Source organism: Ctenopharyngodon idella, chromosome 22 (assembly GCF_019924925.1).
Source record: "Ctenopharyngodon idella isolate HZGC_01 chromosome 22, HZGC01, whole genome shotgun sequence".
Lineage (NCBI taxonomy): Eukaryota > Metazoa > Chordata > Actinopteri > Cypriniformes > Xenocyprididae > Ctenopharyngodon > Ctenopharyngodon idella.
This window is the reverse complement of record NC_067241.1, coordinates 14620526-14852500: the sequence shown is the minus strand read 5'-3', so window position 1 is coordinate 14852500 and position 231975 is coordinate 14620526. Positions and strand designations below refer to the sequence as shown.

General features: G+C 36.6%; 9 protein-coding genes and 2 long non-coding RNA genes across 25 annotated transcripts; 6 read left to right on the top strand and 5 right to left on the bottom strand.

The window, feature by feature from the left end:
• Window positions 1-9360: 9360 nt before the first annotated feature.
• Window positions 9361-39991, bottom strand: LOC127505511 (protein shisa-like-2A). Of its 2 annotated transcripts, XM_051881110.1 has the most exons (4): window positions 39077-39991; window positions 33856-33992; window positions 20265-20472; window positions 9361-9971 (listed from the first exon to the last, which is right to left on the bottom strand). In XM_051881110.1, the coding sequence occupies exons 1-3, from the start codon at window positions 39256-39258 to the stop codon at window positions 20288-20290; spliced, it is 504 nt and encodes a 167-aa protein (XP_051737070.1). In that variant the 5' UTR covers window positions 39259-39991; the 3' UTR covers window positions 9361-9971; window positions 20265-20287. The 2 variants fall into 2 exon arrangements, with proteins under 2 accessions (XP_051737070.1, XP_051737069.1); XM_051881109.1 differs by lacking the exon at window positions 9361-9971 and having other exon boundaries at window positions 17936-20472; window positions 39077-39652.
• A 311-nt stretch (window positions 39992-40302) lies between these two features.
• LOC127505090 (uncharacterized) lies at window positions 40303-42751 on the top strand. The gene is made up of 3 exons (XR_007927557.1): window positions 40303-42248; window positions 42331-42469; window positions 42605-42751. It is a non-coding gene; the product is annotated as an uncharacterized LOC127505090 (long non-coding RNA).
• A 3305-nt stretch (window positions 42752-46056) lies between these two features.
• slc1a7b (solute carrier family 1 member 7b) lies at window positions 46057-97357 on the top strand. 2 transcript variants are annotated; one of them, XM_051881061.1, is made up of 12 exons: window positions 46057-50539; window positions 50666-50902; window positions 63908-63987; window positions 78100-78315; window positions 81869-81911; window positions 84284-84518; window positions 84608-84707; window positions 85302-85535; window positions 87596-87790; window positions 90924-91058; window positions 91488-91587; window positions 94515-97357. In XM_051881061.1, exons 2-12 carry the CDS (start codon window positions 50762-50764, stop codon window positions 94776-94778), a joined length of 1743 nt encoding a protein of 580 aa, XP_051737021.1. In that variant the 5' UTR covers window positions 46057-50539; window positions 50666-50761; the 3' UTR covers window positions 94779-97357. The 2 variants fall into 2 exon arrangements, with proteins under 2 accessions (XP_051737021.1, XP_051737022.1); XM_051881062.1 differs by lacking the exon at window positions 46057-50539 and having other exon boundaries at window positions 50571-50902.
• A 6181-nt stretch (window positions 97358-103538) lies between these two features.
• Window positions 103539-125895, bottom strand: podn (podocan). The gene is made up of 10 exons (XM_051881019.1): window positions 125733-125895; window positions 120034-120404; window positions 118177-118270; window positions 116911-116975; window positions 111355-111464; window positions 111118-111274; window positions 108771-108886; window positions 107979-108636; window positions 106942-107090; window positions 103539-104142 (listed from the first exon to the last, which is right to left on the bottom strand). Exons 2-10 carry the CDS (start codon window positions 120292-120294, stop codon window positions 103974-103976), a joined length of 1779 nt encoding a protein of 592 aa, XP_051736979.1. The 5' UTR covers window positions 120295-120404; window positions 125733-125895; the 3' UTR covers window positions 103539-103973.
• An 11112-nt stretch (window positions 125896-137007) lies between these two features.
• On the bottom strand, window positions 137008-149841 carry scp2b (sterol carrier protein 2b). Its single transcript, XM_051879672.1, has 5 exons — window positions 149690-149841; window positions 148093-148192; window positions 144467-144596; window positions 141851-141930; window positions 137008-138327 (listed from the first exon to the last, which is right to left on the bottom strand). Exons 1-5 carry the CDS (start codon window positions 149710-149712, stop codon window positions 138232-138234), a joined length of 429 nt encoding a protein of 142 aa, XP_051735632.1. The 5' UTR covers window positions 149713-149841; the 3' UTR covers window positions 137008-138231.
• Window positions 149842-151394: 1553 nt separating this feature from the next.
• Window positions 151395-152865, top strand: LOC127504732 (dolichyl-diphosphooligosaccharide--protein glycosyltransferase subunit DAD1). Its single transcript, XM_051879673.1, has 3 exons — window positions 151395-151703; window positions 152110-152264; window positions 152528-152865. Exons 1-2 carry the CDS (start codon window positions 151493-151495, stop codon window positions 152238-152240), a joined length of 342 nt encoding a protein of 113 aa, XP_051735633.1. The 5' UTR covers window positions 151395-151492; the 3' UTR covers window positions 152241-152264; window positions 152528-152865.
• Window positions 152866-153733: 868 nt separating this feature from the next.
• gmeb2 (glucocorticoid modulatory element binding protein 2) lies at window positions 153734-163631 on the top strand. Of its 2 annotated transcripts, none has more exons than XM_051879667.1 (10): window positions 153734-153901; window positions 154308-154476; window positions 154549-154634; window positions 155928-156052; window positions 158600-158703; window positions 159007-159164; window positions 160220-160288; window positions 160380-160517; window positions 161249-161371; window positions 162568-163631. In XM_051879667.1, exons 2-10 carry the CDS (start codon window positions 154343-154345, stop codon window positions 163161-163163), a joined length of 1533 nt encoding a protein of 510 aa, XP_051735627.1. In that variant the 5' UTR covers window positions 153734-153901; window positions 154308-154342; the 3' UTR covers window positions 163164-163631. The 2 variants fall into 2 exon arrangements, with proteins under 2 accessions (XP_051735627.1, XP_051735626.1); XM_051879666.1 differs by having other exon boundaries at window positions 159007-159197.
• Window positions 163632-163983: 352 nt separating this feature from the next.
• On the bottom strand, window positions 163984-166384 carry pdyn (prodynorphin). 2 transcript variants are annotated; one of them, XM_051879669.1, is made up of 3 exons: window positions 166244-166384; window positions 165873-166010; window positions 163984-164921 (listed from the first exon to the last, which is right to left on the bottom strand). In XM_051879669.1, the coding sequence occupies exons 2-3, from the start codon at window positions 165993-165995 to the stop codon at window positions 164289-164291; spliced, it is 756 nt and encodes a 251-aa protein (XP_051735629.1). In that variant the 5' UTR covers window positions 165996-166010; window positions 166244-166384; the 3' UTR covers window positions 163984-164288. The 2 variants fall into 2 exon arrangements, with proteins under 2 accessions (XP_051735629.1, XP_051735628.1); XM_051879668.1 differs by having other exon boundaries at window positions 166231-166380.
• On the top strand, window positions 165901-174073 carry LOC127504733 (uncharacterized). Its single transcript, XR_007927435.1, has 3 exons — window positions 165901-166132; window positions 169909-169998; window positions 173282-174073. It is a non-coding gene; the product is annotated as an uncharacterized LOC127504733 (long non-coding RNA).
• Window positions 174074-183618: 9545 nt separating this feature from the next.
• On the top strand, window positions 183619-203798 carry stk35 (serine/threonine kinase 35). 11 transcript variants are annotated; one of them, XR_007927536.1, is made up of 4 exons: window positions 183619-185674; window positions 190279-191038; window positions 201411-201567; window positions 201664-203798. XR_007927536.1 is itself a non-coding variant. In XM_051880195.1 (3 exons), exons 1-2 carry the CDS (start codon window positions 185158-185160, stop codon window positions 190995-190997), a joined length of 1236 nt encoding a protein of 411 aa, XP_051736155.1. In that variant the 5' UTR covers window positions 183619-185157; the 3' UTR covers window positions 190998-191038; window positions 201411-203798. The 11 variants fall into 11 exon arrangements, 1 of the variants encoding a protein (XP_051736155.1); XR_007927535.1 differs by having other exon boundaries at window positions 201411-203454; window positions 203765-203798; XR_007927534.1 differs by having other exon boundaries at window positions 201411-203454; window positions 203724-203798.
• Window positions 203799-221874: 18076 nt separating this feature from the next.
• Window positions 221875-231759, bottom strand: LOC127505359 (peptidase inhibitor 16). Its single transcript, XM_051880839.1, has 7 exons — window positions 231583-231759; window positions 231128-231439; window positions 225062-225210; window positions 224849-224924; window positions 224650-224759; window positions 223188-223279; window positions 221875-223072 (listed from the first exon to the last, which is right to left on the bottom strand). The coding sequence occupies exons 2-7, from the start codon at window positions 231281-231283 to the stop codon at window positions 222840-222842; spliced, it is 816 nt and encodes a 271-aa protein (XP_051736799.1). The 5' UTR covers window positions 231284-231439; window positions 231583-231759; the 3' UTR covers window positions 221875-222839.
• Window positions 231760-231975: the final 216 nt, after the last annotated feature.

Sequence of the window (231975 nt, the reverse complement as noted above, 5' to 3'; positions counted from 1 at the left end):
GAAAATGTCAGTGGTGGTGATTGCCATGTAAAAATGACTTAAAATTAATGTTTAGATATTAAAAATCAATAGTAAAATGTAGAATATTTTAATATTTGTCTGAAGAAAATGTGAGTGCTGGTGCTTGCCCATGTAAAATTAAAATTAATTATTAAAAATAATATTTAAATATTAAAATATGATACAAATTAATATATTTTAACATTTTTCTGAAGAAAATGTGAGTGGTTCTGCTTCCCAATGTAAAATTAATTATAAAAAAAATAATATTTAAATATTAAAAATTAATGATACAAATTAATATATTTTAACATTTTTCTGAAGAAAATGTGAGTAGCGGTGCTTGTCTGTAAAATGAACCACCATGATGTCTCGACCTTGACTTGGCCTGTGCTTTCCAAGCACCTCTTGTTAACATATATTAATAACATATATTTTGATCAGCTCAGTAAAGGAAAAAGGGACTTATAAGTAAACATTTCAATTTCATGAGAACATTCTTTTGCATATTTTGTCAAAAAGGCTGCAAACTTAAGCACATTTTTTTTTTTATCTTAGCCAGAAGGTACATTCAAAAGCAAAATATGACAAGACATGTCCTTCAATCATTTTTTTGCAGAGGTTTCGAGGACAGAAAATCTTTACAATTGCCATTTACACATTCATGCCGTCTTCTAAAGTAAGTGCTCAGTGTGACAAAGGAACTAAATTATGGAGTCGGAACATTGTGGTTCTCACATTTTGCTCTTCACTTATGCTTTGTAAGCGGTCTGTTCTTTAAAATCTGCCTCTCAATAGGTAACTGAGCTGTGAACATATGTATGAAAATCTCGAGGCATTTCACGTGTTTAAAAACATTATAAAAATTGCAAATTAATATTAAAAGTTTGATGGAATGTAACAGAAGGAAACTCAAGGTCATAGTGTATGATGTGTCTTGAATTTGAATGGCTAAACACTTATTATATTGGCTATTAAAGACTCGACACATTCGATCAAAGTCAGTTAACAAGAGCCATATGTTTTAAAAATGCAGGTCGCTCAACCACAGTAAGATGTCAGCTACTACTAGTGTTTATTTCATGGCTCTTTGGAGTAATTGATTTGTCTCTTCGATTTCTTCGATGCCTGTCCATTTAGAAAAGTAATTGCATACATAAGCTGCATTATTTGAGGTATCATTCATGCATTACATTAGTTTGTTTAACTCCCAAAGAGCAATAGTAATAGACTTGACTTGGCAAACTGCTAATGATTTTTGCTTAGAGCAAAATGAAACCTTTTGAGAAATCAAGGTTTATTTTTTTTTGTGTATTTATGAGGGAGGAATTCAATATGGGAATCAAACTAATGCAATAATATTTATCTCTAAAACTCGTCTTTAATCACCAAAATGACATATTTAAATGTTTTTTTCCAGTGAAAAAAAAAACTCATCTTAAAATAGCTTGAATGTAACTCGACACCCTTGCTTCATTTAATATACGTGGATTTATGAATATGCTAATTAGCCCCGCCTCCACTTACTCACACAAGCTCAGAGATCCACTCGGTCAACTTACTGAGGTAAACGCTGCACAAAGGCATCGCTCTTTACAATGTCAGACACATAACGGTAATTAATATAATTAGCGTTTTGCTTGACTACATTATCAAACAGCTAATAATGTGTTGCTAATGTTACACAAACCATGTTCCCTTTGTTCCCACAAATCTGCCAGCTGTTCTGTTCCATAGAAGAAAACATACATGTTTCAAATAAGGCCAAGTACATGTTTTCTTCAGATTTTGTTATTTCAAAAGATCAAGGAAAAGTGATTTCTCATTACACGACGCCTGTAATACAGACAGTTACATAAAGCAGTTTCTCCTCAGATGCCGCAACCTCAAAATCGGTGCATGTTGGAATTAATGGAAGTGACATTTGGATTGTTTTATTTCAGAGTCATTTGAACTTTTTCCTGCCGCCCACACCAAAGTTCATCTCTAATGATTTTATTAATTTATTCAGGCCATGATGAAAAATTCTGCCCCTTTAAGACTTTAATCTACTTACACTGAATGATTTTCTTCCTTCCAGAGCTTCAAAAAAGATGTACATGACCTCTTGAGTAGGTCATGTGAAATTAATTTGAAAATGTATTATATATGACCTAAAACAGTTTCTCAAGGTCAAACTATCAACCTGTCTAAATCATCAGGTCATGGTCTCAACCTCTTTCTGTCCTTAATGCTGAAATGTACTAATTTTACAGAAAGGAATTTTGTGTGAATATATGTTAGTATTGTTGGGTGTGAATCCATATTTAGTGGTGCATGCTGATTTAAAATATAAGAGACCACTTTTGTTAATAAACAATAAAGACCAAAATGGACAAACCCAGCGATTGGGTTGTTTTAACCCAGTGGTCGGGTTAAATGTTTGCCCAACGTGCTGAGCTTTTTTATTTAACTGAACTATTGTTTAAAAATGACTATATGGCTGGCTTAAAATGAACCCAAAATAGGTTGGAACTTAAAAATCAGACACATAATTACTATAGGCAACAATAAATATAGCTGCGAACAGCAATTATCGGGGTTCAATCCATTTAAGGCCTTTAAGCACATGCGTAAAAATGTATTATGTTTTATTTGGCAAGCATGTAACCACTTAGATAATAGATGTAAAAGGCCATTTATAGCCAATACAGGCAATTTACCATAGGAAATATATGGCTTATAAAGCTTTGAGTTATGGAGTTATGGAGGTTGAGCCAAAAATCTTTCGCCAAAGTTGGTTTTTGAAATAATCTCTAATATTTAACAAACGATTCGGTGGACAGCAGCGGTCCTAGAGGCAAAGTTGCTCAAAATGAGGAGTTCTATCATGTGGTATGAATGTCGTGAGCGTGCGTGAAAAATCGTGTGATACACGATCCTTTACGCATGTGAAAACACGAATTTCTCACAGGCCTCTAGGGCCAAACAGGCCCAGCTGGTTTCGTTCCGTTACCCTTGGCTGCTCAAAATTCAGTGGCCGATGGTGGCCATGTTTTTTGAGATGCGTCAGTGTCCTCATAGACAATCATGGCACCTCAGACGAAGACACTGCATGCCAATTTTCAAGTCAATCGGACTAACGGTGAAGTAGTTATAGCTGTTTTCATGGGTTTTTTTGCTGTTATAGCGCCACCAAGTGGCCAGTCGCCACATCCTTTTTCACACAACCACAGGATGAGTTCTTACATAGGTGTGCTGAGTTTGATGAAAATATCTCATTCTGTTCATGAGTTATAGCCATTTTAGTAAAAGTGGCTCCACCCACTTCGAACGTTTTGGTGGCCCTTAGGGACCGTGAATCAGAATTTCAACTTTTTTTTGATAACTATTGACAATCAGACTCTGGAGAATCTTGCTGCACTGGTTTGGTTCCAATCAGGTAAAAAACCTAGGACTAGTTCGGAATAAAAAATCCAAAATACTCGAAAATTTATGAGCGATGACTAGCAAATCCATGCATCTTGCCCGTCCTGAGCCAAGGATTTCAACGATAAAGACACTTGAGCCTATGACTAATGGTTTAGGACTTATGAGCCATTTCGTACTTTTGACCACTGTAGCGCCCCCGTCAGGTCGAGCATTGGTGACGTTGTAGACGATTTAACCCAAACGCTGGGTTAAAACAACCCAATCGCTGGGTTTGTACATTTTCAATGTTTTTAACCCAGCATTTTTTAAAGTGTACATGTTATGTCTAATAGAACAACACCAAAATAATGAAATACAAGCAATATGATGAACTGACAAGCTTCTAACTGTAAGTATTAAAAATTAGGGTGAATTCAGGGTGATTGGGACACTTTTTGCCATTGAGATGACTTGGAAAAAGTGTCCCAAACTACCTGAAATCACCCCTATATATAAGCACCCACAACACCCTAGCAAATGCAATGTAATTTATGCAAGAAATGGCCTAAAAAGGGTCCCACATTTTCATTCATGAAGCACATTCCACACTAAACAAACGATAACAGGGAGAAAGACCTCTGGAAACTCAATGTTTTTTGAATGAAATGCAGCAGCCAGAAGGTTTATGAACAGCGGAGCAGAAGACAATGTGGATGGAATATCTGATAAGACATCACTTTGATTAACAAAGCCTTTTAAAGGTTAAACAACACTTTAGAATGAAGCAGGGATTTTAATTTCCCTGATCAGCAAACATGACGTGACTGCTGTCTTGTTATGCATACTCACAATTCAAGACCTTTCTAATTTACCAACTTTACTATCAGAATATCAAGTAGCTCAGACTTTCATTACCACAGTTGGGTGTTTCTTCAGTTATTGGCACACCTGTGGTGGACGTTTAGAAATAAACTCTCTCAAAACACACTTTTACACTATCATTAGTTTTTTTTTTTTTTCTACTAGCAATTTTTGGAAACATTTTTGGAATAAAATTGCTAACACTTTTGTCTTGCTAAAGCTAGTTTCATAGCCAGCACTTGATGCATCATAAATATACTTAAAAGTATCATGAAACCCCCATGTTTTGGCACTGTTCATACACATCTTTGAAAAAGACTCAAGAAAGTGGGAAACTGTGGTAAGTGGGAGTGAAGAAGATGGGGAGAGGGGAGACAGCAATCAATAAAACACAGAACTACAACACATATGAATATTAAAATCTGAGCAGAGAAAAACAAACAAACAACAGATTTATTATGGAACATTATTAATTACATAACATTATTTTGGAAGCTAAAGGGCCTGTATGTAGAATTCAGAAACCCTTGTTATTAGTGACACCGGTGGCCGTTAAGTGAACTGCAGCCAGCAACTTACTGCTCCCGCTGTGCACACTTAATGTAAAAGAGATCGAATGTGAATCAAGGCCGCAATATACTCACTTTTTATAAATATATTTTTTTATATATCTTCAATCCTCCCTCAAAGCTCCGACAGTTCTCAGAGAAGCTGTCAATCACAACTGTCAATCATAACGACACGCCCCCATTTCTATAGCATCAAATTGCTAGCTAAAATCAAACTTATCACAAAAACGAACAATTGAACATATATCAGCGTGATAACAACTACCTTAAATGACCAAAACCATCTTTCGGAAAATTTTATTGGAAGTGTAATTATTTTTTTATTTTGACTCAAGTGCCATTCGTTTTACATGGAGAGGGCGGGGTTTATGACCTGTACTGCATCCAGCCACCAGGGGGCGATCAAAGATCCCGCAGCTTCACTTTTCAGGAAAGCAACATGGTAAACCATGCTAGCAACATGTTAGAAACATGTTAAATTATGCTAGCAACATGCTATCAACATGTTAAATCATGCAGGCAACATGCTAATCATGCTAGCAACATGTTAAAACATGCTAACAATGTGTTAAATCATGCTAGCAAACTTTACTCATCTAGCTTTACTTCAAAGTCTTTGCTTAAAAGTTATTTTTCTTACAAAAACCCAACGCTTCGCTCTGTATGCTTTCTAACCGATCCAGAGATTTTCGTTAAACAGACGATCAAAACAATGAAAAGTCCCATAGACTTTCATTGAGGGGGTCAACACTTACCATATCATAAGACTGTAGCAACATGTAAAAACATGCTAGCAACATGTTAAATCATGCTAGCAACATGTTATCAACATATTAAATTAGCTGAAAACATGCTAATCATGCTAGCAACTTGTTAAAACACGCTAACAATGTATTAAATAATGCTAGCAAACTTTACTCATCTAGTCTTACTTTAAAGTCTTGTTGAGGTATAGGCACAAATGAGTTTCTAAAATGATTCAGTTTGTTAAACTGGACTATATCACTATACACTATAAAGCAACTAAATTCTTCATGGAGAATATGAGACTGATTATAAATATTTTTTTGGGCTTGCTTTAGTGCTGTCTGCTCATCTCATTTGATGTCATCTTGTATCTCATCTCTTCTCCTGAGCAATAGTGAGCTAACGAACATCAGATTGTGTTGTGCCTGAGGTGATCCCAAGGCGTCTGTCTCAACTTCCTCCAAAGAAGAAGATGAAAAAGACAGAATAGAAAGAAAGACACATAGTGTGAGAGAAAATGAGCATTTCTTGACATATGCTGCTGTTCTGCTCGTCCTGACGACTGACTCTTTGGTCTTCTTTATTCTTTATGTTTCAGATTGCTCTAACTTTGACATTTCTATTAAACACACAAAACGCTTAAAACCTTTCATAGTAGAACGTCTGAACAATTCAAGCAGCTGCCTGAACTGATGACGTACAAATAAAAACCACTAAAGTTACTAAAATGCAGCAATTAACCATAAAATGACCAATTATGTCAAGCACATCTGGCTTCTTTTGCTTAGTCAGATATCATACACAGTAATTGTGAAACTCTTCTGATGTCAGTGCGGGTCTCGCAGCGGCTGAGGAAGGTTTGAAAGTTTTGCTGTCTTATCAAGGTAAACAGTCCAACTCCACATCCAGTAACTGGATTAAGACTCCTCACTGTCAGAGGATTGTGAAACCGCTTTCATTTCCACACCTTCAAAGCAAACGCTTCACAACCTTGAAAAACAGATCAAGCAACTCTGAGTAGGCTCTTCTATAAATTATTTATAAAAAAGTACTTATTTACCTACTCAACTTCTATTCACATTTCAACAGTTTATTGTACTGAATTGCCATCATTGACCACCAATTTTCATTGTCATTATGCCTGTTTTACACAGCATTTATGTATGTTTTCCTTTGATTGACATTCAAAAGTGTCCACGTATTCTGACAAAAAAAGCAACATATGCAAACAACATATAATGCAAATCACAAACAAATTCTTATTAGGGGCCAAGCACCGAAGGCCTGAGCGCCACCTACTGGTCCGGAGATATGAAAATGGCTATTTTTGCTTATAACTTATGAACGGTTTGTCCAAAAATCAAGTGGTCTCGTTAGATTTGAGTCGAATGATATACAATTTTCCCATATCAGCCATTTTGGGCGTCTGCCATTTTGAATTTTGGCATAAAATGCTGTATTTTATGAACACATTAGCGTATCGTTACAAAACTCGTTATGGGTCTTTGGCACCATGCCGTAACAGTACTCAAAAAGTTTCAGGGCAGCGCCACCTTGTGGTCAAACGTTACAAAAACGCTAATAACTTTTGACTATATTAACCTGTTGTAATGAAACTGATCTCAATAGATTCCGTGAACCAATTTTGCCATAGTCGGCCGAACTTCCTGTCCGCCATTTTGTTTTTCTTTAAAAACCTAGTTTTTTTAACTCCTCCTAGACCGTTGCTCTGATTTTCACCAAAATCAAATCATATCATCAGACTGTGCCGACAAAAAGTAATGGATTTCATGTCGATAGACAAAAGCGTTTTCATATATACGGCAGCAACAAATTTGAGGCATGATGCCAAAATGGCTGCATATCTGCAATGATATGACTTATTGACACCAACCTTTGCATGTGTCATTGTCACCTCACTCTGACCACACACACCTATTGGTTAAAAGTGAAAAAAACATTAAAGGATTAGTCCACTTTCAAATGAAAATTTCCTGATAATTTACTCACCCCCATGTCATCCAAGATGTCCATGTCCTTCTTTCTTCAGTCGAAAAGAAATTAAGGTTTTTGATGAAAACATTCCAGGATTATTCTCCTTATAGTGGACTTCAGTTGGCCCCAAACGGTTGAAGGTCAAAATTACAATTTGTACAGATCTACTTTTAATGATTTGAGGTTTTCATGATTTGAAGAACCCAAAGGATATGAGGAAATATAACTAAACTTTATCCGTAAATATATATTTTTGGCCATTTTTGTATATTTTAAAATATAATTTACATATTTGCCATTCCTTAACCTTAATTTATGTGTCAGAGACTGTATGCTAGTATGAATATGTCTCAAATCTGTGTATTTTTAGCACAAGAAACTGTGATACACCTCATACCTTCTTGCTTAATTGAAATATTCTGTTATTCTGAATATGCTATTGCTGTGGTTATTTATGGATATGATACTAAACAGATGGTTTCTTCCAGTAATGAATATTGGATCCTGCTCATGTTCACCTCGTGTTGATTGCCCTGTAGTGTTTATTATACACTAGCTATATTGACATGCATCCTAATCCACAATCTGATGAATAGCACAATCAGACTGAAAACCATCCTATGAAATCCTTAAATAATCACCATGTAACCCTATATTCTACAGTAAAGTGTCATTGAAATGTCTTTCTTCCTGTGAGCACGTATCTGAAGTTCACAGCAGAAGGAAAACGATGGTTTCAAAGGTGCTTTTCCTAGTTCGGTTGTAATAAAATGCCAGAAGTAATTACAGTCTGTACATTTGACGAATGATTTTGTGTACTGCCAAGAGACTGTCAAAGAGAGAAATTATTAATCACTGCGAAAATCAATATGAACTATGTAGTAAATTAAATATCAGGGGTGACTCACCTGTCAGGTGGTTTTTATTAGAGTGCTTGAAATAGGCCTGCTTCAGCTGGCTTTGATGGAAAACAGCGACATGACGATCAGTCATTAGGAAGGACTGTATATAAAAGGCCTGTTCACACACAGAACGCGTTTTGCAGTTAAAAACACTAGACGCAGTTCAGTGGGGGGAAAGTAAGGTCTAAAGACGCGTTTTTAAAAGATGAAAACTTCTTTTAACTTGAGCGCGCCATTTTTAGAATGACTTGCCATGCGCGAGATGCTGCAAAAGACGCGAGACGCCTGTTTACATAGAAAAACAAGGGAAGTAGCGGAGTGAAAAAACGCGAATCCTACTGTGTGAAGACCGCATTGAAAATCCTGGATTTTCTTATTTAAGTTTGTATAGAAAAACAAAGTATTTTGCTTCCATTGAAGCACAAGATGCTCACTAGAACATTCTCACTTTTAATTTTGTCAAGGGATTTACAACATTTACATCTGCTGTATTACTTTTAGCCTATTTGCTCAGGAGTTATACAAATATTCTGAGTGTATTTGGCCTGTAAACCACCCTAGACTGAGAACGTGTTCATCTTCTCCTGCATTTCATTCCTATAATTAATTTCTCCTGGGACAAAGAATCTAAATCTACTCTATCTCAGTCCCATCACAGTTTCCACGGTCACCATTTTGCAATAAATTGGCTTTTAGCTTTGACTTTTTTCAGTCTTGAAAATTCCCAGAGCTTAAAAGCTTTTTCTCACCACAAATAAGGATTTATCAATGCAGTTTTTGTTATTTGTCAAAAGGCAGAGCACTCTTTTATTCAAAAATGACAATTCAGTCACACAGAATTGAAATCTTTTAACCCAATTCAGATCTGGATGAGTTGCAGCAAGTTTAACTTCAACATAAAATGAGATTTGAAAGTCGTGACTATTTTCACTTATAAATTGCTTCTGTCTCCAGCTTCTCACAATACTTGAAATAGAGTGCACGAGTCATATGAACAATACTGTTATGAGACTTTAATGATGCTTATCTGTCCTTTTTGGAGCATATAGCAAAACCTGACCACTGTCGACTTTTTGCCGTTTGTGAAAATATTTAGGGCCCAAGCCCTGAAAGGCCCTATTGTTTTCCTTAGGATTATGCTTCTTATTCTTTTTCGTTAAGGTTTTGGGGGCTTTGGGGCCCTTAACATGCTTAAAAAATTTGCACACAGGTCAGAATCCATGGCCATTAGGGCCAGGCCAAAGCTGGTACATCGCAGTGGCAGGAGGGTGGGCAGGGCTCGTTTCCATTCCCTCATACTCCACGAGGACTCCCACGGCGATGGATAGTGCAGTCGCCTGGTCAGATGGGGTCTCTTTAGGCTCTGATGCGATGTCAGGCTCGTTTGCTCCTTCTGGTGTGGGCTCTAACTTTGAAGCTGAGGCTGTAGCTCCTCGCAGTGGGTGGGCACTGGCTTGTACTCCATGTGTGGCATGGGTGGTGGTTGGCTGGTTTCTGGTGCCATCATCTGGGGAACCATATTTTACTTTTACGTATATTTATTTAGCATATGCATTTATCCAAAGTGAAATACAATAATCAATTAATCTTAAAAAGGCAATAAACACAAGAAATGCTAATAATAAAAGTTTCAGACATATGTGCTTTACTTATGAAAAGAAAGTTTAAATCTTCTTATAGCAGCAGCAGACAGTTCTAACGTAAGACAAACAAGCAACCGGAGTGGCATAAGATGAGTCTTTGCAGCAAATTTTCACTGATAAAGTCGAGTCAACCATTTATTTAAAGTCTTTCTAAACTCAAAAACCTTCCACCACATTCTCAATTTTTCAGAGCCGGTCAGAATTCACTGAACCTTGACAGAATAAATCCAGACGATCACGGCTGGACTGTTTGGATATAATATCCTGTCTGTCATCAGACCTCCTCTCAAACAAATGTTCATCTGCCCGCTTCACACAGCTTCTCTGAATGACGTGCTTGACATATTAAATATAATGCTTGGTCATGCAGGTGTATGAGAAGAGAAAACTGAGTAGGACTCATTGGGTGTAAATACAAGATGACTAGAACTATTAGAAATTCATTATTAGATTTGATATGATATGCGTTTATAAGATGTGCACGACTACCGAAGACACATTTCAAATTCAGTAATTTATATCTAAATATATTCGTGACACGTCTTACATGTGTTGTGAAATTTTCTTTGAGTTGTACAGTTCAGGCTATTTAATAGAAAACCCCCCTCTTTAGAAATAAAAGACTGAACAAGCCCCATCTCCAGTCCACCAAAACCATTTACTAAAACAAAAGGGCAAATCAAAGGGGAAATCATTGCAGTTGTGACGTTCAACCCCAAAGCATACCTCACTTTTTACGCGTACGCGAGGGTAAGCGTACAGTGGTGAATTTCGTCATCAGAAGAGTACTTGTACGCACAGGTCACACATGCGCATTTAATTTTTTGTGGTTGCAGTAATTAGTTTATCCACAAGGTGGCAACCTTGCCCTGGGGGTTTCAATTCACAAGGTAGTCGAAGAAAACCTGCATAAACCGAACAGAACGGAACGCATGCAAGCTACAGCAGCGATGGAGGCCTATATATACTACAGATTGTGTGAAGAGGTTAGAAAGTACCCTCATTTGTACAACTCTAACATGAAAAATTACAAAGATATTTACATTGGTTGTACAGTTTTAAGATATTGCGCAAAACTGCGCATGCGTTGAACGCTGTACGAGTCAAGTATACTTTGCAAGGCTGTGTGTTCGACTGTGGGCATACGCTAGCATATACATTGCATTCGGACCGAATTTCTAAAGTGGACTATTGAAATCAAAACCCAAATAATTACAAAGCAGCAAGTAACACATTTAATTAAATGTGAAATTTTGAAGTAAAAGACTGAAATAGTATTTTCTTTACTCCAGTAATCTTTTTTTTTTTTTTTAATTTACAACTTCTAAAAGTCACTTTTTACAGTGCATTTTAGTGCAAATTTTAAAACCGGTAATCTGCAACATGCTGTTACTTGTTTCACATGAAAAGGTTAGCCAATCAAAACAGAGATTACATGACATCTTAAAGACACACTATAAAAAAAAACAGCCTGATGATTAGCTGTAAAGGTCAGAAAGAGGTGTAAAACTGCAGTGTGAAAATAAATTACCACTGTATCTGAGGCAAGAAACCTTCACTAACATAAGTGGACTTCAGGGGAACAAATAAAATGCTTCAAGAGTGCAATATGAGGCTTTTGAGTGCGCTTTGAGCACATAATATGTGAAGAAAGCACTAAAAGAACAACTAAAACATGGTACACTGGCTTGAAATTACCGTGAAATTTAAACGAGATGGGGACAAAAATACCTTTAATGATTTTTGCAATGATTTCTCAGGATGCATTAACTGGTGTTGCTGATCAGTCTTTGATTAGATGATGAAATAAATCACAAAAGAAAAATTTATGCGATTTTTCCAAAGGTGCAGTTAGTTCAGAAATGAAAAACGGTCTTGAATTTGTACAACATCCTGATACCATAAAAGTAGAGTCACTGATGAATGGTGTATTTTGTATGGCACATTTCTTCATTAGCCGGCAAATCATTTTTAATTTTGGTGCTGATGAGGCGCATACAGTACAGCAAAAACACATGAAACCTTACAGAAGCTCAAAACAAAGATAAAGCCACTCAGGACAAACATCATTGAGGAACTGTCTTGAACTTACCAGCAATGATTCAAGCAGCACTTTGGAAACACAAAAATCTTTAACGGTACATCAATAGGCAATTTTCATCACAGCATGTTGAAATCAAATCAATATGGGTCAAGGAAGCAACCCTGAAGTGTTGAACTACTGTAAATAACTGGCTTACAAAGTACAATTCAGTGCAGTTTTGCCCCTCAACGTAACACAATAGACAACACATTCACCCATGAAAACAAATGGAAAAGAACATTTCCTTGCCATAGAAAATATATATGAACAATGATTTTTTTAGACATCTAAAAAGGTACAAAACTTTGCACTCAGGTCAAAAACAAGGCACACAAATCTTAAAAATGAAGTGAAATGGCTGTTCTTTTTGGCAAAACCTTTAGAAAATGTAGTTCCCTTTCGTGGGAACTATCGACGCTACGTCGAATGACGTGATGGGAACCCTCTGCGTGATTGCGTCGTGAAGCACTTCTGTATCCAACCAATGATGAGACGAGACGTCAGAGGCGGGTGACGTCACGGACCAGGAAACTATAAAGCATACCCAGAACAAAGAACGCTAGCTTCTGTTGTCTTCAGCAAGCGCTCTCTGTATCTTGTGTGTCTTATTTAGTGTTGTCTGTCCCGTTTTCTGCTCACAGTGATCTCTTCGTCTGAGGACAAGAGTTTCAAAAGCACTCACAAGACACGATATATATATATATATATATAATGGCGGAAAAAATGAATAAGCAGCAGTTCATCAAGTGTGTGCCTCCCTGCACGCGATTCATCTCGGGTGGGGACACACACGAGATGTGTGTTGTTTGCCTGGGAGTCGAGCATGCACAGGCAGCTCTCGAGGGGGCTGTCTGTGTACACTGCGAGCGGCTCACTCTCAGAGTATTAAGATCACGCCGCGCGCTCTTTGAGGAGGGTGCCGCGGCGAGTGTTCCCTGCGGATCTGGTCCCGCTGCTGCTGAGGCACAGCGGAGGCTGCATTCGTGGGGATCACAAATGGATCTGGTAGAGGGGGGAGAGACGGGCTCTGCCTTATCTCTCCCCTTACCTGCCAGACCCAGTGTCTCTCCTTTGGCGGTGGAAGCACGCGCTGCGGTTTCTTCCCCCCGGAGGGAGACACCGACGCTTAACATATCTTCCTCTGAGGAGGTTGACGTGGTGAGCGTCGAGGCTGGAGATGAGGACCCGCCATCCTCGTCTCCAGCTTATGAGGAGCTGCTGGAGGTAGTAACCAGGGCAGTCGATAAGCTAAAAATAGACTGGCCCGCGGAGAGAAGCGAAACGAAACCAAAAAGCAAGCTTGATGAGCACTTTCTCCCCGCACGGTCACTACCCCAGCGTCGGGGTCTGCCGTTCTTTCCCGACCTCCACACCGAGGTGTCGAGGTCGTGGAATAGACCTGTGCAATATCGTGTGTTCAGCCCCCAAACATCCACATATAGTAACATCGTGGGGCTGAAACACCACGGCTATGGGGCGATGCCTCGGGTCGAAGAGACGCTTGCGAGCTATCTCTCGCCCGAGTCTGCATCGTCCCTTAAGACCCCGACATTGCCCACTAAGCCATTAAAGACAACATCGGGCTTGGTGGGCAAGGCTTATTCGGCAGCAGGTCAGGCTGCAGCTTGCCTTCATACAATGTCCATTCTGCAAGCTTACCAGGCTGATCTGCTGGGGGAAATAGATGAAAGCGGGGAAGCGACATTTGAGACCATACAGGAGCTCAGGAGGGCGACAGATCTAGCTCTCCGGGCCACCAAGGAGACGGCCAAATCAATTGGCCGCTCTATGGCAGCCTTGGTGGCCACAGAGAGGCACTTATGGCTCAATTTGTCAGATATAAAGGAGAAAGATAAGAACATCCTCATGGATGCGCCGCTGTCTCCTGTGGGCCTATTCGGCGACGCAGTGTCATCTGTCGTCGATAGGTTCCAGGAGACACGTAAACAATCAGCGGCCTTCCAGAGATTCCTTCCCCGCCGTATTCATCCCCCTGGGGCTGCTGAGCGGGAGCAGCCTCAGCCGATAGCCGGCTCCTCGGCGCACAGAGCGCAACAGAAGGCCAGTGTGGCCACCCGTGCTCCCCCGCAGAGAGCTTGGGGACCGGGGCGGCCAGCACAGGCGAAGTCTTCCGGGGGTAGGGCGGATCTGAGGACCGTCATTATTTCCCGGAAGGCTTCAAAAAAGAAGTCCTGACGCCAGCTGTCCGGGACTTACGAGGGCAGCCCCTCCCGGAGAGGTTCGGGTATTAAAAAATCTGGTACCTGTTCCCCTTCGGCGCCCTCAGGGGGCCGTTCTGCCAACCCTGCCACCCAGTGTGCGTCAGGGCGCAGCGGCCTCCACCGATCCTCCGAGGAGGGTCGGTCATCACTTGATTCGTTTGTCTGCCGGTGCGCCGTGTCAGACCAACGAGCCAAGTGCTCAAAAAACATCAGAGGCCAGTCTCGAGAGACTGGTTCCCTTAGTAGAATTTATGGAAGAATGGAAACGTCTCCCGAACATTTCGAAATGGGTGCTGCTCATTGTAGAACAGGGTTACAAAATACAGTTTGGCTCTCGGCCGCCCGGGTTCAACGGGGTTCTTCCAACAGTGGTGACCCCAGAGCAGTCTCTGATTATGGAACAAGAGGTTATGACACTCTTGCAAAAAGGAGCTATAGAAAGGGTTCCTCCTCCCAGCAAGCTGTCAGGGTTTTACAGCCGCTACTTCATTGTTCCAAAGAAGGATGGAGGATTACGTCCGATCATAGATTTACGTGTGCTAAATCGATCTGTACAAAAGTTAAAGTTCAAAATGCTTACACTCAAACAGATTATCCCACAGATCAGGTCCGAGGACTGGTTTGTGGCGATAGACCTGAAAGACGCATACTTTCATGTATCCATCCATCCTCATCACAGGAAGTTCCTCAGGTTTGCTTTCGGGGGCGAAGCTTACCAATACAAGGTTCTTCCCTTCGGCCTATCTTTATCACCCTGCACGTTCACGAAGTGCGTGGATGCAGCTCTGGCTCCGTTGAGACTCCAGGGCATCCGCGTGCTGAACTATATCGACGATTGGTTGATATTAGCTCAAACAGAACGATTGGCAGTTCAACATCGAGATGTTGTTCTGTCGCACATGAAGAAGCTTGGGCTGAGGCTCAACGCCAAGAAAAGTGTGCTGGTCCCGAATCAAATTACCAACTACTTAGGGGTAGTGTGGGACTCTACCACGATGCAGGCATATCTATCCCCTGCTCGTGTGAGTTCCATTCTCGGGGCCGTGAAAGGGGTGAAGTTAGGCCAGTCACTCACTGTAAAACAGTTTCAGAGACTGTTGGGTCTTATGGCAGCTGCGTCCAACGTGGTAACTTTTGGCCTTCTGCACATGAGGCCCTTACAGTGGTGGCTCAGGACCAGGGGGTTTTCTCCGAGGGGAAATCCTTTTCGCATGATCAAAGTCACGCGGCGATGCCTTCGTGCTCTGGTCATGTGGAAAAAGCCTTGGTTCCTGTCCCAGGGACCCGTGTTGGGGACTTCTCGTCGTCGTGTAATGCTTACGACGGATGCTTCCCTCACGGGCTGGGGGGCGATCATGAGTGGTCGCTCGGCTCAGGGTTTATGGGAGGACCATCAGCTCTCCTGGCACATAAATCGGCTGGAGATGATGGCGGTATTTCTTGCATTGAAACACTTCCTCCCAGACCTGAGGGACCATCACGTGTTGGTCCGCACGGACAACACGACGGTGGTCTCATATATCAACCATCAGGGGGGTCTGCGGTCTCGCCGACTTTGCAACTTGGCCCGTCGGATCCTCCTGTGGGCCCAGGGAAAGCTCCTCTCATTGAAAGCAGCATATATTCCAGGGCATCAAAATGTGGGAGCGGACGCCCTGTCGAGGCAGGCGCCGACGCCCGGGGAATGGAGACTCCACACCGAGGTGGTGGAGCTCATCTGGAAAAGATTCGGTCAAGCGGAAGTAGACCTATTTGCTTCGGGAGAGTCAACCCAGTGCCCACTGTGGTACTCCCTAACGTACCCAGCACCTCTGGGGCTGGACGCTATGCTACAGACGTGGCCGAGGCTACGTCTGTATGCATTTCCCCCGGTCGCTCTGCTCCCGGGAGTTCTGGAAAAAGTACGCCAGGAAGGGGTCAGCCTAATACTGGTGGCTCCGTACTGGCCGACCAGGATATGGTTTACGGACCTAATGTCCCTGTTAGACGGCTCTCCATTGGAGCTTCCTCTCAGGCAGGATCTCCTGTCTCAGGCGGGCGGCACAATACTCCATCCCCGCCCAGAACTATGGAAACTGTGGGCCTGGCCTCTGAGGGGGCAAGGCTCATAGAGGCTGGTCTCCCAACCGAGGTTGTGGAGACCATCCTTCACTCCAGAGCTCCCTCCACAAGGAAGCTATATGCATATAAATGGAAGTTGTTTTCTACTTGGTGTAGCCAACGAAATACGGACCCTGTCCAGTCATCTGTTAGCCTTGTGCTTCAGTTCCTTCAAGAAAAATTCTCGGAAGGATTATCTACTTCAACATTGAAGGTTTACGTAGCAGCTATCTCGGCTTATCATGCTCCGGTAGGGGGTTGCTCGGTGGGTCGAGACCCTCTTGTCATACGCTTCCTCCGTGGCACGCTGAGGCTGAGGCCTGCAGTGCGCACAAGAACTCCAGCCTGGGACTTGGCTATAGTGCTAGAGGGGCTAGCTGAGGCTCCCTTCGAACCACTAGAAAAGGTGTCAGGGAAATTCCTCACTCTAAAAACGATATTTCTTCTGGCAATCTCGTCTCTTAAAAGAATAGGAGATTTACAAGCACTGTCAGTTGCTCCTTCGTGTCTGGAATTTGCGCCTGGTATGGTTAAGGCTTTCCTACACACTAGACCTGGCTACGTGCCAAAGGTCCCCACCAACGTCCCAGGTCCTATTGTGCTCCAGGCTTTTTGTCCTCCTCCTTTTGTAGATCCGGATCAGGAGAAACGCAATCTGCTTTGCCCCGTCAGGGCCTTAGATACATATGTCCACAGAGCTGCCCTGTGGCGAAAAACAGACCAGCTGTTCGTATGTTATGGATCCCCTAAGAAAGGGGGCCCAGCATCTAAGCAGAGGATGAGTAAGTGGGTGGTCGAGGCCATCTCACTTGCCTATGAAACGGCCGGACAGCCATGTCCTCTAGATGTCCGTGCTCACTCCACCAGGGGTATGGCGGCCTCCAAGGCATTAATGTCAGGAGTATCATTGAATGATATATGTGATGCAGCTGGTTGGTCGTCCCAGCACACATTCATCAGGTTTTACAACCTAGACATGAGCGCTACTCCGGGTTCCTCGGTTCTGTCCACAAGATCGCAGACAGGCACTCGGTGATACGGCGTAGTTGGGACAGCGTTCCCATCACGTCATTCGACGTAGCGTCGATAGTTCCCACGAAAGGGAACGTCTCGGGTTACTGGTGTAACCCTTGTTCCCTGAGTAAGGGAACGAGACGCTACGTCACGTTGCCGTACCCCCAGCGTACCTGGGAGCGTCTTGCTTCAGCCATAATTCAGAAGCTAGCGTTCTTTGTTCTGGGTATGCTTTATAGTTTCCTGGTCCGTGACGTCACCCGCCTCTGACGTCTCGTCTCATCATTGGTTGGATACAGAAGTGCTTCACGACGCAATCACGCAGAGGGTTCCCATCACGTCATTCGACGTAGCGTCTCGTTCCCTTACTCAGGGAACAAGGGTTACACCAGTAACCCGAGACGTTTTCCACCTTATTTTAAATGTTTGCAATTTTTGCAACCCTGTTATGAAAATAGTTTAAAACCCTGATGTGTCAGTTTGTTTTTAAAATAAATAAAAAAATGTTGGTAAAACTTTAGTTTAGGGTTTAATTCTCACTATTAACTAGTTGCTTATCATGCATATTACTAGGATACTGGCTGTTTATTAGTACTTATAAAGCACATATTAATGCCTTATTCTGCATGATCATATTCTACATCCCTTAATCCTACCCAATACGTAAACCTAACAACCTTACTTAACTATTAATAAGCAGTAATTAGGAGTTGAAGGCAAATGTTGTAGTTAATAGATGAGAATTGGACCCTAAACTAAAGTGTGACCAAAATTTTATAGAGAGAGAGAGAGAGAGAGAATAAACAAAATAAATTAATAATGAAAACATAAAAAAATAAATTACAATAATAAACTAACTAAATAAATATAGTATAAAACGTATAAAATAAAGGAATAAAAATAAAAATGTAAACATCACTTAGTAGGGACTAGCTTTTGGACCACTTAATTCTGTTTTGATTTGATAAATTGATAAATAAAAAAAATCTTAGGAAAAAAAAAAGTGTTGTTTAATCTTTTTTTTTTTTTATATAACTTTGGTAACATGATTGAATATTTCAGCTCAACACTACAATTTGTTTTAAAATTGGGAAAATGGAATTAATTGATTTACTTATCTTTTAGTCATGCTGTAAAAAAAATTGTCTCAATGATGTCACTTCCTGGATGCCACAATTTTAAAGGGGACCTATTATGCGCCTTTTCACAAGATGTAAAATAAGTCTCTGGTGTCCCCAGAATGTGTCTGTGAAGTTTCAGCTCAAAATACCCCACAGATCATTTATTATAGCTTGTCAAATTTGCCCCTAATTGGGTGTGAGCAAAAACACACCGTTTTTGTGTGTGTCCCTTTAAATGCAAATGAGCTGCTGCTCCTGGCCCCCTTTCCAGAAGAGGGTGGAGCTTTAACAGCTCACGCTTCGGTTGCTCAACAACAACAAAGCTGGAGAATCTCACGCAGCCAAAATGAGGATTGTCAGTAACGGTGTTCAGCCTTACATTGTTCAAACCGGAGTCGACACTGATGGAGAGACTCAGGAAGAAGTTACAACTTTTAAAATGCATCTGGACGTTTCTGAATGGTTAGTGGATAAATTTATGTAGTTGCTATGGAGTTGATTCAACTCATCGACTAGCATGTGCCGTCATGTTAATCTTTAGCCATACACACCAGGCTAACGTTTATGATTGCTATCAAATGCTGTGAATGGTCTAATATTTTTTCCAAAATATCGCTCGGACAGAAATGGTCTTTTTTTTTTTTGCACTCGAGCTTGCCAGGGAGAACTTGTAGGCTATCCAAGCTAGAATCAGCATCAACAGGGATGTACATACATAATGTGTGACACCGTTAAATGCATGGCTACCAGTAATTAAAATGAATTAATAATTAAGATTGTGCATTTCAAAATGAGTTCAACAGATTACCTGTGTATGAAAACGAGGCCCCTGTTGCATAGACTTAATTGTTTTATACAGCTGAAAAGGTGAAGACAATAAAGTTGTGACAGGCCAAAACCACCATTTTAGGGAGTGTTTAATACTAGCTAATTTCAGTCCATGTTAACTTTAGGTTAGATAACACTGTATATGATATTTAATGAGATTAAGTACAATTTGTACTTACTGGTTTTGAAACAAGTAATGGGACTTACTGAACAAGTAAGAAAAAAGTGCCTTTGAACAAGTAAGAAAAAAAAAAAAGAAGCAAATTCATAGTGTGTTCCAGGCAAAAGAAAGCAGAAGAGCAAATTACTGACCCTTGCAGGATATGAACCCTAGATTGTTCAAACTGCACTCAAAGCTGTTTTAAAGACACCATTAGGACGGAGGCCAAGAGGGAACGTTCTGTTCCTGTTGTAATTCTCAGGATTCGGGAACTCTTTGAGTTCAATTCCGTCTTTGGTTTAGCTGCGGAGACTCCAAAACAACTGCTTCACAAACAAAGCCAAAAGCATTATTATTTCTTTGAAGCTGTAGTTACTGATCTACAGACTGATGTCTTGATGAAAGTAAATGGTTTAATTAGTTTCGTCTCAAAAAAAGATGCAGATGAAAAACATACGGTTTGAGGATAATTGAAATGATTTTTTTCCTAAGAAGTTTAAAGCAATTTGTCATTGATTTCATTGAGTTTGTGCTATAGCATCCAAAACTTCAAACCAAAACTGTTCAAAAATCAGTCACATGATGATTGGGTAAACCCATTGAAAAGACTCCTGGGTAATGTTGCTCACATCATATTTGCAGCTGCAGGGCTTTAAGAAGGTCCCTCTACATTGATGGTGGTGACGGTAGCCATGAAGCAGCGCTGGAACAGCCGGTCCGGATCAGGTGGCTGATTGTCACAGTCTAGTTTGCCTCTTAGGAAATGCTTGCGGAAACCTTGCGGTCCCGATGGCGCGCTGGCTTGGCTCGGACCCTCCTGTGGACTGGGCCCAGATCCTGAGAAACACAAAACGGACAACATTAAACATTTTTCTGAAGAAAACGTGAGTGGTGCTTGCCTGTGCAAAACCTGCAGGTAAGTACGAGCAAAATCAATAGTGATGCTCGTTTACAAGGACACACTCAAAATACTGAAGGACATAAAAAATTGTCTGCAAAGAGTGCTACTAATATTCACTGGTGCTCTCAGGATAAGGGATATTCAATTTAGTTGCTTTAGCATTATTTATATATTATTATAGAATAAATGTTATATATACATACACACACATATATACATATATATACAGTCAAACCAAAATTTATTCAGACACCTTGAACATTTCACTTATTAATACAGTTTATTCACTATAGTTTAAAAAAATGATAATAAAATAAGACAAGATTTTATAGTTAAACTGTGTCAGAAAAAAATAATCTTAATTATGTCAGATAACACTTAAGCAAAAAATAGTCAGGTCAAAGTGTCTGAAGAATTTTTGGTTCCAAATTTTTATCAATTTTACTGGTAGTCCACTGTATGAAGAATTTTTGGGTATAATATGTCACAGTTTACTTTATTTTGCTATCCTCACTTACATAAATGAACTATAGTGTCCTGAACCCACTAGTAAAAGTTTTAGTAATGTTGTTGGTAACACTTTAATATAGGGAACACATATAAACTATTAACTACAACTTTTCCCACAATAAACTCTTAATTTACTGCTTATTAATAGTTAGTAAGGTAGTTGTTAAGTTTAGGTATTGGGTAGGATTAAGAATGTAGAATAAGGTCATGCAGAATAAGGCATGAATATGTGCTTAATAAGTACTAATAAATAGCCAGTATTCTATTAATATGCATGCTAATAAGCAACTAGTTAAAAGACCCTAAAATAAAGTGTTACCATGTTGTTATATGCTTTCGTCATTTTTAGTAGATTTATTAGTTTTATTATTTTTCCATTTCAATTATTTTTCCATTTCCATAGCATTATTTTTATTTTTATTTCAGTTTTAGTCATTTTAGTACACTGAAAAAAATGGTGTAGAAAAAAAAAATCACTAAAATTAATACAAAGAAATGGCAAGTAACACATTGAATTAAACATGAAATCTTGAAGTATGTTTCATTTACAACTTCATTCAAAAATAATTTTTTACAGTGTTCTTCAGCTTAACCTTGTTTTATTTTAGTAAGTTGCCAAGGCAGTTTTTTAAAGGGGGCCTATTATACCCCTTTCACAAGATGTAATAAAAGTCTCTGGTGTCCCCAGAATGTGACTTTTAGAATGAAACTGGACGTTTCTGAATGGTTAGTGGATAAATTTATGTAGTTGCTGTGGAGTTGATTCAACTCATCGACTAGCATGTGCCATCATGTTAATCTTTTGTGCAAATCCAGCGTTGAGTTGACCTTCGCTTGTGAAGCAGTCCGGCGTAAAAATGACGGCATGACAACAACACTCTACTACAACAACTCTTCCTCTTCTCTAAAGCAGCTCAACATGGCCTCACCCCCTTTGTTGCGTGTTCTTGGGGGTAGAGTTTATGTAAATTTTAGGGTTATTGATGTCACCAACCCAGGAAGAAGCTCGTTGTAGCCCTTTAAAAAGCGATTTCTGTAAAAGAAAATCTCTCTCTTTGCATTGAACTTTGAACGTCGTAATGGGAGAATATCACACTGAGTGTTTTGAGGTGTAGCTACACCAGGGTGGGGCCGAGAGCCGTGGGAATGGAGCAAGGTCGGTGGTGCAGGTGATGAACGTCATTCCCACGGCTCTCGGCCCTACCCTGCACCATGATATTTCCACAGTTTGAGCACCTTGGACTAATATTTCTGTATAAAATATAAATATTTATCTGAGCATTATGATGCATTTGCAAGAGCTTTGAGGATGGTTGTGCACAGCTCTCATGGGGCACTAATGTTGTTGTACAAGGTGAAATTGCCTTTCAATATTTATATGCTGAAATATTGTCATGCATGCTAACAGGATCTCATTTGTAACAATATCCAATGTAATACAGCCAATGTTTGCATGGACCATATAATGCCTAAACAAGAATGTGCATAAATAAAATGAGTCTTTTATGCTATTACATGAATTATTAAAAATAAAATCTCGAACACACAGAGAGACAATGATTATGCATAGTTGCATACTTAATATTCCAGGCTACAACACATTAAAAGCATAAATGCATTAACACCAGATCTGAGGTCAAAGCAAACAGGTTTCCAGAAACAGCAACAACTTTTGAGCTGGTTATTGCTTCGATAGAGCGGTGAAAGCATCAAACAAGTCAGTCAGCGCTGTGCTCTCGTGCTGTAGTATGCTGCGCAGTTTAATCAGGCAACGGCGTTTCATCCCTTGACTTTTGGTGTTTGTTTCCCATGTGCTCCAGTAAATAACAGCGTTTAATATGTTGGGGCGGGATGGGGTTTTGGTGATTGGTCCACTGGGAAAAGTTTAGGTGCTCCCAATTGGCCAGTTAATCTAGGCCTACTTTTCCTTCCCTCCACAGCCAATCACAGGCCCCCTCCTTGCTCGGGCCCTGGGTGTATGAATTTGTAAAGTCATGTGATTTCAGTAAACAAGGCTTCGTTACGTCATAAGGGTTTCGAAATTTCAATGCTTCACCACTGGGGGGCGTGACTTTGGCAGTTTGATACACGCTCTGAACCACTGATTCAAAACAAAAGATTTGTAAAGCTTCAAAGCTTCATGAAGCAGTGTTTTGAAATCGGCAATCACTAGATATTGTTGAATAAAGTCATTATTTTGTTTTTTTGGTGCACAAAAAGTATTCTCGTCACTTCATAACATTAAGGTTGAACTGTTTTAAATATGTCTTTAGTATCTTTCTGGGCATTTGAAAGTGTTAATTATCTTGCTGTCAATAGAGGCCTCACTGAGCCATCAGATTTTATCAAAAATATCTTAATTTGTGTTCTGATGATGAACGAAGGTCTTACAGGTATGAAACGACATGAGGGTGAGTAATTAATGACAGAATTTTCATTTTTGGGTGAACTAACCCTTTAATCCAGCCCTGTGTATCTTTTAACATACCTTTTGATGTTCATGGATGTTTTTTCATCCTATAACTTGTAACTTGAAATAGAGCCTGGTTTAGTGTCACTGATTTTTTTAAAAAGGTAATGCGTTATTGTATATTATTACTTTGTATATTGTATATTATTACTGTATATTACTTTGACAGCCCTAAATTCAACACGAGAGGGGGTGTACTGATTTATGCTGTGCACTTATATATATATATATATATATATATATATATACACACACACACACACACACACACACATACACACACACATACGGTTTCACACAGTAGTTTTTTTTTTTTTTTTTAAATATTCAATTACGTAATTGTGGTACAATAGAACTGTGTGCTTGTATTGTCTTCGTCTGAAGAATCCCTTCCGCTCGTATTATTCTCATTTGTAAGACACTTTGCATAAAAGCACCTTCTAAATGGAAGAAAGGTAAATGCTATGCTGTTTTTGCAGTCAGGTTAACCTTGTAAAGCCTGATGTATGAAATAACAGTCAGAAAAATCTATATTTTTTTGAAAGTTTATTGAAGTTATATAGTAGTTATTGATAGACAAAATATTAAAAAAACAACAAAAAAAGCACCCATATTTGTTTTTGTTGTGCATCATATTTGATAAATCAAAGCTTTTATGGCTCATATAGTACCGATACAGTGAAAATATGAAGCTTATACTCAAGGAGGAAGAAACACACTTTTATTCAGAGGCCCAAAGTGAGAAAAATATGCAATTTGGTGCAGATGCTGATATTAATAAGATCTTTATAACAGTATGTCACATGTATGTTGGTTTAATTGGGTTTTGTTAGTTAGTTCCCGTTTCCTTTGTTCTCATTTTCCCACCACTCGTTAGTTTCCATGGTTTATAATTATTTCAAAGCTGTTCCCTGTTCTGCTGATTTACTGTGTTAGAGTCTCCCTCTGTGTTCATTAAAAGTCAGTTTAATCTTCCTGCTCGATATTCTGGATTGCTACAACTTTACATGTTACAGCAGACTACTTGCATTAAATGCATATTAATATCAGTTGTCACTCTATATCTCCCAATAATACGACTTAGTAAGATAATATTCAAATGCTCATGATGAAAGCTCTGCAGTTTTTATTGTGGGGCAAAATATATATAATGCAATGCAACAATGATGACTGACAACAAAACACTCCTCAAAACCCTGATGGATCATATTTGATACTCACATTCTAACATGATTTTTCTAAAATATGATGAATGGATAGTCAAGTAAACCTAAGTTGCTTCAGTTAGTAAGTATTCATCTTGAAATATTAATAACAATAAAAAAAGTTGTTATGTTTACTTTCTAAAAATCAGATTTCACAGCAAAAAGACGCATGAACCATGACGTTTTTACAATTATACTAAAAGGCCTTTTACTTACTAAAAAAAGTAAACTCTCAATCAGACGACAGAAGGCATGTAGTAGATTGTGTGGAACAGGTTTTTCAGCAAATGTTTGATCTTGTTGATCATTAAACTAGTGTATCAAATATTATACATTAGGCTTTATAGAGTTAATCTCACTTTCTGTCAGATATTCTGATCTTCCGCTCTGTACTAGTGTTACATAAAGACTAGAGCGCAATTGATCTCTGCAGTACAGACATCACAAATGAGTGGGAGGAACCTTTAACCTTTATTTATATTACTTTAACAGGGAATCTTGCAGAAGACATACTTTTTTTGCTTTATGAAAAGGTGCCTATGAAAGGTTCTTTGCTTTAAGAAAGAACATAACATGCACAAAAAGGACAAAATGATGAGAGAATAATAATAAAGAGTCATTTTATTAACTTTTTAAACTTTAATATAGTTCCTTAAAACAGATTAAAAGAGATACCTTGCCAAAAAAAAAAAAAAAAAAAAAGCAGTATAAAACATTAAAACAATAAACACAAAAAATTACAAATTTGACTAACTTTACATTAACCCCTTGATGGAAATCATGTTTTTTTAACTGAACAGATTTAAATTATATCATATACTATACGAGCCATTAAAGCTTTGATGCATCAAATATGATACTCAACAAAAAACATCAGATAGCTATTTATTCATAAAAAGCACTAATGCAAATCAGCCTTGCATACAAAACGGAGACAATGAGGCGCATGCAAGATGCCATGTTAACAATCACAAGTGCATCTGCTTGTTCAGACCACGAACACAAGCTTTATTTCTCCCAAAATGCAATTACGTCGTTATACAATCACTGAAGATATTTCAGCAACACTGGACTGAAGATAAATATCACTATAACTATTTTAAAGAGGTCATATTATGCCTTTTTTTTAAAGTCTTGATTTTGCCCCTTACCATATTATAAGGAATATTGTGACGTGTTCGTTCCCGGAAGAAAACTCAAGACTAAAATGCATTTCAGGAAGTTCAGAAACAGTGATACTGATATAGAGAATAACTCCTGTTGGAGGGACTTTGCAGAGCTTTTTCATGCTCAAACAGCAACATTACACACTAAAGAAAGGTGAACATGTAAAAAAGCACAATAGGACCCCTTTAAATACTGAAGAATCAAAGCCCATGATCTATCAGAAACATAAGTTGTGATTTTGACTGTTTGTTATAGAGAAAGAAGAAAAGAGAGATGTTGGAACAGAAGAGCTGTGTAGGTTGCTGATAAAATGAATGTAATTCTTCAAAACAAACTTGAAATAAAAGTGGCATGTATAGATGATGCATTTTTGAAGAGGTGACGAGGTCATTCTCAAAAAGGAAACATGAAAAACTCATCCATTAACCCTGAAACCTTATTTCATGCAATTAAATGCAAGAATTGTTTTATCCGCTTAAATCAGAAACTCAAGTTTGTGTGGCAGACAAAGAAAGGTCAAAGGATAGCAGAGAGTTTTAAAAACAACCCCTGCAATACCTTTCATACATCGATTTCTAGATCTATTAAATCCATTTCATGCTGAAAACAAAAAGTCATGGATGGGGTCTCTGTAAAATAATATCAATTTATGTTTTGGGTCGTCTTGCAGAATTTGAGCAAAACCACAATGAAAACATGAGACGCTAAAGGCCACGGGAAGACGTGACACTGCAATTATTTGTTTGTGTCAAAGACTGAATGATGTGAGAATGACTGGGATAAATGGAGGCGGTGGATAAATCAGACCATCCTCGACCTTCATCTGAGGGATTGTTTTGCAGTGGTTCAGGATTTTGTATGTTCAGGATTTCTAACGTTCTATGTAGTTTCCTATTGGTCTAAGTCAAAACATTCCACCCAAAAATCTATAGATGTGGCTCAATCCCTTCTTCAATGCAAATCTGTGGGACCTGACAAACAAATCTATACAATTTGAGATATCATGCATTTAGCAGAAACGGTGCAGGATGGGTTACATGCCAAAGTTTAATCGTAACTTTCCTTAGCAATCAATGTAAACACTCTAGTTTAGACAGAAAAACAAGTCAAATGTATTGATCTCATTGTGATTTGGCACAAGGGAAAAGTCCTTTTGTTTCACCACATCTCTCTGATTATCACAATATAACAATACAGAAAAAAGGCATATGGAACTCTAGGGTTCTTGACTGAATTTTAAAGAACATTTTATGCCAAAAAGGTTCTATACGCAAAAATGAAGGTTCCAAAAGCGATGTCATGGCCACTGTCCTGGGCTACATTAGCAAACTTCTCTAAGCACTTCCTATGCACTTGAAGTGCATTCAACTTTGTCAAGTGAGTGAGGAATGTTTATTTAGACAGACCCTCGACCCCTCGATTTTGACCAAGGGAGCGAGTCTACTCAATATGTACACTTCAGGCATATCCATAGACCACAATACACCATGTCACAGCAGATCATGCTTAAAGGGTTAATTCACCCAAAAATGAAAATTATCCCATGATTTACTCACCCTCAAGCCATCCCAGATGTATATGACTATCTTCTTTCAGACAAACACAATATGAGTTATATGTAAGCAATAAGGTACGAGAGGCTGTGCTGTATTGTGAATAAGTCACGGTTGTTAAGCACGACGCAAAGCGAAGTAACCCCTTCAGCTGGGACTTATTCACGATACAGCACTAACCTCAAGTACCTTATTGCTTTTATAAAACGGTTACCACACAATACAAATATTGAAGCCAAAAAATATGTATCAATGCAGCTTTCATAAAGAAAAAGCCTTCCTTCCGCCAGAAAAAATAGTCCCTGACCGTGAACAGCAACAGAAGTTACATTATTACGCCATTAGATGGCGGCAAAGACTGTCTTTATGATTGAGCCACTCAGTAGTGAAGACTTTTATATTGAAAAGACTGAATTGTTGTTAACAAGACACAACTGACAAATGCTTTGACTAGCGTTGTCAGTCACGGAAAGCCCTTGAATTGTTAAAAGGACAAGATATTGCAGAGGACATTTAAACATATTTAAACATATCATCAATTTACGCAAAAAGAGTAACCTCTGAAGCGACATAGGATGTAGGAGTATCGTAAGCTTAGACGCCTCTCGCATTTCAAACAAATATGACTGGGCAACAAACTCAAGCTCCTCTTCTCTTATATCGAAATCCTCCGACATTTCTCTTTATAAATTCTCATTTTAGACTTCTAATTCATGACCAGTATTTTGTTTTGCTCTATTCTCTGTGCTTACTTGTTCGTCATTACGTCATGCGTCGGGTCTGAGTTCACTCTTCTGCCGCAAATCGATGCGTACGGCCGTCTGCCGGAAGCTAGTTATTATAGTTAAAGTTTTAAATATGGATATTTATCTTACAAAAACCCATCGCTTCACTTCAGAAGGCCTTTATTAAACCCCTGGAGCTGTACTTTTATGATGGATGGATGCACTTTTTTGGGCTTCAAAATCTCACGCCCCCTTCACTACCATTATTAAGCTGGGAAGAGCAAGAATATTATTTAATATAACTCCAATTGTGTTCGTCTAAAAGAAGATATATACACTTAGGATGGCTTGAGGGTGAGTAAATCATGGGATAATTTTCATTTTGGGGTGAACAAACCCTTTAAAAACAGCAGTGTTGAATAGGGGTTCAATAATTATGACTAGCTATATTAAAAAAAATCTACTCAATTAACTCAAAAGCATTACATCATATATTAACACTTTTAATTCCCCACTAAACTGTTATAAATGCAATTTTTTAAAACTGTATCTTTAGAAAAGCTTACATTTGTAAATTATTACAGTCTCTAGGGGGTTTGTTTTTGCATTTTGATTATGATCATTTTGATTGCAACTGTAGTTGTGTATAACAGCCTAAAATAGGCTTCATTTTCTTTGTGCAAAATACAATTACTGATTTGGTTAAATATGAACAGGAAATTTCATTTTCTGGTGAATCTGTTTAGCACTTACATGAAGCATTTTATGTGTGGTTACTAATCACTAGTAGATGATAAATTACAGCCCACATTAACATGCTTCACAATGCTGTCGTGGTTTAGTATCTGTGTTGTAGTATATGTAGTAGTTATGAGTAGCCACTTAATCTTAGTAAGTAGAGAAACATGTGTTCTCATGCATGTGTTAATGAGTTAACAGGAGTAATTATAACCCTTCAGGGCTTTAAAGAACATTACCGCTTAACACAAGGAGCTGAATGTTATCTGATTGTCTCATTAAACCTCTCTTCTCTGAATCATTTAAGCCACTCAGATCTTGACCTTTCTGCCAATTAAGCATTCTAGTGGATATTGTTTATAGACCTGCATTAAGTGCATGGATTCTGAGCACAAGATGGGTCACATTCAACCTCTAAATCAAAAGATAGAAACATACGTTAAGAAAATGAAGCCTATTTTTAGGACCAATAAGATTCTTTGCATTGTGACATTATAGTCATGACAATTGAGCATAACCAGAGATCCCTGAAAGCACTCAAATTATCATCTATTTAATGGTCTGTTAAGAAATATACAATGTAGTTTATATTCTTAATGAAAATTATGATGAAGTGTTACCGGAAAATGACACTTCACAGCTGCAGGTCCTTGAGTCTTATTGGATTTAATGACAAACAAACTGAATGGAGTTTCATTAAATCAAACTGAATGCAAATTGGGGTCAATGTTCTTAATTGTCGTGAATATAAATGTCACAATGCAAAAAAATTTTCATTTTTATGCAAAAATAATACTTTTTCTTTAGATTTTGGGGTAAAGTATGACATGGACAAATATAGCACCATCAAAATATGAGGAAAATACTAGGTTCCTTCAATCAAATGAATTATTCAGGAATCACAAAGGTAAATCAGAACTTAAATACTAAGGAGTAGACCTGGGCGGTATGACGATATATATTGTTACCACAGTATACAATGTCTATCGTTAGAGATTTTGCTATATCGTGTATATCGCGGTATGTAAATATATAGCACTATTGGCACTTTTGATGAACAGGGGCGTAATTTTAGAAGGGGACACAAATAATACAGCCAAGATTTATGTCCATTTTTCTGTTCTCTGTCATTTTATCTGGCCGACAGCACAAAGCGATAGTTGTTTAAATATGAAGTTGGTTCATTCACCGCACGGTCATATTATGATTAAATTATCTTGCGTCCTCCACATAGTATTTTAGGTTTCGTCTAGGACAGAGGATGTCTCTTTCTATATTCAACTGCAGCAAGCCCACTGATCTGCCACTTAACATTATATTGAGCAAAACCATGCGTGCCACACGTGTCCTGAAAAGTGAAGCCAAAGCGTCTCGATCGCCCCCAGGTGGCTGGATGCAGTATAGGTCATAAGCCCCGCCCTCTACATCGAATGGAATGGAACGTGAGACAAACTAGAGAGTCAAATTACACTTTTTCCAAAGATGGTTTCTGTCATTTTAGGCATTTTTTTATCACGCTGATGTTAGTTAAAGTAAATAAGTTTGTTTTATTTATTTGATGCTATAAAAACACGTCATGATTGACGTCATGATTGACAGCTGAGATTGACAGCTTCACTGAGCGAAGTAGTCACTGAGGCATCAACTGACTTTATTCTGGATCATTTCACACCGACATAATGAGTTGTTCTGCAGTAAACTGTATTAACCGATTCTGTGGGAGTGTGGGCGGGAACTTGATATCGCGGCTCCACTTCGCGCTCACTACTGCGCAGACGCGAGCCTCAAGATGTCAGCGCCATATTGGCACACTGGCGGCTTCACTTACTACACAAAGAGAGTGAAGGTGCGTCTTTTTTTTTACAGTCTATGACCAAAACCCAACACAACGGAAGATCTACTGTACAATTTTAGCCTAATATCAGTTCACACATAGGCTTATCACAGTGTTATTTTGGTGGTTTGTCCCCCTCCAGCTGTTCTTTTCAAGCACTTCAACCTTAAACTTTCTTGAGAAAGCTTCTTGATTATGCAAATACTAACTTAATGTGATCGCATGAGTATCACATGGTTCTGCAGCTCTTTGGAGTTATTTACTGTACTTTTAGCAAGTCATCTATTCACCTGACAGAGTATTCACCGGCTCATTGACAGAGAGATGAATTGGTGTGCTGAAAGGTCTATAAAACCATCCTTACTAAATGCCTATTTGCTATCTATCTGGTTATTATTTCTGTTTCTTTGATAGCACAGATCTAACATTGGACCAAGATGCAGCACATCCTACAATAGCTCTCAAACGCTGAATGATATAGCTTTGCTTTGAAGGAATTTGTCTCTTTCCTGAGCCGACTGGTGTCTGATATATGAAACCCTTTCTCACACAAAACAAGCTATCGAACTGTCATTGGGAAAGTGTTGCCATTAGTTTCAATATGCTGTTATGCTGCTAAAGCCTAGTAAATACATAAAAAAAATAACCACATTTGAAGCCACGTTTGAAAATGTTGGCCTTTGCAATAAATAATCATAACGATCCATCCTAATTTTGCAAAAACAAACCACTATTGATGATGACAGATGCATAATCATTACCCCTTGCCTCTGTAGAAATTCTGTTCAATGATTAACTCGATTTCTTTTGAAACGCATCCAAGACGGAAGCATGCAAGTGCGGTTCAGTGCGTGTTATATTTTGGAAATGCAACCAAACAATAAGAGTAAGAAAGTGACCTTTCTTTCCATTTTTGCCAACTCCTCTTTAGTTGTTACCTAGCTACTGCTAGTACCTATGGTGTTACTAACATTGATGACACAAATGTACAGTAGTTCAGTAAAATGTGATGTGAAAATAGCCAAGGGTGGGCTGTTTAGACCATGCAATCAAAGCATGTGAAAGAGCCTAAATAAAAAACAACAGACCATTAGGGAGTAGACGTCAAGGTTACGTTACTGTAGTTGCTCGTGCACTATGGTGGCAAAAAAAAGGTTACAAATGGGGGAAAAATTGGCCAGATCCATTGAATAAAGAGCAAAATATTGTTGTGTTGTGCCTTTCATGTCCTTGTTTTTAATAGAATAACGTTATCGAAGATGCACTTTTAAGCTAAACATAGATGCATGGTTGCAATTAAAGTCCCCCTGTGATGAAAATCAAGTTTTTAATGTTGATTATATGTCTATGTGGTGTTTTTAATATGCTATGCTTTAAGGCAAACCATGAGCAAATTCAGTATTTTCTTCTTAAAACTGCAGTGTACCAAAGAAAGTCTCAAAAAAGCCCCTCTCACAAACATGTATCCAATCGTGTCGATGTGCAAGGCTACGTTCACACTGTCAGTCCAAATCAGATTATCTGTGTATCCAATTGGAAGCTGATCTAAAATTATCAACTGTCCACATTGTGTATCGCAACTGTTCAGATCCGATTTGTGTGATGCAACGGCGTTGCGTTAGTGGGTATACGCCAAAAACAACAACAACCGCAACATAGAGAGGTTTGCAATACAGATGTTGTCTTATTTACAACATGACATTGTGTAGCCGCAAAACATGCTGGGCTACTGCGTCTTCTGAGGCAACGGCAGAAACTTAGGAGGCTGGTATGAGCGGCTTTATTCCATACTGTTTCAAAACACGTCTCCGTTATATTTTCATTTTCTGTTCGTCCGGCACTTTGCAGCAACACAACTTTGTTTCTGCAGCAACTTTCAGCATGTTTCCTATAACAACATCTGATGTTTACATATTAAGTGGCGTGAGAAAGTCACAAAAACCACACGAAATCCGATCAGGGGGTCAGACTGAAATGGATTTCCAGAAATGCGGGATTTTAAACCACATTTGAATGTACCTCAAAACGAATTTCATGTGATTTTTTGCCGTTCACACTTGCTAAATATATATGCGCGTAAATGAAACAGCATTATAGTTTTTAGCTGATAGTTTTTTGGCAAACACATCCTTTAACTTTTATCAATATTTTGGCATATTAATTTTAGTACAAATTACACTGACTTAAAATATAATTTTAGTGGACGAAAATGTGCAAAATGTAGTGTGTAAAACAGTCACAAAATAAGAAAAAACAAAATTCCATGCATCATTTTGTGTTTTAATAACAATCATTTGATTATTTCTTCAAAGCATACTTTGACAAAATTTGAAAAATGAACATTATCAGTAATTTCTTTGAGATTAACACTGCTGCTAAATGTAGACAGGTTTCCACCTGGTATTAAGATGCGTTCTGGTTGATCGGATTACAAGTGGACGACGCTAAATACAGGTGTAAACGTGGTCTAAAACTTTTTGAGCTTGTCCACTTTCGACCACTTTCAGAGGTAGTCGATCGACCGGATTCGACCGGATTGCTTTCATAGTGGAAACATTAATGTGGTCAAATGCATTCGAACAGTTACAAAAGACCACCTACTTTCCACTTACTGACCTAATGCCTAAACATTTTGGGAAGAGCTCTAGCCTGACGGAATTTAAACTTTGTTGACTGAAGACCCAAGTTTGGTTTGAAGATGAAAAACGTTCCAAGCACAATGTTCTCTCACCATTCCTGATTTCTAACACACACAGCGGTCGGCCGGTCTTGCGGCTGTCAGAGCAGAAACGAAAGCTGACGCTCTCCATATGTTTTTCCGTAGTCTCCGGTCGTATTCATATGTAAATTGCGTGAGCTTATTTTGTCCATTAGATCGAAAGATCTGAAAAACCCATAGATTTACCCACCCATAGACCCTCCCCTCGAAGAAATCAGGAAAGAAGTGGTTGAAAGCGGACAAAAGAGACAGATGAAAACACCAGGTGTAAATGTCTCCCTCATCGACCAAAACGCATCTTAATACCAGGTGTAAACAGGGCCTTGGATCTCAAAGACTTTCCTCTCAAGATGTTTTCATATGTAGAAACTGTTTTTTTGTTGAAGCTGTTTTCATACCTGGTGCTCGTAGAGGCAGTCCGTTGTCCAACCCTCGGGGTTTAGTGGCGATGAACAGGTAGCAGAGCACACAGAGAGTGATGATGAAAGCTAGCAGCACCACAGCAGCTATAGACAAACCAACCAGAGCTCCCAAACTGAAGGACAGAGACAGGCAGAGAAAGAGAGAGATTAAATATTTTACATGTAGACCAGGGTTGCCAGGTTTTCACAACAAAACCCACCCAACTGCTACTCAAAACTTGCATTTCAGGGGGGGTCCCCTGGTAAGATAAGCATTCCAGGGACTAAATATCACGTTACTGCGGTCACTTCAACCCGCGGACATGACAAACAACAAGCGGAAACACTGTTAAAGTAGCCAATTACGCAAGAAAACCGCAGACTTGGCAACACTGATGTAGACCACGATGATATCAAATGCCCAATGGCACGTGGATGCACTGTGCCACGTTTGACGTCAATAATATAAGAAATGTAGTTTTCTTAATTATGTAGTAGGCCAATAATGCTGGACAGCAGAGATATCTAGTAAAAACACAAATGTTTTTCCACCAAAAAATAAATAAATCACTTGCATATTTCTGAATACATAAAAATCCATTCTGCTGTTAGAATAAAAGACTCTCACTTTCAAATATTTCATTATTTGGTTAGATGTTTTTCCACTTTCAAACAACTCCTTTCAAATCTCCTTCTCCTCCCCCACAAGATCATAGGATGAAAGCACTAATGACTTTGTTTTAGATTATTAAAGCGTGCTGTCGCACTTCTGCATGCCTGAGAATGAGAACAAATTATAACCAGCTTTGAAAAAAGCAAATGAGTTCTTACATAAATCAGTTAATGTTAATGGATGGTTTCGCATTAATTGTTTAGTTGCAGAGGCACAAAAAGCAGCAGAACATCACCTATGGAGAAACTGCACTTAAAGAGCAACAGTCAAACTAGCAGTGCCACATTCATTAGGTATTTTCTAAACCATGGAAAACTTGTCGTTGCTGGGTGGTTGCTAGGTGACCCAATCATTAGAGCCCACACCATTGAAGGCAGCTGCATATACACTCATAATAAAAATAATGGTTCTTTATTGGCATCTATGATTCCATGAAGAATCCATGCATTGCACAGAATTTTCTTCACACTAAGTAAAAAAAAAAAAGGTTCTTTTAGAACTGTTCGCTGAAAGGTTCTTTTTGGAACAGATCTTAACATTCTCATCACACTCTTGTAAGCTCCAAGGGGTCAGCATGAACAACCTGAGTGTGAATCACCATTACTATAGATTGTCCACAGACTTCTCTGAAAGGTCATGCTGTAAATGGTTATGTCATGGCGGCATGTGATCGAAATAGTCATCACTGAGTTTTCTATGTGAGAGTGATGCAGGACTGCTTGACCTGATCACATGAAGATTATAAGCAGCCACAGAAGCACATTACAGCAGGCACTAGGGAAGCTTTTAATTGACCATTCGTAACAGAAAAGATTCATCTCTGCATTCATTATGATAGCAAAGCAGAATGTTTGGAATTGTATCACCTATACATCCTTCAAGAGCATGTCCAGGTCATGTTTCACCAAAAATTAAAAGAAAAAAAGAAATTAGGCCTATGCTTTGCATAAAGAAAATGCATGAGGATGGGAATATTTTGCATTCAAGTCAAGAAAATTTAGTTAAGAAAGTTTAGAAAATAATTTCACAATGCAAAAAATATATAAATGGATATAAATTGACTTGGCAAAACTTAATTTATTGCTTTGATTTTGGGTTGAAATAGACACGTTCTTGCCAGGTTTTGTGATATTCACACAAAATATATAAGTTCTGGTTTGCAGCAACCGTACTGGGGTGCGTTTCCCAAAAGCATCATTAGCCAACTAACATCGCAAGTTCCGTTATAGTTCAATGATTTGGTGTTTCCCGAAACTATAGTTCAAACTAACATCCGCAAACTTGTGTGGTTGGAATGACAGCTGTGGTTAGAAGCACAGTTTCTTGTTTTTATGACATGTGGACTTAATAAATCGTTATTTTGAGCAAAATAAGCAAGCTGACATTAAATACAATGTCTTTTATTTTGAATATATACAAATGTCATTTACATATTTTAGTTTGTCAAGAGATTTTAAGCACCGTTTTTGAAGAGTGTGCATGTGCGTACGTGCTCGAGCCTATGATTGAATCTGGAATCTCGAAATCAGCCCCTATACCCTTAAATAGGGCACTATTTGAGAGGACAGCCATTTGTAGTGTCCAAAACCATAGTGGATGTTATCAAGTGCACTCATCCAATCCCATAATGCACCACAACAACAAGTGTACAACTGATGTTCACTCAATGGCTAGAGAATACCCTTACTGCACTGTGACGGTTGTGCCGAATGAATTCCCCTGAATCCATTTTTCAAACTGCTGGTCCAATGTGGGTACAGCGTAATATCATACAGGTATAAATTCCTTTTTAATTGATTATTAAAGTTTTTAATTAAGGTTTATACATGGTTTCCATGACAGAGTTCAAGATAAATCTGTTTATTACTACTGGAGCTGCCAGTTTGCCAAGTTTTAAATAATTATTAAACAGCAAGCACAAACTATGCAAAAGCAGCAGCACTCAGTGTCCGAATTCACTCACTCGTTTTCATTCACTACCTCAAGGGGATTATATTTAGTGCAGTAATGAGGGTAAAGGGGGCGATTTCGAGCACAGCTCAAGGATGTGTTTCTCAAATGCGTAGCCTTTTAAGTAGACTGTAGAAACCATTTGGTACCAATGGTCTCTCTACATAGGTTTACGATGCTTTTGGGAAATGCAGCCCAGGATGATATTAACTATTAAACCATGTGATCCTTTAAGATGAGAGTTCTTTATACTGTCGCTGATGTTTCTTCTAGACAGCAATGAAGTTAAATGCAGTGCAAATGGATACACTCTAAAAATGCTGGGTTGTTTTTGGGTCAAATATGGACAAACCCATTCATTGGGTTAAAATTTTAATTAAAAAAATTTGTCCATTTTTGACCCAAATTTGGGTTGAAACAACCCAGCATTTTTTAGAGTGCACATCTGCTTCTCAGATCTCTTCCCGCAAAATCACTAATCCCATCTCCTCTTGATCTTCAGAAGAGATCTCAATCTCAAAAACCATTCTCAAATCTGCAAAGTCCACAATCAGACATCTCAACACCAGGACCAAACGATCTGCTTTTCAAATTCATTTACTCTTACTGTTGTCAAGTATCGCCCCATTTGTCTCTACTTTTATTTCTTTCATGGTACTTTGAGAGACACATCAGAGAGATTAAATTTACACTTGAAACATAAGGTGATTACTCCAATAAGTCTTGAGAGCTATGAAAAAGTGACCTCTGAACAAAAACAAACTTTTCTCCGTGAGCATCCTGTAAAACTACAATAGTTCTCATTAACACTTGATGGAAGGTGTTCTGCCACTTATAAACCCCGGTGTTGTGATTTGCATGAAATCCCAAGTAAGTGTTTAACTAAACTTCGGTCATGAATATGGATGATTAATGCAAATGGTTGCCCTTATCATCATACTTAATCAGAAGATTCAAGAAACATACATAAATTTCCACCATTCTTGACGTAAATTGCAGCTATTAAGTTATTGCAACAATTTACATAAGAATGGATCTATGAACAATGTACACAAGTTATGCAGTTCTTCAATCTTCTTTATTCTAATTACATATGATGGCATCGATAAGTGCAACAATTTGCATTAATTAATTAGTCATTTAATTACAGCTTATTCGGTTAATCAAAGCTCAGGTATTAATACCATAAAATAGATGTTCCCTTACAGTGTCTATGTTCTCACTTCAAGTCTTGTAAGGTCAATATTAAATTACTGTGCAGAAAGTGTTCATCAAATCAAGACTTAATTAAGACTTGAGAGTGTGATCAGACCACTTGACTGAAGCTATTTGCTGATTAATGACACAAATTATCAATGATGAACCTTGATGAATCTGATCAGTCAACACTTAAACCTTTCAATATACTTTTTCAAGTTTGATATACATCTAAACATGCTTAGTTTGTCTTGAGAAGATCTGTTGTTGTTGTTTTTTCTCTCAAAAAGATACATTCAATGAAAACGAGTCTTATGTTAAGTTCCTCAGCTTCCCATTTAAACTACATCTGTTTTGCTGCTCAGTGTTCATTTGTACATTTTGAACAGTTTGCATTTAAAGGATGTTGTCTTTTGAAAATTTTGTTCGTTTTGTCTGCATCATATCTCTTGAAAACACTATTTTATTTCTTCAACAATACCAGAGAATAATAATAGTTTGTAAACTATATACAAACTAGCTTGTACTTGATACTGTTTGAAAGGGTATACATTCACACAAAAAAGAAGAATATACTGCCTTTCAACATCTTTATGATTATCTTTTGAGTAACACAATCGATGTTTCACAGAATATCTATATCTCAACAAATATACTGCAAGAAATCACTTTAATCATGTAATATATTCTGTGGCTTCTGAAGCCATGATAGTTATGTACGATGAACAGAACAAAACTATTTATTCAGTCATTATTCTTTGAAAAACATATAATCTGAAATAGCTGTTTCCTACTTGGGAAACAGGCATGGCATGTTGTGGATTTTGAAACATATGAATGCGATTTGCAAGTTATTGGAGCTATCATATGGCTTTGAAAGACTTAAAGTGCATTAATTGTATTTTTTGCTGTACATTAATTTGTCTTTTGGTGCTTAACAGTATAAATCACCATCTACGTTTGTAGAATGGAAAAACATCCCATATGTTCAACAAAACAATTAAAATAGTTAAGGTTCTGAAGGTCATGAGTAAATGTTAATTTTGGAGATGGACAATGAACAAATTTTGAGTGAAACATCCCTTTAAGTTGTTGTTGTTTTGGTAAAGACACAATCAGATGGTGTTGTTTTGGACAATTCTTATAAAAATGTACGATAATAACCATAATTTGGCACAACATCACAGTTACTCTATCAAACTTTCTCAATACTCCATCAAACTTTGTCATTTCTGTCATGTTTAACGTTACGTTTTTATGATGGTGCTGACTACAAAGTTGTCTTTGTCATAACAACTAACTAGCATTGTATTTTGGCAAAACAAGTTAGCCTCCCATATAGCTACATAATTTAAAATTAGGGATTCACAACAAATATTAGACAAAATATCGTCTTACCTGAGCCACCACATGTATCCATATTCATAGGGAAAAAAGCTGTTGGGATCGTCGCAGCAGTATTTGACGTCATTGAACCCGCAGCAGAATATCGCGCGCGCGTCGCTGTCCGGCTTGGGGCACGTGAAGCTGCTGACAAACACGTTCTCCGCGTTGTAATATCCCGCGCAATCCGCGCTCATGCTGCCCGCGACTCGAACCCTCAACCCGCCACTTGTTAAAGTCTGAAGAGCCTTATCACATCCTCTGGATTTTCATTAGCCGGCTGAGACTTACTCCAGTCAGAGTATAAACAGTGATGTGACGACTGTCAAAGACGCGCGAGCATCTGAACGTGAGACGCTGAGAGCTTTCTTTATGCTCTCTCTCTCTCTCTCTCTCTCTCTCTCTCTCTTCTGTCCACTCTCACTTTCTGTCTTTCTTATCCTCTTATCCATTTTATCTTAAGTTTTGTTGTAATAACTACACACTAGATAGATAGATAGTAGGGGTGTAACAATATATTGTGTCACAATATATTGCAATACAAAAATGCAACAATATTGTATTGTGGATAGTGACAATATGTGTTGTGCATAGTTCACCCAAAATGAAAATTACTGAGAAAAAATTCAAGTTTACAGAGTTTTAGTGTCAGTAATACATTAAACTACTATATATAATGTTAAATATAATGTATAATAATGCAATGGGAGAATATTTGTGGGTCCTGATATGCCAAATGTCTTATGTTACCCAACGTAATACCAAATATATAAGCATTTTAATCATCAGTACATTTTTTGTTAGACATATTTAACATATGTCTTGGAGTATAGCAATAGTATTGTATCGTGAGTTCAGTATCGTGATATGTATCGAATCGTGACATGAGGGTATCATTACACCCCTAATAGATATAGTAAAAATAGATATATACATTCTAAAAAACATTTTTCGGGGTTATTTTTCCAGTGTTTGGGTAGATTTTGTGTTACCCAGATCCTGGGTCAGACGTAACAACCCAGTGTTTGGGTAGTTTTTGTGATACCCAGATCCTGGGTCAGACGTAACAACCCAGTGTTTGGGTAGTTTTTGTGTTACCCAGCTTCTGGGTCAGATGTAACAACCCCAGTGTTTGGGTAGTTTTTGTGTTACCCAGCTTCTGGGTCAGATGTAACAACCCAGTGTCTGGGTAGTTTTTGTGTTATCCAGATCCTGGGTCAGACGTAACAACCCAGTGTTTGGGTAGTTTTTGTGTTACCCAGATCCTGGGTCAGACGTAACAACCCAGTGTCTGGGTAGTTTTTGTGTTATCCAGATCCTGGGTCAGACGTAACAACCCAGTGTTTGGGTAGTTTTTGTGTTACCCAGATCCTGGGTCAGATGTAACAACCCAGTGTTTGGGTAGTTTTTGTGTTACCCAGATCCTGGGTCAGACGTAACAACCCAGTGTTTGGGTAGTTTTTGTGTTACCCAGCTCCTGGGTCAGACGTAACAACCCAGTGTTTGGGTAGTTTTTGTGGTACCCAGATCCTGGGTCAGACGTAACAACCCAGTGTTTGGGTAGTTTTTGTGTTATCCAGATCCTGGGTCAGACGTAACAACCCAGTGTTTGGGTAGTTTTTGTGTTACCCAGATCCTGGGTCAGACGTAACAACCCAGTGTTTGGGTAGTTTTTGTGTTACCCAGCTCCTGGGTCAGACGTAACAACCCAGTGTTTGGGTAGTTTTTGTGTTACCCAGCTCCTGGGTCAGACGTAACAACCCAGTGTTTGGTAGTTTTTGTGTTACCCAGATCCTGGGTCAGACGTAATAACCCAGGGGTTGAGTTATTTATTGCAGGTTTTTTGCGCCCTCTTTAGGAGAGAGCAGGGCAGCTCCGTCAAATTGGTGCATGTCTTCGGTAAAATACAGGTTTGTGTATGTTTTATTTTATCTAAAAATTTGTTATTGTTCTGTATATTGTTTAATTTTATTCAAAGCAACATACAGGGGTGTGATGTGAGTCACCTAAGCGAGTGACTCTTTTCACGTGATGGAAACCCCTGATGCCTTGCATACAATTTTATGATTTTTTTCTAAAAGATACAGAATACATAGGATGTTAAAATATGTTCTCAGAATTGTACACTGATTATTTATGGACTGGTTATGGAGTCAGTCACAGCATTTTTCAGCTACAAGTGAAACGCAGGGCTGAAGTTAGCAGTTCCCCCGCCGAACACGAGCCATCTCTGGCACGAGATCCAGTGTCATTACGATGGAAACAGGACAACAAAGACTGGTCAATTACACTTGAATTTCTTCTAAATGGTTAATTTTTACTTCTAATATTTGTTAAATGAGCTTAAATGTAGGCAATATGTATTAAAAACTATATAAAATATGCTATACTATAAAATATGATAAAAAATAAAGGAATTGTCATCCAAAACAGTGTGGAGTATTTTTAAAAAAAAAAAAGTTTAGAGGATTTTAAGGTTAATTCATAAACATTAAAAGCTAGTATTATAGTAAAAAATTAATCAACCCATTATACTGGGTTAAACGACCCAATTTGCTGGGTAAAATTAACCCAACACGTGTTCTGTCCAATATTTACCCAGCCCTTGGGTTGAACCCAGTGTTTTTTAGAGTGTAGTATAGTAGATATAGAGATATAATATAATATTATAGTATAGTTCTGATCTAAATATTTTCCAACAAAGATCAGCACAAGAAAGAACGTCCTTGAAGTTTCCGTACACAACACACTTCAACTGCTTTTTCTCTCATAATAATGCACAGTTAATTCCCTCTTATGATTTGCAATCACTGTCTGCTGCATGCTTGCAGAAACACATTTAATTGTATCTTGATAAAGAGAAGAAAATTTGCAAATTGTTTGGATGTTTGGTGGAGCTCTACCGTTCATGCGAGAAGTTTTCATAGAAGAAACACGTGTGAGTTTTCATATTTTCTACCTGTCAGTGCTGCAGTTTCAGTGCATTTTTCAATAATTAAGTTTGCTTTGGAAAAAAAAAAATTATTTACTTGCTCAATAAATGAATTTTGTTACATATTTTGTTATTTTTACCCATAGTGCACCTTTGAATACTCACAACCTCACCTTATACCAGCTCAAGTACCACCTGGTTAAGTTGGATTTTGGGTGGTTTGTGAATGAAGACGAAATTATTTCTGCTGAAATGGTGGAGTATGATTTTTTCTTTCTCTTCATATTTTCTTGTGTTTGTATATACCAATGATCAGTGCTGCTTTTTTCCACAACAGAAATAGGTGTCTGCGCTGCCTATGATTAAGACCGTCTTTAAAGCATCCAGATTCCTGAAGCTGATGCAGCGTTGCCACAGTAACACACATGCCTCAGAGGTCTGCTTCCACACTTCCATCCAGAGAAAAATAAGCCCAGGTTTAAATCAGCAATAACACCCATTATCAGCTACACAAGCAGACATCTGTCTGACATAACATAGTGATTTGTGTCATTAATGCATGCTGGCTGACTAGAACTTACCCATGGACCTGCCTGAACTCTATTGGTTAGGTTCTACTCCATCTAATGAGTCAGCTGTGCTGTTGGTCTCATTTGATCTGAAGAACGTGGAGTAAGAAGAAACATATGTGGATCAGTGAGGGCACACCAATTCTAGGAGAGGTTGACAGCGGATGAAGCTAAACAAAATGCGAGAGACAAGAGGTAAAGAATGTTCAGAGAGGGAAAGAGAACAACAGGGAAGAGCCGTTGAGTGAGGTCATTGAAGTTGATGTTGAAGATTTGACCTTGTGGTCAACCTCTGTTATTACTTATTCATGGCAGTACAAGCTCTTGCCTTTCCTCATAAAAATAGAAAGTGCCTTTTTGAGTGCCTTTTTACCTCATCTGAAGAACTGTTGGATAGACTCAGCAGGTGAAAGGGAAAAACATTTCAGCTTTCTGCCTCGTTCATTGTGGTTTAAATGGCTTAAATTATGCCTTTGCAGGTCATTCTTAAAGGGGACTTATTATGCAAAATTCACTTTTGCATGGTATTTGGACATAAATGTGTGTTGGCAGTGTGTGTACACAACCACCCTATAATGCTAAAAATCCAACCATTCCTTTTTTTTTAATCCCCATAAATCATAAGCAGTGTCTCTGAACAAGCCGTTTCCACATCCCTGGCAGTGTGACGTCACATTAGCCACAGGCCCTGCCCATGAATGTTGACAGACACTGCCGTTTTAACATAGAACTGCCCTTTCACAGCGAGTTGTATAGTCCGACATTGCTGCACTGATGAAAATGTCTCCCAAGTGTTTTAGGTGTTCTGTAGCTGGATGGATTAATCCAAATAGCTCTCTCCATTTACTCCCTAAATCTCTAAATCCCTCAACTCTACCGAAATTCGTCTGCGCGAATCATTTCACACCGGACTGCTTTGTGAACGAATGTCAATACAAAGGGACAATACAAAACATACAGTCTCCAGAGTGATACTGGATATGGCAGTAATGAAGGTGAGAGCACTTTATTACAGTTCATCGGAGTTGATTTACGGATATAAAGTTTACCAGTTTATTAAGCACCACCCGAAAAGGCATAAGGTCTTTATATGTTTGTTTACTGTTAGTTGTAATGAGTGTTTCTGTGTACTTTGCTATGTATGTTGATGATAATGCAAGAGAGAGAGAGAGAGTTTATGGATAATATTTTAATGCACACTCGCACTGTGTTTTAAGCTCTTACAGTGATTTTCTAGAGTGAAAACGGTTGCTTCATATTTTGTGTTAAGTACAATAAACATTATAAAACTCATCAGTAAACATGCTTGTACTAATATAGTGGATAAAAATAAGAAGACAATATAAGTTATAACTGTAATTAAACTAAACTATACCTGTTCTATCTCCATGCAGCATATATTCGCAGTTTCTGACATTATAGTGCGTCCTGACTGACTCCTGACAGGGGAGAATGAGCTCTCGAAGCTCCGCCCTCTTAGGCTGAGCGCAGCAGATCATTTGCATTTAAAGGGCACACACTGAAATGGCGTGTTTTTGCTCAACCCCAAAAAGTGGCAATTTTAACATGCTATAAAAAATTATCTGTGGGGTATTTTGAGCTAAAACTTAACATACACATTCTGAGGACATCAGAGACTTATTTTACATCTTGTAAAAGGGGGCATAATAGGTACCCTTAAAGGCATATTCTTGGCAGCCATGCTGAACTTCCAAGTGTCCATTATTTTTGAGCCCTGTGCTCTTCAACCCTCCAAAGATCCTATTTTAGAACTTTTTAAAATGGGGAACACGTCCGTTAATGCAATGACTGTAGTCATTTTTATTTGTGTGGTGTCTTTTAGGTAAGAGAATTTCACCCCAATCCTAAACCTAATAATAATATCTGATCAGTTGATAGGAATGTTGTTCCAGGATCAATGGGAAAGTTGAACCACTTGGAAAAATCAAGGTACACCCTTAAAAATAAAGTTTCCAAAAGGGGGGTTTTACAGCGACGCCATAAAAGAACCATTTTGGGAACCTTTCAGTGACCATTCTTTTCAGTGACTGATCACACTTTAGTTTGGGGAACACATATTCACATTATTAACTATGACTTTTGCCTCAATAAACTCCTAATTTACTGCTTATTAATAGTAAGGTAAGGTAGTTGTTTTAGTGGTTAAGTTGAGGTATTGGGTAGGATTAAGGGATGTAGAATATGGTCATGCAGAATAAGGCATTAATATGTACTTTATAAGTACTAATAACCAGCCAATATCCTAGTAATATGCAATAATAAGCAACTAGTTAATAATTAGAATTAGTCCCCAAACTAAGTGTTACCTAGAGAACCATCATCTGTTCAAGGTAATTTTGTGTAATTTCACATGAACATCAGCCATTACATTCCCCTCTATTTTCTAGCAAGGACAGAAAAATAGTTGAAGAAACAACTTCAGAATCAGAATTAAATAAATTGTTCATTAGAATCTAACACATTGAGCTTTTGAGAAAATAATATCCTGCCAGTCTTCCATTTGCAGTGGGCTAAAATTAGATTAAAAGACTCTGAGTTGCATAGAACCTGAAAAAAAATTAATACTCAGACTGGAATGTTAAAAACGTTTTGAAAAACCATTAAAGCAATAGTTCACCCAAAAATGAAAATGAGCCCACAATTTACTCAACCTCAAGCCATCCGTGGTATATATGACGTTTTTCTTTCAGCCGAACACAATTAGAGTTATATTAAATAATATCCTGGCTCTTTCCAGCTTTGTAATGGGATTGAATAGTGCCTAGGTTTTGAAGCTCAAAAAAGCACATCCATCCATCATAAAAGTAATCCATATGACTCCAGGGGGTTTATAAATGCCATCTGAAGCAAAGCTATGGGTTTTTGTGAGAAAAATATCCATATATAAAACTTTATAAACTATAATCGCTGGCTTCCGGCAACAGCCGTACGTGAGTCGAGTTCCGGCGGAAGGGTGACCTCTGACCCGATGTGTGACGTAGGCGTAGCATAAGCTTAGATGAGAACTGACAAACGCGGAAGCACAGAGGATAGAGCAAAACAAAATGCTGGTCACAAATTAGGAGTTTAAAATGAGAAGTTTTAAAGAAAAAACTCAGAGGATTTTGATATAAGAGAAGATGAGCTTCCCTTCCGCCAGACCTGGATTCTCTCTTGAACGCGCATACGGCCATTACCGGAAGCCAGTGATTATACGGTAAATATGGATATTTTTTGTTCAAAAACCCATCGCTTCGCTTCAGAAGGTCTTTATTAACCCCCTGGAGCCGTATGGATTACTTTTGTGATGGATGGATGCACTTTTTTAAGCTTTAAAAATTTGGACACTATTCAGTGCCATTACAAAGCTGGGAAGAGCCAGGATAAAACACAGATTGTGTGAAAGAAGAAAGTCTTATACTGTACACCTAGGACGGCTTGAGGGTGAATAAATTGTGGGATGATTTTCATTTTTGGGTGAACTATTCCTTTAAGTAGTCTTAAACTTCTAAAACTGAACAAGCTGGTTTTAGATGACTTAAAAAAGAGTCTCTCTCAAGCAAACAAGGAAATGTAGTAATTAATGCATCACATCAGCATTTCTGATGTATTGAGCTGTAGTACTCAACAAGGTTGGACAAATTTGTGAATGAATTGAATTGGCCACGCCCACAGGATGTTGAGTTGTAATGACAGGAAGGGGGATTTACTGACTTGCAATTCAAAGAAATTTACCAGCCAAAAGTTATGATCATAGTGTTAAAGTAGAGAAAATGGGGGTAATTTTAAGAATTGGTTTCCTACTCGCCACTCTGGCCAGACTAAGCCTCTTTTCTAGCTGGAGTATTAGCTTTGATGATCAACAATCGTGTCCAATCCCCATGTTGCAACCTTCGCACATACTCAGTTTATTTTGAGTCATTGTCCATCATTCAAAATTTTCAGCTAGAATGACAGATAATAGTTCTGCTGCCATGGCTACTATTTCCCAAAAGCCGGACACAGGCTTCAAAAAGCATCAGCACAATTTTAAAATGATGGACCAAAACGTTGGTTGCTAGGATTTTCCAGGCATTTACTTACCAAATAAAGTCTGGAAACTGCCCAACTGCAAGTCAGTTCTGGCCTCTAGATATGGCTTGAGACCATCTTTCAATTTAAGTCTATGGTCACCTATACTCAATAAGTGGAGATGTCATTCATGTCTGGTGCAGGACAAGTTAAACACCAAAGTTTAATATACGGGTTAGGGTTTTTGAAAAAGATAGTGAGAGAAATGCCATGTGCTGATGACAGAGACATTAACATTATTAATGAATGAGTGAATGTGCATGGCAGCGGCTGGGCATTTGACTAATCTCTGCTAATCCTGACCTGATGAAACCAGATTGAGCAGAAATATTGGCAAAAGAGTGGGATTACTGAGCATGGAGTCTGGGCAAACATCTGACGTGAGGGATGACGAGACAAACCAAGCACACAATTGTACAAATGTGCACACATGCAACCTTGCACACACACATTTACATTGATATTGTTTGCATGTTTTGCAAAATAACGGCCACTACAAGCACCCTACAACACAGACTCGAGGCTTTTAAAGAGGTCATGTCCGGAATGGTGTCATGGGATGGTACACGTAGAGGTAAAGAGAGGCCTATCTCAGAGTGTGTGCATGTGGGACGGCCAGACTGAGTCGGATTACTCTACTGGTAAACATCCGCTGGCGGCTGTCCTGACTGAAACACGACATATGACGCACAAGTCTCATATCAGAGTTGTCTCCATGTCCTGAAAAACTCTCCCTCTGTGCCTTTCATCATACAAGAATATCAGCCTCTTCCACATATGTAGAGTTTGTCGGTACTGAATACATAATGCTGGGAAAGTTTCTGGCAAACTTTTGAGACTTCAAAACACAAAAATTTGTAGAATTCATAATAGTTTTCAATATATGGAGTGGAATATATGGAGCTGTTTTATCAACAATATTTTGCCATTTAAGATTTTGTGTCGGGTTATAATCATTTTGAATTTCTTTCTTTTTTCTTTTTTTTTTGTGTGAAAATAATTTGTCATCCTTTTGTCTTGTTTTTCTAGTTTCAGTTTTTATTAGAATTCTTTAGAGCTGAAATTAATGAAATATGTCTGTTATTTGTTAACACAGTCAATGCATTAACCTAATTTGACATTTCTGCCCTTTTCTGTTATTGTTATGGATCAGGACAGTAGGAACTTGGCAAAAGCTCAAGGACATCCACATAAAAATGAGGACATACATAGACTTGTGTTTTTGTATTAAGCTAATAATACTGACAATAACCCAAAAAGCTTTTTGCATTTTCAGAATTTTTGGATCATGTCTGTTTTCATTGATTGGAAAGAGCAATATGAACATCCTGCCAAACATCCTCTTTTGTGTTCGACTGATGAAAGAAAGTCATACAGGTTTGAAATGAGGGTGAGTAAACTCAATTTAATGAAGTTCCGGTAACACTTTAGTATAGGGAACACATATAAACTATTAACTACGACTTTTCCCTCAATAAACTCCTTATTTATTGCTTATTAATAGTAAGTTTAGGTATTTTGTAGGATTAAGAATGTAGAATAAGGTCATGCAGAATAAGGCATTAATATGTGTTTAACAAGAACTAATAAACAGCCAATATTCTAGTAATATGCATGCTAATAAGAAACTAGTTAAAATACCCTAAAATAAAGTGTTACCGAAGTTCCAGTTAATAAAGAAAAATAATTCATATAATTCATGCTTTTTTTAAGCATTGAGCCATATAAAGTAACAATTATATAAGAAAACAATTTCTTAATATGAAAATGCTATAGTTAATGCATCCAGTTCCTTTTTTAAGGCAAAGAGAAAAAAATAAGTGTGTAAGTCAAATTATGGCTGACACTTGAAGTGGAATGTACATGCACTATGATGAATCATTACCATTTTTGAAGATGCTCTGGCTGGTTAACCACATCGGTTTAAGTGCAGTTTATTTTGGTTCCTAATGGACCTTTAGCTGTCACTTTAGTACCATCATCACGAGTATTGAGAGGCTAGGTCATATACGAGTACTGACTCGCTGGGGTTCAGTGGGTTTTAATGAAGCATCTGACAGGCACGTTATCCAGCAGTGCTCCACTAAAAGCTCTTTATTTGTTCGTTCTGTGTAGCGACTGACCCAGTGCTTCTGCATCTTCCGAGAGTCATTGATGAATAAGACAGCTGGAGAGCGATGCTTAGCCTTCCGTGCTCCGGATTAATTGTGAATGAGGAGTAGAGATGTGTGTGGTGTGCCGGGATTATGTCATCTAACGCTCCTGTGATTCTCTGATCTCCTGTGCAAAAATCACTGACTGCGCAGATTGTCTACACCACTTTTCATACTATATATTATTTCATTTTGTCATTTTTCTTGTTTTTTATTGACATACTGGTAAAAAGCTTTGGGTCCGAAAGATTTTAAAGGTAGTCTCTTGTGCACACTGAGGCTGAATTTATTTGATAAAAAATACAGTAAAAGAAGTAATAGTATGAACATTTTTCTATTTTTAATTTATTTTAAAATGTAATTTATTCCTGTGATCAAAGCTGAATTTTCAGCATCATTACTCCAGCCTTCAGTGTCACATGATCCTTCAGAAATCATTCTAATATGTTGATTTGCTGCTCAAGAAACTAAGATGCATTTTTTTCAGGATTCTTTGATGAATAGAATAAAAAGAAGAGCATTTATTTGAAATAGAAATCTTTTGTAACATTATAAATGTCTTTACTGTTACTTTTGATCACTTTAATGCATCCTTGCTTGATTAAAATATTAATAAATTTCTTCAGTTGCTCAACAACAACAAAGCTGGAGAATCTCACGCAGCCAAAATGAGGATTGTCAGTAACGGTGTTCAGCCTTACATTGTTCAAACCGGAGTCGACACTGATGGAGAGACTCAGGAAGAAGTTACGACTTTTAGAAGGAAACTGGACGTTTCTGAATGGTTAGTGGATAAATTTATGTAGTTGCTGTGGAGTTGATTCAACTCATCGACTAGCATGTGTCGTCATGTTAATCTTTTGTGCAAATCCAGCGTTGAATTGACCCTTGTTTGTGAAGCAGTCCGGCGTAAAATGACGGCATGGTAACACTCTACTACAACAACTCTTCCTCTTCTCTAAAGCAGCCCAACATGGCCTCACCCCCTTTGTTGCGTGTTCTCGGAGGCAGGGTTTGTGTAAATTTTAGGGTTAGTGATGCCACTAACCTGGGAAGAAGCTCGTTGTAGTCCCTACCATGCATTTATAAGAGATTTCTGTACAAGAAAATATCTCCCTTTGCGTTGAACTTGGAGTGTTGTAACTTTTCAGATGTTGTTTATGCTCAAACAGCAACATTACACACTAACTAAAGTTAAAAAAGTGAAATCATAATCAACCACCCCTTTAATTCCTTTTTACAAAATCTTACTGACCCCAAACTTTTGAAAAGTTGTGTACATAATGTTCTGTGTTTTTTTTTACATGCATCACGTCTAACAATGACCTTTATCAAGATTATATTTCATACTATATTTCTTTTAGAACTACAAATCCCATGTTTTTGTTCCAAGTCCTTCTGAATCGGTTCAAAATATGTGCCAAAATGGTTGCACTTTAACCTCAAACTCCCATTCTCCCCAAACAATACACAAAAATATGCATCTGTAAACGCCCATAAACAAGACAAAACAAATTTGTCTTCAATTCAGTGTCGTTTATGAATAGATCCAGCCAGTTTAATCTTCATTTGATGCTCTGTGTTTGTAATCCAGGCCACATACCCCTTTACACAGCGTGCTTTCGCTAATAGGATTGATGCTGCCCGCACTGTGCACAACACCAACTGTCGCTCTGCTTCCTATTGGCTGAGCTGGAAGGTGGGCGGAGCTGATCCATCCCGAATGGGCTTGGAAACAGTGGATGCTTGAAAAGTGTGGTGATCTTCTTAGTCTATTGCTGCATAGTGAAGAACGAGAGACGAGAAAGAAAGAGTATGAGTGTTTTACCCAGGGTCTGAGCAAAACTATAATTACCTTCTCTTTCACGCTCTGTCCAAGGTCCATCTGCGTGGGTCGTTCTCCCATCTGGATCTGGGTGGTGGATATATGGAGATCTGCTAGTGTGGCTGGTGTTTTGTGGACGTGGGACACACGATGGCCGTGGCGCTGGATGCAGTGTGGGTGCGAGTGAAAGGGGTTTGTAAGCAGAACGGCCTGCTGATCCTCTCAGTGTTGGCCGTGGTTATCGGATGTCTGCTCGGCTTCTTCCTGCGCTCCAAGAACCTCTCGGAGCAGGTTAGTCCTTCTGTCAACCCCCTGTATGTACAAGCCACCAAAGCACTGTAAAATTCTCCCTCAAAACCCTTTCCAACCCCTCCTACAATGGTCACAAACTTGGTCTCATTTGGTCTGAATGACCTGTGGGTTTCATTTTTTAGACGACTTTCCAGGAGAAGGGTAATATCAGGGATTTTTTATGGTTAATGGTTGATCAATATGGGTTTTTCAATTAAACTATTGCTTTTGGTCCACCCCAGTCTTTAATAATTTGGTTAAATGTTTTGGTATCAACCCCTGTTTTGGTTTTGAGGTTTTTTCCCCCCAATATCCTTTTTATACATCACATTTATACATCGCTTAATTTTTATAACTTTTTCAGAAAACAAGACTTCATATCTGTAGTCATTTTGCTGCCCAAATAAATGTGTCTTGATTTAAGAATGTTTAGATATTTGTACTGAAAAACAAGACAAAAATTCTGCTGAAAAACATACACGTATTTTTTGCAATGTATTATTTTCTAATTCTTCACTAGATTAAAACTACAGTGACTGAATGAATGACAAACAAAAGGTCACGTTGGCCGCTTCGACTAAAACCTCCGTTATGATTCTCAAATACGCCTAAAAATAAAACCTCCACAGGCCATTTGCTGTGACGGCCGGGGATTACTGTCCAATCATATAAATGCTCTTAGTAATTGTACATTAAGCAAGTGCTGCTTAGCCTCGCGGCGTTTAAAGCAGGTCGGCGATGCTATCGGCCGTTTCAGCTAAATTAGAATGGGCTCTTTAAAAAAAAAATTGGCTTATTTTGCAAGAGAAACCTAGCTTGACCCTATAAAAGAAAGAAAGGAAATGTTATGTGCATTTATGCATTTGGCAAATGCGTTTATCCAGGGTGACTTATGTTTTGTCAGTACATGCATTCACTGGGAATTGAACCCATGACCTTGGTGGTAAGCTTGATAATTTGAGCTACAGGAACATGGCAATCTAATTCATGTACTCTACTGGTCAAAAGTTTGGAATAATTCAATTTTTGAAAGAGTTTTTGGAAAAAAAAGATGTTTTAAAACAGTAAAATTGTGAAATATTATTATCATTTAAAATTTTCTATGTGAATATATAGTAAACTGTAATTTATGATCAAAGCTGAATTTCCAGCATCATTACTCCAGTCTTCAGTGTCACATGATCCTTCAGAAATCATCAGAAATATGCTGATTTGCTGCTTAAGAACATTTATGATTATTATCAATGTTGAAAACATTGTTGCTGCCTTATATTTTTGTTGAAACTGTGAAACATTACCAAGAAAAAAAGATTGAAAAAAATGAATTTTTATTCAGCAAGTGCGCATTAAATTGATCATAAGTGACAGTAAAGACATTTATAGTGTTACGAAAGATTTCTATTTCAAATAAATGCTGTTAAACTTTCTATTCATCGAAGAATCCTGATTTGTTTCCACCAAAATATTAAGCAGAAAAAACTGTTTTCAACATTGATAATAATCAGAATCTTTAATGTTAATTGAGCATCAAAAATAATTACTTATAATTGAGCACCAAATCAGAATATTTGCCATCACAGGAATAAATTACATTTTAAAATACATTAAAAAAAAACAAAAAAAACAGTTATTTTAAATTATAATTTAACAATATTACTGTTTTTACTGTATATAAATGCAGCCTTGGTGAGCAGAAGTGACTTCTTACAAAGACATAAAACAAACCTTAATTATTCCAAACTTTTGACATGTAAAAATGAGTTATTGTCCTTACAATCTGTAACCCACGAAAATCACATTGCACCAAAATATCAAAATATCTTCCAATTGGCTATTGTTTCCAGTCAAGCAGCATTTTCGCTTTCAAAATTGAGAGAGTACTTGATGGAAAAAACACAGCTTCATACAGCGCTCTTTTATCTCTCTGTCTCTCACACAGTCTTTATCTCAGTAGCAAGTGTTTGATTCACAAGCAGTACTTTGAGGAGACCATTAAGGATGGGAAGTGCGAAGAATAGCTTCTACAAGTATCTTTCATGCATGTATAGAGTATAGCACACCATTACCAACATATAACGGGATATTTATATATAGTAGCAGTAACGCAGTCACTCCTACTAGCCACTTTGGCGGGTTGAATTTTATATATAATAAATACATTTTTCATTTGTGGTCTTTTAAAAAGGTCTCTGAAATAATAAACGAAGTGTAATGTAGTGTCAAAAATATCGATTTTTCGATACTGAAAGATCTGAACCTCTCCAATACTCATTTTCCTAGATAGATACACGATACCAGCTGCTCTTTCTCTCTCTCTCATCTCTCCGACAGTGAGTTGACACACAAACCGTCCTCCTCTCACTCACTCGAATCATTTGCTCTGGATGAATATTGTTGGTGTTACAGGGCTTGAATTTCGGCGTGGGATTGTGCGTATTGCGCATAATTTTACTCATACCTGCAGATTTTGTGCTCCCACCCAAAGTGCGCCACATAAAGCTGCCTTCTTTTTCGCTGCTTATTGCGCGTAAACAGTCAAATACACACCAAACAATGCCAAAATGTTAGTCAGGTAATGTTTTAAGTGAATGTGTATAATGGTATAATGCCAGGTCTTAAAGGGTTAGTTCACCCAAAAATGAAAATAATGTCATTAATTACTCACCCTCATGTCGTTCCACACCCATAAGACCTTCGTTCATCTTCTGAACACAAATTAAGATATTTTTGATGAAATCCGAGAGCTTTCTGATCCACCATAGGCAGCAAAGTCATTGCAAATTTCAAGGCCCAGAAAGGTACTAAAGACATCATTAAAATAGTCCATGTAACTGCAGTGGTTCAACCTTAATGTTATAAAGCAATGAGAATACTTTTTGTGCACAAAAACAAAACAAAAAATAATGACTTTATTCACACAGGATTCTCATCGCTTCATAACATTAAGGTTGAACCACTGTAGTCACATGGACTATTTTAACAAAGGATTTACTACTTTTCTGGGTCTTGAATGTGGTAATTAAGTTGCTTTCTATGGGGGATAAAAAACCTCTCAGATTTCATCAAAAATATCTTAATTTGTGTTCCGAAGATGAACGAAGGTCTTACAAGTGTGGAACGACATGAGGGTGAGTAATTAATGACAGAAATTTCATTTTTGGGTGAACTAACCCTTTAAAGTGACAGCAGCCTAATATACCTGCTAATATTCAAAATTATGAGATAATATTAAAAATATCTATATGGCAGTTTTTCCCCATGGTATCAATGTCAAAATTGTGGCCAGTGAAAATGCTGAGTGGCTAGTAACTTTGGAAAACCACTAGCCACAGTGGCTGGTGAGCAAAAAAGTACAACTATTGTATATCTCTCTATTGATTTCTTTTTATACAAAAGCAAACCCAACCCCTAGACACAACCCTCACAGAAAGCATTTTTACATTTTCAAAAAACATCACTCAGTGTGATTTATAAGCTGTTTTTCTCAAGGCGACCAAAAAATTGTGTCCCAAAATTACATTTTGTCCCCATAACATAGGGTTTACCTGAACCACACATACACACACAGGCATTTAGCTAGCCATTTTACTACAGAAAATTTGATTGTGTTTAAAGTAAGCTACAACTGCAGATCATGAAATGAAAATTTATAGGTCAAATTAATAAACATCACTAAAAAGCATTATTTTTCATTTTACTTTTGAGGATGTATGATTTTGTTTTTAAAACTATCAAGTCAGCATGAAACAGAAGTTGCCACAGTCTTTTCTTCTCAATTGTGACGTATATCTGAGTGAAACTGCTTTTCAAACAAGAACAAATGTAGGGCAGGGCTTGTGGAATTGATTGGATGGTTGTGGTTTGCTATTGGTGGATCTCATGTGAGTGACAGGTTGCCCCGCCCTCACGCCAGTAAACATGTCATCAGAGAAGAGATATCGCTGCAAGAGAGAGGTGAAGTTATTTTGATTCAAGATTACGAGGCACATAAATACACTCACATACTTGAAAATACATTGAAATTTACAATATGGAATGTGTGCTTGTAATTTATCTGTTTATGTCTTTTTAAAATGGAGCAAATCTTCTAAAGCGATCAACTTTTTTCTGCCGTATAATAAAACTGACTATTTCAGTGTTTGACATCATATTTTTTTCTTATATCCATTGGACGTGTTTTTCACCCAATGCAATTTTTCATACACAAGCAACTTTGACATGCTTCTTGATCAATGTAAAATTCAATTCAATTCAATTCACATTTATTTGTATAGCGCTTTTCACGATACATATCGTTTCAAAGCAGCTTTACAGAGAATGCATGTCAACATTACAATTTAGAGAATGCAGTTAGCTAATAATGTAATAATTTAGACAATTAATTTACAATCACTGTTAGCAGTTTAATTGAAAGTAGAAGCAATGAGCTCCTGGAAATAATTAATTACATATTAACAATAATTAGGATATATAGAAATTATAGGATATATAGAAAACCCTACTGTCAAAGTGCTTCTGCTAGAAAGATTTCAGAAAACTTTCTCACAATACAGACTCTCTTTTGTTATTTGCATTGTGGAGAGCAAAAGCAAAGCGCCTTGATGTCTACATCTGTTAGAGGTGCTTTGTGTTTGTATGTAAAGCTCAGTGATAGCAATGCAATGCCTCCACGAAATCTCAGCGCTGGCAGGGGAAAGATGCTGTGGGCTGTGAAGAGGTGGCCGCGAGTCATGCATCGCATTAGTTTGAAGTACTCCTGTGTTTATCGTGTTTTTGGAAAAGCAAATGGGAGACAAAACACTCCCATTTGGACACAAAAGTGTTTACGGACACTTTGAAGAAGAGTCTTTTTTGTTAGCTTGGATGTTTTAGAAGCACAGAATCTGATTTATCCCTATTGTGCATGCAGTGAGTGTAATCTGCACAGCAGCGTTTCTTCATTCTCTTTCAGATGTGAGACTATTCTCGGATTTGCCGTGCCGTGTGTGACTAGCAGTATTGAATGAGATACAGGAAGACACAGCATGCACTTGTTGAATAGTTGCATTGAGAAAGCCTGAGTGTTTTGAGAGTAATAGTCACAGATGATCACAGAAAATGTGTGCATATATTAGGGGTGTAATGGTACTACGGTGTACATTTTAGGACATCCTCACACCTCAGTCATACAACGAAAAGGCGTCATGCCTCAGACTAAAAGGCTTCAGTCACTGGACAAAATGCCATCGTGCCTCAGACTGAAAGGCTTCAGGTCTCAGGAAAAACAACATCAGGTGTCAGGTCTCGTACAATTAGCCATCGAACGAAACATGCCCGACGGCATCTCTTGTGTTATAAAAGTACAAAATAAATAGAATAATGAAAAATAAAACATGTGCAGAGATTAGTTTTCTTTGTGTGAGAGAGTTCATTAAAGGGTTAGTTCACCCAAAAATGAAAATTATCCCATGATTTACTCATCCTCAAGCCATCTTAGGTGTATATGACTATTTTCTTTCAGACGAATATATATGATAAGATATATTTAAAAATATTCCTAGCTTTGAAATGGTAATGAAAGGGGGGTGGGGGAAGGGGATTTTGAAACCCAAAAAAGCACATCCATCCACCATAAAAATAATCCATACGACTCCAGGGGGTAAACAAAGGCCTTCTGAAGTGAAGCGATGGGTTTTTGTAAGAAAATCGATTCGCAGCGGAAGAGTAACCCTTGACCCGACGCTAGTCATATACACCTAGAATGGCATGAGGGTCAGTAAATCATGGGATAGTTTTCATTTTTGTTTGATTTGACTGATTTGGGAGGTTCTTTTGCTTTCTATGCTCCTTACTGGGGCCGGACTCGTATGTCAATGTCAAACCAGCTGGACGTGAGTAGAAATGCAATCGCTCACTGAAGCTCAGCAGGATTCTGTTGTGTTTTTTAAAGCATAAATGAATCCTGCAACGCTTGGTATGACGCTCCAGTTTTTGAAGTCGGTATCGGGAGTTCGGGAGTATCTCACACATTCAGCAGGAGGTTTTGAAGGTTATAAATCTCTAACAGTATGGTCCCAAAAGAGATCTTTTGTGCCCTTTATTGAGACATTTCAAAGAGTGACCTGAATGGGAGCTCACGTGCATCATGGATGTGCCAGGTCTAAATGTCTGGGAGAACTGAGAGCAAGGGTGGAAGGTAAGATTTCAGTCAGCAAATTACATTTTGGTGCGTTCCTCACACAAAGCTATTGTTTGGCCTTAGAAAACAAGGAAGATATCACACAAGTCTTATGAACTCATTTATAGTGGTTTTTGAAGCTGGACAAACATTAATGATGTCTCTTATCACTATATTATAACGAAAGAAAGAAAGAAAGAAAGTCATAGGGGTCTGCTAACAACATGAGGGCGAGTAAATAATGACAGAAGTTTAATTTTGGGTGATTTATTGCTTTTCCTCATGGCATCACCATAGATTAAGTATGGACGTCATCACATCTCCACACAGCTGATATACAAAAGACTGCAGGAAATGTGAATACTCATTTATCTGTCATCTACTTATTAAACAAACCTGAGGGGTTTTCATTTTCTTGAGCAGAGTTTATTGGCCACATAAAGTAAAGTCAAATTTATTTATATAGCGCTTTTCACTATACAGATTGTTTCAACGCAGCTTTAAAAAAAAATCATGATGTTGTTTATGATATCTTAATATCTTCACGCATTTTAGTTGCATTTAGCAGATTAGTGCTGGAAAATGATGTAAATTACATTTTGGGAAGATATAACCAATCACACAGCCGAGATTTGCTATAGATTTGCTATTATGTGAGTATACCGTATGTATGTACGCAGGTAAAGTACACTCTAAAAACTGCTGGGTTAAAAACAACCCAAGGTGGGTTGAAAATGGACAAACCCAGCAACTGGGTTATTTTAAACCAGCGAATAGATTGTTTTAACCCAGTGATTGGGGTTGTTTTTTAACCCAGCGATTGGGTTGTTTTTACCCAGCGGTTGTTTTTTTTTTTTTTTAACCCAGCGAATGGATTGTTTTAACCTAGTGGTTGGGTTGTTTCAACCCAGTAATTGTTTTTTTTTTTTTTTTAAACCCAGCAACTGGGTTGTTTTAATCCAGTGAATGGGTTGTTTTAACTCAGCGGTTGGGTTAAATGTTTGCCCAACCTGCTGGGTAGTTTTATTTAACCCAAGTATTGTTAAAAAATGACTGTAGTGCTTGCTTAAAATTCACCCAAAATATGTTGGAAATTGACATTTATTAATGTTTAATAAATTAACATTCATTAAAAAGTTTAATAAATAATAATTAAACAATAAACATTTATTAAATTGCTTATTAATAAATGTTCACCTTTTGATTATTGTTGCCACTACTAATTATGTGTCTGATTTTTAATTTCCAACCTATTTTGGGTTCATTTTAAGCCAGCCATATAGTAATTTTTAAACAATAGTTTGGTAAAATAAAACAGCCCAGCATGTTGTGCAAACATTTAACCCAACCGCAGGGTTAAAACAACCCAATCACTGGGTTTTTCAACCCAACTTGGGTTGTTTTTAACCCAGCAGTGTAAGTTGTTCTATATATATACACATTAGCATGGAAAGCATGCTGCTCATTTACATGTAGTGACCATGTCTGTCAAGCTCCAAAAATATTAATGATCTTTTTTTTTCCCCAAAGTCATACCATAATTTTGTGTGAAGAACAGACTGATATTTAAGTCTTCAATTCTGTCTGTTCTTCATGCAGTGTTATTGTGTGTGATCGAGATGAGTGTGTGAGAATTAGTCCACTTCAGGGTTGTTTATGTGAGGAAACATACAGCTTCAGGAACAATATTACCTGATTAACAGCTGATCTTCAGCTCCATTCATCTCATGAGAAATTAGTGGGCTTGTTCCACTAGATGGCAGGATTCAAGCAGGTGCCCTGAGGTCTTGAGGAAGATCTTGATGGGAAAACTTTGTGAGAGTTGTACTTCTGAAATTACAGTGTTCAGCAAGATGTTAGTGATATGCTGAGTATTTAAAGTACTTTTTTATAGACTAACACTTTTTGGAAGTCAATTCACCCAATAGATGGATCGGGCTGCACAATAATGATAATCACGATTCTTTTGCTCAAAAATTATAATCACGATTATTAATCAAAATTAATATCCAGATGTTCCAGAGAAAGAAAAGTTGTTGACATTGGCATAAGTTGACATTGTGAAGGCGATCTCAAAGGTTAGTATGGTTTGATTAGGTTAGGTTACACTTTATTGTCCCAGTTAGGGAAATTAGTCTTGGTCTGTACATAAATGCATTTAATAATAAAATATATGCGATATATATATATACATTCAAAATATACAAAGAGCCTCAAAGGGTCTTATTCTCAAATCTAGTGAAATTAATTTTGAACCGCAGCAATTCTGTATTAGTCTGAATGAGGCTCTGCAGTCAGGTTTCAGGTGTTCACTGTTCAACCTTTTTTGCTTTTAAACATCAGCTAATATGTTCGGTTCAGCAAGGACACTAAAGCACTCACACTTAAATTGCTTTTTAGAGAATTGCTTTTAAAGAAACACTGTGTTCAAAAACTTGCATGGAGAGGCTTTTAGAGCACAGCAGACTGCTACAGTAGAAGGACTTTTTCTTGTTTTGCTTGTAAACATCCCATACTAGATGGAGAAACCAAAAGATAAGATAACTCATAATATCAAATAAATCAATGCATCTTTTTATTTACGCATCGTCATTCTGGAGAGCATTTGATTGAACATCTGCATGTACTCCATGTAGTGCAACCTAATGTCATCAATATTTTTATTACATTTGAATTACTCCTAAAAGTTAATTTTGTCAGTTTTCATTTTAAAAATGAATGTTAACATGGGTAACCCTTTACAATAAGGGCCCATTAGTTAACTTTAGCTAATGCATTAACTAACATAAGTAACAATGAGCAATCCATTTGTTACAGTATTTATTATGAACCTTTTTTAAAATGTTATATATAAATAGTATTTTTAGTTAGTATTTATTAATGTTACTGTTGTTAATTATTAAAAATACAACTGTTCGATGTCAGTTCTTGCTCCGGTCCATTAAAGGGGACATATCATGAAAATGTGACTTTTTCTGTGTTTAAGTGCTATAATCGGGTCTATAACCCGGTGCATCTAACAACCCAGAAAACCTGAAAAAGGACAACCCAGTAACTTTGTTTTGGTAAGCCTTTCTCTGCATGCATGTGAAAAAACAGATTTCGCTCCCTTTGTGACGTAGGAAGGGGATCTTATTATAATATTACCGCCCCTTATTCTGCACATTTTCACCCACGGTGCCGCCATTTTGTTTTCGCAAGCGACAGCGGTGTACCCATTCTAATGACGTGGCAAAAGTTTGAGCAAAGCATGCTCACAAACCCCAAAATTTACATAAACCCCGCCCCCGAGAACATGCAACAAAGGGGGTGAGGCCATGTTGGGCTTCTTTAGAGAAGAGGAAGAGTTGTTGTAGTAGAGTGTTGTTGTCATGCCGTCATTTTACGCCGGACACAAACGAGGGTCAATTTAACGCTGGATTTGCACAAAAGATTAACATGACGGCACATGCTAGTCGATGAGTTGAATCAACTCCACAGCAACTACATAAATTTATCCACTAACCATTCAGAAACGTCCAGTTTCATTCTAAAAGTTGTAACTTCTTCCTGAGTCTCTCCATCAGTGTCGACTCCGGTTTGAACAATGTAAGGCTGAACACCGTTACTGACAATCCTCATTTTGGCTGCGTGAGATTCTCCAGCTTTGTTGTTGTTGAGCAACCGAAGCGTGAGCTGTTAAAGCTCCGCCCTCTTCTGGAAAGGGGGCCGGGAGCAGCAGCTCGTTTGCATTTAAAGCGACACCAGTGTCTTATATTACATCTTGTGAAAAGGGGCATAATAGGTCCCCTTTAAATAGTATTAACAGATGCAAACTTTGATTTTAATAATGTATTGGTAAATTTAGAAATTAAAAGGTGCAGTAAGTGATTTCTGAGAAACGCTGCTATTTAAAATCACCAAAACAACTGAAGACCACACCCCTTTTCTTAATAGCTCCACCCCCAATTCACAAACATGCTAAGCAACACGGGCCCCTTCCTCCTCTTGAGTGTTTACACCCCTTACTGCTGATTGGCTACAAGTGTGATCGACTTTCAACAGCGTTTCTCATAATTTGATTACTGCACCTATAACTAAGATTAATTAATGCTTTAGAAGGGCTTTTCACTGTTAGTTAACTAAAGTTAACAAATGGAACCTTATTGTAAAGAGCTACCGGTAACTGTAACTTCTTTCCCATCTTGACTTGTTAGGGAAATATCCCATTCTGTATTTTCAATATGATTTCATGTTCTTGATTTCTTGTTAGTCTCTCTCATAACAAAAGGCAGTACCATTTAAACACAATTTTAAAGTCTCCCAGGACACATTTGTACTGTTGTATATCGCCCAGTCATTGTTTAACCACTAAAAACAAGCGTGATGTACAATGTTGTTACGCTTTAGAAGAACAAGCGTGCCATCTGGCCTCTGCTCTCACACACAGATGAGCCACTTGTGCACAAATCAATGGTTAATTTTTAAACAAGTGGTTTGTAATTCTTCTCAGTGTAGGAACAAAGGCATATCATTACAATTCCACCTCAAAAACTGAGCATTCAGAAACAAAGCACAAGATGTTCTGAAAGAAATAATGGATTGCCAATCATTGTTCCATTGTAAATTATGGATCTGTACATCTTGCAACATGAGGAAAAATACATTGCTCATCCTAGTCCTTTCAGACATTTCCTAATCAAGACTTGCAATGAAGTATCTCCCACTATAATTAAAGTGATCTAATCCAAGAGAACATCTTTTTTTAATACTGCAACAGGCAGATATAAGTTTTTGATGGGATGATAAGCTATTTTCTTTCTGAGCAGTTGTTCCTCTTCAGAAATGATTGGCCTCTGTAAAGAGCCATTACATTAAAAGAGTAATTAGTAATTGAAATGCAGCAGAGCAAGGTCATTTTCTGTATTCTGAGATTAACCCAATTCTCTCTATATTACAGTGGTCGAAAAATGTAAAATATTTAAACTTTTTCCTGTTTTTTCAGGATTCGTTAATATACCTCATATCCACCGTTCAAAAGTTTGGGGTCAGTAGGATTTATATTTCAAATAAATGGTGTTTTTTTTTAACTTTCTACAAAGAATCCTGAAGAAAATCTATCATGGTTTCCACAAAAATATTAGGCAGCAAAACTGTTTTTAACATTGATAATAATGTTTATTGAGTATCAAATCAGCATATTAGAATGATTTCTGAAGGATCATGTGACACTGAAGACTGCAGTAATGATGCTGAAAATTCAGCTTTGATCACAGGAATAAATTACATTTTAACATATATTCACATAGAAAACAGTTGTTTTAAATTCTAATAATATTTTACAGTATACTGTTTTACTGTATTTTTGATCAAATAAATGCAGCCTTGCTAAGCAGAAGAGACTTCTTTCAAAAACATAAAATCTTATCCAGCCCAAACTTTTGAACGGTATGTATATTACATTCATATTTGTGTATGTGAGCAGTCGATGGAGTGCGGCTCTGCAGTTTTAAGATGGATTAATTTCTCTGCTCTGGCAGTCCTCTGCTCTCATAGTATGCCACAAAACAGGCAGAGCTTAAAGCAAAGAGGCTTTCTCAGAGTCCTGACCACAGGCCAAATATCCAACCAAAGAGAGAGAGAGATTTGGGCATTATCGCTGGGCAGTTTTGGATTGTGGTCACTGCTGAGTGCCGATGAAGAGAAGTGTTTAGGCAACTCAATAAGATCTGCTGATGCTAGCTGTTTTCTGCCTGGAATTAAAGGGTTAGTTCACCCAAAAATGAAAATTTTGTCATTAATTGCTCACCCTCATGTCGTTACAAACCTTTAGGACTTTCGTTCATCTTTGGAACACAAATGAAGTTCTTTTTGATGAAATCTCAGTGATTTCTGTCCCTCCATTGACAGCTACAAAACTACCACTTTGACACTTCAAAAAGTTCATGAAGAGATTGTAAAACTAATGTATATGAACAGCAGGTTTAGCAGTTTAGTCCAAATTTTCTGAAGAGACATGATCACAGATGTAATTTAGGCTTTTATTCACATATAAACATTGACCAGCGAACATAAACAGAAGCTTAACTGAACCTGAATGACGCACAAGAACAACCCTCTTCAGGAAGCTCACACTCGCAGCGTAACACAAGAATGAACCTAACTGGTTCTTGTTGAAGCTCAAACGTGCTGCGTAACATAAGAATGAACCTCAATGGTTCTGGAGGAAGCTCAAACGTGCTGCGTAACACGAGAATGAACCTCATTGGTTCTTGCTGAAGCTCAAACGTGCTGCGTAACACGAGAATGAACCTCATTGGTTCTTGCGGAAGCTCAAACGTGCTGCATAACACAAGAATGAACCTCACTGGTTCTTGAGGAAGTTCAAACGTGCTGCGTAACACACCAGAATAGATGTCAATGGACATAAATCGCTCAGATTTCATCAAAAATATCTTAATTTGTGTTCTGAAGATGAATGAAAATCTTACAGGTTTGGAACAACATGAGGGTGAGTAAATTTTAGGTGAACTATCCCTTTAAGAAACAAAGGCATAATTTCTTAATTGTGGGTCTAAACCTCATTGTCTTTGGAGGATTTTGGGGAATATTAAGGGTCAAAACTTCATTCCAACAGTATGAAAGCAAATCCTGTTTATATTGAAACAAGCCCTGACCACTGAACAGCACTTGCAGGCAGCTTTAAAGCTGAAGCCTGAGGGCTATTGCAAAACCATTCTTCCCAAAACATTGGGAAAGAGAAATCTCACCATGGCATATAAAAAATTCTCTCACATGATGATTCTAAGCATTTTCTCTCATAAACGCCTCATTGAACTCTTTGTGACTGGTCTTTTTTTCTCCCCCAGGAAGTGAAATACTTCCAATTCCCTGGAGAGCTGCTGATGAGGATGTTGAAGATGTTGATTTTGCCTCTAGTCGTGTCCAGGTAAGACTCGATAATAATCACTATAGATAACAAGCTGATTTTATGTCTGTAGATTTTTCACTGAAAGAAGTCTCTTCTGCTCACCAAGGCTGCATTTATTTGATCAAAAATTACTATAAAAACACTAATATTTTTACAATTTAGAACATCTGTTTTCTTTCTTAAAATATTTTAAAATATAATTTATTCCTGTGATCAAAGCTGAACCTGTTTTCTTCATTATTATTGGTCCACCTGTACTAAATTAAGAGCCTTTAGATTTATCCATATTCCATAAGCATCGTGATCATAAACACCCTGCAAATTGTTTTGCAATTATAAATAAGCAATCTGATCTGACATAACAAGCACAAAATAAGCAACCAGAATCCAAAATATCACCCCTGGTTTTCATACATGGTTTTAATCAATGCTAATGCAATATGGTTGCCCAAGTTACAAATTATCTTTGAAGAAAATATGTAAAAGGAAATGTTGAGAATGTCATATGATTTGGTATTTTTGATAATGGTGTTCTAAGTTTATGTAGCAAATCCATTAACTTGAAACGTCCAATTTCAAGACATAAACAACAGTCCACTTGGTGCAGAGAGGAGTGTGAATTGAACAGCAGTGGGTTGAAAGTGTCTGGCATCAATGGAAACAGAAGCTGATTTCTGAGAAAAACCCATTCAGTTCCTGGAAGCGCAGAACCCTTGATATGTCTGCATATACGCGAGGAGAGCTCTCACATCCTGCTTTTCATATGACCTTTGACTTTAGTGTGGATAGCTGAATTAACCGTATAAACTCTTTGAACCGGCCACAGAAGTCAGTGCGGCCAAAGCAGATGGTGCAAAATTAAAAGATCTCAAATCTGAACCTTAAATAAGCAGATATACATTTATAATGTGACATGAGATTGCTTACAAAGATAATACTATCTATTCTTCTTTATTTGTTTATTTATTCTCTACATTGCTGCTACTGTCTTGGCAGAGCAATAGTTTGAATTGAATTGTTTGAGACAACGTCATTGCATTGCATTTTGTACAGTAAATCTATTGTTTTATTTATTTATTACAAAATATCAGGTATTATGCCTGTATTTTTTTCATGGTATGACCTTTTAATGCAACCTGTTCTCACTCCTAATGTTCTAATAAGAGTCACCAGGACTTGACATTTACACCCAGTAATCCACCAAATGCGGGTGTATTTACTAGCCACTTTGGCTGGTTGAATTATATATATAATATATATAAATTTTTCAATTGTAGTGTTTTAAAAATGCATATGAAATAATAAACTAAGTGCAATGTAATGTTGTCAAAAATATTGATTTTTCGATACTGAAATATCTGAAATGCTGCCAATACTCATTTTCCTCAGAACAGACACACAATACCAGCTGCTCTTTCTCTCTCTCTCTCATCTCTCCGACAGCGAGTTAAAACACAAACCCACCTCCCCTCACTCACTCATTTCATTTGCTCCAGATGAATATTATTGCTGTTACAGGGCTTGAATTTTGGCATGGGATTACACGTACTGCACATAATTTGACTCATTTCCACAGATTTTTTGCTTACACCCAAAGTGCGCGCACATAAAGCTGCCTCTCAGTACTAAATTGAGTTATTTTTCGCCTCTCATTGTGTTTAAACAGTCAAATACACACAAAAATGTCAAAATGGCGAGTATTCACTTAAACACAGTCAGTTATGTTTTAAGTGGACATAAACAGTTGAGAAAGAAAACACATGTGTAACAGTATAATGGATCTGTGCGTCAGGTCTTAAAGGTGGGGTAACTAGTTTTTCAAAAACACTGTTGGACATTGTTGATTTTTGAAATCAACCCAAACAAACCCACCCCTTTCTTCATTGCTCCGCCTCCAAAACTCACCCTCCAATCCTAACCACCCGGCCTTAGGAAAACAGGTAAGCGAGTAATTACAAGAGATATATGGCAAAGTCATTTTGACGTGGTGGTTTTTGGTGGATTTTGAGATTGGCATGTAGAAGTCTTCAGGTCAGGACTATAATAAAACATGTGAAGTTTGGGGCAGATCGGACATTGTATACCCAAGTTACAACAACTTCCTGTTTCATGGCGAAACATCGAAATTTGTCAGGCCGCCACAGACACGCCCTTCAGTGAAAACTCTAGCTCTTCGCAATTTAACGCCGCAAAGGCCTTTAGATTAGACTGACCAAATATGATGATGATCTGATAAAAGCTCTAGGAGGAGTTTGTTAAAGTACGACGTCTGGAAATGGCAAAAACTGCAAAAATTTTGCAGAGAAAATTCAAAATATTTGATTTCCTGTTGGTTTTTCAGATTTTGCACCCAGAGACTTTTTTGTAGGTATTATGCTGTTACATGTGTCTACCGAATTTCATTCCTGTACGTGAAACGTAGCGCGAAGGGCCCTTAATAGAAATTTTGTAGGTGGCGCTATCGAGCCATTTTTCCACACCTAATTCTGAAACCCATATCAGACGTAAATTTTCACCACTTCTGATGTGTGTGCAAAGTTTCATGAGTTTTCGAGCATGTTTAGGCCCTCAAAAATGTGACTCATTTCAGAGAAGAAGAATGATTGACTGAGCAATTTCAATAGGGTGCTCGGGCCCTAACAAGAGTTCGTTGTTAGTCAACAACAGCACGGCAACTCCAGACAATCAAAACCCAGTGTTACTCACGTGTGAAGCGGTATCAAAGCAGCCTCCACGTCTGTTTTCAGGCCTTCCCGCTTAGCTCTCTCCAGCGCTGGAAAGCTTTTGTAATATAAACGCGGGTCCTAAAGCGCTTGTCCAGTCATAAACCTTCATTCCAGTGATATTATTTTGAGCTCTTTTGTATTGCGTTTCATCTCTCTTTCTGCAGTTTTTTTTTTCAAATCCTCCCTCTTGCTCGTTCTGTCTCCTCGGCCGTTATACACCCCCCATAATGCTGATTGGTTACACGTTTGTTGTTGGTGTCGGCCCGACTAACTTCCAAACAGTGTTTTTGAAATATGACTTACCCCACCTTTAAAGTGACAGCTGCCTAATATACCTGCTGCCAAATTATGAGATAATATTAAAAATATCTATATGGCAGTTTTTCCCCATGGTATCGATGTCAAAATTGTGGCCAGTGAAAATGCTGAGCGGCTAGTAACTTTGGAAAACCACTAGCCACAGTGGCTGGTGAGCAAAAAAAAGCCCTGGGAGTCACTATTAAGATGCTAAAGATACCCCAAGATGTCACTATATTCACAAACTGTATAAATCACATAATTTGTCCAGATTTACCAAATTGAATCAGATTTCTAAAGTTAGTAGTGTGAGTGCAACCAAACGTTGAGAACATTTTGACCCTGTACCATCAAACACTCACTATCAGAGCTTTCACTAATACAGTATGTGCCCTGAGACTGAACCAGTGTTATTTTAGTATCATTAAGGCCGTGTGTCCACCAAAGCATTATTAACCAGCTTTTTCTTTCAGTTAAGACACTTGCTAAAGCACTTGCTTCTTGCTATGATTCAGAATATCTGTGGAAGTGTTACCAGTATCTGATTTCACAGATAGTTTATTTCTGAAAAATGTCAACACAGTGTGAAGTACTTGCTCTGGCACTTGTTTTAAATGATTTTGTTCTGTTGATGTCATCTGTTGCCGTTGTACAAGCAGGATGTGGCGATTGGTTGGTGTGTGGTATTTGTCCCGCCCCTCCTTCACTGTGATTGGACGGCTGGGTAAAAACTGACAGTGATGAATGCTGTGTTTTCCCAAAGTTGAAGATTGTTCAACTCTCTGCTTCCGGGAAAAAAATGGCAAGCGCTCGGCGTGAAATAGACGCTTAGCGTCTCGTCACTCTACTGTTGTTTTTAAATGCGCGCCGGCGCCACTCCCATTGAAAAAATACTCCGCAATCTGACCTCAGCGACGAGGCAAGATCCTGACAATTAGCTGTAATCTGTAATGAATGCTGAATGCACTGAGGATTTTAATTGCATGGAGATTAATTAGTGGGAAATAGGGAAAGCTTTCATTGATGACTTCTGAAGATGCATTACAAGTCTTCAGATGACAGTTTATTTCTATGTGTGCAATTCATGACTCTTTGTTGGGGTTTAAATAACAATTAATATTCAGTAATATTATTGATTTAACTGCATTGAAACTATCAAATGAGAACAAACTTTAAACTGAAAAGAGAAGCAGTGTATCCTAAGAAAACTGGAAAGAACAAAAAGGCACAGGGAGAAATATTAGAAATGAATCTTTTTCTTTTTTTATAATGTAATGCACTTTTCAAGGTCATTGGTGAACCAGAAATAATGGCAACCATGATTTTGAATCATCTTGACTGATTATTTGGTCATAATGTCATTTTTACACCAAATTAGATTTTAAACAACCATGATTAACAAGATAACTTGATAACTTGACAAGATGTTTCTCACTGAATTGATGTGTGACGTGATGAGGTCATGTGACACACACACACACACACACACACACACACACACACAGATGAGGTCATTTGAAATGTGTGCTTTGCGCACACAAAAAGAAAAAATAGAATGCAGTATTCTAGAATTTCATCCTAAACTTACAGCTAAATCTATTATGCAAGAATTTTTAAAGCAACGACATGTTTGTTGTGTTTTTATTGTGCTGTGTAACATTAACATACACAAGTATCAGATTACATGAACTTTATCTGGAATATTGCCTTTTTGTTGGTGTGCCATTCATAAGAGACACATTTAATAAAGATTGTGTTTAAACTGAAATGAAGTAGTGACTTAAATGTCATTTTTGCACTATGCATGATTTTCCAGCTGGTCAAATCAACAAAATTTCGGATACCTCCCCAGCTCAAATTTTTGATTTTGTTCAGATTTTTTTCTTGAAGAAAAACAAATTTAAATAGTAATAAAAGCCAAAATATTAAATGTCATGGATGTATATTTACTGAGTAATCCACCATTTTGTAGAGGGGGTCAAAATGACAATTTTCACCTCAGATTTGGAGCCAAATTAGAAGGGGGTAAAAATCATTTTAGAAAGATGTCAGCATCATTATTTTATTTTTACACAGAGATTGGTAGGTCTGTTAGAAAAATCTGTTGACTTTATCAATCTTTGTTGCATTACACGCCAATAGTGACATTTTGAAAATGGGAAAAAAGCCATTTTCAAGTGTTTTTCTCAAAGTCTGCATACCTGCAACTCAAGAAGTATTAAAGATAACTTAATTTCTTCTTAGATTTTGGTTCATAACAAACTTTTCTTTTGATACCTTCATTTTGAAGGCCCTATGTGGTTTAATTCCAGAGATATTGGGATCTCAATATGGCCACAAGAACAAATTGTACACATTTTAACTTTGGATACAGCTGATAATTTATTCTTTTAAAGAGGAATGTCTGAAGTTAAAACTAGAAATTTATCTTGTTTCCCTCTATGAAAACAATTGCATAGAACATTCCTGTCTGAGTGACATAAATATTCCTTTCCCCAAGTTCGTGTGCCTGTAACTCAAGAAGTATTAAAGGTATTCCAATATGATTTTACATTCTGGTTCTTAGCAAACTTTTCTTTAGATATGTTAATTTTTAAGGGCCCATATGGTTCAATTCAATAGATATGTGGATCTCAATGCGGTTCCATGTCCAAATTGTTGAATATTACCCATTTGGCTTTCTTCTTTATGAATGCCTTTCACCAGAAATCAATTTTTTTTAGCCGGGGACCTCTGGTTGAGTTGACACGGAATGGCCCAGTTCTTTTATTATTTCTTTCTGAGCCTGGTGTTGATGAATATCTCCCAGGACATTGTGAGAGCCAGTAACTGATGTCAGTAAATCTGATTTCAAGCTGTTGGCAGTTGAGCACGTCTAATCAAAACATGCAGATATGACGCATTTCCATAATCTAGTGGCTTAGGTCCTGTTTAACAGGCACTCTTTCAGTCAGTGCAGTCAAATCACTAATATTTCTTACAATATTTCTAATTTCTTTGTTCCTTGATAGCCTATATTATTTACACCAATCATGTCAACCATTCAATGCACAAAGCCATATGACAGAAGCTGGTGTGAGAAACCTTATAAATGTCCTGAGGTCATCAGCTGCAGTGAGTTGAGTCCTTCTACACGCTTTCACTGAACGATTGAAGATTATGATGCTGTACATGAACACACAAGAGGGACTTACTGTCCTGTTCAGAACATTTTTACCCCTTTAACAATAACAGGAGATGTACTGGAGTCATTGACAACAATTTTAGAGTCATTACTAGATTTATCCATTGCAGGGAGCCTCGGTGCAGCTGCTGTCTTGAGTGGCGCATGAGAGCGGTTTTGTTCGGCATTGGTTTGATTGACAGTTTTATGAAACACCCCATTTGCACTGGTCATACTACAGTTGTGAAAAATAACACAAACTGCAGGTAAAAAGCTGTTCAGGTGGTGTCATTTCACACAAGAACGAACTTTATATCTCGCAATTGCGGCTTTATATCTCGCAATTCTGACTTTATAACTTGCAATTCTGACTTTATAACATGCAATTGCAACTTTATAACACAATTGTGACTTTATATCATGCAATTTTGACTTTATAACACGCAAATGCAACTTTATATCTCGTAATTGCGACTATATCTTGTACTTCTGACTTTATAACACGCAATTCTGACTTTATATCTCGCAATTCTGACTTAAATCAAAATTTTATCCCCCATCCTAGTCTAAAAGGCATGTTTGAGCTGTTTTAACTCAAAAGCAACTTGTACTGACATATCTTAAATATGTCAGTGCCATTGTTTTGTCTCAAGATGCACACCAGTAATGTTTTTTTCTAGTGAACGTTTATAAAAGCTACTTAAATATCCTGATTGAAATAAGGCCTAATCCTCACTTAGGCTAAGCCCTGTCTATGAAACCGGACCTAAATCTCTCAATTGTGACTTTATAACATGCAATTGGAACTTTATAGCTTGCAATATGACTTTAAAACGACTTCATATCTCGCAATTCTGAGGAAAAAAAGAATTGCTTGATGTAAACTTAAAATTGCGAGTTATAGTCAGAATTGTGAGAATTTTTTATTTTTCATTCAGTGGCGGAAACAAACTTCCATAGTTTCCTCTGTGCAGCACAAAAAGAAAAATTCTGAAGACTATGTTGGTCAATTTTTTTTAATGCATTTTTTCTCACATGGAATTACAGGTAATGGTCCTTCAAAAAGGACCCGGAAGCACCATAAAAGCATCATAATTGTGATTCATGCAACTGAACTTAAATCATATGATGGCTTTGTGTGAGGAACAGACTGAAATGGAAGTCATTATTCAATTAAAATAGTTGGTTGTTGAGTCAGTGAGCAGAAACTGATTAAACTGCATCAAAGGATTCATTAAAAAGATCTGACTCAAAAGAATGACTCATTCATGAATCAGTATTGCTAATTCTCCCTGGCAATCTAATAACACAGCCAAGGAGAGCTAGGGCGAATTTTGGTGAGTTTAATCCTTAGGATTTGAAACCATGGCTGTGCTTATATATAGGACTTGGCAATATATATTGAATATTTATTATAATAATGAAACATACATACATACATACATACATATATATATATATATATATATATATATATATATATATATATATATATATACACACACACAGTATATATGCATTTAACATTTTTAATCAGCTCAGTTGTGATTATTGAAATCTCATCCTTTCTGAGCCAATTCAGAAAATGAAATGCACACATACTTAAACACAGTTTTGATTTGCATTTAAAGATAGACAGACACACACACACACAGACAGAGGGGAGTGTGTCGCTTGAAGGAAAGAGGTAAATGAGATGGAGAGCGGCTCTCTCAATAATTTCATGTGTTTTTCTAGCAGAGTTGTGGAGGTGCGTTTATCAGGTCATTTCACAGTGATTTCCTCAAGAGATCCTTCAGGAAAAATACAATCAAATTTAGAAACATCTTATCACCAGTCACTCTCCTGTCAACACACACACACACTTGATTCTACAATAACGGTTGCAAACCAGCTGAGAAAATGTCTTTGAATTCAGTCTGATTTGGCAGCATTTTAACAGCTTGCCTATTATGATGATATGTAGTTTAAAATCATTATAGACAGTCCTGTGGTGTTACTGTGATATATCAGCATGCACATTTTTTCCCCTAAAAATAAGCAACACATAGCTGTTTTAGCTTGCTAAGAATGCCTTAATTTTACAAGGATGTTATTGAAAACACATGAATGACACCATCAAATGTGCACATTTTAGACAGATTTAAAGGAAAAGTTCACTACTCAGTTTGAACCAGTATAAAAACTTATTGAATTCGTTTATAAAGCATTTTTTTTTTCTTTGTGGCAGACTCCAAATACAGGATGTCATGATCAAAAAACATTTGAAGGTTATAGAGCATCATTTAATTTAATGTGATTAAACCGTTTCCACACAAAAACAGTTTGAGTTCAATGTTCTTGTGAATGTTATCACCTTAATAGCTTTCTTGAGTTTAATAACTCTTTCTACTTTTTAATTGAGATATATATATACACACCAGTCACACACTTCATTTTGAGCCTGTATGCAGATATTTGTCGCAGCTAAAGCTCGGGTCACGTCACTCCGCTGATCTGGCTGTCAGGCGGCTCAGAGCTTCAGAGGGGATTTGTTGTTTTGAAGTAGACCCACTGAGGCGTACGTTCTGCCGCTGACTGCGATATGATGGTGATGAAGGTGCGTTGGCCAGGTTTTCTTCCTTCTCACAGGAAAAGAGGCCATTTGCATTGCTCTCTATGGAGATGCGTGGGATGTGACGTGCAGGAGACAGGAAGGGACTTTTCCCCCAATAAGTGCAGGTGAATGGAGCTAAATGGCTTATATAATTTCCTTTATCTTCTCTTAGATACTTTCACCAGAAACATGCAATGATATAAAAAATGATGTAACTTACATCATGCAAAGGTACAAGCTGTTTGCAAACACAAAGTATGCAACTAGACCTGTGCAAGAAAGTACAGCATTTGAACTCTACAGGATTTTATTGGCTTATAACTGTATTTTTTGTAGGCCTTGAAAGCGTTGTGTTGCTACGCATCAAAACCAAGGCTTGAAACACTACTTTATACAAGTGCAACGTTGTTAGCTATGCAAGCTTTAATTCTGTCATTGTTTTGTTCAGAAATGTATACGGCAATATGACATTCTCCACATTGCTGCAAGGGTTGCCTCCTCCTACTGTCATTGTTTGAAGAAACTTAATGTCTGAATGTCATTGCATTGATTTTGTTGTTTTATTTAAATGCCAATGTTCTCATCAATTTATCACCTCAATACTTCTTTCTACTTATTTTTAATTGAGATATAAAGTGGAATTTATACAACACTATAACAGTGCACAAATGTTTGAACTGCAATTCAGGCATTGTTTAGTTCAGAAATGTAAACGGCAACATGTGTGACATTCTTCACATTACTGCTACTGTCATGGCAGAGCAATTGTTTGAATTGAATTGTTTGAGACTTAATGTCATTGCATTGCATTTTATACAGTCCATCTCTTGTTTTATTTATTTAAAGGCCAACAGATAAAGTGTTTTGCTTGTGCAATGTTCCATTAAAATAAATGTCACTCATTTTGACATTATCATCATCTAATGCAATGACATTCAGCCATTTTGAATTGTGACTTAAGTGCCCAAATTATTATTTTTTTTTTGCACCAGAGTATTTTGTGTATACATTCATGGAGATTATGATGCTCTTTCCAATGTTAAGAATAAACTGAACATATGCGTCATATTTCTGTTATGAGTTTCTGATGATGATTGTTTCCTCTCCACTGACAAAGGTCAGCGAGGGTGAAAACACACACTGGAAACAGGAGGGGATAAAGAGAGAGAGAAATAGATTTGACATTTCCTTAATAAATCCATCAGCACGCAAGCCCAGATTGAAACGTCACTGCAACTGGATACGGATTACCCACAATGCTCACCACGGTCACAATCTTGAACAAGAGGATGTGATGCATACAAACATGCCTATTTACACTGATCTGACATCAGCTGTGCCATGTTAGTGTCTGAAATCACTCCCTATAACTTTAAATAGGGCAGTATTTGAGGGGACAGTCATTTGTAGTGGTGTCCGAAACCATAGTGGACGTTATCCAGTGCACTCATTCAATCCCATAATGCACCGCAATAACAAGTGTACAACCTAAACACTAAATGGTTAGAGAATACCCATAATGCACTGTGACTGTCGCGCCGAATGAATTCCAAATGATATTCCTAATTCTAGAGATAAGGACTCCAGTGATATGACTCAACAAATTCTCAGACTGTGCTCAGCATCAGATCTCAAAGGTGCAGATCTCAACATGAACATAGATCTCAACATATGAAATTCAAATGAGATTAAATGATATGAGCTGCTATCCACATTCATTTACAGTATACCTTTTCATACTATTACTGTATGACGACTATAGAGTGCAGCAGTCGGGTTCCGGAAGTAAAAACTCTCTATAGGGAAATTGATTTTTTAACAATAACTTAAAAACCTTTAAAGACAGCCCTGCTGTGAGCTATGAGGTTGTTAGTCGATGGTATTTGCATCCGTCAGCATGCGAAATTTCAACTTCGTTTTAAAATAACTGCTTAACAGCAGAATTCATGGTGAAAAAACTACATTACCCATGATGCTGTACAGAAAATTCCACCAATCAGAGAGTTGCCACAATCAAAACACTCCAAAAGATCTCCTTAGCTCCGCCCACTGCCATGAAGCCCTGCGAATGATGTAATTGAGGGGCTGTTTACACAACACCGTTTTCAACTAAAAATGGAAAACTTTTCATGCGTTTTGGCTGTTCATTTACACGACAAAGGTGTTTTGGCGGCCTGAAAACGCAAACTTTTGAAAACTGGTTTCAAAGTGCAAGTATTTGAAAACAATACCTTTGTCATCTCCGTGTAAACTGCAAAAACACGAATCTGTGAAAACGGTGACGGCATGCACATGCGTATTACGTTTTTAGTCTATCCACCTTATTTTTCAACGTGTTTTCTGTGAATGTGCGAGACTTCCAATTTATTAGGCTCTACAGGGAAATAACAAGAAGAATATCAAAGTGCAGTAAACTGTAAAAATATGGTGGATAGGCATTTGCATTTGGCGCGAGTGCTCTGTAAAAGAACACGTATGCGCAGGCACGTAGTCTTTCAGGCAACTGTCTGGCATGCGTAATACAGTGTTTTTAGTCATTTTTGCGGATCCATGTGAACTGACACGTGTGATAACGTTGTCATCTGTACAAAGAAAAAACTTTTCCGTTTTTAGTACATCATTGTCGTGTAAACGTACCCTTAGTCATCCTCTCAAAATATTTGTATATATGTGCATATTTTATTGCAATAAACTTAAAAAAATATATAAATAAATAAGTCACCGGCCACTGGCAGGTGGGGAAAAAAGTTAGCAGTAGGTTTATTAGGCTGCTGTCACTTTAAGACTTGCACTGTTTACGTTAACTTAAGACATAATCGACAATATTTACTACGATAATCGCTGAGATGGGCATTTTTTTACATAATTTTGTTCGAATTTGTTGGTTCAATCACAAGAAGACATGAAAGAGAGCTCAATGCAGTATTCGTGTGTTGTCTGAGATGTGGCTTTCTGGGCACACGCTTCGGATGTTTGTGCACAGAAACGAATTCCCTTTCACGTCTTCTTGTGCTTGAATATTTAAATTGGCAAGGCTTAAACTTTCGTGATGATGCAGTACTTCATCTGTCCCGAGCGTCATTCATGTTTATTCATGTTCATGTTCTCACAACATTGCATTGTTGAATTCATATAAATGTTACCAGTAAACTGGTGATTGGCAGCGTTTCATATACTCACCAACGCCGATTTTTACTCACATTTGGCGCTTGGTGAGTGTTAATTTTAGGCCCTGTATATATATCTAAACACTAAAGCCATTAAGTACACAGTCTTACAGTTCAACACTCTTGAAACAGTCTAGTCCGATTTTCAAATACTTTATTGCTTCAAATCAAGGTTTGTAATGTGATTCACCTCATAGCTGGTTGGCTTCGTTCAGGGCTAATAATGCTTTAGCTAAAACTTTTTTTGAAATCCCTATGGGAGAAATTAATGGGAAAAAAAACAACTTCCGGACCCAGTGCCATTAAAAAAGTGGGCAGGCACTAATGCACTCTATTGAATGACTATTTTTAGTAATTGTAAGGAGTGCAGAACAAACTTCATACTTAAATGAAACACAACTGAGAACTAAATGAAGTTTTCTGAGCTATGAAAGAGAAAAAAAAAATCCTCTGGCCAGTGACCATGCAAAACTCAAGATGTTTTGAGTGCTTTTGTTTGCTAGAGTCAAAAGAGTCCACCCTTAAGTCTCTGAAACAATAAAATATAGGTATTGAAGAAGGAACCTGAATATCAATTTCATTTTCTTGTTCATCCACATCTGTGACTATATGTATCATAGCATTACTATACTCAAAATCATCTCTGATTTGAAAAAAAATCTGAATCCATCCAATGCAGGAAGAGGAAATCATGTGAATGTGAAAAAGCAATATTTTTGCGAGATGTCCTGCGGTCATTAATATGTAATCTCTGGCTGATGGAGCCAGCTGTTCATCTGCACAACAGAGGCTGTTTAGAGGGCACCTTCTCTCGCGCGCTAATCTCGCAGCTTTTGTGTGGATGACTGCTCGTGTTGTAGTGAGATTTAGCTGTATTCCCACCAGAGAGATGAGCGCGTGTGGACATGACAATGTTGGGCTTTTTATAGGCACCTAAAGGCCTTAAGAGGTCAAATTGTGGGTCAAAATTTGGTCTGCTAAGATACTTGTAGGATTTGACATACTGTAAGACGCTATTGCTCATTAGTGTTTTGAAAACATTATTCATATAAAACATAAATTACAGACAAAGCATTATGAAATTATTTACTTACAGTTTGTGATGCAGCTGCTGTCCAATCCAATACAGTCGGCTGCTTCATCTTTCAACAAAAGTTTGTTTGTGAACTCTCCATTACACTGTGTCTAGATTACAAAATAATCTGCAGTCAAATGCTCCGAACAAACATATAATCATCTGATGCGATTAAAAATAAAACATCCACTTGTTCCGGCTGCTGAGATCCTTCATGAAGTCTGTACAGAGACGCAAACGAGCTGTTTAAACTGGACGCAAAACGAACGCTCTTTCAATCTTCCATTTATCGTGTTGTCACAGACTCAAGCGTGTGGAGTGTCAGAAACTGAAAGGGCATCATTACTGTATCCAGTGTAGTCAGCGTCAGTGATTATAATGAGGTCTATTTCAGGGTTGCCAGGTTTTCACAACAAAACCTGCCCAATAGCTACTCAAAACTAGCCTAATCGCGTTTCAGGGGGGTCCCCCGGAAAAAAATTGCGCTCCTAAAAATCCATGTTTTTGGCGGGGTTCCCCTACTAAAATTTGCATTCCAGGGGCTAAATATCATGTTAACCCGCGGACATGAAAAACAACCCACGGCAGTAGCCCAATTATGCAGGAAAACCGCGGACTTGGCAACACTGGTCTATTTGCTTTTGATGCGACACTTGCTTCTGGTGTAGACAGGTGTCAACCGTTAAGTGACTGAACGCCAGTGGGCGGGGCCTATGGTTTGATGATGTATTTGTCAATGTTTTGCTCTAAAGGCGGTCATATGTATTTGTCCGTGTAACATCACAGATCCCACAATATCCAAACAAGATGTTTTTGGAGCTTGGTAAAAAAAAATGCTTTGTTTATAAACGTAAACTGTAAAGTTCATCAATTATGAAACAAGCTCATGTCAGCTATAAGCAGCTCTGCAGAAGACAATAGTGTCATTATTTACTTTGAGTCAGTTCAATGTTGATTCAGTTCAGTTCAATAACAGTGCCGATGTTGCAAAATTCGACAATTATGAAAAAAAAAAAAATCGCATCTATAAAGCAGCTCTACAGAAGATAACGGAGTTATTATCCAGCTCAAGTCTGTTAAATATACCTCTGTCTGCTCTCTGTCAGTTTGATGTCCGGTCTGGCAGCGCTGGATGCAAAGTGTTCCAGTCGGCTGGGCCTCATCACGGTCTCTTACTACCTGTGGACCACCTTCCTGGCTGTGGTGGTGGGAATAGTCATGGTGTTGATCATCCATCCAGGTGGAATGGCACAGAAGGAAGACTCAGAGGACAGCGGGAAACCCATCATGAGCTCCGCTGATGCTCTCCTGGATCTCATACGGTGAGACAGACCTCATGTTTCTCCCTCATATCATTCCAAACCTGTGTCACATTCTTTTTCTATGGAAGACAAAAGAAAAGGAAGTGAGTCAAACAACTCTGATCCAGAATCATGGCTCATGATATTAACCCAGCTAACAGGCAATGTTCTCAGAACGTTCTGGCTAGGTTCACCCAAAAATGAAAATTCTATCATTAATCACTCGTTGATGTCGTTCCAAACCTGTAAGACTTTCGTTCATCTTCGTAACACACAAATGAAGATGTTTTTTTTTTTTAAATAAAATCTGAGCAATTTTTGTCCCTCCATTGACAGCAACGCAACCACCACTTTGACGCTTCAAAAAGTTCATAAAGAGATCGTAAAACTAATCCATTTGAATTGAGCGGTTTAGTCCAAATTTTCTGAAAATACTCACTCATTTTATATGATGAACAGATTGAATTTAGGCTTTTATTCACATTTAAACATTCATCAACTCACACAGTTGTGGGAAACGGAAGCTCAAGCATGTTCACTTGACACGCGAGAACCAGGTTCATTCTCATGTTACGCAGCACGTTTGAGCTTCAGCAAGAGCCAATGAGGTTCATTCTCGTGTTACGCAGCACGTTTGAGCTTCAGCAAGAGCCAGTGAGGTTCATTCATGTGTTACGCAGCACGTTTGAGCTTCCACAAGAACCAATGAGGTTCATTCTCGTGTGTTACGCAGCACGTTTGAGCTTCAGCAAGAGCCAGTGAGGTTCATTCATGTGTTACGCAGCACGTTTGAGCTTCAGCAAGAGCCAATGAGGTTCATTCTCGTGTTACACAGCACGTTTGAGCTTCCAGAAGAGGTTTGTTCTCACGAGTCAAGTAGGTTCGTTTGAGCTTCTGTTTATGTTCACTGATCAATGTTTATATTGCACTACATGTAATTGCTGATTCTCTGATCGTAGTGTTCTAGGAGGGATTAAAAGGTTTACCAAATACGATAGGGCCTGGTTGTTTAAAGATTTGTACACAAACAATAAAATGTTTTATTTAATTCTAAAATAGACCGGGAGCCAATTTAAAGAAACTAACACAGCGGTAATTGATTCATGTTTCTTTACCTTTTTTAATAACCTTGCCGCGGCATTTTGAACTGATTGTAGTCGAGACAAAGATGTGGCAGTGATGCCAGAATACAAAGAATTACAGAAATCCAGCCGTGATAGAATAAAGGTATGGATTACTCTTTCAAAGTCTGAGTTTGTTAAGAACAGTTTAGTTTTGGCTAACAAATACAAATTATAAAAACAAGCCCAGAACACTGAGTTAATTTGCTTATCAATTAAGAAGCCTAAGTCTCTCACTGTTCATCATATAAAGTGATCGAGTCTCTTCAGAAAATTTGGACTAAACCGCTCAATTCATACGGATTAGTTTTACGATCTCTTTATGAACTTTTTGAAGTGTCAAGTAGCTGTCTATGGAGGGTCAGAAATCACTCAGATTTCATCAGAAAGATTTTCATTTGTGTTCCGAAGATGAACGAAAGTTTTACGGGTTTGAAACGACATGAGGGTGAGTAATTAATGACAGAATTTTCATTTTTGGGTGAACTAACCCTTTAACATTGTAATAACAACAACTGAAACGTTTTTAATACATTTAAAAACTGGATGTTTTGAATGTTCAGGGAACATTCACAAAAAACGTTTTCATAACTTAATGGGAATGTAAGTTCTTATTTTGTTAGCTGGGAAAGTGTCTTTTTCGTTATCAACAATATCTGGCAATAAAAATAGAAGTTGATTTATGAATTACTAGCAACTATCAGGCAGGTATAGGCAGTAATATTTTACAATGAACATCATGGATACAATCTCCACACAACCTAATTGTGTTTCGATTGAAGGTATAGTAGTCATAATCTCACATGACCTGTATGAGAGCACTCGAGCATCTACAATGATTCATGAGCACGATTGGGAAAATATTGTAGATTTGTGTAGATTGATGTAATTGCATTTGATAATAAAATGAACTACAAACATGTTCCACAAAAGATAATCAAACACAAAGTCACACAATATTGACTGTCTTCAACACTAGATCTACTGTTTTAGGATTTCAAACCATGTAAATGTGTTTTTGCTTGAAAAGTGTGCTTGCGGCTATGTTTATTTACTAAAAATGACACTTGGTTTCAATATAAGCTATGCACAGGAAGTGAATTATTAACCTTTCTGGAAGCAAATGCAGCCATTATTTCTGCCTCCAGGAAGCAAAGTAACTAAAATAAATTACACTCCATCAGCTGAAGGTAATTTTATTACAAACATAATGTATACAGTTGTTTGTGTGGACAAAGCCATTTAAAAGACACTCAATACATTCAGAACCTACATGTGATCTGTTGGCAAGATTATTTGGTTTAATCATTTATTTCATTAAAATGAAAGATAAAAATGCTTTGCAATGTCTTAACTCAATCCAGTGCACATAAGAATAAAACATAATGAATAATATTAACTAAATATTTTTCTATCTTTGAAAATGTTAACGTCCCTCAACAGCAGAAAATTAAAATTTTCAGTGACTATAAAGTTGGCCTTCATTCATTGTGCTTTTTGTTTTCCAGCCTCATTACAACACAAAGGTCTCTCTATCTCTCTCTCTCTCACACACACACACACACACACACACACACACACACACAAAATATAGCATGTCACACTGCTTGAAATTTCATGTAATCCTTGTTTATACTACTTTGTGGGGTCCTTTAGTTGGTCAGTAAGATATATATAAGAATGTTTGACAAAACCTTAAAAGTCACTATAGTATGGCCCTTTCCTACACTATACCTATACCTACCTGTCACAGGAACCTAACATCATTTTAACATTCTTATATATATATATATACACACAGTATATATATATATATAACTTGCTGAAAACATGCTAGCAACATGTTAATCATGTTAGCATCTTGCTAAAAACACGATAGCAACATGCTAATCGTGTTAGCATTTTGCTAAAAACATGCTAGCAACATGCTAATCATGTTAACATCTTGCTAAAATATGCTAATTATGTTAGCATCTTGCTATAAACATGATAGCAACATGGTAATCATGTTAGCATCATGATATATAGTATATATATATATATATATATATATATATATAGTATATAGTATCAAGAATGTTTTATATATATATATATATATATATATAAGAATGTTAAAATGACGTTAGGTTCCTGTGACGGGTAGGTTTTGGTATAGTGTAGGGAAGGACGATAGTAAATTGAGTCAACATTTAGTCTCATATAAAAGATTTTGTCCTTGTGGGGTCCAATTAAAGGACACCACAAAGTCAAACATTCTGTATCTTTCGTACAAAGTAATAAATACAAGTTCACACACACACACACACACACACACACACTGAGGAGCTGCAAGGACAATTTTTATGAAGGACACTAGCAGTTGTGTACATGTTATGCTTTCTAGAAAAGTCTTAATAAAAGCACTCAATAGTTCAGTGAAACTATGTGATATATTTTATGTCCCCAAACAGAAACATGTTTCCAGCCAACCTTGTTCAAGCCACATTTCAACAGGTAAGGACAAAAATGAGTCATTGTTTTCCTCAAAAAAGTGTCCAGAAAGAACTTTATTTTACTATCACTGAGATACTATTTTACTAGTTTTTTTTATTTTTAGTAAGTTTGTTTTTAGTGTTTTGTTGTTGTTGTTGTTGTCATTTTTATTAGTTTTTCTTTTTAAATGTCTTTATATTTTTTATTAATTTTTATTTTAGTTTTAGTTGTTTTAGTACATCAAGTTAAACTAAATTAAAATGAGAAATGTTGCCTTGGCAAATAGCTGAAATAGAATAAGTTATAGTTTTATTTAACTATAATAGTCCTGCCAGGAATGACTTAAAGGATTAGTTCACTTTCAAATGAAAATTAGCCCAAGCTTTATTCACCCTCAAGCCATCCTAGGTGCATATGACTTTCTTCTTTCTGATGAACACAATCTGAGAAATATTAATAAATATCCTGATGCATCTGAACTTTATAATGGCAGTGAGCGGGATCAACGAGTATGAGCTGAAGAAAGTGTCTCCATCCACATCCATCCATCATAAACGTACTCCACACGGCTCCGTGGGGTTAATAAAGGCCTTCTGAAGTGAAGCGATGCGTTTGTGTAAAAAAATATCTATATTTAACAAGTTATGAAGTAAAATATATAGCTTCTGCCAGACCGCCTTCCATATTCAAGTTATGAAGAAAGTGTAAAACTCTCGCAGTTCGAAAAGCTTATGCTACGTCCTACGCCTTCCCTATTCAACTTATGGAAAAAGCTTAACTGACGCAACACCACTTTACACTTTCTTCATAAGGTGAATAGGAAGGCGGTCTGGCGGAAGCTAGATATTTTACTTCATAACTTGTTAAATATGGATATTTTTTTACACGCATCGCTTCACTTCAGAAGGCCTTTATTAACCCTCCATAGCCGTGTGGAGTACGTTTATGATGGATGGATGTGGATGGAGACACTTTCTTCAGCTCATACTCATTAGTATCGTTCACTGCCATTATAAAGTTCAGATGCGTCAGGATATTTATTAATATTTCTCAGATTGTGTTCATCAGAAAGAAGAAAGTCATGTACACCTAGGATGAGGGTGAGTAAAGCTTGAGCTAATTTTCATTTGAAAGTGAACTAATCCTTTAATTTCCATGGAATTACACAAAATTAATCACTTGTCAACCAATTAGAATCAAGAATTCAACTGTCATGGTATATAATGCTGTAGACCTGTGATTTAAGATACGGCAACTAATCTGTTTATGAATTATGTTCATTATTTGAGTTCAATTTTTTTTTTTTTTTCACATTTGGCCTTTATTATTTTAGTGACATGTTTAAAAGCACTCACTGATATGAGAACATATTCATCTAAAATGTAATTGCATCTAAAATGCCTTTCAACTTTATTAGCCACTATATCACTAATATTTAAATGAAAACTTTCATGCAAATTCCTCTAAAACAATGAATTATGCACTGCAAAAATGATTTTCTTCCTCAGTATTTCTGTCTTGTTTTCCAGTACAAATATTTAAACATTCTTAAATTAAAGATACAATTACTTGAGAACCAAAAATTCCTTAAAATATAAAATTTCTGAGAAATTGATCAAAATTAAGTGATTTATGCTTAAAACAAGAAAAAAATGCCAATGGAGTAAAAAAAAAAAATAAATTAAAAAAATAAACTTAAAACAAGATTATTTTTCTTACCTAGTTGGCAGACATTTTTTCTTGTCTTCGGTGTAAAGTCACTTCATTTTGATACATTTTTCAGAAAACAAGACTTGTTATCTTGTGTCATTTTGCTTCTCAAGTAAATATATCTTCATCGAAGAATGTTTATATATTTGTACTGGAAAACAAGACAAAAATACTGAGGAAGAATGTTTTGCAGGTTAGTTGCTTTGCAATTAGGATTACTGACTAAGGGGCTGTTTACACGACAGCGTTTTCAAGTAAAAACGTAAAACTTTTTATGCATTTTGGTCAATCATTTACATGAAAATGGCGTTTTAGAGACCTGAAAACACAAACATTTGAAAACGGGTTTCAAAGTGCAATTTTTTGAAAACGATACCGCTATCGTCTCCGTGTAAACTACAAAAACGTGAATTTGTGAAAACAGTGAAGTTGTGAACTATTATGTTTTCAGTCTATAGGCGCTTAGTGTTTCTTTACAAAGTGACATCGCCATCTACTGGCCTGGCAGCAGAATACAGCGATTTGCTTGAACGGGGATCACTTTCACAACATTGTTGTCTGTACACAAAAAACATTTTAGTACATTGATGTCATGTAAATGTTCCATAAATACATTTGAGGAGCTTCTGCTCTGATCACATAGTGCTTGACAAACTTAAGTCAAATAATTTTTCTCTCTTTAGTATCGTACCAACAGTGTGCCCATAATGAAGACGCCCAAGACGACAGTGGCCACCAGTCTGACCGAGAGCACCACTCGCCGCACGCTCATCTACGGGATTCAGGATGACAACGGGACGGACATCCAGAACTTTCAGCTGGATCTGACCCCGCCTCCTGACGTGGTGATGCGAACGCTTCCTGGCACCAGTGAGGGCATGAACGTCTTGGGGATTGTCATTTTCTCTGCCACCATGGGTGAGAAAACTGCCACAGAGACAATAAATGACATTTGAGAATAAATGTGTTAATATTTTCATATCATATCTCTGCTCATTTTTGCGCAGGCATAATGTTGGGCAGAATGGGTCCTAACGGCAGTGCTCTGGTTAACTTTTGCCAAAGTCTAAATGAAGCGGTGCTGAAAATCGTTGCTATTGTCATCTGGTAAGATTGTTATTTTATTAAATTTTTATTTTGCTTTGATTTTAATGTTTAAAGTGATAAAACATTACCAACTTAACCTGGTAAAGTCTGACATATGAAATGATAGTCAGAAAATTGAACATTTAGACAAATTATTTATTAAAAAGGAAAAATAAGTGTGTATATGTGTTTTTATGGCTCATATAGTATGATATAGTGAGAATATGGAGCTCATACTCAAAGAGTTTTAATCAGAGGCCCAAACTGAGCAAAAATATACAATTTTATGAAAAAAGCTCTGTAGTTTTAAAACATATAATGCAATACAATACAATGATGAACAAATAAACGTTCCTCAAAAGCCTGATGGATCATATTTGATACATTTTAACAAGATTTTTCTAAAAAATTATGCATGGATAATCAAGTAAACCCAAGTTGCTTCAGTCCAGTAAGTGTTCATCTTGAAATATTACTAACAATATAAAAGTTACTTGTGTATCAAAACTTGTGTATCAAATATGACACAATAGGCAGTTTATAGGGTTAAGCAATAAAGTCTAAGAGGATAAATTTTGAATATAGTTACAGCTCATTTATGCCGTTTCTGTGCAGGTACTTCCCGTTTGGCATCGTGTTTCTGGTGGCCGGTAAGATTCTGGAGATGAGTGACCCGTCGGCGATGGGGAAGAAGCTTGGCTTTTACGCCATCACTGTGGTGATGGGCCTTATTCTGCACGGCCTCTTCATCCTGCCCAGCATGTACTTCTTTATCACCAAGAAGAGCCCCATCGTCTACATCCGAGGAATCCTGCAGGCGCTGCTCATCTCACTGGCCACGTCCTCCAGGTACAACACACACAAACACCGAAAACAAATATAAATGTCACATTCATTCCTGTTATTCTTTTGCTAAATCTCTTTAACTAACAAAAGCCAGTTCCTTAATGACATCGTCCTCCAAAAAGTGACATTGTTTTTGGTGGTAAAACAACACAAATGTCAGTATTAGCAACAAATTTAATGAGTTCTGTGGGGTTTTGTGTTATTTTGATGGATAATACCAAAATTTCAGGAGATATATATGCAGTACTGTTAAAAAGTTTGGGGTCAGTAATTTTTACTTTTTTATGTTTTTGAAAGAAGTCTCTTCTGCTCACCAAGGCTGCATTTATTTGATCAAAAATACTGTAAAAACAATAATACTGTGAAATATTATTATCATTTAAAATAACTGTTTTCTATGTGAATATATGTTAAAATATAATTTATTTCTGTGATGAAAAGCTGAATTTTCAGCATCACTACTCCAGTCTTCAGTGTCACACGATCCTTCAGAAATCGTTCTAATATGCTGATTTGCTGCGCAAGAAACATTTGTTATCATTTTCAAAGTTGAAAACATTAAAACAAAGGTATATATATACTTACTGAGCCTAAACTTTTGAACAGTAATGTGTTTTACCATAGTTTAACCCTATGGTGCTGCTCGTGTAGTGGTCAAAAATGACAGAAATTTTTTATTTTATTTTAATGAAATAAATGTACTATATTTTAGTTTGATAATATTTTTTATTTAACATTTTGTATTTTTAGGGGATTTTATGGTGCTAAATTATATTTATGGAATAGTTATGATCCATTTATTACCTGTTAATGACTTTTTGAGCATAGACCTGAAAATGAAATTTCCAACTTAAACGGTCATAAATCTTGAATGTGTTGGAGCTCAGACTTATTTTAAAAGAAGACACTTGGCAGATTATTGCTGAAGTGAAAAAAAGTTAAAAAGTGAAACTAAAAAAAAAGTTATTGAAGTTTAAGTTTATTATCATGAAAATGCATAAAAATACTATTTTTAAATTTTATATGAAATATATATTTTCCAAAACACACTATACTCTAAAACTGTGACAAAATCAAAACCATAAATCTAAACAAGTTTTGCTCCAAATTTGAGCTTGATATCTCAAAAAATGAGCTTTCAGTAAGATTTTGTTTGGGCGCAGTACCAAACGTTTCCACTAGATGAAATTCGCTTCCCATTCGCTTCCAATGTGGTAATTTTTGACCACGAGGAGTACAAGTGTGTGTGTGTGTGTGTGTGTGTGTGTGTGTGTGTGTGTGTGTTCACATAGCAAGTGCCAAAACCTTTACCAAGATTCATACCATTCCAATGAAGTAAAAAATCTAAAACACAAAAACAACATGTTTACTGCCAGACCACGGTCTGTGTCCCAGGAAAGTTTGTGCCTTGAGAGGTTTTGTGTGCATTTGGAGTGCTTACAGATTTCAGCACACGCCTGAAGCTCTCATTTCAAACTACACACCCCGTCGGGAAAAGGTTGTGACCCTGCATGCATCCATGATAGAGAGAGGGAAAACATCATAAATATTGGACAAGCACTCATCCACATGAGAAATTTCATCAATACATTTACCCTTTTGTCAACTCACTCTGCCAGTGGCTGTGGTTCACATGTGTCCACTTAAAAGAAAAATGCGTGCGCAAACAAAATTGTTTTAATGGCAGTTATTTTCTTCTCTCTGTTGTGGAATATTATACACTTAAAAATATAGCTCCACCACACAACACTCATCTGTAATTTATTCATAACAATGATGCTTTACTTCAGTCTTTCTTGCAGTAATTGAATCATGTGAATGTTTGCACATAAATATTTTGTTGTGTGAGGTCGGGTGGTTATACAATATGAATAGAAACTGTTGCAACAGATATTATAAATATATAGAAGCATTTTCTACACTGATTATGGTGATAAATATGCTGATTTTCTCAGAATGGATTTAAATATGGCAAATTGTGTTTATGATGGTAGCTGTATATATGAATAACAAATGACGTGAGTTTGATATATGAATGACGTGAGATCCTTTTTCATTTGCAGTTCTGCCACTCTGCCTATCACCTTCAAGTGCCTGCTGGAGAACAATCACATAGACCGGCGGATCATTCGCTTCGTGCTGCCCGTGGGAGCCACCATCAACATGGACGGTACTGCGCTGTATGAGGCGGTGGCAGCCATTTTTATCGCCCAGGTCAACAACTACGAGCTAGACTTTGGCCAAATCATCACTATCAGGTATGTTTGAAAATTTAAGTCAAGTTCCTAAAAACATTTGTTCTTTATGATTTTTTTTTCCCCATAAAAGGTTTTATTGAAAAACAAAGTTCTGTCATGAAACTCTAGGTGGCGCAGGCTAATAGGTCCTTAACTCAATCTGCTTGCAATCACATCATTCTCTATAGAGCAGAGCTGATTGGTTCCTGCTGTATCAGTAGCCAATGAGCTTGCTGCCTCAACCTTCAAATACTTGGTCAGCATTTGCTGTAGCAGTTGCACCGCGCTGTCAGAAACCCTCCACCTTCCCCAGCTCCACCTGTATAGACCTGCTACGAGTAATTCATTTATGCTATATTGTACAGCAGCATCATGACCTACTTGCTCACAGCAATGTGTTGTGTATGTATTGGCAGTAGCAAGTCCCGTGCTTGCTCTGCAGCAATAACCAACAGCAGCAGCAATAACCAACAGCAGCAGCAATAACCAAAAGCAGAAGCAGCAGCAGCAATAATAGCAGCAGCAGCAATAACCAAAAGCAGCAGCAGCAGCAGCAGCAGCAGCAACCAAAAGCAGAAGCAGCAGCAGCAATAATAGCTGCAGCAGCAGTAACCAAAAGCAGCAGCAGCAATTATTCTTCAGAATCAGCAGCAATAACCAAAAGCCGAAGCAGCAACAATAGCAGCAGCAGCAGCAATAACCAGCAGCAGCAATTCTTCTTCAGAAGCAGCAGCAATAACCAACCGCAGCAGTAATAACAGCAGCAGCATAGCAGATCTATTCCGCCAAGGCCAAACATATCAACAATGTCATATCCATTACCATGCCAAACACTCAGAGAGTTGTCATGACAGAACTAAGTGCAAACATAATGAGATACTACTATATATAGACTGCATAAAGCAGAATTATTGCAGTTAGCTAAAACTAAAATCATGAAAAAATTGTTACTTGAAATAAATTAAAACCTTAGAGATAGAGAAAATAAAAATGAATAAAAACTTTGAAAAGACATATTTAAAAAAAAAAAAAAAAAAAAAAAAAAAAAAAAACTTTAATAAAAACTATAAGTATCTCAACAATACTAAAACAACGCTGGTATGAGAAGTTTACCACTATTTGACCCATCCATCCATCGATCTGTTCACCAATCTAGCTAACTAGCTAGCTTTGGATTTACAGTATTTTGCACATGCAGATCTTCATGATCCAGAGAATGAATGAAGCTGAAGAGATTCTTTAATCCAGCTGCATGATGCACAAAAGAGCATTATGTAATAGCAGTCCATTATTTATGCAATTGTAAAATGCAAAGTTTTTACTGTTTCAAAGCTCTTTCCACATGTTGAAGTGGCCCTTCAATTTATACAAGTTAAAGAAGCAAACATTTTCATTGATAACAAAAGACTTTGCCTTGTTTCACAGTTGCATGCAGTATGTATTGATTTTGGTACCCATATTAACAGGTTGTTTAAACAAAATTCTAATGCATAGCAGAGTTTCAGCAGTGCAAATATAATATTAGTGACAGCATTAAATGTTTCTGAAACATTGTGAAATTTTCACTTGCCATTCAAATATTTTACAAATAATTTACTCTGTTAGTTTCACATTTCCTCCATCCATGTGTGCGCGTGCACATGCTCATGTGGGGTGTATTTTAGCATGCACAAGACAGCTGCTGCTGCGCAGATGTGGCGATGCGTGCTTGACAGAACCATCATTCGTTAGATCTTTTGGCATGCAGCATTATCTCAGAGCTCTGGTGCCCCCCACAGAGTCATAAATATTCCCATAGTCATCCGGTCTGGACTAAAAGGAACACCAAGCACATAATTCAAAGTGCATACTTCAGAGTTTACTATGTGCATTACATCATAGAGTGACATGGAGACCTCACAATCTTGTGAATGGAAGGTCAGGTGAAGAAATGGAGAGTAAAGAAGATATAGGGATAGAGAGTTAGAGAGCGTTTTGGGCAGCGCTGTTACAGGGATAAACGCCACTGTCACATGGCTGTCTTACAGCAGGATTATTGCGCAGTTTTCAATTGTCCCCCCCCCCCCCCCCCCACCCCCACCCTTCTTAAAATCCATCAACTGTCTCTCTCTCTTTCTCATCCCCAGCTTTCATATGCTCTGTGTTGGGTTGAACAAGCCCGTTTCACACCACATGCATAAGAAGGGCAATAGCACAATGCATTTATTGCGACGCCCATATTAACAGGTTACAGAATTCACTCTGCATACTTATGCAGTGCAATAGCAGCAAGCATTATTGCGGTGCTTATATTAACAGGTTGCTGTATTCATGCTGTTATCAATACAATAGAAGCATATACTTGGTGCACATACAGATTAAACAAGTGACAGCGCTCTTTCTACACACATAAGAAAGGCAATAGCAGCACCTATATTTACAGGTTACTGTATTCATTTTACAAGTCTATGCAGTGCAAAAATCGCACGTGTTGAAATGCCTATATGTGTATATTTACTCTGTACACATAAGCAGCGCAATAGTGACAAACATTTATTGCGGTGCCCATATTAACATGCTATCTCTCTGCACGCAATAGCACAGATGGTTACAGAATTTACTCTGTACACATATACAGTGCAATAGCAGAATGCATTTATTGCAGTGATTATATAAACAAGTTACTATATAAGCTTGTTTCTGCCACTGAATAAAAAAGAAAAAAAATGTAATTGCGACTTCTCACAATTCTGACTTTTTTCTCAGAATTGCAAGATATAAATAGCGAGGAATTCAGAATTGCGAGAAAAAAAAATCAGAATTGCGAGGAAAAAAAGTCAGAATTGCCAGATGTAAACTCAATTGCAAGAAACAATTGCGAGCAATTCTTACTTTATAACACGCAATTTCGAGTTTATATCGCAATTCTGAATTTATAACTCGTAATTGCGAGTTTTATCTCGCAATTCTGACTTTATAACTCATAACTGTGAGTTTTATCTCGCAATTCTGACTTTATATCATGCAATTGCGAGTTTATATCTCGCAATTCTGACTTTAATAAATATTATGACTCACAATTATCTTTTAAATTGTTTTATTTTGTGGCGGACACAAACTTCCATTCAATTGTCTCTAGTTTGTTGTGTAACGATTTGTTTACCATGTTTTCCAGTATTACAGCGACAGCAGCGAGCATCGGTGCAGCCGGGATCCCACAGGCCGGTCTGGTCACCATGGTAATAGTACTGACATCCGTAGGACTGCCCACTGATGACATCACTCTCATTATCGCTGTTGATTGGGCCTTGTAAGTATCGACATGCTGTACATTATATGCATTTATTGCAGTGCTTATATAAACAGGTTACTATGGAAGCTTGTTTCCACCACTGAATAAAAAATAATGTTTTATGTTTTATTTATGTTTATGTTTATAATGATAAACATCCATTTCTTTCTCAACTGTTTACATTCACTTACGACATAACCGACTGTGTTTATGAGAAGGCTCACTGAGACGGGTATTTTGAAAATTTTATGTGTTGGCTATGTATCCGACCGTTCAGGCACAAGAATATGCGAAAGAGGAATCAGTTCGGTCTTTGCGCTTTTGACAATGAAATTAATCTGTGAATCACACCAAACCTGGTCCGTATGGATCATGGATCAACAATCCGTTACACCCCTACCTTTACATGAATTTTAAAATAATGTCTGTTTGCCCTCACCTCTTCAGAGACAGATTTCGCACCATGGTCAATGTGATGGGTGACGCTCTGGCCACAGGAATCATGGCCCATATCTGCAGAAAGGATTTCATCAAAGAGGGAGATGGGGTGAGTTACCTAAAAACATCATATCATATCTGTATACACACACACACACAGGTTTGTTTTGCTATCTTAGTGAGGATTCTCCATAGGCGTAATGGTTTTTATACTGTACAAACTGTACATTCTATCCCCCTACACTACCCCTACACCTAAACTTACTCATCACAGAAAACATTCTGCATTTTTACATTTTTAATAAAACATTATTTCATGTTTACGTCGTAATACCAAGTGTAATACCCATGTCATTATACAAATTTATGTCCTCATAAATCACAAAAACACACACAAGCACACACACACACACACACACACACACACACACACGCACACACACAAAATATAGCATGTCACACTGCTTGAAATTTCATGTAACCAGCCCAAATACATCTGGAAATTTAATGCATGTTCAATGACAATTTAATGTATTGGATTTAAATGGAACAAAACAACTTAAGGGAACCTTTTACACACACTCATACCTGCATATATTTCCACAAACACAAAGACCAAGTTCAATCCTCCCAAGGTTTTTCTCTGCCATTGTCTCCTCTCTGTGGGGTTTGTGAACTGCTATTCTTTGTAAAGCTCCTTTGGAAATAATATGAATTGTAAAAAGCACTACACACAAATTTCACTGAACTGCAGTAATTTTCTCAAAATTACAAGTTGCATGAAGACAGTCCTCTCTGAATGATATTTTAACATGTGTTTATTTCTATGTCTTTGTCAGTGTTTCATAAGGACAGATATAAGTGTAATCTTAATTACATCTGTTATGTAATCTGTTATGCCCTCAACATGATAACGATAATGAGGGAGATGTGAATGGAAAATTAGTATATTAAGTAATTGATGAATATGGTTCTCAATTACAGAAAAAAAAAATTGGTTTCAGAGTTTTTTCCTTGACAAATACGACAGATCACCTGATTCAGAACTCACAAAGACACCTCAAGGATACTGTATTGAAAATCACAACAAACTTAGTGGTGCGAGGAGAGTTCGTGACTATTGCATGCAGATACCTCTAAACAGGATAGTCATGACGAGGTCAGGTGGAAAAACATGTCCGTTGGCACCACAACGGACCCTTTTCACAGACTGTGATGCGTTTCCACAGCTAACGTTAACATCATAAATACAGCAGAAATTTTATTTTAGAAATTAAAGAAAATGGGAATGCAAAACATCCATTTTTGTGGTTTTTGCAAATGGTTAAGAAAAAATACAATTTGTCTTTATTTTTTGCTAAAGCCTGATTGAAGGCATATGTGCACGTTGCACATGTTGAGGGCCATTTCTAATTATTCTTCAGGACATGTGAGTGCTTCTGGGTCTGTGATGATCTTATTTTTCCACTCTTAGTAATTAAGATGTCATTTAGCAGACGCTTTTATCCAAGAGCTACTTGTAGTTTAAGGAGTATTTGACTGGACAAATTAGTTCAAGAGCAAAATGATGATAGCTTATTTAACCCCTATACACCACACCACCAAAAGATGATCAAGTGCCCTCACTACACGATGTTTGCTTGGATTCCACAACAAAAACCCATATTGTAGTAAAATCGGCACTTATCTATATCTGATGTGTAACACACTGCCGAATCATAGCCATGCTGATATTCAGTAAACAGTGCATTTGTTCATCAAAATTTTGCTTAAAAACTTGTGTAATCAAATGTTTACTTTTTAGTGCATATTTGCTTTTTCTTATAAAAGCAAATATGCACTAAAAAGTCAAAATCTTCCTGAAAATTGACACTTCATAAATAGTTAATTTTGGACACTGATTTGAGACCAGCTGCTCATTTCTGGAAAACTCCAACAATTCCCATTTCAAAAAACAGTAATATTTGCCAATTTCCAGGAAGTGACGATTTTGATCTCTTGAACACGAGATGGAGATGTTTTATATGATATTACAATTTTGCGCAAAGATCGCAACTTTGGATAGAAACATAGCTATTGTTAGTTCATGTTAGTTAATGCATTAACTAATGTTAACAAACAGTGTTGGGGAAAGTTACTTTTAAAAGTAATGTGTTACAATATTGCGTTAATTAGTTACTGCGTAAAGTAACTAATTGCGTTAGGTAGTTACTTTTTATGGAAAGTAATGAGTTGCATTACTATTGTAATGTGTAAGTGATATGTTACAATATTGCGTTACTCCCTAAAAAAGTAACTAATTGCATTAGATAGTTACTTTTTATGGAAAGTAATGCGTTCCATTACTTTTGTAATGTGTAAGTAATGTTACAATATTGCGTTACTCCCTAAAAAAGTAACTAATTATGTTAGTTACTTTTTATGGAAAGTAATGCGTTCCATTACTTTTGTAATGTGTAAGTAATGTTACAATATTGCGTTACTCCCTAAAAAAGTAACTAATTATGTTAGTTACTTTTTATGGAAAGTAATGCATTACTTTACTTTTGTAATGTGTAAGTAATGTGTTATTGCCTTACTCCCTAAAAAGTGACTAATTACATTAGATAGTTACTTAGATAACTTAGTCACTTATAGAAAGTAATCACTGCATTACTTTTATAATGTGTAAGTAATGTGTTACAATATTGCATTACTCTATAAAAACCTAATTACGTTAGTTACTTTTTATGGAAAGTAATGCATTACGTTACTTTTGTAATGTGTAAGTAATGTGTTATTGCGTTACTCCCTATAAAAGTAACTAATTACGTTAAATAGTTACTTTTTATGGAAAGTAATGCATTGTGCTACTTTTGTAATGTGTAAGTAATGTGTTACAATATTGCATAACTGATAACGTAACTCGCATTACTTATAATGCGTTACCCCCAACACTGTTAACAAATGAGACCTTATTGTAAAGTGTAACAGAGATTTTAGTCAAACAGAGCAATAAAAGAAATGCTTCATTTGCCTTTCCCCATTTCTCCATAGGTCCCTCTCATCTGCGAAACAAAGCCTGTGACTAACCAGGGTTTGCCAAACTGTCAGCAGAACAATGGTAGTTTCCAGCCTCCGCCAACAGAGGGCAAACCCGAGCACATCCCTCCAGATGTGGCCCGCCTCATGCAGCTGGAGGAAGGGGTCCGTCCGCCGCCTCCAGATCGGAAAAAGCCGCCCATACCACCACGGCACCTGAAACACAGAGACAAGGACCATTGTGCCATCGACATGAACGGTCTCGAGACTAACGTATAGCGACCACCAGAAGCTTTCAGGACGCAGACTGAAATCGACTGGACAAAAAGAGTCCACATACATGGGAACGGACAAACGGACATGTTTTATTTCCTTTCCGTTTTTCTCTGAAACGTTCATGAGGCAACACATGGTATGATCCTGCACATATGGGCCACAGTAATGCCGCTGTTGGCAGCACATCCCAGTCGACCCATTCAGTGCACTAGATAATGTCAGGATGGAAAGAGAAACCAGGTCAAGGTCCACAACACCAAGCCAGCCTGTTTCTTTGGGTTCATGGCCTTGAGAGTGAAACTTTTCCTGTAGCGTATCAGAAAAATGATTGAAGACTGTCAAAAAGCATGAGTGAATTGTAAATACAACATAGCTATGTACTCTATGCGGTGTGTTTTTTATTTCTCAAGTTTATATATAATTTTATATCTTATAATTGATTCTTGTCTCTTTAAGCAGGCCTTGTAAAAATATTGTAAAGATCGCAGGTGTGCGTGAAAATCGACATTCACTGTGATATTGAATGTTTCATGTTATCGGACACTGTACAAAAATTATTTTCTTCCTCAATACTTTTGTCTTGTTTTCCAGTAAAAATATCTAAATATTCTTAAAATAAGATACATTTACTTGAGAAGCAAAATGACATAAGATGAGACTTGTTTTCTGAAAAACTGATCAAAATTAAGTGACTTTACAAGAAAAAAAATCTCTGCTAGTGGGGTCAGAAAAATAAACTTTTAAAAGTCACTTAATTTTGATTTTGAAAGCAAGACTTGTAAGATGTAATTTTGCTTCCCAAGTAAATGTATGTGTTCGGGTCATTTTGAACCGGAGAGAATTTTCTTTTTTACAAAAATCCTAGTTAACTGAGGGTATAACTAATTTGGCAACATTTTTTGAGAATTTTTTCAAATGTTTGTGGGGTTTTTTTATGATTGTGGTGTTCCTGGTCAAAAATGACAGGCCTACAAAAAATTTGTTATAAATCTCTCTTACTCTATATCGGGGTGGCGAACTCTGGTTCTGGAGAGCCTCAGTCCTGCAAAGTTTAGCTCCAACCCTGATAAAAACTCACCTGCCTATAGCTTACAGCAACCCTTCAGACCTTGATGAGCTTGTTCAGGTGTGTTTGATTAGGGTTGGAGCTGAACTCTGCTGGACTGGACTTGGATTCAATATTTTTGTCAACTTGTTTTCTTTCAGCTACTGATCATAAGCCTCCTTTATCTGAGCTTATGAACCTCAATTTTTGAAAAAAAAGAAAAGAAAGGCATTATTTGTGGGTATTTTTGGCAATATTGAATCAAATTTAAAAAATATTCTGTACAATTTATCACACTAGTGTGCTTTAATGTTTAATTAAACAAAATAAGTATTTTTGAAACTGACTGATTGTAGGCCTCATTGATCTGAGCGCACATGTTCATGTAAGTTTCAAAAATAAAGACAAAACCTGTCGTAACTGAAAGAAAAAATATTCAATATTGACAAATTAATCCACAAATAATGACTTTTTTCATTCCAAAACTGAGGTGCATAAGCTCAGATCAATGAGACCTATGATCAATCAATTCCAAAAAGAAATGTAAAATCTGTCCTAATTGAAAGAAAACAAGTTGACAAAAAGATCGAATCCAGTATTTGGTGATAATATAGCACAATTTACAAGCAATTTTTAAAAGACTGGTCATTTATGACCGGGAACACAAAAGGTGGTCCAGGGTTTTCGACACAGCACAAGGGTTAAATATTTGTACCAGAAAACAAGACAAAACACAGAGGAAGAAAATCATTTTTGCAGTGGATATTCTCCTCTCCCGTTCTTGTGCGAAACACATCTGGGTCAGTCCTACTGTAAAGCGTTCAGCCAATTACTGCTATGACTAACTCAAAAAGCACTGAGTAAACCACTTAAGGTAAGCAGTGCCAGTCTGGGAAAAAAAATAAAAGTGTGATCCCAGACATATATGGGCCATGAAACTGTATGATTATTCAAAAACAAATATTGGTCTATAATACAGCATGCACATCTCAGAAAGTGTGCTAAATTAGGCCAGAAACATACTTTACGCAAGTACAAATGCTACATGATCTCATCAGACGTATATTATCTTGCTGAACTTACATCTGTGTACATTAACCTTTATAAGCTTTTTGGTCATTTTTGAACAATTTCATATCGTTGTTTTTATAGAAATGGTTAACTCAATCTGAGTGCTTCAAAAAACTTTGTGACCTTTTTTAGATATGCAATCTGAACAAACAAACAAACAAACAAAAACTGGGCGTAACATGATTTTGACCTGACATTATGTCATTCTTCTAACCCAAATACATTAAGAGTCTTACAAAATTCTTTGTTTCAACTTACACAAGCAATGCTGGGAATGTGATGCAGTTGAATCGCATTATGAATGTGTTCTGGCACAATTCAGAATGCATGGTGTGAGAAATCATGCTTGCATTGCTAAAAGGGGTTTTTGTTCATGTGCGCTAATTACAAACCTACTCAAGGGGGCGACTGAGTTACCTTCATACTGTATGTCTGTGCCAATAAACAGGATGTTTATAGCCAGCTACCTGAAAAATAACTCATTGACAGCTTATCAAAACCCATTACCTGAGCAAGACTCTTTCTGCAGTTTACGTTATTCTTCCAGACTCTTAAAAATAAAGGTTGTTTATTGGCATCTGCAGTTCTGTGAAGAACCTTAAACATTCAAATCAAAGTTCCAAATGTCTTGCCAAACTGCTGCAATGTCATTGAAGACCCATTCTGAGTTCCCCAAAGAACCTTTCAGTGAACAGCTCTAAAAAGAACCATTTTTTTTCTTTTAGTATGAAGAACATCTTAAGAAGCTTTTTCACTATAAAGAACTTTTTGTGCAATGAAAAGGTTCTATTGATGTTAAAAGTTCTTCGTGGAACCACTGATGACAATGAAGAACCTTTATTTTTAAAAGCATGGAAAAACATTGCACAAAAGATTCTTTATAGTGAAACAAGGTTCTTTAGATTATTAAATTTTCCTTAAACTACCTTAAAAATAAAGGTTCCATAAAAGGGGGTTCGCAGTGATGCCACAGAAGAAACATTTTTGGTTCTACAAAGAACCTAAAGAACCTTTCGTGCAATGGAAAGGTTCCATGGATGTTAAAGGTTCTTTATGGAACAATCAATGCCAATAAAGAACCTTTTTTTAAGAGTGTGGAATCTTTGCATTGCACAAGATTCTTTATAGTGAAAAAAATGTTATTTAGATTATTAAAATGTTATTTACATTACACTCTTTAAAATAAAGGTTCTTTTCACAGTGATGCCATAGAAGAACCACTTTCAGTTCCCTAAAGAACCTTTCAATTTTAATCTTAAGAACCTTTTCCACTATAAAGAAACTTGAATAGAAATGTTTCATGTATGTTAAAGGTTCTTCATGGAACCATTGATGCCAATAAAGAACTTTTATTTTTAAGAGTGTGGAATCTTTGCATTGCACAAGATTCGTCATAGTGAAAAATGTTATTTAGATTATTAAAATATTATTTACACTACACTCATTAAAATAAAGGTTCCAAGAAAGGGTTTTCACAGCTATGCCATAGAACAGTGTTTCTCAACCACATTCCTGGAGGCCCACCAACACTGCACATTTTGCATGTCTCCTTAATTAAACACACCTGATTAGGGTTATCAGCTCATTAGTAGTGACTCAAAGATCTAAAATGGGTGTGTCAGACAAAGGAGACATGCAAAATGTGCAGTGTTGGTGGGCCTCCAGGAATGTGGTTGAGAACCACTGCCATAGAAGAACCATTTTTGGCTCCTCAAAGAACCTTTCAGTGAACAGTTCTTAAAATAACCATTTTATTCCTACCGTAAAGAACATTTTAATCATCAAGTACTTTTTCCACTATAAAGAACCTTGAATGGAAAGGTTCCATGGATGTTAAAGGTTCTTCATGGAACCATCAATGCCAATAAAGAACCTTTATTTTTAAAAACATGGAATTTTTGCATTGCACAAAATATTCTTTATAGTGAAAAAACGTTGATAAAATGTTCTTTACATTACACTTTTAAAAATAAAGACTCCAAAAGGGTGTTTTCGCCATATAGAAGAACCATTTACGGTTTCCCAACGCAAAGAACCTTTGTTAGAACAGAAAGGTTCCATGGATTTTAAAGGTTCTTCATGAACCACTGATGGCAATTAAGAACCTTTACATTTTTAAGAAAATGGTTCTTTTAAGCACTTTTAAGAAAGGTTGCAAAAATGGTTCTTCTAGTGCATCGTTGTACCCCTTTTGGAACCAATATTTTTAAGAGTTTTGAAGCAGCACTGAGAATATGACAGTAGTTGACCTGAAAGTGTAGAGACTGTAGAAGAAATCCCAGCTATATCACCTCTTGCGCCAATAGAGTATGCAACCTACTGTATGCTTGCATTTGTGCTCACGTACTTGCGTAGAGTATATTTCAGGTCTCACTCTGCAGTCAAACGTGTATGTCGCTGTCTCTAATCTCTGCTGAAGTGCGTCCCACTCTCATTTGTGCTGATTACGAAGGCCCATCACAGTAAAGCCGTGGCACGCGGGGCGGTTCATGGCCGGCTGCTGTCGTCTCTCAGAGCTGATTAAAGCGCTCAGCTGTACTCACAGCTTTTCTCATTGACATATATAGAGTGTTCCATGTGCTCTTTGTGATTAACTGAATTAGGTTGAAATCCCTCTCTCAGAGTTTGACATTGATGCACAGAATCTGTTCTCCGCGGGTAAATGCGGACAGGATTTCCATGCATGGAGAACTGCCTCAGGTTCTGCTCCACCTAAGAAGAGAGAAGACGTATATTTATTTGAGAGCAGCTTCATTGGCAACACCACACAATTTTCTGTCTTGTTTTCTTGTGATCTCAACTTTTTCATAAGGCAATAAATATAAACTGCACATCACTCACCTTTTTCTCAGATGCATTTAATCATTCCTCAAGTTGGCAGGCAATGAAATTGATCGCAGTGTTGGACACTGAGTGCAGCAGCAGATTTATTGAGCTTAGAAACGGCATTATTTACCTCTAGACCAAAGAAAAGCAGAAGGAGATGACATTTAAACAGCTTTTGCTTACAAGGTCAAGTACAATAGTAAAAAGTAAAGCAAGACAGTAAAAATAATAATGCGTGACCTTTTAGGTATTCTGTACAAAACAGGAAAGATCTCAGTCCATGACATATGCACCTATAACTGATTTTCTCACAGGAATGACCACTTTCTGCTAATTATGAAGATTCACTTGGCATTAATATTTCAACCAGCAATGAAACTGTATCCTGCTGTACTTTCCTCTTATTTGCTTTATATGTTTTTGTCAAAGGAATAGCCGTTTTCCTTTTTTCATTTTTGTGGCATGCATTCATGTCGGCACATTTGAAGCCTGCATTATGTTGAGATGCAGTTTCTACAAAAGAAAGGAAATGCATTTTTAATTTATTTGCATTATATTTGGACCCTGGGTGAGACGCATTGAGGAACATTTGTGAACCAATAAATATCCCCACTTCCTCAGATTATATCTGTACTATTGATAATTAATGATATTTTGTTAATACTGTGGGGATAAATGCATCAATAAAGCAGTTTATATACACTCATTTGTTCGTGATGATTAGACAATAACGCAAGGGACTGCAAATTCCTTTCAAATAATTCGTCCTTGTTTAATAAACACTGATAAATGTGCTGTAATACCCAAACCTCACTTAACAAAATCTGTCGAGTTAGTACAGTGATTAAGCAGTGTTTGCACAATTGGCACTGGAAAGCACAAAACTCGTACATAACTATCTATTCTAAACGAGCAAGAATTAGCTAATCAAATATTGTGACCTGCTGAGGGAAAAAAATAGCAGTGTTGCTATTCTAAATACGATTATTAATATGCAACCAAACACAATCGTGGACAGCTGCAAAAATAAATATCAAGGGTTAAACACTTACCTTTTGTTTTGGTGTGAAAGGTTGTGTGTCCAATCAAAACCCGAGGGCATTTTTACAAATGTGTCTCTCACTTGCTAGCGAAATTAGTCAGATGCTAATGTGTATGCTATTGACCTCAAAAAACACGAGGTAAAAGAAAATACGACTACATTAGGATAAATATTTTGTGTGGTGAAATAGCTGAGAAGATGAAATTTGGAAACCAATTAATACATTTTTAACATGTGATTTTAACCATGTTGTGTTCCGGACCTTGAGGGGATTTGCTCGTTAATGTTATCGCATAATAAAATATAATGACTTTACTCACACAGGGTATAACAACTTCCCAAAAACATTTTAATATTTTTCCCCCTCACCCTGTTCCCTTTTAAAAAGTGCTTGTAAATCTCTCATGCTATATTTAGTCAATATAATTTAAATAGGCTAATAATTAAATATGCGCTATATAATCAGTCAATGCTTTTGGAAATAATCACATTCTGTCAGCTTCTGTTGAGGTGATTAAGCTTGAATGAACTGTTTTTCCACACAAAAACTGGTACATAAGCTCAGATCAGATCAATATCACTTCCAAAAAGAAATACAAAACCTGTGTTAATTGAAAGAAAACAAGTTGACAAAAAGATTGAATCCAATATTTGGTGATAATACAGCATAATAATGAGAGATTTACTAGCAATTTTTAAAAGGCTATTTTATTTTGCGAACACCAAATGAGGTCAAGGGTTTTTCAGCACTTTTTTGCTCAGGTTTGCTTTTTAATGCCTGCTATTGTTTTCACTCAGCTATTATTTCTGAAGTGATTTTATTACAGTTAAAACTGCAACATTTATGCTGTTGAAGAAAATGTTCTAAATATTAAATGAAACGAACTGCGAGGATGACAGACTCACAATCTTGAGCTTTTAGTTGAAGGAAAATTAGAGCAAATTATAACTGTGGGTGAGATTTCAGTCTTCACTGGATGCGTTTGTCTACATATTTGCATTGTCATGTGCAGTTACCCGTCGCTACATGTTCATTAGTTTAGACAGTGAACATAATTAAAATCTTTCTGGGAACTGGATGCTAGTTTAAACACACAGAAGAACTTTCTGTTCATTAAACTCTGAAAGCGATTTTCCCAGAACATCGCCACATTCTGTATGATAGAAGAAAAGCACAGCCCAAATATGTCTGCACAAGAAGTAGGTAGTTTTTAAAACTTTCTGTACATGATGATGAGAAAAATGAATCGACTGGCTCAAAAGGCCAAGTTAAAGAGATGGTTCACCTAAAACTGAAAATTCTACTCTCATATCCTTCCAAACTTGTTTTCCTGTTGAGCACAAAAGGAAATTTCATGCAGGTCTTGAGTGACCAAGTCTGTCAAGAAGAATTGTGCAAAATTCGGAAATTAACAATTAATTCTCTTTTAATTAATGAGTTTTTAGTTTGAATGGAATAGGTGTAACCTGTCATAGCACTGAATTGAAATGACAGGAATTGACCGTTCGCAAAGACCCGCCCCCTTTAGTTACTGTTGCTACGTCCGACAAGCCATGCCGATCTCTCGCCACACATCACGTTCTCACGCAGTGAAAAATACATCGCAGAGCAAAGAGGATACTGACAACGCGTCGACAGACAAGACAGAGCAGGTTACCTTTTATATGAAACAAAGTCTTCAATCTTAAGATCATGAATGAACATCATAAGGAATATTGTTTCAATCGCGGAAAGACGTCAGTACACACAATTTTTCAAGTTCAAGTCCACCTACGTTAATCTGCTAACTCCCCAGACTGCTTTGTCGGACAAAATGGCGGATTCGGCGTTATGATTGGTTAGATCGCCTGTCAATCAAACTCCTGGCGAAGGTATGTAGCCCTGCCCCTTTTCAGCGCTGCGCTCGTTGTCTTTTGTCTTCCAGTTCGTATTTCCACAGCGATCTTACGTATTTATGAATGAAATGCTCGTTTTAAAATCTTCCCGTTCTACTGACATTTGTTAAGACATCTGCTTTAAACGTTACAATGCTCACGATAACTTTCATTAACTCTACAACAAGTAAGTCCACTTCACCAGCTAAGTATTCTTTGACAGTTATGCCGTAGAAATACACAGAGCTACCGCGAAAACGCAAGTTCAAAGACAATATTATAAAGATGGCGGCGCGCTTGTTTCTCTAGTGCATAAGGTCTACAAGTTTAACAGGAAATTGGAATTTTGGGTGCATTCTGGGAAATGAAGTGTTCTTTCTTCAACCATGGTCAGTAAATCTGTCTGTAAGACCTATAAAACTTTAAAGGTGCTGTATGTCATTTTTTTAACTGTACTTTAGTATAAAAACTCTAATATGTTTGCAGATATATTCAGGAAACATGTTAAGTTCATACACTTGTTTTTCCACTACAGCCAGTTATTCTACTTTGAAATGTGCATCCAGCGACTGTTTTTGTTTTGATCTGTAGAAACATGTCAGCGCATAATGAAGACTTGACATGTAAGGGAACCCGTGGTGTATGTAGATAGAAATGGCTCATTCTAGGATAATAAAAACATAACGGTTCATTATGTAAGGGTTTTATACACCACTGAAAACATAGTTATGTATATTATACTGCATTTCTGTCAATAGATCCTCCCAAATTTTACACATTGCAGAGTGTTTCTACTTAAATTGAGTCTGTTCCTCACCCAAAGCTTTCACATGACTTTAGAAGAGCTGGTATACATCATACTTGTTCAGTCTTCCTTTACAGAAAAAAATACTCAGATGAGCCATTTCTCTGGAGAAAGAAATTATAATTTCATAGCACAAAATGGTTTCATACACAGACACAGTGAGCAATGAGTCATGATGAATGAGCAAACACCACAAAAACAAAAAATAAAAGACAACCAATAAAACTTTCCGGTATCCTGCACCAGATATTTACATACTGTATATGACACTTGTTTTCTTACTACTGCATCCGATTACAATATAAAGCCACATTTTTGATGAAAACAAAAAAGAAAAATTAGTATTTTTCTTTTTCATGTCTGAAATATCTTCCCATGCACTCGGATGTAATCAGTCAATGCTTTTGGAAATAATCACATTCTGTCAGCAGCCAAAATGCATTTATGATTTCAAACTGGTTGTCATTTTTATTTTATTTTTGAGTGAGGGAAAGTTCAGGGCATGAATTTTACTGTTTTCCATTCCTTCCTGTCTCATGAGCGTTTCTCCTCGACTTCATCATACGGTAAGTCCTCCTCCTCTTCTTCTCCTCCTCGGCCTCGATTGGGAGAGATGTTACCGTGGCCAATGTCCAACACCTGAAGCTTGGACAGGTGAGAAAAAGACTCTTCGGATACCGAATGAACTGAGAGACGATTAAATCTGTGGGAGAAAGAGGATGAGAAGCAGAGAAATAGTTAATGTACTGCAAAAAAAGATACATTTACTTGAGAAGTAAAATGACTTCAGATGTTATGTCTTGTTTTTTAATGAAATAATGAAAACCTGTTCTAGTATTCTTTTTACAAAGTCTTGATGTTGTTTTTGGGCTCTACTAGAACAGGTTTTCATGCTTGAATGTTTATTATTTTCCTCATATTCTCCATTGTTGCAGCTCCTCTCTTCCCAGTCTGTCAGTAATGCTCTGTTTAGTTCCTGTCTCTATGAAGCCCCTCCTTCTGAAAGCACAGTGTACTTTGATTGGTCGGCTGGACCAGTGTGTTGTGATTGGTCAAGCATGTTTGGGAAATGTCCCACCCCTTACCATAACTGCCAGTTTCAACACCCTACTAACTAACTCAACCAGGCCCCGCCCCTTTATTCTGGATGGGTATTGTTTAAATGAGGAATATTGTGATGTGTTCGTCCCCGGAAGAACTAAGTACTAAGGAAGAACATAATTTTTTTTGTAGTGTGCAAAGGAAGAATCACATAAAAGTACATTTTCGAACATGCCGTCTCATTCCAGTTTAGATGGCGAGCAAATTCTCAGAAAAGATGAGTGGTTCAATCCGTCAGATGTTCTCAAATCAAAACAGGAATTCAGCTCTCCAGCCCATTTTGTTATTAATAGACTAGCTAAATTGCTTAAAAGTTACCCTGACATTGGTTGTAATGGCTCAGGCATGTAACTTCCATCAAGTCCATGACGTCATCTACCCATGCACTTGAGTGTTTTATTGATGCACATGAATCCATCATTCTCATTTTCTTCCGTCTTTTCATCTGCCTCTCCTACATGAGCATTAGGTTTGGGGAATCAACTCAAAATATCAGAATTTGACAATTTTCATGTTCACTTCCACTTCCGTTCGGTTCTTGAATGCTTCTGTTCTTCTGCCAACGTGAAGGACCATTTTCATTTTTGGTGAACTACTCCTTTCATATCAATTTAATAATTAATTTATTCTTGAATATTGTAAAAGTCTTAAACAGCACCTAAAATAGTCCAAATCTCAGTGCTTCTTGTGTTTCTGAAACCAATAATCAGGTCAAGATGGGGAAACTATTTTGAGAACTGTTCTTAAAATGCAACACTTCATTCGCTCCACATGCTCCCCGGCTCAGTTTACAGTCTGAAGGCTGTAATGTTACTGTATGATTTTATGGGAAATGTTCTCACCTCACATTGTGTGGGAGTAAGTACAGCTGTGAAAACTTTGAAATAAGTTTGTTATAGCAAAACAGATCCAACAGACCACAAAAATGAATCGCAGAGTTTTCAGAAAAAGAAACCCACTGATCTGATCACAAATGATCATATTACCCAATGAGTGTTTGCAAGTAAAACAAAACGCATCAGCTCATTAGAAAAACCAACAATGCAAGCAAGGCACGTTTACATGAGATTTTGAAATCATCTGGGGTTTTTTTTTTCCAGTTTTGACACCAAAACACAAACAGACATGCAGACAATGAATAAACCATCAGAACGGTGGTAAACCGTGTTTACATGCGAAATCAGGAGAATGGACCAAAAAACCCAAAAAACAACGTGCAGATCTGGTTTCACAGACAGGGCTTAGATTAAAGGGTTAGTTCACCCAAAAATGAAATTTCTGTCATTAAAGGGGACCTATTATACCCCTTTTCACAAGATGTAATATAAGTCTCTGGTGTCCCTAGAATGTGTCTGTGAAGTTTCAGCTCAAAATACCCCACAGATCATTTATTATAGCTTGTCAAATTTGCCCCTATTTGGGTGTGAGCAAAAACACACCGTTTTTGTGTGTGTCCCTTTAAATGCAAATGAGCTGCTGCTCCCGGCCCCCTTTCCAAAGGAGGGGGGAGCTTTAACAGCTCGCGCTTCGATTGCTCAACAACAACAAAGCTGGAGAATCTCACGCAGCCAAAATGAGGATTGTCAGTAACGGTGTTCAGCCTTACATTGTTCAAACCGGAGTCGACACTGATGGAGAGACTCAGGAAGAAGTTACAACTTTTAGAATGAAACTGGACGTTTCTGAATGGTTAGTGGATAAATTTATGTAGTTGCTGTGGAGTTGATTCAACTCATCGACTAGCATGTGCCGTCAAAGTTAATCTTTTTATCTTGCAAATCCAGCGTTGAATTGACTTAATGAATTAATAAATGCTACAGAAGTATTGATCATTCTTAGTTCATGTTAACTGAAGTAGTTAACTAATGTTAATTAATGAAAACTTATTGTAAAGTGTTACCATTTTAACTGATTAAAGCACCATTTAAGACCTTTACATGACATTACATGTTGTTGGGTTATTAACGGCTCATTTATACTTATAAAATTGTATCACAGTTTCCACACAAATATGAAGCAGCACAACTGTTTTCAACATTGATAATAATCAGAAATATTTCTTGAGCAGCAAATCAGCATATTAGAATGATTTCTGAAGGATCATGTGACACTGAAGACTGGAGTAATGATGCTGAAAATTCAGATTTGATCACAGGAATAAATTACAGTTTACTATATATTCACATAGAAAACAGTTATTTTAATTTGCAATAATATTTCACAATTTTACCATATTTTTGATCAATTAACTGCAGCCTTGGTGAGCAGTTCTTTTTAAATATTTTATAGTTTTGACTGAAAATCGTCTGAGAGTGGGATGTCGGCCTTACTACTAGTGAAAGTACAAGCAATACACAAAATCACAAGTGAAAGAGAGAAATATAAAGGAGCAGAGAGTCACCTGAGGAAGATCCCTTTGATGTTGGGTGTGTTGAGGAAGGCTGTGGCAGAAACCGAGCTGATCCTATTGCTCTGCAGGTGAAGGAACTCAAGAGACTCGGGCAGGTCAGGAGGAATGTGTGACAACATGTTACCGGAGAGATCCAGCGTCTGAAACACACATAAAACATGTTTCAGCATCCTCTCTTTCTCTATATATCACATATCAAAGGGAGATGTGGCCAAACCCCCAACTTTGAAATGGAAACTGGACTTTACCATTCAGGAAACATCAGCAGAATCTGTAAGAGCATTGGGTCTGCTTTTCTTATCCAGCTGATAACAGAAAAACAAGCTCTCTCTCCACAGGAATAATAAAATAAAGATCAAAGTGATCAGATTCTTTTTTAAGGGGTCTAATTATGAAATTTAAATTTTAAATCTTTCATGAAAACAAGTTATTACAGTTTATTGTCATTTAAATGTTTATATTTCACCAGCAAACTGAAGAAACAATTAAAAAGTTGATATAAAAACTGCCTTATGTGCAATCTAAACATTTGTACAACTCATTTTTAGTTATTCGAGTATTGATTATTAAATAAGTTTGATTAATTAATTGATTATTAATTTATTTAACTAAGTGCATCCTGAATTTCCGGTTTCGGCCTATAATTTTCATTTAGGTGCATCCCTATTTATTATAAATGATTTATCTGTGCTCATATATATTTTTTATATATTATTGTTTACTGGCATGAGGGCGGGGCAACCAGTCACTCACATAAGATCCACCAATAGCAAACCACAACCATCCAATCAATTCCCCATGGACAAAATCAAGCCCCGTCCTACATTTGTTCTTGTTTGAGAAGCAGTTTCACTCAGATATGCATCACAATAGGGAAGAAAAGACTATCGCAACTTGCGTTTCATGCTGATGCGAACCATCACTAGTCTTTTTGGTGGTGGGCTTGTGGCTTTCAACAAAGCTGCTCTCTCATTTTTAGTTGTGTAACTTCAAAATCAGGACAAACACTCTTTCTCGCTATCTCTCACCGTGAGCGCACTTAGCTCCTGCCATGCTCCCTGGTAGATGGAGTTCAGCTTCAGTTGATTGTTGGACAGGTAGATCTCCCTCAGTGAGCTCATTCCCAGCAGAGCTCCTTCCGGTATCTCAGTCATCTGGTTGTCCTTCACCTTCAGAATCTGGAGGCTCTTGGGAAGGCCCAATGGCAGTGCCTGTAGTTTGTTTCCCGACAGATCCAAGGTCTCCAGAATCCTGAGCTTCCTGAAGGCCTCTCTGTGGAGCTTGGCACTGGTGAGGCGGTTGTAACTGAGGTTGAGCTCCGTGAGGGTGTAAAGCGTGATCAGATCATTGCGTCCAATCTCGCTGATGAGGTTGTGGAGCAGCATGAGGGTTTTTGCACGGCGTGGAAGACCACGGGGAACTCGCTCTAGGAGGTTGTTGTACATGTGGACGGTGTGGAGACGTTTGAGGCCCTGGAAGGCGGCCGGATGGATGGAGCGGGAGCGGAGGTGGTTGTTGTGGAGGAGCAGGTACTCCAAGTTTCGGATGGGCGTCAGAGCGTTGACTGTGATGCTCTGGATGTAATTCTTCTCCAGGTGAAGCAGGACGATATTGCGGGGCAGCCCGAGGGGAACCGCGGTCAAGTTGTTATTGGACAAATCCAGATATTCCAGACTGTTCAAGTGACTGATGAGAGAAGGCAGGATATTTTCCATCAGTTATAGCTGAGTTTTTACAAGAAGATGAAGAAGGAGAGAGCCGTGCAGAAGAAAGAGTGGGAGGTAAATTATGGTTTTCTTGGTTTATTCAGTCATGCTGACCTGAAGGTCTCGTTGTCCACGCCATCATTACTCAGGAAGTTGTTTTGCAGGTAAAGTTCTCGAAGATGAGACAAATTATCGAATGCACCTGCAGGAATCTTCTCCAGCTTATTGTTCTGCATAAAAACAGACAAACAGTCATATAAACAATTTATGGCTGTTTATTTTTGTTTCAGAGATGTGCATTGAGGCAATGATGCCATTGTGTTTCTTTATATTTGCTTTTTGTTATAATGACATCCTGTTGTTATTTTTATGATTAAAAAAAAAAAAAAAAGGTTATTAAACTGTTAGATTGCCCAAAACTGAAAATTTGCATTCAATTAAAATATGGCGCATCAAAACTTGTCAAACCAGGTTTAAAGGGGTCATGAATTGAGAAATCAACTTTTCCTTGAGCTTTTGATATATAAGAGGTCATCATACTATAAGAATACCCTGTAAGTTTCATGAACTGAAAACTTCCTTGTTAGTCCAATAAAAGCTTTTATTGACACCGGGAAACGATAGGTGAAACGCTGCCTCCACAGAAGAAATCAACGCCTACTTCATCATTGTAACATTAGCTCCGCCCACTGGTGTGTTAGTGAGATGATGAGGAGAGAAGAGCAATACAGGACTAAAAATAACATTACCTTTCAAAGGATCCTAATGCAGGAATATGGTTATTTATTTTCAACAATGTGAATGTCTCAGTTGAGCTTTATTTATTTGTATTTGGTACATTTCATTGTGGATTCTTTGGTAAATCAGTCGCATTTCGGCGCAGGCTTTGCAAACAGACTTTTACGATATGGACTCGACAGTAATGCAACAACATGTAAGTAACTGTGTTCATTCTAATGCCTGATCTGATATGTAATGATTCATGTACAGTCAGATGTTCTCTGTCTATGTGTCAGTAAATCAAACCAGTGACTAAACAGTCAACTTCACGTTGTTTCTCTTAGGAGGATGAAAATAATCTGTTATTTAAACAGTGATTAAATTATATATAGAAAGCGATCAAAAACGCTCCCTTTACAATCTCTAGAGCTGTCAATCAAACAGCGTGAGTTTATCAGTGACTGAGTTCTGGAGTCACGCCAAAACTCCCGTTTTATTCAACGAATCTCTTAGTTACATCGCGTTTGCACTGTTAGTTATGATGAAAGCATTCGTTAATGTGCAGAAATTGAGTTGTAATGACGAGATCACTGCTTTCATGCACTCAACAACATGTCTGTGATTGGCTGTTCATCACTGCAACCTTTCATGCCACGATCTAAACCATTTGCCACACACATTTTTTATGTGTTTGAACTTATTTCGGATGCGATTAATCGTGATTAATCGTTTGACAGAGCTAATTTTAAGTCACTTTAAAGGCTCTTGTTCACTTAGGTCTGGTTTTATTGCCGCAAAAAATGTCAGTTTACTAGAGTACCAAAATAATAGTTCACCACAGCCTTAGATTAGTTCAAAAATTTCTTCTTTTTTTTTTTTTTGCATTTTGTGACTTTATAACCTCCTTTAAACCAGGGCTGCGTTCAGCCCCGACAAAATGTTGCAAAACGTTTTAAACGAAAACGGTGGTGCGTTGAACACCCTGTTCTGATGACGCAAGAGTTGCAACGATGGCAGCTGAGAAGGCCATTCTTTGTGTTCTTTTTGAAGAAATTTTTGGAGCCTGATGAAGTCAGTATAAATACGTGTTTAATACTGCAAAATACGCTCAATGTTATAGTCACTGCCCTTGCCGTTCAGAATAAAAGAGAACACATTTGTAAACGACTTTACTTGGACCCACTGTGCGAGCTGTCTCTTTAATCCCGTGTGGTTTGTATACATGTTGCTGCTGATTGGGCTGACATTTTTGACACACCCACCAAACAAGAGAAAACGTATCTCAAACCCTGTTGCACACCGTTTCCAGGAAGCACGTCGTTCAACCCGGAAGCCGTAGCAAAATGTTGCGCACCGGTTTGAGCTTAAACGTGCCCCAGAGCAGCTGTGAGCAATGAGTGCTCGAGGGTTCTGATTGGTGGAGGAGGTTGAGGTGGGGGAGACCAGAACAATTAAATTAAATTAAGTAGCCTCTCAATCCAACAGCTGCTGCTCTCTCAGGTCAAAACTCTCTATTCCTCACACAAAATTAACTATAGTTTCAGAAGATTTGAAATATAGTGCATATTGACCACTTTTATTGTGCTTTTTGTGAAAAAATACCACTTTAGATTTGACAATGCATATCTGCGTTTCATAGAAGACAGAAAATGGTTTAGAACAACCTGAGTGCGAGTAAACGATGACTGAACATTTGTTTTTGTGTGAACTCTTCATTTAATGAGCTCCGCAGTGGTCTCACCTTCAGGTGTAGGCGGTAGAGGGCAGTGGGTAGAGCCTTTGGGACATAACGGAGGAAATTACTGGACATAATTAGGATCTCGAGATTGTCTGATCCATTAAACATATTCTCTGGCAGACCGGCATCCGTTAGCTTGTTGTTATGGAGATACACTGACCTGAAGCACAGCACACAGACCGTTAACATTGAGTCACAAAGCAACACATAAAACAAGTGAAAAGAGCATTTTGGGCTTACTTCAGAAGAGGCTTCTGACCAAATGTGTTGGGGTAGATTTTGGTGAGCTGGTTTGCAGCGAAATCAGCGCTGACCAAAGAGGGAGGGAGGTGTCTGGGAGCTGCTGTGAGCTGCAAACACATTTAAAGGATAATGTCAAAACAGGTCGGTCGTTATGGCAAAATGAACACTGACACAGACTCGTGTGGTCATGAAGCGTAAAGGGTTATTTACATGGCTAGTTAGCAAATAAATTTAAAAAAATGGACACAAAAGATTAATCTGAGTTGAAATTATTTTATTATGTGAGAAAAAAGGGAGCACAAAGTGATACCAGAGATATTAAACTAGTGCTCTGCAGTTCAATGATGCATTTATTAAAGTCTCGTAGCAACTTTAATTTTTGTGATATCAACTTCAGTTTTGGAAAACAACTCGGTTAGAAATATGGCTTTGATTTTATAGCAATTTTAGAGTAAAATATATTTTGTATAAAATATAAATGTTTAGTACAGTAAATTTGTTTTACAGAAAACTTTATGCTCAAAAAGGGGGGTTAAAATGTAATTTATATCCTGTGATCAAAGCTGAATTTTCAGCATCATTACTCCAGTCTTCAGTGTCACATGATTCTATTATGAATAAAAAGTTCAAAAGAACAGCATTTATTTAAAATATAAATCTTTTGTAACATTATACATGTCTTTACTGTTACTTTTGATTAATTTAATGCATCCTCGCTTAATAAAACTATATTTATTTTTTTAATTGTATTGATCCCAAACTGTTGATCGGTAGTGTATGTTGGAAATTGTTTGCCTGAGGCAATATGTAAATTACACAAATTAGCAATCAATATTTAAAAATATTTGACTGTAGAAAGCTGATGTTGACCAATTAGATTAGAGTGTTCCAGTAAGACATATAATATATATATATATATATTATATAGCTTATATTATAATATATGGCTTACTGGAACACTTAAATCTGATTTTTCTGATTTTATATATACATGTGTATATTATATATATATAATAAAATTACATAAAATACATATTTTTTTTAAAAAAAGGAAAAGAAACAGCATGTTGAAATATACATTTCCTCACCTCTAGTAACCAAAACTTGACCCACGCATCACAAAGAAAAAGCACACACACAATACACTGAATACAGCTCAGGTTTTCCAATGCCATTTGTTGACGCCAGCTGCAATTCAACTCTAACATACTCAAGGAGAAATATTTTACGTTCATTGAAAAAGTTGTTTTTATATTACAGTTATGTGTGCAAAGGAAAGATTAAGGGAGTCACGGACCATGAGCCACTAAATGAGCTGAAGTGTGAGTCTAAGTGCGGCGATCAAGGCCTCCAGCATGAGTCCGGAGATTGAAGAGGGCTGCAGAAAGAGAGACCGTGTCCGGAGATCCTTCTGAGCTCAACAGTGTGAAGCAAACAGATTGAAAAGAGAAATTATATGAGCAGAGAGCTGACAGAAGATATAAGACTAACTTCACATGCTTCAGAGACTTACAAGCTGCAATCCATTATTGGTGTTATTTTTTATTTGAAATGTTTTCAGCAATGAGCTTTAATGATGTGTTTCATTATTTTTCATTATTTTTCCAGATTTCATTTATGCACACATTACTTTGGCTTCTCAGGCTTTTTAAGGATCTGTGTGAACCTATGTGAATGACACCTCTAGCTAGCAATACGTAACGCAATGCAAGTTAATGCTGCGTTTTTAGTGTTACGTGTTGCCACAAGGAGCACTATAGCATGTATTTGCAAAAACTACAGCTGCATCCAAAATCCACATTCAAACCAAAATAGCCGACATCCTGTTGGTCAGAGCTAATGATTGTAAATTACAAAGTTGTCCGGCTCGATGAGACCAATATATGTACCAATTTTCGTGACTGTAGGTAAAACTAACCCCCCACTTTTGTCAAAAGGTGGCGCTATAGAGGCCATCCTCCTTGCCCGTTTCTAAGGCTTTGCCCATGTCTACTGGCCGACAACTCTGATGTGTGTGTCGAGTTTCATGCAATTTGAAGCATGCTAAGAGTCTGAAAAGCAGCCAAAAATATATTAAAATTTGATTTGTTGCCATGTCAAAAGTATTTAAGATATCAAGAATCCTTTCACAGGTCTACATTTGCCATGTCTTGACATTATTCTGATGAAGATGGCGATTTCAAAGCATTTTGAAAGTGACACACTTCCTGGCTGCCTGTTGGTGGTGCTCTAACTTTGACTCACAATAGTCACATCCATGTGATCGGCCTCCTACAACGAACCAGGTGTGCCTCATACGTCCTTAAAAGTGATGGGATGCAGTACAGGTCGTAAAGCCCACCCTCTCCATGTGAAAGAATGGCACTTGAGTCAAAATAAAAAAAATAAATTACACTTCCAATAAAATTTTCCAAAAGATGGTTTTGGTCATTTAAGGTAGTTGTTATCACGCTGATATACGTTCAATTGTTCATTTTTGTGATAAGTTTGATTTTAGCTAGCAATTTAGCTAGCAACCGGGCGTGTCGTTATGATTGACAGTTGTGATTGACAGCTTCTCTGAGAACTGTCAGAGCTTCGTGGGGAGATTGAAGATATATAACTATTAATTTTCGATTTCTGTGTTATTTCACACCGATAAAATGAGTTGTTCCATCATTTGTGTGCTGTAGTGGAGAAGGTTAAAGCGCCATCTACTGTCAGGGAGTGAATTTGCACGTTTCCATGAAAATCGCATGGGTATGAACACAAAGACGCATCAAAAAACGTCTTGAAAAACGCTGGCGATAAGCACGCGCGATAATCGTCCCGTGTGCACGAGGCTTAGTAACTAACTTTTTAATCTTAACCACATTTTTATTACCATAATTTATTTTTAATGCATTTACTTACTTTATTCTTATTATTTATTTATTTTTTACTATTAATCATTATTCGTGTATTTGACACTCCCTTTCGGCCCCCTGGTTTGAAAACCCCTGTTATAAGCCACAAAGCTTTGCCAAATTCACTGATTATTTGTTCTTCGCAATCACTCAAAACACTGACTCAGTACTGCAAGAATGCACGTAACACATCCAATGGGATCAACAGCAAACATTCACATCAGCACGTAGGATTCTGCCATTTGCTTTGCCTTTTATTGGTGTGTCTTTGTCTTACTTTTCTAGCACGACAGTGAGATTAAAATCTCAGTAGGATCTCTTTCTCTTGCCGTTATCCTTTTTTAAGTCCATCAGCTACAAATCTGTCCAGCGCACACTCTAGAGGTCGTCAGGACCGCTTTAGCTCCCACCGCCTGGCATGCACAGCTGGGTGATTAACAGGGAAAGCTGGCACGGTACGTCCAGAGACGAGGGCGCGCTAAAGCCTTTTGCCACCGTGTCGCTGTTACCAGCTGGCATAAGAACAATCCACTCCGCTGACAGAACGAGGGATTGCTGGAGTTAAACGGCAATGAGCCAAACTGGCTCCCGATAACACAACGACTGACTGTCTCATGACCAACATAAATATCAAACCCACCAAGTTCCCACCAGCCAGCGTTAGACCTGGGAATGGCCTTACTCTTGGAAAACAAATGTTAAAACTCAAAAGTGAGTCACTCTCAGGAGCTGTGACTGAAAACCCTGGCCTTTAAATTAAACTCGGTCTGGTTTTATGTCGAAACAACTAATTCTGCTGTTTTATGACTGGCAGGGACAAGGAGTTTGTTATGAAAAGCGTGTGCACTTGCCAAAACATTTTTGCAATTAAATCACACCACAGCAAATCTGATTACATGATAAACAGAACAGTGTAAAACAGAAACACGGGTTTTGTTTTTAGCTCAACATGCTGAAACCTTGAGAATAAAGGCGTAACTTGACATGCAAATGTGCTCCAGATGTGATAAATGATCAGACGCATCATTTTCACCTGACTTTAAAAACAAGACTTTTACAAAACCAGACTTTTGAAAAAATCCTCAAAAACCACATAGCAACATGCTGACAGCCATTAAGAACACTTTAGCAACCACAAAGCAACACTCTGGCAAACACTCTAGCCTTGTGACAATGAGAAAATGAGTAGATATAGAAGTGAAATTTGGATGCAAAAATGGCTTGTTTAGAATTCTTTGTCGTTAAGATGCCACAATCATTAGCTCACTAACATATGACTGCCCATATTTGACAGCTACTAGCTGCGTTTAAAGGAACACTCCACTTTTTTTGAAAATCATTTTCCAACTTCCCCTAGGAGTTAAACAATTGAGTTTTACCATTTTCGTATCCATTCAGTCGATCTCCGGGTCTGGCGGTACCACTTTTAGCATAGCTTAGCATAGTTCATTGAATCTGATTAGACCGTTAGCATCTCGCTCAAAAATGACCAAAGAGTTTTGATATTTTTCCTATTTAAAACTTGACTCTTCTGTAGTTACATTGTGTGCTAAGACCGATGGAAAATGAAAAGTTGCGATTTTCTAGGCCGATATTGACTCATATCACCTGATATGAGTCAAGTTTTAAATAGGAAAACTATCGAAACTCTTTGGTCATTTTTGTGCGAGATGCTAACGGTCTAATCAGATTCAATGAACTATGCTAAGCTATGCTAAAAGTGGTACCACCAGACCCAGAGATCAGCTGAATGGATTAGAAAACTGTAAAACTCAACTGTTTAACTCTAGGGGAGTTGGAAAATGAGCCTATTTTCCAAAAAAGTGGAGTGCTCCTTTAAGTCCAGATTTTTACCCTTCCCTCACTAATTTCCCTCCATCTGGTTCACTCGGATGTACATCATTGCTTATGCTGAACAAGCGCCCACTACTGGTGGAACCCTTGCACTGTGTTTAAATGGAACACCCTAAACACTTGTGGTTAAATTAAGTGCGAGTGCTGTGAGTTGCTGTTGTGATGTCACAATCGTGTTGCATTGTGGTCTATGGATCTGCCTGAAGTCTGCATATTGAGTAGACTCAAAAATCGAGGGGTCGAGGGTCTGTACAAATAAACTTCCCTCTTCCACTTGACGAAGTTGAACACATTTCAAAATGGCGGTGTGGATTCCCCAGAGGGGCAGTGATGAAGATGAACAACAGAGCTAACTATGCTGGAATACGAGGCCAATCATGACAGATGTCATTTGCATAAAGTCTTAAAGGTACAGTAGCCAAAATAACTAATTCTGGAATTACATTGGAAAAACAGTCATGGAAAACTAAATACAACTTTTTTTGGTGTAGAAAAATCTTTCTTAAAATTATATGTGGAATAAAAATTCTACAAAAATGTGTCCAACCTGCGCGTAAAAAAATAAAAAAATCCGGCGGTGAGCGTACAATACGCACATACTCTTCTGATGACGAAATTCACGTTACGTGCGCTGTATGCTGACCCTCGCGTACGCGTAAAAAGTAGTAAACTTTGGGCTTTAGCCCCATCATACACTAATCATGAAAACTTTACATCTAAGCATTCAAGTCAGACAGTGAAAAAAGGGGAGCGAGAGGGAGAGGAGAAAGAGAGAAGGAGAGAGATGAGTGTTTGAGAATAAACATTGACTCACCTTATTATTTGCCAAGTATAAATAACTCAGCTTTTCCAGAATATGAAACCCTTCATCGTCAAGGCCTGCACACACACACACACATTATTCTTGAGATGCTGAACATACCTTAATTTCATGTTTCATTTTATGAATTATTCATGTTTGTGTGTATATATATTAGTTATACACACACACATACATACACACAGTATATATACAGTACACACACACACACACACACACACACACACACACACACACACACACACACACACTCTATAGTTCAAAATTTGGGGCGTGTTTTTTAATGTTAAGATTTTTTAAAAGTCTTTTCTGCTCACCAAGGCTGCATTTATTTGATAAAAAAAAACACAGTAAAATCAGTAATATTGTGAAATATTATTTTAATTTAAAATAACCGTTTTCTATATATTCATATTATATTAATACGTTTTAAAATGTAATTTATTCCTGTGACTCAAAGCTGAATTTTCAGCATCATTACTCCAGACTTCAGTGTCACATGATCCTTCAGAAATAATTTTAATACGCTGGTTCGCTGCTCGAGAAACATTTATGATTATCACAGGTAAAAACAGTTGTGCTGCTTCAAACTGTGATATTTCAGGATATTTTGATGAATGGAAAGTTCTTTGAAATAGAAATATTTTGTAACTTTGCTGGATAAAAGTATTAATTTCTTTCTTTCTAGAACGTCCAGTGGCATGGACATTTACAGGAATAGTTCACTATTCCTGTAAATCAGGTAATCAGTAATTCATTTACTTTGTAAGTCGTTCCAAACCCCATGAGATCTTTTAAAATACCACAACATGTTTGTGAAAAATAGTGTTTGACATCAATAACACCTTGAACAAATTATGGCTTCAAAATACTTGGAATTTAAAACACAAGTCATATGGGCAGCTTATATGGTGATTTTTTAGCTCATATGCAGCATGTGTTTAAACAACTTGAGGGCGAGTAGGCCTAAATAATAACAGAATTTTTAATTTTGGCCAAACTATTCCTTTAAAAAAAAAAGGAATCTGATATTTCTGCTGATTCACTTAAATAAAAACATTTTCCACTTCAAACAGTCATGTTGACCACACATGCAGGAAAGAGTGGAATCCAAACACAGCAGCTCTTTCACCACCCTTCCCTTTGTCATCCCTCCATCCTGCTCTCTCTTTCATCCTGACCCTCTGTAACAGATTATTCTGTGCTGTTTTCAGCTGCTGTCCTCCGCTGACCCCCTCATCCCCCTCCCATGAGCTGTACCTTGTGTCGTGAGGCGGTTGTTCTGTAAGTTTAGTGTCTCCAACTGCTGAAGATGTGACAGATGCTCCAGCGTGACCTCAGTGATTTGGTTATTCTGGGATAGAGCAGAAAAATAAATGGCATTTAACCCTATAAACACACAAGGCCTCTGAATCAAAACTTTGCTGAAAACCCTGATGAACTGTCATCTGATCGATAGTCAAAGGCGTTTTACTACAGGCCTAACTGTCAAATCATCCCCCACACATGTCTTTTTGCCGGGAAATATTTACTGACCTTTATAAAGTAAATGTAAAAATAACTTATATTTTTAGTTCGGATGCACCGATGTGAAAATTTTGGCTGATATCGATAACCGATAATTCTTTATATTTGAAAGCCGATAACCGATATATTAGACGATAAATCTAAATCCAAATTTTTATTAAATATTTGAGAGCCTGATTACAAAGACAAAAGTCTCACCATTAAATCCATGTCCCAAGCACACGATTATAATGTTCTCATTATAATTTTATGTAGCCTATATGACAGACTTGCGCTGCACATGTTGCACTTAACTGTATTCTCTTTTTTGAAGTGACTCCAATCATATTTCAAGCAATTCAAAACCATCATTGCAAACAGTGTGCATCTGAAGTGTCTCAGCTGAAGGAAATAATCCATTATTTATCAGCTTTAATATATCGGCCAAATTTTCTTATCGGCCGATAACGATAACATTAAAAATGAAGATATATCAGGCGATACCGATATGGTGGCCGATATATCGTACATCGGCTGCATCCCTAATTTTTAGTAATATTTCAAGACAAAGCAACTTAAGTTTACTTGATTATACATACTTTTTTGGTAAAATCGTGTTAAAATGTGAGTATCAAATATGTAAGTAAGATTTAAAAAAAATTATATATTTATTCAGCAAGCAAGGATGCATTAAATTGATCAAAAGTGACAGTAAAGACATTTATAATGTTACAAAAGATTTCTATTTCAAATAAATGCTTTTCTTTTGAACTTTCTATTCATCAAAGAATCCTGAAAAAAGAAAATATATCAAGGTTTCCACAAAAATATATAGCAGCACAACTGATTTCAACATTAATACTAATGAAAAAATGTTTTTGAGCAGCAAATCATCATATTAGAATGATTTCTGAAGGATCATGTGACACTGAAGACTGGAGTAATGATGCTGAAAATTCAGCTTCGATCACAGGAATAAATTACATTTTTAACATATATTCACACAGAAAACAGCTAAACAGTTAGATTTTGTAATAATATTTCACAATATTACTGTTTTTACTGTATTTTTGATCAAATAAATGCAGCCTTGGTGAGCAAAAGAGACTTGTAAATGTAATTATTTTGATTTATGAATAAATTAATCCGCTCGAGAACACTAGACTAAACTCCTATGTACTTAAAGGGATAGTTCACCCAAAAATGAAAATTCTGTCATCATTTACTCACCTTCATGTTGTTTTAAACTTGTATGAATTTCTTTCTTCTGCTGAACACAAAAGAAGATATTTTGAAGAATATTGGTAACCAAACAGTTGATGGACTGCATTGACTTCTATAGTATTTTTTTTTTTTTTTTACTATGGAAGTCAATGGTTACCCATATTTGGTTACCCATATTCTTCAAAATATCTTGTTCAGCAGAAGAAAGAAATTCATACAGGTTTGAAACAACATGAGGGTGAGGGTAAATGATGACAGAATTTTCCCTTTAACACTTCAGATGCTTAAGTTTGATTATTTCAGTCTGATTTTATCAACAAATGAACAAGAAACAAAATACTAAGAGAAAATGTGCTGGGTAAACAATCTGCAAACAAACCCACGCACCTGCAGCGAGAGCTGACGGGTCTGTTCGGATAACTCGTGTGGGAATTCATTTAGGCTCGCTCCGTTACAGTCCACCGCCCCCTCCTCGGTGCAGCTGCAGTTCTCCGGACAAAATATCTTTTGCTCCACATTTTCCACTATTCCAGGGGCGTCCTCCGCCTCTCCGTCCTCCTTTAAGTCTGTTTCCGCCTGACCGCGAACCAGAGTCCAGCCCAGCAGAACCAAACACAGCAGCTCCAGCAGGCCGCGCCGCTGATCCATATCACTTCCGGGCCTGGATGCGTTCGCTCGGGCCAAAGAAGATCTGAAACCCTCGCCCAACTCTGAATGCTGTTTACCGATCCAGCCAGAACCGAACCAGATCTGGACCTCTGGGCATTAACACACACACACAAAAAGAACTGATGCATTCTGAATTCACCAAGTGACTTTTACTAGGGAGATTTCCTTCTTGTAAGTGTGTTTATTTTGGCTGGGCATTGACACAAATTTCACGATTCGATTTGGTTTCGCATTCAAAAGCTGGTGATTCGATTAAAATTCCATTCTGTTAGATTCATTATCGATTAATTGAGGTAATTATCTGGTAGGCTACAGTACAAGGCTAATTTCCTCAAGGGAAAAGTATCTCTCAACGAATGATACAAATTATACAGGGAATCCCAGTTAGTACATTTTAAAGGTTTTTATATTAATAATTAATAATACTATTAAATAATAAATTTTAATGACATAATTTTTCTACTCGTTTTTTTTTTAAATAGGTCTATAAACATTTAAATGGTAAAAAAAAAAAAAAAAAAAAAAATGATGGATTTATTAAAAAAAAAAAAAAAAAAAAGACATAATCCCCTGGTTTCACAGACAAGGATTAACCTAGTCCTAGACTAAAATGCATGTTTGAGCCGTTTTAACTGAAAGCAACTTGCACTGACATATCTTAAAATATGTCAGTGCCATTGTTTTGTCTCAAGATGCACACCAGTAATGTTTCTTTCTAGGGTACATTTATAAAAGCTACTTAAATATCCTAATTGAACTAAGGCCTAGTCCTGGCTTAGTCTAAGCCCTGTCTTTGAAAAATAGATTATTTAAGAACAGGTAAAAATGTAATGAATATGCAATAGTGCATATATTTAGCAAAATACTCTAGATAACTTTCCTAGCTGACTAACACGTTTTGAATGGCTTTGAGTTAAATGTAACATGTAACAATAAAATTGACATAAAGGGGTCCTTGATTATGATTTCACTTTTTTAGCTTTAGTTAGTGTGTAATGTTGCTGTTTGAGCATAAACAACATCTGCAAAGTTACAACGCAAAAGTTCAATGCAAAGGGAGATAGTTTCTACAACGAGCTTCTTCCTGGGTTGGTGACAACACTAACCCTAAAATTTACATAAACCCCGCCCCCGAGAACACGCAACAAAGGGGGTGTGGCCATGTTGGGCTGCTTTAGAGAAGAGGAAGAGTTGTTGTAGTAGAGTGTTGTTGACATGCCATCAATTTACGCCGGACTGCTTCACAAATGAGGGTCAATTCAACGCTGGATTTGCAAAAAAGATTAACATGACGGCACATGCTAGTCGATGAGTTGAATCAACTACACAGCAACTACATAAATTTATCCACTAGCCGTTCAGAAACGTCCAGTTTCATTCTAAAAGTTGTAACTTCTTCCTGAGTCTCTCCATCAGTGTCGACTCCGGTTTGAACAATGTAAGGCTGAACACCGTTACTGACAATCCTCATTTTGGCTGCGTGAGATTCTCCAGCTTTGTTGTTGTTGAGCAACCGAAGCGCAGAGCTGTTAAAGCTCCGCCCTCTTCTGGAAAGGGGGCCGGGAGCAGCAGCTCATTTGCATTTAAAGGGACACACACAAAAACTGTGTGTTTTTGCTCACACCCAAATAGGGGCAAATTTGACAAGCTATAATAAATGATCTGTGTGACTTTCACTGAAGTCTCCTGCTTCATAGATGTTTCTGCTGAGAAAAAGCTCTTTTCTGGTGGTTCAAATAAAATCAGCAATGTCTCAAACTGCACTCAGGTTTGCCAAGAAACCAAAGTCTGTGAACAAAAGTCAAATATTTCACAACAAATTCAGCAGAGACCAAATAAATAAATTGAATGCTGAAAGCACACAACTCTTGTTTTAAGTAAAAAATTTACTTGTTGGGTTATTTCTCCTTAAGGAATAAAGTTGCTACATCCATTCTCCTGAGCAATGAAACAGCAAATTCTGAACAATATCATTTTCCAGGTTTGTGTGTTATAAATAGTTTAATCTCTAGACAAAAGAGTAGCATTATCAAATTTTTTTGTCATTTTTCCTCGTTAAAACTATGAAACCTGTATTTCAGTTCTCAGAGAACCATATTTATTTGTATATCTTACAGTTTTTCATTATTCATACATTTATTCTATATGCATTATTTTGCTCTATGGCAAACAGCCAAACAACAGCAATTATTGTGGCGCTTCAAATGATAATGCGGCTTATTTCGCCTCAGCAAATAAACACAGGTCTGGATTCGTTCACCATGTGAAACACCTCCAAACCACTGATCTGAGAGCAGTTTTTCTCCAACGTGTTCATACAAACCCCAACATTCCACATCTGAAGTCTCGTTTAAAGAACTGGAAGGAAAATGAACTGGGAAAAAAATTCTGGAATGAATTCCAACAATCTCAAACAGGTGTCTAACATAAACACGGGTCACATCGCTGTGAGAGCTGGAGGAGCTGGGCTGAAGCGGGAGCTTGAGGGAAAAGGCTTTCTAGAAAAATCTCAGTCTAATAACCAGTGCATGAGAACAGCTCCAAACCAGTGTTATTTTAGTATTATTTCTATAGTATTTATTACAAGCATAGTTAAATAAAACAAACGTTTTGATATAATAAACTGAAATAAAATAAAATAAAAAACCTTAAACTTATTAGATTTCAGCTACTTGCCAAGGCTTCATTTCTAATTTTCATTTAGTTAACTTGATGTAAAATAACAAAAACTAAATCTGAAACAAAAATTACTAAAAATATATAGAATTTTTTTTTTTAAAGCTAAATAACAAAAATTAAAATGAAAATATAAAAATGCTAACTAATTCAAAATATGAATAAAAACTATAATAGTTAAATGATCATAAATAACACTGATTTATTAATATTTTCCTTTAGCTTTATTTTTATATATTTAGTTTTCACTTTAATTTTAGTTTGTTTTATGTGCTTTTGTATTTTTTTTTTTAATATTTCTATTTAGCTTTAATTTATTTTCACTTAAGTTTTAGTAATTTTTGTATTTCAACAAACTTATTTAGGTTACAATAAAAAAAATGGTTACTTTGATATAGTTTCACAAATAATTACAAAGTAACGGCAAGTAATTTTTTCAAGTAGAAAGACTTGAATGGTATTTTCTTGTGAAATGTACTCCAATAATCTTTGTTTTATTTACAACTTCACAGTGCAGTTGCCAAGGCAACTTTTGTAATTTTAATTAAGCTTTTTGTGCAGTATTTATATTCAGCTTTCAATGTTTCAGTCAACAACAACAACGCTCCAAACCTATCATGACTCAGACATGTAGGACATGTTCCAACATCATAATGTGTTTTCAACATCCAACCACAACATTAACTAAAATCAAGGGAAATGATCTGGTCAAGATTTAACCATGAACTTAAAAGCTGACAGGAATCTTTTTCCAGTGTCAACCGGGATGTTGATCCAGAAACATGTCCAACTTGGCAAAATCATGGTTATCACAGAGTCTCAGCATCCCAAATATCCTTTTCACTGACTAATTTATATACAGTGAGGTCCAAACGTTCCAGACCACAATAATCTAAACCAAAGAAAATCAAATATTTATCATTCTCCACTGTGACATTGATCATGTGATTTCCTTTCTTCCATTGATGCTCTTTGGCATATGAAATCATGTACTCTTATGCTGAGTTCACATTGCACGATTTTCAAAGTCGTCAGATCACTGTACTTTTCACACTGCACGACTATGTGGGGTAGCATTCAGTCGCTGCTGTGTGCACACGATGGATCGGCAACACATTGCATGAATTTACAACAGGAAGAATCGCCAACAAGTCTGTTTTGAACACATTTCACACAGCATGATTTTGAATCACAGACAGGTCCAGATATTTAGCATGCCGAATATCTCACGGCGTTGGCGACGCATATTCGATTTTCTCAGATCGCGTCTTTGATAATTCACACTGAGTGACTGTCACTTGCGTGAACGAGCAACAATTTGCCTCCGATTTGTTGGTGATTTCGCAAAATCTGTTGGCAAGTGAAAATCTGCCTAAAATCGTGCAGTGTGAACTCGCCATTAGGGGGCGTGTACACGACACCATTTCAACTAAAAACGGAAAGGTTTTTATGGCCGTTCATTTACACGACAACGGCATTTTGGAGGCCTGAAAATACAAACTTTTGAAGAAGGATTCAAAGTGCAAGTTTTTGAAAACAATACCATTATAGTTTCCGTGTAAAGTAAAAAAACAAATGCAAATTTGTGAAAACTTTGACGTCATACGCATGCATATTACGTGTTCAGTCTATAGGTGCGTAGTGTTTCTTTACAAAGTGACATCGCCATCTACTGGCCTGGCATGAATAATACAGCGTTTTTAGTCGCTTTCGTGGATCCATGTGAACAGGGATCGTTTTGACAACATTGTCGTCTGTACACAAAAAACGCAAAGGAAAAACTTTTCAGTTTTTTAACATTAATCACTGCTAAATCTCCCTTACCATTAATCTTGCACGAAAAACATTATAACACTTAATTTTAGCATTTATTCTCCCTTTCGAATGCCATGGGCAAAGCATGCTGGGAAATAGGAATCCCAGCCCAGTTTCATTTAAACTTAAGTTCATCTAAATGAAAAGAAATTAGTTCATACAACTCAAAACAATGAAACGGTTCAGTTTACTTGAAATAGATCAGTGCTGTGAACTCAAAAGAAAAAGAAAGTTCGAAATACTCATAACAGTTAATTTAACTGAACTAATTTGTTTAATTTAAGCTTGTCCTACTCAAACCAATTAAGTATTTTGAGCGTTAGGGATTACAGTGTAGTAGAAAAGGTTTTATATTGAACCTAAGAACATTTTTGGCATAAAGAGTTCTTTAAAATGGAATAAAGAACCATAGGATTCTATATAGAACCCCATTGAACCTTTTTTCTAAGAGTGTGGAGAACATGATCATCAGGTTTTGTTCATGCTGTTGTTATTAAAGCCAAAGAGACACCAAATACTAAAACTTTCTCAAAATCACTCAAATTCTTATGGTGATAATATAATTTTCAAAGAAAAGCTTGTATTAAATTCGAAAAGAAGGCAAAAAGGAAGCATTTTTAAACTTTTGGACCGCACTGTTCATATTTAATTCTCAACTCTTTTCTCAAACATTAAAAAGCATAAGAAAAACAGACATTCTTGTTCACACTTTCCATAAAGTTCACTGTTATGTAACACTGACTGTAACTCATGGGTCAGATACTATAAAACATACAGTAATATGAAAAACACATGACACCAAGATAACACCTGCTCGACGTCAAAACATCAAAAACAGCTGGAATCAGTTCACATGCTCTGGGAAAACTCAATGGATCGGGAGAGAAAAAAGCATGTATGCATGTTCAGAAAGTATAGATTCATACCTCAGTTCCCTCTGAAAGTATCCAAACAGAGTTAAAGCAAAAGTCCAGCGTGTCAAAGCCTCCTGAAACAGCCCAAACACATCATAAGATCCACAGCACTGGAGAGACACGGCCACCCGTTGTACCTTCCAGATGTGTGAAGAGCCAAAGAGGGAGAGAACACAGAAGAGGAAAGAGGAATAAGTGGTGTTGCCAAAAAATTAACGTCTTCTGTTCCTCTTGAAAATAACTTTTCCATGATTGTAGTTGATATATGAGGCTGGTGTGGATTTCAACTTCTGGAAAACATATTTTGCGCATTCAGTGAGTAGAAATGTTCTCACTTTACTATATAAACAATATAAGTTTGTCATTCACATCAAGAAAGTTCCCGAGCCATTGGGAGACAAATAGGTCAACCCAGAAGAACATGTGTTTTTTATTTGTCTCTTGGGTTTAAACTGCATCATTTATACACATGCAAATCTTGAATTGCATGTTGTTTTAATTCACTTCTGACTGTTAATTCACTGTAATCTGTAAGATAAGGTCAGGGTTTTCATTAATAATAATTAATACATTTTAGAGGTGAACTAACACTTTAATACAACCTGAAAGGGACTACAAAGTAGCAAATCATAGTTCATGGCTGTAATTGGTCCATTGTTTAACAAAGAGGTGTGAGCATTGCAATGTGTCCCGTCCAAACGTCTGGTTTCAAAATAAATATATGTCAGCACAGGACAGAAAACTGCACCTGTTAATAAATTTCATGCAGCCTCTCAAGTTATAATGAAAGAGCATTCAGAATGCAGTTAAATTCCAAAATATGTATTTCTAAGAGAAAAAAAAAATGTAGGCCTTGATTTTATCCATGGATAATTAAATAGATGATGTAATATGGGCTTTCATAACAGAATGGACAAAAAAAGCTTTTTGACTGGAACAGAGAGGCTAAAGGTCAAAATCACTTCAAGAACAAACAAGAAAATAAATAAGTTGATTTTACTTTTCATAATACAATGAAAATATTCAGAAGAAAACAAATCATTTTTTGAAACCTTCAGAATTGGCAGATTATAATTACAAAGAATTTTCTCAGGAATAGCACGCTGTAAAAAATTGGCAGTATATGTTTTTACATGACTAACTTAAACTAATTTAAGCAATTTCAACATTTTATAAGTTATACAATATTCAACTTGCTTTTCAGTTTAAAGTAGTCCTTTATTATGATTTCTCTATGTAGCTTTAGTTAGTGTGTAATGTTGCTGTTTGAGCATAAACAACATCTGCAAAGTTACGAAGTTCAATGCAAAGGGAGATATTTTCTTTTACAGAAATCGCTTTTTAAGGACTATAACAAACGGCTGGTAGGGACTACAACGAGCTTCTTCCTGGGTTAGTGACATCACTAACCCTAAAATTTACATAAACTCCGCCCCTGAGAACACACAACAAAGGGGGTGTGGCCATGTTGGGCTGCTTTAGAGAAGAGGAAGAGTTGTTGTAGTAGAGTGTTGTTGTCATGTCGTCATTTTACACCGGACTGCTTCACAAACGAGGGTCGATTCAACACTGGATTTGCACAAAAGATTAACATGACGGCAAATGCTAGTCGATGAGTTGAATCAACTCCACAGCAACTACATAAATTTATCCACTAACCATTCAGAAACGTCCAGTTTCATTCTAAAAGTTGTAACTTCCTGATTCTCTCCATCAGTGTCGACTCCGGTTTGAACAATGTAAGGCTGAACACCGTTACTGACAATTCTCATTTTGGCTGTGTGAGATTCTCCACCTTTGTTGTTGTTGAGCAACCGAAGTGTGAGCTGTTAAAGCTCCACCCTCTTCTGGAAAGGGGGCCGGGAGCAGCAGCTCATTTGCATTTAAAGGGGCACACACAAAAACGGCGTGTTTTTGCTCACACCCAAATAGGGGCGCATTTGACAAGCTATAATAAATGATCTGTGGGCTATTTTGAGCTGAAACTTCACAGGCACATTCTGGGGACACCAGAGACTTATATTACATCTTGTAAAAGGGGCATTATAGGTCCTCTTTAATATAATTTAAAGGTAGCCTGCACTATGTAACTTTTGAAAAAAACAAAATTGCATGCGTTTTGCAGAAGAACATTGTTTTTGGGTGTGCTTCGGCTCTGTGTGACTGTGCGGATGAATATGGCTCTTTCTCATAACTAAAAATAGAGAGAGAGAGATTATCCTACTGCTCATAAAACATTCACTACTAGGCTTCAGAGATATAACTCGTTTCGATGGAAAGGATCGTAAGCTGATTAGCTGAAGACGGTACTGTAATTATACCCATTGATAGACGCAGATAGACACAAGTAAATTCCAGCACAGCGCTACAACAACCATAATGAAACAACCCTTCACAATAGATAATGCTTTACAAAGAACTCTTTTAGAGCGCTACATATGGCAATTTATCTGATCAATAAAATACCTTATTCACCTGTTGAGTAATAAAAACACCATCATCTCTGCATCACTTTTACAACATTTGAAATCCCTCAGTTCTTGCCATCTCTGAAAAGCCAATGTTGATTCTTGTTTTATTACGAGCTCTGTCTCGCTCTCTTTATGCCAGCAGACTCTCCTCTGTTCGGCGATGTTTAAAATGGGTGATTCCCCGGAGGTTGGAGATTTAGCTGCTCCATATTAACCTTTCTCGCTCATTGTGATACGAATGCCACTCCCACAATGGACACGCGTCAAAGTAGCCGGAGCAACTTTTCTGTATTTATGGATATGACGAGGCACGCACAGGCGAGTGACGCATGTACACAATTTCTCACAAAAACCACCCCGACAGGTCTAAAATATGAACACTTACAATAGATTTACAATAGTGAATCAGGGTAAGACAAAAACACATTTTGGAATTATACGTAAAAATTTAAGGCAGCAACTCAACTTTTTTAAGTTGAAATAAGTGGACATTTATTTTACAAGGCTAATTTTGATTTCAAGTTGATTTAAGTGTAGCATGTATCAAATGTATTAATGTACAAAAATTGCAGATAGAGGCATAAGAATTCTGCATGTTTTTAACAGGAAGAAATCACTCTGTCATCCTTCTAAAACTGGACTTGTTTCTGGGCAGAAGCGCACAAAGTGAGCGGATACAGAATTCACGAGCACACCAAGGACAAACTCTGATGTTAAAAACAAGGAGTGGCTCTCTTGTAAACATATTTCACAGTCATTAACTCGACTGCACTTGCAGACTTTTTGAACGCACTGAAATTTCTTCTTAATGGCTATAAAATTAGACAATGGGATAGACTAGGGTCACTGCTTTCTTTAAGTCTGATGTTCTGATTTGTGCTGGATGAAAAGGCAAACTAATCTTCTACAAGCACTTTAACCACAACCTAAAAACTGAAGCACTTACATGAGAGAGAGAGAGAGAGAGAGAGAGAGAGAGAGAGAGAGAGAGAGAGAGAGAGAGAGAAAAAATCTTCTCTTTTCTGCATTTCACCTCTGCTCAAACTGGCATTGTATACAATGAATATTGTTGTCTCTGTGACGAATTTCTTATGTTCCTCATTTGTAAGTCACTTTGGATAAAACATCGGCCAAATTAATAAATGTAAATCTAGTATATGCAATGCATCCACAACTAACAGGGCTTCTATTTACAAGTTTCAATAAATGTAATAAACTACAGTCAGTAATTCATCCAATAACATCTGCATAGTAATGTCATTTTCTGTCAGAATTTACTGAATAGGTACACACACACACAGTCTTATTTTATTATATATATATATATATATATATATATGAATTTATATATATATATATATATATGAATAATATACATATGTATCTATATGTATAACTATTGTTTTTCTTACAAATACTTATATAATACATTTATATTATATTACATTCATTTTGTTGTCCAGCTTTTGACAAATAAACTTAGAATTCTTTTCTAGTCGCCAAATATCAAATTCACAATAGATTAATTACTTAGCTCATTAACACAAACTCTCCAAACATGTTTTGGCACGAAAGAGTCAAATAATTAACATGCATTCTTTAACACAAACAACACAGCCTTCAAGGCACTTCTGAGTCAACTTGCATGATTTAGTTTGATTATTCATCAAGAGTGGAAATACAGTACATAATCATATTCTTTTGCTTCTGGGATGGTTCATTATCATCATATCATAGTCAAAAAGAGCCAATAATGAATGCCTGACGCAGATGCACCTTATTCTAACACACGCAAACATACACAACACTTGCATTGAAGAAAACAAGACCTCCTCATTATGCTTTCCTGTCTTGTGAAGGGCTGAGAGTGATTAATTCATCAAGGTTTACATAAGAAGAATTGTGGATGAAGCTACCTCACACATTACACAGGTCTTGCAATCCAGGCATCACTAATTAATCACACTACATTACCTGAAAAGACCTTTTCTGGGAAAAATAATTAATACATATATCAGTGCATGTTAAAGTGAGTCTGACTCACCTTCAACAGCCTGAACACTTGAAATCTCTTATGAAAGCTGATGAAACCTTCAAACACTGACTTAAATGGATAGTTCACCCAAAAATGAAAATTATTAATGTTACGCAGCACATTTGAGCTTCCTCAAGAACCGATGAGGTTCATTCTCATGTTATGCATCACATTTGAGTTTCCTCAAGAACCAATGAGGTTCATTCTCAAGTGTTAGCATCACTTTAAGCTTCCTCAAGAACCAATGAGCATGTTTGAGCTTCCTCAAGAGGTTTATTTTCGTGCGTCAAGCAGGTTCGGTTGAGCTTCTGTTTATGTTAGTTGATCAATGTTTATATGTGAATAAAAGCCCAAATTCAATCTGTTCATCATATAAAGTGATCGAGTCCCTTTAGAAAGTTTGGACTAAATCACTCAATTCATATGGTTTAGTTTTACGATCTTTTTATGAACTTTTTGAAGCGTCAAAGTGGTTGTTGCGTAGCTGTCAATGGAGAGACAGAAATCTCTAGGATTTAATCAAAAAGATCTTCATTTGTGGTCTGAAGATGAATGAAAGTCTTAAGGGTTTGGAACGACATGAGGGTGAGTAATTAATGACAGAATTTTCATTTTTGGGTGAACTATCCCTTTAACCGCCTCCATCCAGTCTAGACACATTTTTCTTTCAGCCGAATAAACTGGACTAAACACAGCTGCATTCATCCTGCAGATCACTCACTGTGACTGTCACATATTAAAGATGATTTTACAATATAAACATTGACTATAACATAAAATATGACTCCAGAACTCGGCAAATGTCTTCACTCTGCCCCAATTTAAAAGATTTATTATCAGATATGACGCATGCTGTTTGTTAAAGTGACAGATCATCCAAAGTTCACCGCAAGATATTTCCACTTTTTATTCCATGACATATATTACATCGCAATATGACATTGCAAAATACAATGTGATTTTATTTGTCTTGAACAAGGCAGTTGCTAACAAGTTTCTAAATGGAACTAAACATCATCACACTGAACAGATAAACTCATCTATTCACTAGTCGCCTACACAGCCTCACTGCATTCATAATCGAAGAATCACTGGGTTTTTGTTGAGGGAAACAGTGATGGAAACTATAAGCTTAATGTGTATCCACAAACAAAATTGAAAAATGACTCAAAATTAAAATTTCAGTATGACTCAAAATTTTATTTACAGTCTCTGTATATTAAACTAGGATAGAAGAAAGTATTTAAACACAGAATGCTTTAAGCATCTTGTGTGGCCAAAGACCTGAACAGATCCTTAGTTTAATAAAATTCTCTTTCCTTTTTACTCCTCTGTGTCTGGTGGATGTTATGTTGGATCTGAGGAAACACACAATAAAACTGAAGGCCTAGAAATGTATTGCCTGATAAAACTCTTCCTGGAGAAGCAGCAACGCTCCGTCAGTCTGACCGGGAAACACTCCCTGAGGTCAGGCAACAGATGAGACCTACAGCACACATTAAACGTGATTTCCTTCTTTTTAGTACTGGAATTTCCAACTTTCGATATATGATACCTTGAAAAATATCGATATTCTATACCATTTTCGATACACTCTCAGGAAAAAAAAAGGTACAAAAGCTGTCACTGGGACGGTACCTTTTAGTTACTTATATGTACACTTTTGGTACCAATATGTACCTTTGAGGTATTAATATGCACTCTCAGGTACAAAGGTGTACTTTTTGAAAGGGTACCACCCCAGTGACCACTTTTTACCTTTTTTTGAGAGTGTACCACAGGGAAAACTAAGATAACCTATATACATACAGATAATTTGTTATTATCTCATCATTTTTTGATAATTTGGTTGCAATAGCTTACACACAGAATAAATTTACAAAAAAGTAAACAGTCAGTAATAAAATAAGAACAAATAAACAAATAGCAAAGATAGCACAAATAAATACAATAGAATAAAGAGACAAATTAAATAAACATGGCTTTAAGTTTTTTAGGTGGGTCTAACAATAGTATTCAGGTAATAAATACTACAGAAATTAAAGTATTCAAATGTGAAGACTGTCCAGTGTTGTTTTATTGTAAAAATGAAATACATATTAATGCTTACAATTAAAGTTACAAAAGTTATTCAGGGAGCAGCGAGTGATTTTCTTTTTTCTTTTTTTTTTAATTAACATTAGACAGCAGCAGGTTTATTAGGCTGCTGTCACTTTAAGAGCTTATGCACTGATCCAATGTACTGATACACAACATGCGTTTTCTCTCAACTGTTTACGTTCCAAAACGAACTGTATTTATATGAATACTCAGCAAGACAGGCATTTTGACATAATTTTGTATGTATTCAACCGTTTAAGTGCAATAAGCCATAAAAAAGAAGTCAATTTGGTACTCACAAGCTGTTTGAGAGGCGGCTTTATGTGCACTTGCTTTTTGTGTGAGTGCGAAACCTGTGGGAATACAAGCACTATTCAACCTGAGCGAATGAGTGAGTGACAGGAGGCGGGTGTGTGTCAATTGACCAAATGCACGGAACGTTCCTCAATAATATAAGCCAGCTGGAAAACTTCCAGTGAAACGCCATTTGTAGGTGTGTTCAATATCATGAGGTAGTTTTAACAGCATTGTTAGTGTAATACTTATAATCAGAATATAGTCACTTAATCAGAATATACAGTAGTCACTTAAATAGTCAGGTCTAGCAGTACTTTAGTTATTCAAATGTAAGATGACTTAAAAAAAGACGTGTCTCAGTGTTCCCTCGCAAAATTCATTTCGACCATCAGTTTTCACACTTTTGTGTGAAAAAGAGTCAACACTGTAAATTAAAGATTTATTGTGCACTTTATTGAGCTTGTGCCGCACTGACAGCTGCTGTGATTATAAATGGAGAGTGCGGTACTCGCTTTCTGTGTAATTCATTCACAAGAAAAGTTATTGTTTTTCATGAGATTTTGTGAATACTTCATACTTCACCTTAACAATATGTATTTTTAAACCTAGTGATTTTATAATGTTTAACATTTATTCAAAAACGAATCTGAGTAAAAAAAAGATTACAGGAAATAGCTAATATGAGCCAATAAATGCTCCTCTGCCGCCACCAGATGGTTATAATGGTAATTATTGTTATAATTATTTTCTATTTTTAAATAAAAGTGTTTTCTATCAAATGATAGATTTCCTACATCTTGAAACATTCAGTTTTACAAACGGGGACAGTCTCAGAAGGATGAACAAATAATGTTTTATAATAACATTTGAAGTGCTGGAAAAATGTTGTGTGTGCGTGTCTAATTACAGACACCATGTTTCTTATTCAAATGTTCCCATTAGCTTTGTCTTTATTGCAATCAATAAAACTGGTTTATTGGCAAATTAGCCAAGTATGATAACTGCATTAAAATATAATCACAACATTAAAAAGTCAACCATGGATGATTTTGTGTCTATGTTCTTCTACAAAGAAGACCTTTGGGTCGAAACGTTCAGTAATAAAGTTTATTAATAAACTGATCTTTGGGAGCAGCAGTGGCTGTGTGCTGATTTTTGTTTGTCTTTAGGGAAACAGGACACTTTTTAAACACCTATAGATGCACTGAGTTCATGAAAGGTGCATTTGATGCTTTGAGTTCCGCTCTCAGGAGAAGCTACAAAAAAAACAATTTTACAGTGAAGGACGCTGAGAAACGTCAGATACAATAAAACGCCTACAGAGAAACGCAGGGCTCTTAACAGTCATTTCACTTCAAAAGCTCTAGGACACTTTATGAGTACAAGCATCAACAACAGCTATTCCTGTCTAAATGTGCATTACTTTCTCAGTGTTTCTTTAACACCAGAGAAAAACAACATCTAGCTGTAAATGTAAGAATCTCAATCAATTATGAAGTTCTACATTCCACTCATATTTCTCGTGTATGCGGGTTTAAAAAGTTTCAAAGCACCTGTTCACAGCTTAATGTGTGCTAAACTCACTAATGTCAATGGCTTGTAATAAGAGTACTGGAATGAGCAACAAATTGTATACGCTATTTAGTAAAGCAAAAAAAAAGGGGTGTTAAGCACGATGCAAAGCGGAAACACACTTATCCATTAAAATCAGCGTAAAGTGGAGCCTCAAGTCACATATTGCTTTACAAAATCACTGTTTTCTGCAGAGCTGCTTTATAGATGAATTGAACTCATTTGATTAACTTTACACAGTTATTGAACAGAACAGAACTATACGACGTGATTGCTGTACCACCTGACCACTGCAGTTTCATTTAGGCATTGAGTGTTGCCATTGAAATGCATAATTCCCAGCCCGAGGGCATGAACAGCTCCAAGTAGAGCTTCACGTGTTGTCATCTTGAAACTACGGTAATTAAGACATGGTGTGAAAGCAGCATAATAGCAAAGCAGCGAGCAAATAAGTAATGGCGGTACAGACAGAATTGTACCTGAGTGTTCCTGGGCGATTGTTTAATATTAATGTAAGCAGAGTGGAATATAGAAAGTGATCAGCATGAATGATATTCAAAACTGCTGCTTTGTTTACGGTGTGTGTATCTGCAGCCTGCGGTGCCGGTCTCCCTTTCTGAATTATGAATATAGACAAATATATATGGAAAAAATAGACAGCTGTATCTCTGTCTTTATGGAAAGTCGTGTAAACTCTATCAGGGTTTTTTTTCTTTCACTATTGCTGTTTATTTGCAGTTGTTTGCTATTTATCACTATAGAAGTTTACAAAACTATGACGACTTCCGCTTTCTGAGAACCCCGGAAATGTGAAAAGAGTCCATTCAGCTCCGATTCAAAAAGACCTAAAAACAATAATAATAATAATACAGTATTTCACCAGTAATGCATGTGACATGGAAGAAATAAAGCTTTCAAATGAAGCAAAGAGAGAAAGTCTCAGCTGTGGAATGTAGGTCAGAGCTCGTTAACAGTTTCAGGGATTTAGTGTTTCAGCTGACGTTTTCAAATGAAAAACAAAAGCGTGGCAGGCTGGACACTGGCCATAACTATGAGTGGAAACTTCTGAGTGCTGGAACACATGCTTACACTGGATCATCTCACAAGAAGAGCAAGAAAAAGATATACAGGCAAACAAGCTTCAACATGATCAGAGCACTTAACAAAATGAAAAAGCGTTGGTTTATGTTTGTTTTTTTTGTTTGTTTTTTTGCTAGAGAGTAGCCAGTCAAGCAAACGCGCTCTGTAGAGTAGTTTGTCCATTTAGGGCTACTGTTGAAACATGCCGGCGCAAAATGGCGACTTAACATGTAAGGGGACCCGCGGCGTATGTAGATCGAAATGGCTCATTCTAAGGTAATAAAAACATAACGATTCATTATGTAAGGTCTTTATACACCACTGAAAACATAGTTATGTATATTATATTGCATTTCTGTCAATAGATCCTCCTAAATATTACACACTTGACCCTTAAAGGATTAGTCCACTTTCAAATAAAAATTTCCTGATAATTTACTCACCCCCATGTCATCCAAGATGTCCATGTCCTTCTTTCTTCAGTCGAAAGGAAATTAAGGTTTTTGATGAAAACATTCCAGGATTATTCTCCTTATAGTGGACTTCAATGGTTTCCAAATGGTTGAAGGTCAAAATTACAGTTTCAGTGCAGCTTCAAAGGGCTTTGAACGATACCAGACGATGAGGGTCTTATCTAGCGAAACGATCGGTCATTTTCTAAAAAAAAAATCAAAATGTATATGAACGCGATTCCGTATTCTTCAAAAAGCTTATGCTGAATGTCCTACGCCTTCCTTATTCAACTTACGGAACGAACGCGGCGCCAGTTCCGTTTTTTCCGTAAGTTGAATTGATTCCACAAACGCGCAAATCTGGGCGGGACTAACAGAAACTGACGGATCAAATCTTTCATTTTGACAAGCGTGTGAAATGCACCTATAAGGAGAGGGGAAACTACGAAAAGGCCTGCAACTGACCATGGAAAAGTGCATTTAATCATTCTTTTAACTAACTAACTAAATAAAGTTATATTGTGATAAGATGTTTATTATATTAACCATTATTAACCCTTTCAAGCGTGAGTTTAAAATATTCTAACTGACCCCCCAGAGTAAAATAAGGCGACCGTTATTAGACCCTGAACGCAGCCACAATAACACTGTATGACAGATGGATCGCTATTATTTTGTTTTTCCTTTTTTATTTAAAATATTCGCAAACCTGCTTACCATGTCATCAACTATCTGATATTCAGATTCTCAAATATGTGCAAGTGAGTGTGTTTTGTCGTTTAAAAACCTTTATAAATGATCTTTATCTTGATCTATAACGCGAGATGGGCGCCGCCATCTTAGTTTGCCCCGCAGTTCGCAGAGTCCTGTCAGTTGGATTTACAGCAGGTGAATTCATCAGTTTCACCAGAAATATATGCAAGTAAGTGGCTGGTGAACTGGAAGAATAATAGAGTAAACTTTATAGTTACTTAGGCCCATTATGTGTGTCTGATATGAATAAATGTCGGCAATGTTATTGCTGCTTCCACTGATGTCTGACATCAGTATGTATTTTATAAACTCTAAATGTATTGTTTTACTGGAGCTTATGCGTATTTAAATATCTGAAACCTTAAAAAAAACATTACGTGGCTGAAAACACTGCATAGCTGTGATAAAAAGTAAGAAATTCATGAATGAAAAGTAAGAAAGTGATAAACACCAGATTGAGGGCTTTTCTCAGCTTATCATACAGACCATCATCCATCTACACAGACACTGAAAAGAGACACTTCCCATTTTCATGAGAAAGATTAAGTTTATTTAGTACAAAAGTATTTTAGCATTCACTGACGTGCTTGAGAGACACACATGAAACGATGCTCCAATAACACCTGAAGGATACTATCAAATATATCAATGCACTGATTTGATGGACATATTTATAATTGCTGTCTGTTTTTATCAAAGCAGTAAAACAGAATAAACCAAGAAGAATAACTATAAAGATGAAAGAGAAAGAATTTCAATGTTGTCGTACATTTTAACAACACATCCATCCCTCAAAGCCCAACACCATGCAGTGTGTGTGTTGATAGTTTTGAGTTAGGCACACACACACACTGCAGCCACTTTACACCAGGTCTCACTTCCAATAAACCATTTCAGAGCAAAAAACACAATTTTTAAAACCACAGGTAGGCTTTTGGGAAATTGATCCACACACACATATAATTGAAACCGTTATGGGTGCCAGTCAAAGGAAAACCGTATCAAAGATATCAAATCGGTCTTGATAAGAACAGTATTAATTAAATAGTACTTATCAGTATCTATCAGTGATTCATAATTAAATAATTCACCCAAAAAACAGATTCTGGCATCATTCACTCACCTTCATGTTGTTCCAAACCCATATGACTGTTCATAACATCTTTCGTTTGTCTCAGAAGACTGTACTGCAAAAAAGTCTTTCTTCCTCAGTTTATTTTATAGTCGTTTTCCAGTACTAATATCAAACAATTCTTAAATTAAGATGCAATAACTTGAGAAGCCAAATGACATGTTTTATTTTCTGAAAAATGTATCAAAATTAAGTGAAAATCAGCAATGGTAATAAAAATTATCTTGTTTTTCATTTAAATTCAGTTTATTTTTCTGACCCCCATTGGCAGATACTTTTTCTTATTTTAAAGTCTTGTTTTCTGAAAAACTATGCTTTTCAAGTAAATGTATCTTGACTTAAGAATGTTTAGATATTTGTTCTGGAAAGCGAGAAAAAATACTGAGGAAGAAATCAGTTTTTGCAAGTAATATGGACTACTTTTATGGGAAACGACGGTGAGTAAACGATGACCATTTTATTTCTGGGTGAACTATCACTTTCCCTTGTTAGAAAGAGGCTGAACACTACAGCGCAGAAACACATTCGGTCTCTGACTCCTGTGCAGCTACTCTAATAGAGTGAACTCTATGGGAGGAGCTACTCAAGACTCCGCCCTCTTTGAGCTTGACTCCGCCTCTTACAGCTTGGCCTTGCCTGGCTGCAGCTGCAGGTTTTGAAGTTTCATGGCCATGCCCATGTTTCCAGTGATCTTCAGTTTGCCTTGAAAGAACGCCTGCATGAATGAGAAGACAAGAAAGATCTTAATCTTAACCTGGGACACAGCAATTCATTTGTGTTCCTGGTTTTTTTTTTTTTTTTTTTCTGTGACTTTACATGCAACAGTTTAGTCTCTCGTCCATTTAAAAATGCCTGATAAACAGTGATGTTGAAATTATTTGTACCTGCTTGATATTCAGCATTACTTCTTGATATTCAAATTGCTTCTTGTAAAAGCCTCTCAGAAAAAATGTCAGTTTTTAAGTTTTCAAAGGAGAATATGATTTTCTTTTACAATGAAGACACTGATTTTGTTTTTCAATTGCATTTTTAAGAAACATTCTGTAGAGGACATCAAGACTTAGGCCATGTGATTGATTGATGATTCATTCACTGATTCATGCATTCATTGATTCATTCATTTATCATTCTTTCATTCAATGATTCACTGATTCATTCATTCATCCATCAATCATTTATTTATTCATCATTGATTGATTGTTTGATTCATTTATTTGTTCATTCATGCATTGATTGATTGATTCATTCATTCATGACTGATTGATTGATTCATTCAATCATTCATTCATCATCCATTCATTCATAAAGTTGTTCTACAATTCTTATGCAGGGGCATAAGACATGTTAATGTAACAGTATAATAAATGAAGAAAAAAAAAGGTTTTCTGTTGTCCCAGAAGAGAAACAATTCACTAAACATTGAAGGTACAATGAAGCTTAATCTGATTAACCTTCACCTTTATTGTGAAGAAGTTTTCAAGGTCAAGTGAATTATCTCCTCATCTGCTCTCTAGTCACAGAAAGACATTTCGTGATATGACTACATCACAGCAGTGATGACGAACTACAATGAGACAGAAATGCTCCTCGCAGAAGGAATGAACCCTGAAGCGGGTTTAGCGAGAGAATCATTAAAGAGCTTTGATTGTAAGCGCTGCACAACCGTGCGCCTCGATTACTGCTAACAGTAAGAACTCAGGTTGTTCACGAGTGAACGCGGTTAATGACTTCTCGTTTCAGTCTGTTCCCAAACATCCGTTACCAGCTTGTGGATGCAATTACACAATATAAAAATGAATTAAGACCAGATAAATATAGCCAGAATTCACGCTGATGGATATTACTAAAAAGTGCAGCATGAGGAAACACAACCTCACTACTTAACCCTTTGATGACTCAAACTCTCACTTTCCCCACTCAGTTGTATTTGAAGACAGAGAGAACTAAGAGAAATGGGCTCAAAAAATAACTATAATCAAAATTGTTCTTTGTTCTCAGAATGAACCTTGAATTAATTATGAGAATGAGTACTGAATATTCAGAGAGAGTTAGGAAGTTTCTTTGTGTTGAACTGGCTTTGTGGTGGCATAAAAATCACAATTTAACACTAGATCTGCATGTCCTTAAAGAAAAAAATTAATAAATAATAAATAATAATGAATGTAAAGGTGGTTAAATTATGGATGCTTGTTTCCGCCACTGAATAAAAAATAAAAAAGGTATAATTGCGACTTTTTATCTCACAATTCTGAGCAATTTTGAGTTAGAAAGTCAGAATTGTGAAATGATTTATATAAACTCACATTTCTTATAAAAAGTTTCCTCAGAATTGGACTTAAAAAATCGTGATTGTTTATATCTCGCAATTCTGAGAAAAGACAGAATTGTGAGTTTATCTTGCAACTGCAAGAAAAAAGTCAGAATTGCGAATTTATATTTCGCAATTGTAAGTTTATAATGCGCAATTGTTAGTTTATTACTCGCAATTCTGACTTCAATTCTCACAATTGTGAGTTTATATCTCGTAATTCTGAGAAAAGACAGAATTGTGAGTGTATCTTGCAACTGTGAGAAAAAAGTCAGAATTGCGAATTTATATAAATTCTAAGAAAAAAAGAATTGCGAGAAAGACATCAGAATTGCGAGAAAAAAGTCAAAATTGCGAATTTATCTCTTGCAATTGTAAATTTATCTCGAAATTCTGACTTTATTTCTCGCAATTGTGAGTTTATATCAAGCAATTCTGAGAAAAAAGTCAGAACTGCAAATTTATATCTTGCAATTCTGACTTTCTCACAATTGTAATTTTGTATCTCGCAATTCTGACTTTATTTCTCACAATTGCAAGTTTATATCACGAGATGAAAAGTCACAGTTACCTTTTTTATTTTTTATTTAGTGGCGGAAACAAGCTTCCATATTAAATAGATGCAAGAAAGAAAACCAAGTCAAAACTCCATGTATTTGTTAGCAATATGCAAACAAATGCAAGAAAGAAGACCAGTTACTATTCAGCCATCACAATTCATCATACAAACATTACAATTATGTCATCGCTGTCTGTTAGATCACTGGAACTCTTTGGGAAACTTTCACATTTAAACGAAAAGCTGAAAAAAGGCTTAAATTTGAGAATAATGGCACTTTTTATAGTTTAGTTTTTATTGTGTATAGTTGTTGACCTATATTTCCCAAATATTAAAAGATAAATATCTTACAATAACCTATGTAACAGGTTGAATGGTTGAAAATCACGAATGCAGTCAACACTACATTATTTAAAAATCACTAACATTTATAAAAAAAAAAAAAAAAAAATAAATAAAAAAAAAAAGATCCAAACATTTAGAGCACATTTAAAATGTGTCTCCTGCTAAAAAAAAAAAAAAAAGTTGAGCGTCGCCAGGTTAAATGGTCTCACTTGAGCTAGTTGATTTGTAATGGGTCAAAAATGTCTTTTGCTCCATCTGTGGCTTTTCCATGTGAGGAGCTTTGATTAGAGAAAGCATGGAAACTTGGAGGCATGGAAACTTGCTCTGATCCAGACGGGAGGCCGCACAATCTCTCTTTCTCAACATGGGCCATTAGCATTAGAAAAGGAAAGCGAGGGGGAAAGTGTGTTTTTGAGCGTCTGTGGAGAAATTGTTCATGGAAAACAGTAGGTGGGTTTAAGACAATGTACAAAAGGAAGCTACACAATGCTCAAACTTGAGGTCCCTGAAAAGACAGACCTTGAAAAACCAAAATAAGAGCGCATTTGTAGCTTAAAACAATACTGCTTTGAATTCACCACCATATGCAGGTGCAGCTCTTACTGCAAACCTACGCAAGACAGTGTCAAAGAAAGAAAAACACCGGGGTTATGTGGGATGAGTCTCTGTGGTTAATCCAAACGGGAAAACTGAGACAGAGATCAGCCAAAATCATAATTATAACCATACAAACCACTTGGAAATGTTAAGAGATCTGCTTTTGCAGCCATTCCTACTCTTTTCAAGACATTATTTTCAAGGATTTTATTTTATGCAACATATGCTTAAGTCTGGATAAAATGACATTCTCAACCTATTTAACTTGTATAATTTGATGTACACTACCATTCAATAATTCGGAGTCAGTCAGATTTTGTAGATTTTTTTTACAGTCTAGCTTGTAACTGAAAAATTGGATAGATGATTCATTTTATTTAAGTGACAGACAGAGGGTTGTTTTGGTGATTTGGCTTCAACACTACTTACAGTCTGTGGATTCATCTTTCCAGTCATGAGGTCTAGCAGGTCAGAGTCAGCCATGGCAATAGTGCAGTCTGCTTTCTTTTCTGAGAAACACAAAAGAAGAACACTGAAGAGCACAATATACTTTAAGAGAAATCGAAGAACAAACTGGTGTGACGTCATTTCGAACAAAATCAGGCCAAAACGACGTTTGAGTTTGAAACAGTGTTCAATTTTGACAGCAATTTTTGATTTAGTTTTAGTCATAGTCTTTAGACTAAAATGCCATTTAGTTGTAGTCATACTTAAGTCATTTGAATTGTTTTAGTCAACTAAAATCGAATGGGTTTAGTTAAATTGTAATGCATCAATTAAGCATTTCTCTCATTATATACACCTGGAGAAAACATCTATTAACCTGTTAATATGAATGACATTTGAACATGCAATACAGACACAGATATAACTGCTTTGACATATAACATGTCTTTATTTATCTTAAAATGAAATAAAATCACTCCTCATAAAGAAACAACATGGTATTTTCAATTATTATTTATGCATTCTTTATAACAACTTGCATTCAACATTCTTCATTCTTTCAAGCAGACATATTTATTTGTATATTAAATATAGATTAATCCTTATTAAAGTTATTCAGTCAAGAGCAGTGAGTGATTTTCTCTTTTTCTTTTGTTTGATTAACATTAATGATGGAAAGCGGCAGGTTTATTAGACTGCCGTCACTTTACGACCGAATGCACAGATCCAATATACCGATACACATTGGATATTCTCCCAACTGTTTATTTTCACTTAAGACATAACCAACTGGGTTTAGATGAATTCTCACCAAAAATTTATATTTTGACATATTTTGTATTTGTCGTGAAAGAGAGCTCAATTCAGTACTAGTGTGCTGAGAGGCCGCTTTCTGCGTGCACAGAAAACCGTACCGAGTTTTCTTTTGTGTTGTCACGCTTTTTCAGATCTATCCATATTGTCTGCTCTTCTCTTTCTCCTAGATGTTTACATTTTTGAATGTTTTATGTGACATGCAGCAAGTGTATGCCAACTGCAGTGTATTGCTAAAAAGGATTAACATTTTTACCCAAGTGAAGTACAAAAAAAGAACTTCATGAGTATATTGGTGCCTATAGGGGCAAAGCTTATGGAAGCATGTTTTCGCCACTAAATAAAAAAATTAAAAAGGTCATTGCAACTTTTTCTCTCACAATTCTGACTTTTTTTCCCCTCGCAATTTGCGAGTTTATAACTCGCAATTCTGACTTTGTATCACGCAATTCTGACTTTACAACTCGCAATTCTGACTTTACAACTCGGAATTCCGACTTTATATCTCGCAATTCTGACCTTATAACTCACAATTCTGACTATAACTCGCAATTGTGAGTTTATAACTCGCAATTTTGAGAAAAAAAAGTGTGAATTGTGAGATAAACTCGCAATTACCCTTATTCCATGGCGGAAACAAACTTCCATAAAAACTAACAGGAGTGAGAGGTAAAAATAGTTGGGAAACAGCCTGACAATGCAGCTCAGTTGGTTTGGTGTCTTTAGCTCTTGTTACACAACGAATCAGAATCCGGCATGTGTGAGTGGTTTTGATCCTGGTCATTAGACCGAACACACACTCTCACTTATTTTCATTTCCTCTCATCCTTCACACTAATCTCATGGCCGTGGACGGACACACACACACACGCGCGTATAGAGAGTATGCACAGACACCACTTTCCCGCCGGAAACGCTCCCTCATCCGAACTGAGTGGCAAAACATCCTGCAACATGACTGGATTTAATAGGGGACACTGCAAAAATGATGTAAAAAAGATGATCTTCTTAAATTAAAGGCAATTACTCAATAGTGATCCTTACAACTTAGCAAAGAACCAGCGGTCCATATGGCCAGGAGTCGGGATTCATGACATTTACATGCATCTGATCTTGACCCCGGGGAAATGCATAAAGCAAAGCCTGTGAACGATTTATCTGCTAGACAAAACTATAAACACAATATAGGTAGATCTAAATCCAGGTGATCACTTATATCATTGTTAAATATCATAACAAAAAGGCTTTTGAAATGCTAATAAATTTGACTTGACGCTTGGTCGTACTTCAAGACGGGATAAAAGTGATGAGGACGTCACTCGACATTCTTGTTGCTTCAATATATTTTTTTAGAAAATTTTAAGGTTATCTGGATAACTGTCAACTGTTGCCGTTAGACGGTATAAACTGAATCTATTTAACTCCTTTGTGCTCCTATCTATCTATCTAAACTTACTTTGTAAGAAAAACTGGGTTTGTCTAACATTATCTAACCATCCTTTTTATAGAACACGAGGCTCATCATAATGGATGTTTTTTAATAAACGCTGACAAAAAAAAAACTATTTTGGGGAAGTGTTTGTTCTGATAACGGTTCGCGGTTTTCAGAAAGACGTGAAAATGTCTACTGGGTAAAAAATATTAAACCTCTCCTTCAACCTTAGAGCTATTTTCACGTAAACTAACTACACCTGGTCCGATGCGTTCAGCCCGAGACATTGATGATGATCTAGGAAATGTCAGCTGTTCGCAGCATCTGCATCCTTGAGTTTATAACACACTCACCGGCATCATTGTGAACGGAGCCTTTTCCATTCTTAACGTCAACGATCCAGGTGGCTTCCTTTCCGTCCGGCCCGTCCTTCACCTTGAAGGCAAACACACCTCCGATCTTCTTCACAAACTGCTCTCCATCCTGCACACACACACACACAGGGCATCAGTTGCACACCCACCATAAACTGTGTGAACCGCAGCTAAACTGAAATGGAGAGATAACGTTTTCTCCCCTCAAACAGATATGAATTTTATAAATTTTATTTTGAGCCATTTATTTATATACATTATATGGTAACACTTTACAGTAATGTTTCATTAGTTAAGTACATTAGTTAACATACAATGAACAATACTTCTACAGCATTTATTAATCTTAATGTTAATCTCAACATTTACTACTATTTGTAAATGTTTTTATCTGTTAACATTAGTTAATGCACTGTGAACTAACATGAACATGTTACATGAATGTTATAACTAACATTAACAAAGAATATACGCTGTAAAATATATATTGCTCATTGTTTGTTTATGTTAGTTAATGCATTAACTAGCGCTGTCAAGCAACAAAAAAATTAATCTAATTAATTACACAATTAATTAACCGCACATCAAATTTGGTTGAGAAATTACCTGCAAAAGATCATTTAAAATCATTATTGTGTTAAATGAGAAAAGCATCAAATAGACAATACAAAAAGTTGCTTTAGAATTTTTTTTTTTTTTTTTTTATTTGATTCAACAAAGAATTTATTACACAAACTTTTAGGCTTCAACGGCCATGAGGGTGAGTAAATGATGACAGAATTTAAATTTTTGGGTGAACCATGCCTTTAATAGTTTTTTTATTAATATGGGAAAATGAAAAAAAAAAAACAATTTAATGAAATGATACTCTAAATAAGAAACTAAAACTGCCAGTAGGTGGCGGTAAATGTCTTAATGATCAAATCATTGAGTCATTCATTCATTCGATTCATTCAAACGGTTGATTCATTTAGGAATGGAGTAAACGGCTCTCTTTATGAATGGACCATTGAATCATTGATTCACTTGATTGATTCGCTCAAAACGCGGATTCGTTCAGAAATTAAACACCGCTTTGTGTTGTGCGTTTTCGAGTTTCAGCGAAAGAGTAACTTCTGACCTGACGCATGACGTATTGACGAATGCGGAAGCGCAGAGGATAGAGCAAAACAAAACACTGGTCATGAATTAGAAGTCTAAAACGATCATTTTTAAGGAGAAATGTCGGAGGATTTCGATATAAGAGAAGAGGAGCTTGAGTTTGTTGCCCAGCCCTATTTGTTTGAACCGCGAGAGGCGTCTAAGCTTACGATACTCCTACATCCTACGAAATACATCACGTCAGGGGTTACTCATTTGCGGAAACTCAACTTGCGTAGGCCTTCTGCCGGAAGCTAGTTATTTTAAGTTTTAAATATGGATATTTTTCTTACAAAAACCCATCGCTTCTCTTCAGAAGGCCTTTATTAACTCCCTGGAGTCGTATGGATTACTTTTATGATGGATGGATGCACTTTTTTTTTTACTTCAAATTCAGGAGCGCCATTCACTACTATTGTAAAGCTTAGAAGAGCCAGGATTTTTTTTAATATAACTCTGATTGTGTTCTCTGATTGTGTCTTGAGGGTGAGTAAATCATGGGATAATTTTAACCTTGAAAACAGACGGTAAAACAGTACCAAACACTTGCATTGCATACAAACAACATCTACATCGTATTTGTTACACTTGCTGGCTTTTTACACAAATCAGAACAGTCATAAACAGCTGAAAAACAACAGCGAAATGTGCCGCTCGTAACATAAACCATCTCGCTCAGCCTTCCTGCCTGGGTGAGTGAAACATTAAATTTCCTTGTAAAATTACACACTGCATTGCAGAGTGTAATGGAGCAAAACTGATCTGAAAGCGCATCGATTTTCCCCCAGAGTACTTCTGTTGTGTAACAGGCTGTTATTTGAGTAATTTTTTTTGGCAGAAGCTGTAATGTGGCTGATAGTGAGATTATCAGTGTCTCGCCTCTCAAGAGGGTGAGAGTGTCACCGATAAACAATAACAAATACGCATCATTTATCCGCATCTAACAGAGCCCAGACTGAATCTGAATACAGCCAAGGCACTGATGAATAAACGAGGGCTTTAAATGGTTAGTTCACACAAAAATTAAAATTGCCATCGCTTACTCACCCTCATGTGGTTCCAAACCCATCCGAAAGGATACAACACTACACAATATATTTTGCAAAGATATTATGGTCGTTTTTACTATCAAGCTCCAAAAAGACAGCAAAAAAGCAATCGATACAACTTATATTACAAGTTATCTGAATTCATACTGTCTTTTGGAGAAAAAAGGTTTTAAAAATGTTAATATATTATGTTTTTAACATATTTTTTTACATTAATCTAATTTGATAATTTCATTCTGCTTTCTAAAGACTGGTCAGAAATCAATTAATTGCAGATTATTTTATTTATTTTATTTTATTTAAAGAGGTTAATTGCAATTATTTTATTTTATTATTTATTATAATTATTTAATTATTGACAAAAAAGAAAAAAAACCTACATACAGTTTAATGGAAAAAATAAATATAATTAATAACTGTTAATTGAGATTTACATGATAGTTAAAAAAATCAATTATTTAATTCTGGAAACAAAATTAAATGTTGTCTTTAACATATAACAAAATATTTTTCTCACATAGAATAAATGTATTTTAATGTAAGATAATATTTCAGGAAAAAGTCTGAAAATTGAAAATTTTTATATTTCAGGAAAAAGTTTGAAAACCCCTGATATAAACTACGCTTATTTATTTGATTTTTGTAGCTTAACAATATTTACACACTGCCGTTCAAGTTTGGGGTCGGTAAATCTCTTACCAAGGCTGCATTTATTTGATAAAAAAAAAAAACTATAAAAACAAAAATATTGTGAAATATTATTATAATTTAAAAGAATTGTTTTCTATTGGAAAATATTTTAAAATGTAATTTATTCCTGTGATCAAACTTGAATTTTTAGCATCATTACTCCAGTCTTCAGTGTCACATGATAATCCGAAACTTTTGAACAGTAGTGTATGTATGTGTGTATATATATATATATATATATATATATATACCTTGAATGCATGGAAAAATACAAAATACGTGGAAAATAACTATTCCTGTAAACTCAGATGATGAGGCTGAGCAGGTAAAGGCACTGTCATGCCTCGATTTGAGGTATTAAGCAGGTCATGAAACAGCAGTTTGAGGAGGGGATGGACACATATATTGCAGATTCATCAAAGTATGTGATATACATGAAATGACACGAAAAGGATCGTCTAGATCGGACCGAGGGATTTGGGATTAATGAAATGATGATCCTTTCAGCACCCAATAGCTTTGTAGTTTGAATAAAAAGCTTTCACACAAGCCAGCGAGGAAAAACAGGCCTGACAGTGGATCATCGCTGACATGATTAAAGCTGGGTAATAACCCGAATTCAGATCCATCTTGATGTAGCCTCGGGCAGAGATGCTGAGGCGTTAAGAGGCTTTACCACTACAGCCAACAAATTCAGATAAATTAACCCAAGCAGCCTTCCCGTACCTCATGCAGCTTTTTATTGATCTCCTGGAAGACAGCGTGAGCTTTGAAGCCTTCTAGGCCTGAGGATGCGCTGGTCAACAGTGCCTGGATCCGTGGAGAGCTGGGAATGAAAGATATACACACATGAAAGACACACTCAGAAAATATGTTTCAAGGAATAATTCACCCAAAGAGTTCTTCTTGTGTGATCCACACACTCTCAGGAAAAAAAGGTACGAAAGCTGTCACTGGGGCGGCACCCTTTATACCTAAAGAGTGCATATTAGTACCTAAATGGTACACATTTGAAAAGCTTTTGTACCTTTTTTTCCTGAGAGCGCAGAAAAGGAAAGTTGTACAGATATGGAACTAATATGAGGATGATTTTGGGGTGAACTATTCCTTTAAGAAGTAACATGGCTTTACAAGTACGCAGTTTTATGGAAGCTTGTTTCCGTCACAGAATAAAATAAAATAAAGGATAATTGCGACTTTTTATCTCACAATTCTGAGTTTATATCTCGCAATTCTGACTTTCTATCTCGCAATTCTGACTTAATTACTGGCAATTCGGACTTTACATCTCGCAATTCGGACTTTACATCTCGCAATTCGGACTTTACATCTCGCAATTCGGACTTTACTTCTCGCAATTCTGAGTTTATAACTCGCAATTTTGAGTTTATAACTCGCAATTCTCACTTTCTAACTCGCAATTCTCACTTTCTAACTCGCAATTCTCACTTTCTAACTTGCAATTCTGAGTTTATATCTTGCAATTCTGAGTTTATAACTCACAATTCTGAGTTTATATCATGCAATTCTGAGAAAAAAAGTCAGAACTGCAAGATGTAAACTCACAGTTGTGAGAAAAAAGTCACAATTACCTTATTATTTTTCATTCAGTGGAAACAAGCTTCCATACAGTTTTGAATCCAGTCAGCATCATATTCTGATCTCTCGACAATACTTTCCTATCTCTCTCTCTCCATCCTGTCATAAACACATTAAACCCCCATATATTCAATCTAAAACAAGCAATGGGGCCGTTTTAAGTTCAGTACAAATATTTAAGCACAGGAAGACATCCAGACACACAGATCTCTGGACGAACTAATCACACAACACACATGTGGAGTTACTCAGAGACTTTCCTTACATAAACATGCTGGAGACAGCAAGATAAAAACAACAAGCTCTTCAACATGCTACACAAATGTTCTTTTGGATATCAAGAACATTTTCACGACCTTGGATGTTTTCTCATGAGTGAAACAAAGAAAAAAAAATACTTTTTTAAATGAAAATATAACACCATTGCACTGTTACAGTGCATTTTAGGTGCTGAATTTGTCTCATTCCTCAGAATTTAGACTAATTTGAGCTCAAATAAAACAAAACTCCCTTTCAATCATTGGATCAATGCATCAAAACTATCTGAATATTTCATATTAGCAAATCAAAAACAGAAATCCTGTAATAAATTGCTCACACATGTAAATGACCTACATTAGCTGCTGTCACACTCTCTCAGCTCTGCAGAATCAACAAACACACGGTGTGATTATTAGCACATAATGATTGTAAACACAGGTCTCATCATCATCATCATCCTCACCTTGACACCTGAAGGACACGCATTGTTCTTGAATATGAACTGCAGACAGGTGATCAGAAGGCCGCTGGCACTCGAACAATCGGCGATACATTCGTTATCCGAACGCTACTTCCGTGTTCTGTGGCCATGAGCCAGACCTGAATAATCAAACACTGATTGAGAAGCAAAATAAGTGTGACGTTTTTATTCGCATGTAAGGGGACCCGCGGTGTATGTAGATAGAAATGGCTAATTCTGAGGTAATAAAAACATAACGGTTCATTATGTAAGGCCTTATACACCACTAAAAACATAGTTATGCATATTATATTGCATTTCTGTCAATAGATCCTTCTAAATATCACAAACTGGACCTTTCTGGCCTCTGGATACCGAGTGTATTAGCAGCATGCAGTATATCTATCTCAGAAGATAGAAAGATATTGATTGGCTAATTTTGGGATGGCATGCTAGCTTAGCAGCATACTTTTTATATTATTTATTTATTATTATTTTATTAATTATTTCTTTGCATAGTTCACAAAGAAAGATCAATTAGCACTGCAAGAAAAAAAAGCACCTCAGAGCAGAAAACACGATCATAATATTTTATAATGGTGTTATTCTTGTTGAGCACGAAATTTGTTCTTATGAATTAAGAATTAACAATGCAAAACAGAAATGAAGAACATGTTCAATAGCATAATTAGCCTACCACCTGAAAAAAAAAAAAGTCTTTTTATGATATTTGCTATTGATAATGATAAATTACCTCAAAATTACTAAAAGAGTGTAGCCTATATGTTTACACTGTTTCTAGGTTATATTCTTTTAAAGCTAGCTGGCGGGAGAGTTCGATTTAATAGAATAAACTATGTTGTTTTGTTTTGATATATTGCACACATTTTCGTCATGCATTTCATATTAAGTTTAAATAAGTTTCGTAGGTATTGACTTAGGTGATATGTTAAATACAACTACCTGTAAGTTTCAAAGAAGAGACGGCAAGTTTTATAACACACACACACACACACACACACACACACACACACACACACACACACACTCCCTCGCCTGCGAGAAAACAGAAGATGGCTTTTGCTGCCTTCTGCCGGTCAGATATGGTTATTCCTATTCTTTATGTACATGATTAAATCTGCTATCTCAACTGATTTTCCACGTGACTAATCACTCGGAATGCCTTTCTCATGGTTCGTTTGTCTATATTAATTTCATAAAATTAAATGCTTTACTATAAAACGTCATTTCCTCTGTAACTTCAAATGACAGGGAAAGACAACGATTTTGGAACATGAGGGTCGAATTTTTCAGAACCTTAATTCGGGTGAATTAAGAAGAAATTCTAATTTTATTCAAATTCTAATATAAAAAACATTTTGTAAACAAACCGGAACTGTTTATCACGGCTTCACAGCACAATAATATCGATGTTACACTTATTCCTCCTGCGTTTACAGTAGAAATTGAATAAGAAGATAGAATAGCAGTTGTAAATTTGAAATATTTAAAACGGTCACAGCGACCCGAACGTGCCACTGTCACGTGATGTTTGAATGAGGCATTTATAAATCCTACATATATTTAATGTTAACGATTATACTCCTTAAGTGTTTGTTCCAACAGAACAAAAAATAAATTATATTTAAATAAATATGCTTCAATTGAGGATTGGGAATTTGAGCCATAAAGCGCCCCCTGCAGGCATAACTCCTCTGTGCCTCATAGGAAACCGTTATTTACGCCAACGTTATTTACGCACACGTCAGTTTTCGGTGTTGTTTAGCGTTTAAATCGATAGTGAAAATGTCTAACTCAGTGATTTCAGTAATTTCCAGGTTTTTGGAGGAATATGCGTCCAGCACGCCGAATAAACTGAAAGTGGTAGACGCGTATCTTCTTTATATCATGATGACAGGGGCGCTGCAGTTTCTCTATTGTTTATTAGTCGGGACGTTTCCGTTCAACAGCTTTCTATCTGGTTTCATATCGTGCGTTGGATCGTTTATTCTCGCAGGTAGGACTAATTGATGTATTGTTGTTATTTCGTTATTTGTTTATGGGCACAATAACTATCCAGTTTTGCCATTACAATATGGTTTGTTAATTTTTGGGTTAGCCTATATCGAAATAAGTTCTTTACTAATTATTTAAATTGCATTTAAATGATTTTCAATGACATGACTCCATCTCTACTGCAGGTAATTTATTCATTCTTGTTATTTAGTTGTCTAACGTTGGAATTACAAGATGTTTTGTGTGTGTGTGTGTGTGTGTGTGTTGTTGTTGTTATTATTTAGAAATTATTCATTTATAAATTACTTACTGCATTACATTTAGTACATATATAAAGTACTTATTTATCCTTTTATTTGTACTGCATTTGAATGATTTTCAATAACATGTCTCCATCTCTTCTCCAGTGTGTCTGAGAATCCAGATTAATCCTCAGAATAAAGGCGAGTTCTTGTCCATCTCTCCAGAGAGAGCCTTTGCTGACTTCCTGTTCGCCCACACTGTACTTCATTTGGTTGTTATTAATTTCATTGGTTAAGTGTCCACGTGTGCTGATAAAAAGGTAAAGAAAAATAGTTTATAATAACAGTTTGCTGTATCTGGCCTTAGGAATAGGGTGCACTATTTGTGCCATTTGCAGTTTAAGTGTTTAATATTACATTTTGTTATGGCAATAAAAACCTCCTGTACATAATACAGTAATGTTTGCCAGAATCTGTAGTTTTGCACTGTATTAAACCATTTAAAGTGATTATATTTGGTTTTGCCTCCTTTGAAATGTATTCTAACGCATGTTTATTAATGAATTTCCTTCTCTTCATGCAGATAGATTGAGGAATGACCAAACCTGGAATGCGAATGCATCTTACAGGAAGCAGAGAAGAAAATTTATGTATTTTCTCCCATCCGCTGACATGCAGCACCTGCAAACCTTATCAAATTTTCCAACACTGCATGTGACAAATCCCGAAACTGGCCAATGCTACTTGACAACTAAACAATATTTTGGGCCCTGTTGCCTCCCAATAATCAGACTGAAGAGTATTCAGTCTGTGTAATATATTTTCTTTTCATTCAAACAAACATGTTTGTACATGTTTCATTATCAGTGTTATATAGATATATATTTTTTGTTTTATTAAAAAATAAATTATAATAAACCATGCTGACTTATGTTTTTTGTGGCCAGAACATATGTGACGCTGGACCACAAAACCAGTCATTGTGTGGGTCAAAATGATCGATTCTTCTTTTATGCCAAAAATCATTAGGATATTAAGTAAAGATCATGTTCCATGAAGATATTTTGTAAATTTCCTACCGTAAATATATCAAAAATGTATTTTTGTGAGTGGATATGCATTGCTAAGGACTTCATTTGTCCAACTTTAAAGGCATTTTTCTCAATATTTTTTTTTTTTTTGCACCCTCAGATTCCAGATTTTCAAATAGTTGTATCTCAGCCAAATACTGTCCTATCCTTTCAAAGAATTGACCCTTATTACTGGTTTTGTGGTCCAGGGTCACAAAAATATACAAAGAACAGCTAACTGTTATATGGATACAACTAACTTAGCTATCGGATACACAAAGCATTCAATAGTGCATCAAATAATCCATATTTAAAGGAACAAAATAGTGAAAAAGCATTTCTGTAGCTCATCCGACACAAAGGTCATGAGCTCGATTGATAAAAATGTATTGAATGCAAGTTGCTTTGCTAAATGCGTAAATGGAAATGGAAAAAGATGAACAGAAAAAGTAAATTAAATAAAAGCTGAATTCAGCTGATGCAAATATGAAGCTTTTTTATCTTCATTTATTTAGGCTACTTTTAGCCTACTGTTTACTTTGAGACCAACTTACTATGAACTTTCCACAAGGGGGCGCATGGAGGTCCATAAGGCCAAATCCTCAGAAAAGTAACTGCTTCTTTGGCGCTGAACAATGAATTAAAAGCGAATAATGACAATTGAGAAGGTTTAATAGCTATTAAATTAAATACGAAGTAGCTATTTGAACTAAAGGAATTATTATTTAAACTAACCCCGCCCATTTTATCACCCTCGTTTAAAGCAAACTGCCATCTATCGACTTCAATTTCTACTGTTTTCCACGCACGTGACGTCATCAGAGCGCATGCGCAGTAGAGTGTCTGCCCAGCGCTTCCTAAACACAAACGGATTCAAACTCTTGCGGGTAACGTTTCTGTTTATACACTATTATTTCTGGGTATTATTTGAATTGGGTTAGAGTTAGGGTTAGGATTCAGTTTTCTCTACGTACGCTAGTACTTATCGCTGTTTTTTCGTATTTAATTAGGTACATTTTGGCGAAGCGTAAACATTCAGCGATGAACCTCAAAACACATATAATCTGTTAGTTTAAGCTTGTTAACAGGATTATAATATTTAACAATTAATAATGAATGCAATTACTGATTACACTAACAAAAAAAATACCATAGTATTACCATTTACCATGGTGTTTTTAAAGCTCATTTGAATATTAAGGTATAGAAATATAGTAATCGTTCAGTAACATGCTACATATCAAAGTACTATGCTTAAACCATAATTTTACCTTACCTTTCCCCACCCATCAGATGCTGATTGACAGCTGTCAGATGCTGATGACCTCATGGCATCGTCCTCTGAGGTGAACGTACACATGGAGGAGGTGGTGGTGGTTACGACCCCAGACACCACAGGTCAGACTTCATCCAGCGATGAGGAGAAGAATATACTGGTGGCTACAGACCTGGAACAGTCTGGGTAAGCATTATTTCTGACTCCCATCATGCACCTCTGACAGACTCACAGCAGTCTTTGTCATTTCCTGAACAGGGAAAACATTATGGAGCAATCCATGGAGTCTGAGGCCGAGGCTGAGTCGAGCACCACTATCTCTCTGCCCAAGGACACTGTGTTGGGTAGGAAATTAACTGTATTTTGGAGATTAAAGACATTCTAATAAAGCAATAATCCACTCGAGGAGGTTCATTACAGTGATTTTACCACAGTAACAGTTGATAATAGTACACGTTTCTTAACAAGTAGTATAATTTTTTTGTTACATTTTTAATTAGATTTTTATATATTGTGTTTTCATTTTAATTTTAGTTAAAGTTAGTAATTTTGTTTTAGTTATTATTATTAGTTTTATTTTTAAATATAGTTTTTTTTTTTTTTTTTAGTAAAGTGCCCCAATTATGCTATTTTAAAGGTTCCTAAGTTTCTCCTACAACAGGTTTACAGGCATCAAAAGGTCAAAAAACACTTTAATTTTCCCATAATACACACTGCACATCACCTCATTTCTCAAAGAGTCTGAAAACGGTTCGTTCAAAGATTCGGTCTCTCTAAACCCCGCCTTTCCGAGAGCCTACTCTGCTCTGATTGGTCAGATGGTCCAGTCTGTTGTGATTGGTCTACTTTGCTCTGATTGGTCAGATGGCCCAGTCTGTTGTGATTGGTCTACTCTGCTCTGATTGGTCAGATGGCTCAGTCTGTTGTGATTGGTCGATTGCTTACAGCACGTGTCGGAAACTAAACGGCCATTACCATATCTGAATTTCAGCTCTGGATTTTCCTCAGCACTTGATACACTGTGATACGAACAGTAACGATGGCGTCGGTTTTACCGCATTAATTTGAGCGTGCGTCTCGTCCTTTGAAAGTGCAGCAAAGTTGAATCGCAGCGCAGAAAACAGTGTCTTCTCAACATGCCGACAACGCAAACCAAACTCTTCCAGTCTCAGCTGCAACTACAGTGTTTGAGGGTCAAAGTAGACGTTGTTCGTTGGCAGCTAATGGAGACCGTAGACTGGCATTATGCAAATTTGTTACATTGTTACGTAGGTTTGTAACAGGAAGTGAGACTGGAATTACTGACGACTCGTTTCAGTAGTTCAGAATCGATTCTTTGTTTTAGGAGACAATAACTTTTATTTGTTTAACTTTGATCTTTGAAACTTTGCAGACATTTTACCTTCACAAACAACTGTATTACACACAACATGAAAGGTAATATTCGAAAAAGCATAATGGGGCACTTTAAGATTTCATTTTAACTTAAAAAGAAAGTGAGAAATGTTGCCTAGTTTTATTTTATGGCAGTTCATGTTTATTTTATTTCAAGTAATAAAATGTTTTTTGTATTGTTTTTAGTTAAGGATATAGACATGCAATGTAACAATATTCATGCCATGTTCATATTTACGCAGTGAAAATATCTGACGATACAGATGTAGAGGGTGATATTCTCTACCCAATAACCTGTGGGGACAGCAAAGCTAACCTTGTGTGGAAGAAGTTTGTGTGTCCCGGGATCAACATCAAATGTGTGCAGGTAAATATGTGATGCGGTCTGTTTCAGAACACTACAACACTGTGTTATGGACCGTTTTAATCAAAAGTTTGGACACACTTAAATGAATTTATGTTTCTCATGATCTTTTTGATTTAAAGGCTTGTGCTTAAGGATGTCTGTCAATTCAGATACAACCTGAATTACGGAAAAGTTGGGACGTTTTTTTACATTTGAATAAAATAAAAAGACTTTCAAATCACATGAGCCAATATTTTATTCACAATAGAACATAGATAACATAACAAATGTTTAAACTGAGAAATTTTACAATTTTATGCACAAAATGAGCTCATTTCAAATTTGATGCCTGCTACAGGTCTCAAAAAAGTTGGCACAGGGGCAACAAATGGCTGAAAAAGCAAGAAATTTTGAAAAGATTCAGCTGGGAGAACATTAAGCAACTAATTAAGTTAATTGATATCAGGTCTGTAACATGATTAGCTATAAAAGGGATGTCTTAGAGAGGCAGAGTCTCTCAGAAGTATAGATGGGCAGAGCTGTGAAAGAGTGCGTAAAAAGATTGTGAAAAACAATGTTCCTCAACGTCAAATTGCAAAGGCTTTGCAAATCTCATCATCTACAGTGCATAACATCATCAAAAGATTCAGAGAAACTGGAGAAATCTCTGTGCGTAAGGGGCAAGGCCGAAGACCTTTATTGGATGCCCGTGGTCTTCGGGCTCTCAGACGACACTGCATCACTCATCGGCATGATTGTGTCAATGACATTACTAAATGAGCCCAGGAATACTTCCAGAAACCACTGTCGGTAAACACAATCCGCCGTGCCATCTGCAGATGCCAACTAAAGCTCTATCATGCAAAAAGACATGGTCCAGAAGCACCGTCGTGTCCTGTGGGCCAAGGCTCATTTAAAATGGACTGTTTCAAAGTGGAAAAGTGTTCTATGTTCCAAATTTGACATTCTTGTTGGAAATCACGGATGCCGTGTCCTCTGAGCTAAAGAGGAGGGAGGTCTTCCAGCGTATTATCAGCTTTCAGTTCAAAAGCCAGCATCTCTGATGGTATGGGGGTGCATAAGTGCATACGGTATGGGCAGCTTGCATGTTTTGGAAGGCACTATGAATGCTGAAAGGTATATAAAGGTTTTAGAGCAACATTAAATGAAAAATATGTCAAAGACGACCACGAACTCTTCAGCAGCTGGAAACTTATATCAGGCAAGAATGGGACCAGATTCCAACACCAAAACTCCAGAAACTCATAACCTCGATGCCCAGACGTCTTCAAACTGTTTTGAAAAGAAGAGGAGATGCTACACCTTGGTAAACATGCCCCCATCCCAACTATTTTGAGACCATCAAATTTGATTTTATTCAAATTTAAAAAAACGTCCCAACTTTTCTGGAATTCGGGTTGTAATTAAACGCAATTAGACACATAAATATATTCTGTTTTTAGCTAATGCATTAATTTCCTTCAGAAATTAGAATAAAAAAAGTAAATAATGCTATTATTAGCATTATTTACATTAATATATTATTATGTTTGCAGTGCTAATCAGGTTTATTATAGTTAACTAAAACCAAAACCATAAAAAGTATTTTCGTTACTTTGAAATAAAATAAACGTTAACTGAAACAAAATAAAATATATACAAAAACTTTATTTTATTTCAGCTACTTGCCAAGTCAAGATTTCTTATTTTTATTTAACTTAACTTGATGTACTAAAATAACTAAAACTAAAACTGAAATAAAAATTTATAAAAACTATATAGATATATTTTAAAAAATAATAATACTAATAATAAAAATTAAAAAAATATACAACAAAATTGCTAAAAATATAACAAATTAAAATGAAAAGGGAAAATATAAATATAAAAATATTAATTAAAACTATAGTAGTACTAAAATATGGTGTTAATTACTCATCTCACATAAAAACAACATATTCCATATTTCTCAAAATGCATCAAAACACATGAAAATGCTAATGTTTTTTCTAATTCTTATTAAAAAATAATTAAAATATCACAATTATTAGGGTTAATTAAGTCCCGTCTCGCATAAGAATGACAGATTTTGTATTTCTCAAACTGCATGAAAATCTTAATATCTTTATATATATATATATATATATATATATATAAGATAAGATTTTGTGTTGTAGTCACTGCATAATTCCTGTACTTTCATTAGTGCTCTTTCATAGACTTGATGGCGTTCCTATTATTCTAAAATATGGGAAAAAGTATTATTAAAGAATGAGCAGATCAGATGTGAATAATAATGTTTATGATCATAAATAAACCTCATCTTGCAATGCAAATTAAGAAAATAATTCACTCTTCATATCATCAATAATTTCAGAAACGATCTGTAAGCAATGATTGAGATGCTGTTACTTTGTTTTTACTCTGAATGTGCTGCTTTGAGTAATGGACTGTCCTGACAGAAATATCTTCGCCACATAGAGCATTTTACATGTGCTTGATTTAATATAACTGTCTGTACTGAACGACACCTCATAACGCTCCATATTGACCACTGCTGTGTTCCAGCTGAACGAACATCTCATCAGTCCGAAGGAGTTTGTGTACATAGCGGGAAAGTCTACGCTGAAGGACTGGAAGAGAGCCATTCGCCTCAATGGAACCATGTTGAGGTTTGTGACATGGCAGAAAAAGAATATAAATCAGAAATACATGTTTTTATATTAGTGTATGGTGGAATATAAAGTACAAGCACTTGTCCCACTAATGTATATACCATATATTGTGTATATATACCATAAATTCAAAGCTTTCTTTGTTATAAATTCTTTGGAATACTGTGCACTGATGAATTGTTCACAATAAAGACCAGAAACGCATATTAAATGGTGACATTGTGATTTCATGCAGTCTTCCTTATATTGTTCAAGATGAATAAACTATTGTTCAGCTGTAGCTCCTGGTTCTTCCTACAGGAAGATCATGGATTCAGGTGAGCTGGACTTTTATCAGCACTCCAGACTGTGTTCAAACACCTGCCGCAGTACCAAGATTGACCTGGTGGGGTCACGGGTGTCTCTCAGCAGCCAGCAGTCCACGGAAACGGCTCCTGCAACCCCCGCCTCTGTGGACGGTACGAACACACATGCGCAGACTTTCACATACAGTATGTCTGCACTTCAGAATGTTTTTCATAGTAGTGCTATGTGTATAATAATGTCTATATTTTTCTCTTAGGGCTCTCGGTTTAACACATTAATTTGGTGCGATTAAACACGTTAAAATTATTAATGCTTTTAATGCACCCGGCCCACAGCTGTACTTCATCTTACATTGCATGCAGTTTAGTTGCAAACATGATGCAGGGCAACAGCTGACTGCTTGATGAATCCTATTAGAATGCAGTTAAAATGCCACTAAAATTCAAGATATGGGGGCAAAAAATGCCCCTGTATGGGTTTTTGTCTTTTATTTATATTTTATGATATAGTTTAGCAATATCACACGAGCAAGAGTGCTGTTTTTTCCTGAATATCTGCACTATTGCAAATTTCATACAAGTTCAATAAACAAGAAGTTAATATTGTGTTACAATTTAGACACAGTATTGCCTGTTTTTGCTCGATTTCGCGGTTGAAAATTGTTCCAATGAAAGCCACAGCAGAACTGTTGTGCGTTTCTGAGCAACAGCTGTGTTTCATTACTGAATGAATCTCTGGTTTTTAATGAAACTAGTGAGCTGTTGATTCAGTGACTCGTTCATAAAGACTGCCACTTGCTGCATTCCTGAACTAATCAGCTGTTTGAATGAATCGGTTGGATGAATGATTCAATGACTCACTCGTTAATACAGTACTAATTGCCGCCACCTACTCGTGGTTTTAGTTTCATATTTGGATTATCATTTCATTTTTCATTCATATTCACCTCGGAGCTACATTAAACAGTCTGTGTAAATATACCTAAATGCCACTTCAGATGCTGCTTCTGAAAAAAATGTTATGGCCACACATTGTAGCCTTAAAATAGTTCTGTTTAACGCTACGTTTTGTAATGTCTATTCAATGCATTTCTCATCTAACACATTAATGACTTTAAATGATCTTTTGATTCATTTGAATAATTATTTGGCACATCATGTAATTTCATGTAATCGCTTGACAGTCCTGATTTATATTGCTGTTTCAGTGAATGGATCTGCAGCTTCGTTTTCCACTGATGGTGACGACAGCACCGAATGGGTCACAGCTATAGGAGGTGAGAGGCCTCGCTAATGTTTCTGATATTTTAAACCGTCTGTGTAGGTAATCGGTTTAACTCTTTCACCGGACATTCTTTTCCATGTCAGAGGACACCATGATGTTCTGGAGAGGACTGAGGGATGCTGGGCTGTTGGAGGAAGTCATGGAGGACCTGGAGAGACAGATCCAGGAGATTCTCAAGGGCCTGGAGGAGCGAATCCAAGACCCACCACTGCAGGTCAAAGGTCAGAGTTATGCCATTAAACCCGTTCATACTAAGCAATCTGATGTTGATGAATCAGTTTGAGCCGACTCACATTGATTTCTCTGCATAAACTATTGATCAAATGTTTGGACACACTAAACTGAATTTGTTTTTCATGATCTTAAAACCCTTTTGATCCACAGGCTCTTATGCGTCAGTGCTTAAAATAAGTTGTGTAGGCAAGCATATGACATTAACATTGTAATTTAATTTTTATATATATATAAAATATTGTTTTTTTAATTTGTCTAAATAGCTTTTATTAAGTTTTATATTATTATTTAAAATGATAAACTAGCTGAAATAAGATAATGTTATGCTTTTTTATGTATTTTATTTTATTTCAGTTAACGTAATTTCAATTTATTTCAAGTAATAAAAATGTTTTTTAGTTAATGATAATAACTATATATATATATATATATATATATTATCAATGCCAGGGTTATTATCGTTAACTTAAAATTCTATTAATGTTCTATAACATTATATACATACAGATAATATAAAAAATATAGATTATATTCTTGTTTAATGTTCAGTTTGTAGTAGATGAAAGAACAGATTATATATTGAATAAACATTTTTATATACTCTTATGTTTTAGCTGAAGCGTGACATTTATGTAAATATATTCTGTCTGTTTTTTGGGATTCAGTATGTTGCAAATGGACACAAACATTGTATTCCTTTACTTGAATCTGTCACTAGATGCTGCTCTGCTCAATAATATAGTCCAGAACTTTGGGATGTTGGACCTGGTGAAGAAAGTTCTTTCCAGTCACAAAAGCCAGATGGACCGCTGTAGGGAGCAGTACACGCGCAGCTTAGTGGGTCAGTACCTGTACCTGTGCAGATTTTTGGTTTATTTTGTGTGGTGGCAGCATCAGGTTTGTAAAAAATACTACGTACTAGGGCTGTATGATTAAGCAAAGTAATATGAAATCGCAATATGGCTCAGTGCAATTATCAAATCGCAAAGATTGCAACCTAATTAAATAAATATATGCATGTTTTGGGAACACAACATGTGCCAACCATCTTCCCAAACTTGTAATGAGAAGCTTTAAGGGCTCCCTGCACTGCTGTCAAAATAAAAGTTTATTTATTTAATAAAAGTAAAAAGTTCACTTCAGAATTAAAATTTCCTGATCATTTACTCACCCCCATGTCATCCAAGATGTTTATGTTTTTCTTTCTTCAGTCGAAAAGAAATTAAGGTTTTTGAGGAAAACATTCTAGGATTTTTCTCCATATAGTGGACTTCAACAGGTTGAAGGTCCAGATTGCAGTTTCAGTGCAGCTTCAAAGGGCTCTACACGATCCAAGACGAGGAATAACCACAAATGCTTGTCTTGCACTGCTCTGCGATGCACCGCGCATTAGGTACTCGCGTTGGAAAGGTCACGAGTGACGTAGGTGGAAGTACTGATCCAGCGTCTACAAAGCGAACGTGGGAAGACTAAATCAAACACCCTTTACAGAAAAAGGTAAAACAACAATGTCGAACATTTTTGAAGTTGGAGGAGAAAATGAGATGGAGTTTTTCACCCTAACGCGGTACTTCCGCCTACGTCACGCGTGACCTTTCCAACGTGATTACGTAATGCGTGGCGCATCGAAGAGCTATAGGACGAGCATTTGTGGTTAAAAAAAGTATTTATTTTTTAATTTTTTTTAGAAAATGATTGATGGTTTCTCTAGATAAGACCCTTATTCCTCATCTGGGATCATGTAGAGCTCTTTGAAGCTGCAATGAAACTGCAGTTTGGACCTTCAACACATTGAACCCCAGTGAAGTCCACTATATGGAGAAAAATTCTGGAATGTTAAATATTATTGTAATATTACAATTGTAATGTACAAAATGATTATTATTGTTATTATATAGCCACATAAAATGTGGCCAAATTGCAGAGCCCTATAAACAAGAACAGCAAACTTTTGTTTTTTTTTTAATCGAAATTTTTATCACAAAAATCCCCAAAGCAAGTTTTTAGGAAGTGATTTTTAACGTTTTGCATTTATAGCCCTGGAGCAACAGTGTGACGAGCATCGCAAACGTGCCAAAGAACTGAAGAGCAAATCGCAGCACCTCAACAACGTCCTGATGACCTTGACCCCCGTGACCTCGCCTCCCACCGCCAAGCGCCCTCGTCTGACCCGTGCCGTTTCGGGCCCTGCCACTGTGGCCGCAACACCCGCCCAGTCCACGCACTTCACCCTGCCCATCACCCAGCTCACCGGCATCCCGCTGGACAAAGTCCTGTCGGCTCAGACTCAGTCTCCACTGATCGGCGGATACACAGTGCTCACGTCACCGGGGGGGACCGAACTCCATCCTGAAGGCTCTAATCTGACCGTGCTGAGCACTGGTGGCGTTCCACAGGGGTCCTCGGGACCCACGTTCGTCAAAGTGGTCAGTCCGTTTCAGCTGGTCACGTTGCCCACAGTGGGAGCTGGAGCCACGTTGCAGAACCTGGCAGCACCAGCTGCGGGCAACACTGTAGTTGCGGTGCCCGTAAGCACGGTTAGTGCTGTCAGTAGCATAAACACTGCCGTCGTTGAGACCGTTGGGCCACAAGCAGAAGCGGCTACAGAACAGAGAGATGACCAGAAGGAGTGAAACTCTCCTGAAACCCAGGAAATAGTTGCGTAACGTCAGTGTATCATATACTTTGTATTTGGAGGATGAACTTTTTTGCAGTTTTATGAGGAATTTGCAACTTTTTTGCAAAACGGCCATGGTTTGGTGATGAAAGTCTTTTGTTGTTATTGCATTTGATTTAATTGTAATCTGATTACAATGTGGTGAAATACAGTTTAAGGACATTTTATACAAAACATAAGGCACATTTTGTCCTTAAAATTTTGTGATTGACCAGTGTGTATAATTTGTAGTTATAATGTGTTTTGGATGTAACGCTCACTTCCTTATTTATACTGTTCACATCATTTTTCCATATTGATGTCTTCCATATTAAGTACTTCATTACAATGGTATCTGTACTTGACCCGTCATTGATTACTTAAAATTGATCAACTCAGACCATCTTGTCTTTCATAATAAATATACATTGTACAATACAGCAAACTGACTTTATTATCAACAATCTGATATCCAAGATTGGGGGATCAAATCTACATTTTAAGGATAGGCGGTCGATATATAATAGGCTAAATATTGCTCCATTGTGGACTGTTTTGCAGTCTTTTAACCACTTACCATAGTAAAACAATGTGTTTTAGCTGTTTCACAGAATAATCAGCATAGAGTCATATGCTCTGTGGTGCTTTTTTGAGTGTTTCTTCAGCAAAGTAATTTTGACCAACAGGTGGTGCTGTTTACCTAAACACTATTCTGTTCATTCATAATGAACGGGAATAAAAAGGGAACTTTTTTTAAGTTGGGAAAAAAAAAGTCACACAAAACATTTCCGGAACAATTTTAGCAGGTAATGATGTTCTTGCCCTTTATTGGTCATCTTAAACAAGCATTATTTGCAGTAGCTATGTATTGATTGCTTACATGGGGTAAAGTTCATGGGGAACAACAAGTTGTCGGTCACTGAAACGTCCTGAGGGCATGATTGACAGGTTGATGGTAGATGATTGATGGCGTCCAGAGATCAGCAGCCATTTGGGATAGTAAAACAGCCTCAACACGTGTAAGATCATGACGTTTTTTGGGGGGGAAACTGCAATGCGTTGGCAAAATGAGTTCTAGTTGAGTTATATATCATACAACAGCCTATAAAGCATAGTCCTCGTACGATGAGGGCTCTTCGTCAGAGCGCACGGAGATTTTAAAATGGCGCCGTAAAAAACCGCCATATCGCTTTTGGTTGTCCCACCTCAACTTCGGGCGAATTCTTCGCATAAAACCACCATATCGCTTCTGCAACTCCTGCCGGCTGGTGTCGTCCACCAAGACGCTTCTTTTTGGGCCGAATTTGCGAAGAAACCCACCGTAACGTTTGACTTCATTTAAAGGAACTTCGTTGTCGTAAACTCCCGTTTCGTTTTCCGCCGTAACATCGTCGCCCTCGTCGTCTTCCGTTATCGACGGGACCTCTCGCTCGCCCAGTTTAGAGATGGATTCTCCGTATTTCTTCGCGAACAATCCTTTTAGTATGGCGTTCTCCTTCCAGGGTGAGCCAAAAAATTTATTTTTATTCTTATCGATCCTCTTGATGAATCCCCCGTATCGTTTGACCAAATTGGATGCCTTGTCTTGGAGATCCTCCGCGTTTAGCGCTCTTCGTTCGCTGTCAGCGTCTGGGTTGAGGTCCGCTAATTCATCTGAGAGCTCCTGTAAAGCTTTCTCACATCTGTCTAGTGTACTAGAAGATGGGACTACTCCTTCACATTCTAAAGTACAAGTCTGCAAAAAGAAAAGTAGGTTAAACTCGACTGAGCACTATTTAAAATAAAAGTTCAGTTAGAACCAAAATGATTTTACATTCTCATGCCAAACGTTCCTCAAAGAACGGTTTATTTCTTAGTTCTTTTAAAAAATTGTTTTATAAATAACTCAAAAAACCAATACACGATCAGTAGAACCATACATTTAACATCAAGTACTTTTCAATCTCAAAAGAACTTTACAGAAACATCAGAAACAATTTGGGAGTGATGCCATAAGAAACTTCTTTCTACGAAGAACATTTTATTCTCTCTAAAAAATAAAAAAAAAAACTATATCTTTCTCATTTTTTTACCCAAACGATATGCCTAAATTGTTTTTAATTGTGCAAAATATCCTTTCTGTAATTTTATTGCCGAAAGCAAAATCTGTTTTTCTCAGTATATCAGTAGCCTATATAAAGGTTTCCCCAACATTATAATCTAAACGAGCGCGCTATTGTCGCGCTCTCCATGGTGCTGAATGCGCGCGCCCCAATGAGAGTTTAATTGCAAATGACAAAAGAGACCACCATTTCCAATTTTGAAATATTTCTATTACAGATAGACATTTCTATTTTTCATTTATAGTCTAAATACTTGATATTTTTTTGACTTTGTTTAAAACTCACTGCATCTCATTTTTCATTAATTTTACCTTTCATTTACATTATGCTCCCATTTTGTGCTTCATTTGCTGTTGGGACTCGACCATAATTTATTTAATGCTATATACTATTTGCACTTCTGATTAGATGCTAACTTTATTTTTCTGTACATAGTACAAGTACAAAGCCAAAAACGAAAAAGTTAAATCAATTTCTATCGGTTTTGCCCTGCTCGTGCATCACATTTATCACAAAATTGAGCGCATGTAAATTAAATCTGGACATAAGTGGTGCAAAATTAAGAGAACTGAGAGTGATCTTACCAAGCGGTTCACTGCAGAGTCCAGGTCGGAGATCTGTTGCGCGCATCTCAGGCATTGCGCTGAACAATCTGCCTGACTCAAGGTTGGCAAGCTCAGCATCAACACCAAAATATACCACTCCATAATTTACAGGGATTCCTGTGGTACGAGAGAAGAACACATAAAAGAAGTGCAGGCTTTAAGTACACTATCTTCCTCACAGGATCCACTTTATCTTCTCTGCTGGGAGGTTTTTCAAGAATTCATCACTGATGTTTGAGGTTAGTAAGTGCCTTGTTTGTCTATGTTGTCTTTTCTTACCAGTTTCATATCCAAAACCTTATGTATACGTGTGCCAACACTAAATCTACTCCGTTACCTTGAGTACCTACAAGAGCTTCTTGTTGTCCAAGCGTCAGGGCGATCACTTGGGGAAGCTGGTTGAAACTTCTTTGTTCTGTCCTTTAATACTCACTCTTTATCCATCCACGGCTCTTATTTGGACTCAACCCAGTCTCCATACTTTTATTCACGCAGCCCACACAGCCAACTGAATGAACGTTTATCTGACCAATGGGAACAACGAGCCATTTGATTGACAGGTCCCACCCACGCGATGCCTTAGTGTCACAGCAATAATAATAACAATAATAATGATAGCCTAATGAAATTGCTATGAAGTGCAAAAGGGTTATGAATGGCTTGTAACATTATATGGATATTCCTAATAGTTTTTAAATATTCACTTTACTGTATGTTAAGGATAAAATACATAGTCTTTCATAAAATTATAAACACACCCACTTTGGGGAGAAGGATGTGCCACGGGTAACTTGTTGAGTCAAGGCTGCAGGCTCGTCTTCTCTTATCAAAGATATGACTGCAGCCCCTCGTTTCTATTTTAGTTCCATTCAGCAAGACTTTGTTAAAAAAATTCCTAGTGTCAGAAAGCACATTTCTGATTATAATCATAATACGCAATATCCGCACGAGATCAAGGCCCTCAGTTCCACGAATGAAGTCTTTGTCCTCCATTAAACAGAACATCATGGACTTAATGGAGGCTTGTACCGGTTGGCATTGCGTTCCGTTCACCACGCATAACGCTCGGTTTCTGGAACTCCAAAATTAAGTGTGTATTGGGCGATTCAAGGAAACACGTCCAGTTTTTCCGTATAACGCATGTGATATAAAAATCTATAGGCTAATAACCTGATAATGGATTGTGTTAATGTTTTTGCTGTATCGCCCCGTAACGCAAAGTATTGTTGCTATGGTTACCACTGCACTCATTCGAACGTTATTTTTGTTCGCTTTAGCGTTAATTAGCGTCGATTTAAAAACAGGTGGAAAAAAAACGCTATGACTAATTAGTCAATTTTGGTCAAAGACTATAGAATAACACACGATGCGTCTCTCATATTGTTTTGAATGGGAGAAAGTGCAACGCGCAATATGGCGGAATAAGTCCAGCCTCTAAAAAAGAGCCAATCGCCGATTGGTAAAGTCATCGCATCACTGCAGCGGCCCTTAGAAGCTCCGGTTCCTATAGAAACAGTCTAGCCTTGTTTACACTGCATGTGTCTGCGGCACGTTACGGCTGTGACGTGGCTACTGGAGCTGATCCGCGGCCACTCTAGTCAATGCTTGTGTTTACACCAGCCACTTCGCTAAAGATAGGTGCCTCGCCTATTCTTGACGGACGCCGCGTCCAAGACGCGCAGCTCAAATACAAAATGAAGTCAAAATAATCACCATGTGTAAACTCCCGCTCATATTTCACATCACTAGGAGGCCAGAAACTGAAGACGAGAGAACCGAACAAAATATAACCATTAAAAACACGACAGGCAAATCTCGTGGTCTCGCAAATCCACCGCTTCGCTTCTGAAATGCTTCTGGTGTGAGTTGACACCGCGTAGAGGACGGAACAATACCTTGCCGGAGCCGTAACGCGCCACAGTGCAGTGTAAACAAGGCTTCAGACGCGCGCCTCCGAAATGAGGCACAAGAGACACGCATACACATTAGCTTGATCCAGCCTGAATAATACAGTTTTTTGTCATGATTCGAGCGTTTAGAAACAAAATTTATGAGACAGTTGTTGTAAGATTTCATTGGTGATTTCAAATATGAAATTTAATCGAAAGCTTGGCAAACTGCTTTGGAGAATTTGATGTTTCCCCATTCAAAGAGTTAGGAGCTGCACTTGCATGCCCGAGAGGTGTTTCTAAGATGGCCGCCGAGTGAAATGACTTGTCTTAATTTTGGTGGACTAAATACAAGTGCTAGCGAGCAATTGTGATCTTCATGGGGATTTGCGGAGTCTGCGGAGGTTCCTCTCACGCAACCAAAATTGTCTTTTGCTAATGCTAGCTATCTTACAGACTTTTCAGATAAAATACTAAAATGTATTATTTTTGTAATAAGTAAATCTCTTTTTTAAAAAGTGATAATGGTAGTAAGCCTATAGAGTGCAACAGTGCCCGCCTACTTTTTCAGCAAGGCTGGTTCCGGAAATAGGTCTATTTTTTTCCATTCATCTTTCCCATAGGGATTTCACAAAAGTTAAAGCGTCTTAGTTAAAGCGTTATAAGCCATGAACCAAACCAAGCAGCTACGACCGCAACAGTACAAACCTTGATTAGAAGCAAAAAAGTATTTGAAAATTGGACAAAAATACAAAGGTAGCCTACAAGACTGTACGTAACGACTTTAGTGATAGAAAGAACTACAATCCCATGAAGCACTGCAAACAGCATAACTGATTTAAAAATGTCGGAGAAATATAACACTACTAAATAATAATAAAAAAGCCTATTTTAAGTTTATTGCAAAATATGCATCAAATATTTAGAGAGCGGGAGACTGACTCAAGAGTGGGCGGAGCTAATGAGATCTTTTAGCTCATTTTGCTTGTTTCCACACTCTGATTAGTGGAATTTTGTGTACAGCATCATGGGTAATGTAGTTTTTTCCATCATGAATTCTGCTGTTAAACATGATTATTTTAAAATTAAGCTGAAATAATGTGGGCTGATGGCTTCAACAGAAGCAAATTCTTTTAATTAACAACATCGTAGCTCACATTAGGGCTGTCTTTAAAGGGATATAAGTTATCGTTAGAAATCAATTTTGCTCAATTTTGTTTTTACTTCTGGAACCCGACTGTTGCCGTTTATGAGCAAGCCGTCTATTTAGTGCACTCTGACTAGTTGTAAGTTAACGTTTGTGATTGCTAAAGTGTTGTTTGCAAATGAATTAATGAAGAATAAATGATAGTAAATGTACAATAATTGTGTTAAAGTTTTAGGTAGCTTTTGGTTTTTGTTCTGCATTTAAAAAAAAAAGAAAAGACCAATCACAATTAAAAAATTACATCTAAGTCATTCTAAGTCAGTGGGAGATCTTTAATTTTATATATAAAAAAAAACAAAAGATGACACACCTAAGGCTAAAATTGTGCTTAACAAAAACTAAATGTATGAATCTTGTGTGTTCAAACCTACAAACTTTCAGTGGCCAGCTCAGATCTGTATACCTCACCTCTGTAAGAACTAGAGCTATGTGATGTGTTGTGTCGTAGTACAGTGAGAGACACTGTTGTCAGTGATGTTCAATCAATAAATGGCAGTTTCTAAGCAACCTCACCTAACAGTATAATGTGTGTTAGTCTCCTGAGCTCGTTTGGACATGTTGATCTTCCTGCTTGTTGCCAAAGAACCAAAGAAAAAAAAAATTAATTTAGGTTGTCACGGAAGACGCACAAATTGATCTTCTCTCCTCGCAGGAGAAGTCCAGTGACGTGAATGAAATGTTAGATCTATATTTATTCACAAATGGTACACGTGAGGTTTTAATAATAATAAGATACTTGTGGAACTGGACTTTTATTGTGAAGAAAGCACTGAAGATGCAGTTTAAAAAGACAACATGTGACAACATGCCCCTATGGTTCTCACACTGAATGAGGTGTGTGTGTATATATATATATATATATATATATAGGTTTGAACACAGTTTCTAAGCACAGTTTCTTATGCTCTTATTTTAACAGGTAATACCTGAGACTCAAAGCTGGAACATTCTTCCACACAATCCTGGAGGAGGCGGTCCGGATAGAAGTGTGTTGTGTACCGGGTCTGTTGTAAGTCCTGAATAAATCATTAATCTAATGCTGGGGCCTGTTCAAACACAATACTCAATTATCTATGTGGGCCCGGTGAACACTGTTTTTATATACTCTACTGTTCTACTGTCAGTGTTTATCCTTCCCAGTAACCTGGAAACAAAAGCACGTCAATCCTGAGTCATTACAAACGGAAACATCCTCTTTCACATCTAAAACTGACTTATGAAAATGCTTTTAAATGTTGTGTACGTGAGACATGAACAGTGCCCGCATATTAGCCTCAATATGAAATACGTTTTAAAAAGAGTATGTTAATGGCCCTTTTTCAAATATATATAGAGTACAAATCAATGTTTAGGAAGGTGCCCAGCTATCAAAAAAATGTTTTGCTAATGTTTCCATTGAGTTATGAAAATTATATTTCTAAATGTTTCCTGAACGTTCAAAATGTCTAGGTTTTTTGAAAATGTTTTTCTTGGTTATTCAAAAGTTAAAGGGTTAGTTCACCCAAAAATGAAAATTCTGTCATTAATTACTCACCCTCACCCCGTTAGACCTTCGTTCATCTTTGTAACACAAGTTAAGATTTTTTGATAAAATCCGATGGCTCAGTGAGACCTGCATTGCCAGCAAGATAATTAACACTTTCAATGCCCAGAAAGCTACTAAAGACATATTTAAAACAGTTCATGTGACTACAGTGGTTCAACCTTAATATTATGAAGGGACGAGAATATTTTTTGTGCGCCAAAAAAAATTAAAAAAATAACGATTTTATGACAATATCTAGTGATGGGCGATTTCAAAACACTGCTTCATGAAGCTTTGAAGATTTAAAAATCTTTTGTTTTGATTCAGTGGTTCGGAGCGCGTATCAAACTGCCAAAGTCATGCCCCCCAGTGGTGAAGCATTGAAATTTCGAAAAACACTTATGTAACGAAGCCTTGTTTACTGAAATCACGTGAGTTTGGCGCTCCGAATCCCTGATTCGAAACAAAAGATTTGTAAAGCTTCATGAAGGTATGTTTTGAAATCGTCCATCACTAGATATTATCATAAAGTCATTATTTTGTTTTTTTGCCGCACAAAAAGTATTCTCGTCACTTCATAACATTAAGGTTGAACCACTGTAGTCACATGAACTGTTTTAAATACGTCTTTAGTATCTTTCTGGGCATTTGAAAGTGTTAATTATCTTTCTGTCAATGGAGGCCTCACTGAGCCATCGGATTTTATCAAAAATATCTTAATTTGTTTTCTGAAGATGAACGAAGGTCATACGGGTGTGGAACGACATGAGGGTGAGGAATAAATGACAGAATTTTCATTTTTGGGTGAACTAACCCTTTAAGGGAACATTCCATCTTAACATTTTGCAAACATAGGTAGACAGCTGACAACAGAGCAGCTCACACAGTTTTGGAACAGAGCCATTATTGCATTTATACTTATTAATTTGGCAGATTTGGTAATTGAAAGTGGTTAAAGGGGACCTATAATGCCCCTTTTCAAGATGTAATATAAGTCTCTGGTGTCCCCAGAATGTCTGTGAAGTTTCAGCTCAAAATACCCCACAGATCATTTATTATAGCTTGTCAAATTTGCTCCTATTTGGGTGTGAGCAAAAACACGCCATTTTTGTGTGTGTCCCTTTAAAAGCAAATGAGCTGCTGCTCCCGGCCCCCTTTCCAGAAGAGGGCGGAGCTTTAACAGCTCACGCTTCGGTTGCTCAACAACAACAAAGCTGGAGAATCTCACGCAGCCAAAATGAGGATTGTCAGTAACGGTGTTCAGCCTTACATTGTTCAAACCGGAGTCGACACTGATGGAGAGACTCAGGAAGAAGTTACAACTTTTAGAATGAAACTGGACGTTTCTGAATGGTTAGTGGATAAATTTATGTAGTTGCTGTGGAGTTGATTCAACTCATCGACTAGCATGTGCCGTCATGTTAATCTTTTTAATCCAGCATTGAGTACATTGCTGAGTATGTTGAAGCTAATCAAGAGGGCAATATCTTTTTAAAATATATATCGATTAGATCAAATCACAACTGCATCAAAGGGCTTCAAATTAATCTATGATTCATATTAGTGAATCAGTTTGTTTGGATGGTTCATTGGCTTACATGATTCATTTTAATCTATTTGAATCACATTCAACTCAATCTGATTCAAATTAATGAGTCATTTGAAGTAAGTTCTTTAAAGTTAAGTACAAGAACTAGATCATTTAAAACTTTATACTTAAGCTACTGTAGTTAGTAATTAGAGTGTAATTATACATTTAAGTACTGAGTAATAATAATTAACATGTACTTACTATAGGGTTAGGATTAGGGTTTGATTTAGGTTAGTTGCATGTAATTATGCATAATTTATAGTTATTACTAACTACATATAACATGTAACAAGGATATGTTTCTAAATATATAACAATTAGATTATTTATTTGTCACAAAAACAATTAGGTTAAAAGCATTGAACATTTTAAACATACATTTACACTAAATACAACTAATAAAACATGCTTCCTGCATGTGATTACTCCATTTACTGTGATTGCATGCAGACTTTTCCTACTGTCCTTCTCACCTGATTAGGCCGTAATGAGTTTTGAAAGTCGATGACGTAAAGACAGCGAGGGAGAAACATTTAACTCATTTAGATTGAATTGCACCTGAACTTTTTCCTGCGTGTGGTGTGAACGTAACCATAGCAGCAGAGACAATTGTGTTGTTGCCATAAATAATTACTGTGGGAGTTGCAACTTTTAACTTCTCATTACATCCCATAACCCCCGACTCATCGTCAAGAACTGACAGGACTGGAGAAGCATTAACAGGTGAAATGAGAAGACGCATACATGCGAGTAATTTCACAGCTTTGATCAATGGAAAGGTGGCATTGTGTGACGTACTGCATTAGGTAAATGTAATGTCCTTTAAGAGCTCAGAGATGTGTTGACAATGTTTGCAGTGATTCATTTTGATAAAAATACATCTCAGAGAAGGACTTGAAACATATAAAAGCTGTTGCAAACACCTAATGCCTTGTTAATCAATCGTGCTCTGCTTTTGAATACGCAAATAAATGGAGCTATTTTAGTCCTATTCATACTTCATGTCCTAATGTGCCTAATATGCTTTGTTTTCGTCCACCAAATACAACAAAAATGTGGTGAAGTGCTTATGATACATATAAGCCCAATACATTTTTGCAAGAATATTGTTAAGACCAGTGTACCTGAGACAAAATGAGTCTTTTTAATCAAAATAACTTCCCCTTCCTCTTGCAGCGACATCTCTTCTCTGATGACAAGGGCGGGGCAACCTGTCACTCACATGAGATCCACCAATAGCAAACCACAACCATCCAATCAATTTCCCATGGACAAAATCAAGCCCCGCCCTACATTTGTTCTTGTTTGAGAAGCAGTTTTACTCGGATATACATCACAATAGAGAAGAAAAGACTGTTCCTGTTTCATTCCAAAGAGCAGCAACAGTATTAGAGATGCTGCAAAGAAAGGCTGGATATTTGCAAAATAAAACATGCAGTCATTTTCACAGCTCATTCCAATACATTAATAGAAGAATTGGGTGTGCAAAGAGGTAAAATGAAGCAAAGGACAAACTTTTGACGCAAAGAGCTCCTGATAAACGTGCTGACAGCTTTATCGGCTTGTCCTTTAGTCCTTAAACTTATCCTTCAGTGAGCATGCCCATGCAGTAACATTGAAAAAAATCATAAATATAAAGATGTTTGACGTGTTTCTGTGTGAGCGAGAGTCTGAATAGCTCTTATTTTCACGCTTGGAATTAGTAGCCTACAGTAGAAAATGACCTTGGTCTCCAAAGATACGGCAGAAAAAAAAAATCAAGCGTGTTAGTGACTAAGACGGATTGACTTCCAAGTCATCTAATCAGAACTTGAAACAGAGATTCAAAGCCTCTGCTTCTGACTGATCTGCTTGGTCTCACTAAATATCATTCAGCGCTGGAGAAAATATTCAGATATATATTACACTGGGAAAAAATATATTTGCTGTATATTCAATACTTAATTAAAATGAGCTTAAGCAACTCAATTGTTGAACATTTTATCACGTTTGTAAAATATGTACACTCTGGGTTAAAAACAACCCAAGTTGGGTTGAAAATGGACAAACCCAGCGATTGGGTTGTTTTAACCCAGCTGTTGGGTTAAATGTTTGCCAAACGTGCTGAGCTGTTTTATTTAACTCAACTATTGTTTCAAAATCACTATATGGCTGGCTTAAAATGAACCCAAAATAGGTTGGAAATTAAAAATCTGACACATAATTACTAGAGGCAACAATAAAAAATCAAAAGGTGAATAAGCAATTTAATAAATGTTTTAATTATTATTAATTAAACGTATTAATAAATGTTTGTTTATTAAACATATTAATAAATGTTAATTTCCAACATACTTTGGGTTCATTTTAAGCAAGCGATACAGTAATTTTTAAACAATAGTTAAGTTAAATAAAACAACCCAGCATGTTGTGCTAACATTTAACCCAACCACTGGGTTAAAACTACCCAATCGCTGGGTTCGTTCATTTTTAGCCCAACTTGGGTTGTTTTTAATCTAGCATTTTTTTAGATTGTATGTGTAGAAACATTGATAAACAGCAGCAATGTGCTTAATTTTTCGCTATAAATTACAAGAGGTAAAATCATGGGGATGAATCAGTGAATCTTTTATTTTTTGTGCATTATGTGAGTCCAGTAACCACAATTTTTACCACTGTTTTACTGTCCATGATAAAGTTGGTATTAATTAATTTCAGCCTATTGGTGCTTATGGAATCTTTGTGATTTGGCTAAATCATCATTTTAATGTCATTCAAATAGTCACCAAGTTGGATGTTCTTTCATGTTTTAAAGATTACGAAGGCACATGATGTGCACGGATAAATATTTTAGTACTCCAACATCCCATAAAAAACAAGAATTTTGTTTTCATAGTGACTTTAAACAGCAGCTGTTTGATTGCTGAGAAATAATTCAGATCAGAGTCCACTGCTTCTCCTCCTGCAGTCCTGATCTGAGATCAGTTTCTGAGATCCCCGCTGACATGATGCTACACATAGCAGTTCTGATCTCAGAACAGGGTTTATAATGAGCAGAGCTTCGTGTGTCTCATGAGCAGCATGAAGCCCTTGTACGCGTGTGGAGGCTAAAAGCTTTCCGGCGTTTCCGGACTGTGGACAAAAGCCTTCCGCTGTGTGCCCGCGGTTCAAGGAGAACATGACAGGGACAATGACTAGCACACATCTTTTGGTTCCTAAGAATCAGAAATGAAATTACCCAGGTGTAAAGCCAATCCTATAAGGCTTTGAAACATGAACGCAGTCAAAGATCCTGACTGAATCTGCTATATGATTGTGTTCTGCATCATCACCTTTGATTAACATTGACTGTGATCCCCTCTATTACTGTATTGCTTTTAATGTGATGACTGATGGCAAGACAAACGCAAAAATGTAAAGAAAATGATCCCATTACTGCAGATGAATAGTTCATGAAGAAACATGCTGTAGGCTACTTTTTTGTGTGTGGAACATTAAAGATGAAAATCTGTTTGTCTTATATATAGGCTATATATATACACACAGCCTATGTTTGTGTAACGTTTTGTCCAAAGACGATTAAGGGATATCCAAAAAGATCAAAATAAAACAAGGTTTATTAAATAACTCGAAATAATGTAATCCAACAAACAAGCAAACTCATGAAACAGTGTGCAACCACAAACAACACCGGACAATGAGAGAGAGGAGGAACTTAAATACACAATGGTAATGAACTAATAACAAACAGGTGCGATAATTAATGACCGTCCATGGAAACTAACGAATGGCGGGAAACTGAAACAAAGGAAACAGGAAACTGATGTAAAAATCCATGAAAGTGAAACTAACAGAACATAATTGTGACTGTGTGTGAGAGAGAGAGAGCCCAATAAGCACAGCTTATGATACTATTGTTGTTCATATCACAACCCTTCATTGATAAATGATCAGTTGCATTTTTTAAATGTCTTATATTTTAGATTTGACTGCCTCTTCAAAACCCCGCCCTCAAAAGTCATATCACACAATGATTGACAGTCAATGATTGGCTAATAAAGTGTGTATAGAGACAGAGCGCATTTAGGCCACACCCACACGGGCATACATAAGTATTTTACGAGCTGCCAAATTTGTATGAATTTGTATGAATGAGCTATCCCTAACCCCGCCCCTAAACCTACCCGTCACTGGGGTTTAGGCAAATCATATGAATTCTTTCAAGTGAGGTCGTGGACAATCCAACCCTCTCCAATGACTTTGTATTGCGTAAAGCTGTCATTTCTTGCTTCTAACAAAAGACAGAACAGTGCCTAAAAGCTGCTGTGTGACAGGGTGTACAGCAAAAGTGGATACAGGCAATAAGACGTGAAGCATCAGCAGGAAGAATGGGTAAATTGTGGGTAAATTTTAGATTCTCAATATATCTCCTCCTCTCAGGTTCACATAGGGTGGTTAAAAAAACAAATGTTTTGTTAAATTTTTTGCATTTCCTGTCACTGATTACGTTCCCCTCCAGTGGCCGTAGTTCTCAGAGTAATATGACACGTTGCGCTCTGTCTCAATTGACTATATCCGTCCTTAAACGCTTGTTTGTTTGTTTTTTGGTCGACAGCTTATAAAAACTTAGTTCTGGGCTTTTAAGCTTGTTTGCTGTACACCTTGTCACATAGCAGCTTTCAGACATTGTTCTGTTTCAGAAATGACAAGGAGGCAGCTTCACGCAATACAAAGTCAATGGAGAGGGTTGGATTGTTTTCCCCTTGGTGGGCGTGGTTTTCAGATTATGACGCGTGTCGCTCTGTCTCTATTACTTTTCGGATTCATTTTCGTTGTTTACAGATAGGGCTGTCACAAAGACAAACGAGTATTACATCTCAAGATGCGTTTTTTTCTGTCAGGCATTAAGGACACTTTATGTGTGTTATAAAAGATCCTGCATGAACGTGCCCTTTAAATAAACACTAGAGCATCTACGTAGGCCTGTAAAAAGATGCTTTCTGTTTCTTGCAAAAAGAGCTATGCAACCTTGCACATATACTCTGTAATTGTTTTTTTCCAACTAGAAAGAGAAGCTCTGGATACAGACACTTTTGTGGTGTGAAAAAAAGATTTGACGTCATTTATAAAAATATCTTGAATGCTGGATAATATCGTCAGCACTTTTCTATAGACTTTTCTTTCTACACAGGTTATCATCACACCTCTGGAAGCTCTTGTTCGTTTCAGATTTACAAAGCGCTGTTCTGTGTTCAGACAGAAGGGGGCGCCAGGCACCAGTCACCGTCACTCAGAGGGGGGACAGATGTTCTGCCTCCCAAGACAATACAGTCAAGACCGGCCACACAGCCAGATAATCATATAAATATGTAAATTAGCTTTGAATTTAATCTGGAATTTTATTAATAGCCTGTTAGTGTTATAATTGCTTTTATTAATACACAGAATTTTTATGTGGAGGTGTTACATCACTGAATTGTTAGTATTTTTGTATTTTGTAACACTTTCCACCGCCTCTTTCTCTTTTCATCCACTTCTAGTGTTGTTCAGAACCAAGAGGTCTATAAACAATAAAGTGGTGCAAATAGACACTCCTAATTAAAAAAAAAAAAAAAAAAAGTATAGCTTTTCAATAAAAATGGTTAATCTAAAATAAATAATAGCCTACATTTCGTGCAATATTACAAATGCATATTTATTTATCTCCTCTTTCTTAAGGAGAAAACCTTAAGTATGTGAGTCTCTAATAAGGAGAAATGAGTGATTGGTTGCGGAAGCATGATTTGAGCTGGCGGTTTTAATGATCTTAATGTATTCAGAATGTATGTGGTTACTGAGAGAGTGATTTGGTGTTTAAAAAGGGAGAAAATTTTTAATCCAATGGGCAAGAGCTTGAAGAAGAAGAGCTGCCTCTTTATTAGTGTTTGTTTGAAAATCCCTGCTCTCCTCAAGCCTCATCTCAAGGGTTTTCCATCTGTAAGTCCCTCAGTTAGTCCTTCAACACTTTCACATTCTTCCCTACAAGAGGCTCTGCTACTATACTGATTTATTTTAAAACCCAAACAACATTACGTCATACATTCATGTCCAGCTCCGGCTTAGGGGGTTGTAAAAGTGACCAGTGACTAATCATTTATATCTCCCTCATTTTGTTCACTACTATTTTGTAGCAGTTATGTTCAACTCTTATGTTGTGTTTTCTTTGGTTCCTGTTTTTAGTTCCTGTTCCTGTTGTTAGTTTGGTTACTCATTGGTTAATTGATTATGTTCACCTGTGTCTTGTTTGGTTCCTCATTTAGCCATGTATTTAAGCCCTCAGGGTACATTCACACGACAATGATGTACTAAAAATAGAAAAGTTTTTCCTTTGCATTTTTTACGTACAATGTTGTCAAAGCAATCCTAGTTCACATGGATCCGCGGAAATGACAAAAAAACGCTGTATTCTGCTACCAGGCCAGTAGATGGCGATGTCACTTTATAAAGAAACATTACGTGCATATAGACTGAACCAAGCGTGCCACGAGAGTCCTGAAAAGTGAAGCCAAAGCATCTCAATTGTCTCCAGGTGGCTGGATGCAGTATAGGTAATAAACCCCGCCCTCTCCACAAAATGTAATGGGATGCGAGACAAACTAAACAATCAATTTACACTTTAAACATTTTTTTTCCAAAGATGGTTAATATCATTTTAGGCAGTTTTTATCACACTGGTGTTAGTTCAAGTGTTCGTTCTTTAAATAAGTTTGGTTTTAGTTAGTTGTTTGATGCTATAAAAATGGAAGTGAGACGTCATGATTGACAGCTGAGATTGACAGCTTCTCTGAGTGAAGCAGTCACTGAGGCGCCAACAGACTTTTTTCTGGATCTTTGCGAGGTGATTGGAGCTTTAACCTTAATTTCTACATTTCCAGAACTGTTTATTTCACACGACATAATGAGTTGTTCTGAGATTGGGCGGGACACTGATATCGCGGCTCCACTTCGCGCTCACTACTACGCAGACTCGGGCTCCAAGTTAACTATGCGCAGAGTCGAGACTCAAGATGTCAGCGACATATAGACACACTGGTGGCTTCAGTTACTGCAATGGAAGAGAGTAAAGGTGCGTCGTCCATATTTTTTTTACAGTCTATGGACTGAACATGTAATACACATGCGCAAGACGTCACCGTTTTCACAAATTCGCATTTTAGCAGTTTACATGAAGACGGTATTGTTTTCAAAAACGTGCACTTTGAAACCTGTTTTCAAAAGTTTGTTTTCCAGTTTTCAGGCCTCTAAAATCCCGTTGTATAAAAAGACCTTACGTTAGTGAAGCTGTTATGTTGATTCTTCCCTTTCCTGCACGTGACACTATTAAAATGTCATTCATTGTTGTGATTTACATAACTACATAAATATAAATGTTTAGCTGAGCAAACACCAAAAAAGGTAAATAAAAAGAAATAGGCTATCATTAAAGGGTTAGTTCACCCAAAAATGAAATTTCTGTCATTAATTACTCGCCCTCATGTCGTTCCACACCCGTAAGACCTTCGTTCATCTTCGGAACACAAATTAAGATATTTTTGATGAAATCCAAGAGGTTTTTTTATCCTCTATTGAAAGCAACGAAATTACCACATTCAGTGTCCAGAAAAGTAGTAAAAACATAGTTAAAAAGTCGACGTGACTGCAGTGGTTCAACCTTAATGTTATGAAGCGGTGAGAATACTTTTTGTGCGCAAAAACAAAACAAAAATAACGACTTTATTCAACAAATTCGTCTCTCCCCTGTCATTCTGCTACATTGCAGAGCTTCAGTGTTTACGTCCGAATGCCGGCTCAGTATTGGCCGGCTCTGGTCACGTGAGCAGCACGCTGCATGCGTGTGATGCTGACGCAGGAGCCACTGTAGTCACTTTCACTATTTTAATGATGTTTTTACTAATTATCAGAGAAGTACTGGGATCAATATTATAGTTCAGATATAAACAGTGATGTCTACGGAAGCGATCAAAATAGAGTAAATCAAATTTGAATGTAACTTTAGCACTACAAATAACGATTGTATCAATAACATCATTACGCCATTAAGTGGCGACAAGGGACTGTTAAAAAATGTGTTTGTCATTGAATCATTTATCAAGAGATTCGTTCAAAAAATGTTGATTCATCCAGTAATGAAACAAGTGAAGTATTTATGAGTGAGTTATCGAATCATTCATTCAATTTTTTTCAATAATTCATATTAATTAAACATTATAAATCAACTACAGCAATTAACATTTTGTCAGAACTTCTAATAAATGACATGTTGTTTTGTTTAGTTGTCTGTTCAGAATCGTGATCTCTGTTCGAAACAAAAAAAAAAAATGTGATTCAATTTATCCAGAATCGTGCAGCTCTAGTTTCCACTAATTAATATCAGATCCTGCTTTTTACCTCTCTGTATGATAAACACAAGCATGTTATTGTGAAGCTGTTTATGTGCTTTTTCATTTATCTCTGTTGAAAAAAAAATATGCTGGCCTTCAAGTTGCCGTGGCAACGCAAGTGACATGATGCAGGGTGTAAGAGAGTGACATACAAAGAGGAGAAAGAGATTATGTGAAAGACAGGCATATCTGAGTCATAAAATACTGTGACCCTGAAACTTGAGCAACAAAATCTGCCTACAGTTAGAAAGAACGAATATGGAAGGTCAAGACAATTATGAATGTTGCAGCCGAAACGACCTAAAAAACAGTTGTTCTGCGGCAAATCGCAATGGTTAGTTAGTGAGTCACACACTATTGCCCGAGAAATGTAATCAAATTGCTGAAGTGCCTGAAGAATAATAGAAGAGAGTGATGAGAAGCACACCAGTGTGATTTCTAAACGTGAGGAGGTGTCTTGCAGAATTTAATGAAGCCATCTTCATGCTTCTTCTAGTCACGTCTCAAAGAGCCATTTTAGCCTGGAACTATCACTGGCTTTGAGTGGGATGCAATTAAAGCTGTAAAGTCTTGAGCTCGGCCCCCGTGCTCTCGTCAATTCAACGTTGTTGAAAGGCATTATATTCTTTCTGAAGGTTTCGTGTCCATTCTCCAGGTTTGTGCCTTGGAGTATGATGGAGATATCAATGGAATTGATGCAAAAGATGGTGCTGTTTGACATTTCACACCACATTAAAGAGAAAAAGAAGCTACTGATTTGGGTATACTCTAAAAAAAAAATAGCTGTAAAAAACGAAACAAATTTACACAGTAAAATACCCTTTTCCATTGAAACAGTAATATACTGTAAAAAAAACAATGCATTCTGGGTAATATTTGTCGTTTTAAAAAAGAATTGTTGGTTTAACTTAAAAAAGTAAGTTACCTGTGTTCCTTGAAATGAAAACATTTGAGTTAATACAATGAAGGCAACTGGTTTAATCAACAGAAACTCTAATGTTATCTGAACCACATTAATTATTGAAGTTGATTGACAAAAGAAAAAATGTTGTGAAAACAAATCATGAAATAATTTTTTACAGTGTAGCCTATAGGTTACTTTCTCAAAAAAGACAAATAATATTACCCAGGATGCATTGTAATATACAGAAGTAATAAACAATGCATTCTGGGTAATATTTGTCAAAATGACAAATAAAATTACCCAGAATGCATTGTTTCTTTGGTATATTACCGTTTCAATGGAAAACAGTATTTTATGGAGTAAATTTGTTTAATTTTTTTACAGCTATTTTTTGAGTGAAAGTCTTTCTTAAACTAATCTACCACTCATATAGGACACCCATTTGGCACCATCACACTTTATATATATATATATATATAGCCAAAAGTTTTGGGACGCCTGCCTTTACATGCACATGAACTTTAATGACATCCCATTCTTAATCCGTAGGGTTTAATATAGAGTTGGCCCACCCTTTGCAGCTATGACAGCTTCAACTCTTCTGGGAAGGCTTTCCACAAGGTTTAGGAGTGTGTTTATGGGAATTTTTGACCATTCTTCTAGAAGCACATTTGTGAGGTCAGGCAGTGATGTTGACGAGAAGGCCTGGCTCACAGTCTCCGCTCTAATTCATCCCAAAGGTGTTCTATCGGGATGAGGTCAGGACTCTGTGCAGGCCAGTCAAGTTCCTCCACACCAAACTCGCTCATCCATGTCTTTATGGACCTTGCTTTGTGCACCGGTGCGCAGTCATGTTGGAACAGGAAGGGGCCATCCCCAAACTGTTCCCACAAAGTTGGGAGCATGAAATTGCAGTCAGGCAAGTACCGTTCTCCTGGCAACCGCCAAACCGACTCGTCCATCGGACTGCCAGACAGAGAAGTGTGATTGGTCACTCCAGAGAACACGTCTCCACTGCTCTAGAGTCCAGTGGCGGCGTGCTTTACACCACTGCATCTGACGCTTTGCATTGCACTTGGTGATGTAAGGCTTGGATGCAGCTGCTCAGCCATGGAAAACCATTCCATGAAGCTCTTTACACACTGTTCTTGAGCTAATCTGAAGGCCACACGAAGTTTGGAGGTCTGTAGCTATTGACTCTGCAGAAAGTTGGCGACTTCTGCGCACTGTGAGCCTCAGCATGCGCTGACCCCGCTCTGTGATTTTACGTGGCATATCACTTCGAGGCTGAGTTACTGTTGTTCCCAATTGCTTCCACTTTGTTATGATACCACTAACAGTTGACCGTGGAATATTTAGTAGTGAGGAAATTTCACAAATGGACTTATTGCACAGGTGGCAACCTATCACTGTACCACGCTTGAATTCACTGAGCTCCTGAGAGCGACACATTCTTTTACAAATGTTTGTAGAAGCAGTCTGCATACCTAGATGCTTGATTTTATACACCTGTGGCCATGGAAGTGACTGGAATACCTGAATTCAGTGATTTGGAGGGGTGTCCCAATACTTTTGGCAATATAGTGTATATATACACTGCAAACCCGAATAAGTTGGCAAAACTAAAAAAAATTGTTTTAAAAAGTTTTCTGATTTCCTCAAAATGTTTAAGTTAAGAAGTTCAAAGTTTAAGTAAGCAGAACTGGCAGATTTTTATTTTGTGCTCATACATTTTAATTGTTCTTAACTTGAAATGTTTGAGTACACTAATTCATACATTTAACTTAAATGGAACAGTTCAGTTTACTTAAAATATGTCAGTTCTGTGAACTTGAAAGAAAAAGAAAGTGCTAAATACTCATAAAAGTTCATTTGACTCAACTAATTTGTTTAATTTAAGTTTGTCCTACTCAAACCAATTAATTATTTTGAGCATTGGGGTTTACAGTTATAGCCTAAAACATCATGAAATTGCTGCGATTTACATTTGAGACAAGATAAAAATAAAACCCACTTAAAAATACTGCTGTATTAAGCTTTCTTAGTGCTTTAGAAAAGATTACAAAATAAATAAAATAAATCCAAAATAAATATAATTATAAAAATATATATATTAATACATACATACATATATTACTTTCCCATAAAAAAGAATATTTATCTGTGATTGTTATTAATTATTTGGCAGAGAAATGTATTTTTGTATTTATAGTTTGTTATTATCTCCTGTGGGAATGTGGCATTAAAATTAAATAAACTGGAAATTAATTAATTAATTAATTACTATACAAGGTGATGTAGCTGCCTCGCGTGCGAAATATGCAATTAGTCGATTAATGCATATATATGCACCAAGGATGAAAATGAAAAATAAGCCAGAGTATAGTTGAATAAATCAATGAGTACATAAATGGACAGATATGATGATGAATCTGCACATCATCACTGGTTAAGAGAAACGCGTAGCCTATCACAAAAACAGAGGAGAAAAACAAAGCAACATATAGACTATACTGGCACAAAGAAACGGGCTTCTGACATACACATATATGAACGCAGCTCTTCGATGACGCCATGCTCAGTCCGTGCGTGGCTGGGGGAACATGTGCTGGAACATGCTGTACCGCACGTGCCCTCCTCCCCCTCCCTTCACGTGTAATTCGCATGTTGCAGGAGAAAGACCACCGCACATCAACTCCCACGGTCCCACCCCACCGATCAACTCCGAAAAAAGCCGTGAGACGCTGTAATTGCATATGAGCAACATATATATATTTTTTTATCAGTTGATGTTTGATGAATTTCAATCTCACTCTCATCAATATCAAATTCAGCTCAATTATGCCACTTAATTTAGGCTACGCACCCCTGTGAAGAAATGGGATCCCCCTACTTTGCATATTACAGTATGAGGCTGGGAGTCGTTTAACCACATGAATACATAATGAATATACATTAATTGGATATACATTAATATATAATAACACAGATATGATAAATTAGTGGACAACGTCGCGCGAAAATGATGTCTTTTGTGTCCCAAATACGAATATAATGTAAAATAATTATGAATTAAAAATGACTTTTACCATGTAGGATTACAGGCATTGTTCTTAACACAGTCATAGGCTAGTAACTTTCTTTGTTTTCGTATTCTCTCTCTCTCTCTTTCTTTCTTTTTTTTTTTTTTTTTTTTTTTTTAGCAAGAATTACATATTTTTTTCACCATATTTTAGTGGACACTAATTTTTCTTTCTTTCTTTTTATCATTTTCTTACATTTTGTAAGGTTTGTCAGTAAACACATACCCAATCTTGGGTATGATGGAATTATTAAATTCTTAAAGAATTTTACTTATTTTCAATATATAAAAACACCCTTAAATGTTTATTTATTTTTTAAAAATCTGTGTATTTAAATAAACACTGGGCGAATAAATCGCTTAAATATTGTTTTAACTAGAAAAATAATGAAATATTTTTGAAATATTTCGTAATTTTGTCACCCGTCTTTTGAATGAAATGGAACAGTCCGTTGAGGCCACGCCCCCTCTGCGCTCTCCTGTTGATGTTATTATTGTTTATGTCAGTCAGACGTTTGATGGAAGAAGTGACAAAAAACCCAAACAAACCTGTCGAGTTTCCCCAAAAATGACAACTGTCAGCCCGTAGCTTTCAGCTAGATAGGGACGTTATGAAAAATAGGATTATTGCCCCGAAACATATGTTAACAAAGGGGGTAATAAACTCATGGAGCTGCGCAACGGCACACAGGGGAGAATAACGAGCCTCCGGCGGGGCTGCAAGAGAGTCGAGCCGCCCAGCGTGAACATGAGGCGGGATGTCAGTAAAGTTCTGCGCCCGCTGCCCGTGGAGACCAACGATGACGATGAGCCCATGGAAGAAGAGGACTGTTTCTCCACGGGCTTCCTCAAGAATGCCAACCTCGAACCCGCGATGCTCTTCGCGGCTCCCAGGTATAGCTTGATTCGGGAGGTGGGTCGCGGGAGCTACGGTGTGGTGTACGAAGCCATCGCCCGCAGGTCCGGAGCCCGGGTAGCCGTGAAGAAGCTCCGTTGCGACGCGCCCGAGAAAGTGGAACTGGCGCTGGCGGAGTTCTGGGCCCTGGCGAGTCTGGAGAAGAAGCACGAGAATGTGGTGCAGCTGGAGGAGTGTGTGCTGCAAAGAAACGGGATGGCACAGAAAATGAGCCACGGGAACAAACGAAACAAGCAGTATTTGAGATTAGTGGAAACTTCACTGAAAGGTAAAGAAAGTTTGACACATGATGACTGACCAGGACAGAGCTTTTTGAAAGCATTGGCACTGAATGCATAATTCATAAAATAAACTAAAGGGATGGATCTGATTTATTTTGTCAAGGTCTCAGGTCAGACTAACATTGTTTTGCTTTTAAATACAAATGAAAGTTGCATAAAAGCAATGTAAACATCTTAAATTGCACACTTTTAAAAATATGCATGCATCAGCATTAAAACCCTATATGATATTATTATCATCTTAAAGGCATACCATCAAACGTGCACAAAGTAGGAAGAGAAGCTAGGGAACATCATGTTCTAGCACCCATTATGCATTAACCCCTTCACTCCCATATAGGCCAGATTGTATGCACATATCTGCTAATCTGCTTTGGTCATTGTGTGCAATTTTCAAAGCCTGAGTCCATTACTTTTCCATTAGGTTTAATAATATTGTTATTTTCATGTCATTTGTATTGCCAAAATCAAACTAAACTCTGCTGTCATTGTGCACATTTACAGGATAAAGATTTATTTTGAAGTCATTGCAATCACAAACAGGAATTTCTAGCTCATTAAATGTTTTAGACTGGTTCATAACATGAAAAATGTAAATTGGAGATTGAAATTTCCATGTTTTCATGCGTTTTTACAATTTTATTACCTTCTTTGACCATTTTAAGGCCTGAAAATTATATTTTTTTTTAATTCCCTGATATTTCCATGGTCATATGAACCCTGATTTAAGCTTCATCCATATTTATTTAATTAGTCTCTCTGTGAAATTTTGAAATATTTTGCACATCATATGGTGTACTCCATCTAAAATGATTTTAAATGGGATTTGTTGAATTGGTTTATACAAAATGGCGAACTAATAAAGTCACGTTGGTGTTTTTGTGGCGTTTGGTGTGTTGAGGTGACGGTGAGTTGCGTGTTTGTGGTGTCGTGTGAGTGCTATATTTGTGGTTGTGCTCAGCAGTTGCAGGATCTGTTTTGTGCTGACTGGTGTTGTTATGTAAGTGCCACCATTTAGTGTCCTCGTCTACAATGGAAAAACTAATCCTGATGTTACAGGCTTGCTTAGAAATGATCCGAATATAAATGTTTTTGCTGATGGGTTATGTAATGGATTTTTGACAAATATATGTTTTTATGAGCCAGAATTTTAGGGGTCGCACCTTACTTTTATATCAGGGATTCACAAACTTTTTTTGTCCTTTTTTTTACCTAAAGTATTTACTTGAAATACTCTCAGGAATTTGAAGTTGATATTTCCATAATTTAACAACATATTCGCATGTTAATGCTTCCCTGATGTCAGTTAAATTGCCCCTATTATGTTATTTTAAAGGTTCCTAATTTTCTCTCACAACAGGTTTATATGCATCCAAGGTCAAAAAACACTTTAATTTTCTCATAATATACATTTTACATCACCTCATTTCTCAAAAAGTATGAAAACGGTTTGTTCAAAGATTCGGTCTCTCTAAACCCTGCCTTTCCGAGAGACTTCTCTGCTCTGATTGGTCAGATGGCCCAGTTTGTTGTAACTGGTCTACTCTGCTCTGATTGGTCAGATGGCTCAGTCTGTTGTGATTTGGTCGATCGCTTACAGCGTGTGTCGGAAACCAAACGGCCCATTACCATATCTGAATTGCAGCTCTGTATCTTCCACAGCGATATGAACAGTAACGATGGCGTCGGTTTTACCGCATCAGTTCAACCTTTAGTCTCATCCTTTAAAAGTGCACCTAACTGGATTCTCAGCGCTGAAAACAGCGTCTTTTCGACATGACAACAACACGAACCAAACGTTTCCAGTCTCAGCTACAACTACAGTGTTTGAGGGTCAAAGTAGACGTTGTTCATGAGCAGCCAATAAAGACCATAGACTGGCATTATGCAAATTCATTCATCCTATGAATGAATATCAAAGTTTGATAACCCCAGTTTGGCAAATCCTGCTTCATGAGATGACCTACATTTGTTGTTTTAGGATTATGGGAGACACATGTTCCCAAGCATTTTCTTTCCCCAAGTGTTTGTTAGTTGCTATCACTTCCACAGGTCACAGTCCACCTGTTCTCCATGCATTTCTCAACCCTTGTTTCCTGAAGTTAAGCTATGTTAGTTATCACAGAACACAGACAGATGATCAGCGCTTAGTCTCATACACAGCTTTTTGGAAGGGCTCCAAACGTGCCGCTCAGCGGAAATCTGTGCTCAGCTAAAGTCTGATTGGTGTTTTGCTATCCCATCTGCGTTAGCTAAAGCAGCACTTTAGTTCTAGCTGGCGTAACACTCTTTGTTGAAGGCTTGGGGTTTGAACAGTAAAGCTGCTGTAGTTTGAACAGGACGGGGTGTAGTCAAATACAACACTGTCTCTGTTTGCTAATGAGTCAGACACAACGGCTTATCAGTTAATCAGTAGAGACGAGAAACAGTCAATGAAGAGACGTTTGGCCTTACTCAGCAGAAATAGCTCAATGAAGCACATGAGTAGATTATATGTACTGGAGTGGGTTTGATTTGCCAACGCCCTGATGTGGTTTATGCTAGTTCTGAGTTTTCTTTAAATCTTTAAATTGGGACTTTATGCTTTGAAAGCAAAGAGCTCTTAAAAAGGCAAAGAAATTGTTAGTTGCTCAACATGAAATGAAAATTGACCCTGTTTACTTTCTTAAAGGGGTCATGAACTGCATTTTTTACATTTTAATTATGTTCTCTGAGGTCCACTTATAGTGTTATCAAGATTTTTACATCAAAAACATTGTAATTTAGAAGTAATAAGCTATTTTCCATCCTGTTTTTGGGTAATGTCCACAGTAATACGTTTTCGTTTGAAAACGCATATTTTTCTCTCCGTTTTGGCCTTCCGTCCACACTGAGACGGCATTTTCTCAAGGAAAATTGAGATTTTTGAAAACGCTCTCTAAAGTGGATAAATTTGAAAACGCTGTTTTCGTGTTGTAGTGTGGCTGTTGAAAATGGAGGTATTTGAAAACGATGACGCATGTTTAGTCATGACGCATATTGTACCCATAGATATCCATACTGATCCTGCATTTTTGTGCCTGCTATTTACTGTAACAGTTTTGCTCAAGACAAATTCTCCTTTATAGAATCTTCGTATTAAATTCCTGTGAAGATGACAGAGAATTTACTCACATTTGCTGTTCTGCGTGGCAAAACATGATGAAAGTTGGGTTTTAAACCCGATTTTGAGCGCGACCTGGGCGCAACAGTGAGTGTTGTGATCATATGCTAATAAAATGATTGTGCCAGAAGAAAAGCATGAGAACTTTAATATATCTGCTCTCTCGGCATCATCTCGTGAGTGTTTAGTATGTTTTACGCTTGCGCAGTAAGGGGATTAAGCGTTTCAGACGTTTCAGTGTGGATGAGCAACTTTTGGAAAACGCTAGTGTGGATGGGGCGCGTTTTTAAATGAAAACTTCGTTTTCAAATGTCTCCGGATTAATGCAGACGTAGTTTGCCATCTCTTTTATGCCGCATGATTGTGCCGCATTCGAGACTTAGATGTAAACGTCCACTGCTATGATTGGGTAACAGTTTTGCATATTAAAATAAGTAAGTACTTGGAGTTACCACAGTTATAATTGACAAAGGATAACTTACGGTGTTTCATGAAAACGGAATTATGATGAATGAATGTACTATAGTTTGGTTTGATTTCTGATCTTACTGTGATATCTGTACCTCTGAAATGGATTTCCAGATGCCAATTCAACATGCTCAATCGGCCAAAAAGCCCCTGATGGGGTCCAACTAGTGGCAACGGTGCAGAACACACTGCAAAAACTGGGCAGCTCGACGCCCAATGAAGGCCGACTGTCGGATTGGTGTGTCAGGGCCTTAAAGATTGCCACATACTTGAAGATTTTAAGGCCGATTTGCAACCCCCAATGATCTGGGGGGTGTGGCACGATTCGAGGCTAAATCGGGCCCTAAACCGATTTTTTTTTTGTCCAAAAAATCCTCAATTGTGGAGCCCGCACAATCCCAAACTCTTGTTTGGGCTGCCATGATACCCGCAATAGCCAATGAGAGCCAGCAAGCTTTACCAACCGGATGTTGCATGCTTTTTAGCTGAAACTTAGCAGCCTCAAACATGCCACAAAAGTGGAGTATTGAGAAAAAAGATCACCCATATTCTTTTTCCATATTCTTTGTTTTTCTTCCTGTAAAAGAAAAATCACGCCAGGAGAACCAGTTGACGATGTAGATCGTCCTCCTTTTGCTTTCCTTCTCAAGTCACGTTTGATCTTGTGAGTCTTCGTGAGATCTCGTCTCACTGTGAAAATGTGACAAAAATCGACAGGTCCGGATAAATCATCTAGTGTGTGCACCTTTCGGAGGATTATAAGGCTAAAAATCGGTTGAAACTGCCCTTATGTCTGTGGTGTCCCACAGTTTTAAAATCAGTTAAGATTTGAAAATCATCTAGTGTGTGGCCAGCCTAAGTTTCAAACAGTGTTTGCTTCTTTTTGACTAGTAATACACAACAATTGACTGCAAATTTTAGTATGGAATCTCTACTTATGCATTTGCATTGAATAATTCCCACATTCTACTCTCATTCCAGGTGAGCGTATCCTGGGTTACCCAGAGGAACCGTGTTATCTTTGGTTTGTTATGGAGTTCTGCGACGGCGGCGACCTCAACCAGTACATCCTCTCCCGACGACCTGATCCACGGACCAATCATAGTTTCATGAAGCAGTTGACCAGCGCTGTGGCCTTCCTCCATAAAAACAACATTGTCCACCGGGACCTCAAACCAGACAACATTCTCATCTCGCAGAAATCGGACGGTCCCGTGATCAAGGTTGCTGACTTCGGCCTCAGCAAGGTGTGCGCGGGACTCAGCTGCATTGAGAACAAAGGCGACAACCAGGTTAACAAGAACATGGTGAACGTTAACAAATTCTGGCTGTCGTCAGCATGCGGCTCCGACTTCTACATGGCGCCGGAGGTGTGGGAGGGCCATTACACTGCCAAGGCGGACATTTTTGCGCTCGGCATCATCATTTGGGCCATGCTAGAACGGATCACATTTATCGACGCTGAATCCAAGCGAGAGCTCCTCGGCACGTACGTGCGACAGGGAACTGAGATCGTCCCGGTCGGCGAGGCCTTGCTGGAGAACCCGAAGATGGTCCTGCACATCCCTCAGAGGACACGCAGCATCATGTCAGAGGGCATCAAGCGGCTTCTGCAGGACATGTTGGCGGTCAACCCGCAGGACCGGCCTGACGCATTTCAGTTGGAAGGTAGAATGGACCAAGTCACATGTGCGGCATAAGCTGGCTCGATTGGCCAAAACAAGCATGCTTGCTCTTTCAGGTGGGTTGCAAATTCTTGATATCATTTTAAACATGTTGTATTTGCCATTTTTGTTTATCTCAGACCAAAACCTTCAAAAATCAAGAGTGCAGTTATAATGCTCAAAAACAAGCCTCTTGGGTTGTGAAAAACATGAGTGCTGGAGTGATTATGTATTTTTGTAGTACACTTGTTCCCTCGACAAAAACCCAATAGGATTTTTCCACACTGTAAAACTGAATAAGTTCAGAATACTCAAAACATTTGAGGAAACTTATTACCTCAAAACATTTAAGTTAACTAACTTATTTTTTTTAAGTTGGTAGAACTGAATTTTTTTGTGACAAGTGGGGCAGGGCCGAGAGCCGTGGAGGTGGAACAAGGCCAGTGTGGTGCACAGGTGTCTCTCATTAACAATCACATCACTGGCATTCCTTCGCTCCCACGGTTCTCAGCCTCGCCCCACTCAAGTACATATAGTTAATTTACATAAACATCACATTCAGATCTTGGTTAAATGTTAGTTAGCACAAAACACATGCTATTATAACTATCAAAGAGACTGTCAATATATACTTGCATGTATGTAATCAAACAACATACAGTATATGTGGTCTTAAAAGTTTTGCAGCCCAACCTCAACCTAACCACACGGTCTACTCTTCACCAGAATGGTAACCCTACAAAACTAACATAACAGAACCCCCTGTCAATCCCAACATAACACAACATTAAACACTAACTTATGTCTCCCTATGTTAATCTTATGCAAAAACACACAAAATAACACTTAATTTCAACATTTATACAGTCTGATGCAAAGCATGCTGGGAATTAGAAATCTGCTGCAACTCAACTCAATCATATTAAGTTAGTGCCATAGTGCCATGGGCAAAGCATGGGCAAAACAATTTAGTTTACTTGAAATACGTCAGTGCTGTGAACTCAAAAGTAAAAGAAAGTTTTAAATACTCATAACAGTTAATTTAACTGAATTAATTTGTTTGATTTAAGTTTGTCCTACTCAAACGAATTAAGTATTTTGAGCGTTAGGGTTTACAGTGCATTTGCTTTTGGATTATTGCAGAAAATAAGCTCTGTGACCAACAAAAGTTTATGATTGTTTCTAGTGCTATCGAATCGATTACTAACATAAGTAACTAACATATCAACTAACATAAAAGTTTGTAAATATATAAAATGTGTGTGTATGCTTATATATATATATATATACACACACACACACACACACACACATATGATGCGATTCATTGCGATTAAATGATTTGACAGCACTAGTAAGAAGAATATATTTTTTTCCCCAAACTTTTATGTTAGATGCAATTAATCGCAATTAGTCAATTTGACATCACTAGTAAGAAGAATATATATTAAAACTTTTACGTTAGATGTGATTATTCGTGATTAATCGATTTGACAGCACTAGTAAGAAGAATATATAATATATTTTCAAACTTTTTTGTTAGATGCGATTAATCGCAATTAATCAATTTGACAGCACTAGTAAGAAGAATATATATTAACTTTTACGTTAGATGTGATTATTCGCAATCAATCAATTTGACAGCACTAGTAAGCAGAATATATATTAACTTTTATGTTAGATGTGATTATTCGCAATTAATCGATTTGACAGCACTAGTAAGAAGAATATATAATATATTTTCAAACTTTTACGTTAGATGCGATTAATCACGATTAATCGATTTGACAGCACTAATTGCTACATGTATTGTTCATCATGATAATCTTCACAAATGAACAACTTTTATGAATTTTAAAGTTAAATGCAGTTTATTAACAAGCAACACCACGGTCACATGACTTCAATGTCACAACCATTAAGCTTCAATAATTCTTTCAGTCTATTATTTAAAACCATTTTCCCTGAAAGTTTGAGTTATAATAGTTTGTAAGAGTGCGATTATAAACACAACGAGGCTGTGAACTAGTGAGTAGATGAGTTTATCTGTTCAGCTGATAATGTTTAATGTCCGACAACAACCTCTGTAGTCCCATTTAGACACTTGTTAGCAAACTGCCTTTTTTAAGACAAGTAGAAGGTTTAAATAATTACAAGCGGGTGTTACTGACGTATTTTATGTCATAGAATAAAACGTGAATATATCTTGAGCTTGTGTTACTGACAGACTTGTTTTTAGGAATTTAACCAAAAACGCTTTATAAAAATCCATTGACTTCAGAACCAGATGTGCTAAAATGCTTGTTTCTGGGTTTCGGCCTACAAAAATACACCATCCGTGCAGCACTCTATTGGATGCCTTTACACTACATAAGTGACCATTACATAAATTTATTTTCGTGTCAAGTGCTCTCAGGTGCCATATTGATTTTAATCCAAACTAGGCCGATCTTGAGTTCGCTTCAGAGAGTTCTTCGCATATTCTAGTACTTCTCGTCCTTTCTGCTGCTTTGTATTTCTCTAATCAAACCCACTTATATGGCCTCAGGGGCAACATGTACCCTGCGAGGCTGCCATGCTCTACCCATTGCACGTCTCGCAGGCCTGTTTGGTTTCCCGACGCCACGCCCTGAGCTTCTATGAACATTTTGACTAACAAGATCTGACACCTTTTTAGCAGCAGAATGCACTCTGCCAGGGGCGATCGTGTCAATGTGTAACACGCAGCATACGCCCAACCAGGTGCGTTTTGTTTTTGGTAGGAACAAAATGCTATACAACGTCAGTAATACCGGAATGCCGTTCCTGCAGAGTTTATTGCATTCTTTGATGGATTTTGCATTGGACGAGGTTCAACTGAAAAGGCCAAAGGAAATAAAGTCATTCTACAAATTAATTTTTACTGTAGCTATATTTATGCTTTTGCTGCTTTGTTTAATTAAAAATATTCACACTTTCAGTAATTTACGCCACAGTAATGCAGTATATTATTGTATTGTATTGTGTAACAGTGTAAATTTAGTCAATTTAGTAAGTTTAATTATTAATATTATTTATATTTAATTTTATCTAAATGTATTTATTTATTGGTTTGTTGTTCTTGTTGGAAGATTACAAATTTGCTGAATCAGTATTATGTTTTTCCCTTTAACTTTCTTTTTATTAAAATCTAGGGCTGTCAATTCAATCATTTTAATCAAATGAAATAATATGCTGATTAATCTGATTCATAAAAATATTCACACTTTCAGTAATTCACGTCACAGTAATGTAAATTTAATGTGTAACATTAATAATATTCAATATCAATGTATGTTTATATGTTTATTATTTTTAATAAATACTATTTTTTTAGTATTAATGTTTAATACTAAATATTTAGTATTAATGAATACTATTTTATTTATATATAATTTTATCAAAATTTGCTTGCTTATTTATTTATTTATGGGTTTGTTGTTCATGTTGGATAATTAAAAAATTAACAAATTTTAAAAATTGCTGAATCAGTAATAATTATATTTCAGTAATAATTATAGCTATTATGTTTTCATCTAACTTCCTTTTTATTAAAATCTAGTGCTGTTGTCCAAAAAATTTAATCAAATGAAATAATATGCTGAATAATATAATTTTCCACAATTAATAAATTGTTAATAAATGAATAAATATATGTCTATATATTAATATATTATATAATAAATATATGTCTATATATTAATGTATATTAATACTTAACACACACACACAAACATATATATATATATATATATATATATATATACATAAGGTAAATATTAATATACATTAATATATAGACATATATATAAACATATATATATATAAAATATAAAATTAAATATATTGCGTTCTTGTAAAAAGTATTTTATTAACTTAAAATTCACACTTGAAGTCTGCTGTCTTAATAAATCCAGGTGCTTCATGTTTTGGGAACCGATTGTTATTCAACGTCAGTAATTCCGGAATGCCGTTCCCGTGGAGTTTATTGCATTCTTTGATGGATTTTGCATTGGACGAGGTTCAACTGAAAAAATCCAGAGGAAATGAAATGCATTTTAAAGCCACTTTATAGCACAATTTTAATCAAAACTCGCTTCATTGTTGTCCCGAGGCTAGAGCGTACGGACTTCATTCAGACTAGCACGCATCTCCAGCGAAATGCAATGAAGACGGCTTATTTGGTGTCAGATCGGAGGGTCTGCGGTGTGCATGGGCTGAGTGGACGTGTACGTGACTCGTGCGTCAGGGGTTTATGGCCTCGTTCTTTCAGTGAGCATATAGAGCAGTTACGCAACACACCAGGGCCCAAACCCTCCTTCCTCCCCCCGACGGCCTGAATGGAAGCAGCCATCCGTTAAAACAAGCAGGCCTGAGAGTGAGCCGTGAGTCTGCCTGTTTGTCTTAGTGGGGTAAGAGGGGGTACTTCTGCGTATTGACACCAGCAGGGACAAGGAGATCACTGCGGCTGCACACAGAAGGCCCCGCTCCACCCTCCCGTCCTAAGCACACACGCCCATTTTTGCAGCCCGTGAGACACCGAGGGGTCTGTGGTCCCGGCGCTGGACTCACGTTCAGAACATTGTGTTCTTTCCCTGCCAGCCTGTATGAGTCTCCATTGCTACTGCGTATACACTGTCAGGTTCATTATTCACACCGGAGGAACACATATTCGCTCAATCGTTAAGATTTGAAATATACCAGTGATGATATTGCTTCTCGTTTTTAATTAAAAATTAAAACACTTTCAGTAATTCACACCACAAGAATGTAATAAACATGTAATGTGTGACAGTATGTCAATTATATTAATTCATTTCAATAATAATGTTTTATGTTTCATATTTTATTTTATTATTTTAAAACGTATTACTTTGACATATTTGTTTATTTACTTATTTTTAATTTTTAGTTTTATTTTTAATATTTTTGTTAATTTAACTTTCATTATTATTGATTTATTTATATTTAAATTTTTTAATATTATTTAATAAATTCAGACTACAATAATGTAAAGTACATATAACAATATGTAAATTATATTAATTCATATCAATAATAATCTTTTTTGTTTCATACTTTTATATTATTTATTTATTTTTAATACTTTTTATTTTTAATATAAAAAATAATAATAATAATTATTATTTTATTATTCATTAATATCAGTAATGATGTTTTATAATGTTAATTTTTATTTATTTTTATTTTAATACTTTTTGTTTTTAATATTTGTATTTTGTATATATTTATATTTTATTAATTAATACTATTTATTATTACATTATTATTATATCAATGTATGTTTATAATGCTTAATGCTAATTATCAATGCTAATTATTTTTAATGAATAATAATTGGTTACATGTGTAACAGTATGTAAATTATATTCATTCGTATCAATAATAATGTTTTATAATCAGGTTTTGTTTCATATTTTTTATTATTTTAAAACTTATTACTTTAAATTACTTTTTTATTATTTTAAAACTTATTACTTATTTTAAATTTTATGTTTAATGTTTTAACATTTTTGTATAACATTTTTATTTATTTAACTTTCATTATTATTAATTTATTTATATTTAATTGTATTATTTTTTAATACTGTTTAATAAATTCACACTACAAAAATGTAAAGTACATATAACAATATGTAAATTATATTAATTCATATCAATAATAATATTTTATAATGTTTCATACTTTTATATTATTTATTTTTAATACTTTTTATTTTGAATATTTTGAATATGTTTAATAATAGTAATTATGAGAAAATATCTGTAATTATGTTTTATAATGTAAATGTAAATTTATTTATTTATTTATATTTATTATTTTAATACTTTTAGTTTTTAATATTTGTATTCATTTATATTTACATTTTATTAATTAATACTATTATTATTATTATTATTATTATTATTATGGGTTTGTTTGATTAAACATTTTAATCAATTAAATAATCACTTCTGATTGATATGATTAATCAAAATGAGTTGTCTATATATCAGTATTTGTTGAGAAAGGCCTAAAATGAAGATAATTCAAATACATTACATTATTGTGCCAATATTATGGTAAATTTGTAAAATAAAGTCAGTAAAGTATTTTATTAACTTGAAATTCACATTTGAAAGTCTTCTGCCTCATGCCAGTTTGAAAGTTGTATTTGTTACTTTTTATAAATAATACAATTACTCCTATACTATTTTGAGTAGTGCACAACTATTTCTGTGCTCAAATCATTCGCAGACGCAAAGCCACCTCGAACCGCTCGTCTTTTGCATAGACTGAACTGCGTTCGTCTAAATGTGGCCATGTTGTATATGTGATTATAGTCATTATATAAGTGGGTCAATGAGTGCAGAGCAGCTAATGTATAGTACAGTGTGTTCTCTATGGCCTGTGGGTATGTCTCTGTTCACGGAGGGCCATGTCCTGTTGATCAACACTACAGCTTCTGTGTTGACATACAGGCACATAGGTGAGCAGAAAATTAGTGTTTCTGTGAAAGTTCGAAAGTTGTCCCGTTAGTTTTGATCTGAACAAAATGCAGAAATGCATTAGAAAGCAACAATGTCAATCAGATTTCACAACTTTTGCAAGTTAACAGAGCATTTGTCTCTTAAGATTGCAAAACTACCATTTTTGTGTGAGTTTCAGACTCCTTTGGGAAAGGTGGGGGTGGTTTAGAGGTGTTTTCCAGGATTGTTGGGGAGGTAATGACGGAGCGAGTGTTTACAGACTGTTATGTAAGCTGGAATAACATTCAGCTGATAATTGTGCTAAAAATATGCTGTTTTTCCATGTATTTAGCACACTTTTTCAATCAGAGGTTGCTTTTTTCTATTGTTAAACTGTTTTTGTAAGTTGAGATGAAAAATCTTCCTTGAACTAAAGAAGAACTGCCCAAAACGCTTTGCAAACTAATAATAAGTTAATGTAAGATGTGACACTGAAGTCGTTTGTGCACTGTAAAAAAGTATTTTTCGAAGTAGTAATTCGAACAAATATTATTGGACTACATTTTACAAGAAGATACTATTTCAGTGTTTCTACTTTTAAAATTTAAATGTTTCTTTGTAATTATTTGTGAAATTTACTAGTGATTTCTAAGTGAAAAATTGTTTCAAAGTAAATCCTACACCAATTTTTTTTCTCAGCGTGTCTCATTGTAACCCTATAGAAGCTTGTTTCTGCCACTGAATAAAAAATAAAAAAGGTAATTGCGACTTGTCTCAATATTCTGACTTTATAACTCACAATTGTGAGTTTATGTCCTGCAATTGCAAGTTTATATCCCGCAATTGAGTTTATATCCCGCAATTGTGAGTTTATATCCCGCAATTCTGATGTTCTTGCAATTGTGAGCTTATATCCCGCAATTGCGAGTTTATATCCCGCAATTCTGACTTTCTCACAATTGTGAGTTTATATCCTGCAATTGCGAGTTTATATCCCGCAATTGAGTTTATATCCCGCAATTGTGAGTTTATATCCCGCAATTGCAAGTTTATATCCCGCAATTGTGAGTTTATATCCCGCAATTGTGAGTTTATGTCCCGCAATTGTGAGTTTATATCCCGCAATTCTGATGTTCTTGCAATTGTGAGCTTATATCCCGCAATTGTGTTTATATCCTGCAATTCTGACTTTCTCACAATTGTGAGTTTATATGCCGCAATTGCAAGTTTATATCCCGCAATTGTGAGCTTATATCCCGCAATTGCGAGTTTATATCCCGCAATTCTGACTTTCTCATAATTGTGAGTTTATATGCCGCAATTGCAAGTTTATATCCTGCAATTCTGAGTTTATGTCCCGCAATTCTGACGTTCTTGCAATTGTGAGCTTATATCCCGCAATTGCGAGTTTATATCCCGCAATTCTGACCTTCTCACAATTGTGAGTTTATATCCCGCAATTGCGAGTTTGTATCCTGCAATTGTGAGTTTATATCCCGCAATTCTGACTTTCTTACAATTGTGAGTTTATATGCCGCAATTGCAAGTTTATATCCCGCAATTGTGAGTTTATATCCTGCAATTGTGAGTTTATATCCTGCAATTGTGAGTTTATATCCCGTAATTGTGAGTTTATATCCCGCAATTCTGACTTTCTTACAATTGTGAGTTTATATCCCGCAATTGTGAGTTTATATCCTGCAGTTGTGAGTTTATATCCCGTAATTGTGAGTTTATATCCCGCAATTCTGACTTTCTTACAATTGTGAGTTTATATCCCGCAATTCTGACTTTCTTACAATTGTGAGTTTATATGCCGCAATTGCAAGTTTATTTTAATTCTGAGAAAAGTAGTCAGAATTATGAGATAAAGAGTCTCAATTACCATTCTTATTTTTTATTCAGTGGCAGAAACAAGCTTCCATATAACCCAATATTTATCCAGTTTTCTTTATGTTATCCTTTTGTGGAAAATATTTTCGCTACGTCTCTGTAAAGTAAATTCAGTCTGGTCAAACTTAGAAAAACAATTGGACAGCCAGCATTATTGGATTACCATACAGCCATAGTTGGCTGAGGATGAAATCGGATCTAATGCAGAAACAGCTTGGATGACAGACACCATGTTGCATCAGTAAATCATTCACTCGTGAACCGCCCGACACATGGACCTCGGATTAGAAATACTAGGAGAACAACAACAAGGCCTTTTGAGTAGAATATATGAGTGAAAGGTATTGTCACACACTCTGTGGTTTGTTCTGTGGTGAAGGAGAACACGTTTGCACGTGATGTTTGGAAGGAAGCCAACATGTAGGTGCACAACAGCTCTCAGCTCTGCCTGGGCTTTTAACAAAGCGTGGTTAAATTCACCTCAACCACTGTGGTGGGTTTCTGCTGACTCGCATCCGTCAACAGCCAGATGTTATTGGGTTCAGGACAGATAGCAGCTGTCTGCAGAGCTGGTGCCATCAATAACCAGCTGATGTAGTTTTTGCTCTATTAACCTATCACACGCTGATTGGCTGAATTATTGTTTTCAAATAAGTTATTTGTGATGTTTGCTAAATATAACTACTGCTTACTTAGTGCAGATGACATAAAAAGTCGATATTATGACAAAAAAAAAAGTCATAACTATGAGATTAAACATTTAAATTATGACATAAAATACAGCTGACATTAAAAAGTCATGATTATGACAAAACATTATGACTTTTCATTATTTCTAACTTTTTATCTTCTACCTTTTGTCATTGACTTTTTAATCACCTAATATCTACTTTGTATGTCATAATTTTTTTTATCTCTATTATTACTGTCATAATTTTGACTGTTTAGCTCCTAATTTCTACTTTTTTTTTTTACTTTTTATCTGATGATTATGACTTAACATGTCATAATTTCTTCCTTTTGTCATAATTTCGACTTTTCTAATGACTACTTCTTGTGGTCATTTTGAATTGAGTAATAATTATGACTTGTGTAATAATTTTGACTTCTTATCTCATAATTATGACTGTCATAATTTCGATAGTTTATCTCCTAATTTCTATCTGATAATTGTCTTAGCATGTCATAATTTCTACTTTTTGTGTCATAACGATGACTTTTTAACTCCTAATTTCTACTTTTTGTTATTTTGAATTTTTATGTGATAATTTAGACTTATCTTTTAGACTTCTGACTGTCAATTTTATATTTTTATCTCCCAGTTTCTACTTTTTGTCATAATTTTGACTTTTTGTTATATTTTTGAGTTTTTAATCACATAATTCCTACTTTTTTGTCATAATTATGACTAGAAAGGTGACTTTAATCCTACTTTTAATGTCATAATGTTGACTTTTTATCTCCTAATAATTTATCTCAAAATTACTGTCATCTCCTAATTTTTTTTTTTTTTTTTGAGTAATAACCCTGACTTTTTACATAATAATTTTGACTTTTTATCTCATAATTATGATGGTCATAATTTTGACTGTTTATCTCCTAATAAATCTGTCATAAATAATTTATACTTTGTCATATCGATGAATTTTCTCTTAGTTCCTACTTTTTATGTCATAATTTCTACTATTTGTGTCATAACAATGACTTTTTATCTCCTAATTTCAATTTTTTGACATCATTTTGAATTTTTATGTAATAATTATGAATTTTTATGATAATTTAGACGTTTTATCTCATAATTGTGACTGTCAATTTTATCTTTTTTATCTCCTAATTTCTACTTTTTGTAATAATTTTGACTTTGTGTTATAATTATGACTTATATCTCCTAATTTCTATTTTTCTTCATAATTTTGACTTTTTATGTCATAATTGGGACTTTTTTGTCATAATTATGATTAACCAAGTCATGTTTTTTTTTTTTTCTCTCTAATGTGGTGGTAGTATGCTTTCTTAGGGATTGTGTGTGTTTGCTTGAGTAACTGTTTTGTTTTGCTCTCTCTACAGGTTTGCAGAGTAGAATTGCTCACCGATGGAAATGAAAAAGGAATCAACGAATCCTGGAACTGTGAATTTTGTTTTGTGCTCGCCTCCAGAAAGCAGAAGTGAAAAGAAAAGTCTCGATATCTATATTAAAGACCCATCACGTGGAAATGCTATGCAGGTATCTTTCTCAACACGCTCTTTCTATTTCGATGCATCGGATTCCTCATACAAGTCTTCCAAACTGACGTCAAAACCTACATTTTTTTCTGCTCAGATCTCACCAGCAATGATTTCACGTCCCTCTCGTTCTCTGCTGTGACTCGTGCTGTTGTTCTGGACCAGATTTAGACACACACGTTGCACTATGTCCTCAAACAAGCATATCCAGTCTGCACCTCTGTGAAAACTACCTTACGCCCCATCGGGGTTTACCAGTATAGATGTAAATACTTAGATGTAGATAATGCAGCACTAGGATTGATCGAATGTTGTTGTTGAATGCTCTAAAATATTCACGGACAACAGAGAAGGAAGTTATTATAAAGCTCACAACCATGAAGACACACTGTGAACGATATAATGTGAATAAGTGGGTACATAGTGACCCCGTCTCTCCTGTAGGTGTGAATGTTTCTAACCCGAACAACAGCACCTCTACAAAAAGAAAAAAGAAAGAAAAAAACACCGTTGTGCCTTATTTTTTATTTTTTTTAAAGAAAGCGTTTGGATGGTTCTCATTATTTTATTTTGTATTTTTTCTTTAGGATATTTTAAATGATTTTGTTTTATCTGAAATGTTATTTCCAGGCTAATAATATTGGTTTCAAATGTTTTAATAGGAGTTCTCCTAACAAATCATTTGCAAACACACAAAAAATGTGAGAGGTATTTAAAAGCAGTTGCAATTTCTGTCAAATAATTCCTTTTTTCATTTATCCTCTGTCAAAATGAAGATCAGGTGTAAGCAAAATGATGACTTTTTTTGTACTAACGCCGTTGAAAAGGAGATTATTTCACTTTCTATGCAGTCTCGACAGTTGACGTTGTGTAAATAATGAATTGGTGAGGGATCAAATATTGTGGTTGTTAATCTTGGTTTTCATCTTCACATTTTTGTAGCAAAATGTCTAATTTCCTTTCGCTCAAAAGGCCTCAAAATGAACGTAACGTTCACATCGTCTGGAAGGTTTTAGTTCCGTTGGAACAGTTTGAATTCTGCCCCGCATCATGTGATTTTATACGGAACATTGCAAGATTGTGTTTCTGTGGGAACCATTGAGTCAATGTAGCTTGATTCTCCTCAGTACTGTTTGGCACAAACACACTAACAGATCAGGACCTTTGTTAAAAATGTTAAAAACTTGTTTTAGTTATACAAAGGGACGTTAATTGTAATCTTGATCACATTCAAGGTTAAAGTACATAAATTTGAGGTCACAATAGTCAATATTTCTCCTGTGAAATGGACATTTGTACCAGGTAAAGCCAGTGAGAAAGTTTTCCTTCTGTATTTTAGTAATGATTTCTGTTCAGTGTTCTTGTTTACAATAGTCAGTGTCTCTACCTCACTTTCAAGACATCTTTAACCTCACTTCTCCTCGCTGTGGTGCGTTCAGTCTTTTGCTGCTTGCATCTTTTCAGCAGCAGTACTTTTATCCGTATAACGTATTAAACGTCTCGAACAGACTTTGCATTTCACTGTTTATGTTGTTATTTTATTGTGCTGTCTATGAGTTGCAGAGCAAGATGAATCTTCATTTATTACGGTAAAACAAAAAGGTCTTTACATTTAGCATAGGTTCTGTATGGAGCCCCTAAAGGGACATGGTGATGGAAAAAAATATGCAATGGGAGGAGGAAAAAATATATTTCAGTGCTTCTGTGTAGCGAACAAAGTTTCACTACACAGAAGAAGAAACAATTTGCAAGTGAACGCAAAGTTTCTCGGGGGAACGCAAAACATTTTGCAAGCGAACGCAAAGTTTCTCGGGGGAACGCAAAACATTTTGCGAGCGAACGCAAAGTTTCTCAGGGGAACGCAAACGTTTCACAAGCGAACGCAAACGTTTCACAAGCGAACGCAAAGTTTCTTGGGAGAACACAAACGTTTCACAAGCGAACACAAAGTTTCTTGGGAGAACGCAAACGTTTTGCAAGCGAACGCAAAGTTTCTCGGGGGAACGCAAAACATTTTGCGAGCGAACGCAAAGTTTCTCAGGGGAACGCAAACGTTTCACAAGCGAACGCAAACGTTTCACAAGCGAACGCAAACGTTTCACAAGCGAACGCAAAGTTTCTTGGGAGAACACAAACGTTTCACAAGCGAACACAAAGTTTCTTGGGAGAACGCAAACGTTTTGCAAGCGAACGCAAAGTTTCTTGGGAGAACGCAAACGTTTCGCAAGCAAACGCAAAGTTTCTCGGGAGAACGCAAATGTTTCGCAAGCAAACACAAAGTTTCTTGGGAGAACGCAAACGTTTCGCAAGCAAACGCAAAGTTTCTCGGGGGAACACAAACGTTTTGCAAGCGAACGCAAAGTTTCTTGGGAGAACGCAAACGTTTCGCAAGCAAACGCAAAGTTTCTCGGGAGAACGCAAACGTTTCGCAAAGCAAACGCAAAGTTTCTTGGGGGAACGCAAACGTTTCACAAGCAAACGCAAAGTTTCTCGGGGGAACGCAAACGTTTCACAAGCGAACGCAAAGTTTCTTGGGAGAACACAAACGTTTCACAAGCAAACGCAAAGTTTTCCTTCCATCGACAAATAATTTTTCCTTCCATCTCATATTTTTTTCCTTCACCATGTCCCTTTTGGCGCTCCGTAGTTCTCTGATCTCTTTATGGATCAGTATAGTTCAAATATTCCTGATATACCTCCTCTACCAGTGTTTCAGAGTGTTTCTTTCTTCAGACTTCTTATCTCTTAGGGAACTTCTAGCCGTTTTTTTATCAAGACAAAATCCACAGGAAGTTCATGTCTTTCATATTACAGAATGTTTCAGGTCTGAAAATCATACATTTAGTGTAACTCACCATGAAATACCAAAAACCTCATCGACTCACAGTAAGGTCATGTTTCTTGCCCCTCAGGTGTTCACTGTAAAATGTTTGCAGGTCAAACAAACACGACGACCATTTATCAATCTAGAGGAATGCTAACCTAAACAGAGATACGCACATTGACTAATCACTACAAACACGGAAACCAAACTGTTATCTTTCTACTGAATTATTTTCTTTCTATCCTTTGGTGATTTGTTGGTGAGTTTCACAGATTATTTTGAGATTACAGATATTTTATATTGTATAAATGTCTTTTCATAGTTAATATTGAACTGGGTTTGGTTTGTGATGCTATGAGCCATTTGATGTTTTTGCAAAGCGATCTTTCTTAAATGGATGTAGCCTCTTGTTTTCTTGAAATAAAGAAATAGAAATAAATATTTCTGTCTTGATTATTATTTATTATCAGGTTTTAATTTGTATGTCATAATTTTGACTTTTTTGTCATACTTATGATTTTGATCAACTAATTTTTACTATAACTTTTCGTATCATAATGACTATCATAAATTTCACCGTTATTCTCTATTTCTGTTTTATTTAACTTTTTATATGAAAATTATGACTTGGTATGTCATAATTTCTAGTCATAATGATGAATTTATCTCCTAATTTCTACTTTTGTCATAATTTTGCAGTTTTATGTTGTAATTATGACTTAAAGTGATAATTAAATCTCATAATTATGACTTAGCATGTCATAATTTTGATTTTCTCACCTAATTTCAACTTTTGTCATCATTTTACATTTTCGTCATAATTATGACTTTATGTAATAATTTAGAATTTTTTTCTCTCCTAATTTCTACTTCTTATGTCATAATTTTGACTTTTTGTGTCATAATTTATACATTTTATCTCTTAATTCAAATTTTGAATTATGTAATAATTATGACTTATTTTAATTTTTATCTCCTGATTTGTACTTTATATCATAATTTTGCATTTTGTCATATTTTTTTACTTTTAATCTCATAATTATGACTTAGTATGTCATAGTTTCTACTTTTTACCTCCTAATTTCTACTTGCTATGTAATAATTATGACTCAGTATCTCATAATTTCAACTTTTTTTGACTCATTATTTAAGACGTCTTTTAATAGTCTAGTTTTCTTGAAATAAAGAAATAGAAATAAATATTTCTTGATTGTTATGTATTATCAGGTTATCAGAATATTATATTGTATTATATTATATTATATTATTATCAGAATATTAGCCATAATTATCATTTCCAACTTGATCACATTTGGCAAATTCGAAAAAATAATCGAGTTTAGAATTGCCTTTGGATTTTATCCAAATTTATTTTAAGGTTCACTTGACTTCTCATAAACGTCACAGGAGATTTCTGTCAAACTTTCTAGTCTTTGTTTTTCACCATTGGCCTGTATAAACGCCTAATTAACCTACGCAAATCCTTGCGCAGCATGACGTGACTTTGTGGTGAGCTTCTGTTTAATACATGACTGACTTGAGACTCATGAAACTGCATGTTCAGTGACGGCATCATCACGTAATGGTCTCATAATTCGAGCTCAGTGAAAGGTCACTCATGAGGTCCACATTGTGGTAAAGGGTCTGTTAAAGTATGTCAGTAGTGCGTGATGAATCCTAATCCGTTATAATCAGTTTTGAAGTGACGGGTCAAGCACATGTAAATGCAGCTAATGGCCTTAGAGGTCAGTTGTGTAATAAAGTCAAGGAGGTTCTGTAATACCTGGAGAGAGCCATCATTAGCATTCACACTGTATCAACTGGACTATGAAGAAGTGTTTGACACTATGTTGCTTGCAAAAAGTTTTAGTCAGAATACAAGATTATTCTGGCTGTAAATAGAGAAAGATGCATGTTTATGGCATCTACCAGCAGAGAAAGAAAGAAAGAAATTAGAATATCTATCTGTCTGTCTGTCTGTCTACATACATTTGCACACATATTTTTGACATATAATTTGTCTAGATCATATTTCACATGTAATCATTTTAATATATAAATGTAATTTTATAACTATATAATTAAATACATCAGAATTCTCGTTGCTTAGAGCCCATTAAACAAACAATAAAATGCACACAAATATAATACAGTGTATATATATATATATATCATTTCAATTTTCTATAAATCATTTATTTCAAACAATGAATATTGAAATTATTTTTCATTTTATTTTGAAATTACATTTGTTCTACTCTGTTTAGATCATATTTTTCAACATGGAATGGATTTAGCATAAAACATCTGAAATGAATGAGCGAATGAATGTCAATTAGGATATGTCATGTATGGACTAAACACTGCAAAGAAAATACACCATGATCAGATACAGAAAGAGGACATTGTGTTCTCCTTGAGAGAGAAAGAGAGAGAGAGAGAGAGAGAGAGAGAGAGAGAGAGAGAGAGAGAGAGAGAGAGCAGGAAACAGATCCTATAGAGCGGCCCGGTCTGTCTTTAACATAGATAGAGCGGCTGAACCATAAGAATGAAACACGCCATTTACACACATGGGTGGAGACTGATAATGACAGATGAACTGAACATATCTATAGCACCACCCAACAAACACACACACACCAACAAATATGAGCATTTCAACTTATAAGAGTCTGAAGCTACAGAAAACACGTGTAGCAGCACTTGTCCTTGTATTTTATGTTATTATGAGTAGGCGCTTCAGACACGAAGTCACCATACAACATCTCAGTACAAAACTGAACACAAAACCTTTATTTCTAACAGTGTCCTGAAATGATGAATTGTCAGGAGATCTGCAGAAACTGAGCAGGTAAACACAAAAATCACATGCACACTAAAGTGGAAGTGAGACGTTTTTTTGCGTGCCAAATGCTCTATACTCTGCAAGGACAGGAAGTGCTAGAGCACAATGATGTACTTTTCCTTTCAGAGCTTCTGCGATTGGATGGTGTTATTACCATGACGACTGCAGCACATCACGGCAGATGTGTGAATGAAATGTTTCTCGCTCTTGTCTGGTAGTGTCACGCTGCCCTGAAACTTCTGAAAATGTTACGTATGCTGTTCAGGTGGTTTATTTGGTGTTTCTGACATCTAATTAAGGAATTTAGATGATAAACAGCAATATTATTTATCATTTTACCCATATTTTACTCCATTACTCCAGTCTTCAGTGTCACATGATCCTTCAGAAATCATTCTAATATGCTGATTTGCTGCTCAAGAAACATTTCTGATTATTATCAGTTGAAAACACTTGTGCTGCTTCGTTGTGGAAACCAAGATACATTCTTAGAACAAAAGGTTCTATTTGGAACCTTAAAGGGTTCCATCAGGCACTTCATATATAGAATCTTTTAGGGGTTCCCATCATGTGATCATATTAATTAAATTTTATGAATTAAAACAGCTTGTAAACATACTTTATCACTACAAAAAACACTGAAATAACTTTCTGTTAAACATGAAAGTATTTTAAAATCATTTAAGACAGTTCTCCTTATATACAACCTTTTCTTTTTGGCATAAAGCGTTCTTTAAAATTGAGTCAAGAACCATAGAGTTTTATATAGAACCCCATTGAACCTTCTTTGATGAATAGAAACTTCAAAAGAACAGCATTTATTTGAAATAGAAATCTTTTGTAACATTATAAACGTCTTTTCTGTCACTTTTGATCAATTTTAATTCATCCTCATTGAATAAAAGTAGTATTTATTCACTACAAAGTTTATTTTAAACTTTCACAATTACCTTTTTCTTTTATATTTTTACTCTGGAGACATAAACAGACCTTGATAGTTTTTTACATGAAAACTTTATTGTGTGAATTTAATATTAAAGATAATGCTAAATAATAAATGATAGCATTGTATGACTTAAAAGGAACACATTTCTGGTTCGTGTTGGTAAAACAGAAGATGAAACGAACATATCAGAATAAGATGATTCCCCACATCCATCTTGTTGATGAGCGTGACTTTAAACTCTTTTTGTTGTGTTATTCATCACTGAGATCCTCCGCGGTCTTCATTATCTGGCTAAATGTCAAATTAATTGGATTTATTCATGATTGTGAAGGTTCGTGTGAATCATTAGCTCTCGTTCTCTGTACGTGCTTTATGAAGAAGCAGGAGAATCGGACTCTGAATGTAATTAATCTCATTGAGTTCAATACTGCCAGGAAACCTCGGGAGATCCTTTGTATTTAGTCTCTCATTTACTTTGCATTGTGAGTTAAGAAATACAGGGAGAAAGAGATCGGAAAGGTGGATGCTTTGGGAGCGAAAGAGACTTTCTTCTCATCGTCCTTAATGTCACCATCACAAAAGACTCCATCAACACATTAAGAACATACAGTATTTGTGTTTCTCTCTCAGTAACTAAAAGGACCAGCATTGATCTCTTTTATAAACAGATGTGGCTTGAAATGCACAAAAACATAATAAACATCAGTCCACCTTCCCTTTTAATGAGCTTCTAGAGGACGACAGACATCAGTCTCATGTTGAGTCACCGCCACTATCACAAAAGAGCCGAAGCTTTGAGGTGCGCGAGAAGTGCGGAGAGCTGAAGAGGTAAAAACTAATGGATGACACTCCTTTCACTCCGAGAGAGTCACTCATAAAGGACCAGACTTGGGGATCCATTAAAAAGTCGAAATTTCATGTACATCTGTGTTTGGATAATATGAAACTCTGTATGTAGGCTATATAGCTATACATTTTTTTGTTGATGTTTGCTTCAGTTTTTCAACAACACTTTTGTCTCCTTATAAAAAGTACACTAACTTTTCATAAAACTTTATTGGGGACAAAATTGTCCATTCTGAGGAACTGACCTTTACTTTTAAGCTTAACTTTACATTTAATTTCATTTTTAATTCATTTTATAATCAATTATATTATATTGTAATGACAAATCAGACACAATTATTTGTTATATTTAACAAATAATCTTTAAAACTTACTCTGGGGTCTGTGGACCTTGGGCAAGAAGGGCCTCAGTGACCATGACCAACTGATAAGATGGTTTATTGCATATAAAGAATGTGGTCATGTGGAAAAGCAGGGCCATAGAAAAAACCCATAGCCCTTAAAGGGTTAGTTCACCCAAAAATGAAAATAATGTCATTTATTACTCACCCTCATGTCGTTCTACACCTGTAAGACCTTCGTTCATCTGAACACAAATTAAGATATTGTTGATGAAATCCGATGGCTCAATGAGGCCTCTATTGAGAGCAAAGCCATTCAAACTCTCAAGGTCCATAAAGGTACTAAAAACATTTTTGAAACAGTTCATGTGAGTTCAGTGGATCTTGATATTATAAAGCGACAAGAATACTTTTTGTGCGCCAAAAAAAACAAAATAAAGACTTTTCAACAATATCTATATGGGCCGATTTCAAAACACTGCTTCGGAGCTTTACGAATCGAATCAGTGAATCGGAGCGCCAAAATCATGTGATTTCAGCAGTTTAGCCGTTTGATAGGAGATCTGAATCACTAATTTGAAACAGAAGATTCATAAAGCTCAGAAGCTTCATGAAGCAGTCGCTTTATATGATGAACAGATTTAATTTACGCTTTTATTCGCATGTAACATCATCATTCTTTTAAACTTAACAAATTTATTTCAATTACATTTAATTTTATTTTTAATGTTCATATTTTATGATATTTTCATATTTTTAATTCTGCATATACATATATATAGGTCTTTATCTACAGTGTGTGTAACTGAAATTGTTAAGTTTAAAGGTATGATGATGTAAATAATATATAAAGATTTATTTTGATTAATAACTATTTGACTCGTAACCCTGGTGTACAAGAAGATCAGTTTGAGGAGTGATACAGAGGTGAGCCAGTAATGGTCATTTGGTGGTCATGACCCGAGCGACGCAGACAGAACAGAGACGGGCAGGACACGATGTCCCAGAACAGTTTGTGTCGGCTGACAGATCTGACCCACTTCTAAAATCCCAACTAGTCTGTCTCAGCTGGCACGTGCCACAGCGTCGCCTGACCGCCAGACACCCACGTGACCGGCGCGTCTTCGGCTGAAAGCTTTTAAAAAGCAGACTTGATATATTCTCAGAATATACACCAGACTGTGTAACAATGTCTGGTAATTACTGTATGTCATAATAGATAGATAGATAGTGTTGTTAGATAAATAAAGTACAGAGAGTTTAAAGTGTTTTTTTCTTCCACAAAAAGTTCACTTAAAGGGGTCCTTGATTATGATTTCACTTTTTTAACTTTAGTTAGTGTGTAATGTTGCTGTTTGAGCATAAACAACATCTGCAAAGTTACGACACTCAAAGTTCAATGCAAAGGGAGATATTTTCTTTTACAGAAATCACTTTTTAAGGACTACAACAAACAGTAGGGACTACAACAAGCTTCTTCCCTAAAATGTACATAAACCCCGCCCCCGAGAACACGCAACAAAGGGGGTGTGGCCACGTTGGGCTGCTTTAGAGAAGAGGAAGAGTTGTTGTAGTAGAGTGTTGTTGTCATGCTGACATTTTACGCCGGACTGCTTCACAAACGAGGGTCAATTCAACACTGGATTTGCACAAAAGATTAACATGACGGCACATGCTAGTGGATGAGTTGAATCAACTCCACAGCAACTACATAAATTTATCCTCTAACCATTCAGAAACGTCCAGTTTCGTTCTAAAAGTTGTAACTTCTTCCTGAGTCTCTCCATCAGTGTCGACTCCGGTTTGAACAATGTAAGGCTGAACACCGTTACTGACAATCCTCATTTTGGCTGCGTGAGATTCTCCAGTTTTGTTGTTGTTGAGCAACCAAAGCGTGAGCTGTTAAAGCTCCGCCCTCTTCTGGAAAGGGGGCGGGGAGCAGCAGCTTATTTGCATTTAAAGGGACACACACAAAAACAGTGTATTTTTGCTTACAACCAAATAGGGGCAAATTTGACAAGCTATAATAAATGATCTGTGGGGTATTTTGAGCTGAAACTTCACAGACACATTCTGGAGACACCAGAGACTTATATTACATCTTGTGAAAAGGGGCATAATAGGTCCCCTTTAACCATTTAAAAAAAAAACACACACACAATTGACTTATGCATAAATGCACAGCAGTTTGCCCCACTAAAGGTGCTGACCTAATATTGGAGGATCCATGTTAAGGAATCCCACTGACTGGCTTTTCCGATCCATTTCCTTACAGCCCCTGGATGGGGCTAATCCCAATCTGAGTTGCTGTTTTCTGGGAATAGAACAGCTAATCTGTTCTTGGCTCAGAGGAAAGTGACGCAGCACAAAGTCAAATGGTCATAATTTCATACTCATCTATACAGTATATACATGCTGCTGGAAATACCATGTGTCATGCATGGAAAAGTAGCTCTAAAAAGTATATGGACACTTAAAGTTACCATGAAATCAAAATGGTAAATTCTTGTTTTTTTTAATAAATATTTTAGTATTTATGATAAATGATTTATCTTGAATCAAAATAACTTCTCCTCCTTCTTGCAGCGACATCTCTTCTGTTCTCTGATGATGAGGGCGGGGCAACCTGTCACTCAGATGAGAGCCACCAATAGCAAACCACAACCATCCAATCAATTCCACAAGTCCCGCCCTACATTTGTTCTCGTTCGAGAAGCAGTTTCACACGGATATACATCACAATAGGCAAGAAAAGACTATCACAACTTCCGTTATTATTATTAGATGATAAAATATGAAAGCAAGAATCTGTATCTGAGCTCAAATGCAAATTAATGAAACCCTGGATCTAATTTAATGGCATTCAAACACTCTTAAGCATGGCTCCAAAAACTTTTTGGGCCAATTTTAAAATACAAACATGTGCTGATACTCGAAAACAACAGATGGAAATGTGTGAGGTCAACACAGCTGTATTTCCTATCATGTGGAAGAAAGTTTCACTAACTTCACGGACACTGTAAACACACTGTTATAGTGATAAAAAGTTCATAGATAAAAGACTTATATGACTCTCCGATATATTTATATCTCATAAAACAGCCTTTGCATGCTGACTAATGTTTGTTTTTGCCTGGATTGAATTTATGTAATTCCTGGTTTAAACCCAGAGGATTAACATGTGGGTAAATAAAAGGTGGCACACAATCAAATATCTCATGAAGACAGATGATACACGATGACAGAGCGCCTTCAAGGTTTTGTGGTGGGATGTGGGAGTCGTTCCCACTCTGCGCAGGTTTTTGCGCCAGTGGCACGAACACACAGCGGCCGTGAACACACAGCCGCCCACCAAGAGTCATCGGAGAGGGCAGATCTCCATCTCTCTGTGTTCAGTGCTGCAAGGGACGTGAGCAGGAGTGAACGTGGGACATCAGGGTGACTAATGTTATAACCTCCTGACAGCCAGCAATGCATTGTTGTGCACTGGAGTCGACATGTGTTTGTTTTTGCTAATACTTCTGAAAACATGTTATGATGTGGTCTATTTGTTTCAAGACCTGCTGTATGTTAATGAGGACATCTTGGGCTTTTTTGTCATACCAAATTTTATATTTTATATATTTGGTATGACAAATATATATATAAAATTTTATAATTTTATAAAAAACAAATTAATCATATATATATATATATATATATATATGATTAGTTTGTTTTTTATATTAATTTATATTTTATATATTTATATATATATATATATATATATATATATATTAATTTATTTATATAATTATTAATTATTAATTTATATCATTTAAATTATACACTACCAGTGTATATATATATATATATATATATATACACACACACACACACACACATATAATGCTGATGTATTGTAATATAATACATAATGCATTTAATTGATTATTTTAATATATATATACACATATATTTATATGTATACATTTAAAGTTATTTATATTTTATTTTTTTAAATTATCTGATTATATATATATATATATATATATATATATATACATTAGATTTATTTGATATTTTAATATATACATGTAGAGTAATTCATATTTTACATATATATATATATATATAAAACTTTTATTTAAAGGTTACTGCTGAAGTAACTATGTATAATATATAGATATTATGATAGAATAGGATTATGACTGGAATATATGGATTATTTATTAATCTATTCATCTATCTATCTATCTATCTATTATAAATAAATAAATAAACTATGTCTATACATAAATATATATATATATATATATATAAATATATAAATATGTATGTATATAATTATATATATAATTTTAATATTTTATATATGTTGTATTACAATAATTTGGTTAAATTAGTTTCTAATTTATATATTTACTGTATATATTTTTTTGTAAAATTAATATATATATATATATATATATATATATACATTTTATAATTTTTATGTCAATATTCTTTATAAATTACAAAATACTTTATCAAATTAAACATTAATACATATTGTAAATAGCCTATTTAATATGATAATGATATATACGTATTTTTTAAATTAAAAAACTTATCAATATCAATATTTTAAAAGAAGAAAGAGATGAAAAAAGTCCAACGCACAAATGAAAACTTTCGTTCTTTTTTGAGCTTTGCCTTTTGGTTACAGACCAGGAACACGATTTGACCCTGAACGACCGAGAAACAGACACGCGCGCGCCCTCCAGCGGTGAAGAGGCGTCGTGTCTGCGGATGACCGACTGCAGCGAGCAGTAAAACAACTTCAGGGCAGCAAGGGAGTATCATGCAGGCCTGTGTAGCGTCTCATTTCCTCCGCACTTTGCTCACAGCACCATAAATATGTGTCTCAGTGGTCAAGGACGAAAGATCCATCTCAAACGCTGCTGCAGACATGACATGTGTTACAAACTATACAAAAAATAATAAAATATGCAGGGATTGGGGCTAATTGTCACAGACTTCACTCTATAGTGACTATTTCTTAGGATGGGGAAGATTTTTAAAGTCAGTTTCTGTGCATACATTAAAGTCATTCTGACCATATAAAACACATCACAACCTTTATTATTGTACTTGGGTTATTGTCATGCTTATATATCGATGCTTGTCTGAATATATATCAGTGCTTAAAATGTTTTATCATAATACTCATTAAATCAGGCTTGCATGCATACACAATCAAAATATATACATTCTCGTCTCAGCCAATAAGATCTCTGTAAAGAAACGACCATTACTGGAGTCTGAAGGCATATTTATGAGGCTGGATTAAAGTTCATTCTATGCAGAAATGACCAGAGGATAAAAAAGCAGGTGGTTTTTATGACTGCGTAAATTGTTTGCATCTGTTGACACCGTACAGCGGAATGGCTTTGCACTAAAGTGCTGTTAACATTTGTCTCGAGAAGCGTGAGACCGCTTGATTTAATATCTGTGTGGATATTTCTGCCCTCGAGATCTTCTGCATTCATAGTCTGACAAAGACTCTCTCCACGGGGGATTCTTTATTTATTGTTGTTTATTTCTCAAATAAGATGCGGGGCCCGGAGACTATCTCTGACTATCATATATTAAAACAAAAACACACACAGCATGTGCAAATGAAGTATTTACTGCAAATGAACAGGTTATTTCGACACACACGCGCGCACGCCACGGTTGCCAGGTCTTCACAACAAAACCCGCCCAATGGACCCTTTTCACAGACTGTGATGACGCGTTTTAACGTAAATCTTAAAAGTTTTTTATATTTTATTTTATTTAAAAAAAAAAAAAAAAGTATGTACATTTATAACTCTATACTTAGTACTGTATTACCTTTTCATCAAATTACAAAAAAACTAGTTAAAGCTGCTGTGAGGGTGATTCTAATCAAAGACTATAGAATAACACAAGACGTGTCACTCGTATTGTTTTGAATGGGGGAATGTGCAACACGCAATATGGCGGAATAAGTCCCGCCTTCTAAATAAGAGCCAACCGCCTATTGGTAAAGTTATCGTGTCACTGCAGCGGCCTTTAGAAGCTCCGGTTCCTATAGAAACAGTCAGACGCGCGCTTCCAATAGAGACGCGCAGTTAGGACTGCACATGCCCATTAGTTTGATCTAGCCTGAAAAAATGCCTTTTTTTTGTCATGATTCAAGCGTTCAGAAACAACATTTATGAGACAGTTGTTGTCAGATTTCACTGGTGATTTCAAATATTAAATTTAATCGAAAGCTTGGCAAAGAGCTTTAGAGGATTTGATGTTTCTCCATTCAAAGAGATAGGAGCTACACTTGCATGCCCGAGAGGCGTTTCAAAGATGGCCGCCGAGTGAAATGACTTGTCTTAAAGGGACTTTGTTCTAATACACTGGCTATGGGAGTGATGGTAAAGTTGACATCTTTCTCTATACTGACTGCCGTTATCAATCTCTCTCTATTTTTTTCATCTTTTTGAAAGTTGTGAAAACATTGTTTAGTTTTTATTTTGCTATTTGAGAAAATGGGAACACAAAAAAATATATTTAATGTATTCCCTCATTCACCGCCATAGACTTTTACCCAACTACGACGACTTCCGCTTCTGAGAAACACGGAAATGTGAAAAGGGTCTATTGCTACTCAAAACTAGCCCAATCGCATTTCAAGAGGGTTCCCCTAGTAAAATTTGCATTCCAGGGGCTAAATATCATGTTATTTGGGGTTGCTTCAACTCGCGGACATGAAAAGCAACCCGCGGCAAGTGTTAAAGGGGTCATGAATTGTGAAATCAACTTTTGATATATAAGAGGTCATCATACTATAAGAATATCCTGTAAGTTTCAGAACTGAAAAGTTCCTTGTTAGGACATGAAAAACAACTCGCGGCAACAGTGTTAAAGTAGCCCAATTCTGCGGGAAAACCGCAGACTTGGCAACACTGGTAAAACGCCTCCTCCGCAGAAGAAATCAACGCCTACTACTTCATCATTGCAACGTTAGCCCCGCCCACTGGCGTGTTAGTGAGATGAGGAGGAGAGAAGAGCGATACAGGACTAAAAATAACATTACCTTTCAAAGGATCCTAATGCTAGGAATATGGTTATTTATTTTCAACAATGTGAATGTCTCAGTTGAGCTTTATTTATTTGTATTTGGTACATTTCACTGTGGATTCTTTGGTAAATCAGTCGCATTTTGGCGCAGGCTTTGCAAACAGACTTTTACGATATGGACTCGACAGTAATGCAACAACATGTAAGTAACTGTATTAATATAATGCCTGATCTCATATTAATGATTCATGTACAGTCAGATGTTCTTTGTCTATGTGTCAGTAAATCAAACCAGTGACTAAACGGTCAACTTCACGTTGTTTCTCTTAGTAGGATGAAAATAATGTGTTATTTAAACAGTGATTAAATTATGTATAGAAAGCGATTAAAGAACGCTCCCTTTACAATCGCTGGAGCTGTCAATCAAACAGCGTGTGCTGGACTGCAGGTTCATCACTGCAACCTTTCATGCCACGATCTAAATATAATGCCATAGATCTACATGTAATGCTATAATCAACATTTTTCACAATTAGTTAACCTTGAGAGCTGTAATAGTAAAAACATGCTAAAAGAGAGAGTAATACTTGGCTATTTCATATGCAAACATGTCAGCCAATCACAGCAGTGTGCGTTTACACTGAAGTCTCACAGCAGACATGCCCCTTAAAACAGAGCGTTCAAATAAGAGGGCTTAAATCAGGGTAGGAAAAATGGCTTTCATTTCTAAATTATGACAATTTTTGATGTAAAACGCATACCAACATTATAAGTGCACCTCAGAAAACATAAAACAATAAAACAACGCAGTTCACGACCCCTTTAAAGTAGCCCGATTCCGCGGGAAAAACGCGGACTTGGCAACACTGGCGCACACACAGATTAACATATAATAGATGACTTCTTAATACAGGCAGAGCGGCTATAAATGAAGACCCTGAAACTGCGTGTCCTTCATTCGCTCTTCGTGTCTTTGTTCTCTAGTTGGCGTGTTTTTTTTTTTTTTTTGCACGAGTTTCTAACTCCAGTGAAGTTTAATTACTGTCTTTGTTGATAATGAGTCGAGAGATTCATAAAAAAAAAAAACATTAATTAACACATCGCAGGGTCTGTCGTGCGTCACTAGAGGACACAAAACCCTTAAAACTCTTCCCAATGTCAGCCGAAGGCAGAGTCACTCCAGATACGTGGTTTGAGCTGAACAAGGTTTTGAATAAGAGTGTCACAGTGTCTTCAAAGAAAGCTATTAGCATTGTGGACCTTTACAACAGTCTGAAGCTCTCAAAGATTAGCTTTAAAACTGACGGTCTTTGTCTCAGATTTGTAATGGTGTGGTTCAATGTAAAATCTTGAGACACTCTTGAGATTGTAAGGTTTTCTTATTATTCTACTTCTGCTCTCGAGTTTATGGCAGCCCATAGAACCGTATGGTAAAAACTTATGAACGTTTGTCCAATTTGCACGAAATTTGGTATGTAGCATCTACTCACAATCCAGGCAAAAAGTTATTAAAATATTTTTGATCGGCCAATCCGTGCTTGTATAGCGCATCAACAAATTTCAACGGCGAGCATGCAAAAATGGATTTGATGCTGTATCAATGATTTGGTGTATTTACACCAAACTTGGTATGAGTTGGGGGTACATGCAAAGTATCATCACAGCGCCACCTACTGGTGACGAGATAGGAAAATTGGCTATTTTTGCTTATAACTTTTGAATGCCTTGTCCTAATCATGAGGATGGTCTTCTTAGATTCCTTGAGGCATGCCGAGTTGAATGATATCCAATTTTCTTTGGTCGGCCATTTTGAATTTTGTCATAAAATGCTGTGTTTTACGTATTATTACGAAACTCGGTATGATTCATCGAGGCCATGTAGGAGGACCTGTAAAGTTTTAGGTCAAGAGTGGTCAAGAGATATAATGACATTTATGAAAATGCTTATAACATATTAAAAATTCAACATATTGTCATTTAACTTACATTATTAGATTTGTTGGCTTATGCTGAGTCCTACGATACAAAATTTGCCATATTCTACATTACTTACTGTCCATCATATTGAATTTTATTCAAAACCTACTTTTTCGAACTCCTCCTACAAAATTTGTCTGATTTGTACGAAGTTTAATATGTAGCATTTACTTTTGACAAAAAGTTATTAAAAGATTTTTGATAGACCCAAGTATTGTTTTATACTCCGTCAACAAATTTGACTGCGAGCACGCCAAAATGGATATGCGGCTGTATCTTTGCAAAAGTTTTGAGTATTGACACGAAACTTGGTACATGTCATCACAGACATTACTTGAGGATGCATGCAGAGTTTCGTCATAGCGCCACCCACTGCTCAGAAGTTATAAACCATGTTATTATGTTAGAAGTGCTTTAACTGAAGTAATTTAAACAGCTTTATCCTAACCTCATGATCACAGATCTCCACAAATATTTCCTTTTCTGCCCTTATTCGGCTTGACCCCGTAATTGCTGCTTGCAGCTAAAAATGAAAATGTTTTATTTAAAATAATTATTATTATGCATAATACTCTAACCGTAGTTTTATCTATCTAAAACCTTCAATATTCTGGTAATTACAGTATGGGAGCATACAGCATACTAAATCATTTTTGTTTTGTGAGAACGACTCTATATATTATGATATTTCTGTTCTGTGTTGAACAGATTTCACCTTATGAAAACAGAGTGACCTTTCACTCTTTTTATCATCTTATCTTTGAACGTCCAGGAATCATCTAAGCATTGGAGATAAGGATCATTCAACTGAATATTTCTCTTTCTGCTTGCTTTGACTTCGTCCTGCTTGATTTCCAGGTTTAAAGAGTTCTCCGTCTTCATTCGCTAGCGTATAATCCAGCATCAAAGCGATGTAATGTTGCTCAGATGTGTGGGTGTTTGTGTCTGATGGTGAAGCAGGCTTACGGTAGTCATGATAGATGTGAAAGAGGTAAAGCTCTCTGGCCCAGTGGAACACAATAATCCGGCAGGGTTAGGCCGAGACTTCATCTGGATGAGGTCCATTAATCTGAACATCAGGCCTGTGGAGATGCCACTGGATCACATGGTCTGAACATGTAAGAGAAAGTCAAAGAATGAGTGGGTGAGTTTTCTTAAACTTATGAGAGAAAAATATTAAGAAGAGAACAGAAGAAAAAGAAAGTTCATCAATGAAGAGTTGAACCAATCAGCTCTGAGATAAATTCATACACACTCTGATTTGAAACAAAAAGTTTAGGAAATTGCAAACAAACAAACAGTTTTACATATTAAATAAAAAATAAACAAGTAAATATTTTTTAGATAAATCATTTTAAATTAGTAAATAAATATTCAAATAAATAATAATAAAATACATAATACTTTTAAATAATTTTAAATAATAAATAAATCATTTAATTAAATTATTTAAATAAATAAATAATGATTTAAATAAATAAAAATGTAGATAAATTATTTTAAACAAACTAACAATTTTTACATAATAAATAAATTTAAATAAATAATTTTAGAGAAATACTTTTAAATTAATAAATTATAATAAAATAAATAAACATTAATTTTAAATAATAAATAAATAAATAATTTAAATAAACTATAAATGATAAATGAATCATTTAAATAAATAAAAAATAATTTTAATGAATGAATTAATGGTTAGCTAACTAGCTAGCTAGCTTGCTAGATAGATAAACGATAGATAGATACACAGATTTTTTTATGTATTTATGTATTCCTTTACTGTGTTTATAAAAAAAGGTCGTTAAAAACCTCTACAAAACAGAAGGCACAAGATAAATCTGTTTGCTTTTGCAATTAATCTTGTTTGTTATGTCTCGAGCGTCAGAAAGTCAAGGTGGCTTTGACTCACTCGAGTGAACCGTCGACAGAATCACACTCGGGACGGCATAAACACACGACATAACGATCAAAAAGTTCAAGTGATGTTTGGTGAATATCCCATCTGATGGATCTAATCCCGTCGTTTATGTGCAGCACAGACGATCTGTGAGATGTTGACATTTTGTTCTTTACAAATGTTAATCAGTCCTGCTGAACAGGGTTGATATGAGGAAAGGTCTAGTGCTGGATTTCACTTTGAGTAGCCCATTTGTCCTAGTGTTTTAATCCTATTACCCTGAATGAATAGAAATGAACAAAACACTTGATTTGATCCGAAACACGTCAAAGCAGATGCACGTCTTCAATTTTGGATTAAAAAAAAAAAAAAAATAGTAGGCTGTTCTGTATCTCTAAGGCTGATCGTATCTGTATACTGTGTATGTTTTACATTATATTATATTATATTATATTATATTGAGAACCAAGCATGTTGTACACTCAATACGTGGTGTAGTTACAACATCTACCAGCAGGGGGAAACTAGACAAAAAACATTCGAGTCGAGACGGTTGAACGGTTAAATAAAAAAATGAAATAATTTAAATAAATAAACTATGAATGATAAATTAATAATTTAAATAAATAAATCTTTAATCATTTAATAATGATAAATTAAATAAATAATAATTTAATTAATATTTTTAAATTTAATATAATTTAAAATAATAATTATATAATTTAATAATAAATTAAATTAATAAATTAATTCTATTAATCTTTATAAGATAGGAGTTAAACTCCCTATTAAATCGTGTTGTGATGTATTTGTCATTGAAACAGGAAGTTGAGGTACGACACCAACGGACTTTTCCTTTTTTTTTTAATTTCCAAAGGCCTTTAGTTTATATCAAAACCCAGCAGAACTAACGTTACTCTTGACAACTTGTGTCGTACGACGACTGCAGTCTATGCTGCAGACCTTCAAGAACCCGAGGATGATGAAGGAAAACCTGAACTTGTTTGTTTTTTGGGGGTACGTACAATGTATTCAAGCCAAGATGACTGGCATTAATGAAGAGGCACATTATTTACTATTTACTGATGCTCGTCAGTCTAGTGAGCATTGGTCAAAAACTGTATACAATCTAGAGTCCAATGCTATTTTGGTGTTTTCCATGAGCTGTGCATTTTAAATGTTTATCTAGGCTACTAAAAGTGAATTTTTGATTGTACACTATCATATACATGACCGCACAGCTAATAGACATGGACTAAAAGTGACAAAACTCCCTTTTTAATTTAATTGGGCTTTAAAAATGCAAAATATTCGCTTAAAATCCATTAAAACAGACAGTTGTCAACACGTTTGAGTTATACTGCCATCTAGTGATGTTTTCTGTGTCCAACATGCAACAGCATCATCATCATCATCTGTGAATTTTGATTTATGGAGATGATATTAGCTGTCAGTGATCCGTCATAAGTATAAATATTATAGCCAAAATATAATGGACACATATTAAAGAAAATTACCAACATAGGTCATTTTAAATAGCATAAATCATAAAATAATGGAGTAAACAAAATAAGAGTGGATCTGGTTTTAAGAAGCATTCAAGTTCATTTAGGTTTTCCCATTCCAGTTTTTACCAGCTTAACACAATATAACACATTATAAATGACATTTAGCCCACATATAAAAAGAAATACAGTGCATACAATACATGCTATATTTATGAACTTTGCTAATAATATATACATGTACTTGTGCATTGTAATAATTCTCAAATTGTTCATTAAAACTAATGCTGTCAGTCTATAAAAAGCATGACTGTCATGCAAAAGCTGCATCAAACGCTCCACAAATTCAAACCATGAAAATAATTTCCAGCAAAAGTCCCACGTTATGGTAAACTTGAGAAGACATTGAGATGAACAGATGATATAAAGCTCATAGAAGCTCGTTTCTGCCATGGAATAAAACAAATCTCGCAATTCGGACTTATTTTCTTACAGTTGCGAGTTTATATCTCACAATTCTGAGGGGGGAAAAAGCAGAATTGCAAGTTATAAACACTGAAACAAGCTTCCATAAAAAACTGGCTTGCATGAGATTATCTTAAAAACATTTCACTATATAAAAACTGCAATAAAACAAAAGGTTAAATTCAAAGAGAAACCATCTGAAGTTTTTACTTCACATTCACATTCATTTACTCTTTATGTCTTAGTTTTGTGTTTTCTCCCATGTTTTACAGTGGATAATAATGCTACTGCCGTCCTATTTGAAGCCTTTGGTGATTATGATTCAGGAGTTTCACTGGCAGGTATTTTTTCTCATTTTAAGCAACAAAAAAATGGATGCATTTTTCATCAAACAAGGCTCAATATCGTATGTCATTTTGCTTCTCAAGTAAATGTATCTTGATTTAACAATGTTTAGATATTTGTACTGGAAAACAAGACAAAAAAAACTGAGGAAGACAATAATTTCTTATGTGTTTTGTGCATGTCTCTTCAGGATATGATGGATCTCATCCACTCCAGACTCTCACAGAGCAAGCACCAGCCCGATGAGCATCAGTAGATGAGATAAGACGCTTTCCATATTGGATCCACGATTCTTCTTCGCATTTTCCATGCCTGTATCTTCAATTTTAGTGTGCACATGTGTGGGCTCTCCGAGAGTATCAGTGGGCTCCGTGGTCACGTGGGGACGCTCAGATAAGACAGTCGGATCTTCAGTGTTGTCCGGTTGCTCAGATGGATGCCACTTCTCAGCCACTGTGAGGAAAAGAGTAGGGTTTACAACAAAAACAGGCATAGTTTAGTTCTTCATGACTGTTTTCCACCACTTTTTATTTCATGTTGATTTGCATTGATAAAGTTTTCACTTTACCACAGATGTTCTTCTCACACATTGGTATGGTATCTGGACACTGTGAGCACGGCTCTCCAGAATTGTATGGCTTTAGTCCCTCAAAATTTCCTCTGAAATGAAGGAAAAGGGAAGGGTGGATTTTATAGATATTTCACTTTATTGTGTGAAAGGTGTTTTAGATCAGTGGTTTTCAACTAGATGGCTTAAATATAAGACAAAACAGCTAAAAGTCAAGTTTTAATTCCCTCAACAACTGTCTTTAAGTCTTAAAAAGTTATATATATATATATATATATATATATATATATATATAGTCATGAAAGTCATGAAAATGTATAAAATCTTAAAAACACCTGTACATTTCTATAATACATCTTTCTAGTTGTGTCAGTCTTTAAAATATTTTGAGTTAATTTGCCATTTGAGTTAAAAATATTTGTAAAAACCTATAATCACTGAGGATTTTCAAAAAATACAGCATTTATATATATATATATATATACATTTTATGATACATTTATAGTTTATTTATATATATTTATATTTAAATAATTTTATGATACATTTATAGTTTTTATATATATATATATATATATAATTTTATGATAAATTTATAGTTTATTTTATATATATATATATATATATATGAGCTTTAGCTTCAATATAATAATATAAATACAAATAAAAATATAAATTTAATAAATTATAATTATTTTATATAAATAATACAGATAATTACACAAATGATACTTATTTTGACTGAAGAAACTAAATAAATTCATTATTGGACCCTGAAGAACATTCAGTTCTTGAATCTGAAATTCATCTATATAATTTTATATTTGACTATATTGTCACTTAATAACATAAAAAAGTTTGAAAACAAGCAGCTTTGATATTACAACAGAAATATCTTTGGGTGCCTTTGAAAATGGTCTTGGAGTCAAAAAGGTTAAGAACCACTGCTTTAAGCCCAAAGTATACTTCACTTTTTACGTGTATGCGAGGATCAGCGTACAGTGCGCGTGACGCAAATTTCGTCATCAGAAAAGTATGTGCACGACCGGATTTTTGTAACCGTGCGTATTTGTACACGCAGGTCGCACATGTGCAACCGTTCCCTGGGGGTGTCGATTCACAAGGTAGTCGAAGAAAAACTGCATAAACGGAACAGACCGGTGTGGTGAGAAAACGATTCCCTGTGTATGCGTACAAGTCAAATGAAGTATACTTTGCAAGGCTGTAAGTTTGACTGTAAAAAAAAACAAAAACTAAGTATGCCCAGGGCTTTAGATAGTTTTAAAGCTGTGTTTCAGTATTAGCTGATGGTATAGACTTCTAGACTAAAATAATTGTATATGAACTCATATGAGGTTAAGTTGCAACTTATACCACCATAAATATTGTAGAACTGGCCATGTTCTAGAATGTTTTAGAACACTGAGGTCATGTTCAGTCTGGATTATTGAAATGCACTTACTGAGGGAAGTAATTACAGACGAGAAGAGTGGCCTTCTTAAAATCTAGACCCTGAAGAGTGTCACACAATTGAGCAGCACAGCCAATTCTATTGCTGTCGGCCCACACCATCTGCAACAACAACAGAGAAACTCATCGTCACATCTGTATATTCATAATGTGAAAACCAATCAAACTCACCGAACAGAAACGGCATTCACCTGAGTGTAATGGCCACACATTTTGTCTTCAGGACAGGAATTGTTTTCATAGTTATAATCCACATATTCTCCAAACCTGCAGTGCAAAGAAATGAGTTGCATTACTGCTTAAAGATAGTTTTTCTGCATATTACAAATCATTGGTATTTATTCTTTTATCCACCAGTCATTCATTCATTCTCATTTATGTTTTAGTTCAGATATTTTTCATACCAGTTCAGCATTGCTTTGGTTGCATTAAATGGTCCATTGGTGACAAAGAGATTTTCACCCATGGTAAGATCCTCAAGTTCAGGGTTGTGATCCCAGGTGCATTTTGTTGCGTAAGATTCCGCCACCAGACGCAGTGTCTCGTCCCACACCTTAAATGATAGAAACAAATTTGATATTATTTGACTTTGAAGTTTGTTAGTTTTGTGACAGCAGAAAAATGTATTTACTTAACTCTTAAATCAGTGTTATTTTTTACGTTATTATAATTATCTAAAAAAGAAAAAAATATATATAAATTATATTAAATTTTTTATATTTATAATTGTATATATACACATACTATATATATATATATATATATATACACCAGTCAGGCATAACATTATGAGCACTGACAGGTGAAGTGAATATCACTGATTATCTCTTCATCACGGCACCTGTTAGTGGGTGGATATATTAGGCAGCAAGTGAACATTTTGTCCTCAAAGTTGATGTGATAGAAGCAGGAAAAATGGGCAAGAGTAAGGATTTGAGTGAGTTTGACAAGGACCAAACTGTGATGGCTAGACGACTGGGTCAGAGCATCTCCAAAAGCTCTTGTGGGGTGTTCCCGGTCTGCAGTGGACTGACCAAAATCTATCAAAAGTGGTCCAAGGAAGGAACAGTGGTGAACCGGTGACAGGGTCATGGGCGGCCAAGGCTCATTGATGCACGTGGGGAGCGAAGGCTGGCCCGTGTGGTCCGATCCAACAGACGAGCTACTGTAGCTCAGATTGCTCAAGAAGTTAATGCTGGTTCTGATAGAAAGGTGTCAGAATACACAGTGCAGCACAGTTTGTTGCGTATGGGGCTGTATAGCCGCAGACCAGTCAGGGTGCCCATGCTGACCCAACAGTGGGCACGTGAGCATCAGAACTGGACCACGGAGCAATGGAAGAAGGTGGCCTGGTCTGATGAATCACGTTTTCTTTTATATCACGTGGATGGCCGGGTGCGTGTGCGTCGCTTACCGGGGGAACACATGACACCAGGATGGAAGAAGGCAAGCTGGCGGAGGCAGTGTGATGCTTTGGGCAATGTTCTGCTGGGAAACCTTGGGTCCTTCCATCCATGTGGATGTTATTTTGACACGTACCACCTACTTAAGCATTGTTGCAGACCATGTACACCCTTTCATGGAAACGGTATTCCCTGGTGGCTGTGGCCTCTTTCAGCAGGATAATGCGCCCTGCCACAAAGCAAAAATGGTTCAGGAATGGTTTGAGGAGCACAACAACAAGTTTGAGGTGTTGACTTGGCCTCCAAATTCCCCAGATCTCAATCCAATCGAGCATCTGTGGGATGTGCTGAACAAACAAGTCCGATCCATGGAGGCTCCACCTCGCAACTTACAGGACTTAAAGGATTATTTCACTTCTGAATTAAAATTTCCTGATAATTTTCTCACCCCCATGTCATCCGAGATGTTTATGTCTTTCTTTCTTCAGTCGAAAAGAAATTAAGGTTTTTGAGGAAAACATTCCAGGATTTTTCTCCATATAGTGGATTTCACTGGGGTTCAACGGGTTGAAGGTGCAAATGTCAGTTTCAGTGCAGCTTCAAAGAGCTCTACATGATCCCAGATGAGGAATAAGGGTCTTATCTAGTGAAACCAAAAATGTATATACTTTTCAGTCCTTCCAGGATTTTGCGGGACTTTTTTCTGATTTTTGCAGCCTAAAATTTGCAGATTTTCTCAAAATTTGTGGCAGTATTTACAGCATTTCTTGTTGTTTAGCAGTGAAGATATACAACAGACAACATTCTTTTAACATCGTTATTACTTTTTTTAACCATTGCAGGGCTCCGGACTAACATTTGAGGGCAGTAGCACCAGTAGCATTAGCAACCATTAAAGGGTTAGTTCACCCAAAAATGAAATTTCTGTCATTAATTCCTCACCCTCATGTCATTCCACACCCGTAAGACCTTCGTTCATCATCAGAACACAAATTAAGATATTTTTGATCAAATCCGATGGCTCAGTGAGGCCTGCATTGCCAGCAAGATAATTAACACTTTCAATGCCCATAAAGCTACTAAAGACATATTTAAAACAGTTTATGTGACTACAGTGGTTCAACCTTAATGTTATAAAGCGACGAGAATACTTTTTGTGCACCAAAAAAACAAAAGAACGACTTTATTCAACAATATCTAGTGATGGGCACTTTCAAAACACTGCTTCATGAAGCTTCGAAGCTTTACGAATCTTTTGTTTCGAATCAGTGGTTCAGAGCGTGTATCAAACTGCCAAAGTCACGTGATTTCAGTAAACATTTTAAATATGTCTTTAGTACCTTTCTGGGCATTAACTTGCTGTCTATGGCCTCACTGAGCCATCAGATTTTATCAAAAATATCTTAATGAATCTTAATAAATTAATGACATAATTTACATTTTTGGGTGAACTAACCCTTTAAGTTCTAAGGTGGCACCAGCCTCTGATTTGGCAGTACTGTGAGGGCTCACAAAAAGCAATTAGCTTGAGTTGTTATTAACATTTATTTTATTATTAATAAATATTAATATATACTAGGGTGTGGAAATGGCTAATAAGCCAATAACTCCTCTGCAGCATCTACTACAGTGGTAATTTATTGTCTTTTTTTATTTCTAAATAAGTGTTTGCTTTCCTACATCAGTTTTACAAATGGGGACAAACTATGAAGGATGAACAAATAATGTTTTGGACATCACATTAAAAATAACATTAAAATTGGGCGATATTTAAAGCTTTGAAATGCTGGGAAAAGTTGTGTGAAGCACTTAAAAGCACTCGACAACATTAGATCATTTCTGCCACAAGTTATTTCTGTTAGTGTTAGTGGCAAAATGTTTCTTGTGGTTTCCAGATTACACAGCGCAGAATTAATAACATTGCTGAATTCTCTGTTAAACCACAGATATCAGGTCAAACAGATATCAAACTGATATCTGTGGTTTAACAGAAAATTTTGTGACGAATGTGAATGCTTCTCACAAGATTTCTCAGCGATGATATTAATTCTGCAGTGAATTCAAGCTCTTTCTTCCCAGCGCTGTGTAGAAATGGGCTGCACCCGAAAACTTAGGCCGCTGACTTGTTGACTCGCTGCCCGGGCTGTCAGGCAATGACTTTGCAGGCAGCGTTTGCGCACGAAGGTACCTCACAAAACTAATATTTTGGACAGACTACTGAGGCAGCGTACAGATTTAATGATAGATAACAAAACAGAGAGCACTTTGGTGACAAAAAAATTGAATATTTAATTACCACAATACTAACTTCTCACTAGAAGGGCGTTTGACTTAGTCTTTGCATGTTCGCTTTGGAGATACTGGATCGGTACATCCGCGTACGTCACGCATGACCTTTGTAGCGTGATTACGTAATGCGTGGCGCATCGCAGAGCAGTGCAAGACGAGCATTTGTGGTTAAAAGTATATAAATTTTTATTTATTTTTTTAGAAAATGACCGATGGTTTCGCTAGATAAGACTCTTATTCCTCGTCTGGGATCATGTAGAGCTCTTTGAAGCTGCACAGAAACTGACATTTGGACCTTCAACCCGTTGAACCCCAGTGAAGTCCACTATATGGAGAAAAATCCTGGAATGTTTTCCTCAAAAACCTTAATTTCTTTTCGACTGAAGAAAGAAAGACATGAACATCTTGGATGTCATGGGGGTGAGTAAATTATCAGGAAATTTTCATTCAGAAATGAACTAATCCTTGAACTAATGAACTAATCTTGGTGCCAGATACCACAGCACACCCGTTGAGGCATGGACTCCACTAGACCCCTGAAGGTTCAGGGGTCTAGTGGAGTCCATGCCTCGACGGGTCAGGGCTGTTTTGGCAGCAAAAGGGGGAACAACACAATAATGTTATTCCTGATTGGTGTATATATGCTTTGTTTTCTTTATGCAAAATATAATTTCTTAATTTTTTCTCTTCATTTTGACCCAGACATGTTTGTACAATCCACTCTATTGTTGTGTAAATGTAAGTGAACAAAACATGTTTCACAAGACGCCCAGAGTCTTTTCCAGTGAATCCTCCCATAGCCGTGCTCTGAATTTCACCCACAATACAAACACAAGAGAGTAAGACAGGATGACCACATGGGGCTTTATTAAAACACTCACACTCAGCACAGTGTTCCTGCCGTCTCGTATAACATTCACATTCCTCAGCATGTCACACACACATACACGTTGCGCAATGGTATTCCGTGCATTCACCCACCCACACACACTCCATCCAGTCAAAATCAATGTGAAATTCCCTCTTTATCAGATAAAGAAAGGTCTCATGCATTATAATACCAGCCTTGTGTGTCTCGGTTTCTTGCATTCACATGATACACAAGTTGAGGTGTTTCACACACCAGCAATGAGGGACTTTTTACATACTAACATTGATACTAAATAACTTTATGCCGAGTGATTTATTAAATATAAGTTTTCATTTGGTAAACTACAATTATGATTACTGTATTACTTCGACTCCCTTGTGTTTTGAAGTTAATTGCGCCAATGATTATGCATCATGACACAATTACCATGGATATTAATGTGATAATTGTTGTATAGAGCAGTAATGAGACCATTAAAGATGTGATTCCAGTGATTGATGGCAGATGATGAGATGTTTTGACTTCATAATAGCATTCAGAGACTTTAAGCGCACACCAAAACATCAACAGTTCATAGAGAGAGAGATGAACCCAGGTGAAAAAAAAGCACATTTCTATAATGTACTTAAAATGCTCTATTTTCGAGCACTAATTTTGTATTTAATATACTAAAAATTGTTCTTTAGTACTTCTTAAGATAATCTTAAGAACATCTAAGTGTACTCAACTGTGCTATTTTGAGACACCATGAAATATGAACTAAAATGTGCTTTTAATATGTTATCTCTGTATTTAAAAACTATATTTAGTTACAACTTGTAGTACACTATGGGTTCAAATGTACTATAAGTGGTAACTAAATACATTTTTTAAATACAGAGATAATATATTAAAAGCACATTTTAGTTCATATTTTATGGTGTCTCAAAATAGCACAGTTAAGTACACTTAGATGTTCTTAAGATTATCTTATGAAGTACTAAAGAAGACTTTTTAGTATATTAAGTACAAAATTAGTGCACGAAAATAGAATTAGACTTAATATGAATAAGTACATTATAGAAATGTGCTTTTTTTTCACCTGGGAGAGATCAAACTCAGACTTTACACATGTTTGGCAGGGAAAGCTATTTTCTATGTATCATGGACACTACCAAGTTTGGGTTAAGATTTTTTTAAAGAAAAGTTTGGATTGAAAAAAAGTGGAATTTTTGCACTTACACCACTAGAACCAAAACGAAATGCACTGTCCGGCCAAAAAAAAAAAAAAAAAAAAGTTGCTGTTTGGATTTAAATAGGCAAATACTTAAGAGGTCTATGACTAAATCATTATTCCTGTGATTATTATGTTTCTAGCATGTTATATATTTGGCAACAGTTCTTCTAACCCTAGTTGATGGAGTGTGTAGCTTTTCATTTCTTAAACAACCATGTAGGAAGACACATCATGGCTATATTCCAGGATGACATGTCAAGATTCATCAGGCTCTGATGAATGAATGGTTGGGAGGGAGCATGAAAAATCATCTTCACACATGAATTGGCACCTCTGAATCCAGACCTTGAGTTCATTGAAAGTCTTTGGGATGTACTGGAACATGTGAACATGATTCTTCATGCTCCCTCCCAACCATTTCACAATTTGAGCCTAATGAATCTTGGCTTTGTTATCCTGAAATTTGGCCATGATGTGTCTTCCTACATGGATATTTAAGAAATGAAAAGCTACACACTCCATCAGTTAGGGTTAGAAGAACTGTTGCCAAACATATGCTAGAAACATGATAATCAGTGCAATAATGATCCAGTCATACACTTTTAAGCATTTTCCTATTTAACTCCAAACAGCAACTTTTTTTGTTGTTGTCCTGGCAGTGTATGTTGTGTGCATCGGGTGCATCTCTTACCACTTTCTGCATGAAGGCGGCACTGGGATGAACCTGAGAGCGAAGCTCGTTGTGCATGTCCACGATGGTTGATTTCTCCTGCTCAGTCAGCTGACCGGCGGCTAAACTCAGAATCACCCAGAGCCCGGCGCTCCAGAGGGCCACGTCCCAGTACATGCTGCCTGTCCGACTGCTCCTTCCCTGAAGAGACTAGATCAGCTGGCAGTGGTCGGATAGAACCTCTTCTCTTTTTCTGAGCAGTTCTCCACAGTCTTATCCCGTCACTCGCTGTCCTTAATTCCTTCAGAGCATGTTAAAGTATCTCTCTCAGGGCTGTTAGTGTGTGTAAGTGAGAGAGAAAGTTAATACAGGACCCCAGAATGAAACTCCCACCCTTTTTATCCTGTACTCAAGCCGCCCCTTGGTCATATTACACATCACACATGCACATGAACACACTCTACTAGTTTACTCACATTACTGGGCTTACTCTTTCCAACTGTCCAATAAGTCCAACAGGCAGCACTAGATTTCCAAAGCATTGAGAAATTACTGGGTTTTAGTCACAGAGCGAGTCATAGCAGTTCTGCTTGAGGAATGCCTGAGATAACGGATATGATATGATTTGATTTGAACTGCCTGTGTTTTCCTTGAAACCCTTATATTAACCCTAAAGTGGGTACCTCCCCGCGGCAGGTTACACAAACCCAGATCTCATTTACTGTAAGTGACGCCAGTGAAATTCTTTCCATCTTTATAGCTGAGCTGTTAACATAGAGGATTATTTGATTTCAAGGATAAGGTCTGAATTGTTAAACTTGACAACACAGTTGAGCTGTTCCTTTTGCCCTACAACTTGAGTAACAACA

Bases quoted from the DNA above. Each gene is read 5' to 3' on its own strand.
- LOC127505511 (XM_051881110.1), bottom strand. From the start codon at position 39,258: ATGAGCGCGGATTGCGCGGGATATTACAACGCGGAGAACGTGTTTGTC. The intron at 33,993-39,076 runs GTAAGACGATAT...TCTGTCCTTCAG, and splicing joins GGATACATGTGGTGGCTCAG to TTTGGGAGCTCTGGTTGGTT. The intron at 20,473-33,855 runs GTATGAAAACAG...TGTGTTTCTCAG, and splicing joins ACTGCCTCTACGAGCACCAG to GATCTGGGCCCAGTCCACAG.
- slc1a7b (XM_051881061.1), top strand. From the start codon at position 50,762: ATGGCCGTGGCGCTGGATGCAGTGTGGGTGCGAGTGAAAGGGGTTTGT. The intron at 78,316-81,868 runs GTGAGACAGACC...GTCCCCAAACAG, and splicing joins GCTCTCCTGGATCTCATACG to AAACATGTTTCCAGCCAACC. The intron at 91,588-94,514 runs GTGAGTTACCTA...ATTTCTCCATAG, and splicing joins TCATCAAAGAGGGAGATGGG to GTCCCTCTCATCTGCGAAAC.
- podn (XM_051881019.1), bottom strand. From the start codon at position 120,294: ATGGATCAGCGGCGCGGCCTGCTGGAGCTGCTGTGTTTGGTTCTGCTG. The intron at 116,976-118,176 runs GTACAGCTCATG...GTGTGTGTGCAG, and splicing joins CAACCGCCTCACGACACAAG to GCCTTGACGATGAAGGGTTT. The intron at 111,275-111,354 runs GTAAGCCCAAAA...GCTGTGCTTCAG, and splicing joins GGTCAGAAGCCTCTTCTGAA to GTCAGTGTATCTCCATAACA.
- scp2b (XM_051879672.1), bottom strand. From the start codon at position 149,712: ATGCGTGTCCTTCAGGTGTCAAG. The intron at 148,193-149,689 runs GTGAGGATGATG...TTTCATTCCCAG, and splicing joins CGTGTCCTTCAGGTGTCAAG to CTCTCCACGGATCCAGGCAC. The intron at 141,931-144,466 runs GTGAGTGTGTTA...TGTGTTTCTCAG, and splicing joins CTCCGTTCACAATGATGCCG to AAAAGAAAGCAGACTGCACT.
- LOC127504732 (XM_051879673.1), top strand. From the start codon at position 151,493: ATGTCTAACTCAGTGATTTCAGTAATTTCCAGGTTTTTGGAGGAATAT. The intron at 151,704-152,109 runs GTAGGACTAATT...TCTCTTCTCCAG, and splicing joins TGGATCGTTTATTCTCGCAG to TGTGTCTGAGAATCCAGATT.
- gmeb2 (XM_051879666.1), top strand. From the start codon at position 154,343: ATGGCATCGTCCTCTGAGGTGAACGTACACATGGAGGAGGTGGTGGTG. The intron at 154,477-154,548 runs GTAAGCATTATT...TTTCCTGAACAG, and splicing joins ACAGACCTGGAACAGTCTGG to GGAAAACATTATGGAGCAAT. The intron at 160,289-160,379 runs GTGAGAGGCCTC...TTTCCATGTCAG, and splicing joins ATGGGTCACAGCTATAGGAG to AGGACACCATGATGTTCTGG.
- pdyn (XM_051879669.1), bottom strand. From the start codon at position 165,995: ATGGAGTGGTATATTTTGGTGTTGATGCTGAGCTTGCCAACCTTGAGT. The intron at 164,922-165,872 runs GTAAGATCACTC...TTCTTTTTGCAG, and splicing joins ACTCTGCAGTGAACCGCTTG to ACTTGTACTTTAGAATGTGA.
- stk35 (XM_051880195.1), top strand. From the start codon at position 185,158: ATGGAGCTGCGCAACGGCACACAGGGGAGAATAACGAGCCTCCGGCGG. The intron at 185,675-190,278 runs GTAAAGAAAGTT...CTCTCATTCCAG, and splicing joins AGTGGAAACTTCACTGAAAG to GTGAGCGTATCCTGGGTTAC.
- LOC127505359 (XM_051880839.1), bottom strand. From the start codon at position 231,283: ATGTACTGGGACGTGGCCCTCTGGAGCGCCGGGCTCTGGGTGATTCTG. The intron at 224,925-225,061 runs GTATGAAAAATA...TTTGCACTGCAG, and splicing joins ACCAAAGCAATGCTGAACTG to GTTTGGAGAATATGTGGATT. The intron at 224,760-224,848 runs GTGAATGCCGTT...TTGTTGTTGCAG, and splicing joins TGTGTGGCCATTACACTCAG to ATGGTGTGGGCCGACAGCAA.